The sequence below is a fragment of the Haliotis cracherodii genome, unplaced genomic scaffold (genome assembly GCF_022045235.1).
Source record: "Haliotis cracherodii isolate W230 unplaced genomic scaffold, xgHalCrac1.p SCAF_19, whole genome shotgun sequence".
Taxonomy (NCBI): Eukaryota; Metazoa; Mollusca; class Gastropoda; order Lepetellida; family Haliotidae; genus Haliotis; species Haliotis cracherodii.
This window is the reverse complement of record NW_027266274.1, coordinates 2,244,769-2,533,126: the sequence shown is the minus strand read 5'-3', so window position 1 is coordinate 2,533,126 and position 288,358 is coordinate 2,244,769. Positions and strand designations below refer to the sequence as shown.

Genomic DNA, 288,358 nt, shown 5'->3' with positions numbered 1-288,358 from the left:
GCTATGAGGAATGATGTGTAGCTACACTGATGGGCAGCCATGTGCCGCTATGTGTAGCTTTGGGGAATGATATGTAGCTATGTGTAGTGATATATGTACACTTACGTACAGTAAGATGCCGCTTACTTACGACTCGAATGTCAAAATGATAGCGATCATGGAAAGGTTTCACAAATGTTCTAAAACTTATCCACATTATTGTGAAAAAACAGCTAAATATACAACACAGCTAACATTACTTACTTCAGTTTTAAATATACTATTCGTTATCTCTAAAACGGGTTGCTGATGAATTTTCAGGAAGGCCAAGGCCAAGGCCCCTCGAGACAACATAGACAGACGCCAGTGTGCAGTGAATACATTGTGCTTGAAGTCCGTGTGGAGTGCGTGTAGCGTTTATTCGCTGATCGACTGTGCACATCTGTCCGTGGGATTTGCCATCTCCATTACATGAAGAGGAAGGAAGGGTTGTCTTCGCCATAAGTGAATCAACCAACACATTGCGTCATGAAATGTGTCCAATAATACCGGGCGCTCAGACAAAACTCGGCCCCTTTTAAAAGACGCCTCCTTTCTCCAAGCTAATTCTCACTGCCACTTCTAAATCCATGCTAACATGTTAGAAGAGGTAATTCTTTCAGTGCCTCACGAACACCAGTCATCTTGCCAGATGTCGCAATTACCAACATGTCATCAATTGAGATCAATTCACTGTCGTTTTTGCAATAAAGGTCAGCTCCTTGTTTTCATTGTAAACCCTTGTAGCTGTGTCACGGCAAAGCTGACTCCATTTTCCCCATTGGAAATGCACATTTAATCACCTTCCTTTAGAATTGCGCTGTAAGATTACATTTCGTGCCAAAAGAAAAACATTCTCCAGTCCTATTCAAGGGGGACCAATGTAGCATCCGCGTTCTTTGAAGGTGTTCAAACAATATTGGTTTTCTTACGCGGAAATCAGGCCAACACTTCAGTTGACCTTCAGTGTTAACTGTTTATCGTTGGAATGAAATGGAAGTTCTATGAACACACGTTTACATAACTGCAATGTGACCATGACCACAGTATTGCTTAAAGTAGGACCGGACACAACACGGCACGTCCGTATTGCACCTTTACATACAGAAACTGTCATCAGTTCCACCAGTCATCAGTTCAACCTCGCTAATTTAGGAATCATAGAGGCATTAATCCGCAGTCATGTTGCATTTAAACTATATAGACGACCCCAACACAAACGTCCGTTAGGCAAGGTGTCTAGATTCAGCTTTGACTGTATGTAAGGGTGTACATAAGGGAGCATGGGTGGCCACGTGGTCTTACCTGTCTGTTAGACCACAATGATCGTGTGTTCCAATACCTACCACCCTTGATTATGCCCCTTGGTCTGTTAAGCACCGTAGCAATACGAAATGTCAAGATCACAGATTATCTTGTATATATTAATTATATGTAAGTACTTTAGATAGATGTATTATGGCGTGGTTACATTAGTATATTAAGCTCTGGGGGTTGTTTTTAGATATTATCAGGTAATACTGTGGGGACAGGTTAGGGTCAGGGAAGCGTGACTGGGTACGGCTGATACCTGGGGAGTTAATTGGTGTAACAATATGGAGGTCAGGGGTAGCTTTGACTTTGGGGTCAGTTTAAATAGCGGGGCGGGGTCAGCCAGAATCAGTATGTTCATTTAAGGCTTGGACCATAACATTGTGGGAGATTTCTACTCTGGTTGGCTGTCCCGGAACTGGTCGGTTATCCTTAAAGTCCAGTACGTAGGAGGGAAGAAGTACCTCCGATAGTACGTAGGAGGAAAGACGAACCTCCAACATTACGTAACATAAGGAGAGAAGTTCTCCGACACTACGTAAGGAGAGAAGTATCTCCGTTGCAGTGCACATCATAGGATGAACACAGCCGTGGCATCCAAGTATCACAGGCACCCTCCGTGGGGAAAACATCGCCTGGGTGGAAAGATCACCATTCTATATTACGAGGAAGTATCCTCGTGTGAACTGATCAGTGACATCAGAGATTCTTGAGTTTTCTGTAAACAGCTGATATAACAGTGGAGTGGCTTTGGTTTTTGGGTGTGTGCGTAGTTTTGTTGTTGTATATATGTACATCCATGAAGTTATTAAATTATGTGTATTAGTTGTGTTATTTTTAGAACATTTGTATTAGTGTTGTGTTAGTATTGTAAGAAGTAGACTGTTAGTATAAGGATAGTAGTATCGTGATATCTGTATTGTTAGTAATAAGATATTAGTATTAGTAGTAGTAGTAGATGCTAGTATTGTTAGTAGTAGGACATTTGTAATAGAAGTAGGATAGGACAAGTTTAGTTCGTTGAGTTAGTTAATTTGGAATCAGTGTGCATTTAAATATTGTTATTGGGCTTTAAAGTTAACTTAAGGGAGGGAAAAAATCTTTATCAATACGTGACATTTTGGTGGCAGCGGTGGGCTATTTAATTCATTGTCACTATTGAATTAACTCAGACCGACATTCTGTGCCAGATTTGGAGTTACTTCCTTGGTGGTTTATCCTTGGAGTATCCTTGTGGCCAGAAGTGTGATAGGACATCCGGCACCACGTCTGCATCCTTGAGTGTACGAGTTAGAATCAAGGTTGGTAGGGTGTATTTCATTTATTGGAAAAAATATTCTATAGTTTGGAATTTGATATTTTGGGGTTCCATACCATGTAGAAATGTACCTTTGTATAGTCTAAGTTCTTATTGGTAGCATTCATTATTCATAGTTGTCCAAGACTAAGCCTGCTGGGTTTAACTGTACTTGTACCTCATACTATCACCATACAGCTAGATATGGATCTTGAAAAGATTATCAAATTGGGTCAGAGTTTAGGGTATGAGCAAAACGATTTGAGGACGTTTGTGAAAGAACAAACTGAGTTAGAGAGAGAGAAAGAGAAGGAAAAGTTGGAAAGAGAGGAAAGAGCAAGGGAGCGGGAAATCAAGAAATTAGAATTGGAGGAGAGAAATGAGAAAGAAAGGCTAGAATGGGAGGAGCGAAAACTGATACAGGTGAGATATTCACACAGATTGTAGTTAGAATTAAGAACTATTTCAACAGATGGATTGTATTTAGTGGTACCCAAAAGACTTTTGAAGGTGTGAAAGATTTATTGTTGGGTGAGCAGATTTAAAATGTAACTGGAAGGGATCGTAGTATATTCTTGCAAGAGAGAAAGCCAAAGGATGCTATGGAAATGGCCAGACTAGCAGAGCAATTTATAGAAGCCAGAGGTACAGGTCCTGTTAGATATGGTAAGCAAGTTATTTTAGGTCAACATGACAAGCAGGAGTCCAATGATCAACCGCCAGAGGACAAGGCGCCAGGTAAATATGGTACAAACCCCAAAGCATTTGTTCCTGTTAACGAAAGGACTTGTTACAACTGTAGGCAAGTTGGACATCTGGCAGCACAGTGCAAGAAACCTAAATTTAACGTGGCATGTATCCGCATGTCCCCTGTCCATCCAGATAATACAGAAGTAGAGGCAGGAATACATCATGCTAAAGAGGGTGTTGGGGCTTCTTCAGCAAAGGTGAGTGAACCAGATATAGCCTCAGGAAACGTGTTACTACGAACCACGACATTCCTATTTATAAGGGAAAGGTAAATGACAAGCCAGTTGATGTCCTAAGAGACAGTGGCTGTACTGCGGTAATAGTGAGGAGGACAAAGGTAGATGATCAGTGTTTGTCCTCGGAGACAGGCTTGTATGTTGGCTGACAGTAGGGTCCTGATACTTCCCATAGCGTGGATTACCGTGGACACTCTCTTTTAAACAGGTATGGTAAGAGCAGCGTGTATGGATACACCTTTCTGTGACTTAATATTAGGAAGTATTCCAGGAGTGAGAGAACCAGGAGATCCAGAAATGATAAGGCATAAGTATGGTATTGAGATGGTAGGTGCTGTGGAACCAAGAGGCCAGAGACAGGTCAGATACGAAGGCATGAAACCCTTGGAGACTGTGGGATTGACATTGAGTCGAGGTGAGTTCATTACCCAACAACGCCAGGACTCCAGTCTGAACAAAGTCAGGAAATTAGTGGAGGGAAGTAGGAAATAGTGCATCCTTTTAGTATTATGAAAATGGTACACTCTATAGTAAGCACACCTCCACGAAATTTTACAACGGCAAACCTGTTGTACAGACAGTAATACCAGTGAGATTACGGGCATGAAAGCATGTCATGAGACATTGATGGGAGGACACCATGGAATCAAAAAGACTTTAGATGGGGTTATTTGTCAGTTTTATTGGCCAGGAGTAATAGGTGATGTTAAAAGATATGTGTCGTCGTGTGGTATCTGTCAACGAACACTCCCAAGGCCAAGGTAAGGTTGTTTAAACAGTGGGAAGTGGCCTTATTTAACTAGAAGATTATAGATGAACTAGACACGTGAGTGGTTTCTGATAATGTTTGTGAGTGCAGTTCAGAAGTTAGAAAGATATCTGTATGGGGGGAAGTTCATTCTGGAACCGGACCATCAGCCCTAAGTATGGATGACCAAGGCAAAGTTGACCAATGGACGATTGATGAGGTGGGCCCTTACTTTGCAACCTTACAGGTTTCTGATCCGTGCAATCAAGGGGATTGAGAATGTGGGAGCTGATCTCTTGAGCCGGTGTTCGCCCAAGTCACACTGTGTGCATAGCAGTATGTAATTAGTGTATTTTTCTGCATTTTCCTGAAAATATGACAGTCCTAACTTTTTGTGTATTACTGATAGCTGGGGAGTTAATTGGTGTAACAATAGGGAGGTCAGGGGTAGCTTGGACTTTGGGGTCAGCTTAAATAGCGGGGCGGGGTAATAATTTGGACAGTCAGCCAGTATCAGTATGTTCATTTAAGGCATGGACTAACATTGTGGGAGATTTCTACTCTGGTTGGCTGTCCCGGAACTGGTCGGTTATCCTTATAATCAAGTACGTAGGGGGAAAGAAATACCTCCGATAGTACGTAGGAGGAAAGACGAACCGCCAACATTACGCAAGGAAAGAAGTTCTCCGACACTGCGTAAGGTTATAAGTATCTCCGTTGCAGTGCACATCATAGGATGAACACAGCCGTGGCATCCAAGTGACACAGGCACCCTTAACTCCTTAAGGAGAGAGAGAGAGAGAGAGAGAGAGAGAGAGAGAGAGAGGGGGGGGAGTGTTTTTGATGATGTATATATGTACATCCACGAAGTTATTAATGTGTATTAGTTGTATTGTGAGTAGTAGATATTAGTATTAGTAGTAGATGTTAGTAGTTGGGGGGGGGGGGGGGGGGGGGTGTCTTTATTGAAACTTAATTTGCGTTTGTGGTTTATTCAACACGAGAGGGTTTCAAGTCTGGATCTCATCCCACGCGAAACTGAAACGCCATAATTTTATTGAAATACTGTCCAAAGCATCGTTAAGCCTACTTCACTCATCGTGTATGTCTGCAGTGCATGAATATCAATTAAGCTAAGTGTACCACGAGGGCGTACAGAAGTGCGGCCTAGAGCCAACACCCAAGTAAGGGTCTGCCACAACTGATGAGCTATTGAGGGTTTAAAGACCTAAAATCACCCGTGGTAAAACTAAAACTGTATGGACATTTACAAAAAGATAAACCTCTGTCGAAAAGTAAATGGTGGAAGTTGACTGGAATATGGAAATATTTTCTTCCTGCACAAAACAAGCAATGTGCCCGTCCGCAGCCCCAGGGAGCATGTCCCTACACAACAGCATACAAAACTAGCATGGCATGATGCTGTGACTTGTGGAAACGGTTGTAAACATTAACCGATAAACCAAAAAATAGCTTATCGATCAGAATATATCTACAATACTGATGACCCTTTTTTACTTTCCCGCTGAGTAATATTCTCAGTTTGTACCATGATTGCTGGGTTTTCTTATGCAGATCGATGACAATGAAACAGCAACAAACGCATTTCCGACTGCAGTATGATTTCTCCAGGGTCATGTCGGCGTTAGATAAGATTATCACACAAAATTGCTTCTGTTTCTGTTGGACTGTCACGATACATTTGATTTACCACTTCAGTCAATATGAAATATTTCTTGGCAATGATCCAGTTTTGTAAATGTAATTATGCCCCAGTCTTTCTTAAATACTTAGTATGCTTACGGTATTCGACGAACTGCCCACGTAAACACTTCACATTGAGGATTTCACCTATCACTGTATACGTATGTCCATGTACTCAAACTGGGTGGCACGGATGGCTTCGTAGAATTGCAAAGCTTAGGCGTTCGAAGTCTGTGATCGTAGGTTCGAATTCCAGGTTCGCCCTGATTGTGTCAACACCATACCCGCGCTCGTCGGTGTCACTGAAATGCTAAACGTCTAAGACCTGTATCACTGCTGAATTTTCTCCCACACCTAGCCGACACGTGGTGATGTGAAGGAAGTACTGTTCACAGCGGCATGTACTCTCACAAATGAAAGTATTCACAAAAAGATATCTACTTCTTGTGTGCCAGGTTCTCCAAGTGTTCATCATACTGACCGTGCTCTACTAGTCAGTGTGCGTGCATGATATGTTATGTTAGAAGTGGTACTACAGAAAGTATTCAACTATTCACTGTGTACGTTATGTACATCTGATAGCAGTATTCAACTATTCACTGTGTACGTTATGTACAGCTGATAGAAGTATTCAACTATTCACTGTGTACGTTATGTACAGCGGATAGCAGTATTCAACTATTCACTGTGTACGTCATGTACAGTTGAAAGCAGTATTCAACTATTCACTGTGTTCGTTATGTACAGCTGATAGCAGTATTCAACTATTCACTGTGTGTACGTTACGTACAGCTGAAAGCAGTATTCAACTATTCACTGTGTGTGTACGTTGTGTACAGCTGATAGCGGTATTCATCTAGTCAATCTGTGTGTGTACGTTATGTACAGCTGATAGCGGTATTCATCTAGTCAATCTGTGTGTGTACGTTATGTACAGCTGAAACCAGTATTCATCTATTCACTCTATATGTACGTTGTCTATAGTTGATAACAGTATTTAACTGTCAGTCTGTGTACGTTATGTACACCTGATAGCAGTATTCAACTAGTCACTGAATGTGTACGTTATGTACAGCTGACAGCGGTATTCATCCAGTCAATCTGTGTGCACGTTATCTATAGCTGATAGCATTATCTAACTGGTCAGTGTGTGTACGTTAAGTACACCTTATAGCAGTATTCAGCTAGTCACTGTATGTGTACGTTATGTACAGCTGACAGCGGTATTCAACTATTACTCATATTACACATATAACATACCACTAGCATGATTGGATGGATGTCCAGCTGTATTGTTACATTTGTTATCCAGGTAACAGGCACGTGCACATTTGAGTTGCTATGTACCGGAACATCTCTACAGTGAATCATCGATATTATATTGCCATTGGTTGCATACCTAGGTTCTTAATGCCCCTCAATGCCACAATAAATACTACACTTGACAAACTATAGCTTATGTTACAATTTGCTAGAACTGTGATATTCTTATATTACTTTCCTATATAACATGTACTTTCACTGACAGTACTTCTATTGCATGCGGTGCGGTGGGCAAGCCTAGTGTTTAAAGCATTCGCTCGTCACGCCGAAGGCCCCACATGGGTACAATGTGTGAAACCCATTTTGGGCGGCGTAAAATCAAACTCACTCACTCACTCCCTCTATTGCATGCTGTTACCATAATGACATTAATATACATCTATTGTACGATGCTACTATTATTACTGAATATATTTCTATTACACGCCGTTACTACCATCACTGAATATGCTTCTATTGCATGCCTTTACTACCATCACTGAAAATACTTCTATTACATGCCGTTACTACCATCACTGAAAATACTTCTATTACATGCCGTTACTACAATCACTGAATATGCTTCTATTGCACGCCGTTACTGCTATCACTGAATATACTTCTATTGCACACCGTTACTTCCATCACTGAGTATATACTTCTATTGCATGCCGTTACTGCCATCACTGAGTATATACTTCTATTGCACGCAGATACTACCATCGCTGAATATGCTTCTATTGCACGCCGTTACTACCATCACTGAGTATTTTTTTCTATTGCATGCCGTTACTACCATCACTGAGTATATACTTCTATTGCACGCCGTTACTACCATCACTGAGTATACACTTCTATTGCATGCCGTTACTACCATCACTGAGTATATACTTCTATTGCACGCCGTTACTACCATCACTAAGTATATACTTCTATTGCATGCCGTTACTACCATCACTTAGTATATACTTCTATTGCATGCCGTTATTACCATCACTGAGTATATACTTCTATTGCATGCCGTTACTACAATCACTGAATATGCTTCTATTGCATGCCGTTACTACCATCACTGAGTATATACTTCTATTAAATGCCGTTACTGCTATCACTAAATATATCTATTACAGGCCGTTACTACCATCACTTAGTATATTTTTCTATTGCATGCCGTTACTACCATCACTTAGTATATACTTCTATTGCATGCCGTTACTACAATCACTGAATATGCTTCTATTGCATGCCGTCACTACCATCACTGAGTATATACTTCTATTGCATGCCGTTACTACAATCACTGAATATGCTTCTATTGCACGCTGTTACTACCATCACTGAGTATATACTTCTATTGCACGCCGTTACTACCATCACTGAGTATATACTTCTATTGCACGCAGTTACTACCATCGATGAACATGCTTCTATTGCACGCCGTTACTGCCATCAATGAGTATATACCTCTATTGCAAGCCGTTACTACCATCACTGGGTATATACTTCTATTGCACGCAGATACTACCATCGCTGAACATGCTTCTATTGCACGCCGTTACTGCCATCACTGAGTATATACTTCTATTGCATGCCGTTACTACCATCACTGAGTACATACTTCTATTGCACGCCGTTACTACCATCACTGGGTATATACTTCTATTGCACGCAGATACTACCATCGCTGAATATGCTTCTATTGCACGCCGTTACTACCATCACTGGGTATATACTTCTATTAAATGCCGTTACTGCCATCACTGAATATACATCTATTACAGGCCGTTACTACCACCACTGGGTATATACTTATATTGCACGCCGTTACTACCATCGCTGAATATGCTTCTATTATAGGCCGTTACTACCATCACTGAGTATATACTTCTATTGCATGCCGTTACTACCATCACTTAGTATATACTTCTATTGCATGCCGTTACCACCATCGCTGAATATGCTTCTATTGCACACCGTTACTACCATCACTGAATATACTTCTATTGCATGCCGTTACTACCATCACATAGTATATACTTCTATTATAGGCCGTTACTACCATCACTGAGTATATACTTCTATTGCACGCCGTTACTACCATCACTGAGTATATACTTCTATTGCACGCCGTTACTACCATCACTGAGTATATACTTATATTGCATGCCGTTACTACCATCACTTAGTATATACTTCTATTATAGGCCGTTACTACCATCACTTAGTATATACTTCTATTGCATGCCGTTACTACCATCACTGAGTATATACTTCTATTGCACGCCGTTACTACCATCACTGAGTATATACTTCTATTGCACGCCGTTACTACCATCAGAGTATATACTTCTATTGCACGCCGTTACTACCATCGCTGAATATGCTTCTATTGCACACCGTTACTACCATCACTGAGTATATACTAGTACTTCTATTGCATGCCGTTACTGCCATCACTGAATATACTTCTATTTCTCGCCGTTATTACCATCACTGAATATGCTTCTATTGCACGCCGTTACTACCACCACTTAGTATATACTTCTATTGCACGCAGTTACTACCATCACTGAATGTACTTCTATTGCACGCCGTTACTACCATCGCTGAATATGCTTCTATTGCACGCCGTTACTACCATCACTGAGTATATACTTCTATTGCATGCCGTTACCACCATCACTAAATATACTTCTATTACACGCCGTTTCTACCATCACTGAGTATATACTTCTATTACACGCCGTTTCTACTATCACTGAATATGCTTCTATTGCAAGCCGTTACTATTGTCACTGAATGTTATTTGCTTGTTTGTTTGTTGTTTAACGCCGCATTCAGCAATATCCAAGCAATGTGACGGCGGTCTGTAAATAATCGAGTCTCGACCGGACAAACAAGTGATTGACATCATGAGCATCGATCTACCCAGTTGGGATACGATGACATGCATCAACCAAATCAGCGGGCATGACCACCCGATCCCGGTAGTCGCTTCTTACAAGCAAAGTCGTCTTTCACAGCAAGCATGTGTTGCTGAAGACCTATTCCTACCCGGATCATCACGGGTTTCATTAAATGTACTTCTACTGCATCTGACTACTTTACTAGTACTATAATACATATGATATATATTACATTTCGGACTCGCTTTTACAATCTACATTTACTAAGTTTTTCTTCTATTGAACAACACTTCAAGAATAGCGTTACTTGCAAAGATAATGCATGTGAGCATTGTGCGAAGACCCAAGTGTCCCACATCACTAATTGCGTCTCTCTTGTTCATGAAACATTAAGGCTTCTCAAACAAAAGCCGCTCACTCATTGTCTCTACTACATTCCTTGCACGCATATTTTTATCGGACAAAATTACTTCTATGATGTCTAAATGGCATTTTTCAAGTGATGTTATTTTTGTGTCTGCCTAGTTCGACACCAGCAGCTGATGAAGGGACGGTGACAGTTTAACTTGTGTGCCTTGCACGGCAAACCACTTGAACCGGAGACATAATCCAATTGAACAAGATAACGACTGGATAACAAACTTGCCTCGGACGCGGAATTCAATTGCGTTATCTTGTCAACACAAAGTTATAAACCTATCTAATTATTTTGACAAAATCGATCGATTACCGGAACATCATCCTATCGGATGTGCACTGTGTGGTTGAAATGAGCCTGACGTAAAGTAACAATCAGCTAATTGTGTTGGTTGTGCTGGAACACAGTGGTGCTCCGGACCACGCCAGTGCGGAATTCCTAAACCCTTACATAACTGGAAAAGGTGTAATTTCATTCTTACAAATGATATTTCACAAGCGCCCAGTTGTGAGAAGTCTCTGGGGCATCAGTACTGACATTTGCCGTGTCGGGTTGACGGTCACTCGCGGTGGCCTCCTCAGTCGTCGGGCTTTGTCTCCCCTATTGGATTAGTGTATTCTACAGCAGACCAAGTATCACCGCCAACATCAATGCCAAAGGGCGGCTTTGTGATGGAAGAAGGCAGTTATACAATGTTCACACATACCGCTAATGGTGAATCACTCTGTGCGCGATAGACCCTTTAAGATAAGGAGTATAGCCATGTCGTCTAAGGCTACGACTGTGCACGTTTCTCTTCATAGTTGTCAGATTTCGCCCCGATTATGATTCTTGTTCTGTCAGCACCATACACCTGTTCGTGGGATTTATCACCTTCGTCTTGCATTTCAAAATACATATAGATTCAGCATCAGTAGTGTAGGGTGTTGTTAGCACACATGGTTTCTGTTAATTTCATATTGCTTCAAAATGTGTAGCTAATGCTATCTACAGACGATCGATACTCTAAATATAAGGACAGAGTTGCACATATAAAAACATTTAACTAGTTTATTGTGCCTTGATAGGCTTAAATTAAGAGAGAGCTTGTTCGGCGATATCAGGTTTTCTCAATCTGCTATGAAGTAGCCATGTTTGTTTTGTTTTTCATTTGGAATTTCGTTGGAAATACACCACGTGTTAAATATGTATTTATAAAGGATAGCTATCAGATCTCAAGAGATTTGATTCCGTGCAAACAAACGGCAAAGGACAGGTTCTGGCAAACGACCAAAGAATTGAAGTTTGCATTTATTAACACTGATCACAGTCCCAGATTTGAAATTTGTGGAAGAGATAGCTTCTCTAATACCTGTACACGACGATCTGGGCTTTCTGGAACTAATGTATTCCCTTGGTAACGTTTTTACACAATGTTCGCAGAGTGATCTGTTATTGGCTAACACAAAAGCAAGTTTGTTTTAATGGCACACCATAAGGATATTATGAGTGAGGGAAATCCAGCAATATAACAGCAAGGTGGTCTGTAAATAATGGTGGAACAACACACTGCTGAGTGGGGTGCGATGACACACAATGTCAGGTCACACGGGGTGACAACCAATCCCTGCTTCAGGCAGTTCACAAACCCGCATGTAATAAGTATTCTGTACGAAGAAATCCGTACGCATCCTTCTTTGGATTTTTTTAGAAACCAATTAAGAATAGTAAAAAACATCTCTGGGAACCCCAATTTACTAAATACTATTAGGATCGATAATGACACCATCAAAGAATATCGTCCCTCTTTGTTCAGGATTATATTAAATATAAACATATAAACTAGACAACTGAAACAGTAATATTGTTGTTTGTATATGGGACAGTCATTGATTAATTGTTTCAGTTAGAGCAAAATATCATGTTGAAAAGTATTTTTTCAGTTTCTGCAGGTAGTTGTTCATGCGTCAGTTTTGGTTTTGACAAATGTGTCAAGGTAAGCTGATTCTTTAAAACTTGTTGTTTGTTGTTTAACGCCGCACTCAGCAATATTCCAGCCATATGACGAGCCTGGACCAGACAATACAGTGATTGACATCATGAGCATCGATCCACTCAATTGGGATACGATGACATGCATCAACCATGTCAGCAAGCCTCGTCATACGACAAGCATTCTCGGCTTTTACGGCAAGCATGGTTTGCTGAAGACCTGTTCTACCCCGGATCTTCGCGAGCCTCTTTGATAGTCATTGTATTTGTTGGGTAATAAAACAAGCAATTAGTTTGTGCTCAGATACCAGCAACATATCATAGCGTGTCAAACTTTTAAATAATCTAAAACACATTTCATGCCTCAGAACTGACTATTGAAGGCACAAACTAACTGATTCATTTAAACCGTGCGTGGTGTCTATTCCGCACGAAACGGTCAATTCTGGATGTTAACTCCCATTGCAACTATACCTTATAAATTGCAGCAGTTGACAGCGCGCATTCTAATGTGTAAATCCACTGCACATCAACTAGTTCCATAGGATGGCCTTTACTTGTCATACATACAACAAAAGCAATATGATAACATGCAATATTTGGAAAGAAGTTGTCCTCGGGTATATCTTTAACAGTTTGTGAAGATTCAGTGAAGGAAAAACTGCAGAATAACATGTGACGAGTTGCTCGTCACCCTGAATGACACTTGGTCGATATGAGCAAGACTAATGTCCGAAAAACTATATATTTCAGCGTAAAAAAATGCCCTTTGAAAACAACTGTTAACGGACATCAGTCAACTTAACTGACAAACTCATTTCTTCCACGAAAACCTCGTATAATATGATTAAACCACTATGGATAGGGTCGCGCTCTTTTTTAATGCAGTAAATATAATGTTACACTGACATTAGAGAAGCTTGGGTATAAGAAACAAACCTAACGAGCAACTCCAAATAATCATACTAACATGGAAATAGCGGGCGTTTGAAATACCAGAATGTTATCACGGGGGTTAACACATGCTGTGTACAAGGTAATACAGACATATATAATAACAAACGAAATAATTCTATTAATAGATAATGAAAAAAGAAGAGATATATCAAAATATATTTTACAGTGAGAAGAATTGCAATTATCTCCTCGGATGTGAATATATAATATCACAACGACTCATCTCAAATATTCATGTATTCCATGTATTTTGTTTCATGTTGTTCTATGCAAAAATTAGATAGGGAAGTTAACTATTATTTAATTCATACATGTGCAAAATATGTATATAGAACACATGTTTTTTATCAGGGGCCTTTTCATTCCTGTTCTTTTGTAAAAGACGATGAGATACCGACTGCACATCATCCATACATACATAACATACAGAAAAAGTATCATTGATATTGGTGAGGTGAGGTGAAATGGGGTTTAACATCGCATCCAAGATTATTGCACTTTTATTGACCTTTTTCACACTTTCGCCGTCTTGGATCGAAAACGATGCTTGGAGAGCATAGCTCATTGCAGTGACATCAGCTGATAGGGAACAGAGAGCATGTTGTGCATTTCACTGATGAACATTTCAAACAAAAATGGTATCCTGTGTATCTAATACAGAAGCTATTGCACAATGTGCGCAATGGTTACAGTGAGTTAGTATATTCAATGACAGAAGTTTTGTATCGTATATGAACTGCACAACATGAATCACGTCCGTGTATTTTGCTAATTTGCTCAGTCAAGAGAGCGTCAATCATGTTTATTTCACGTTTCATAGTGGTGTGTGCAGCACCACGCACTATCGTTTTCCCATGAGTCCAGTTGATATGACACTTTTTCTGCTCTGATTTTCATCCAAACATGTTACGATGTTGATGAAATTAGTTCACAAAATAACTCGTGTGTCAAAAAGAATATTCAGAAGCGGCGATTACTTTATTCAGTGTGTACAATGACAGATAAAACTTTTTTTTTTTTTCAAACATCACTTATTTAACCGATTTTTGGCGATTAAGATTGCACTGTACACGACAAAAGTAATAAAGTGTGAAATGTTTAAAATAAGTTCAAAAGAAACGTAAAATTAATTGTTGATAAATATAAATATTGCATGAAATAGAAGAAATATAAGAACTGATACAAACATCAACTTCTTGACCACTCTGACTTATCCTATATGATTATAGGGAATTATATACCAAAACGAGGCTACTAATACAATTATCCTGAATAGTATGAAAATGTCTTGATCACAGATTGGTACAGGTAAAATAACAAAAGGAATCAACTTCAATTGGTAATCAAACCAAGATAAAATAATTTTACCGGTACGAATTATGTTGATGGAATGAGACAAAATAAAAAAGTAAGTTTATCAGCATATATCAATCACTATAAAGAGGTGAAAATATGTGATGTGTCATTTATGACATCAAATTGAAATCCAAATATAAGTGTGTTGTTCCTTTTAGTCATAGCAGGACAATAATTAATTATTTGTTTGATTTCAGAATGACAATAGAAACCATGTCAGTAGATTAATCAAATGATTAAGGTTGCAATCTGGGTCTGTAGATAGATTTTGTTACAGTTCAGTCTAGAATGACAAGAATATTTTTAACTTGTCTTCTTTCAAACTTTTGTACATATATTCTTTCTTTGACACTGATCATGAAACCACTGGCTACCAAACTATTCATACACCAAATCTACTAAACAAAATTACACAAGTATTGTGGAATATTAAATTAAATTTACAACGTCCGGGGTAAGAGTTAGTGAAACAGGTTTTCAAATGTACCGGTAAGTGTCTCGTCTAAATAATGAAGTTCATGCAGATACATGTATCATTTGATAATACTTATGACCAAACAAAATATTCTTTTCATAATGTTTCAAAAATAAATACATAAATATATATTTACAGTCTATTTACACTCTATCTTGAAAGCTGGATATATGTAAATAGTACATTTATGAATTATCTCAAACTGATTATATACCATATCATACATGTAGATTATCAAATTTCATGAAGAGAAAATCCGAGTTTCGAAGGAAGTGTTGAAATTTCTAATACTTAACAAAGACAAATAATTTATTTATAATTATATAAGCTTGTTTATCTTCAACTTCAGTTATTCAGACTTTTCAAAACTAAAGATGACCCGGGTGTCTTTGTCAAGCAAAAGCACCTAATTATATTCCAGGAGAAAATAATTTTCTTGCTTGAAAACAAATGGTACAATGTGTTTTCTTAGAATAGCTTTATTTAAACATCATGAATCTGATAAATATTGTTGAGTGAGTGAACAAGGCTTTTCACTTCCTTGTCCTCTTTAAGTGAAATGTGACAGGAAGCACATTGTAAACTAGTGTGTTACTGTCAGCAAAAAGCTCCTCCAGACATCCATCACTGGATACTTCATTGTGCTGACTCCCTGGACTCAAAGTCTGCAATAAATAATTCAATGATATTAATATTGCAATAATATTTCTATGTCATTGATTTTTTTTAGAAACAATGCATATTCACCTTCCCTAAAGATGTTACTCAGAAAACTTTTTTTTTCTGAAATAAGGAAATTTTAGGAAAATTTATCACAGTGAGTAACATTACATGCTACTTTAGAACAATTTTGAAGGTATCAATTCATCTGATATGTCTAAAACTCAAATAGTATATTATGTGTAAACAACAGATGCATCAATTAAATGACAGAGTGTACTACAGTTCTTTATATCAATGTCACACAGAAATTCACTCTTGTTTTAATGAAACAGGTTTTGATATTTGTATTATGTATTTAATCATGAAGTACCAGAATTATCAAAATTATCACACCACTTGACTTTATCAAAATAAACTTTAAGTTCTAAAGATTGTTAATAATAGCAAAATCATAACAACATAATTATTTCACACTGACACAGTAAGCAACTATCATCATATATATAAATTAATATGATTAATAATCAATAATACATTGCATGGCATTTGTTGAACAAAAGAATTTATTTTGTCTTAAAAGTTTCAAAAGATGTTTCTGTACATAAAACCAGATGGATTTCACAATTAAACAAGGGGAATAAATGAGTTATGACTGCAATACCTATGGGAATTACACAACATTCATAAAAATAATTCTGTTTATAGTTATCTAAATCTCAATTTATGAATTTGCAATATTTGAATACAGACAGTTAAAGAGTTATCTCTTTCTGTACATTACATAAAGATCACATGTAGATTGAACATTTAGTGGCCATTAATAAGTTGGGGTTTTGTTCATTTCATGACATGGTTAATTTGGTACAGAAAAACAAATATCATTTTGGTAGAAATTTTGTTTACAAAATTGCAGATGAAACTGTACTTCACTTTAAATATTTACACAACTTTTATGAAATATTACACCTCATGCTATATAATCTGTCAACATTGACTATTAAAATAACTACTGTTCACAATCACAGCAGCACTAGTATAACAAAAGGTCTTATACTTTATTGATATGTCTTTGAGTCCATTAAAATTTACATCAAATACACAACTGATGCAAAATTCCGATTTGTTTATGATTGTAAATTCTCAATTGATTGCAATAAGATAAATATAACCAACACACCAATTTAGTTTCTGACATCTATCTAGATATGGTCAAAAGGTCATATTTTCTACTCGACTTCAAATACAGCTCTCAAAGTTATTCAAACTAACACCTTGACTAAAACACATAAATAAATAGTTTGCGTTAATGGTGTAAACAATGACTTATTCTTTACACTATCCCAGTAGCAGGATTCACTCAAGGAATTCTTTTACATGGGCCCTTTGTGTGAAAATTTCAAGTATTCCAGAGGTACGCCCATACAGCACAATGTTAAAATGCCCCATTGTATTTGAAAATGTGGGCCTTTTTCAAATTTAGGGGCTAAAACCAGAAGGCCCAACCCTAGAATCATCCCTGCCAGTTGGTTTTGTATTGTCTCTTCAGCTACCATAAACTGCACCGGGAGTTATAGACCGGCAGCCCAGAGCACTTTGGTCAAACGAACAAGGTACCAATATCCGAACACAGGAACATTTACTGTGTAACCCAAACTATTCATATATGGATGTCTGCCGGGGACCCCCTGCTGCGTGTGGCCCCTGACCTCCCCAAAAGAAGGATCCATTCAAGGGCTGGATCAAACATTGGAGATACCACATGAAAATAAGTGTAAATGAACTGGTTCATCTCACAGAGTACAGAATGGGTCACACCAGACAAATAAGGCCTGCCAGACACCCCCAGAGAGGGTCCCAAAATTTGGGCTGGGTTAAACATTGGAGGTACCACATGAAATTAACATAAAATGAACTATTACACTCTACTAATTATAAAATACCCATTGCCAGACAAATCGTATGCTGCATAAGGCCCGCCAGACACCCCCAAATGTTGACCCTTAATGTACCCAGTGGACACTCTGGTAAAATTTGACTAGAGAATACATTCAAAGTACCAGATGAAAGTAAGTTTAGATGAACAGGTAAATGTTACTGAGTACAAAACGGCCCATACCTGACAAATTTTGGATAAGGTCCGCCATACCCCACAGAGAGGGTCCCAAAATTTGGGCTGGGTTAAAGATTGGATGTCCCACATAAAACCAACATAAAATGAACAATTGCACACTACTTATTGCACAATACCCATTGCCAGACAAATCATCTTCTGCATAAGGCCCGCCAGACACCCACAAAAAGTTGACCCCTCAGATATACACGGGTAAAATTGGGCTGGAATATATATCGATTGTACCACATTAATGTAAGTTTAAATGAACAGGCTCATATTACAGAGTACAGAATGGGCCACACCAGACAAATCTTCCTCTGCATAAGGTCCGCCATACCCCACAGAGTGGGTCCAAAAATTTGGGCTGTGTTAAACATTGGAGGTCCCACATAAAACCAACATAAAATGAACAATTGCACACTACTTATTGCACAATACCCATTGCCAGACAAATCATCTTCTGCATAAGGCCCGCCAGACACCCACAAATAGTTGGCCCTTCAGGTATACACAGGTAAAATTGAGATGGAATATATATCGATTGTACCACATCAATGTAAGTTTAAATGAACAGGTTCATATCACAGAGTACAGAATGGGCCACACCAGACAAATCTTCCTCTGCATAAGGCCCGCCAGACACCCCTCACCCCACCCCACACAGTTGACCTCTGTAATTCCAGTGTGCATAATGAAACATGGGAGGCAGAAGAGCATTGGACATCAGCTCTGAGAGTCAACAAATGGTCAAATATATGTTTTGTTCTTAAAGATGGAAGGATTTTATTGAGATTAAAATCACGTATTTATAAAATTAGGTCTCTGAATACTATACTAGCCACATTAAGAAACTGTGCACGGAGAAAATATAGATATAAGGGCACACCGTGCATATATGAAATATAGGTTTGAACACAGCAATTATTGGAGACGTTCAAACGCTTATGCACGTGCCATGCGATATGACGTCATTGATGGGGGCCTATGGACGCGCAATGTGTTACTGCACGTGCATCCTGTGCAGTTGTACACAGCATGTGCAACTCAAAATTCGCCGTCACTTTGGAAAGCATGAACTGTGGTCATTCAAAAATTCAAAACTTCTAAGGCGCAGACACAAGCATATCACAAGCAAATCATGCCAAGATTGACAGCTGCACAGCGTCATGAAGCCATCGGAATGATCCGAGCGGGAATGAGCAACAACAGGTGGCAACACATTTCCAATGCCATCGTAACACGATATCGGCATTGGCGAGGCGTTATCAGAACACAACTGACGTTGCCGACCACCCACGTTCAGGACGTCCCCGAGTAACGACGCCAAGACAGGACAGATGGATTCGAGTTACACATCTCCGACACAAGTTCCAAACGGCAGTACCGACGTCCCAGACAACTCCTGGACTGCGCCGTATCCATCCCAACACTGTCAGGAATCGTTTACGTCAGTGCGGGATTCGACCACGACGCCCTGCCATACGTCCCATCCTGACACACCGTCATCGAGTCAACCGTCTAAGATGGTGTCGAAATCATGTTCGCCAAATTCGGATATGGTGGAGAAATGTTGTCTTTACAGATGAATCCAGGTTCAACATTTCCCACAGTGACGGGCGCCAACGTGTCTACCGGCGTTTGGGAGAACGTTATGCACGCAACTGTATTGTGGAGAGGAATCGTTTTGGAGGTGGCTCTGTGGTGATTTGGGGTGGGATTACAGCACGGCACCGAACCCCTTTGGTGGTTGTTCAGGGCAATCTCACCGGTGTTGGCTACAGAGATCAGATTCTGAGGCCTGTGGTCATTCCTTTCTTGCAACGTCATGGCCCGGGATTGACATTTCAACAGGACAACGCTCGTCCTCACACGGCTAGGGTCGCAATGGATTTCCTTCACCACAACAATGTCATGTTACTGCCATGGCCTGCAATTTCTCCAGATCTCTCCCCAATAGAGCATGTGTGGGATGAAATGGAGCGCCGTCTGCGTCTTCTTCCACATCCTCCAGATAACGTCCGTGACTTGGCACAGGATTTGAGGAGGATATGGCAGGCCATTCCCCAGGCCTTCCATGCCCATTTGGTGGACTCCATGCGTCGCCGATGCACTGCTGTGATTCACGCACAGGGTGGTCATACCCGTTATTGACTTTATGACTTTGTCGTATGACCCCCTACTCCATTTTGATCTTCTGACGTCATCGTAACAGATGTTGTTCAGGTCCCGTTGACATTTTCTTATGGTCCGATCATTCAGCTGCTACAGCGTCTGCATCATTTTGTTCTTGCTGTGTTGTATTTCAATCCCGAATATATTTTCTCCGTGCACAGTTTCTTTATGTGGCTAGTATAGTATTGATATCGTAGATTAAGCCTATCGTTGCAGATGATTTGATTGGCAATGGGTATTTTGTAATAAGTAGAGTATAATAGTTCATTTAATGTTGGTTCCATGTGATACCTCTCATGTTTAAGCCTTATGAAGAGGAAGATTTGTCTGGTGTGGCCCATTCTGTACTCTGTGATATGAACCTGTTCATTTAAATTTACATTAATGTGGTACAATCGATATATATTCCAGCCCAATTTTACCTGTGTATACCTGAGGGGTCAACTTTTAGTGGGTGTCTGGCGAGCCTTATGCAGAAGATGATTTATCTGGCAATAAGCAGTGTGCAATTGTTCATTTTATGCTGGTTTTATGTGGGACCTCCAATGTTTACAATGGTACAATCGATATATATTCCAGCCCAATTTTACCTGTGTATACCTGAAGGGCCAACTATTTGTGGGTGTCTGGCGGGCCTTATGCAGAAGATGATTTATCTGGCAATGGGTATTGTGCAATAAGTAGTGTGCAATTGTTCATTTTATTTTAACACAGCCCAAATTTTTGGACCCACTCTGGGGGGTATGGCGGACATTATGCAGAGGAAGATTTGTCTGGTGTGGCCCATTCTGTACTCTGTAATATGAGCCTGTTCATTTAAACTTACATTAATGTGGTACTTTGAATGTATACTCTAGTCAAATTTTACCAGTGTCCACTGAGTGCATTAAGGGTCAACATTTGGGGGTGTCTGGCGGGTCTTATGCAGCAAACGATTTTTCTGGCAATGGGTATTTTATACTTAGTAGAGTGTAATAATTCATTTTATGTTGATTTCATGTGGTACCTCCAATGTTTAACCCAGCCCAAATTTTGGGACCCTCTCTGGGGGTGTCTGGCAGGCCTTATTTGTCTGGTGTGACCCATTCTGTACTCTGTGAGATGAACCAGTTCATTTACAGTTACTTTCAAGTGGTATCTCCAATGTTTGATCCAGCCCTTGAATGGTCCCTTCTTTTGGGGGGCCAGGGGCCACACGCAGCAGGGGGTCCCCGGCAGACATCCATAAATGAATAATTTGGGTTACACAGTAAATGTTCCTGTGTTCGGATATTGGTACCTTGTTCGTTTGACCAAAGTGCTCTGGGCTGCTGATCTGTAAAACCCAAAACCTTCCGCTCTCCGGGCGGACACTCTACCACTAGACCGTGGAAACGGTCCCGTTGATAAAGGGTTTAGGGGACTGGTATTAATTACGCATTTATGAAAACGAATTGAAGACACGATAAACCCTTCAGATCAGACGTTGTCGCTTGCTGTGCCTCTCAGATTATTCTATTGACATTCAAACATTGTGTTCTCAAGCACAGAGATTAGTATCGTTGCACAGTCGTTTGTCAAACAATATGTCCATGACTTCTCCCGTCAAAACAGGCGACGCTAGTTTTTAGAAAATACACCGTTTAAAACATGACTTCGTGTACACATTTCTGGTCGGGATAAGTGTGAACATCAAAGTTCTGTTTGCCTGTGACAGTAGGTTTTCACCGAGGTGATACCATGTTCCTGAAAAGAGGGTGGTCTATGTCACTTTCTATTCATGGGGAGATGAACTGTTCTCCATGAAGATCGCATTCTCACCTTTAGGGGCGCTATTGCTTCATCCATGTAAATAAACTGCTACGACCAAAGCTAACGATGCTACTCTAATAGGTCACATATAAACAGATCAATAATCATCAGTTGTACATTCGAATAAGCCAACATTGTTAGACTGTATAGTTCCAATAAAGGTTTTATGTGTACAACATGTAGTCAACAGTTTCACATGCACATACAAGGAAGGAAAACGTCCTCTCCAAGACATAATACAATTAGCGTTATAAGCTGGAGTTAATATCACGCGCTCACGGTATCGGGTGGTCAGACTCGCGAACTTGAATGGTGCATGTATTCTTTTCTCATTTCCGTAGATCGATGCTCAAGGTGTCAATCACTGGATTGTCTGGTCAACAGACGATTATTTACAGACCCCTGTTATATAGCTGAGTGAGGCGTTAAATTACTAACAAACAACGATTATCAAATTATAAAAGTCAGGCCGATTTATTTTAAGAACTCACTTTAATATTCTTTTGCAATTATGGGGGTATTCAAGTAAACACCGGTGTGACAAAAGTGTAAATATATGGTGTAGCCGCTGTACAGCTGGCACACCTGTCTTTACGTTTATTACTAAAAAAAACAACTAACACGCATTGGAGTCAGTTCTTAAAAATGAATATGTCGACAAGAATAACTTCCTAGATTGCTTATCTAGTTATTAACATACCAAAAAAACTAGTAGACAACAGGACGAAATCAGTAATAACGACAGCGCTGTAACACAAGGCATCCATTTTATTTTCATCAAATCAGTAACCGGTAGTTTGCTAGTCGGCGTGGCCTATTTTTTTCAAATGCCACGAAGTCGCTTGCAATTAATTTATTACATTGGGAAGCAAGAACACATGTAAAAAATGAAGAATAAACCTATTGGGCTTCAGTAAAGTCCATTCAGTTACCAGCTTTCAGACATTAGACATGTTGTATTGGTGAGCTGTAGAAAGTCACCTGGTGGTTGCTTCACCAAATAGGATAAAACACGTTAAACAAACTTGCTTGCTGTGAACACGAATGTTAAGTTAAAGTTTCATCGGTCCAGCAGTTAAGGCCAGTACTCATGTATAAATAATTGGAGTGCTATGACGGATTATATGTATCCAAGATGGTTTACTTTAGTGAAGCAATAACTCGTCTGTTCGATCGTTAGGCTTATTCCTGCTCACCACATGCCGTACATTATCTTTCAATAAAGGAATGCTTTGGTGCAGAATCACAAGTGCAAGATACAATAGAAAACATTTATCTCCACTGAAATAATTGTATAAGAAGTAATAAAACTGCTACATATCTAGTCTTCTTACGAGGCTGAGCTCTGCGTAAATCGAGTGTTCAATCGGCTATTAATCCAATTCTGAAGAGACAACAAGAGGGGTTGAGGTCAGCGGTATGACCAACCACAAATCCATGACTTATACTGACGTAGGATGAAATGAGCTTAAATGATGTCAAATTGATTAGAGTGAGCACATCAAGGTTACTAAGTCTCTTTGATACAAGGAATGGCCACTCACAAGTCTTTTTTCTGTAAATGAGATTACATCTGTAAGCTTTATATTAATCACACAAAGATGCTGCAATCCGCTTTTCTGGTCATTGTTGATGTTGGTGGAATTGTCGCTTGAACAGTTCCAATCAGTCGTGCTATTAATTTTGCCTTAGATGTTATAACTAACTGCATTCAGCTACAAGCTGTCAGGTGTGTAATTGCAACAACGTGACTTGTGACTTTTTACAGGCCATAGGCTCGTCGACTAGGATTTGTTCTATCAATATCAGTCCTTAACTCTGTCAGTCAGAACAAGAAAACAGATGAGGACCTGCAGGCCGTCAATCTCATAATCACATATGACAAGATATGCCAGTTAGGTAATAGAAACACTTGTCATATGCCCTGCACATGCCTATCAGTGAATCCAGAGTTGCAGTCATAATCTGTTATGATAGAGATCTCAAGTAGCAGCCATATAGCTTGTTGTTATACATAAGAGAATTTGGTGTCGTATATCTGCTGATACATGACCTATAAAAAAATATACTTCTTTTCAAATGGTTTCCTGAGACATATAACCTTTTCTTTGTTGTCAATGTGACCATTGCTTAAAAAGACACATGTATCATTTAGAAAGTTGTTTTTTCTCTTCCTTTATGTAAGTGAATTAATGAGTTGGGTTTTTTGCTAATTTTAGTAATAGTACATCCACATCATGACAATCAACACTAAGAATGTGCTCTACATATATTTTACCCACATGGGGAGTTAAACCCAGGTTTTCAGCATTACAAGCAAACACATTAACTACTTGGTTACACAAAGCTCCTGGATGCATGAATCAAAATAATAGGATTAAAATGTTGTCAGGGTTGATTTGGTCAATAAATTTATGGACAGGGAGTACATCCATATAGAGAGAATAGAAGAATGTAGGTTGCCATGGGGATAACTGCAGATGATTGAAGGGTTTTTTTTGTTTAAAAGAATTATAAAGAAAGGTTTGAAATATGCAAAATAAAATAAATTCATCTGTTTCTCTCTGTAAAATATGAACAATAGCACCAACATACTTTTGCTGCCAGGTACATTCGAACTGAAATATTGCTAAACTAATTCTTTAGACACAAAGTAATGACATTGTTGTTGTTAACTGGTTGTGAAATGTGGCATGGTCCATATGAGAGAACAGTATCATCTGATTATAATACTATTTAATCTTTATTTAGGAATACCATGTCAGTAACATACATTCCTGCATAGAGTCACCACTTCTGGTAAAGCAGCAACTCATAAGGTTTCATGTTCTATTTTAGCAACATCATCAACAATGATTAAAGATGAAAATAGATGATGATGCCTAAATACTTATAATCTGCATACAGTTTCATCTTGTTCAATGTGATACCTTATATAATTTAATTACAATAAAATTATCAATTTTAATAAGAAACTAAGTTTAATCATTCAAAAATATGCCATCCAACCTGAACCGTATTACACTGCTCCATGTCTAATTACAGTGTCTATTAGTTTCTGAGAAGAGATACACTTCACTTTATAAACAAACAACATTTCAAGATGAGATATTTATTACAGACTGATTTGAGTCGCTATGATCAGTCCACGCACCTAGGGTTATATAATATCAAGAGTTTCACAACATTTATCACTGGGTATTTACAATCAGAGAGCTATCACTCCAGCTCAGTTAGGAATGATGTGAGGGGTTTCTTTGCGCAATGTTGCCTGTGTTGTTTCTGTTGTTGTTGTTGCGTGCTGTGTGCTGTGTAGATGGCAGGTGGTACCTGAGGGAAGGGGGTTGCTGTGATCACTCCACGCACCTTGTTTACAGGTGGGCCTGAGCACCCTGATGTGAAGGTTTCCTGCACAGATATGTTGAAAGGCTTTTTAGACGGTGATATAACAGTAATAGTTCTGCTAGATATGTGGCAACAGTTTGCAATAGACATTTAGTGATTTATTTACCTTTGAAATCATGAGTTCTTACTAGAAAAGATACAGCAACAAAACTCTGTAGCTCACCTGATTTTTCTTGAAAACTTGCAAATATATATCATAAATATAGAGATTGGAAATTAACAATACTAAAAGATACAAGTTTACACACACCAAAAATCATAAACGCATGTAACTTCCCAACAATACATGTAGACATTCATAGCGACCCTCCATATAGCATCCATGTTTAGAATCAGATCAAACCTTTGCAATTTTTGAGACATCACAACTCATTTCTGAGATCTTCCAAGATATGTTATTCAGGGCTCCAAATAAGGGTGGTATCAGCGTATGTACAGATGAAAATATGCATGATACGCTGGGGGATAACTTCAAAAACGTATCATATACGCATCACAGCATACATGTACCGTATAACATTAAAGACGTATTTCCCAAAATAATATTCTGTTTTCAAGCAGCTTATTTTCTGAGAATAGTGCACACATTTTCAAAAAGAATGCAGCTGTGTAGAGGGAGTTGCGCATTATACACGCCATAGTGAGTTTTGAAGTTGTTTTCCCCAACACAAGAGATTACCGTGAGCACGTAACACCAGAAATACCACGTCAACAAATCCGTACTTAAGTACACAAATTAATCATGTAATTACACTGTCTGGTTACAAAATGTGTACATTGTATATCTGGAATTTTCTTCAATATTTCATTCAATATTGTGAAGTGATCGACTGATCGCACAATACACGGTTATTTACAGAAACCATGGTCAGGTAACCATTATTGACGCCTAGAAACGAACTCTAGTTGACAGAGAGTGGATACACATATCATAAATGATATACTTTGACTCGTTAAAAGTGTACTCTGTAGTTTGGCCAGTACTTCTATATTGAAATAATAAGGAGTATGTACTCCTGATGCTGAAACATTATCTGGAGCCTTGAGTAATAGCTTCTGGCGACTTTTAATTTCCAAGATGTCCAATATGCGTGCAACTGCATATACAGGGCTATGCAAAGGTCAAAGGTACAAAAATAGTACTTCAAATTCACTCACCAGGTACATTCAAAGTAAGCGGAATGCTATATGTAGTCATAACTTTAACCAACAACTAAGGAAAGTATGGCGTTGCAGTTTGTTGTGTTTGATATGACATAACAATATTATCTCCATTTAGTATTCACTATAAAGAATATCATTATGCTAACAAACATTCATGTAAATGTATGGCTGCATGTTGTATGGCAGTTATTGAAATTGAAGGCATTATTGCTACATTGTCAACAATGACCAAAGTTGATTGCAGAGGACAATGCTAAGAGAAATTAATAATCATCATCTACTCTCAGTCTAAATGCTATGATGAAATCTGATTGTAATCAAATTGAATCCATTGAAATGCAACAAATCCTAGAGGAATATCAGCTAACCGAACATTTGGTTTCTGAGATAATGAGGTCTAACATTTCCAAGAATATGTGAGGATATTTTACCATTTAAAATACATAACTGAACTGTTTGTTTGATTAACAAATCTAAGTCATATTTTTGTTCTACACTATCCCATAAAGTGTCAGCTCTCTGGGACTTGTAGTTTTGTCACAAATGAATTCTAAAACATTTTTAAAGTTTAAATTTTTAGCCATTCTTTCTATTTTTTAATATTTTTTTTATTTTACTGGCGTAACAAATCTGAATCCCACTCTGTTACACATAATATGAATGTTTCACATCCCTATAGTTCTTGTGTTTTTTTTCAAAATCTGATTGTTTTTCCTTCTTGTTTAAACAAACTGTTTTCTTATCCAAATGCCATGAGCAAATCTGAGTGCTATTATGTTGCAAGCCATTCTGCTTAAGTCTAAAAACATCCCTTTAGCTGGTCAGAAAAGAAATTGAATCTTAACAGATGGACGAAACGAAAATGAGCTTTTCATTTACCTTGACCTTTACCAGCATGTCAAGACATAAACCACATATCAAATTTCATGAGTATACAATTAATCATTGCTGTGCTGAAGCCACATTGACATTGCATATGTGACAGTAGTGGGGACGAGTTCAAATCAGAATCCTGTTTTTAAGGACACCATAAGGGGGCTCATGATTGCAAAGTTTTATCTACACAGCCCCGTGGTTTTTAGAAGAGATGTAAGGGTTTATATCAGACAGATAGCTGTACAGTTTCAAGAACTTTCAGAGTACATAAGGTAAATGACATTTCTCTCTTTTTGCGGAGATTTATGAACATGTTTTCAAATTGATGTTTTTTGCAATATTTGAAAATTGGCTGCATGAAACAAGGAAAACAAGGTAAACCATGCTCTAATTTACAAGCATATATAGCTTATCATAGCCTAGCTAGCAACTAGATGCATTGTTTTGTTTTTTGTTGTTCTCATATTGTCATTTTTTTTCCACATGAATACAAAGTCTTTCCCATCTTCAATATATACATATATATATATATTCATATGTATATATTATATGCATATGAAAAATACATCAGTATTCACAAGATGGTTTGATGTGCCGAGATACAATGCATCCACCGAGAATGCCAAGGTACAGCATATATTCAACAGTTACAAACAAGCTTTTGTCTAAATTCTGTCTCTTTACTTGTATCATATTCTCACTGGACATGCAGGTGATTCAACATTGTCCCCATTAACAAATAGGTTGTTCATGGATAACGAGCCTAACAAACAAATACCAACAATTTTGAAAGTGTTTTTAATTTTATTTTTCAACATAATCTCCCTGCTTTTCAATACACTTCTCATATCAACAGTGAAGCGTTTCAAACGTTTTCTGAAACTACCCTGAAAAACCCATTCATGGCAGCTTTGAGTTCAACGTTGTGGTCATGGCGCTACCACAAAGGTGTTCTTTCAGTTTAGGAAACAGGTGGAAATCACTTGGTGCCAGGTCTGGCTACTATGGAGGGTGAGGAAGCTCTTTGCAAGTAGAGATTTGTGAGAATAGGCATTGTCATGAAGTCATGAACTCAGCAACTCAACATAGTAGGCACAGGTAGTCTTTTGACTTTCTAAGTAATCAACAAGGATCACACCCTTTGCAACCCTGAATACAATAGCCATAACTTTCTTCACTGATCTTGAAGACTTGAATTTCTTTGGTGACGAAGAAGTGGAATTGTGCCATTCCATGGATTGACATTTTGACACGGGATCATAGTGGTAGACCCATGTTTCATCACCCTTAACTAATCTCTTTTGGAATTTGACGAAACCCCCACAATTAGCTCTAAATTTTCTCTGGCAATGTCAGTTCTTTTTTCCTTAAGATCAGCATTTAGAATCTTTGGCACACAACGAGCAGATATCTCTTCATCTGTAAATGTTCATGAATAATAGTTTCAATGGATCCATGGCTTAGACCTGTCTTCTGCAAGTGTAACAATGGTAATATGTCTATCTGCCAGTATACGTTTTTCTATCTCCTTGATTGAAACTTCATTGATGGAAGTTGAGGGATGTCCAGACATAGGGTCATCATCAAGGCTTGTTATCCCAGCCTTAAACATGGCTCCCCAATGTTTAACATAGCTGCCAAACGTTTAACAGTGGAATAGCTTGGGCACTTATCCCCACACACTTGTGACATGCGCTCATGAATTTCTTGGGGTGTACTTTTCTTTAAAGTCAAAAACTTGATGACTGCTCATACTCTTTCTTTTCCATTTCTGTGTCGTTTAGTCCCCTATCCTGTTCAACAGGCTGTCACAAATATAAAAATGGCCTCAACAGACCAAATACACTTGCAATGAACTACAATGACTAGTTCACTTTGTTATGGCCCTTAGTTGAAGGTTAGTCAGGCTTAGAACTTTTTGACCCCCCCCCCCCCCCCCCCCCCCCCCCCCCGTATCAAGGGTTCATCAAGAGTGACTATTACCATAGTACCTCCAGTCATTACTCATTCTCTTCTGTACTGAAGTACATGACCAATGGTGATCATATCTGTTATTTTTTTCGAGATTCCTTTGAAGTTGCCCTCAATGCTACACATATGGATGTGTCTCTTCCAAGCTGGTACTCCATGATTAAGTTTTACCTTACTGGTGTTGTATCCAAATGCTATTAAATATTCATAAATTTGTGAAATGTACATTATCAATGACAAGAGCATAAAAAATGTGTCCAATTCACAAATTGGTAACAAAGTTACATTCCCAAAATATGTGTGGTAGGTACTCTTGTTCCTCCTCACCGAATGCACATGTCATTATCAGCTAAATAAATCTTAAATAATTCCCATATTTCTGAACAATTTTAAACGAGAACCAGAAAGTCAAGTAGCTTTACATCTTTAGTACATGTTCTATATTGAGTGAGTGAGTTGGGTTTAGCGCCTCCCCGAACAGTATTCCTGTTATATTACGGCGTGTCAGCATGATGTGGGAGGAAAGCCCAAAGTGAAGTAGGTCTCAGACATTTACCACAATGGTTGAAACCCTCGAGCACGAGCATGGTGCTGACAAATTTCTGTCAAACATTGCCTGCCTATTTATAATCAACCGAAATAGACTTTGCATATGAAAAAAGTTGATGATAATAAAATCTTACTGTCTTTGTCGGTTCCAAGAATTCTTCAAGGGGTTCATACAAGAACAGATTGTAGACTCCAAGGCTGTCATTGTTTTTAATAGGATCCTTCCAAAATTTTGGAATGTAAAGAATTATCTGAGTATAGTGCAAAATTGTACCTTGTATGTTACATTTACCCTTGAGGTTCTCAAAGTGCATGAAACCTTCTTATTACATATATCTTTATAAGTAGAAATGTATAAAAGTTTTTAGCCCAATAGACATGATAAGTGTCAAGTTTTTAAATTGGGGATTAAGCCACATTGGTTGAGATAAGATTTCATTTCAGTTTCTCATATTTTCTGAAGAATTTTTCCAGTCAGAGTTGTGTTTCGTAAACTTTGTTCATATTAGCTCTTGTCTACCAGTATACAGACATTAGGCCAGTGCAGACAAATTAACATATAATTTGATGCGTTTGTGAACAATTTCAAGCTCTGCCAATCTGATCACAAAGTAATTTCATTGATAAACATAACATTTCACTGCATTCAAAGTTCAAAGCCTTATACTGACATGATTATTAGTTTGTATGCTACACCAACATTACAAAGCTGATACATGTTGCCTCAAGTGTGACAGTATTCAATATGTCCTCTGTCCTCAGGGTATTATTTTTATACAAACTGCATCAATTTCACATATGTTTTTATTATGTTTACTTATTGATAAGATTTTGCTGAAAACATTAATCTGGGAAGGTAGTAACATATTTGTTTGCCAGTGTCACCTTTTCTATTTCTCTTTTCTTGGCTTGAGACATGCTCCTGTTACCCTTGGTCTGGCATTTGAGAGAGTCAAATAGTCCCGAGGTAAGGCCAAGTGGGTTGAAGGTTTCCAGGACATCAATCTGAATGAAAGGAAGAAGTAGATGAAAGTGTGTCAACTTCATAATATTCCGTCATGTATATTCCACTACTCGCATATACTAAAATAGGAGAGTTAAAGTCTGTTCTCTGAAAATGGACTTAATCTGTTGCACTGACATATGAATAAAGGCAGTACACATTTTTTATATCCATTCAAGGAAATACATTAAGAAAAGTGTTTATGTGTCTTAAATCATGCTATCATTCCAAAGGGTAAATTTGAAATGTAACAAACACTTGGAGATTCATAACAAACTACGGACATTCTGGCAGGAATTTAGTTCTTCAAGTTTGTTTACTGCTGAAACTAGTATTCTAACAAATCTGGTTGAAATAAACACAACAAGATTACTTGTTTTACTTTGAATTCAGTGCTGTGTTGGCATGTATTTGTCTGAAAGCAGTGTACTGATGTGTAATGCTAAGGAACCAAAGTTACCTTAAAAGACTTTCAGATTCTTGAACCACAGTCCAAAATTGACAAAGACACTGAATTTAGGTCATCAGCAGGAAAATAGAAAACTATAATTATACATGAAGGTGATATGGCACATACACGTGTTGACCTCACACTTCATACATCAGTTTTCTTCACAGGAAACAAGTCTGCTAATTTCATATTTGCCTTGGTGTAACTCTTCTCTCAAACATCTTGCTAACTTCATATTCATGAATACATTTTTGATGGATTCTCACCAGCATACTTTCAAAAGTGTATTGTGCTGACATTCACTATTGTCCATTAAAACAAAGGAAATAGAGTGCAAGGTTGATGACCTATTAGACAATGATCACTGACAATGTACTTTTATTAATAAATAATTGATGCGTTCTCAACAACAAACTTTCAGAACTGGATTGTTGCTGACATTCATAATTGTCCATTAGAACAAGGCAAGACTGATGACCTATTAGATGATCATCACTGACTAATGTCCTTCTGTCAATAATACACATTCAAACAAGACACAAGTCTCTATTTGTTGTCAAATATGCAGGACACACATGACCAATGTTCCTGTTTTAGGAGCTGAGGGTAAACATCGCGTCTGCACACAATCATACACTGTACAGGAGCCTCTGAATCAATTTACAGGCAGCTCACAGTCCCCACTCATAGCCAGCCTCTTGCAGTCATAACTATCTCCTTAAAATTATTCGAGCTCAAAATCATTGCATTCTTGTAGAAAAAAGACAAAGGAAAAGACATTTCTTTGCAGAAATATGTTGCAAATAGTGTTACTTTGTTGATGCAACAGTGTTCTAAAACTATTCATAGAGTTTGGCTTATGATGTACATCAGTTTTATAATTATTACTAGTTCTAATTGCATTATCACTTCCCAGAGAAAAATTGATAATTACTTACTTTCTCAGAGAATAAACAAAATGAAGATCAAAATAGCCTTTTTCAGCTATTAAGTTGGGAAAACATGTGAACAGATGTCTGGAAGAAAATGATTAAATTGTTAAGGAGGCAATAACCATCCTTTTACAAATAAAAGGGGAGAGTAAAAGATTTATTGAGTTAGATTACGACAGTAAAACATGACGTAATATACATTTCTTGCAGATTTCATGTTACATGGTTAAGATATTGCCCATAAGATACTAAAATTTCACAAATTTTGAACTATTGTAACCACTTTGAAAATTCCCATTCAGAAAACCACAAAGTGTCTGGGCTTTACTGCATGTCTTTGTAAAGTTGGTTGACATCTAGATCAATCGTATGGAACATTTCAAGTTAGGATCATCGGTACTTTGATAAAAAACAAATAGATAAAAAATTAGAAATCTTTATTTACAGGGCAGAAATGTATCACAGGTTCACATGTATTGCACCCCTGTTTTCCATCTCTCAAAGCATGATTTAAGCAGACAACAAGAAAACAATTGAGCATACTTACTTAAATTATCCCATGCATCAAAATACATACATGTAGTAAGTTCTCCCCATTGAGCAATGTACCCATTGTCACGTCCTTGGGAGTAGTTGTGATGGCAATATCGAGCAATAATATGTATAGCAGGTACGCACATCCATTCACCTTTCACTTGAATGATTTTAATTAATCATAGATCATTAATCCAGTCAGCATTAATAAAGAGACAAACACTTATTGATTCTCCCTCTGTTAAAACATTACTGCTGATTAGTTGTCAGGAAAATAAAGACATGAGTTGTATATAGATTTTCACCAAATAGATCATATAGTTCCATTTGTATTATAGACACATGGCATCATCATGTGTGATTTACACTTCTTGGTCAGGCTCATATTTTGATGGTATGTGCATGTTGGTGCATAAGATTGTTTAATTCCTACTTAACACATAGTATCATCTCAAAAACAGGTACTCTGCTCTCTAGAAACCAATATATGCTCAAACAACCCAGTGAAGTTAACAAGGTTTCAGGGTATGAAAGAATACCCACTGCATGTTTCTAAACAGTATGTGTACAGCTACCATGTTGTTTTTTCAACTACACTATGATGCATGAAAAACAATTGTGTTACTGTAGCTTACAAGGTAATATATATTGGAAAGGTTTAAGTAACTACTAATGATCTCTGTATTTGTGCAACAATCTGACTTCAGGTTTCCAAAGTGTTGTTAGACCCCATAAGATAACCAACATAATCAAGTTCAGTAACCACAAGTGTTTTGGTGGTGGGTATCCTCGTGGTTGAGCACATGGGAAGAATGTTTGAATCCATTGTAGATCTCATTATACATGATGTAAATGTGTTACAGTTGTCACTGCAACTGATTTACGACAACCATTGTCTGAAGAACATTTGATGTAAAAGGCTTCATAACTTAATTGTTATTATGTATTAGGCACTAATCCCCATTGTTAATACTCGGCACCATTTCATTGTATATTGACTGTCAGCCAACCTGGGCTACTATATCACAACCCGTTAATTACTGTTATTTATAGTATGACATTTATTGCCATAACTGTTCATACCCTAGGCTGTGTCGTTTCATCACCCCCAGAAGTCCCATGTCCAGAGCAACGTCATGGTCTGTCCATTGTTGTTCATTACTATATATGTGTGTATATGTGTTACCATTACACGGTGTTAGTCAAGCTTGGTATTTCGAGTGCTGGTGTAGGGACGACCTCGAGCAGGATGTGCCACTCGTAGCAAACGTCCTGAGGTTGAGCTGGAGCTCCTTTCACCTCATGTATGCCTGAGCCGGAAGGTCAACTCATTGCTGTGTTTGTGTTGTCAGAGCAGGTATTCCGCTCATGGTGCAATTGTTTGTTTATTGTTTACATGTTGTGCATAAAGTGCTCCGGGACATGGATGTCGATTTTGTCCTTTATTCCCCCAAGAGCTAATTCCCCGTCAAAATGCGCATTGACATCTGGTGTTAGAATCCGGCTGGAGTAAATCTTGAGTTTACTCCCAATCCAGTAACCTCTCCACATGCCTACCAGAAGAAAAATCATCAACTCAAGCCATGAAGAGCAAAGAAACAAGATTGAAGAAACAACAAATCTCTCCATTGCCAACTTTCCTGATGAAATTTCCCCTTCAAGATTTCTTACACAGAACCAAAGAAGTATACACTGCTATCCCACAGGGATTCGACTACATCCATCAACATGCAGACCCTGCACAATACAGAAACCGCCTCACAGGCACCTACAAGATGGACACTTTGTACAAGATATCTCATTGGGACTTACTATTTTGTGTTTACTTACATGGACTCAATCCAGGATATATATTGTGTGACTGTTGATAAGTGCAACCAGGTATGTTTGATCAAAGCAAGTATATTAATGCCAAAATGTGTCTTTCCAAAATTCAGTTTCGTATATGTGCAATATACTCCAAATTAGATCTTTGAAGTTATTGTGTAGGGAATCTTTGAAATGTTTCTAGGCCACGCCAGACATAAAGTAACAGCTAGGGCCCAGACAAACCTAAGCTGTAGTGTTATCGAGTCACACCTTTTAGCTAGACTCGTAATTTCAAAAATTTAAACAACAAAATTTGTCATTTGTTACAAGTTATTAATATGCACAGTTTGGTACAAAATTGAATGTATTGTCTAAGACTTTGAATTCAGATTAGGGATATTCTAGGGTAAGCCACCCCCACACATATGTGTTTTGTATGTTAGTATTAAGTAATTAACAGCAAAGGAGTATTCAGCATTTCAGAGTTTTGATGTCGGAATTAAGGATTATTTTTTGTCTTGGGCATAGGACCCACAATATCTGGGCAAGCTCCGTCAAAGACAGAGATAGAGCACCCATTGTACATAAAAGGGCAAAAGTACCCACAAGTACCGTTTGAGTCTCGCAGTAAAGTTAGACTCCTGGTTTCAAATTTCTTTATGCGTAATATTTGCTGAGATGTTTAATTTGTACTTTTTGACATTACTCATTATTGTTATCATTATTTGTGCATGTCTCCATAACTTAAATGTCATTTTGTAGGAAACGTTCTGAGGTAGAGCTGGAGCACCGCTCACCTCATGCATGTTTTTTTTCTACGAGCTGCACATCCTGCTAGAGGTCGTCCCTACACCAGCACTCGGAATACCAAGCTTGACTACTATAGTAATGAACAACAATGGACAGACCATGACGTTGCTCTGGACATGGGACTTCTGGGGGTGATGAACCGACACAGCTCAGGGGATGAACAGTTAATAAACGTCATACTATAAATAGCAGTAGCCAAGGTTGGCTGTCAGTCAATATACAATGAAATGGTGGTGAGGATTAACAACGGGGTTTAGAGCCTAATACATAACGACAATTAAGTTATGGAGACCTGCACATGTCATGGCTACAGAGTAATTAGCCTTTTAAATCAAATGTTCTTCAGACAATGGTTGTCGTAAATCAGTCTCTATGACACCTCACTCAGGCATTATACATGACGTAGCTGTGATGTGATACCTCACTCAGTCATTATATATGATATAGCTGTGATGTCTCACCGAGTCATTATACATGATGTAGCTGTGATGTGATACCTCACTCAGGCATTATACATGATGTAGCTGTGATGTGATACCTCACTCAGTCATTATACATGATGTAGCTGTGATGCCTCACTCAGTCATTATACATGTTATAGCTGTGATGTCTCACTCAGTCATTATATATGATGTAGCTGTGATGCCTCACTCAGTCATTATACATGTTATAGCTGTGATGTCTCACCGAGTCATTATACATGATGTAGCTGTGATGCCTCACTCAGTCATTATATATGTTATAGCTGTGATGTCTCACTCAGTCATTATACATGATGTAGCTGTGATGCCTCACTCAGTCATTATACATGATGTAGCTGTGATGTGATACCTCACTCAGTCATTATACATGATGTAGCTGTAATGTCTCACTCGGTCATTATACATGATGTAGCTGTGATCCCTTACTCAGTCATTATACATGATGTAGCTGTGATGCCTCACTCAGTCATTATACATGATGTAGCTGTGATGTCTCACTCAGTCATTATACATGTTATAGCTGTGATGCCTCACTAAGTCATTATCCATGATGTAGCTGTGATCCCTTACTCAGTCATTATACATGATGTAGCTGTGATGTCTCAATCAGTCATTATACATGATGTAGCTGTTATGCCTGACTCAGTCATTATACATGATGTAGCTGTGATGCCTCACTAAGTCATTATCCATGATGTAGCTGTGATCCCTTACTCAGTCAATATACATGATGTAGCTGTGATGTCTCACTCAGTCATTATACATGATGTAGCTGTTATCCCTGACTCAGTCATTATACATGATGTAGCTGTGATGCCTCACTCAGTCACTTTACATGATGTAGCTGTGATACCTCACTCAGTCATTATACAAGTTGTAGCTGTGATGCCTCACTCAGTCATTATACAAGTTGTAGCTGTAATGCCTCACTCAGTCATTATACATGATGTAGCTGTGATCCCTTACTCAGTCAATATACATGATGTAGCTGTGATGTCTCACTCAGTCATTATACATGATGTAGCTGTTATCCCTGACTCAGTCATTATACATGATGTAGCTGTGATGCCTCACTCAGTCACTTTACATGATGTAGCTGTGATACCTCACTCAGTCATTATACAAGTTGTAGCTGTAATGCCTCACTCAGTCATTATACATGATGTAGCTGTGATGCCTCACTCAGTCATTATACATGATGTAGCTGTGATGCCTCACTCAGTCATTATACATGATGTAGCTGTGATGCCTCACTCAGTCATTATACATGATGTAGCTGTGATCCCTTACTCAGTCATTATACATGATGTAGCTGTGATGCCTCACTGAGTCATTAAACATGTTGTAGCTGTGATGCCTCACTCAGTCATTATACATGATGTAGCTGTGATGCCTAACTCAGTCATTATACATGATGTAGCTGTGATACCTCACTCAATCATTCGGACGCTCCTCAGAACTGTGGCTGAAGGAGGTAACATACAGGTACATGTATGCTTGTCTTCATTAGACAATAGTATGCATTTAGGAATAAGAGGAAAGAGAGGTGCATTCCCTGACATTTAACACAATGTCTGTGATAAATCTAAACCACTTGTTGGCTATTACGTCTCTGGAGAGCTAAATTAATGTAATATGTTTCATTTTTCAACATTTTTCAACCTAAAACATAGACATATTCATATGTAATGAATAACAAAACCTAAATTCCTTGAAGATTTGTCCTCAACATGTCTTGCCATATGTGCATCTTTTGCAATATGTTTTGCAAGAGATTATCAAGTTATAAGCTTGAAAATTGTCTGAATTCAATTTAATATTCTATTGTTACTTTGAACTTCATACCAAGATAAAGTTTTACCCCAGCTCTTCAAACAGATAGTCGATCATTTTAAGATGATGGAGTTTGACCAACTGTCACATGACCTTGACTTCTTTATGACTACCTTTTTACTTGTACTCACTAATACTTGAGTACATGAGCATGGTTTTACGCAGATGTTAGCAGTATTTCACCAATATCATGGGGGGAAATGAAACCTGTACACTACACTGTCAAGGTGACAGACATTATTCACAAGTAAGTGAGTAACCATTTCATTTTCAGGGGGTCAAGATCTTTTTTAAAAAAGTAATCACACCACTGTTTACTGATTTTTTCATAAATGCCTCGCATTGCCAGAAAAAATATTAATAAGCCCTTCTCTTAAGACTGTGTATTGAAACATCAATTTTTTAATTCACTGCTTTCAATGAACTGTGAACTGATGAAGGTTGTCAAAGTTAAGGTTGTATTGGGGACAAGCTTCCAATGTCTATTAATTGCTCATGCGCCTCTGACAGTCAAGTCCAGTTCCTTGCCTTTACGTTGCGGAATCACATCAGGAATGTTGACAGTCAGAATGTGTTTTGTAATCAGAAAACCTTGAAAAGGTAAACAAAGGGTATTCTGAACAACAATTAAGGGCTTTAGAACTGAATCAGTCAAAATCCTCATCTATCTCCCGCTTCATTTGGATAAACCATGGACCTATATTTAGGTCCATGGATAGATATTTGAAGGGAAGAGACTTTGCATTGCCCGTGGGAAGTAGTGCCATACTATCTAGCACATCTATTAGACATTCCAGAATGTTTTGTTCAGTTTTCCAGGGGTTGAAAATAACATATTTAGTCCACTATATAATAACATATAGCAAAACCCTTAAAAATGGCAAATTTCTACTAGTCCTTATGATACCTTAACTATTGGGCGGTTTGGCAAGGACTACAGGTTTTGTGAAAATTTCTAACACTGTTTTCAAATTTTGAATCGAGAACTTTGCCAAATAGTCTGGAATGTAAGTCGCCAGTTTGAAACTAGTGCCATATAGCTCAAGAAAGCTGCTTTCTGACTGGCTAATGGCAATTTCTTGTTAGTCATTTTATTGGTCAAAGTCAAAGTTCGTTCTGACTAGCTTGATTGGCATAAATCATGGGCCAGCAGTTGCGCCGACAGTGGGAGGGATCATCATGTCTCACTGGACAGCTAACACCTAAAGCTGGGAACCCCCTTACAAAAGACAAGACAATAAAGAAAGGAAGAAAGAAGCTCAAGAAGCCAGAAGGGTTGCTGGAATGTTGGCACCAAGATGACCAGACTGTCGGTGGACCTCCAGGAGGTCTGCAAGATGGCTATGATCAACAACAAACAACAGAAACTGCAAGTGGACATGCCCACGTTGCAGGAAACATGTTTGCCAGCCTCTGGCACTCTGCTAGAGAGGGACTACATGTTCTTCTGGCAGAAAAAGGCAGCTGATCAAACCAGACAGCATGGCATCGGTTTTGCTGTCAAGTATTCAGCGCCCAGGTTGATAGAACCTGGTGAGAATTGAATAAAGACTTTCATACTCCGACTCCTTACATCTGACAGGCCTGTATGCTCCTACCCTCTACTCCCACATAGGAGGCTTAGGATGAGTTGGTAACATAAACGAAAATGGACAACAGCTTTTTAAGCTGTGCACTACAACAGCTGTGCTCCATCAATTCCTTCCTCCAGACCAAGCCTCAGCACAAGCTGTCCTGGTGACACCCCTTTTCAAAGCATTGGCATCCCAAGATGGCGCCAACACAGGAACATTCTCATCATACGTTCATATGACACTGCCAACTGCTACACAGACCATACCTTGACTCCAGCCAAAGAGGATGCACAAAGAAAGACCCTTCACGCCACTGCACACTCAGCCTTTAGGAAGAAGCAGTGGGAAAACTCCTGGCTGGCTCAAAACCAACTTCTGAAAGGTCTCGCCATGCAGCTTTATCAGAATACAAATGCTGCCCCAACATGAAGTCCCTGCAAGCTCTACAAAATAGCTAGAAGCATAGTCCAGAAAATAGCTGTGTCAGTGCTGGCAAGTGGGAGGGAAATGAGAGACTGCAGCTTCACCTTTAACAAGAACAAGCAATTGCTGAGCATCGTCGGAAAGCTCTTTGATAAAGTGGTCCTGAGCAGGCACACACGTCTCCCTATCATCTCCATATCATGTTTCAGACATGTTCAAAGGAGGAAAAGTCTGGGCTCATTGCTGGCCACGGCATTCTATGGTGGTCAGCAGTGATGGTTTGTGTAGATGAGCAGGGACATTGTCTTCCCCAAAAAAGGAAACGTCAACCCACACGCCTTGCAAACGGGAAAACAAAGGGTGTCAGTATGTTGATAGTATAGTCCAGTAACCCTTCCTTACACAATATGGCGTGGGGTTTTGGTCAGTCATAGTGATGCTACCCTACACCATAACCGATCCATGACCAAATCTGTTATGAGGTCTCAGGTTGACATTGGCTTGATGTTCATTTCAACGTCACCAGACATGACCATGGCTATCTAGGAAGTGCAAAGAGAATCATGACTCATATGAAAACATGACACGTGACCAGTGAAGATTATCCCGGTTTCGAGGTTGTGTACACAATTAGCATCTGTTAGCAATATGACGATTTGTAAGGGGCTGTCGAGCATTTGTTGAGGGTTTGTTGGTACCTGTTCCACAGTCTGCTAATTACAGACTGTGAAACTTTGAACATATTGGCCACTGCATACTGACTTCTGCCAGTTTCCAGCATACCAACAGCCTGTAGAGGCTCCACTCCGCATCACCAGTTCATACACACACAATGAATGAAATCAAGTAAATCACAACTGTATGATTAGTAGAATCATTAAGATTGACAGAAATAATGGTCCACAGAGATTGATCAACATTCCAGGAAAATGTTAAAATCAGGAATAAAACCCTATGCACATGTGTGGGGCTACTGCATGTGGCACATGCAAACTATCAGATGAGTTTTGGTGTTAAGTTTCAAAGACAAATACGTTCTTGCATAGGATGTTTGTTGTCAACCCTTATCTTTATTCTGGTACTTGAACCGCCGTCATATAGCTGGAATATTGCTGAGTGCAACGTTAAACAAAAAACAAACATACAATCTAATACTTGATATTAACATTTATATTTCATGATCCCTTAGTTTTTTTGAAGAGTATATAGTTAGGAAATGACTCATGCTGACATGATCATCCCTGGATACAGTAAACTCTGGCCCAGGGAAAGGTTAATTGATACGTGACCTTTCAACCTACCTAATAGTTGAAATTTGTTTTTGGTATCAAAGGGAACTTGTGTATGCTTACATGTGAGCTATCTGAGTGATCTCAGAAAATGTCAGTCAGCAATCACAGGGTATAGGTGGCCTAGACATTTAAGTCACTGGAATCCACTGTTGCGTCCCTTGGGCAAGCAGAAACCTATGATCGTGGGTTCGAATCCTGGTTTACTGTTATTATATTTCTTGGTTTGTCAGCACCATACCCATGCTCATGAACTTCACCAAAGTGTCAAGCATCTATGACCTGCATCACTTCGGGCTTTCCTCCACATTAAGCTGACACGCCGTGATATAACTGGAATACTGTTCAAAGCAGCGCTAAATCAAACTCACTCACTCAATCATGAAACACTTGTTTTGAGATATGGTGACAGGCCTTGACTCTCTGTGAAAGCTTGTTACCTGATCCAGAACACCAGCCAGCAAGTCCACACTGTCCTCTGACAGTTCCTCACCCCTCTGCCCTGGCCCAGCCGGCAGCAGCAGCTCTCTGACTGCCACAGACTTCAACAGCAGTGAGAGGTTAGGGCCCGGCAGCAGAATGAACCACCCACAGGGGGGAGGTGGATGAGAGGAGGCCTTCACAGACTGCACTGGATGCTCCAATTGACCCAACATGACCATATCCTGTCACAAACACACTCAATGTTAAAAACTAGTATTTCCAAAGAGAATATAGGTAGAAAGAATACAAATATTTGGGGACAAGCTATTACAATACATGTAGTACATATGTGTATGGGTCTAAAAATGTCTTGTACATTTTGTAATGCCAAGTATTTCATATTTATTTGGTTTATATTTATTCAACTGGATATAATAGAATCACACTTTATCTACGTATTTCAACAATAGTACCCTAAACATGCAACAACAGGGAAAAAAACGTGCAACAGAGTAGCATCCCACCAAATGTAAAATTGCAGAAATTGAATGTTTATTTAGGCTAAAATAAATAATAGTCTTGATTCTCAGGCACCGCCTGCATCATCCTTAAGTTTGCCGCACATTTTGTTTTTATTTCCATCCAATGGTAGTCAAAAATTCTATTCCAGTATTTTACTCATCAAGGAATACATTTACTGAGGGAGGCCCTTTCCCAGGTTGTTTATTTGGGTCCATACTAGTTTGAACACCCCCACCCCCACACCCCTCCCCCCCAAAAGACCGCCTTTTCAAAAGCCATTGCCCGAGAACCAAATCTTTTATTTTTTTTAAGCCTTTAAAAAGTGATAATAAATGACATCTAAGATCACCAATTATAGTTGTTCTTGACTGATTTAGTAATGTAATATTTCAAAGAAAATTATATTTGTTCTGTTAATTTTTTTCGTCACTACCGTTATCAGACTGAGAGCTCCCTTTGTACCCCAAATTCCATTCACTCTTTTAGGTAACATGCCATTTTTACTTCCTGTCTTTCCACAATGGTGGGTTTATTTTGGAGATGAAATTCATATTTTATCTTGTCTAGGAGGGGAGCACTAAAATGTGTCACTTACATTGTGATAGGTTTTTCATATTTTGAATAGCTTTTATTCGTTCACAATAATTTTTCAGACGATGTGCTTCCAAGAAACAGGTAGAACAAAGTGTGTCAAAATATTATATCGAGCCAAACACTTCTCCCTATATCTGTTCTACTGCTGTTACAATGAAAAAGGTAACAGGAGGAACCTCCAAATGAATACATTTGAATACATAAAAGTAACATCATCTGGTGTTACACATTGGAAGTAATTGTTTCCATTATCAAGTAGTACATGAAGCAACAAAGCCACCATTTCAAATGAACTTATTTATTTGTGCTTTGCTTTGAAAAAGTAACACAAGTGACGTCCCTTATATCAGCAAGGACATCAAGGTTTCTTGAAAACAATGACATGTTGAAAACAACATTACATTTCATATTTGAAGATACATACTTTTAATTCCTAACTTATAATGGTTATTTGCATTTTGCTGTGAAACAGTTTTATGAGGCCAAGTCACTGCAGGGACATTAAGATTTTAAAACACTATAGTGCTTGAACTCAATCCAGTCTAGAATGATTGAAGTCAAATTTTTCTTTTGCTTTGCTGTTTACTAAGTATCTACTAAGGATTACACCTTTCAATGTAAATAGGTGATTATTGGATTGACTTTCCCCTGAAACAACCCCTCAAAACATGTCAGGTTATACCTGTGGTCCCAACTGAGACCAAAGACTATGTGCATGGGAAGAAAGAATGTTTAGTTATTGTGCACATGTTGACATGTTTTTAAGGATTTTCCTTTAAAAACAGTATAGTGATGTATATGGGAAAAAATATTGTGTTTTCTTTTCCTAAAATAGAATCTGAGTTTTTGTCCCTCCTGTTACTCAATGTCCTACCTGTCCCCTTCCCTCCAGGTAGTCACAACAAAAGTTTGTGATTAAAAAAAAAATACTTATTACTCCTTTATGGCTTTCCCTGAGTCATAATGTCCTTGTAAACATTAAAATAACTGTACCATTACATTGGTAAATGCTACATGACAAGTGATTTGACATATTTAATGCTACATCCACAATGCACATTCAAATTATGACTGTAGTATACATAGTAAACAAATTTACACAACATTTCATTGATATTAGCAATAACTTTATGGACAATAGTTCATGTGTATCTAACATATCTCATTATATTGGTATGCCATTATACATCAAAATTTTCTGTGCATTTTCTAATTATGGTTACTTTTCTAAAATGTGTACAAATAAAGTACCAATAAGGAGTGAATTTCAGGGTTTTTTAAATACTCAAATGGTTATATTTCAATGAAATTACAATAAATGTGCTTCATAAAATATAACTATTTTGTCATTTTTGTCACTTGCAAATCTGACATCTTCTGAGAATGATCCTTATTATAATACTGTAACATTCATTCACTAAATATAAAGACATTTTCCTATTTGATTTTGAAATTATGAAGGCTCTTCTTGAGCAATAATGAGAATAATGATGTGGTTTTCATGGGTATCTCTCTCCTTGAGTGCAAGGAGGCAGAAGTTCTGCAATATGTTCCAGCCTTGAAATGGTCTTCCCATCCTACAGTTGATCCTTCTATGTTAGAAGTGTTCTTTATATCACACCAGTGAACTATTCATGTGGTTCTAGTGCCATTCAAAAAGTACTTCTGTCCTAGAAGTGGTTTATCAGTCCTACAATGGTTCCCCATACCCCACCTGTGGTCTTTGTCTCTAAGTGGCCCATGTGATCATTCAACCTTACACAGTCCAGGCGGTGGTTAAAACATTCGCACATCACACCCAAGATCCGGACTCGATTTCCCACATGAGTACAGTGTGTGAAGCTAATTGCTGGTGTCCCGCCATGATCTTGCTGGAATACTACTAAAAGCAGCTTAAAACCATACTCACTCACCACACATGTGGTCCTCCTACCCTACATGTGGTCCTCCTACCCTACATGTGGTCCTCCTACCACACAGGTGGTCCTCCTACCCAACATGTGGTCCTCCTACCATAAAGGTGGTCCTCCTACCCTACATGTGGTCCTCCTACCACACGTGGTCCTCCTACCCTACATGAGGTCCTCCTACCACAAAGGTGGTCCTCCTACCCTACATGTGGTCCTCCTACCACACAAGTTGTCCTACCCTACATGTGGTCCTCCTACCACACAGGTGGTCCTCCTACCCTACATGTGGTCCTCCTACCACACAGGTTGTCCTCCTACCCTACATGTGGTCCTCCTACCCTCAGGTGGTCCTCCTACCACACAGGTGGTCCTCCTACCACACAGGTTGTCCACCTACCCTACATGTGGTCCTCCTACCACACAGGTTGTCCTCCTACCCTACATGTGGTCCTCCTACCCTACATGTGGTCCTCCTACCGCACAGGTTGTCCTCCTACCCTACATGTGGTCCTCCTACCACACAGGTTGTCCTCCTACCCTCAGGTGGTCCTCCTACCACACAGGTGGTCCTCCTACCCTACATGTGGTCCTCCTACCACACAGGTTGTCCTCCTACCCTACATGTGGTCCTCCTACCACACAGGTTGTCCTCCTACCCTACATGTGGTCCTCCTACCACACGGGTGGTCTTCCTACCCTACATGTGGTCCTCCTACCAAACACGTGGTCCTCCTACCCTACATGTGGTCCTCCTACCCTACATGTAGTCTTCCTACCACAAAGGTGGTCCTCCTACCCTACATGTGGTCCCCCTCCACAGATTGCCCTTACACCCTGGGTTGTAATGGTGGTCCTCATTAGTCATGTGATCACCTTACAGACAGGGTTTTCCTAGCTTCTAAAAAGTAAGGGTCACAATGACCCGCTGAAACATTCTTGAATGTGAGTCGATGTTTTTATTCTATTCCACAACATCATTTAATTCTTTGATGATATCTACCAAATTTGACACCATATGGTTTGATTTTATTTGTATAATTTTGATTTTCAGTTTCATTTACAGGACAGAATTCAAAGAACGCAAATGCCAGGAGAGGGAATTTAGTTGATGCAATTGTTATTTGATTGGCATCTTTAAAGGGGCACTGATCTAACGCCATTCCCCGGACTGGTTGTTGCCTTTGTTATTGTTTTTTCCCCCGTGAGTACCCAGATGATACGCAACGCAACTGAGTGTGACCAGAGACTGGGCTACCGTCTGCAAGGACAGCTAAATAAAGTTGGAGGCTGGAGGCAATATTTGTTTTACGCATTTTTGCATAAACACTGATTGGTTAAATGTGATCTATAAAGATTCGACAAAGGGCGCATGTTAATTAATTTCTTCAGCCTAAACAAACAGACAAAAAGAACGGCGGAGCTCATCGGAAGTCGTCATTTGAAAATACCCCAGATGGTTATAGTTTAATACTAACAAAAGTATCCATGCAGTGAAAGCATTTTCGGATTTCGGATTGCGTCGATAATACGATTACTACTCCCTTGTTGTCATCCACATTTTCTCGTATAACCCTACACTTGTTTATTTGTCGTCATTCACTTGATGCTCAGTTAATGAATTTATTACAGGTACAATTAGTGGTAGCACCACTTAGATTACCTGACAAAGGTTCTCATTTGGCATTTATTGTGTCTGGGGTACTTATTCAATCTAAATCCAGGTTTGAAGTGAGGTAAAATGTGCGTTATGTAATATGCACGTGGCAGCCCAGCAAGAGATGAATGATCAGTTGATTTACTTTTTTGGGTAAATCAACGGATCGTTCCTAGTCATCAAAGGATTAACAGAAAATACGTTGATTGAATAATCACTGTTATCTTGCACAGTGGATATGTCAAAAGTGAGTGTTTACATGTCTAGGTTTACTAAAACAAAGGGAATACACTCATATCATGGCGTGAAGTGCCGATGTAAAAACAACATACTTTGTTCAAAGGGTTAACTGATAATACGTTGATTGGTTGCTCATTGTTATCAAACTCAATGGATTTTTTAGGAACCGTGAACGTAATGAAAATAGTTAACATGTGGCCTTTCTCAGCCAACCCTTGAGACTTGACACCTATGTGAAACATCTGAAACAATCCAAGTGATCAGTTGAGAAACGAACACTGGTTATAATATCCCGAAACGATATATATCTTTTAGAATATTTGATAGTTACAGAGACACGTGACATCGAATAAGTTATTTTGTATAGCTGCAGATGAGTGGGATATTATTCCTTTGTGTGGATATTCACGGATACATTCCTCGAACAAGGAAGCTGCCTATTTATACACATAAATTTGGTAAGTAGTTATTATGGTATTTGCATTTTGTTTTCCTTCATTTGAACTGATTCGTTCTTGTTTCTCTACGTCTTGGTTGGGAAATTCTTCAATGCGTGATAGACGTTGTTTTCACAGGTCATTTCCTTTGTAAGCATGTATAGATTACCGTCAATTGTAAAATGTGATTCTCTCAGGCCATTTATAAAATGTGTAAATATTTCAGTCATTTTGACTAAAAAATCTGTCCAGATTGATTAAGACGATCAAAAGGGCCTACAAACATCACAACAGATTATTATGTAGGATTAGAAGCCAAACAACATAGAAATGTACTTTTCAACGTAACATTTTCAGTCTCTTGGTGATGACATTAAACATCAAAATGTTTGGAATTCGTTATCATAATAATACAGATGGAAATGTTTTTCAGTCACTTTGTAAAATAACTGAATATTTAGACGTTTAATAAATATGTTACACATTTTGACAGTAAAAAAATATACACACTATAAAAAAAAGCAATGCTCAGGTGAAATATTTACTTTGTGTTGCAAGTCAAAATAGTGTAAATGAAAATCGCAAAATTACCAAGCAAGTGACTTATCAAAACTTCGTCACCATTACCGATGCTACCCACAAAGATACCTACATTTCCTTATTATCTCGAAAACTGTATTTCATTTTGATGCTCAATGTGATCATACGCTCTTACCGGTATCCATAAAAGTGACTAATGCGCTTACGAATGGCGCAACAGAGGTCGCGAGCTAGTCTAGATTTCTGCTCTACATCCGGGTACTTACTGGGAAAAAACAATAACAAAGGCAACAACCAGTCCCGGGGAATTGCGTTAGATCAGTGCCCCTTTAATGCTAAAACTTGTCATATACAAAGGATCTTTCTGAGTGGTAGTGTTACTTTTCAAATGATCCTCCTAGAAGTAGTAAGTGTTTCCTCCAGGTGCCCAATCTTCCCTACTTGTACAAGCTCTCCTCTTTAACCTACATGTGGTACAGCACCAATTACAAGTTGCTGCCTCTGTTCTAGCCTACAGATGTCCTGCAATTATCAAGGCGGTCCACATATGACTGAATATATTCACTCGGTTATTATCCCTTCCAGAATTGTGCTGCATGTTTGTTACACATCAAATATATACATTGTACCTGCAACATACCTTCTTGTGGAGTAGATGACAGAGAGCCTTGAAGTTCTGTTGATTTTTCTCCAAATCATCCCAGTCCACCTTCCAGCATGAAGTTGGTTGAACCATCAGAGGCTGAAACACAACCAACGTGATCCATCTTGTACAATATAACACTCACATGGTCATATTGTCTTGAAAACCTAAACTGGTACTTAGGCAAGCATTATCTGGCCTTTTGGAATTAATTTTGTAACAATGATAGATTAGTGAATAGGTATCTTACATAAAACTACTTTTGTGATGATGGGCTAACAGTTGAGGGAATCACACACAATTACGAAAATGTGCCCAATTGTTGATAAGGGTTTGACTGTAAAGGGTGTCACACATACCAGGCCAAATATGACTGACTCACAAACTGCTGCCGTGTGAATGAGTGCTGTGATGTAGATGCTGTGTACTGGGACAGTGATACCAGCTGCCTTGCTGGTGCTGGCAAACACCAGTTTACAGGTGGCACTCTCAGGGTGCAGGGTCTGCCAGGAAATGAGCATCATATTAGAATGAAATGTTTCTAATTACATTACCCAAACATTGGTTTCTTAATACAAGTTATTTTAATGAGTCTTTATATGCATTTTGAAGTCAGATCTAATTGTAACCAGGAATATTATGGATTACAACTTATTGTACAAACACAACATTTTAGGGCTACTTCAAGTCACTCTATCAGGACTTATCAGGGGAATGACAGGGTGAAACAGTAGAAGAGACCTGAGGATTATTCATTCCTCATACTGCTTCTATGAATAACAACTATATGCACAGCTGCTGGTACCCCTACATATGCTGTTTTGTTTGAATGACAACTATATGCAGCATGGCTGCAGGTGCCCCTACATATGCTGTGTTGTATGAATGACAACTATACGCAGCATGGCTGCAGGTGCCCCTACATATGCTGTGTTGTGTGAATGACAACTATACGCAGCATGGCTGCAGGTGCGCCTACATATGCTGTGTTGTATCAATGACAACTATATGCAGCATGGCTGCAGGTGCCCCTACATATGCTGTGTTGTGTGAATGACAACTATACGCAGCATGGCTGCAGGTGCGCCTACATATGCTGTGTTGTATCAATGACAACTATATGCAGCATGGCTGCAGGTGCCCCTACATATGCTGTGTTGTATGGTAGCTGTGCAGGGTTGAGGATTCCTTCATGCAGGTCACACTTCAGCACAAGTCTTGAGCCATCTGTAACATAACTCACCATTAACATCTACAAGCAACAACTAAATGACACCAAATCCTTGTGGATTGTAACCACAGCTTGAAACATCTTCTAATGTTTGAAGATTTATGTTACAATTCCATAATCCTACCATAGAAAAAAACCCTCTCATTTATTTACTTAAAACATCTCTCTGATTGTCAAAATGTCATTTTGTAAGACATCTTTTTGTTCATATTAATATAAACCTTCGTTACCAAAATATGAGTAAGAAAACATCCAGTATTTTTTGCAGATGTTTATTCAATGCTTGTATCTAATTGTCCAGCACATGCCTATGATTTTCATACCTTGAGGAATTTTGAGGAATGTACAACTGTTTGCTCAGATTGACTGTTTATCGGTATAATTGACTTTCTCTCTCCTCACATCAGATTGCCATTTACCACTTGCAGTTGACAATAAAAAGTGGCTGTCATGATAGGAAATGACATCATTTGACATGATCAATGTGCAATCAGACAGTACAAGGGATGGGCAAATAGTCATTTATTAATACAGCTGATAAACATTTATATTAGAATGACAACAAACAATGCACTCTCAAACAGGCGAGAATTAATCTCTCCTTTGACGAAGTAAGCAATCATCAATAAATTAATAATGAAATTGGTGCAAATATTGAAGTCACACACTAAGTGCATTCACACAGAAATACCAAGGGGTCTTAGCTGCAAAGTGTGCCATGAATATGTTCATAGCCTTAAAACATCACATGACATTTACAGTTTATGAAGAGCACTTGTCACTGCTACTACATCAGAAAAATGTGGCATGCTTTTGATTGAATTCCCCTTCAATTTTTGAAGACTCTCTATTGAAAAGTTAAGATTGTTTTACAATGTATTAAAAAAAAAATAACTTTAACTTAGCAAAGTAATCTATTTTGACTAATCTTTAGTACTGAAGCTTCAACCCTAAAAGCCCTTGGATGCAGAAGACAAAGAAAAGACAACATTTCTATTTATGCCCACTCCTATAATATAATAACAGACAATTTATCACAATATGCCCGATATCGTGTAAATAACAGACAATTTATCACAATATGCCCGATATCGTATAAGTAACAGACAATTTATCACAATATGCACGACATCATGTAAATAATGCAACTTTAACCATAATATGAAATATTTACCATAATATGCACGATATCGTGGGAATAACAGCACACGATACGTACACGTTATGGTATCACGGGTTATATTATTGTATCTATCTTTGCGGTTTATAGGCCTAGTATCTACACAGATCAACACATCGATCTCGGCATTCGCGCAACTGTTAGAACCCACAACACTGTTTTTTTATGATACTCGTTGATAAAATCGAATATAATATTAATAAACATTAAAAGCAATCATCTACTACTAGTACTAGTATATCTATATGCATACAAATAAATATTTAATCATTTACACATCTTATTTACTGGGTATATTTTACATTATATTAAATGATCATTTATATGCCTCGTTAAAATGTAGACATTAATTGCGCAAAAAGATTTTGCTTTTTCCACGGCGTTAGATGTGTGACAACCCTGTCATATATTCCTCAGTACGCAATTTGTAGCGATCCCATAATGACAGCAACCTACAATACTGTGTACGTATGCTAAGAAATGAATACCTAAATAACATATCAGAGCTGCCCTATTCAATTCTAATAAGAACGGTTTATGTATTCATATATCTGATGACTGTTTATTGGTTTAAAGTTCCAATTACAAATTTTAATATTGTTCTTAACTGACATTTTTACATAATATTGTCCTATTAAATCAAAATGCGATATTTTCGCATGCAAATTATGATCAGTCGTTAAACATTTTGTCCATCTTTGGTGTTAAAATGATTAATGTTATGAGGCCCTATTTAGGAATAAGGATATTTACATGATATTAAACACAAATCTGGCCTAAAAAGTGTTTGCTATTTCTTTTCTTGCATTACTTCATGTTCAATGAATTCGATTTAAAGTTTTATTTAAATTATCCTGAGAAACATATGATTAAACATATGATTATAGTGGGCAGGCAGGTTTTGGTCAGGGCTGGCAAGTATTTCAGCTAGCCAGTCCTGTGGTCTGGCTGAAATTTTTGGGAGTTTCATACCCTGCTTCAATAAGTTACTGTCTGGTTTTTAAACATTGCATTATTGCAGATTTAGGCAAAACAAAATAAGTCTATAAAGCGGTGGTGTGTCAGTGTCCATGAAAGATGATCGTATTAGCAGCAGATATATTAGTTTGATATATGACTCATTTGGGGACTGTATTGTATGTCACTTATGAATACCTTTAATGCTGCGATGTGTACTTTTTTAGACTATAGCATCTGGTTATTTGCATTATAATTTATATACATAATAACAGTGATGATTATCCAACCAATCCTTTTAATATCCTCAGAAATACCATGGATAACACAAGATATAACAAATGTGGAGTTAAACTAGGATTACATGCTCTCAGTGGGGTTTGTTGATGTTGGGAAAGTTACTTGCACAGCTCATAATGGTAGTGGACTATAAACTGACAAGCACTGGCACATATCAGTTCCTGCTGTATTCCGCTGCCAAAAATTCAAAACTCAGGACACTATTTCTGTAAATCCTGCAACCAATTTTGTTTAATATTGCACATAATTACTAAAACTTTTAACCTTAGTTTTCGTGAATTTCGTAGTTTTGCACCTGTTTTACATGTGGTGGGCATTTTTGTGATAAAAAGGCGAGAATCGGGAGATCATTAGTGTTAACATTCAGACATGCACTTTCTGTAAGGAATATTACAAAAGTCAACTTTACTTCAAAACAAAATAAATATCTGTTAACACGTTTAAAACCAGCTTATGACTCACGTGTAATTAATCACAAGAAATTAAACAAAAGAAATATGCATCTCTGAGAGCTTACAGGACTTTTGGTAAGAATATTAGCACATATTGATACTATAAGAACTAGTAAAAAACCTATTAGTTAAAAAAATAGATGAATATTTTCAAACACAAAGGATAAAGCTTCATGAGTCAAGGAATGATCCAAAAGCGTTTTGGAAAGAATTTAAGTCATGCAGAGTAAATTCTACAATTACTCCAAGTAAATAGGTGGCAAAATGCTGTATGGACATTTTAAAAACCTTTTGATTTGTGATTCCAGATTACTCTTAGAACACATGATACAGATATTAGGTTTTATTGTCTTTTTATTGACTTCTCCAAAGCATTTAACTATATAAATCATGAAAACCTTGGTGTTAAAGGTCAATTTAGTTAGTTAGTTTGTTGTTTTACGCCGCACTCAGCAATATTCCAGCTATATGACGGTGGTCTGTAAATACCATTGATCCACATTATTGGGATACGATGACATGCATCAACCAAGTCAGCGAGCCTGACCACCCAATCTCGTTAATTGCCTCTCACGACAAACATAGTCGCCTTTAACAGCAAGCATGGGTTGCTGAAGACCTGTTCTACCCCAGATTTTCACGGGTCATTTACTGAGGTGTCTCATCTGTATTTCAACACTGTTTTACAGTTTCAAAACAAGCTTAATGTTCGGCAAAGTCTTTGTGCAGAAACTGGAATGAAAGTAAATCTCAACAAAACTGAAATGATGGTATTTCAAAATGGAGGTCCTGGGGAAGAAATAACACTTGCCAACATGTACAGATACCTTGATATTGTTTTTTCACCTAAATCCTGATGGACAAAGGCTCAAACATGTTTAGCACCTCAAACAAGTAGAGCAGTATTCTCAATTAACAACTATCAGAAACATTTTGGATACATTAGTCATAATGATCTTTTTTTAACCTTTTTGATGCTATCATCACATCTATTCTGTGCTATGGATCTGAGATATGGGGAACCAGTTATTGTAACATTGTTGACAGTGTGCACACCAGATTTTGCCAATCATTTGATAGTTAACAAGTATACTAATAACAATATGATTCTGGGAGAGTGTGACAGAGTCTCCATGCAATATCATTATAGATACAGTTAGAGAAGTTAAGTTTTGTTTGTTGTTAAACTCAATATTCCAGCTATATGGCAGCGGTCTGTAGATAATAGAATGTGGACCAAACAATCCAGTGATTGATGTCATGAGTATGACCCACGCAACTGGGATACGATGACATGCATCAACCAAGTCAGCAAGCTTGACCATCCGCTCCCATTAATCAACTCTTACAACAAGCATGTGTTGCTAAAGACCTATTTTAACCAAGATCTTCACGTGGCAGCAGTTAAGTACTGGCAGCAGTTAAGTACTGGTGCAGATTGACTCCGCTAGCACAGCATAGGCTTCTCCACCAAGCACATAAAATGATTAAAACTCTTGATGATAATGGTAAACATACATGGGCATCTAAGAAATATTTTATTTAGATTTGGTTTTGGATTTATATGGCTGTCTTAAGGCATTGGATTGCATCTCATCATTCATAGTAATCTTCAGAGATTTTATGATTGCTTCTTTCAATTTCATCTAAATGCAATTACTAGTATTATTCTCTCCAAAGATTAGAAGCAATTCATGTATCGCTGTTACATAAGTGTATTGTACTCCAGCTATTTATTCAGCATGTATATCAAAATAATTTTTCCATCTTGTTTGTATTATGGGTCTGGAGCCTAAAGTACTGAATATAGTCACTGGGGTAGAAACTAACAGTTTTAGTCCACTAGTCCTTATAATGATAACATATAGCAAAACTCTTAAAAATGGCAAATTTCTACTAGTCCTTAGGATACATTAACTATTTGGCAGTTTGGCAAGGACTACAGGACTAGTGCCAATTTCTAACGCTGTAGTCAGTCTGTGTCTATTTGCATATGAATAATGGATCTTAAAACACCTTGAAATATAATATAGAAACGGAAAGATGCCATATGAAACAAAAGAACTCTTCTGTACACAAAATGACACCATACACTAAAGGAGAACATTCACAATAAAGAACATCCGATGGCTGCAATTTTGTACACCATTCCGAGTTAGATTGGGTCATGCCGACATGTACATAAATTAATACATGTATGCTTAACAGGAAACTGATGACCTTTTTCAGTAACATTTAACACTTTATTTGTAACATTTGTCTAATATTGCAAAAAGCTATAAAAAATAAACTGATATACAAGCAATCTAACCATGGCATTTGTTTCCTATCGGGGAGGTTAATAGCTCACACTTTGCTTTTAGATTGAACATTTTGTTCTATAGGCCATTTCTCAGGCCAATCAGTGTCCAGACCGAGAATAATGCCTGCAAGATTAAGATTAATATCATTATTGTCCCTGGGAGAGGCATTTATTTTTTGGTTGTAACAGTAATAGCAACAACATATTTATAACTGAAATATTTTACACAAGCATGAAGCTATCATAAAATCTTGACAACAGACATGCCTATACATGTAACTTCTTGTAAAGCTATCATCACCTGTGTACTTGGAGGGCAACACAATGTGGAGGTGTTCGCTGTCACTGCCGCAATCCATCAACCAACCATGGAAGAAATTCTGCAGACTCACACAATCTCAGAAAAATGGAATGACAAAGATGACAAAAGATTTCTCTTTGAAATATAAATTCTCGATTCTATATTAACATAAGCTGAAAAGCAAGGAAAAAAAAAATACAATACTTTACCACTAGCACCATGCAGGATTGTCTGTAACAAAAGCACCAGGTAGGGATGTCTGGACCGCGAGCACCAAGCATGTGTGGTGTGGAACAAGATAACTAAGGGGCCAACCATTTGATATGGGATGGGGAAGGAAGAGATCTGGTAGGGAGTCTGGATATCATTTCAGATACAGCTGCAAAACCAGATAATTTTTTTAATTAAAACTATAAGCTTGCATACTTTTTTATAACAAAAAACACCTTGAATGAATGTAATTTTTGTGTCAGCCAATTTCCTTTTTTCCAACAATCAAAAGCAGAAATATATTTCTCTCTCTCCCATACGCAAAATATAACAATTGGTCAGACCTGTTTGGACCACAGTATTGTTTGGACCACAGGGCACTCAGCAGCACTGACCTGAAAACAATCACTAAACATGATTATCTGGACCTGGGCATGTCGGAAACACAGCACTCAGCAGGTTTGTTTGGTTGGTGGGGTTTCCACAATGGCACTAAGTAGGATCGCCTGGATTGCCCTGGAACACTAACAGTAAGCAGGATTATTTGGACCACAGGCATTAAGCAGGAACATCTAGAACACCAGCACTAAGTACGCTTGCCTAGAACACCAGCACTAAGAAGGGACATCTGGAACACCAGCACTAAGCAGGAACTCCTGGAACTCCACCACTAAGCAGGAACATCTGGAACACCAGCACTAAGTAGGCTTGTCTAAAACACCAGTACTAAGCAAGAACATCTGGAACAGCAGCACTAGGTACACTTGTCTAGAACACAAGTACTGAGCCGGGACATCTGAAACACCAGCACAAAGTACACTTGCATAGAACACCAGCACTAAGCAGCAACATCTGGAACAGCAGCACTAGGCACGCTTGTGTAGAACACCAGCAGTAAGTAGGCTTGTCTAAAACACCAGCACTAAGTGTGCTTGTCTAGAACACCAGCACTAAGTACGCTTGTCTAACACACCAGCACTGAGCAGAAACATCTGGAACACCAGCACTTACTGACTTAGTATGCTTGTCTAGAACACCAGCACTAAGCAGGAACATCTGGAACACCAGCACTGAGCAGGAACATCTGGAACACCAGCACTTAGTATGCTTGTCTAGAACACAAGCACTAAGCAGGAACATCTTGAACACCAGCACTAAGTAGGCTTGTCTAAAACACCAGCACTAAGCAGGAACATCTGGAACACCAGCACTTACTGACTTAGTATGCTTGTCTAGAACACCAGCACTAAGCAGGAACATCTGGAACACCAGCACTAAGTAGGCTTGTCTAAAACACCAGCACTGAGCAGGAACATCTGGAACACCAGCACTTAGTACGCTTGTCGAGAACACAAGCACTAAGCAGTAACATCTTGAACACCAGCACTAAGTATGCTTGCCTAGAACACCAGCACTAAGCAGGAACATCTGGAACACCAGCACTTACTGACTTAGTATGCTTGTCTAGAACACCAGCACTAAGCAGGAACATCTGGAACACCAGCACTAAGTAGGCTTGTCTAAAACACCGGCACTAAGCAGGAACATCTGGAACACCAGCACTAAGCAGGAACATCTGGAACACCAGAATTAAGTAGGCTTGTCTAGAACACCAGCCATAAGCAGGAACATCTGGAAGACCAGCACTAAGCAGGAACATCTGGAACACCAGCACTAAGAAGGAACATCTGGAACACCAGCACTTAGTATGTTTGTCTAGAACACCAGCACTAAGCAGGAACATCTGGAACACCAGCACTAAGTAGGCTTGTCTAGAACACCAGCACTAAGCAGGAACATCTGGAACACCAGCACTAAGTAGGCTTGTCTAGAACACCAGCACTTAGCAGGGACATCCAGAACCATATCTGAACACAAGTACTTAATAGGGTTATCTGGAATAAGTCACTAAGCAGGGACATCTGTGTCATGGGGCTGTGCTTTAATGATCGAGGTGTCATTAAACAAGACCAAAGTAATAATGAGGACATGGTCACAGGTTCACAGGTATATTACTAACAACTAACTGTATCAATAGATGACAACGGAAAGGATCAAATAAGCCCAATCTGTGCTGACAAAGATCACTGATTAATTATATCAGAACAAATACGCAAGCAACTTTGCTGAGCAGCTGTATTACAGTAATAAAATGAGAGTAGCTAAAACAACACTTTGACAAGATACAGACAAGATGCCTAGACAGTCAGTTAAGTCGACAGCAACCAGTTAACACCTCAGTTAATTAACTTGACACTCTAATGAGGGAATAACCTCGGCTGGGTTAGATAACAGGAAGGCTATCCCTAAAATAACTCACTATCAAACCAGTCTAATAGACTAAAGATTCAGTCACTTTGACTGAACAAGGAAATACTAAAATTTGCAAAATGCTAGACAATCACGGGAAGGCTGGTTATCCATGGATTACTAGAAAAACTGAGTATTGGAAACCCTAGTAAGTTAGTTTAACTCAATACAGTCTGAGTAAGTCAGTACTAGATCAAAAGTGCCCATTTATCACTTACTAACGAAACCACCAAATAGCATGCCGTTCCGTAAAACGGCCTAATGGCACAAGAATCTGATAAAGTTTATACATGTACCGCATGTTGGCCTCAGAGAGCACAATCTCTCCTGGACAGCCTGGGAAATACGATCGTCTGGGGCACTTAGCCCAATTGTGTTTTTAAACATGGGGAAAATATGAAAAGCAAACTAACTACTATATCCACACAGAAGATGTAAGTATCAAAATAAAGCGCTTAACATAAGCTGTCCAACTGTGTCATTAAAGATTTACAACAAGCTATGTACAGTTATTGAGGAGGCAAAAATAGAAATAAATACATGAGAAATATCCAAGTGTACATATAAATTTCCCTAATGTTTGAAAATCACAGAAACAAAACAATTTCAACACATGAATAAGGTAGAGAACATATAGGAGATAACAAACATCAAGTCAATACATAATAAGAGTGCGTCATTAAATCACAAGGGAACAAAATATGAGAGTCATTAATTCTTTAACTGTGCAAGGACACTACTACAGCGGCCACTGGGCTAATATTATAAGGGTCATCTGGAATACTGGCACTAAGCAGGGTCACGTGGAAGACGGGTTCTGGGCAGTGTCATGTTGAACACGAGCACTAAGCAGGGTCATCTAAAACAGTGTTTAAGAATTAAGGGGTTCCTACGTTCCTTGAGTTTAGCTGCTTTAGTATATAAATGTGAGGATGCCCTTCATCTTTGAATTTCACATTTTGAAGAGGATCCCTTGACTTTCATGCCTAATTTTGAACAATGCATAAAAATCATTGCAGACAGCAGAATTACCTGCATCAAGGGTAAGAGTATCCACCAACCCTGTGATCACGCTGGTGGAGGATACACCACTACCTTGACTGGATATGTCCAACAACCCATCCTCGCTGCCACACAGCTGGGGTGTCAACGTCACACATACAATACGCTAGGAAGCATGAAATAAGCTACATTTCAGTTAGGTGAACAGGCAACATTATATGTTCTGTTATAACACATATAATCTTAAGACACATTTAGAAGTTTTAGTATCATGAAGGTAGGAATGTATAAGTGGTGATTCAAAACAACATCTCCAGGGACTAAATAGGCTGTCAGGCTGAACAATAGGACAACACAATGTCATGTCGAGCAATATATTTTAAGTTTGTGTCAATCAGTACTGTCTCTCACTGTAATAAACCTCATTAGTGATTGATTCATTTCTGTTTTCATCAAAGGAACAGATCATGAATTCTGAGACCAATGATCTTTCAAAAATGAGTTTCTTTCAATGACTGAATAGTCTGATAACATCATGGTATCAACATGTTTCAAGGCATATAGCCTAGATGAATGCACACAGTCTACATTAAACTTACCTTGAGGTGTTGAATATGTACAGTGTCAGATACTGCTTCAATCTGCCTTGATACAAACTCTCCACTACGACAGCCAAGAATAATCACCTCCAGCTGATTCATTGACAGACCTGGCTGAAAATGAAAATAAAAGTAATAATGAGGGATTATGGAGGGTTATACGAGAAAATGTGCCATGGCATCAAACAAGATATGTTCAAGAGATTTTTCACTGTATGACTTTCTTAGTTAATAAGATTTATGATTTCTGTAACTGTAATTGGTATTTTTCTTCATACTCTGATGTCCAAAATAATTTTGAGTTGTCGGGGTATACTGAACTGAGGCAATTACTATGTATTATCAAATGGATAATATTTTAGATATTATTGTATTTTGCAGAAAACATACAGCCTGTATTTCAATACTGTAAATAACTGTTAATCCCGACAGTACAAATCCAAGGGAAAATGTAACATCAAATTTTAGAATACCAAATCATGGGTACACAGTAATGTACACAGAAATTTTAATTACCTGTATACCGGTACATAAATATTCCCAACTGTAGTTGTCTAGATTGCAGGATTTGTAGACTAAAGGGCGCAGGACTAATGAAGTACTAACACTACAAAGTCTTATATCAACAATAAATTTTACAACATCAAAAACATTTGTGTATCTAATAACATTTATCATCAATATAAAACTTCTCAATTATCTAGACAAAAACTGGCGCAATTTTAACAACATGTTTAAGTTGTCAACAAACCAGCAGTCACTTAATCAACAGAATTCCCTGTTTACAGAATTAATATTGTCTTATACCTCATATATAACACGGAAGCAGTAATGGGCATAATGCTCGGGCGAAGTGACAGTTGTAGCAAGTTTTATTCAAGTCATTCAAAACCAACTTTATATATTTGCAAACTCATATTTTAAAAATATCTCAACTTCATACTTCTGTTCATAATTTCATACAAGGCACTTATGTGTGCAGCGGTAGAAACTAACAGTTTCAGTCCACTAGTCCTTATAATGATAACATGTAGCAAAACCTTTAAAAATGGCCAATTTCTACTAGTCCTTAGGATACCTTTACTATCGGGCAGTTTGGCAAGGACTAGAGGACTAATGCCAATTCTAACCCTGGTGTGCCTGGATCTGCTGAATGGAGGTGGACTCTCCCTACAAGAACATTATATATGTATATAATATATATCATTCAGTGTCTCAATGTACCCCAGGAAGCACGAGTGGCTCCAGCATCTAAGGCGCCGCAATTCGCTGTGCAGAGTTGTGTCCTTTAGGCACGCCAGAAACCTATGATTGTGGATTCGAATCCTGGTTTGCCCTGATTATGTTTCTAGTTTGGTCAGCACTATACTCGTGCTTGTGGGTTTCACCAAAGTGGTAAACATCTGAGACTTGCATCACTTTAGGCTTTCCTCCCACATCAAGCTGACACACTGTGATATAACTAATACTGTTAAAAGCAGCATTAAACCCAAATCACTCACTCACTCAAGGTATCCCACCACTCTCTTTCACAACAAAACAGGCATACTGTAGTTGCATTGATTACCTGAGTGAATGTACACACTTGTCTCCTGAACTGTTCAGTAGCTTGGTGTACAGCCTGGGGTATACATGAAATGTGCCTGGGCAGACAATTCCCCACTTCTGACACAGATGTTTTGATTGTTCTCAGAGCATTCTGTATGCGCGAGAGGTTACCCTTCAAACTGGACAAAGGGAGCAACAGCTGCAAAGTTAAAACAATGTGCAAAGTGGTGACTACAATCCACAATTAATGAACAGTTATTATATTTTACTATCTGCACAAAATAAAAAAGATGACAAGCACTCAGTGTTTACAAACTGAAACTAAATTTTTTGCACAGTTATTTTCACACTTCTAACAAGGTCAATTTGAAAATATGCCTAATTAAAATGAACATCATTGAAACCACTTCAATAAAAGACATGTCTGACCTCAGGTTGAGCTGTCAGCAAAAAGATGCTGACCATTGGGATACGTGAAGGTCCTGCGAGACCACATGCCACAGCAAACAGGTTCTCTAGACTGTCACAGAGTGTGCCACAGACATGATGGTCAAAGGGGGAACTTATGTCAATCAATATAGATCGAGCTGCAATAAATTACCATGTGACATTAATGGCATATACATCAAAATATCAAAACAGTGTTAAATGGCTGAAAGACAAAGAGAAATTGACAGAAATATGATAATTGTTTGCACAGCTCTAAGTCTAAGCTTATCTGACATGCAGTGATTGACTAGGCTATACAATTTCTGGAACATATCTCCTTCCCTAAACAAGTGATGTTTATGTGACGAGTTTCAGCGAGAAACAGTTGTTTGTATGTTGTTTGTTTATTATTTAACGCCTCAACGGCATTATTCCAGCTATATGACAGCAACCTGTAAATAATCGAGTCTGGACCAGACAATCTAGGCTTGTGATTTAGACTACATCATGAGACCCGTGAAGATCCAGGCTAGAATAGGTCTTCAGCAACCCATGCTTGCCGTAAAAGGCGACTTTGCTAAAAAGAGACTAACGGGATTGGGTGGTCAGGCTCCCTGACTTGGTTGATGCATGTCATTGATCCCACATTGCGAGGATTGCTGCTCATCATATCAATCACTGGATTGTCTGGTCTAGTATCGATTATATACGCCGTCATATAGCTGGAATATTGATGAGTGTGGCGTTGAACAACAAACAAACCAACTACATCATGACCTTCGATTCATGGACATTGCGGTCAATCAAACCAAGTCATGGATCCTGACCATCTTACAAGTGTAGGTTGCTGGGGACCAATAATCGTACCCGGAAACCCCATGGGCTAATAAGGCGAACAAAGTGAGTTGTTGAAAAATATATTGCAATGGCATGAACCCTGCCTACCCGGTTGTCTTCCAAGAAGGTTTCTTTTGCTTGTCTCTTCATACGCCATCTTCGACATACTTGGCTAGTCGCAACAGTAAAACTGCCTGTCCTAAAGCTTATAAAGGCGCCCGAGCATGCTATTTTATTACCTTTATACACATGAAAAGAAATAATCAAAAGTCACAACCCTTTCTTTCCGGTAACAGTTTGAAAATGTTGCACCAAAAACTTCGGTGCTAACGAAGCAGACGAAAATTCAAAGAGAGGCTTGCCGGAAACAGATGCTTGTGTCAGGGATAAGCTGGTTTCCGGCTCTCAATGCGCGTCGTCAACTTGTGATGTGAAGAGACGGGGCCCATCTTCCATGGTCAATTTATTTGATCGAAACGACTCTCCAATACAGGAAAATAAATGCATTGATGTCAAAAACTGAAAACATAAAGGATTAGGAAATAGTTCCCGTGGCATTCATTATGAATAAAGAATAATGACGTTGTTAATTGTGACAAAAACTACTGACTGACCTGTACACATGAGAAGTTTAATTGATTTCACTGTACACACATCTGTTGAGAGATGTACATTCGGGTCTAGTAATAATGAAATGAAAATGCAATTATTGTTTCAGTATCCACCAGAGAAAGTGAGTTGTCCCGGACGGAATAGCTGTGTGGGCGTAGCTGGCCACGTGTCAACTAGATATACCGATATTTAGGGCGGTTATAATAAGTTAAGAGTTATAATGAGAAGGAAAAGTGGAATTATGAAGCGAAAGAGGGATCAGCTGGATTGTCACCCTTCCCCGATGTCGTGAATTGGTGCAGATATTCTCAACCCATACGCGATTACTATTGTCATTTTAAAGGGGCACTGATCTAACGCAATTCCACGGGACTGGTTGTTGCCTTTGTTATTAATTTTTTCCCAGTGAGTACCCGGATGTATAGCAGAAATCTAGACTAGTTCGCGACCTCTGCTGCGCCATTCGTAAGCGCATTAGTTACTTTTATGGGTAGACTGAAAATGTTACGTTGAAAAGTACATTTCTATGTTGTTTGGCTTCTAATCCTACATAATAATCTGTTGTGATGTTTGTAGGCCATTTTGATCGTCTTCCGGCGTGAAGCATACAATGAAGAAATAAAAATTACAAAAGGCGCAAGTTGAGCACTTGCCAAATGTGAATACAAAGTTTCACAATAAATATTTAACAGCCTGTGAGTTATTCTCCGAAAAAACAACAACTTCATTTCCCCATGAGTCCAACTTTCTGCTTTGGAAAGGCAGAAGATACAAGCTGTATCAAAAGTCACTTTCAGCACTAATGTTTGACGCTGAGCCTTGAAGCACCGGTATTTTTTACATCTTAAATCTTAGAATGAACGCCTGTTTAACAAACGCAACATAGAGACATCGAGAAGGGACATTTGAAATAATGATACAAAACAACGAATCAACGTCTTGTCAGATGACCTTCCAAAATAAATACACGTACGATGCTTATCCGAGGATGTATTGAATACTTATAAGCGATGCATTGATCAACACAGCACCATATATGCTCTCTGTGTGGCATCAGGACAACATTAGGTCAACTTTGAAAAAGGCAGAGAGAGTGAAACAAATATTAATGCGTCGCACATCACATCATTTACATGATCCACGCAATTGGGATACGATGTCATGCATCAACCAAGTCAGCGAGCCTGACCACTTTATCCCGTTATTTGCCTCCTACGACAAGCACAGTCGCCATTGACGGCAATTTTGGTTGTTTGGGAGACTGGTCCCAAGAACAGTTTTTGGTTAAAATGTGGCAAATGTCAAAGTCAGGTGTCAGGATAAGAAGAATGCATGACCCTAATGCAACAATGCACATGCTCTCCATGATGTCTATGAATGTGCTGCACACAAGGGTATAAAAGTTGACACTGCTGAATCCTGTCATTTTAATGGTTTTACCACCATGGCACCAAGATGACCAATCTCATTAAAATCAGATCTTAGTTCTCGCTTTCGCTAAATATAGATCTGAGGACATCCCATTACAGGTCACGTCAGACCGACCTTGCGCGAATTTTGACCGACCAAAGGAAAGACTGACAAGAAGTCGACATAAGCAGCTTTCTCGTGCTTTACGGCACTAATTTCAAATCGGCGACTACGCTTCGAAACATATTTTGACAAATTCTCGATCAAAAATTTGAAACCTGAACAAAAGAAGTCTGGAATGGCAATTATATTGTCTAGATTGTATGGATTCAGTCGTTCAACCCGTAACTATCGTTCGAAATACGATACGAGAAATCACATTCCGACTGTCACTTTCATGATCTGGTAAGCGACGCTCTGATTGGTTGAATGAAAGGTCGTTCTGATGTGACCCCTCAGATGTCCTCAGTTCTTTGTTTAGCGGTAGCGAGAACTAAGATGTGATTTTAATGAGATTTCAAGATTACCAGTATGCCAAGTGGACAGGAGAATGGCCACCGCATTGCTCCAGATGGAATAGCTATCACAGAAGTTGCCAGGCTTCTCCAAAAGGAATCATCTGCATGTTATCCAGTGTATGTGGCACAGGTTCCAGACTCAAGGAGAAGTCAAGGATCGACTTCGTTCGCGCAGATCAAGATTGAATCACAGAACCCCACTTTGTCAATAGAAATCTGGCAGGTATTTGGACGTGATTCCCGGCCATGTTGCCCCCACTTTCGCTGCTGTTGGTCCTGTCAAACATCAGGATGATAATGCTCGGCCTCACAGGCTACCGACTTCATCAACCGATATGAGATCCCCAGAATAAGGGTGAAACGATACACCGATATTCCGATGCATCGCGATACTTGACCCACGATACGATATACGATACACGTGGGCCCATTTATCGATACGCCACGATACGGAACGCAAATCTCAAGTAAAGCGTTTCCTCGCTATTGTGCCTTTCAATAAACCGCTAAATTGGTTATAGCTCGCGGTAACGCATGGCTCCCCAAAACGTACTTACATTTTTAATAAGCTCAGGTTTTACACCGACATGTTTTTCCCCATCTCAAAAAACATTATCAGCTGATCCCCGCAAGCACATAACACCGGAAATACCTGTCAGCAAATCTGAACTGAAGTACGCAATTAAATACCATTACTGTACTATCTTGTTATTAAAACGTGTTCATTATATATCTGGACTTGTGTTTGTAATATATTTTATTAATTTTATTCAAAATTTCATTTAATATTTTTTTCATTAAGTTATGTGAAATCGTGTGTGAAGAGATACTGCAACCACGGTCAGATTACCGCTTTTGACGTATTGAAACGAACTTTAGTTGCTAGAGAAGGGATACATATATTAAAAATGCCATACTTTGACTCCTTAAAAGTCATGTGTGTGGCAATTTGGCGAATATATGTCAACATAAGGTTTTCGCAATCGAAATACATGTAGCACGGGAAGTCCCTAGGGTAACTGATCAAATTGTTCCATACGTAAAAATATCCTGCAACAGCAATCACCAGTACCAAAATGCTACACTTGTGGTTCTTATAATTTGAAATATATATATATATATTTATAGTAAAAGCTGCAACTAAGGTAACACGATATTGGAATATATTATTCCTGATAAAATTCTTTGAAGTTGTATCACCGGTGGAGTACATTAATTATTTTCTGGTGTTTGAACTTTGAATTGTTTTTAAGGAAAGTTAGAGAAAGTTCCAACTTCAGTAGTCTTGTTATTATAAAATAATTTTGACTGTTCCAAAATCATGAAAGGTTCAATCTTGACATGCTTTAAGTCTTGTTTTATTTATCATTGCGTATCGAGATACGTATCGTATCGTGACCAGAATATCGAGATGCGTATCGTATCGTGACCTTCCTGTATCGTTGCAGCCCTACCCCAGAATACAGCGGCCTCCGCATTCCCCAGATTGGGAATAGATCGAACACCTGTTGGATGTACTGGGACGACGTTCGCGTGCAAATCACCCTCCTCTTGTCGGGCACCTCGATACAACTTAGAGGAACTCGTCCAGTGCCTGCAAGCTGAGTGGCAAGCAATATCTCAGACATCTCTTGTCAGGTCCATGAAACAGCGACGCAGAGAATGTGTCCATTCCAGGGGATGTCAAACACGTTATTGATACCGTTGTCATTTTTGTGACTTTATGAAACGACACTCGACTGATTTTGAAGGCGAAATCTTGGTTACCTTCCTTACAGATGTGACCACCCGACGTCCATACTTGATCGCTATTGGATGAATTCTTTTAAAATGATCATTTTCTGTCGATTGTATTTTGTCATTTTGTGTCCCAAAACCTTGGTTTCCCATACTTGTTTGAATGAGAAAAGATACATTCACCACCTCTAACTGTTGATAATTTTGGTTTACTTTGACACCCAGTAACTCTGATGCTACCTGTCTTTTGACTGGCCCTTTCAAATAATATTTCAATATTCTTATTTTTACTAAATATATGAATAAAGAACTCATAAAAGGGTATCACAGCTTTTGATTAAGTTAATTAAATACAGTATTATTTACCATACATAAATATTTGCCAGCTGTACACATATTTTGATACCTCATATATATTGGAAAGATATATTGTACATTTGGCTAAAAACTTGATTCTCATGAACGGAGCCGATGTCTAATGTTTGTGTAGACAGTTCCTCTGGGCATGTGGCAGCCGATGTCTAATGTTTGTGTAGACAGTTCCTCTGGGTATGTGGCAGCCGATGTCTAATGTTTGTGTAGACAGTTCCTCTGGGTATGTGGCAGCGGATGTCTAATGTTTGTGTTGACAGTTCCTCTGGGTATGTGGCAGCGGATGTCTAATGCTTGTGGACAATTCCTCTGGGTATGTGGCAGCTGATGTCTAATGTTTGTGTAGACAGTTCCTCTGGGTATGTGGCAGCCGATGTCTAATGTTTGTGTAGACAGTTCCTCTGGGTATGTGGCAGCGGATGTCTAATGTTTGTGTAGACAGTTCCTCTGGGTATGTGGCAGCCGATGTCTAATGTTTGTGTAGACAGTTCCTCTGGGTATGTGGCAGCGGATGTCTAATGTTTGTGTTGACAGTTCCTCTGGGTATGTGGCAGCGGATGTCTAATGCTTGTGGACAATTCCTCTGGGTATGTGGCAGCTGATGTCTAATGTCTGTGTAGACAGTTCCTCTGGGTATGTGGCAGCGGATGTCTAATGTTTGTGTAGACAGTTCCTCTAGGTATGTGGCAGCGGATGTCTAATGTTTGTGTAGACAGTTCCTCTGGGTATGTGGCAGCGGATGTCTAATGTTTGTGTTGACAGTTCCTCTGGGTATGTGGCAGCGGATGTCTAATGTTTGTGTAGACAGTTCCTCTGGGTATGTGGCAGCGGATGTCTAATGTTTGTGTAGACAGTTCCTCTGGGTATGTGGCAGCGGATGTCTAATGTTTGTGTAGACAGTTCCTCTGGGTATGTGGCAGCGGATGTCTAATGTTTGTGTTGACAGTTCCTCTGGGTATGTGGCAGCGGATGTCTAATGTTTGTGTAGACAGTTCCTCTGGGTATGTGGCAGCCGATGTCTAATGTTTGTGTAGACAGTTCCTCTGGGTATGTGGCAGCGGATGTCTAATGTTTGTGTAGACAGTTCCTCTGGGTATGTGGCAGCCGATGTCTAATGTTTGTGTTGACAGTTCCTCTGGGTATGTGGCAGCGGATGTCTAATGTTTGTGTTGACAGTTCCTCTGGGTATGTGGCAGCGGATGTCTAATGCTTGTGGACAATTCCTCTGGGTATGTGGCAGCTGATGTCTAATGTCTGTGTAGACTGTTCCTCTTGGTACGTGGCAGCCAATGTCTAACGTCCGTGTAAACAGTTCCAGGGAGCGGGGAGGTGGTCGGGTAGCCTAGTGGTTAAAGCGTTCGCCTGTCAAGCCCAAGACCTGGGTACAATGTGTGAAGCCCATTTTTGGTGTCTCCCGCCATGATATTGATTGATTATTGCTAAAAGTGGCCTAAAACCATACTCACTTACTCACTCATGCATGTATATGTATATACATGTGCGGGTATGCATATATACTTTATTTATATATACATACTTTTTTCATGTCGTGTAATTATTGTGTGAATCTCTTTACACAGATACACACATGAATATTACCTAAGCACTACCAACTTTTTCCAGTATGTGCTACATCTAAAACTGACTGGTGGGATTCATGGATGGAAACAACAAAAGAGCAGCAAACTAACAAACATAAAGCCTGGCACTATCATCTCTACCTGAAAACATCATTTCAACAATGTTGAAAACCCAGACCACACCACGAACTGTCAGACTGTCACAGCACACAGTGAAAACTGATTATTGTCTACCTAGAAATAACCAGTGACTCTGTAATCAGTCTGTATAGTATTTATGAGGTGTCTTCTCATGCTGCTGATCAGACGTGTGATTTTTCAACACTGTGATCCTCTGACATTCCATGGTGCAGTGCATGGGTCAGTTCATTCAGGTAAGTACATTGATACAACATGCTGACAAGTTAGGATTCCATTGTTTGTCATTATTTTTAGTAATTGGATTTGGAATCAGGTGGTGCTTAATTAATGCTCATTGGTATATAAAACATCCCGTAAATCAAACTGAAGGAAACATTCAACCAAAATAAGCATGATAAGTAATTATTTATTCATAAAAAGCACACATCTTAAAACAACACTACATGTATATAAAAGATGCAATGGAGAGAAATCAGATTGAAAGTCTTCATGTGCTAAAGTATAAACACCAATACGTATTAAAAACTTTAAAAATTCCTTGAGAATCAGCACACCTCACCTGCAAACTACTATTCATTTGAAACATGTCTTTATATACCTGTACTTGCACATTAAAGAAGAGTCATCATAAGTATTAGCAGTACAAAATTATGAATCCCTGAATTTGTTTAATAACAAAAATAATAACAAACTTTCTGTCTCCTGAAACTCATTATGAATAACATTTTAATATCACAGGAAACAATGAAAACAATAAACAATATCAATCAATAATCACTATTATTCATTTGTTATTTTCTAGAATTCACTTTGCCTTCTCAAGGCTTATGACAAACATTGATTACTCGCTCCAGTCACATAAAGTTAAACATAAGTATAGAATGATAAACAATATTTTCATATTTTCGCTTGTCCATTTATTTGTTTAAGAAATTAAGAAACCAGTAAAATACAAGGAATGATAAGGGCCCCTTTGGTCCAGAGGATCTGCAGCATTCAAGAAATGAGCAAATAATTTTAGAATTCCTTCGAAAACAGAAATATCAATGACTTTGTTCACTTCACTTATATCAAGTTTTGGACTTAACAACCCAAGATGTATAGGTATGGCTAAAAAGTTTTAAAACTTTCATTTTAGAGGTTTTCAGGAAGGTCTTTCTAGTTTTTGAACATGTGCAAGACTTGACTGAAGCTGTAGATACAGACAGTAACATATGGCAAAGTTATATTTTGGGTCACCGACTTGCTCATGTTAAGATTTTCTTTTGAAATCTTGAAAAATCAGTGTTTTCAAATCATTTTAGCAAAAGTTAATCATGTCAGGAGTTTTGACACGAGGAAGTGATGGGAAAAAAAGAGAGGTTAATCTGGTATTTCAAAGTTTTCCTTAACTTTAATATTGCCATTTCCAGTGGGCCAACAGGGACAATATCATATCTATTCTTTCACTTGTCGATCAGTGGAAAGATGATTTTAATATGAATACTAACACACAACAATTCTAGATTCTAACTACACATCAAAGTCGCAATAAACAAACGATTGTCAATACACACGGGCATTTGATCATTTATGTCTTCATAACATAACACTCACTCAATGTTTCTATCACAGTAAGACATGTTTTAAGTATTTCTTCATCAGTACTCAGTATTATGCAAGAGTCTGCCACACATACTGTATGTGTTTTCAGCAGAACTATAGAAGGATAAACCATTGTCTGCTTTATTCCATGGTAAGCAAAACTGAACATGAATGAGACTTTACTCCCCCTTCGGCAATATCACAGCAGAATGTGAAGACAAACCAATTACTGATCACACTAATCACACTAAATCAGGCATCAGATGACCATGTGGATCTATTGCCTGACTTACCTCAAAGAGAATGGGTTCAACTCTAACATAATGGAATCTGCGGCTGTCACACAGTGGTGAGTAGCATGAGCAACAATGCCAACTGTTTGGGTACAGTCAGCCAGGTCAGCCAATCCTCATCTCAATTTGGATCTTACGACAAGCAGGAACACTGGGGATCTGCTGGAATCACCAGCAGAGCACAGTCAAGAAGTGGTCAAATAGTTTTGCTAATAGAATAATATAAATAGAACTTCTTACATAATCTTTGAGTTTTAGAAAGTGCAACGTTCTATTTGTCATCGAAATATGAATGATTGGTCCCGATGATGTTCCACTGCACTTTCAGGGTTCTGATTGTAATTTGCATCTAAATGGTACAGGTAGTATTGAACTTCATAAGATGGGAACAATAGCCTACTCTACAGAACTATGTTTTAATTCTTGTGACGCAAGAGAGTCGTACCTGAGTTCAATATCTAACTTAATACCTGCACATCCTATTTACAGTACTCAATAGTCCTGACATCCATTATGGTTCCTGACAACACAAAGGCAGTGTTTACTCCAGTAGTATCTGGTATGTATCGGTCTCCAGCAGTCTCCCCATGTTGAGACAGTCCGCCATCCATTGACTCGTCACAATCACTACATCGGGGTTCGCACATACAGCTCCCTTTAAAATCTGAAAGTACCAACAACTAAAATAAAGACATGGAGAAAAACTGGTGTTTCAGAAAGGGATGGCACGGCACACATGGCACAGGGGCACACACCTAGTTTTAAGGCATACTAAACATTTATACATTCAGCAATTTCATAATGTTTATAGTTGACTTCGTATAATACAAGTTTTGTTTGTTTGTTGTTACTTAACGCCATACTGAGCAATATTCCAGCTATATGACTGCGGTCTGTAAATAATAGAATCTCTTATTGATATTGATGTACCATTTACATGTCCACATATTAGAGATGAACCATCTAATTGCAGAGCAAACCAACAGAAGAAAGAGCAGATGAAAGGATGGGCAAGGTCAGCTAATATGTATGCATAGTCATAGCGAAGCAGATTGATATAAATTTATGTATAACTTACATAAGAAAGTGGATGCTTAAATGTACAGAAAATGGAGAATGACTACACATTGGACAGACACAGGTTTCAGCTGTGATACTGATGATGCTGTTTTCACGAACCTCTCTGTCTGCTCCCTGTGAGATAACCACATGTGTTGTGGATGGGCTGACTGAGGCATGGACGTCACCATCATATGTATCATTGTTAAGGTCTACATACTGCTAGAACAGATGTCGAGAAAACAAACTAACACCATTTATAGGCATCAACCTCAGTATACCTCTTCTAGGTTAAATTTGAGACCCCTTGTAGCTCACCTGAACATTCTGGAATATTTGCAGCATCCCAGATTCCATGCTGTTGGGATATGATGCTATGCAATCAAGCCAGTCATTGAGTCTGACTACCCAATGCACCATCAGTTGCCTTTAATGACAAGTTTGTTTGTTGTTTAATACTGCACCAAGTAAGCAAGTCTGACCACCCAATCTCGATAATCGCCTATTATGGCAAGCATAGTTGCCTCTTACGACAAGCATGAGTTGCTGAAGAGCAATGCCAAGTAACAGTGTTCTGGGGTAAAATGTACACAATGACTTCACAATGGTACATGCAGAAATGCCAGATTAAAGGGCGAGTATGAAGGATATACAGGTTCAGGTGAGCTAACACCTGTAAAAATGGTCTGTAATAAACATGTTATAAGCAAAAGAAGGGGTATGTGACAGATGTGGTAAAAGGTAGACTGGCTTGGTCAAGGATATGCAACAATGTATCTTCTGTAGTATTTGCTGTCATCATCTGGGATGTGATGGAGATGGATTGAGCAGCCCATGAAGTAGGACGGCAGCGGTGATGAGCTGCGCGCTGATGTCCCTCCACTACTCAGTCGCTTCAGAACTGTCAGAGGTACACCACATTGTCAGGCTATACTAATATTGGTGCAACATACAGAACATTATCACTGAACCTAACAAGGAGACAGCTGAAGACAACATTCTGCAATGTCCTTTATATAATTTACATAGGTGGGTGACCTTTTCTCAATCTGTGTGAAGAAAATACACACATTGTATCACCTGCATTTAGTGTTTCATAGCTATGTAATAGAGGACAAGCCACATACATTTATTGTGAAATATAGGTTCAGTTGTTCCTGCAACCGTTCCATCTTCCCTCCTGAAATAGTACTGTCACAAGTGCACACCCAAATACTTGGGTTCCATCAACAGTACATCTATGTGGTATATTTAATGTGCAAACTTTCCACAGATGGCCCACAATCCCATAGCCCAGGCATTTGCATACATCTCAAAAAGTGTATTGATTGCAGTTAACTTTTGGACATAATTTATGTGACTCAACAGACAAACTTCCAATGCATCAGAGCCTTTAGCAACTCTCAAATTAATCAATATTTAGCTGAATTGATAACATAAAAATGGTATTTGTTCTACATTTGAGAGGTCTTTCTCCAGGCGCTGACATGGACGGGATGGCTGAGAGTGACGACGAAGGACTGACTGGGGGTGACGATGGTGGACTGGCTGGGGGTGGAACTTTCCGCTTCAGCTTCTGTCTCCGGGGAAAGTAATAACTTCACATAGTTGAGGAAATGATATCAACTCTAGCAGCTGTTATGTAATCAGTCAAACGGAAAAGACATAATCACATAAGGTCTGACTAAAAAAATCAGAATGAAATGAAGCTTCCTAAAGATATATAGAAGGTTTCTTTAGTTACCTCTTTCCAAATAGTTGTACTCAGTTGTGGGTAGGTCTGTGGTTGCTTCCTACAAATAGCGCAACGGCACTGCAGCTCACTTGGATATGTAGACAACAAACATATTAACAAAGACAACCATTTGAAGGACAAGTAAACTGAAAATGATAATGCAATTTTGTTGTGAATTATTTATTTTCCTAGATTAATTTAATTTCTGAGAGAGAAAAATTCATAATATTTTCGGAGAAAGTATTTAAATGTCCAAGTAAATGTGCTGATATCACCGGCACTATATCAGCTTCCTATACAGGCCTCGTTGGGGGCGTGGGCTAAAGATACCGCCGCAGCAGTGCATGACAAATGTTGTCATTGGCTGATATGTAGACTCGTTTGCAGAGTTATTCTATCTTGTGATTCTTAGCCGCTATACATACACTGATTCTGCTAATTCTGTTAATCCTACAAAAATAACATTGCAAACATTAATGAATGTGTTTAACATAACCTTTGATCTTCTCATTTTGCAGAGTTAGAATCCTGTTCAGTTATCATAAACCGCCTGCGCCCCTCGGTTCTATTCCACACAATGAGTGCCTGTCAGCGATTAATCCCCTGAAGACATCTCCAGTGTTGTTACTATTAGGGCATAAGTTGACTAAGTAATCAAACACACGAGCAGACAGAAAAAGACAGTAATGCAATTAAAAGCCGGAAACAATCAGACAACGGACTGGTTGTTGAATTGAGTGAGTGAGTTGGGAGTAACGCCACTCTTAACATTATTCCAGTTATAATGCGGCGTGTCAGCTTAATGTGGGAGGAAAGCCCGAAGTGATCAGGTCTCAGATGTTTATCACTTTGGTGAAACCCATGAGCACGGGTATGGTGCTGACAAACGTAGAAACATAATCTGTGCAAACCAGGGTTCGAACCCACAATCATAGGTTTTTGGTGTCCCTAAGGGACGCAACTCTGCACAGTGAATCATGGCGGCTTAGACGACTTTGCCACCCGTGCCCCCAACTGGTTGTTGAAATTGTGCAATGCATTGAACACTGGGATCCTTAACGTAAAGATTAGGGTTCAGAATCAGCCAATGAGATGCCTAGAATGACTGAAATGTGACATCTATGTGGATATATTTTTACCCCCGATAAATTGTTGAACGCTGACCACATGATATTTGACCGCCTTGCGATTGACCAGCTTGAACAGCTTTCCAACATGACAGTCATACAAACCACCATTTGGACCTCTTCAAAAATTTCCAATTTTGCTAGCTACCAGAGATTTCATTATCTCCATCAACTTGTTGACATTGGACCGATTTGGGTTATCATCAAGCTTGAACTGTTTAACAAATGACATATCTACTTATCAAATTTGGCTGGGATCATCAATATTTTGAAAACCAACACAGACTTAGCATAACTAACATGCTGATATAAGTTAAAAAATCTTGAACTTAAAATTAAACCCTGTTTGTTTAACTGGAAAGGGTATACATTGCATGCCACAACAGAAGCAGCTCCATCCCCACCTTCCTCCTGCTCCCTGGAAAGTCCAAATTCTGCATGGTTTCAAAAAGAGTATGTTGGCGACAGTGGTCAAACCCTAAAACCTTAAAACATCCCCATGTGGCTGCCTGATGAATTATTATCAATAGTTCATCACTTCTTATTAGTAACTGCAGGTCCAAACTGCCGAAAAGGGATGTCAGTTAACAGACCTCCTCATCAAGTCAGCTCTAAACTGACTTATATTGGCAGCCAGATCGACGACCTGTAACTGGGCTTATGTCTCTGCAGGTCAAGGATACATAAAGGTGGGTATTCCAGTAGAGGCCAGGTGTTTCTGAATCAGTCTCTCGGTGCCGTACCAGTTGAAGCCAGCAGTGTTGTGGCCAATACGGGGTAGGTGAACACTGGCTGTACAACATAAACACAACAGTTGACACTGGCTGTACAACATAAACACAACAGTTGACACTGGCTGTACAACAAACACCACAGTGGCTGTACAACATAAACACAACAGTTGACCCTTGCTGTACAACACAAACACAACAGTTGACACTGGCTGTACAACATAAACACAACAGTTGACACTGGCTGTACAATATAAACACAACAGTGGACATTGGCTGTACAACATAAACACAACAGTTGACACTGGCTGTACATCACAAACACAACAGTTGACACTGGCTGTACAACATAAACACAACAGTGGACATTGGCTGTAAAACATAAACACAACAGTTGACACTGGCTGTACAACATAAACACAACAGTTGACACTAGTTGTACAACATAAACACAACTGTTGACACTACTTGTACAACATAAACACAACAGTGGCTGTACAACATAAACACAACAGTGGCTGTACAACATAAACACAACAGTTGACACTGGCTGTACAACATAAACACAACAGTTGACCCTGGCTGTACAACATAAAAACAACAGTGGACACTTGGTGTACAACATAAACACAACAGTGGACACTGGCTGTACAACATAAACAAAACAATGGACACTGGCTGTACAACATAAACACAACAGTGGACACTGGCTGTACAACACAAACACAACAGTTGACCCTGGATGTACAACATAAACACAAAAGTGGCTGTACAACATAAACACAACAGTTGACACTGGCTGTACAACATAAACACAACAGTGTCCACTGGCTGTACAACATAAACACAACAATTGACACTGGCTGTACAACACAAACACAACAGTGGACACTGGCTGTACAACACAAACACAACAGTGGACACTGTCTGTACAACACAAACACAACAGTGGACACTGGCTGTACAACATAAACACAACAGTTGACACTGGCTGTACAACACAAACACAACAGTTGACACTAGTTGTACAACATAAACACAACAGTGGACACTGGCTGTACAACATAAACACAACAGTGGACACTGGCTGTACAACACAAACACAACAGTGGACACTGGCTGTACAACATAAACACAACAGTTGACACTGGCTGTACAACATAAACACAACAGTTGACCCTGGCTGTACAACATAAACACAACAGTGGACACTGGCTGTACAACATAAACACAACAGTTGACACTGGCTGTACAACACAAACACAACAGTGGACACTGGCTGTACAACACAAACACAACAGTTGACACTGGCTGTACAACATAAACACAACAGTGGACACTGGCTGTACAACATGAACACAACAGTTGACACTGGCTGTACAACATAAACACAACAGTGGCTGTACAACATAAACACAACAGTGGACACTGGCTGTACAACATAAACACAACAGTTGACACTGGCTGTACAACATAAACACAACAGTGGACACTGGCTGTACAACACAAACACAACAGTTGACACTGGCTGTACAACATAAACACAACAGTGGACACTGGCTGTACAACATAAACACAACAGTGGCTGTACAACATAAACACAACAGTGGACACTGGCTGTACAACATGAACACAACAGTTGACACTGGCTGTACAACATAAACACAACAGTGGCTGTACAACATAAACACAACAGTGGACACTGGCTGTACAACATAAACACAACAGTTGACACTGGCTGTACAACATAAACACAACAGTGGACACTGGCTGTACAACACAAACACAACAGTGGACACTGGCTGTACAACATAAACACAACAGTGGACACTGGCTGTACAACATAAACACAACAGTGGCTGTACAACATAAACACAACAGTGGACACTGGCTGTACAACATAAACACAACAGTTGACCCTGGCTGTACAACATAAACACAACAGTTGACCCTGGCTGTACAACATAAACACCACAGTGGACACTGGCTGTACCAAACAAACATAACAGTGGACACTGGCTGTACAACATAAACACAACAGTGTCCACTGGCTGTACAACATGAACACAACAGTTGACACTGGCTGCACAACATAAACACAACAGTGGCTGTACAACATAAACACAACAGTTGACACTGGCTGTACAACATAAACACAACAGTTGACCCTGGCTGTACAACATAAACACAACAGTTGACCCTGGCTGTACAACATAAACACAACAGTGGATAACACCTTGGAATCCTCACATGTATCTATTTAGTGTAATGCTCTATGACAAAACTTAATGGGTCATATGTAGGGGTGGAGGTGGTTAGCTGAATAATACACCAAGTTAGCCGGCATATACATATCTACATGCAGTCAACTACGGTTATAACAATCTCCAAGGGAAGTTTGTATTAAGCATATATACAACTTGTAAACAGCAAATGGCCAGAACCAACAAATAAGTTTGTTATATCTGTCAGTTGGCTGTAAGTGTGTTTGTTATTTACGCAGCGTACTGTACTCAGGTAATGGCCTGATGGCTCTGCCCCTGCCTGCCTTCATTCAGGCAGCTATCTGTAAAGATGCAGGGTGCTGTATGTATCTGCTTGACAAGTGATGCCACACTGACATTAGATGTCAAGTCCAGGATGAAGTACCTGTCATACCTTTATGTTTCTTGGCTACTGACTGGATCTTCTCCAATCCAACTCGAAGAGCCGACAATTTGATGCCGGAGAGATTGTTCCTCTTGTCTCTGTGCTGAGCTATCAGCAGAGCAAGCTGAAACAAACAGATTTCACAACTGTCAGTTTAATCCCCTGGATGTCAAGTTATTTTTCTGACGCACATTTTTAATTTTGGAAAATTAAAAGGTTGTTCGAGAATTGCACTTGCATGACTATAAAATGAAGCAGAGATTTAGAATATTAAATTTCCTATCTGAAGGTGTAAAATTAACTGCAAATATTACACTGGTTTGAAAAACAGACACTGCTAAGTATTGGCCGAGATCTTGACATGCATAAAGCAACAGAAAATTTGTAATATTTTATCATACATCGATAAAATTACTGTGTGACAATTTTTTTTATTTAACAGCTTTATGGAAACATAAGCAAACAAAACACTGCCGGATATGTGAACAACATAAACATATATCAAATGCATAGGTATGCTTATGAAATAAAGAAAATTGATTTTCCTCTATGAAAAAGATGACTGTGAGGTATACAATCTCACAAAGAAAAGTGGCATAACTTGGCTATGCTTCAAACTGTGCCATTACAACTCTGCTCACTTGGGGAGGATTTGCTGTGGACTACAACATATGATTTCACATATATATTGTTTTGTTCAAAACTATTCCAACAGAAATATCAATCTTGAAGCCATATACATTTTGATATCATCACAAATGTTAAGAAAAACAAGAGAATAACAAGAGTCATCAGAAGACAACAAATCCCCCAGGCCCCACCAATTCTAAAGAACAAATCATCTGACTGTTACAGTAAATACAACTTGATGAGAGAATTTCTATCTAATTTGTCTGTCCGTATACAAGAGTAGTTATTGAGGTATCAAAGCTTTAGCATGGAATTGAGATTCAGAACATTGTATTACTATGTCAGGTACCCCGGTACACTTATATACATATATATATAGAGTCAATGTCAAACTTGTTGCTGTGGAAACAGAAAAAATATAAAGCACCAGTTGACAACCTGGTCTTTGTGTGTGCAAAGTTTTTAATAAAAGAATAGTTTTACAGATATTGTCCAGACAAACACAATTCTATGAGTCAAAGACAAACCTGTTGCAGACATGAGAACAGCAAAACTGTTCTTTTTTTAGGAACATCGCCAATCTTGTTTTTTTTGGGGGGGTGTTTGGCTAATCCTGCATTACTCCTTAATGCATATTACTACTTGTTTCTTGACAGAGAAAAGAGCTGTGTGAGGGTCTTTGCTTGAAGAAGTTGCTCCAACTAGCTGAGAGGCCAGCCCATCACGCAGCTCCTACCTGACCAAGGGAAGTGACGTTACAGATCCTAACATTACTCTGTAGTCCGAAACATTGGAAGGCATCGTGGGGAGGTAGATTTGCGATGGGTGGGTCCTTTGGATGCAGTAATGCGGGATAAGTATACAAATATAAAAAATATCTAGGATTTTATTGGAATTTTTACTTATCCTGCATTACTCCATTTATCTTTATCGGATGGAACTGGAGGTGGGCATACCTTCAGATGTGGACTTTCATCTGTTATTTCAAGACTCTGTTCCCTAGCCAATCCTTGGCTGTGTGGTCGGCTTTGGGTGACACCTCCATGTGTGGGAACCTCCCATTCCCTCAGCCCGTCCTCGGCTGTGTGGTCAGCATCGGGTGACCACTCCATGTATAGGAAACTCGGTTTCCATCAGCCCGTCTTCGGCTGTGGTCGGCCTGGATGACCATTACATGGAAGGGAAAAGTCAGGTATGCATTGTGTCCTGGTACTGCGCAGCCTGACAATAACACTCGGTTAGGTCGAGGCTGGAGCACAGAGCCGTATGCAAATGAGGCATGAACCTTCTAGTCCAGGGCTTACGCCACGGGAGGTCGAAAGGCCGGTTCTGGAGTTGGAGGCTTGGTCAATGACGTGTACTAGTGGCGACCTGCTGGGCCACTACTGATGGACCAAAGCTGTGCGTGCCTTGCACATCCTCCAATGGGATGTCTTGCAGGTAGTGACTGGTGAAGACCGTGTGGGATCGCCAGAAACATCCCTCCATGATGGCGCGTAGAGAGCAGTTGCTGTGTAGCGCCATTTAGGAGGTGACCTCCCGGATCTCATGCGGGTTGTTGGAGCGTGGGGGGGTCCAATCCCGCTGCCTCGTTGGCCTGGAGGATGATGGCTCGTAGCCAGAGGGCGATCGCAAGGTCGCAGATACAAGTATGAAGAGGTGTCGTTGTTGTCTACGGCGTTCCTTGGATCGTCAGCTGTAACAACGAAGCGCTCTAACCGGACATAGACAGAGCTCTAGATCATCTTCCGCGCCCACAATCAATGAAAGAGGGGGGATGAGGAACGATCTGTCGGGCTGGCCTTGGAGCTGATTCTTTGCAATGAAGTCCAAGCACGGGCCCATATGTACGGCTCCGTGCTCCCTGCTCAAAGCGGACCCATGTGAAGTCTAGGGCGTGTAGCTCACTGACACGGGCTGCTGTGGCGAGCGCCAGTAGGAAGACCGTCTTTTTCGTTAGGTTGTAGAATGACAATGTTTCGAGTGGCTCAAAAGGCGCGTCTCTCAGCAAGGTGATAATGACGATCATGACCCAAGCTGGTGTACAAGATTTCGCCTTTCGGTCTTCCAGCCTGAATGAGCGGAGCAGGGCCTGTAGTTCCGGGATTTACGTCATGGGCCGATCTTCCGGAATTGCCAGGACGGAGTTGAGCGCCACAAGGTAGGTCATGATGGTACTGCCCTTGAGCTTACACTTGTGACAGATGGAGCATGAACTCGGCCAGGAATTGAGGCGATGCAGATGTGGGGTCTAGGTGCTTGCCCCTGCAAAAGCTCTCCAAGGATTGCCACTTTTCATCATAGAGGCTCCTGGTGGTTGGGCGATGTGCCATCGTGATGGCCCTAGCCGCTCTGGCCGAGCAGCCTTTGGCGTTCAGTGCTCTCTGTAAATGGACCAGACGTGAAGACATAACCTGTCTGCTGTGAGGGTGGATCAACAGATTTGGCCAATCTGGGTGTGGCAGTGGGTTGCTGGCCACCTGGGCGCGCCCAAAGTCAGATCAAGGTTCTGTGTCGATCTGATCTTCTGGACGACTTTGGGAAGGAGTACTGGTGGCGGAAAAGTGTACGCTTTTAGTCCTTCCTAGGGGACACTGAAAATGTCGACTGCCCAAGCCAGTGGATCCGGCACCAGAGATATGTAGGTCATGGATCTGGTAGTTCTGGCTGGTGGCGAACAGGTCTATGTTGGGGAGACCGTGGTCTTGACAAACAAGAGCGAGGCATCTGGGTGAAGTTGCCTGGCCGAGATAGGGCATCCACAAGGATGTTTCGACAGCTTGGATGTGGTGGACCTGGAACTGAATCCCCAGATGATCCACCAGGTGAAAAAATCGGAACGTCTGGTGAAGGAGCAAGGTTGAGTGAGTCATTCCTTGGATCGGAAGGCACCATACGACAGTGATGTTGTCCTTCGAGATGGAGAGCCTGGCGTGTCTGAGGGCCTGCTTCCAGTGAGTGATGGCCAAGATAAGCGCTTCCCGTCTGCGGTTGTTGATGTGCCATAGGCGCTGATCAGCGGACCACAGCCCCGAGGCAACCTGTCCCTCAAGGTGTGTGCCCCATCACTGCAGGAGCGCATCTACTAATAGGCGCAGAGAGGTTGTAAGTCCTGTCAAGGAGACACCACCTAAGACATTCGATTCCACCACCGGGGATGCTGCTTGAGATGATCTGAGAGACGATGGAACATCTGAACTGGGCGCAGTTGGAGCCTTCCTCTGTATGTCAAGTCCTGCGCTGAGGTTAGGAGGCCTAGAAGGACTTGCCATTGGCGCAGAGTGCGTGGTAGGTGGAGAGCTGGAGTCAGGTGCACCTGCTGTACTCCCACCGGTCTCTTGGAGGGTGTTGTGTCGCGGCTGGTATGAGCCAGACTTGGACGCCTCAGCGAAGGCTGGCTGTGACACCCTAGCCAGGGTCTTGAGAGCTGTCTCGTCTTGGGCGAAGGCTGAGACTCGGGATTGAGTCATTGATGTACAGCGACAGGCGTCTGGTCGAGTGGTTGCAGCGTTACTCATAACTGATCATGCAAGCCAGTCTGTATAAATACACTGCACGGATCCCATAAGGTCGGTTGACCTGATTACTGTTGATGATGTTTACAGTCGTAGTTCTTGACACGTGACATGTATGTCGTCCTGCGCAGTAAACTGAAACCCCGTATGCTGAGTGGACTGTTGTTGACAGACCAGTGGTGTGTCCGAGTTCTGAGTAGAAACTGTGACGTTGCCGGTGTAAGGGCAAGTTGATCCCCATGATAAGAGTGACGACTGATCCGGTGTTGGGAACGATGACCCAGTTGGGTACCCGGGAGCATATGACGATTCTGTTGAATACCGAATCGGTCATGGGGTTGTGATTGTCAACTGTGGTGCAGATAATATCTACCAGACGCCGTGGGTAAGGACATCTTTGAGAGTCCATTCGCTTTCTCCGAGGAAACGTTCAACCAACGTTTATAGACGATGAGAATTGGCGGGAGATTTCCACAGAACTGTCACCACGAGGTTAGGTGCTTCCAGGACCTTGGGAAGTGTTGGAGAGCTGTTGTATGGACGCCAAACAAGTGAATGTGTTGGAGCGGCATTGTATTGATGCCAATCAAGTGTCCAGCAACCGCTCTGGTCTCTGGAACTGACGATCTCATAGGCCTGTAGAATGAGAGCAGGTAGCCACAAGGACATCGTGGAATGGCTAATCGTCTGTCTGTGAGGTTGTCCCGTGTCTGTGTCTGTAGAGGCGCACTTGGGAGAGGCGCAAGGATAGGCACAACCCGAGACGCTAGGATAGACGCCTTTATGGACGCTGAAGACGGTGCTTTGTAAAGGCGTCTGTATAGGCGTCCGACGAGGCTCTGGCATCTGTATAGGCATCCGACGAGGTGCTGGCATCTGTTTCAGCGCTGTTTAAGGATAGGCACTGTCTGTATAGGTGCTAGTAGAAGCGTCTGCAGAGGCGCTATGGGTGGCGCTTGTAGAGGCGTCTGTAAAGGTGCTGGCGTCGTCGACGGCTGTCTGGCCTGTAAGTACTGAATGTACTGGAGGAGGGAGGCGTGTATCATGGGCGTCAGTGCAGTAGGCGGGGGCGCCTGTGGGAGCATCTGTCCGGAGGATAGTTTAGGCGCCGCTTGGTACGTGAGCGCCACGGTGGTCACCGCTGTAAAGATAGACGCTGTTGTGGTTGTCAAAGTGCTCTAGGTAGAGACTACAACCATGGGGTCTGACATCAAGGTAGCAGTTGATGTTGGGGGGTGGTCATAGAAGGCCGATCTAGAAGGTGAAACCTCGGAGTAGTCTGACATCGTGCGCCTGTATTTCCTGGCCTGCTGTGTTCTGCATTTTTTACACACACAGAGGTACTGTCTGAAAGCTGTGGGTAAAAGCAGTAAACAGTCTTTACATCGGTGACCCTGGAGGCATTGAGATGTACAATTAAGGCACAGGGGGTGGGGATCCCACGCCGACATATTACGCCGACACATTGAGCATGAGGGCATGATATCTGCAATGAAGCAGTGTAAAATCACAATGCGTCCCTGTCCGATTATGTATGCTATAATTTGTTTATCCCACAAAGACAACAGTAAGACAACATACAACAAAACAAACAATACTTGCGAGGATACGCCAATCGTGGGGTACCAAGCAAAAGAATATAGAACGCAAACCAGTTCACAAACTGCTGGCTACGCAAAATATTCAAGATGGCTACTTGGAGCAACAAGACACCTGGCCTTATGCTTTCTTTTGAGAAAACGCCAGTAAGTGTCTAATAACGTTATGCACATGTTATAAAACATAGAATGTACAAAATACAAACCGTAGGCACAACACAAAGACAACACAACATTAACTCAGATAGCAAACACGTGAGGGTTTGAACCAGATTTATGTTACAGAGAAAAACAGGTCTTCTCTCATCAAGTGACAAGAGTAATGTGAGGATCCGTGACATCACTTCCTTTGGTCAGGTGGGAGCTGCGTGATGGGCTGGCCTCTCAGCTAGTTGGAGCAACTTCTTCAAGCAAAGACCCTCACACAGCTCTTTTCTCTGTCAAGAAACAAGCAGTAATATGCATTAAGGAGTAAAGCAGGATAAGTATAAAATAGCAAAAGGCTCCACTAGAGCCCCTGATTAATACATGTATCATGTTTGAGTGAAAAATCTTGAATATTGTTTTAGTTCTGTTCCAGAAACAACACCTACCACGGGGGTACATTCGTTTCAGCTAAGTCTAACTTATTTCCATGGAAACAGGAAAAAATGGAATTTTGATAAGTTCCTAAATAGGAAAAGGCACCACTTCAGGCCCTGGTGAAGTTTGGATGAAATATCTTTTGTTTCTCAGCAAGTTAGGCTCCGGAAACAAAATACGGACTGATGGAAAGATGGATTGACGGACCAGATGATGACTAGTTCCTCCTGCATCATATGCTACGGGAATAAAACATGAAGTAATAGTGAGATGGATGGCCCCAACTAACATGTAAATTAGTCCATAGATTCCCACATTCACTTCACTGAGTGAGTGTAATTTGACGATTGTTGCACCATTATTAATGTAATACTAGATTTATCATCAAATCTATTGACTAAAATTTTGACACCATTTTGTTTGACGTCATGGCGCATTTTATGTCTTTGATGATATAAGAGAAAGATGACAATCGTATACTGATTGATATATGTTTGACATAATTGTTTTTCATAGTGGGAAACAACAGTTAAACAACACTAAATTTCTTACGTAAATATTGTTGTAACAACAGATTATCAGAGGTTCCTAATACCACAAGCCAGTGTGAATGAGGTTACTGTCACAGTAGGCTTCAACCAGGAGGAACATGTTTACCCCATTCCATAAAAGATGGATCGGAAACTTATTCCACCATCAATAACATCAATAATGCAGTACCTGTACTGTATGTCTTTTAGTTTGTTTGTTTGTTGTTTAAAGCTGCACTTAGCAACATTCCAGCTATATGACGGGGATCTGTTAATAATCGAGTCTGGACCAGACAATCCAGTAATTGATATCATGAGCATAGATCCACGCAATTGGGATCGATGACATGCATCAACCAAGTTAGCAAGCCCGACCACCCAATCCCGTTAGTCGCCTCTTACGACAAGCAAGGTCACCTTTTACGTCAAGCATGGGTTGCAGAAGACCTATTCTAACCTGGATCTTCACGGTAACATTTTGAAAAGATGTGTAAGATTCCCATAGGAGCTAACTGTGTGTATCAACACAACAGTCCAGAGAGTGAGTGGGATACAGTCCTTGGTTGTAGTATAGCATTCATGTATACAGAATGTGGCATAGATCACAGCAAGTGTACACGACATGTAACAATGTCAGCACGAGGTGTCGGAAATCTAAAACAGAGGTAGTCTTGATATTCGACAGTTCGGTGATGGTCATAGTTTATGCACTCAAATATTTTTGACAGTCGGGATCATTGCACCAGGTACTTTCGACAGTTCGGTGCTATGTAAATGTTGTTCAGTCTGTGATGCCAGCCCTCGAGGTTATTATTGGTTTGATGTTCCTCGTTGTTGTAGTGGTGCGACGCATTCCATAAACCTGGCAACTGAATCCCCAGGAGGACTATCTGAAATCCACCTCACCAAGACATCCTCCACCACTTGAGATGGAACCAAAGGAACCAAACTCTTCATTGTCCTTGTATTCATGCATGAAACCTAGCTTCTGGACAGGTCGCCACATACACTGGGTAAAATGAAAGATACATCTTTGCACTTGTGAGATTGGGAACACAGTTCCGATGATTTTGTATGCACCTTTCTGAAGTCTAACCAGACAATGTCTGGGGACAGGTTGAAACTCTGCTGATGTGCTGCGTCCTTACGGAACATAACAACATTACAATTTCGCCATTGTATAGTGTGGTACTACTAGATAAAACATGTTTGCTGCTTTGGCCATGACCCAATAATAAATACTTAGATGCAAGATAAGTTACTGGAGAATGCAATGTATTTACATATATGAGTTATGCCAGTTCCAATGTATGTGATACACACCCACTCATGGCAGTCCTCTGTATCGTTGTCCAGACATACCAGGTGACAGTCTCCCAGGGCCAGATCTACAACATACCAACACCACTGCTAGACAACCTTGTGACATGGGAAACAAGCACTGACTTCACAGTACTATCCTACACATCACACCACACAGTAATAGGGTGAGTGACATGTATCTACAGTACAATCTCTCTTACATCCCATAAAATTGCTCTCCATAAAGAGTACACGTTTCTTAAATTCATCTGAACAAATTGAAACAAGCTAACATGAGGACTGAGTGTTTTTTACATTACTGTGACACTGACCCTCCCCCAGGAGTGTCTCCCACCTTTCATCCTGCCAGCCAGCTGGTACTGGGCCTCTGGGTGGGGTGACCTGGCTGACAGGGCTGAGAACAGGCCTCCCCGTCCCCACTGACCAGCGTCATCTGCAACACACCAGGTGGGGTACAACACAGGTCACTACAGGGAAACCCACAGGCCTTACAGTCTTGGGAGAGTTAGACCTCTCATGGACAATTAACCTCACCTTTGATTACTAAAGGAAAGAAACATGTGTTTTTTTTAAGAAATTATAAATTTAAACAGTAGAAATTTTTATTTCAGTTACAATAAAACTATAATTAATTTTTGCTTTGTGCACACAATTCTAAATACTGTCTAACTAGAATAAGAATTTATCAATTTTAGTATCACTGATCAGATGAAAACACAGACATGAAAGTGCATTGTAGGACTGTAGACAGGTTTTTCTGAATTGTCAATTTTTAGGGTTGGTAGTTCTGCAAATCAAGATGAAAAACTACTTAGTTGAGCCTAATCCTATTTTATTCATGTTTACAAGTAGAATTTGAAAAACAAACTATGACTTTGATGTTGTCAGTAATGACTGTGTCTGCTTATTACCATGTTATCTCTGCCCGAACCGTAGGACTCACCTGCACAGTGGACAATGATGTTGTTGAGGGTGCCGGCATCACTAGGGTGGGTGACATCCCCACTCACATATTGTATAGCATGTTGTCTGCCGTTCTCCTCCTCCTCTTCCTCCCCATGTTCCTCCTGGGAGTCTTCTTCCTCACTGTCAGATGCTACATTACATGACGTATAGTTGTTGGCCTTCCACAGGTCTTCTCTGTTGTAGCAAACACAAGCATGTACACATGATAGGCTGGATTGTAACAGTCCAGTCCCAGATGAATTCTGTGATTCCACGATCACAGAGAGATTTGCAGAAAATCTAACTCACTGTAGAACTGCAGAAAATTGCAGTATACACAATTTTCACTATTTTTTAGCTTCTGTTTTCAATTTTGTACTTGAATGATGCCTAAACATTTAATATGTGATTCAAACAAGCAAAATATGAAATAAACAAGTCTCACTTTTAAAATTTCTTTGTAGTATTAGACAACATAAACCATGTTTACATCTAACCATAAATAAATATCAGTTACACAATGCATATGTATTTGTATAATTTTATCTTATCTTCTCTGACAATAGCTATTTATAATGACATAAGTGGGACATATTTCGTTTTGGATTTGGAATTGAGTTATTCGAAATTGTGTTTGTATTAATTTTTGTGGGGGAAATGGTGATGTCTTTACTGCAGAAAATGTATTTTAGACACCAATTTTGGTAATTTTACCAAAGAAATTAGATGATTTCTTTGCGGAATTTGTATCGGACTGAATGTCTAATGTACACATGACAAGCTGGATTGATCCTTTCTTATGTACACATGGTCAGTTGGACTGTCATTCTGTCTGTATACACATGGCCAGTTGGACTGTCATTTTGTCTGTGTACACATGGTCAGTTGTCTGTATACACATGGCCAGATGGATTGTCATTCTGTCTCTATACACATGGCCAGTTGGACTGTCAGTCTGTCTGTGTACACATGGTCAGTTGGACTGTCATTCTGTCTCTATACACATGGCCAGTTGGACTGTCATTCTGTCTCTATACTCTTGGTCAGTTGTCTGTATACACATGGCCAGATGGATTGTCATTCTGTCTCTATACACATGGCCAGTTGGACTGTCAGTCTGTCTGTGTACACATGGTCAGTTGGACTGTCATTCTGTCTCTATACACATGGCCAGTTGGACTGTCATTCTGTCTCTATACTCTTGGTCAGTTGTCTGTATACACATGGCCAGATGGATTGTCATTCTGTCTCTATACACATGGCCAGTTGGACTGTCAGTCTGTCTGTGTATACATAGAACGATGGACTGTCATTCTGTGTGGGTACACATGGTCAGTTGGACTGTCATTCTGTCTGTGTATACAAGGCCAGTTGGACTGTCATTCTGTCTCTATACACATGGCCAGTTGGACTGTCAGTCTGTCTGTGTACACATGGCCAGTTGGACTGTCATTCTGTCTGTATACACATGGCCAGTTGGACTGTCATTCTGTCTGTATACACATGGCCAGTTGGACTGTCATTCTGTCTGTATACACATGGCCAGTTGGACTGTCATTCTGTCTGTATACACATGGCCAGTTGGACTGTCATTCTGTCTGTATACACATGGCCAGTTGGACTGTCATTCTGTCTCTATACACATGGCCAGTTGGACTGTCATTCTGTCTGTATACACATGGCCAGTTGGACTGTCATTCTGTCTGTATACACATGACCAGTTGGACTGTCATTCTGTCTCTATACACATGGCCAGTTGGACTGTCATTCTGTCTCTATACACATGGCCAGTTGGACTGTCACTCTGTCTGTGTACACATGGCCAGTTGGATTGTCATTCTGTCTCTATACACATGGCCAGTTGGACTGTCATTCTGTCTGTATACACATGGCCAGTTGGACTGTCAGTCTGTCTGTGTATACATAGAACGATGGACTGTCATTCTGTCTGTGTACACATGGCCAGTTGGACTGTCAGTCTTTCTGTATGCACATGGTCAGTTGGACTGTCAGTCTTTCTGTATACACATGGTCAATTGAACTGTCAGTCTTTCTGTATACACATGGCCAGTTGGACTGTAAGTCTGTCTGTGTACACATGGCCAGTTGGACTGTCATTCTGTCTCTATACACATGGCCAGTTGGATTGTCATTCTGTCTGTGTACACATGGCCAGTTGGATTGTCATTCTGTCTGTGTACACATGGCCAGTTGGATTGTCATTCTGTCTCTATACACATGGCCAGTTGGACTGTCATTCTGTCTCTATACACATGGCCAGTTGGACTGTCATTCTGTCTCAATACACATGGCCAGTCGGACTGTCATTCTGTCTCTATACTCTTGGCCAGATGGACTGTCATTCTGTCTCTATACACATGGCCAGATGGACTGTCATTCTGTCTGTGAACACATGGCCAGTTGGACTGTCATTCTGTTTCTATACAAATGGCCAGTTGGACTGTCATTTTGTCTGTATACACATGGCCAGTTGGACTGTCATTTTGTCTGTATACACATGGCAAGTTGGACTGTCATTCTGTCTGTATACACATGGCCAGTTGGACTGTCATTCTGTCTGTGTACACATGGCTAGTTGGACTGTCATTCTGTCTCTATACACATGGCTAGTTGGACTGTCATTCTGTCTGTATACACATGGCCAGTTGGACTGTCATTCTGTCTCTATACACATGGCCAGTCGGACTGTCATTCTGTCTCTATACTCTTGGCCAGATGGACTGTCATTCTGTCTCTATACACATGGCCAGATGGACTGTCATTCTGTCTGTGAACACATGGCCAGTTGGACTGTCATTCTGTTTCTATACAAATGACCAGTTGGACTGTCATTTTGTCTGTATACACATGGCCAGTTGGACTGTCATTTTGTCTGTATACACATGGCAAGTTGGACTGTCATTCTGTCTGTATACACATGGCCAGTTGGACTGTCATTCTGTCTGTGTACACATGGCCAGTTGGACTGTCATTCTGTCTCTATACACATGGCTAGTTGGACTGTCATTCTGTCTGTATACACATGGCTAGTTGGACTGTCATTCTGTCTGTATACACATGGCCAGTTGGACTGTCATTCTGTCTGTGAACACATGGCCAGTTGGACTGTCAGTCTGTCTGTATACACATGGCCAGTTGGACTGTCATTCTGTCTGTGTACACATGGCCAGTTGGACTGTCATTCTGTCTCTATACACATGGCCAGTTGGACTGTCAGTCTGTCTGTGTATACATAGAACGATGGACTGTCATTCTGTGTGGGTATACAAGGCCAGTTGGACTGTCATTCTGTCTCTATACACATGGCCAGTTGGACTGTCAGTCTGTCTGTGTACACATGGCCAGTTGGACTGTCATTCTGTCTGTGTACACATGGCCAGTTGGACTGTCATTCTGTCTCTATACACATGGCTAGTTGGACTGTCATTCTGTCTGTGTATACAAGGCCAGTTGGACTGTCATTCTGTCTCTATACACATGGCCAGTTGGACTGTCAGTCTGTCTGTGTACACATGGCCAGTTGGACTGTCAGTCTGTCTGTGTACACATGGCCAGTTGGACTGTCATTCTGTCTCTATACACATGGTCAGTTGGACTGTCATTCTGTCTGTGTATACAAGGCCAGTTGGACTGTCATTCTGTCTCTATACACATGGCCAGTTGGACTGTCAGTCTGTCTGTGTACACATGGCCAGTTGGACTGTCAGTCTGTCTGTGTACACATGGCCAGTTGGACTGTCATTCTGTCTCTATACACATGGCTAGTTGGACTGTCATTCTGTCTCTATACACATGACCAGTTGGACTGTCATTCTGTCTGTATACACATGGCCAGTTGGATTGTCATTCTGTCTGTATACACATGGCCAGTTGGATTGTCATTCTGTCTGTATACACATGGCCAGTTGGATTGTCATTCTGTCTGTATACACATGGCCAGTTGGATTGTCATTCTGTCTCTATACACATGGCCAGTTGGACTGTCATTCTGTCTCTATACACATGGCCAGTTGGATTGTCATTCTGTCTCTATACACATGGCCAGTTGGACTGTCATTCTGTCTGTATACACATGGCCAGTTGGACTGTCATTCTGTCTGTGTGTACATGGCACGATGGACTGTCATTCTGTCTGTGTATACATGGCACGATGGACTGTCATTCTGTCTCTATACACATGACCAGTTGGACTGTCATTCTGTCTGTGTGTACATGGCACGATGGACTGTCATTCTGTCTGTGTATACATGGCAAGTTGGACTGTCATTCTGTCTGTGTGTACATGGCACGATGGACTGTCATTCTGTCTGTGTGTACATGGCACGATGGACTGTCATTCTGTCTGTATACACATGGCACGATGGACTGTCATTCTGTCTGTATACACATGGCACGATGGACTGTCATTCTGTCTGTGTGTACATGGCACGATGGACTGTCATTCTGTCTGTGTATACATGGCACGATGGACTGTCATTCTGTCTGTGTATACATGGCACGATGGACTGTCATTCTGTCTGTGTGTACATGGCACGATGGACTGTCATTCTGTCTGTGTGTACATGGCCAGTTGGACTGTCAGTCTGTCTGTGTGTACATGGCACGATGGACTGTCATTCTGTCTGTTTAGATGTCGCAGGTTAAGTTTTACCAACTTGTTTCCATATCTAATATTGGCAGGAACAGGCCACCTTAACTGTGGTCTGTCAGGTACATCCTGGGCGCTGGCACATGCAGTCCCTGCAAATGATGTAGAGGCAGGTCACATGACTGTCCTCTGTATACCGGACCACCAAGCCATATAGCATGTCATTTTGTTATAATTGCAGGTATGTTGAATGGGTTGTGTGAATGCTTTTTTAATCTTTTTTTTTATTGAAATAGGTTCATTCTTGTGTGAATTATATAAGTCCAGATGACTGTTTAATTATTGAAATGAATATCAATAATATAGTAGATAATTGTTTAATTATTGAAATGAATATCAATAATATAGTAGATAATTGTTTAATTATTGAAATGAATATCAATAATATAGTAGATAATTGTTTAATTATTGAAATGAATATCAATAATATAGTAGATAATTGTTTAATTATTGAAATGAATATCAATAATATAGGAGATGACTGTTTAATTATTGAAATGAATATCAATAATATAGTAGATGACTGTTTAATTATTGAAATGAATATCAATAATATAGCAGTTAAAAACAACTACATGGTCAGCATGTGTTAGGAACCCAAGACACACCATGCCGGACCACCAAGCCATATAGCATGTCATTTTGTTATAATTGCAGGTATGTTGAATGGGTTGTGTGAATGCTTTTTTAATCTTTTTTTTTATTGAAATAGGTTCATTCTTGTGTGAATTATATAAGTCCAGATGACTGTTTAATTATTGAAATGAATATCAATAATATAGTAGATAATTGTTTAATTATTGAAATGAATATCAATAATATAGTAGATAATTGTTTAATTATTGAAATGAATATCAATAATATAGTAGATAATTGTTTAATTATTGAAATGAATATCAATAATATAGTAGATAATTGTTTAATTATTGAAATGAATATCAATAATATAGTAGATAATTGTTTAATTATTGAAATGAATATCAATAATATAGTAGATAATTGTTTAATTATTGAAATGAATATCAATAATATAGTAGATAATTGTTTAATTATTGAAATGAATATCAATAATATAGGAGATGACTGTTTAATTATTGAAATGAATATCAATAATATAGTAGATGACTGTTTAATTATTGAAATGAATATCAATAATATAGTAGTTACAAACAACTACATGGTCAGCATGTGTTAGGAAGCCAGCACACACCATGCCGGACCACCAAGCCATGTAGCATGTCATTTTGTTATAATTGCAGGACTCATCATCAATAAAACATCAGCCCAGAACGAGAACTTTGTTGTTCCTGTGACATAGACACGGCCAGTTGGACTGTCATTCTGTCTGTAAACACATGGCCAATTGGACTGTCATTCTGTCTGTATACACATGGCCAGTTGGACTGTCATTTTGTCTGTGTACATATGGCCAATTGGTCTGTCATTTTGTCTGTGTACACATGGCAAGTTGAAAATTCTAGTTGATCAATAGTGCCCAAATAATACCCTGTACTATAATTACATAATTAATTTGAAGTTTGGTCGAATTGGGTGCTTTTTTTATTGGATTCAGGGCATCGAAACCATCTGACTGGAATTATGCCAGCTCACCTCTTCTTGCGCTGCTCCTGAGCTCGTCGTATCTCTTGTTCCTCGGCTAGCTTTGCACGCTTCTCTGCTGCTTCCTTCCTCTGTAATATAGGCATATAAACAATTGTAACAACATCACACATAAACATGCTGAATTGTAACAACATTGCATCCAAACATACACAATCATAACAACATCGCATCCAAACATCGAACAATAGATACCATTGTTAATAATTCTAAAAATACTACCTCTATTACATCTCTGCCATAAATCCTGTATCTGGCTTCAATCACACTAACTAAAATTTTCAGACTTTCAACAGACATTCTCTTCACTGTAATTACACAGACAACTAGTTGTTGTCAAGTAGCATCGTAACCACCCAAAATAATGACGTAAGTAATGGCGGCAACCTCACCTTTTTTCCCACATTAAACTACTAGAGGGAGATGGATCTGCTTCTAGTAACTCTCTGTGTAATTGACAGTAATCCTCCTCTGGAAACCATTTTTACTGATTCTAATCCTAACTCGAGATAATTTCCTCTGAAATTCCTCCCTGAAGACTTGAAAATCAGAAACATGTCAAGAATCGGTCAAATATGTGATACCTTCACTAGAATTATTTGCTGATCTTGAACGTAATAATGATGTCGTTTCTTGTTAAATTTGGATTTGTGACACTAATACCGGTGCTGACCCCACTTCCGGTTTGTCACTTCCCTTTTACTAGGTAATGATGTCTCTCCAGGTCTATTTCTAAGATGTCATTTCCTGTTTAGATGGACCTTGTTCTGTTATTTCTGGTGCTGATGTCACTTCAGGTTATGTTCTCACTTCCGGTGCTGACGTCTCTTCCGGCCTACTGGAGGCAGTTGATACTCAAGGTGCTTCTAATCCACGTAATAGACAGAAATAATCAAGGGTGTACTCACCCTCTGATGACCAAGGGAATAAATGCCCTAAAGGTCCGGTTGCACGTCACGGAAGTAAAAGCTAAAAGCTGGTGAAGGTGTTTTGTGAGGCCCATTGACAGCTAGAAATTACTTGTTCTTCTGAGACTGATGTCCATGAAGCGAGACTTGTGGCGAGGGCTCTGATTTCGTAAGCTGAGCAGGATCCGAGATGTGGCGTTGAATTCTGAGCCTGTGTATAACTTGATGCAACGGTAGCTATATTAGCCAGCCCGCTATTGTAGCCTTAGTGATGTCCTTGTTGGAATTAGTCTTGCAAGATAAGAAGAGTCTCCTTTGATGGCGTCTATGTGGGTCTGTAGCCGCGAGATAGAACTTGAGAGCTCTGATGAGACATAAAAGTCTGTCTGGGTGATCTACTGTTGGTCCCAAGGCAGGAATGGTATAGTGTCTATAACCCAACAGTCCCATTGTAGTTGATTGATTGATTCTTGGCTACGAAGTCTGGAATTGATCTCAGAGTTATTGAGGTCCAATGTTGGTCATGGGTGAGACTAGAATAGTCTAAGGCATGTAGTTCTGAAACTCTTGCTGCTGTCGCCATGACTAGGAGGAAGGAAACTTTCCTTGCTTTTTGGAGTAAGGTAGCTTTTGCCATGGGCTCGTAAGGTTCTGTTAACAGTGCCGATAGTACCATAGATAGATTCCACTTGGGGAAGATATGACGTGTTCAAACATCTTCTAGTAGAAAGGATCTCACAAGTCTGTTTAGAATCGGATGGTTTCTGATTGGTACTCCGTCATGTTGAAGTACAGAGATCTATAACCTTCTATCCTCCCATGTCGGAATTTATTATCCTGACTTAGATGTAGGAAAAAATCCCCTATCATAGGGATGGATATAGCATTAGTTCAAATCCCTTCTTATCTTCTCCACTGGACGAACTTATCCCATCTGTTGTCATATAAAGGGGAGGATGAAGGTCTCCATGATCTTGCCACCGCTTCTGAAGCAAGCTCAGAGTATCCAGATGTCTGCATTTTCTGTTTGATAACTTCCATGCTGTTAGATGGCAGAACAGATTGTTGTGGAAAAAGCTGGACTTGGGTTGTCCTAACAGATTTTGACAGAGAGGTCCAGTAGTCTTAGCAGTCTGGGGAACCAACCCCAGCTGGGTCTTACTGGGGCTTGTGGATGACTTTGTCTTGGAGAGACCATGGTGGGAATGAATAAGCAAACAGACCTGTCCAATCCATCGATAGTGCGTCGATCTGGTGAGCTCTTGGGTCGGGAACTGGACTGACATAAGCTGGAAGTTGGTAGTTCTGGCATGTGACAAATATATCCACGTGTGGTGTGTCCCATAACATGGTTATCCAAGCGAAGATCTGTGGATGTAGTGTCCATTCTGTTGCCACTATTCTCCCCTGGCGGGAAAGGCTGTTAACAAGGATGTTCAGTTTCCCGGGTATTGAAGGAGTCTGCCATGCAAACAATCATGTAGTCTCCGTCATCAGGGAGCTGGATCTGGTTCCTCCCTGTTTCTGAATGTAGACCACTACTGTGGTGTTGTCTGTGGCTATGAGGACGGTGGATTGGGAAAGATGTATCTGCCATTCCAGAATGGCGTAATAGATGGCATTCCTTTCCCTGCAGTTGTTCTTCTCCCCGGCGTTCCAAGATCACTGTACCGTGAGATCGTCCATATTGGCTCCCCATCCCCTTCCCGTCTGTAAATAGATGGTGTTCGGGTGTCGGAGAAGTCAGAGGGATACCGCTCATCACATGTTCTCTGTGATTCCACCAATGCAGGTCTCATACTAAGTTGGGAGTTAACTGAGTCTTGAACTCTAGGATCTGGGATTGTAGTGAATTTATCCATGTCTGTAGAGGACGTAGCATCAGCCTTCCTCTGAAGGTCATAACCTGTAGAGACGTTAAGTTGCCTAGAAGAGACATCCACCACCTCAGTGACTTGCTGGGTTGACTTGATAGGGATTTAATCATCATGATAGTCTTGATGAATCGATCCTCTGGTGGGCATAGATATCCCTTGTTAAGTTGGAATCTTGCTCCGATGTATACTCACACGCAAAAGAAACGCAAGTGGTTTTAAGCAAATAGGTAACAAACACGGAACCATAAATTGATAGGAGTTTTAGCATGTAGTGGTGTTATGGTGGAATGATGTGTCTGAGCGACAAACCAGTTAATGTGAGTGCCAAAATCCATTGAGTATCTGGAAACCGATGTAAGATCCTTAATCCATGAACGATGTAATGTGAAGCTAGTGTTGGGGTTGCATACTAACTTGTTGAAATCCTCGACTATACTTAGGAATTCCAGAAGTGGAGCCGTCCTATATAGCTTCCGCTTCAATGGAGGATAGGGTAGCCGTCATCTGGTCTACTACCTTACCTGCGTAGTAGGCCAAGGAGTACAGGTAATTCTTCTATTAATTCGATGAATGTATAACCCTCTGTGTAATCCCGCTGAGGTTAGTCGTCAGCCTGATCTTCAAAACACTCCGTTTCTGCTTCCATGTGACTGTGGGTAGCTTCCATGGGGGGTGGATAATCATAGTAATCCTCCGTGTCTACCCCGTGGTGTCCATCGTCCTCCGGTGTCCATGATTCCGGTATGATTAACCTCCATGCGGTTTGCGATGGTCCGTGAGTAACGTTAGCTATCTTCTCAGTCGGTGGACCAGTCAGTTGTCTGGACAATCACGTGTAGTCTGTTGACGGTTGATGGAGATCATACGGTAAGCTGATTTGCTGGACGGTCGGCATGGAGTCGTATGGTGTCTTAACGGTTGGCTGGCTGGGCCGCTTGTCGATCGGCTGGGTTGCCATAAACGGCTGGCCAATGGAGTCCGTGGGATTACTGACTGGCGTCTTAACAGTTGGCTGGCTGGTCGGCTGGCTGGATGGCTTGGTTGCCGTGGACGGCTGGTCCATGGATACTGTGCAGCTCCTGTATGGTATTGTCTCATGGTAGGGAAAGGTCTGCTGGGTTATACCCGGGTGGTTGGATGGCTGGCCGTACAGCTCAGCTACAGCCGTGTGTGATGATTGCACAGATGGCATCCCCCTAATGGTCTCATGTCCAGGGAATTCTTCTTTGCCAGAGCTATCTCCTTGATTTTCTCTATCTCTTCATCCAGGGTTGAGAGCCTCGCCTCAAACATATTCTTCATCATCTCCTGCTGAAGTGTTGTCGAATAAGACTCATAGAGAGTGCAGGAGATGGTTGATCAGCTGGAGAGGAAGTTGATTTCTCCGCTGTGATGTTTTCCACCTTCTTCTTGGTGGCCTTGCGGCTCTTAGCCTTGATCAATGCCTCGGCTATCTTAGTTAAGGTCTTTCAGATGTGTTGGGGCACTTCCAACATCTCTTATCTTCATTGCAGGAAGTGCCTCTGCACTTCCTCCAGTTATCATGATGATCACCCGTGATCATGAAACGGAAACACTTCTTGCCCCTGGGGGTAGATGGACACTCAATTCTGACCTCACAAACACCAAGCACCAGCTTTACTTACATGCGTGCGACCGTCACTCCAGCAGCCCTTAATATCTACTTATTGTCTATTATAGAAAACTTTTAGAATCTCAGATTAACTACCAACTCACTACCAAGCGCTAGATCATTACTACTATTACAATAGGTGTTGACTCTAGCTGCACTGGAAAAAAGTGAGGATGCTGCCATTGCTTACGTCATAGCTTGGGTGGTTATGATGCTACTTGGCAACAACTAGTTGAAACACCACTTCCAAACAAACACAAGTGTATCATCATCCATCCAAACATCAATCACATTAAAATCAGATCTTAGTTCTTGCTACCGCTAAACAAAGATCTGAAGACATCCCATTGCAGGTCATGTCAGACCGACCTTTGATCTGACCAATCAGAGCATCGCTTATCAGATCATGAAAGTGACAGTTGGAATGTGATTTTTGATTGTGCAACCTTTAAAAAAACACACACAGGGTATTCCGAACGACAGTTATGGGCTTTATTTCTGTATTCATTCAATCGAGACCATCTATTAGCCATTCCAGAATGTTCTTTTGCTTAATTTTTAATTTTTTAATTGAGTGTATGGCAAAAAATGTTTCCAAGCGAATTAGGCAGTTTGAAACTCGTGCCGTAAGGCTTGAATAAGCTGCCTTCTGATTGGCTATTGTCGACCTAGTTAGTTAGTTATTCCATTGATCGGTCAAAATTCACGAAAGGTCGGTCTGACGTGACCTGTAATGGGATGTCCTTAGATCTTTGTTTAGCGGTAGCAAGAACTAAGATCTGATTTTAATGAGATTGTCCAAACATACACAACTGTAACAATATCTGATCCAAATACATTGATATATGAAGCCTATTAAAAGACTTTATTTGCATCGTTATTGTATTGAGATATTCAGTTTGTCGGATTAGTTTCTCACATTGATAACACCATGAATCATTTGATAAAAGCCTTCCCATAACCCACCACGATATAGACATGTATACTGTCACTGCATGTATACCAGCTAAGAAGCCACCCTATAGCAATACTACTGTGCCACATGCCCGTACCCTCTTATTGCGCTCCTCCAGCTCCTGGGGGGTCAGCTGTTTGCGGGGTTTGCGCTGGAGATCTGGTAGTGGGCCCACAAGGCTCTTCTCCTTCTTGACACGTAGAGTTCTCTCCCCTGATGCAACGTCAGACTGCACAATGCGCTCCACTGACAACACAACATTAGGAGCTGTAATACATAATGTTACGAACATCAAGCTTTGTTACATATTTATGAATGCTAGTTTTGCCATGACTGTTTTCCCACCCATGTAAGTGAAAAGTATCAAGGTTACCATTCAAAGAAGGAAACCTACACTGACCAACCTTCAAGTAGTTCTTCCAAAGCCTTTCTGTCAGCAACAGTGGTGTCCTTAGAGTAGTCCGTGCCTTCAAACATGTACATGCTCTGCGGAGCATCTTCATCCATCTTGTCCTGTGCAACACAACACAACACTACACCGAACCTTAAACACTAACATGCTCTGGGGGTAACATTCACCCATCTTGTCCTGTACAACACAACACAACACAACACAACACAACACAACACAACACAACACAACACAACCAAAACCTTAAACACTAACATGCTCTGGGGGTTATATCAAGCCATCTTGTCCTGTACAACACAACACAACAGAACACTACACCGAACCTTAAACACTAACATGCTCTGGGGGTAACATTCACCCATCTTGTCCTGTACAACACAACACAACACAACACAACACAACACAACACAACAAACACAACACTAAACCTTAAACACTAACATGCTCTGGGGGTTATATCAAGCCATCTTGTCCTGTACAACACAACACAACACAACACTACACCGAACCTTGAACAGTAACATGCTCTGGGGGTATCTTCACCCATCTTGTCCTGTGCAACACAACACAACACTACACCAAACCTTAAACACTAATATGCTCTGGGGTTATCTTCACCCATCTTGTCCTGTACAACACAACACAACACTACACTACACCATACCTTAAACACTAACATGCTCTGGGAGTATCTTTACCCATCTTGTCCTGTACAACACAACACAACACAACACTACACCGAACCTTAAACACTAACATGCTCTGGGAGTATCTTCACCCATCTTGTCCTACACAACACAACACTACACAACACAACACAACACTACACCGTGCCTTAAAGACTAACATGCTCTGGGAGTATCTTCACCCATCTTGTCCTGTACAACACAACACAACACTACACTGTGCCTTAAACACTAACATGCTCTGGGGTTATCTTTACCCATCTTGTCCTGTACAACACAACACAACACAACACTACACAGTACCTTAAACACTAACATGCTCTGGGGTTATCATCCCCGATCTAGCCCTATGTCACACAACACTAAACCACACCTTAAACACATTTTCTACTGACATGACCAGTTACATCTAGGGCGCATAAGGAGTTTATTATATATTAGTCAAGTCCCAGGCATCCCAGTCATTACGGCTTGGAACCAGAGCATGAAAGTTTTGTGCAGACTGACCTCCTCTGTCTGGGGTGCCTCCTCCTCCTCCACCTCCTCTTCCAGCTGCCACTCCCCGTCGATGCTGATTCCCAAGTACTTCTCCAGGTCCATGTCCCTGCTGTCATCCTCATCAGCATTCAGCAGCTTGTCTACACCAAACCTCAGGACATCTTGAAGCTGATACAGATCACAGACCACAGATCAGAGCTGCCGTGTTATTGTGACGGCTGTTTCATCAAACTGTCAGATCTCGATCACCACTCTGGTCACAAACTTTGCACACTTGTTGTACAGTCTCAGTGATACATTATCTTTTAAAAGTAAGTACATGTTTTTTTTGAGAAAAAATAGAATAATTTACCACATAGTTCAAATTGGTAGGAAGCTGTTCTGAATATATACTGAGCCGCAAAAGTAACGTCACCATGGATAGATATATGAGAAATCTTATTTGTCCAAACACTGTAAACATACTTTGAGACATATTAAAAAAATGAAACTTGGCAAAATTGATCATCAAGGTTGAAATGTTCTTAAAGTGAAACACAACACTAGTCTCTGAGAAAATGGCATCACAAGTCAGTATCTCGTGTGGCCGCAATGTACTTTGATGACTGCCATGCAATGTCGATACATGGATTGGATGAGGCGGTTGATGAAGGCCATAGGCACTTGAGCCCACACTCTGAGGAACGCCTGACGCAGTTCAACTGCAGTTGTCGGCCTTGGTCGGACGTCATTCAGCCGTCTTTGAATCTCGTCCCACAGGAGCTCAATGGGATTTAAATCGGGACTGAGTGCAGGCCACTGCATGGTTCTGATGCCATTCTGCTGGAGGAAGTATCTTGTTGCTCTCGCAGTGTGGGCACGGGTGTTATCATGCTGAAACTCGCGGTGACGTGCCAAATGAGGTATGGCATGTGGTCTCAAGGCTTGATCGATGTACCGAGCTGCTGTGACACCATTGCCGCTCCCTGGACGGATGTTTTGGAAGACCACAGGGCTAAACCTCTGTGCAAGACCAATTCCAGCCCACACCATACTGCTCGGACCACCACACGAGTCTCTCTCAACAACACAAGCATCTGAATATTGTTCCCCACGGCGTCGCCAGACTGTCTCTCTCTGCCATCTGCTGTTTAGAAACAGTAACGGCTCTCATCTGAGAAGAGGACTCTTCTCCACTGCTGGTGTCGCCAATACTGGTGATGTGTTGCCCACTGAAGACGTTCCTGGCGAGGTGTCAGAATGGGTCCTCGATGTGGCCTGTGACAGTGGAGGTGTCTGCTTGTCAACCGTTGATGCACCGTGTCCGCACTAATGTGTCGCTGGTATGTCCCAATGGTCTGTCGAGCAGTTTTGTTTCCGCAGCAGTAACAAAGCGATCTTGAAGATGCACAATCTGATGATCCTGATGTTGGGTGGAGACCCTTTGTCTTCCACTAAGTGGTTGGTCATCTCTAGTGTTGGTGGTCTGGTACCGTTGCTGGAGCCTGTATATGGTCCTTACATGGACTTGAAATGCATTGGCTACCTGCCGGGCATCCAGCTTGCAATCGTCCAAGGGCTTTGTAGTCGCTGATTTCTTGTCAATCTTGGCATGTGGTAGCAATTCAATAACGAATGAATGGGTGAATTTTTATAGGGCAAGAAATGGGGGAAAGCATGTATGTACATTTCAATTTGCACGGAACTCATGTGCATCGGGTTACCATGGCCATTGCCGTGATGCATTTGGGGGATCAGTTTTATTGTCATCTGCTTTGTTTTTTATCATCAAATTTTCTTTTTCCTGACAAGGTAATGCTAAATTTTAGACACTTACCCAGATATTAAAATAACCACTTTTCGTGTAATGTTACTTGGGCTGACTTTTCTTTTGCGATTCAGTATAGTTCTGAAACAAACTGATATTTCACAAACTCATCAACACCACTTGCAGCACTTCAATAGTTCTTGTCACTGCTTTAAATGTGACACAAAGGAGAAGCAACTGTTTTTATCTTCACCACTTCAAGCAGGCTCAGGAAAATAGAAGACATCACAGATATTCGAAATATTTGCTACCTGTTGTCTGTTGTCTGCAAACAGTAAGTGCTTCCCGCCAGCAGTGAACTGCCCACTCTCTATCACCTTGTCGGTCAGTTTCAACTTCTGCTCAGCTCTGGCCAGAATAATCTCCTCCACTGAGTTGCGCCCGATCAGTCGGATCACCTTCACTGGCCTGATTGATCAGCATCATTGCACATTTCACAAAACCATAACATAAAGTAATATATCATGAATAATCAGAACCTTTAGTTTTACACAAATATACAATATCAGTAAAATATAAATATCTTTTACATTTGCATACTTATCCTGCATTACTCCTTAATGCATTCACTGCTTACCTTATGACAAGAAGACAGCGCAATGCTGTGAAGAAATAAAGATGTTGATTCCAAGTCCCACTTTTATATGGACCATCGCCACTGTCATGTGACCTTGATGACAAGTCACCTTCTTCATATCACTGCCTGTCACCTGAACTTAAAAAACTTACTTTTGAGCTTTCTGAAGCCAAAGTGGGGAGGCAAGTCTGTGACAGGGAATCCTTGAACGTAGTAATGCCATAGTAAACTATACAAACGTCAAAAATATTCAGATTTTATTAAATTTTTCACTTATCCTGCATTACTCCTAAATGCATCTGTATCGCACGGTGTGGAGGCGGGAAACCTTCAGAAGTACATAAACCTCCATAATTCACACCCTGAAAACATGACACAAGTTGGTCGATAAACCGTGACGTGGAAAGGGTCAGAAAAAACGCCATTACGGTAGGATTGTTCAAATATCAAACAGATTGAACATAGGAATTAAAGAGTAGTTCCCTATTTAGTAATAAAGAAAATAATAGCTAGCCAGATAATTCTTAACTTACTGTGTCATAGAGCTCATGTCTGACAAAAAAAGATTGTCTAATATTCTTCCACTTGCCGAATCTCAGCAACTTGCACAGGGAAGTAGACTGGCTCTGTATAAAGTGAGTTCATTATTTATGTCGGGGGTTGGTAACCTGCTGGACTACAACCAGAGGGGCAAAACCAGATGGCTAGCGCCCTGATCTCATAAGGGTTATTCGCTCTTGGGGGATCCAGTCTGGCGATCTTGTAAGCCTGAAGGATGACTGCACATAACATACATCATGAGATGGTGCTTTTGGCATGTAGCAAACAGGTTGATGTTTGGTTGCCCAATCTTCTGAAGCAGTAACTGAAATGCTTCTGTGTGAAGTTTCCACTCAGTGGGAGCCACCCTGTCTGGACGATCCACTAGTTGAACTATGAACTGTAGTTACAAACAATCCACTAGATAGAAAAACCTGAATGTCTGTTGAAGCAGGGAGTGGGAGTGCGTTGTGCCCTGATTGTGCCAGGCACCACACCACACTGCTGTTGTCTGTGGATATTGGAGTTGGACAGACTGTAGATTCTGCCAATGGGATATGGCCAGAATTATCACTTCCAACTGTCACTGTGCCACTTTTGATGAGCGTTTGACCATCGCCGCGAGGCTGTCTGGCCTTGCAAGGTGAGCACCCGTCCCCTGAAGGGAGGCGTCTATGAAAAGGTAAAGATTTGGGGATATCCCGGATAAAGAGACTCCTCCTAAGACATTCGACTCTACTGTCCACTAATTGAAGTAAGTCCTTAGTTGACCCGGTAGAGTGATGGCATTGAGTGGATCCTGACACCTGATGTCATCTTCCTCGCCACACGATGGGATTGCTGCAAAATACATTTGTGAGTAACCTGCCTATATATTGTAAAACTTGCTGGAGAAGGATTTACACAAAAATTACATTTAGAGTTTGGCCAGCATGCCAAACAACGTGGATGAGGGTCCTTGGAAGATTTTTTTCAACGACAATTATCGCAACACGCAAGCATAAGTTACGCAAATAAAGAATTGTTGATGAAACGGGATTGGAAACGGGATTGGAAAAGTGTTGTAGAATTGAACAATATTCTGTTGTTAAAATCTTTTTACAATTGAAAGTGCATACAATGTTGATATAAGCAACTCAATGTAACGCCAAAGCTACTATTTTTTAAAACACATGAATATGTTAAAAATACATAGCTGAGAATTGTAAACAATTTGACTACGTTGGCAGGCAAACAATTGTAACACAAATTCAAAATGGCGGTGAACAAACAGCATGTGGCAAGAAAAAAAGACAGAGTCTTCTTATGCCTAAATAATCCACATAAAACTACACAACATGGTGAAAGTAATATGAAAGGAATGCATCACCCATTGCAGACCAATTTTAGGCCGAAAACTGAAGGTCTAAATTAATCTAATTTGATGAGCTCCGCTGGGACACGTCCTTGCTGTAGCGCGACAAGCAGTGAGGTGAAGAAGGAGACTTGTCATCAAGGTCACATGACCATGGTGATGGTCCGTATAAAAGTGGGACTTGGAATCAACATCTATATTCTTCAGCCAAGACTATCGCCGTTGCGCTGTCTTCTTGTTGTCGTAAGGTTAGCAGTGAATGTGTTAAGGAGTAATACAGGATAAGTAAAAAATTAATTATATTGAGAACAACCTTTCTAAGGACAAACCATGATAGGTTGGCAGATCACTTGACCAAAAGCAGGTAACTTTAGCACACATGTTAATACAAAAATCACAATAAAAACACAGGATCTATGGCCTGTGCCAGTTTGGGCATCATCTTACAGAGAATTTTCATTGTAAAGACCTTGGAAATGCACATACTGTGAGGATTGCGACTTTCCAATCAGGAAGTCGGGATCAACACACCTTGTCTGTCCAATCCTGTGAGCTCTGGCAGCAGCTTGGAGGTCGTTCTGCGGGTTGAAGTCACTGTCCACGAAGATAACCGTATCAGCAGCAGTCAGGTTAATCCCTTGACCACCTGAACAACAGATAGTAATGAGATAGTCGAGGCTAACGCAACATGACATCACTGATGTGACATCACATGGCTTTATGAAATAGATAAAAAAAACACTGACCTGCTTTTGTGCTGAGAAGAAAGACAAAGGTTTCATCGTTCTCATTGAAATTACGGACAGAGAGAAACCTTTCTTCCCCTCGGACTGACCCATCCAGACGTTCATATGTAAAATCTACAACAAATAGGAATACCGAAAGTGAAAACAAATGTATATCATAAAAAAATATCTTAATAAGAGATGCCACATTAGGATTATCACCTTATGATCCATGTGTCCAATGTGAAGATTACAAAGTAGAATATGGGGAGTGGTTGAAAAGCTCTGAGCCTAAATATGATGGACTGCATTGATGGAGATGGCTGCGAATATATTTTCAACATATCCCCTCTGAGGTCCACACACTTCTGACAACTTCTGGAGTGCCTGCATCCTCTTGGTGTAGAAGTCTTCCTCCTGGTGGTGTAAAAAGTCCACTACAGCAGAAATGACATCACCATTTCGATCATGCTTCCCAGACAGTTTGGGAAGATGTGACATTCTTCAGTGCCAAATCTGGTGGATGTTGGTATCCTCAAACAGTTGCTCATGCAGATCAGCCTAACATTGGCCATTAATGGTCTGACCTCATAGGAAAAGTCCTTAATGCCAGCTGATGAAACAGACTTTGCCTTCTTTGGAGGAAGAGACATCAGAAGTTTCAAATGCTTCGAATATTTTATAATCTCTGGCTGATAGTGGTGAACCCAAGACGCACCTAAGGTTACCACTCGCTTAACAAAATCAGCTGGGTTTGCTTCGATGTCAATTCTCACAAGAGATGATGAACCTTGAGTGTTTCTGATCAGGAGTCAGAAGCCCTGGAACCCAGTGTGCTGAAACTTTTGTCATGACCATTTCATTCTTGAGAATGTTCTCAACTCCCTCATGAGATGCTTACTGTTTTGGTCATTTCGAAATCCTCAAGAAGGAGCATCATCCCCTAAAGGTTGACACCATGTTTGCATGGTTGGCTGTTGGAGTTAGCCCTTTCAGTTGGGAGATACTTGATGATACCTTTCTTAATTTTCATCAACAGTGAATACCTAGTCACTTTGATGCCTGAAGAAATATGGTGCCTGGTTGAGTGTGCAGCCTGTCAGCATGGAAAGTATTGTCCTGAATACATGCAAACTGTTGGGGCATACTATACATCCTTCGTAGTTTCAGCCACCCATTCATAGTTGCTTAGACCAACAACTCTGATTTGGGGATTAGAGTCCATAGGACTGGATCCTCATGAGCAACCAACAACTGGACCCTACTGACCTCTGTAACACAGCTAAACCCTGACACAAGCAACTGAACACTGGACCCTACTGACCTCTGTAACCCAGGTTGACAACAAGCAACTGCCAGTTTACTTTAGAAGGAAACACACCACCTGACCACTCTTGGCGGTACTGACCACTGTAACCACTTGACCCAACTGACCTCGGTAACCAGTTGACTGTACTGACCCCTGTGACCACATGACTGTACTGACCTCGGTAACCAGTTGACTGTACTGACCTCTGTAACCACCTGACTGTACTGACCTCGGTAACCACCTGACTGACCTTGGTAACCAACTGACTGTACTGACCTCTATACCCACTTGACTGTACTGACCTCTATACCCACTTGACTGTTCTGACCTCTGTAACCACCTGACTGTACTGACCTCTATACCCACTTGACTGTACTGACCTCTATACCCACTTGACTGTACTGACCTCTATACCCACCTGACTGTACTGACCTCTATACCCCCTTGACTGTACTGACCTCTATACCCCAGGTAGTCCTGAAGGATGTCCAGCATGTGTGTCATCTGGGAGAACAGGAGCACCTTATGTCCAGACTGCTTCAGGTGGCACAGCAGCTTGTCTATCAGCACCAGCTTCCCACTTGCCTCCACCAGGTGCTCACCCAGCTCAAACGGCTCCGGCTCCACACCTACATCATATAAAAAACCCAGTACATTACCAACATCGAACAATAGTTATCATTGTTAATAATTTTAAGAATACTACCTCTATTACATATCTGCTATAAATCCTGTATTTTGGCTTCAATCACACTAACTAAAATTTTCAGATTTTCAACAGACATCCTCTTCACTGTCAATTACACACAATTAGTTGCCGCCAGTCGTCTCGTAACTACCCTAGCGGTGACGTCACAATGGCTGCCATATCACTTTTTTCCCTCAACTCCTCCTAGAGGTAGATGAATTGGGGAGGTGGGAGGGAGTAATTTGTATGTAATAGAGGTTGTATTCTGAAAATTATTTACAATTATAACTATTGCTCTATAATTCTTGTCGAAACCTCTACCTCTGTTACATCTCTGCCAGAATATACCAGAGGGACCTTGGTGGGATCTGCCTCTAGTAACTCCCTGAGATTGTCCATAAGAGCTCCCCATCCCAAATTTGACGCGTTTGTGAATAGATGATGTTCTGGCATCGGATAAATCCGCGGGATGCCACTCATCACATGTTCTCTGTGATTACACCACTGGTGGTCTTGTAGCAAAGTGGGAGGTAACTGAGACTGGAACTCTAGGCCCTTCGATTGTATACACTTGACCCATTACTGTAGAGGACGTAGCCTCAGTCTTCCTCTGAAGGTCATAACCTCTAGAAATGTCAAGTTTCCTTGCAGAAACATCTACCACCTCAGCCACTTGCTGGGTTGACTTGAGATTGATTGGATCATCTTTATAGTCTTGTCGAATCGATCCTCTGGTGGACATAGATATCCCCTGTCTCTGGAATCTTGCTCCGATGTATATAATGTCTTGGGACCGGAGTGATCTCTGACTTGGCTGAAGTGACTAGTGTAGTGTTGTGTTGTTTACATGGTGCACGTGCACCATGTAAACAACACAACACTACACTCCTCCCTGTTTAGAATATACAACACAACCACGAAGAACTTTAAGCATCACAAGGAGGAGGAAATGCGAAAAAGTCACAATGCGAGAATGCGAGAATGCAAAAAAGTCACAAATCAAGTCTTATAGGAGGTTGGCGAAGTCGTTATGAACGTCGCATCATCATGGATGGCGCCGGTGTGGTTTTGGGGAAAGACATTTCACTTGATGGTGCATCGTCGTTTGGAGTCATTGTTGTCCCAGTGGTGGAATGTGGTGTTGCAGGCTGCTGAGGCATGGTCTGTGATGTCTCAGGAAAAGTAGACTTTGTAGTCTGCATTTCTCTTCTGTGAAGGATGTCTTCACTACCTGAATCATTGTTAGGAACCACAATGATGTGATCAATATGCACATGACTTGGGTGATTGTCAATGTCCACAATGTAAGCAAGGGGGCCGATTCTCTGCAATATGGAACCATAGACCCACTTGTTTGGACCTCTAAATCTTCTGATGGCTACTCTTTGTCCAGGTTCAAACTGTCTCAAGGTAGGGTTTCCACCATCATGTGTTATCTTCTGGCCTATTTGTTTCTTTGTAACATGTTGTCTTAGATTTGGCTGGAGCAAGTCAAGTCTTGTTCTGATTTTTCTCTTCATTAGCAGTTCTGACGGAGTTCTTCCAGTGACTGTGTGAGGAGTAGTTCTGTACACCATCAACATATTTGCTAACTGTCTCTGGGGATCAGATTCTTCTGAAGTTTTAAGGTGCATCTTCAATATCTGAACAAATCTCTCCGCTGCATCGTTGGTTGCTGGGTGACACAGAGCACTGCGCAGGTGATTAATTCCATTCATCTTCATAAAAGTGTTGAATTCTTCTGAGGTGAATCGTGGGCCGTTGTCAGATACTAACTGTTCTGGTGTGCCATGTGTAGCAAAGATATGTAGCAGAGTTTCAACTGTCTTGCTTGTGGTTGTTGAATTCATCAGGTACACTTCTGGCCATCTGGAATAGGCATCGATTAGAATGAAGTAATTTCGTCCTTTGTATTCGGCCAAATCAATGTGAACTCTTTCCCAGGGTTGTGATGGCCATGGCCATTCATGCAGTGGTGCGGATTTGGGCATGTTTCTCACAGATGTACAATTTTCACAGGATTTAACAGTCTTCTCAATGTCTGAATCTAGTGATGGCCACCAAACATAACTTCTTGATACTCCTTTCATCCTGACAATGCCAGTGTGCTCGGAATGAAGTTCTTCGAGTACTCTCAGCTGAAGTGAGGATGGTATGATCACGCGGAGTCCCCATAGTACAACACCTTGTTCTTGGTTCTAGGTATACCTTGCACTTACCAGGACTTGGTGATACGCTTTTGTCAGATCAATTTTCGAGAAGATTTCACTGCCTGCTAGAGTTGCAAACAAATCCGCCGCTTTTGGGAGGGGGTACTTTTCCACTTCAATCCACTGGTTTAAGGTAACTTTATAGTCCCCACAGATTCTCACATCGTTTGATTTCTTAGGAATGACAACAATGGGTGTTGCCCAATCACTTGAGTTGACTTGAAGTTCGCGGACTTGTTCTCGGTTGTGTTGTATATTCTAAACAGGGAGGAGTGTAGTGCTGTGTTGTTAACATGGTGCACGTGCACCTTCGCGCACTGCCAATTCGGATGTGACATCCCATGTCGAAGTGACGTCACTGGCGACGTCTGCTTGTCATTGTCATCGTGGGTTCCCAAAGTAAACAGGCATTAACCAAAAAGGCATCTCGTTATCTTTACGCACTAGTTACTGAAGAAATACTTAGGCCAATACACTACAACTAGGAAACCTAGGTAAGTCATAAGCTGGACCAAGAATATCATGTTCTGATGTAGCTGATCTTTCACTTGGTCTGCCAATCCAGATAACCATGGATTCAGACTAGCTGGAGTTTGACGAACTTGATGACTGGCGCTGTAATCCTGGTGAATAGCCAAGGTGCTATTGCTATCCCAAACGGTAGGACTTGGAATTTTTAGCGTAGGCCATTGATTGCGAAAGCATAGATATTTCCTAGGTGATGGGTGTATTGGGATGTGAAGATATGCATCTGTAACATCTAGGCTGATAAGTCAACTTCCCTTTTTCAACGTCAACCGCAACTTCCATATGGATTCCATCTTGAATTTTGGATGGGGCACCAGATATCTCTTGTTGAGGGTCTTTAGATCCATTATCATCCTCATCTCGGTTGTGTTCTTCTTCGGGACTAAAAAAACTGGGGAGTAAAAACCTTTAGTGTTGTTGGACTCCTTTAGTTCCCTAATGGCTCGCTTCTTTAGTAGTTTCCCGACAGCCAATTCTGCAGCTGTTAACTCTGCACCGGTCAGGTGAAATCTTGGACCCACGGAGTGTATGTTCAGACTCGGATGTTTCCTTAATCGTAGCTTATAACCTGACGTCTAGAATCCAGAGGTTGGGCGTAACCTGCTTCCAATTTTTAGCATATGACAGAAGGGGCTGGGTGGCGTAAATAGCAATCCATAGATGTAACCAGGTCGAAAGGGTCTATTACATCGGAGGGGGTTGTAAGGAAGTCAGAAGTTTCCTTCCTCTCTGCCGCATGATCTTCCACGACAATTATATCCCCGTTTCTTGTAGTCTGGCTGGCAAAAAGAGTTCTGCGAAGATTGTGGCTTGTCGTACCACCGTCTCAGTTGGAACAAATCCTTCCCGGAGGGTACAAACTTCTTCTTAGGAGGCTGTTTGGGCGCAGATGACTTATGGTCCCAGGGTCGCTTGTGAGAATGTGATGACTCATGAGCTCTTGCCGCAAGGTCTAGGTGGAAGTCTGGAAATGCTCGGCTGTATCTTGTTTCACTTCCTCTATCACATTTCTGAGTTTCCCGTTGAAAGTTGTGGTCACTGATATTGATTGTGAGGTCACAAACTTGCTGGTCTGGCTAGATGCAGCCCTTGACCTAATCTGGGATAGGAGCTGCTGTCGCTGTAATCGAGGTAACCATGAGGAAGTCCAGACTTGGGATGATAGTAAATCTGCCTGCATCTTAACGGAGTCAAGGAGGCTGTGGATTAGTCCGACTTGATCGGTCCTAATAGTCATCAGCGTTTCCGGCGCAATTCCTTCATAGAATGGTTGTAGTATGGTATGGTGGTATGGTGTGTCTGATTCCGGCTACGAACCAATTTATATATGCCCGATATCCATGGAGTATCTGGCAACTGATGCTAAATCCTTGAAATGTGATGCTGATAATGTAACGTTCATGTCGGTATTGTGCGCTAATTTGTAGAAATCCTCATCCAAGTGTTGGAACTCCGGAATTGTAGTATCGTGCATCAGCATCTTGCGGCTGGCTTGGGTCCTGTTGGATGGTCAAAAAGTAAGACATGGTCGGTAGCCTGGGTAGCCGTCGGTGGTTGGCCAATGGAGTCCGTGCGGCTGCTGGATGGTTTCTTCACATATAGCTGACTGGACGGCTTATCCGTCGGCTGGAATGCCGTGGGAGGCAGGCCCATGGGGCGTCTGGCTGGTATGGCTGGTAACCGTGGATGGCCTGTCCACCGTGCGGCTCACGTACGGCTCCTGTACAATATTGTTCTCTGGTCTAGAGCTGGCTGGCCAGTTAGCTGGCTTGGTGACTGGTCCATGGTTTGGTAACCAGGACCCGCACCGTGGCCCATGCCCTTGCTGTGGTCCGTGGGCTTGGCCGTGCGGATCAGCTTGTAGATCTTGTGTAGCCTGGCCCACGGCCATGGATGAAGATCTGGTAGCCTTTGCCAGAGCTACCGTCGCGATCTTAGCGTCCATATCTCACAGCTTGGAATCGAGCATGTCTTTCATCATCTCCTGCAGTTCTCTCAGAAGTTGTTGGATGAACCTCAGGGTGAGAGCAGGAGATGATGGGGTCACTGGAGAGGGAGGGAGAAACTGATTTTTCAGTGACAATCTTGTTAACCTTTTTCTTCGCCGCCTGTATCCTCTTGACCTTAGTCGTGGCCTCTGACATTTTGGAGAATATCTCTTCGGATGTTTGGGTGCATTTCTCACATCTCTTCTCCAATGTGCAGGTCTTCCCTCTGCAGTTTACATGAGGATCTCCCGTGATCATAAATCGACCGAACTTCTTACACCCGGGGGTGGTGGGAGACTGCATGGCGACCTCGCAAACCCAACACCAGCTATACTCACGTGCGTGTAGTCTCTTCCAGCAGCACTATTACTTAACTATATATTTATTTAAATGTCTGTTATTATAGCAATCGTATTAGAATAATCTCAGGTTAATGTGATCTACTACCAGGTGCTAGATTGTCACTAGTATTATAGTAGGTGTTGACTCTAGCACACAGAGGAAAATAGTGGTATGGCAGTGAAGAGGATGTCTGTTGAAAATCTGAAAAGTTTAGTTAGTGTGATTGAAGTCAAAATACAGAATTTATAGCAGATATGTAATAGAAGTAAAAGTTTCATAAGTTATCATACGTACAAACCAGTACAGAGCACATCATATATTCAACCTGGTATATGATCCACATTATTTACATCCCAGCACATTAGCCACATTATTTACATACATCCCTATACACTAGCCACAGTATTTACATACCATTTCATTAGCTACATTATTTACAGCCCTCTACATTAGCCACATTATTTACACTCCTTTACATTAGCCAGATTATTTACATCCCTCTACATTAGCCACATTATTTACATACCTCTACATTAGCCACATTATTTACATCCCTCTACATTAGCCACATTATTTACATCCCTCTACATTAGCCACATTATTTACATCCCTCTACATTAGCCACATTATTTACATCCCTCCACATTAGCCACATTATTTACATCCCTCTACAATAGCCACATTATTTACATCCCTCTACATTAGCCACATTATTTACATTCCTCTACATTAGCCACATTATTTACATCCCTCCACATTAGCCACATTATTTACATCCCTCTACATTAGCCATATTATTTACTCTCCTTTTCATTAGCCATAGCATTTACATTCCTCTACATTAGCCACATTATTTACATCCCTCTACATTAGCCATATTATTTACTCTCCTTTTCATTAGCCACATTATTTACATCCCTCTACATTAGCCACCTTATTTACATCCCTCTACATTAGCCACATTATTTACATCCCTCTACATTAGCCACATTATTTACACCCCTCCACATTAGCCACATTATTTACATCCCTCTACAATAGCCACATTATTTACATCCCTCTACATTAGCCACATTATTTACATCCCTCTACATTAGCCACATTATTTACATCCCTCCACATTAGCCACATTATTTACATCCCTCTACAGTAGCCACATTATTTACATCCCTCTACAATAGCCCAGTTATTTACAACCCTCTACATTAGCCACATTATTTACATCCCTCTACATTATCCATATTATTTACTCTCCTTTTCATTAGCCATAGTATTTACATTCCTCTACATTCGGCACATTATTTACATCCAAGTTTGATACTGAATTAACAATGTCTATAGCTGCAAGATATTGTTCCCCATTACCATCAAACAGGTACGGGTGGTTGACACACTTCCTTAACTGCATCAGGATGTTCATGAGGCGGGGCTGTACTGCAGTGCTGTTGAAGGCTTCTGCAACACACAACCAGATCCATCAGTCCTCCCTACCCACAGGACAAACTCTTGGAAGACAGTACAATGAACTACTGCTACTTCTACCAGCACCCAATGTCATCTACATAGGTACCTAGGTCCCTGGTGAGGATGCCCTTGTACAGCTTCTTCTGAAGACCGGACAGTCCATGGTACAGAACCACCTCTGTCTTGTTGGGCAGGTCTGCCAGAACATTGTTCTTGGTACGCCTCAGCAGATAGGGTTTCAGCAACTCATGCAGCTCCTCAAGGCCTGCAACAGATCATTTCACTGTTGAAACATACCTACAAACATAGATAATGTTGCTTTGAAATTATACACCAAAAGTATACTCTTGGTTTCCTTTTTTCTCGATAAAAACCCATTTTGGATTAAGAAATACCGAAAGTGAACTCCTCTAGGCCCCCTCTACCTTCTTCCTTCTCTGTGTTGCTGTATGTTTCTACAAACTTGTCGACCTTAGACATCCGAAACATCCTTGGGGCTATGAAGCTGAGCAGGGCATACAGCTCTCTGAGGTTGTTCTGTACAGGCGTTCCGGTGAGCAGCACACTGCAGGAGATATCCCACTGCAACAGCAACTGACAGTCATGTCACAGTTCATAGACTGCAAACATCCTCATCAAAGGAACCATAGATAAATAACTCTTAAACTTTGGGCTTTGTTATAAAACTGGCATAACAAACAGTCTTCCATGTCACAACTCAGTACAACCATCTTAACTGTTCAATCTTCTATATCACAACTCAGTAAACCATCTTAACTGTCCAGTCTTCTATATCACAACTCAGTACAACCATCTTAACTGTTCAGTCTTCTATATAACAACTCAGGGCAACAATCTTAACTGTTCAGTCTTCTTTATCACAACTCAGTACAACCATCTTAACTGTTCAGTCTTCTATATCACAACTCAGTAAACCATCTTAACTGTCCAGTCTTCTATATCACAACTCAGTGCAACCATCTTAACTGTTCAGTCTTCTATATAACAACTCAGTGCAACCATCTTAACTGTCCAGTCTTCTATATCACAACTCAGTGCAACCATCTTAACTGTTCAGTCTTCTATATCACAACTCAGTACAACCATCTTAACTGTCCTGTCTTCTATATCACAACTCAGTGCAACCATCTTAACTGTCATGTCTTCTATATCACAACTCAGTGCAACCATCTTAACTGTTCAGTCTTCTATATCACAACTCAGTGCAACCATCTTAACTGTTCAGTCTTCTATATAACAACTCAGTACAACCATCTTAACTGTTCAGTCTTCTATATCAAAACTCAGTGCAACAATCTTAACTGTCCAGTCTTCTATATCGCAATTCAGTGCAACCATCTTAACTGTTCAGTCTTCTATATCAAAACTCAGTGCAACAATCTTAACTGTTCACTCTTCTTTATCACAAGTCAGTACAACCATCTTAACTGTCCAGTCTTCTATATGGCAACTCAGTGCAACCTTATTAACTGTCCAGTCTTCTATATCAAAACTCAGTGAGGAGTTGTTGAGGAGTGATGAGCTAGTGAGGAATGAGGAGGTAGTGAGGAGTGATGAGGTGTTGAGGAGTGATGAGGCAGTGAGGAGGTAGTGAGGAGTGATGAGGTAGTGAGGGGTGATGAGGTAGTGAGGAGTGAGGAGGTGGTGAGGTGATGGTGAGGAGTGAGGAGGTGGTGAGGAGTGATGAGGTAGTGAGGAGCGAGGAGGTGGTGAGGAGTGATGAGGTAGTCAGGGGTGATGAGGTAGTGAGGAGTGAGGAGGTGGTGAGGTGATGGTGAGGAGTGAGGAGGTGGTGAGGAGTGATGAGGTAGTGAGGAGTGAGGAGGTGGTGAGGAGTGATGAGGTAGTCAGGGGTGATGAGGTAGTGAGGAGTGAGGAGGTGGTGAGGTGATGGTGAGGAGTGAGGAGATGGTGAGGAGTGAGGAGGTGGTGATGAGTGATGAGGTAGTCAGGGGTGAAGAGGTAGTGAGGAGTGAGGAGGTGGTGAGGAGTGAGGAGGTACTGAGGAGTGAGGAGGTAGTGAGAAGTCAGGAGGTGGTGAGAAGTGAGGAGGTAGTGAGAAGTGAGGAGGTGGTGAGGAGTGCGGAGGTGGTGAGGAGTGATGAGGTAGTGAGGAGTGAGGAGGTGGTGAGGAGATGGTGAGGAGTGAGAAGGTGGTGATGACTGATGAGGTAGTGAGGAGTGAGGAGGTGGTGAGGAGATGGTGAGGAGTGAGGAGGTGGTGAGGAGTGATGAGGTAGTGAGGAGGTGGTGATGAGTGATGAGGTAGTCAGGGGTGAAGAGATGGTGAGGAGTGAGGAGGTACTGAGGAGTGAGGAGGTAGTGAGAAGTGAGGAGGTGGTGAGGAGTGCGGAGGTGGTGAGGAGTGAGGTGGTGAGGAGTGAGGAGGTGGTGAGGAGGTGTTGAGGAGTGAGGAGGTGGCGAGGAGTTGGTGAGGAGTGATGAGGTAGTCAGGGGTGATGAGGTAGTGAGGAGTGATGAGGTAGTGAGGAGTGAGGAGGTGGTGAGAATTGAGGAGGTAATGAGGAGTGATGTGGTGTTGAGGAGTGATGAGTTGGTGAGAAGTGAGGAGGTGGTGAGGAGTGATGAGGTAGTGAGGAGTGAGGAGGTGGTGAGGAATGAGGAGGTGGTGAGTGAGGAGGTGGTGAGGAGTGATGAGGTAGTGAGGGGCGGGGAGGTGGTGAGGAGTGATGAGGTAGTCAGGGGTGATGAGGTAGTGAGGAGTGAGGAGGTGGTGAGGTGATGGTGAGGAGTGAGGAGGTGGTGAGGAGTGATGAGGTAGTGAGGAGCGAGGAGGTGGTGAGGAGTGATGAGGTAGTCAGGGGTGATGAGGTAGTGAGGAGTGAGGAGGTGGTGAGGTGATGGTGAGGAGTGAGGAGGTGGTGAGGAGTGATGAGGTAGTGAGGAGTGAGGAGGTGGTGAGGAGTGATGAGGTAGTCAGGGGTGATGAGGTAGTGAGGAGTGAGGAGGTGGTGAGGTGATGGTGAGGAGTGAGGAGATGGTGAGGAGTGAGGAGGTGGTGATGAGTGATGAGGTAGTCAGGGGTGAAGAGGTAGTGAGGAGTGAGGAGGTGGTGAGGAGTGAGGAGGTACTGAGGAGTGAGGAGGTAGTGAGAAGTCAGGAGGTGGTGAGAAGTGAGGAGGTAGTGAGAAGTGAGGAGGTGGTGAGGAGTGCGGAGGTGGTGAGGAGTGATGAGGTAGTGAGGAGTGAGGAGGTGGTGAGGAGATGGTGAGGAGTGAGAAGGTGGTGATGACTGATGAGGTAGTGAGGAGTGAGGAGGTGGTGAGGAGATGGTGAGGAGTGAGGAGGTGGTGAGGAGTGATGAGGTAGTGAGGAGGTGGTGATGAGTGATGAGGTAGTCAGGGGTGAAGAGATGGTGAGGAGTGAGGAGGTACTGAGGAGTGAGGAGGTAGTGAGAAGTGAGGAGGTGGTGAGGAGTGCGGAGGTGGTGAGGAGTGAGGTGGTGAGGAGTGAGGAGGTGGTGAGGAGGTGTTGAGGAGTGAGGAGGTGGCGAGGAGTTGGTGAGGAGTGATGAGGTAGTCAGGGGTGATGAGGTAGTGAGGAGTGATGAGGTAGTGAGGAGTGAGGAGGTGGTGAGAATTGAGGAGGTAATGAGGAGTGATGTGGTGTTGAGGAGTGATGAGTTGGTGAGAAGTGAGGAGGTGGTGAGGAGTGATGAGGTAGTGAGGAGTGAGGAGGTGGTGAGGAATGAGGAGGTGGTGAGTGAGGAGGTAGTGAGGAGTGAGGAGGAGGTAAGGAGTGAGGAGTGAGGAGGTTGTGAGGAGTGAGGAGGTGGTGAGGAATGAGGAGGTAGTGAGTGAGGAGGTAGTGAGGAGTGAGGAAGTGGTAAGGAGTGAGGAGGTGGTGAGAAGTGAGGAGGTGTTGAGAAGTGAGGAGGTAGTGAGGAGTGAGGAGGTGGTGAGGAGTGAGGAGGTAGTGAGGAGTGAGGAGGTGGTGAGAAGTGAGGAGGTAGTGAGGAGTGAGGAGGTGGTGAGGAGTGAGGAGGTGTTGAGGAGTGAGGAGGTAGTGAGAAGTGAGGAGGTAGTGAGGATTGAGGAGGTAGTGAGGAGTGATGAGGTAGTGAGAAGTGAGGAAGTGGTGAGAAGTGAGGAGGTGATGAGAAGTGAGGAGGTAGTGAGAAGTGAGGAGGTGGTGAGAAGTGAGGAGGTGATGAGAAGTGAGGAGGTGATGAGAAGTGAGGAGGTAGTGAGAAGTGAGGAGGTGGTGAGAAGTGAGGAGGTAGTGAGGAGTGAGGAGGTGGTGAGAAGTGAGGAGGTGGTGAGAAGTGAGGAGGTAGTGAGAAGTGAGGAGGTGGGGAGAAGTGAGGAGGTGGTGAGGAGTGAGGAGGTGATGAGAAGTGAGGAGGTAGTGAGAAGTGAGGAGGTGGTGAGAAGTGAGGAGGTAGTGAGGAGTGAGGAGGTGGTGAGAAGTGAGGAGGTGGTGAGAAGTGAGGAGGTAGTGAGAAGTGAGGAGTGATGAGAAGTGAGGAGGTAGTGAGAAGTGAGGAGGTGGTGAGAAGTGAGGAGGTGATGAGAAGTGAGGAGGTGGTGAGAAGTGAGGAGGTAGTGAGAAGTGAGGAGGTGGTGAGAAGTGAGGAGTGATGAGAAGTGAGGAGGTAGTGAGAAGTGAGGAGGTGGTGAGAAGTGAGGAGGTGATGAGAAGTGAGGAGGTGGTGAGAAGTGAGGAGGTGGTGAGGAGTGAGGAGGTAGTGAGAAGTGAGAAGTGAGGAGGTGGTGAGGAGTTGGTGAGGAGTGATGAGGTAGTCAGGGGTGAGGAGTTAGTGAGAAGTGAGGAGGTGGTGAGGAGTGAGGAGGTGGTGAGAAGTGAGGAGGTAGTGAGAAGTGAGGAGGTAGTGAGGAGTGATGAGGTGGTGAGGAGTGAGGAGTTAGTGAGAAGTGAGGAGGTAGTGAGGAGTGAGGAGGTGGTGAGAAGTGAGGAGTTAGTGAGAAGTGAGGAGGTGGTGAGGAGTGATGAGGTGGTGAGGAGTGAGGAGTTAGTGAGAAGTGAGGAGGTAGTGAGGAGTGAGGAGGTGGTGAGAAGTGAGGAGGTAGTGAGAAGTGAGGAGGTGGTGAGAAGTGAGGAGTGATGAGAAGTGAGGAGGTAGTGAGAAGTGAGGAGGTGGTGAGAAGTGAGGAGGTGATGAGAAGTGAGGAGGTGGTGAGAAGTGAGGAGGTGGTGAGGAATGAGGAGGTAGTGAGAAGTGAGAAGTGAGGAGGTGGTGAGGAGTTGGTGAGGAGTGATGAGGTAGTCAGGGGTGAGGAGTTAGTGAGAAGTGAGGAGGTGGTGAGGGGGTAGTGAGGAGTAAGGAGGTGGTGAGGAGGTAGTGAGGAGGTGGTGAGAAGTGAGGAGTGATGAGGTGATGAGAAGTGAGGAGGTATTGAGGAGTGAGGAGGTAGTGAGAAGTGAGGAGGTAGTGAGGAGTGAGGAGGTGGTGAGGAGTGAGGAGGTAGTGAGAAGTGAGGAGGTGGTGAGAAGTGAGGAGGTAGTGAGGAGTGAGTAGGTAGTGAGGAGTGAGGAGGTGGTGAGGAGTGAGGAGGTAGTAAGGAGTGAGGAGGTGTAGAGGAATGAGGAGGTAGTGAGGAGTGAGGAGGTGGTGAGGAGTGATGAGGTAGTGAGAAGTGAGGAGGTGGTGAGAAGTGAGGAGGTAGTGAGGAGTGAGGAGGTAGTGAGGAGTGAGGAGGTAGTAAGGAGTGAGGAGGTAGTGAGGAGTGAGGAGGTGGTGAGGAGTGAGGAGGTAGTAAGGAGTGAGGAGGTGTAGAGGAATGAGGAGGTAGTGAGGAGTGAGGAGGTGGTGAGGAGTGATGAGGTAGTGAGAAGTGAGGAGGTGGTGAGAAGTGAGGAGGTAGTGAGGAGTGAGGAGGTAGTGAGAAGTGAGGAGGTGGTGAGAAGTGAGGAGGTAGTAAGGAGTGAGGAGGTAGCGAGGAGTGAGGAGGTGGTGAGGAGTGATGAGGTGGTGAGGAGTGAGGAGTGAGGAGGTGGTGAGGAGTGAGAATGTGATAAGGAGTGAGTAGGTGGTGAGGAGTGATAAGGTAGTGTGGAGTGATGAGGTAGTGAGGAGTGAGGATGTGGTGAGAAGTAGGAGGTGGTGAGGAGTGAGGAGGTGGTGAGGAGTGATGAAGTGGTGGGCATGAGCATACCTCCTCCAGAGTCTTGTACAGCAGAGAATCCTGGTTCTTGAGTCGGTGAGCCTCATCCACCACCAGCACGTTCCAGGGGATGGTCTTGAGAAACAGGTGGTCCTTCAGGCACAGCTTCAAGAAGACAGACATGCACTGCATCAGGACGACACAAGAAGACATGCAGAGTTGCTACATGGTTACAACACAGCTGCTAAATGAATATACTACAACATTAGCTCTTTAACAGTGTTGCTACATGGCTACACTACTACAGTGTTACTACATGGATAGACTACAACAGTGGATGACAGTGTAGCTATATGGAGACACTATCATGACAGTGTTGCTACATGGAGACACTATGACAGTGTTGCTACATGGAGACACTATGACAGTGTTGCTATATGGAGACACTATGACAGTGTTGCTATATGGAGACACTATGACAGTGTTGCTATATGGAGACACTACGACAGTGTTGCACATGGAGACACTTTGACAGTGTTGCTACATGGAGACACTATGACAGTGTTGCTATATGGAGACACTACGACAGTGTTGCTATATGGAGACACTACAACAGTGTTGCTATATGGAGACACTACGACAGTGTTGCACATGGAGACACTATGACAGTGTTGCTATATGGAGACACTATGACAGTGTTGCTATATGGAGACATTACGACAGTGTTGCTATATGGAGACACTATGACAGTGTCGCTATATGGAGACACTATGACAGTGTTGCTATATGGAGACACTACGACAGTGTTGCACATGGAGACACTTTGACAGTGTTGCTACATGGAGACACTATGACAGTGTTGCTATATGGAGACACTACGACAGTGTTGCTATATGGAGACACTATGACAGTGTTGCTATATGGAGACACTACGACAGTGTTGCTACATGGAGACACTACGACAGTGTTGCTATATGGAGACACTACATCAGTGTTGCTACATGAAGACGCTACGACAGTGTTGCTACATGGAGACACTATGACAGTGTTGCTATATGGAGACACTACGACAGTGTTGCTACATGGAGACACTACGACAGTGTTGCTACATGGAGACACTACATCAGTGTTGCTACATGGAGACACTATGACAGTGTTGCTACATGGAGACACTATGACAGTGTTGCATGATGAATATACTACAAGTAGTTACCATTACTGTAACAGGAGCATGCTGTTAACCTGACACATGTTGGGGACATCCATACTCAACTGAATGAAGGTATGCACAGTATACACATGGCTGTGTAGAAATATTACCTCATATGTTGTTATTAGAGCATCAAATTCATATGTTCCTTTTTCTTTTTTGGATGCCTTTATTTTCTTTGACAGAGCATTTCTCACATCTTTGTCTCCAACAAAACACAGAGTTTTAGTTTTTGGGGAAAATCTGGAACAAAGTCATTTCCAATCAAATTTATCACTGAAGAACAATGACCTCTATTTTCCATAAAACATCAAAGTTTCATTGTAACAACAAATATATACATTTATAATAATGGGGAATAAATCTCTTATACCCTGCCATGAGTACTACAGGCTGCACATGCATTTCTGAGGAAAAGAATAAATCCTTTAAACCCCGCTTCAAAGCAAAAAGCCGCACGCCAATGGATGTCACGTGACATAGCGCAAACGAACCTCAGCTCAAACAAGCATCTGTTTTCTATCAATTTGGAATTTATTTGAATTATTTTACAATGTCTTATTAAAACATGTCGGTAGCATAAATCCGTTGTTGCAGGACACGAGGGGTACATGGGGTTTTCTGCGTCCCTCATCAGGTTTCATAACACTGGAGTCCGGCTCATGGTATAAAATCGAACGCAGGACACATAAAACCCCTCGTGATCCTGCTACGACTTATAATGTTCACCAAGTTTGAAAAGAATCTATGATGTTTTCAAGTAAAATAGTATGCAAAAAAACATGTCCTCGGAAGGACGGATGGACAGACTGAATTCCTTCGTATAACTACTGTAAAACAGGAATTTAATGCGACATGAAAATAATGCGAGCTCTTGATTTTAGACATAAATCAGCATTTTAAAAATGCGAGTGCCCATACCTATTCCTAAAAATTTATGCGCTGGATTTATGTTCTGTGTTAGTTTAATTAATGTAATCTACGTAAATAAAAGCCTTACCTGAAAACGCTTCGTTTGTTTCAAATGATGTTTTGAGCAGGAACTGTGAGTAGACAGAGATAAATAACATAACTGTGCACATTAAATCCCCTGTCCATGTTTTTTCAGTGTGAGATTCCTTCCTTATTTTAATATTATTTAAGCTAATTGCCCGTATGTTTGATGGCCAAGCATGAGAATGGCTTCCTTGCAGCTATCATTGTGTTAGTGTTGTTTTAGTTGACAGTCTGTTGGTACTAGTATATATGTTCGACCCTTTGATGGCCCTTTGATGGCTCGTGTCTGCTCTTGACAAGCTTGTAAAGGTCACTGATGGGATAATTCATGGCTGGCGCCAATCTGGGCTGCTTAACAGGATGTGAACTGACCACTACTCAACTTCACTTTGGGTAGGTGACTTTGTTATTTTGTCTAGTAATTTATTTATCTATTACCTTTGTGACTGATTGTTGTCAGTGGCTGCTATCAACTTGTAATCATCTGATATCATTGTTTTTGATGTAATACTAGTAAATAATACTGAAGTGATTTATTTCGTTTGTTGATGGTTTCCTTATTTTGATGGTACAAAATTAATGCGCATAAAATTAATACGACCTTCTGTCGGTCGCATTTTTCGCATTAATATTCTGCTCGCATTAATTTCCTGTTTTAGAGTATATACCCTTGACATTTTAGGTCGGGGCTAGAAAACTGTGGTAACAATGTGCACCATTTTGGACTTTGTAAAGTTCATTTAGGCCTTTTTCCAGAGAAAAGTTTTAAATTTTTTTTTACATGCTTAGTGCGGCGGTTAAGGCAGGGTTTTGTCAAAACCATGCACTTTGGGTTTAAAGCACCAAACATATACATTGAACAATTCCGACCATTTCTAGATATGGATCCAGGTCAGTACCATCAGTACCTTGTGGTAGAAAATTCAAGATGGCCTCCGACATGGTTGAAATTTCTCCTGATGTCAATTTATATTTAATATATCATAATTACCAAGCCAATCTTAGTAAATATTCAGGATTAATTGCAACAATGCTTTATACAATTCAAATCTAGTATGCAGCGGGCCCTGGTGGTGGCAAAATGCCAAGATGGTCGCGAAAATGACTTATAGTTCAGAAATAGTCAGATTGTTGTTCAACATATCCATATTATTTGTTCAATTCAAATAAATTTGGCTTTGAAACAATTCCATGTTATGTTTTCCTGAATATTTTAGTTTTAGTACTCAAATTCATTCACTTGAAAAGAGGCCTTTAGTCCATATGACAGATCTGTGGAATCTTTGACTCATGTGGACTACACAAACTTGGTTTCCAATCTGTAACTACACATAACAAGACAAGAATCAAATCTTGTTAGAGACCTTTATTAGCATTTGAACAAGATATTGGACCAGCACTGAAACATGACTTTCCCACACTGCCAAACCCTGCAGACAAGGGTTGATCCAGGACCGGTAGTAGTATGTGGATACCCAAGTGGACAACACTTTGTCAGGCACAAGAATGGAATATGCTTCGTTACTCGAAACTGACTCTTCCCTGGCATTGGCATTTTATATTTCCTTGAACTGGGTCGATGTTTCTGCTGGTGGACTGAAGTCACCCCAGTTTCAACCTAATATCAGTAGTATCTATTAATCATAATTTACCTGAAAGCAGCGGAATCTCTGCATTTGTACCCAGCATATGTAATTGAAAATTAACAAATCATTTTTAGCTTCAACAAAATAAGTAAATGGGTTGTCCTGTAACTAGATTATCGGGTCCAGCACTTGGCTGTCTGGTCAAGGCTCAGTTGTTTACAAGCAGCCGTCATATGACGGGAGTACTGACGTGCTGCGTCAGGCAACAAACAAACACTAAATTTCTTATGCATATTGTGTGAATGGTGGGTGCTACGAGTAGAGCAGGACACTTGGTGTCATCACTGATTTTCAGCGATCCATTCATATAATACTCACCACTATTTTGCCTTTACTCTCAATAGAATCTGTTTTAGCTGATAATCTAGACTGATATTTCTCAGGCGCTGAGGTTTTATAGTATAAATGTATATGCTGTACCTGTAAGAAGTCTTACATAGGCTTTTATAGGTGACAACGCCGGTCTTACATTCACTGTTCCGTGGCAGTGAGAAGGAAAGCTATACCAGGAACACATGCATTGAATGTATATTCCTGGTCATACTTGAAGGAAGAAAGTTAATATCATAGGTTCGGGGTCAAGGCAATAATGATGCTTTTACTTATTCATACATTCCAGATTTTAAGATACGAATTGCCACATGTGATTCTGGTAATTTCAAAGCAAAGTCCTGGACGCCTTCTCTTGTGATGTATATTTTGGGTGATCTACTATAATGGATACAGTTCACTTGCAACTTATTATTGAAAAGATGCTTTTATTAAACACTGCAATGGTAAATTCCAAGGTAGAATATATCTTAGTAAACCATTTAAAAATTTAACCAAGTCATGATATTAACAGATCATACACAATACATATTTACACTCCAAACAAAGTAGGGATCATAAATTTTGTGATTGGTCATCAACATCAAGCATCAACTTTAAAAAATAACTGCAAGAGATAGAACGGTTAGAACCTAATGCCCTAATGCGCCCGTAACATTGTCCGTGGGCCATGCAATTCCTCCATGCACGTGGGTAAGGGATCATTCTTAAGTTTGACACTTCAGAGAGAGGTCATCAAATCACTCTGAACCATTAGTTTGTTGATTTTCATTGTCCACAGTAACATGTAAGCTCTCTACTCTTGCTTTAACGCAGTACTTGTGATCAGATTGGAAATGTCTCTTCTACTATGTAATGAGTGCCCAAGGAATATTGTCATGCTTCAAAACGGTAGCACTTAGAGAGGCAGCCAGCATGTTCCATGTGTCTCCGTCAGTTATTTTCAGACTTTGAAACAGGTTTCTGCAGACAAAATGTTAATGATTGGCCCGTCACAGGGCACCCAAGGTCCAGGATCGATTAATTGAAACAAAGCCCTCTAACATTCAGTCATCTTGGTTCTTTGTGCCCTCAGAACACACCCTCAACATGTCCTCTGAATTGTCCTGTTACATAAAGGCCGTCCTTCTTCCATCCATTACCATCCCCTCTTTGTATTTCTGCAATTATCTGCTATATCATCTGCTATATCATCTGCTATATTATCTGCTGCATCATCTGCTATATCATCTGCAATATTATCTGCTATATCATCTGCTATATTATCTGCTATATTACCTGCTATATTATCTGCTATATCATCTGCTATATCATCTGCTATATTATCTGCTATATCATCTGCTATATTATCTGGTATATTATCTGCTATATCATCTGCTATATCATCTGCTTTATCATCTGCTATATTACCTGCTATATCATCTGCTATATCATCTGCTACATTATCTGCTATATCATCTGCTTCATCAACTGCTATATTATCTGCTATATTATCTGCTATAACATCTGCTGTATTACCTGCTATATCATCTGCTATATCATCTGCTATATTATCTGCTACATCATCTGCTATGTTATCTGCTATATTACCTGCTATATCATCTGCTATATTACCTGCTATATCATCTGCTATAATATCTGCTATATCATCTGCTATATTATCTGCTACATCATCTGCTATATTACCTGCTATATCATCTGCTACATCATCTGCTATATTATCTGCTATATTACCTGCTTTATCATCGGCTATATTACCTGCTATATCATCTGCTATATCATCTGCTATATCATCTGCTATATCACCTGCTATTTTATCTGCTACATCATCTGCTATATCATCTGCTATATTATCTGCTGCATCATCTGCTATATCATCTGCTATATTACCTGCTATATCATGCTATATTACCTGCTATTTTATCTGCTTCATCTGCTATATTACCTGCTATATCATCTGCTATATTATCTGCTACATCATCTGCTTTATCATCTGCTATATTACCTGCTATAGCATCTGCTATATTACCTGCTATATCATCTGCTATATCATCTGCTATTTTATCTGCTACATCATATGCTATATCATCTGCTATATAATCTGCAACATCATCTGCTATATCATCTGCTATATTACCTGCTATATCATCTGCTATATTACCTGCTATATCATCTGCTATATTACCTGCCATATCATCTGCTATATCATCTGCTATTTTATCTGCTACATCATCTGCTATATTACCTGCTATATCATCTGCTATATTACCTGCTATATCATCTGCTATATTACCTGCTATATCATCTGCTATATTACCTGCTATATTACCTGCAATATCATCTGCTGTATTACCTGCTATATCATCTGCTGTATTACCTGCTATATCATCTGCTATATTACCTGCCATATCATCTGCTATATCATCTGCTATTTTATCTGCTTCATCTGCTATATTACCTGCTATATCATCTGCTACATCATCTGCTATATTACCTGCTATATCATCTGCTATATCATCTGCTATATTACCTGCTATATCATCTGCTATATCATCTGCTATATTATCTGCTATATTACCTGCTATATCATCTGCTATATTACCTGCGATATCATCTGCTATATTATCTGCTATATCATCTGCTATATCATCTGCTATATCATCTGCTATTTTATCTGCTATATCATCTGCTTTATCATCTGCTATATTACCTGCTATAGCATCTGCTATATTACCTGCTATATCATCTGCTATATCATCTGCTATATCATCTGCTATATCATCTGCTATTTTATCTGCTACATCATATGCTATATCATCTGCTATATAATCTGCAACATCATCTGCTATATCATCTGCTATATTACCTGCTATATCATATGCTATATTACCTGCTATATCATCTGCTATATTACCTGCCATATCATCTGCTATATCATCAGCTATTTTATCTGCTTCATCTGCTATATTATCTGCTATATCATCTGCTATATCATCTGCTATATCATCTGCTACATCATCTGCTATATTACCTGCTATATCATCTGCTATATCATCTGCTATATTACCTGCTATATCATCTGCTATATTACCTGCTATATCATCTGCTATATCATCTGCTATATTATCTGTTATATTACCTGCTTTATCATCTGCTATATTACCTGCTATATTATCTGCTATATCATCTGCTATATCATCTGCTATTTTATCTGCTACATCATCTGCTATATCATCTGCTATATTATCTGCTGCATCATCTGCTATATCATCTGCTATATTACCTGCTATATCATGCTATATTACCTGCTATTTTATCTGCTTCATCTGCTATATTACCTGCTATATCATCTGCTATATTATCTGCTACATCATCTGCTTTATCATCTGCTATATTACCTGCTATAGCATCTGCTATATTATCTGCTATATCATCTGCTATATCATCTGCTATATCATCTGCTATTTTATCTGCTACATCATATGCTATATCATCTGCTATATAATCTGCAACATCATCTGCTATATCACCTGCTATATCATATGCTATATTACCTGCTATATCATCTGCTATATTACCTGCCATATCATCTGCTATATCATCTGCTATTTTATCTGCTTCATCTGCTATATTACCTGCTATATCATCTGCTATATCATCTGCTATATCATCTGCTACATCATCTGCTATATTACCTGCTATATCATCTGCTATATTACCTGCTATATCATCTGCTATATTACCTGCTATATCATCTGCTATATTACCTGCTATATTACCTGCAATATCATCTGCTGTATTACCTGCTATATCATCTGCTGTATTACCTGCTATATCATCTGCTATATTACCTGCCATATCATCTGCTATATCATCTGCTATTTTATCTGCTTCATCTGCTATATTACCTGCTATATCATCTGCTACATCATCTGCTATATTACCTGCTATATCATCTGCTATATCATCTGCTATATTACCTGCTATATCACCTGCTATATCATCTGCTATATTACCTGCTATATCATCTGCTGTATTACCTGCTATATCATCTGCTATATCATCTGCTATATCATCTGCTATATTATCTGCTACATCATCTGCTATATTACCTGCTGTATTACCTGCTATATCATCTGCTATATCATCTGCTATATCATCTGCTACCTTATCTGCTACATCATCTGGAAATTTCATGCTATATCATCTGCAATATTACCTGCTATATCATCTGCTACATCATCTGCTATATTACCTGCTATATCATCTGCAAAAATTACCTGCTATATCATCTGCTACATCATCTGCTATATTACCAGCTATATCATCTGCTATATTATCTGCTACATCATCTGCTATATTACCTGCTATATCATCTGCTATATCATCTGCTGTATTACCTGCTATATCATCTGCTACATCATCTGCAATATTACCTGCTATATCATCTGCTATATTATCTGCTATATCATCTGCTATATTACCTGCTATATCATCTGCTATATCATCTGCTATATTACCTGCTATATCATCTGCTATATCACCTGCTGTATTATCTGCTATATCATCTGCTATATTTTGAATATCCTCTTCTTTTTCTCTGGAAAGTACTACACATTTATACAATGTCATTTAATAATGTGTTTTGGTCATCATAATATATTCATATCTTACAACCTATCTGAAGCCAAACGGCATCAAATGATATCACTATCTGTAGTAGAAATGGACAATTTCTGAAAATTAAGTCATCTTTATGTCCATCTGGGATTTTAATCAACACTAAGGGGCACAAAATACCAGATTTGAATTATATACAGCATTGTTGCAATTAATTAATCCTGAAAACTGAATAAAATACTGTGATAATTTGTATAACTGACCAGATAATTATGGTATATTGAGTATAGATTACCATAAGAGATTTCAGCCTTGCTGCTGGTTGTCTATGAGTTTAGTCACTACCAGGGGAGGAACTGGATCCACATCCAGAAATGTTTGGAATGGTTCCATGTTGGATGATTTTAACCCAAAGTGGACAATTTTCACCTCCGCACTAGTTCCATGCACTATATAAACTATATCATGTGTTAGGAATCAGATAAGTATCAGCATGTGTTATAATAATAGATACCCAATGAAATCTGTTTGTTGATGTTGATTATATGAAGATGAAAATATCAATACAAGCAGCAATGGTGGGGTCCAAGTGACACACACGTCAAGTAAACACCCCAAAAAACATCTTTATTCAAATCTCAAATAGTTTGCTTGTACTATCACCATCAAAATTTAGTCACTACTTGCAGGACATTGACGCTTTAAAACTGGCATGTGCCGGGGTGTCCCAGGGTATTCTAAACATATTTTCAACATCATCCATGATGGAATCCTCAAATGTTTTGCTTGTACCAATGCTGTCAAAAGTAAGGTGACTACTGTGTGACTAGAAGAAGGTGACACTACCTGCTGAACTCTACCCCCCAGTTCTCCAGGACTGAGCGAGGACACACCACTAGGTGGGGACGGGAGGTGGTAGGCTGGTTGCCATTCAGGTATGTAAGCAGTGCAATAGTCTGAAACATATTTCAACATCACTCATCACCTCAACACCACTCATCATATGTCAACATCATTCAGCACATGTCAACATCACTCAGCACATGTCAACATCACTCAGCACATGTCAACATCACTCATGTCAGTATACTGTGCCTGAGTGGTGTATTCATGTTAAACTGTGACATTGGCAAGCACCACAGAATCAGCATTAGTCTGGACTAGTACAAGCAGCCACACACACATGCATGCCTTTGAAACTCCATTTCACCTAACCTTACATCACATGTCATGTGAGCATCACTCATCGCAAGTCACTCATTACATGGTGCCATCAGAATGCTAGGACAGTCTTCAGCTTATTCATATGGTACAGATCAAATAAACATAAAATACATCACTTCAACATTAGGGTCATTTGTTGTGGTGTTTTCCATTTGAGCAGTAGTTACATTGGAAAGAAAGTAAATTTATACATTAAATATCTGCTTGGGAGACATGCACATTACCTGGCAAGTCTTTCCAAGGCCCATTTCATCCCCAAGAATACAGCCATGACCTTGCTGGCAGCAGTTAATCAGCCAGTTCACCCCCTCCAGCTGGTATGGGCGCAGAGTGAGGTCTGTACAGAGATAATTACATTGACAAATTAATAAAAGTGCAGAGGCATTAAAACTTTCTCATTGAGATGAATAAAACATTGTGTTTAAGACGTATAGTTTCTGTAATTATGGAAAATGAAACATCAAATCAACAAGCAACTTGGTGAAGTACGCCTCCTGTCAGTACAGACAGTGTCACAGTGACAATATTAACCACCATCAGTGGAAGCTTCAACCACAACGCTGTGTCATAACACCTGACAGGTCACAGCTGCACTAGCTAAATAAACTCAGCATCAAACAGCATCTGTATACGAGTGAAGGGTTTACCCATTTAGGTAGAAACATTGTCAGTAACATTACAGCGACATGACCATGTTGATGACAGAATGTCAATGACAGATTGTACTGTCACTACAGCTTGACTGACCCTTCAACATGTCATGGCGAGAGGAGCAGCATTCACTTCAATCATGTCAATGGCCATGAAAACATCAGTGAAGTAATTCTAATAGTTCAGTGTTACTCGGCATTGCCTTTTCAAGAACCTCTTCTGCTCCGAGAACAATAGCCAAAACTCATGTCAGTTATCTATATGGCTGCAACTAGACTGACAACAGGGTGCCATGGCTACAACTAGACTGACTACAGGCCTAGTGCTGGGTGCCATGACTACAACTAGACTGACTACAGGGTGCCATGGCTACAACTAGACTGACTACAGGGTGCCATGGCTACAACTAGACTGACTTCAGGCCTAGTATTCGGTGCCATGACTACAACTAGACTGACTTCAGGCCTAGTACTGGGTGCCATGACTACAACTAGACTGACTACAGGCCTAGTACAGGGTGCCATGGTTTGAACTAGACTGACTACGACACTGGATGTCATGGCTCCAATTAGACTGACAACAGGGTGTCATGGCTCGAACAAGACTGACTTCAGGCCTAATACTGGGTGCCATGGCTACAACTAGACTGACTACAGGCCTAGTACAGGGTGCTATGGCTACAACTAGACTGACTACAGGCCTAGTACAGAGTGTCATGGCTACAACTAGACTGACTACAGGGTGCCATGGCTACAACTAGACTGACTACAGGGTGCCATGGCTACAACTAGACTGACTTCAGGCCTAGTATTCGGTGCCATGGATACAACTAGACTGACTACAGGGTGCCATGGATACAACTAGACTGACTACAGGGTGCCATGGCTACAACTAGACTGACTACAGGGTGCCATGGATACAACTAGACTGTCTACAGGGTGCCATGGATACAACTAGACTGACTACAGGGTGCCATGGCTACAACTAGACTGTCTACAGGGTGCCATGGATACAACTAGACTGACTACAGGGTGCCATGGCTACAACTAGACTGACTACAGGGTGCCATGGCTACAACTAGACTGTCTACAGGGTGCCATGGATACAACTAGACTGACTACAGGGTGCCATGGCTACAACTAGACTGTCTAAAGGCCTCGTACAAGGTGCCATGGCTACAACTAGACTGTCTACAGGTCTCGTACAGGGTGCCATGGCTACACATACACGTCTCATGTACATGTTACCTCTGTGACTGTTTATATTATCTAGTATTTGAAAACTCCAACTCCAACTCCAACTCCAACGTAAAACGATCTGTTCATTTCATGAACGTTACCATGAATCAAAAGTCTGAACATCAAATCACTTACTAGAATTTTGTACGAATGTTCAAAATGAAGCATTTAAATGTCAAATCATGTAAATTATATTTGTTAACCAGTGTACTGACTGTCAACCCGTGTATTGGCTGTGAACCAGTGTATCGGCTGTGAACCAGTGTATTGGTTGTGAACCTGTGTATTGGTTGTGAACCAGTGTATTGGTTGTGAACCTGTGTATTGGCTGTGAACCAGTGTATTGGCTGTGAACCAGTGTATTGGCTGTGAACCAGTGTATCGGCTGTGAACCAGTGTATCGGCTGTGAACCTGTGTATTGGTTGTGAACCAGTGTATTGGTTGTGAACCAGTGTATTGGTTGTGAACCAGTGTATGGGCTGTGAACCAGTGTATTTGCTGTGAACCAGTGTATTGGCTGTGAACCAGTGTATTGGCTGTGAACCAGTGTATCGGCTGTGAACTGGTGTATTGGCTGTGAACCAGTGTATTGGCTGTGAACCGGTGTATCGGCTGTGAACTGGTGTATTGGCTGTGAACCAGTGTATTGGCTGTGAACCAGTGTATTTGCTGTGAACCAGTGTACTGACTGTGAACCAGTGTATTGGCTGTGAACCAGTGTATTGGCTGTGAACCAGTGTATTGGCTGTGAACTGGTGTATCGGCTGTGAACCAGTGTATCGGCTGTGAACCAGTGTATTGGTTTTGAACCAGTGTATTGGCTGTGAACCAGTGTATTGGTTGTGAACTGGTGTATCGGCTGTGAACCAGTGTATTGGCTGTGAACCAGTGTATTGGTTGTGAACCAGTGTATTGGTTGTGAACCAGTGTATTGGCTGTGAACCAGTGTATTGGCTGTGAACCAGTGTACTGACTGTGAACCAGTGTATTGGCTGTGAACCAGTGTATTGGCTGTGAACCAGTGTACTGACTGTGAACCAGTGTATTGGCTGTGAACCAGTGTATTGGTTGTGAACCTGTGTATTGGTTGTGAACCTGTGTATCGGTTGTGAACCAGTGTATTGGCTGTAAACCAGTGTATTGGCTGTGAACCAGTGTATTGGCTGTGAACTGGTGTATCGGCTGTGAACCAGTGTATCGGCTGTGAACCAGTGTATTGGTTGTGAACCAGTGTATTGGTTGTGAACCAGTGTATTGGCTGTGAACCAGTGTATTGGCTGTGAACCACTGTACTGACTGTGAACCAGTGTATTGGCTGTGAACCAGTGTATTGGCTGTGAACCAGTGTACTGACTGTGAACCAGTGTATTGGCTGTGAACCAGTGTATCGGCTGTGAACCTGTGTACTGGCTGTGAACCAGTGTATTGGTTGTGAACCTGTGTATTGGTTGTGAACCAGTGTATTGGTTGTGAACCTGTGTATTGGCTGTGAACCAGTGTATCGGCTGTGAACCAGTGCATCGGCTGTGAACCAGTGTATCGGCTGTGAACCAGTGTATCGACTGTTAACCAGTGTATCGGCTGTGAACCAGTGTATCGGCTGTGAACCGGTGTATCGGCTGTGAACTGGTGTATCGGCTGTGAACCAGTGTATCGGCTGTGAACCAGTGTATCGGCTGTGAACCAGTGTATTAGCTGTGAACCAGTGTATTTGCTGTGAACCAGTGTACTGACTGTGAACCAGTGTATTGGCTGTGAACCAGTGTATTTGCTGTGAACCAGTGTACTGACTGTGAACCAGTGTATTGGCTGTGAACCAGTGTACTGGCTGTGAACCAGTGTATCGGCTGTGAACCAGTGTATTGGCTGTGAACCAGCGTATTGGCTGTGAACCAGTGTATTGGTTGTGAACCTGTGTATTGGTTGTGAACCTGTGTATCGGTTGTGAACCAGTGTATTGGCTGTGAACCAGTGTATTGGCTGTGAACCAGTGTATTGGCTGTGAACTGGTGTATCGGCTGTGAACCAGTGTATCGGCTGTGAACCAGTGTATTGGTTGTGAACCAGTGTATTGGTTGTGAACCAGTGTATTGGCTGTGAACCAGTGTATTGGCTGTGAACCAGTGTACTGACTGTGAACCAGTGTATTGGCTGTGAACCAGTGTATTGGCTGTGAACCAGTGTACTGACTGTGAACCAGTGTATTGGCTGTGAACCAGTGTATCGGCTGTGAACCTGTGTACTGGCTGTGAACCAGTGTATTGGTTGTGAACCTGTGTATTGGTTGCGAACCAGTGTATTGGTTGTGAACCTGTGTATTGGCTGTGAACCAGTGTATCGGCTGTGAACCAGTGTATCGACTGTTAACCAGTGTATCGGCTGTGAACCAGTGTATCGGCTGTGAACCGGTGTATCGGCTGTGAACTGGTGTATCGGCTGTGAACCAGTGTATCGGCTGTGAACCAGTGTATCGGCTGTGAACCAGTGTATTAGCTGTGAACCAGTGTATTTGCTGTGAACCAGTGTACTGACTGTGAACCAGTGTATTGGCTGTGAACCAGTGTATTGGCTGTGAACCAGTGTATTGGCTGTGAACCAGTGTACTGACTGTGAACCAGTGTATTGGCTGTGAACCAGTGTATCGGCTGTGAACCTGTGTACTGACTGTGAACCAGTGTATTGGCTGTGAACCAGTGTATTGGCTGTGAACCAGTGTACTGGCTGTGAACCGGTGTATCGGCTGTGAACCGGTGTATCGGCTGTGAACCAGTGTATCGGCTGTGAACCAGTGTATTGGTTGTGAACCAGTGTATTGGTTGTGAACCAGTGTATTTGCTGTGAACCAGTGTACTGACTGTGAACCAGTGTATTGGCTGTGAACCAGTGTATTGGCTGTGAACCAGTGTATTTGCTGTGAACCAGTGTACTGACTGTGAACCAGTGTATTGGCTGTGAACCAGTGTACTGGCTGTGAACCAGTGTATCGGCTGTGAACCAGTGTATTGGCTGTGAACCAGTGTATTGGCTGTGAAACAGTGTATCGGCTCAGCCGCTGTGAACCAGTAAGCCATTACCAGTTGGTAAGCTCCTGCTGCATTTATTTTCTAGGAATGCTTTGACCTAAAAACTGAAAATCTAATATCATGCCTTCAGCATGTTAAATGTGCATTGTCTTGATATAATTTCATATTCAATGAGAACTCAATATCATGGCTGCTACCAGAAATCTTCATAAACATGTCAGTTGTGCTTCTTTATCCACACCTCTATAATGTCTAAAACAATAATTACTCGCAAAATATTAAACATTCCAGGCAAATATTTCCAAAATGCTAAGCCTAAACAAATCACTGTAGCGGTATGACTGGGAATAGTGACTTCACGTGAGAGTCCCAAGATGTTCTGCAACACCATGTTTAAGACAAGTATTTCCTGTTCCAGCAAGTGTCCAGTGCACATGTCCCTTGGGCACGCCAGAAACCTATGATTGTGGGTTCGAATCCTGGTTCGCCTCGATTATGTTTCTAGGTTTGTCAGCACCATACTCGTGCTCGTGGGTTTCACCGAAGTGGTAAACCTCTAAGACCTGCATCAATTCGGGCTTTCCTCCCAGATTAAGCTGACACGCTGTGATATAACTGGAATAACTGTTAAAAGCAGCATTAAACCCATCTCACTCACACTCCAGTGCACATGGTGTGTTCTGATGGTGACAGCGATCATTTCCAGAATCAAGTGCTGCAGATAGCCAGTGTTTACAACTGTTTATACAACATCTTCTTTTTTTTTCATAGGCAATGTATTGCTTGACCCCTAAAATATTAAAAGAATCTGAAAATCTGTTACAGTTTACTTTTGCCCTTGAGGTGCCGTTAAGCTTGACGTCAATGGTAATTCTGGTGATATATACATCTACTCATTAAACAACAAACACAACCCATGGAGGAGATCAGGAGATCTTTCTCCCCTCAAACTTGTAAAAGTGCAAAAGTTAATTAACACTCATGAGAACACATACGATATACTTTGAAAATACCAACAGATATTTACAATGCTTTCATCAAGATATAATTAATACAATTAAGTTTGATTTAGTAAGTTCTTATTTATTGTAAAAAAAGAAAGAAGGAATTTGTTGACCTGCTATCTGTCACACAATGTTATGCAGTGAGTGAAATAAAACAAATTGCCAGGCTGCCATCAGGACCACAGACTATAGAAGCGGTAGGCCTGCCTAAATTCTTTAGGTTCTCATTTACAGGGAAACAACACTCCAACTTTCAGTCGTCTTGCCGGCGCCATTTTAATTAGCCCAGGGACCCAACAAACTGGGCTTCTGACAGGGAGGGGTAATCCCCTTAAATTCATCTGCATGTGTAAATGTGTATGTACAACTGTGTAGTTTGCTATACAGAAAAAAAGTGTACATACAGTAAACTATGGTTATAACGAACACACTTATAACGAACTGACTGATATAACAAACTTATTTTTTAGGCCTGGCCATTTTTTGTATATATGCTGCATATATGCTTTAAACGAACTACGGTTATAATGAACTAAAATTAGCGGTCCCTTTGAGTTGGTTATAACCGTAGTTTACTGTATTTTTCTTGGAACAATGAAATTCAGTTCATCTACTCAACAGCAACAACCCTTACTTTTCAGGCAAATTGCATACATAATGCAACAATTACTACTCCCTTGTTGTCATCCATGTCTATGGTATAACCCTCCACCTGTGTAGTTGTCGTCATTCACTTGATGCTCAGTTAATGACTTTATTACCAGGCCTCAAAGTTTAAATTTTTACCAAGTAGACAAATTCCTACAAGTAGTTTTTTCCAGGTAGCCAGTGGTATAAACAAGAAGTCAAGCCAATATTGTAGGTAGACAAAAGCATTTGAAATTATCTTTTATCAAATAACTATAATGTGTACAAGTCATAGCACTAGTCTTGGAATTGTATATTAGTGGAAACTGTACTTGACTTTTGTGACTCGACCAATGATGCAATTTATATTACTAGATTACATAGGTATATCCTTGGTTATCCAATAAACTATCAACTAAAATAAAATACTAATTACATTAATATTTATGTATTTTGGTTCATTGTTGACTTTGGGAGGAATTATTTGCGAGTACAATTAGTAGCAGACATAACTATTTTTGTGTCTACATATGTGTAACAATAGACGTTAGTCACCACAATATATTTTTTTCAAAGTAGTCATTTGGCTACCTCTGAATTTTAGACAGTAGACAAATTGAAATTTAGGTTGGCATTGGCGACCATTTTAGTTGTATCTTTGAGGCCTGATTATAGGTATAATTAGTGGTAGCACTACTCAGATTACCAGACAAAGTCTGTAAAATATCCCACTAATGTTCACTGCTGCCTATGAGGGTGTCAGGGAAATAAAGCATTCAGTGCTTCGCATTGTGTCTGGGGTAATTATTGGATCTACGGTTGGGTTATATATATGGGCTGATGTGGTGAATGTAATACATATTAGGTAATATGCACGTGGCAGCACAGTAAGAGAGGAAGCATCAACATGATCAAAGGGTTAACTGATAATATGTTGATTTATTAATCACTGTTATCTTGCACAGTCAATTTGTCAAAAACGAGTTTATATGTGTAGATTTTCTAAAGCTGACAGAAAACACCCATATCTGAGCGTGATGTGCCAACGTAAAAACAACATACTCTGTTCAAAGGATTAGCCGATAATATGTTAATTGATTGCTCATTGTTATCTGACTATGGATTTTTTAAAGAACCGTGGACATCATGAATATAGTTGTCACGTGTGCTATCTCAGCTGAACAATGCGCCTTGACACCTATGTGAAACACCTGTAACATGATCAGTTGAAAAATGAACACGGGTCATAATATCCCGAAACACTATATATATTTATATTTTATAATACTAGATTGTTACGAAGACATGTGACATTGAACAAGCCTCTTTGCAGAGCTGCAGATGAATGGGATATTGTTCCTATATATGGATATCTGCGGATACATTCCTCGAACAAGGTAACAGCTGATTGCTATTTCTGGCTTAGTTTATGAGCAAATATACACAGCAATCTTTATCTCTGCATATAAAGCAATGCCTAGCAGAAAAGAAAATACAATTTAAATGGTAAATCATCATGTTAATTGATAATTTATCTGAATTTCACATTCTTATTGATCAAGTTTGTCATCACCTGTTATTTTCCTGAATTCCCTGAAGGGATACTATGTACAGTTTTTTTTTATTGTAAATAATATGATAGCTTCACCCTTTCAAGTCGTAATGCATTAATCAACAACCTAACACAAGTCACATTGTCTGAAGTTCTTTATTGTAAATATATACATTTGTTATGATACAAGGATCCCTCGTTCTTTAATTGATACTTGCATTGGTGTTGCTTCGCACAGCCCAGCGAGATTACAACAAGTCAAACCAGTCAAAACAATAGTCCATAACAAGCAAATTTTGAACATGCGAAGAAAAAGGCCCATCCATATTTCAAAACTTTCAAACTTGGAATGGAGAGAGAGAGTTTTATTTCAGTAAAGGGGCCACCGGCCAATTTAATTTAAAAATACATGATATCAGAGTTAGACAATTTCAACGCCAATGAGAAAGTTTTTACGCTTTTTAAAAGCAAGAATTATATATTTAGCTAAAGCATTAATTATGCATGGGGTTACAAATTTATTACAAGTTACATTTGTGTAAAAATAATAAGGTAGAACATTACGTCTCAAACTATCATTATATGGACATTATAAACAAAAATAATACTCAGATTCCACTTCAGGTCTTACACAAAATGGACATAGTCTCTTATCTCTAGGAATATTGTACTTCCTTCCATTTTCAATTTGCAAAGTATGACCAGAACATCTAAATTTACTCAAAGCAATACGATAGGCACTTACTGAAATACAATCTAGATAATTTCAAATCATATTGCTGAATACAAGAATAAAAAGAAAGTTTTGAGTAAGTAAACTGCTTGACCACTGTTGGTTATCTATATCAATACATCTTACATCTTATTTTAGTTTTTTGAGAAACAAGTCGGAGCCAATATTTGACAATACGAATGTGTTGACTTTAAGTGAATAACGTTCAAGCTCACCAGGCGCAACTATATTGAGTGAAAGCCCCCTATCTCTGAGCAGTAGAGAAGAACAGGTAGTATTTTAACATCAAATATCTGTAAAAGTACATTATAAGGAAGTTTCATAAAATCTCTTGAGCCTGATTTTAAGGCGAGAAGATATCTTGTCGCCTGTAGATCTTCTGTGTAAAGTACCAACTACCACATGATGAAAGATGAACTCCTAAATATTTATAAGTAGGAGCAATTTCTACAATGTCAGTGCCAAACCAAAACTTTACATATCTTCTAAGACGACCGCTACATCTAAATACAATAACTTTACTTTTGCTTATATTAATAGACAATTTCCATTTATGACAATAAATCTTCATTTTGTTGTAGGCGTCTTTGCAACCCTACTACTGTACTATCGAATAAGACCATATCATCTGCAAACATTAGAATAAAAAGTTCAATCATTCCTCTTTGGATATTACGCTGCCCATCTAAATTCAGAAAATCAACAATATCATTTACAAGAATGAAAACATAAAGGGAGATCACTCACATCCCTGTCATACACCTGACTGGCAATGGAAAAAGTCTGTGTAGCCACCATTAACAAATATACAAGAATATATCCTCTGCTGCTGACATTCTCCCAGGTTATAAATCTGACCATTCGGCTATTTCTTTATGCCTAAATGATTCTCTGATAAATAATAGGGGCCGTGGATATTTTAAATTTAACACTTCCCTTTTAAGAAATAAACAATATGTGGATATGGTTACGACTGTTTTAAATGAAACAAAACAACAATATGTGCATCCATCTTATAGATCAGACCATTCTGCTCCTTTTGATGATTTGGATTTAAAACTGAATATATCTGATTCCCTATTCTTGGAAACCTTTTTAATGAATTTGCGAGGTAAAACAATTTCTTTTTCCTCATATTTAAAAAAGAAAAGAGGAAAGAAATTGGGCGATTTAGAAAAAAAGAAATAAACCAATATGAAAAGAAAATTAGAGAGGATTTTCAAAATATTTCTGAAGAAGCTTTAAGTAAATTATCTGAATCAAAAAAGGATTATGAAAAAATTAAAGAAGAAGAAAGTAAGATAAATGCTTTTAATAAGAGATTACAATGGTATGAGGAGGGAGAGAAACCAACTAAATACTTTTGTGGTCTTGAAAATAGAATTTTTACAAATAATATCATCTCCTCTTTGATTAATAGTGAAGGTGAGGAACTGAATGATACAACTCTCATCATTAAAGAACAAGAATCATTTTATAGAAACTTGTACCAAAAAAATAGTTCAGTAGATACTGACCCAAGCCTGATGTTAAACAATATTCCAATTCCAAAACTAGAGAATGATATGCAACAGGCCCTTGAACAGCCGTTATTGGTATAAGCTACACTTGCAATGAAAAATAATAAGAGCCCAGGTCTTGATGGCTTCCCAATTGACTTCTTTAATTTTTTCTGGAAAGATTTAAGAGTCTGGACATGGAGATACTTTAATCACGCTTACAATTCTAATTCTTTGACTTCTACTATGAACTGGGGTGTGATTACTTGCATTCCAAAAGCAAATAAAGATAGAAAAAGATTAAAAAATTGGTGTCCCATTACTTTATTAAATGCTGTATATAAGATTTTAAGCTCTTGTATTACTAATAGAATCAAGCAATCTTTAAACAAATTAATTCATTGTAATCAATCAGGATTTATCCCTGGGAGATGTTTAAGTGAAAATACTAGATTACTTACGATATCACATTTGAAACTAAGAGACTTGACAAAAAAGGTATGTTGATACTCATTGATTTTGAGAAAGCGTTTGACACCGTGAATAAAGATTTTATTTTCCTCGTTCTGGAAAAATTTGGCTTTGGGCCAAATATGATTAAATGGATACATATACTCATATCTAATGCCTCTTCTTGTATTGTCCAAAATGGCTACCTCTCTAAATTTTTCATGAATGAAAGAGGTTGTAGACAGGGTGACCCAATTTCCCCCTATTTGTTTCTTTTCGTAGCTGAAATTCTCGGTATCATGATTCGTAATAATGAAGATATAAAAGGTATACTTCTACACGATATTGAACACACATTGGGCCAATATGCTGACGACACCCAACTTTTTTTAGATGGCTCGGAAAAATCATTAAAATCAGCCATGGATACACTTGAAACGTTTTACAAAATCTCAGGATTAAAAATGAATTTTGAAAAAACCAAAGCAATATGGATAGGCAGTATGGCTGGTAGTAAAGTCCGATTTTGTCCTAACTTAAAGCTAGATTTGCATGATGGCAACTTTGAAGTTTTGGGCATATGTTTTAATGTTGACTTAAAAGACCTTTGGGTAATCAACACTAAAAAACGCCTTGATAATATCTATGGTATTATAAGCAAATGGAAAAAATGTAATTTGACTTTGATGGGTAAAATAACAGTTGTTAAGACTTTAATTCTCTCTACCCTTGTACATATTTTTTCCGCTCTCCCAAATCCATCAAAAGCTTTTATTGATCAATTGAATAGAATTCTTTTTAACTTTATTTGGGGTGGCAAAAGAGATAAGATTAAGAGGGATTATTTGAAAAGGAATTACAATCAAGGTGGATTGAAAATGACTGATCTACCCAAATTTATATCATCTTTAAAAATTCATGCATTCATATGACTTTGAAGACTTAGAAAAAGCAGAAATTGTTTCCCAACCCATATGGTTAAACCATTATTTTAGAGAACCAGTATTAATTTTTAATGACTGGTTTAAAAAAGGTATAGTTACGATAAAAGACTTGTATGATGAAAACGGATGGATCCCTTTCCCACGTTTACAACAACTTTATGATCTTAAAGGAACTTTTCACGACTAAAACCGTATGTTTTTTAATATTCCAAGAAGTTGGAGACAAAATATTGATAAAAATCTACATTCCTCTTCTAATCTCACAGTATCTCCTTGGATTTATGATCTTACACATTCTATTAAAGGAACAAAAGTGTTTTATAATAAACTGATAGGGAATTCCCTCCTCCCTAAATCTTGTTTGAAATGGGAAAATCAGTTGGGATGTTCTTTTCCATGGAATCAAATATTCAGTGTATATTGCCATGGGTTAAGGGACACAAAACTCAGGGATTTCCAGTTTAGATTTATTCATAAAGTAATATTTACTAAATGTGAGTTATTAAGAATGAAACTTATTGATAACGATGAGTGTTCTATGTGTCATACTCACAAAGAAAATGTTTTTCATGTTTATATTGAATGTCATGTTGTTAAGAATTTCTGGTCAGATTTCTGTATTTACTTGACTCATATCTTGCATAGAAAATTCCTTATAACTGACAATGAGCTCCTCTTTGGTACCTCTGATGTACTAATTAACCATTTGATTGTAGCTGCTAAAAGATTAATCTTTGTCCAGTGTATTAAGAATGAAAAGGTTGACTTTGTTGCTTTTAAGAACACAATAAGAAGTATCTATGACGTTGAATATCATATTGCACGTAGGAATAACGACTTCTCTGCCTTTAATAGAAAATGGGCTTTGTTTACTCAAACTGTAAAATAACTTATTCACTTGATGTTTGCAACATAATTTGTTGTACCACAAATACAGCATCTTCTTAATTGTATACATAAATATGCCTTCATCTGTAACATGATGTGGATTATGCCTTCATCTGTACCATGATGTGGATTATGCCTTCATCTGTACCATGATGTGGATTATGCCTTAGGCCTCCTCTGTACCATATCCTTTTGAGAAGAACCTGTATTCATATAGCTGTATTGCTTTCCGAGTGGATATGTATCCTGTGTATATGACTGAATAAAAAAATTATAAAAAAAAAAATATATATATACAAGATTTAACGTTTTCATACATATTTCTTAGAATTCTAAATATTTTACCATTAACATTACTTTTCCTGAACTGAACTGAACTTTATTTACGCTCAGGCCGCTATCAGCAGCATCAGAGGTACAAATTATTTCAACAACATAATACATAATACATATACATATTTAATTATAGAATATATACAAAAACATCTTGGCCAAGCATATATGCATATTTATACAGATTTACTATGGTAGCAATATATGTGCAATTCAAAATGAGGGAGAGTTACTAGATAGGTTTAAACAATGACATGATGATTTTACAGAACTTGGACAGTTTTCTCAATGTTCCTAGTCGTGAATTATTGAAAAGTAAATTCATATTATGCATATTGGGTTTAATGTAGTAGGATCTGTGTAAAAAATGTTTTCTTTCGTTTTCTAAAGATGGACAAATAAACAAATAATGAAATTCATCACCTATGTCAGATGATTTGCAAAGTTGGCATTTCCTTTCGGTTAAAGGTATTTTTCTCCATCTCCCAGTTTCAATAGGTAGATTATGATTAGAAGTTCTAAACTTAAGTAAGACTCCCCACGCGTTTTCCTGCAGTATGTTTAAATAATTTTAAAAATTTAGGGAATCATTTTTGATGATACTATTTGTGCCTTTTGAAGACTTATCCCTTGTACTGGTCCAACACTGTAGGTTAATGTCATTTATTTTTTCATGGACTAGATGTTTTACGTATGAGGGATTTTTGAAACTTAGTGAAAACCAAATGTAGCTAAGTCCAAGTTCATCAAAAGTTTGTTTGATATATGTAATCTTTTTATGTTTACATTTTCTAAATAGGTCATCATTAAATAACAACTTGTATACAAGAAAGGATAATTTAGATGATTTCCAGGGAAGTAATTTTGCCCAAAAACTTATCATTCTCATTTTGGCGATGTTTGATAGATGGAGTCTTCCAAGTTCCCCATGTACCATGAAATTTGGAGTACATTTTCTTAATGATAAAAGATATTTTAGGAAATGCAAATGTAAACTTTCTAGAGCTGAGATGTTTTCAAATCCCCATACTTTGCATCCGTAGAGAAGAACTGGTACAACCATACTGTCAAAAAGCCGCAGTTGACATTTAAGTGACATATTTAACTTCCGTCCTTGGCATAAAACATAGAACATAGCTTTCTTTGCTTGTTCTATTAGTTTTTTCTTTGTTAAAGTGAAATTCAAATTTTTTTGAAAGATAACACCAAGGTAGCTATAGGAATCAACTTTATCCAAAATATCATGACCAATTTTGAAATTATATTTATAATCAGTTTTTGATCCGCCAAAACATTTTAGTTTTGGTAGTATTAACCTTAAGGTCTCCAGTGTATACAATTATTATGAAATGAGTCTAACATATTTTTTAGATCATAAGCTTTTGTGGCCAATAGCACTGCATCATCTGCGTACAGTAATACAAATAGTGTGACAATATTTTCTATTCGATCATAGAATTCATCTGGTTTCAATTGGACACCTTTACAAGAGATGCCTTGAGGTCATTTAAAAATATTGCAAACAAGACAGGCGACAGGTTTTCTCCTTGTCTTACTCCAGATTTACATGAAAAGAAACCTGTTAAATTACCATTACAGTTATAAATAACATTAAAACAGTTTCCAGATATGTTATTTTGTAATAGTTTTTGCCAAAGTCCTGGTCGCCAAACTGTGTCAAATGCTTTCTGAAAATCTACAAATGCACAAAATAATTTCTTTTTCCTAGGTTTTAATAATTCCATGAGGTTATATAGAGCAAAGAGGTGATCACTGGTAGAATAACTTTCTGAAACCTGCCTGAGCTTCTGACAATATGGAGTTTGTTTCGATGAATGTTTGTATACGGTTATTTAAAACTCCTGTGAAAAGCTTACCAAAACAGCTTAGCAGGGTGATAGGTCTGTAATTTTCGGGGTTTGTGGGTCACCTTTACCCTTATAAATGGGTAGATAACACCTACTAACCATTTTTTCTGGAAATGTACCCGTATCAAGAACCATGTTAAAAAGTTTGATATAAATATCTATGAAGACATCAATTGTGTTTGAAATATATTCATTAAATTATATTATCAAGACCAGCAGTTGTGTTATTTTTTAAATTTTGCACACAGTTTATAATTTCACTTCTTGTTATAGCTGCATTAAGTATTGGGCTTTCTTCCATGTTTGTTTTACGTAGATTATCAATATCAAAGTCGTCATCTGCCGAAACTTCATATAAAGATTTTAAAAAGCTGAATAATGCTTCACTATCTGGAGTTTGTAAAATAAACTTGTCCTACACACTGAATCAAATGCTGACTTAAGATCTATGAACGCACAATAGAATCTACTTTTATGTAACAATAGATATTTTTCAATCAAAGTATTGATAACATACACATTATCAGATTTTCTAAATCCTTTTCTAAACCCAGCCTGCTCAGGTATTAAAGCACTATCTTGATCTGTCCAATCGTTTAAACCTTTACACATTATCTTAGCAAATATTTTCCCTGAACACTCAAGTAATGAGATGGGTCTATAATCAGAAGGGTTGTTTCTACTGCCTTTTTTTAATAGAGGCATAATTACACCCAGTGAACAGGCTTTAGGATTAACAACATTATTTAAAATGAGTGAGTGAGTGAGTGAGTGAGTTTGGTTTAACGCCGCTTTTAACAGTATTACAGTTATATCACGGCGTGTCAGCTTAATGTGGGAGGAAAGCCCGAAGTGATGCAGGTCTCAGACGTTTACCACTTGGGTGAAACCCACGAGCACGGGTATGGTGCTGACAAACCTAGAAACATAATCGGGGCGAACCGGGATTCTAACCCACAATCATAGGTTGCTGGCGTGCCCAGGGACGCAACTCTGCACAGCGAATCGCGGCGCCTTAGACGACTGGGCCACCCGTGACCCCTTATTTAAAAGGAGATCAAATAGTGAAAGTAACATTTCAATACATATTGTAGGGGCATTTTGAAAAAATTCTATCGGTATTCGATCACTATAACCAGGGGACTAACCATTTTCATGTCATTTATAGTCTAGCATCAACTATTTCACTGTGAGTTATATCTATATCAAGTTCACTGTTTATATAAATAGTATCTTCAATAGTAGAATCAGACAAGGATAACACAAAATTGTTTATGTAATTATAAAAGTATTGCTGTTATTCGTATAGGAAGTTATTACCGTATTCGACGTAATAAGCGCCCACAGAGTTATTTGCTAATATAATGGTTAGTGAACAATCCCAGTTAGCACACTTTCCGATTGATCAATGTACACAAGACTTATTTATTCTTGTATACTACGCACTCATTTGTTATATGCACCCTTATTATGGGCAATTTAATTCTCGAAAATATATCTATCGTGTATAATACACACAGATTCTTCTTTCATATCATTTCAGGCTGTAAGAATAAACCTCAAAATTTACAATCGTTTTTAATCTCACCAAAATTATATTCTAATAAGAGCCCCCTATTTCTAATTTTGAGAGCGCCTTGGGCGCTTATTACGTCGAATACGGTATTAAACACTCTCTTAAAATGATTCACAAAATGGTTGGAGTCAAACTTGGAGTGTTGTTTCCCTTTAAAGAAACTCCAGCTCATTGTGACAACAAAAATTAACATTAACATGCGCATAAAGGTAAACAATCGCTTGCTGATCACACCTATACTACTCAAGCCAAGCGCCGCGATCGGGATGTCCTACAATCAAGACATGACAAGTCTTGATTGTGTGACACATCGCGGCTCTCGGGTATTGATAAACGAGTGGTAGTGCCCGTGGTAAAGTGAAGGCTTAACATTAGGATTAACTCATTAGCCTTGCATAACTTCAAGCTGGCAACGTGGGTTCGATTATCCACGCGATGCTAATATTGGAATCCTCAAAAATGCGCCCAGCTAAGTGCACAAGCCTCTACTGCACCAGTGGTGTAAATTATAGACACTCATACTGACCACCCCATCCTAGTTCTTGAAGTGATTCAACTGAATCTATTGCGTCAGGTATATCCCTTAATGACATTTCTTTTCGCCTGTCAGCTTCTTTTAACGTGTCACCTATTCAAAAATATTCACTCAATTGTCAATTACAACAATCTCGGCAAAAATTGTGACATTAGAGACAGGACCCAGCTCAGCTATTCAAGCTCCTTCCCAGCGCGTGACACATTCGTTACACTCTCGGTAGTATATAGAGCTCGGCGAACGGGATGTCGCTGTGGAGAACTGAGGGTGTTGGGGTGGCTATGCTAAGCAAGTTGACGACGCGCATAGGGAGCCGGGAACCAGCTTAATGGCTATGCTTGCAATCGAGCTCCTCGCAGCAATAGCAGGCAATATACAAGCTCCTCACAGCGATAACCCGTTCGTGGAGCGCTGCCTTCAGTCATAACTCCTCACTGTGATAGGTGGCCACAACCATGCTTGGAGTTATGTTTACAAACAAGTGACGATTGTCATGACGCCGAATACACTTATAGCTGCTGAATTACTTTCTTTCTTTGTCAATTTGAATTTCTGTTTCATTAAAACTATCGTGTTGTTGATATAGTAAGAATGTATGGGAGAAGTTGGTTCATTTTCCGTTAGTCTGCAATCTCGAACCAATCTGATATATTCATCTTGAAAACATGGTCAGTCGTAAACCTTTTCAAAATGAAATATGAAGGCATACCCAAAGACATAAACAAAACTATAAACGTTACTACATTTGGGGTTAGAGGGCAAATTTCAAGATTCTTGAAATGGCCGCGCTCACACGGGTGACAGCGATGTTACCGAGAGCGTAACGGACTATCGCTGTGAGGAGCTTGCTTGTACAAATTGCAAGAGAAGATAACTCTGATCATTGTTCAATACCAACAGATGGCAGTAGCTCGTCCAAGATGTCTGCCAAAGGAAAATATCAATATTTTGATTGAATTAAACCGGTAAAATTGTCGAAATGGACCTAAAGCAAAGACTGAAGTCTCTGATAGGGCGACAGGTAGTTATCACACGTTCTGCGGCATACTATAGTGTAGTATCATGTATTCTTCTAACGTGCAAACGCATCACAATGATATTGTCACTTTTGCACCGACTGTCTAATAGACCTGGACCTCTATACAGACGTAATGCGTTAGGATTAATCACCAGCTAACTTACAAGAGAACTTTGCATCAACACGGCGCAAAGCATTTTTGCAGCATGCCTGCCTATTGAGGTCCTAAAGCGCACGTGTGTAAACCAGAAGATCAATCTCATTAAAATAAGATCTTAGTTCTCGCTATCGCTAAACAAAGATCAGAGGACATCTCATAACGGGGCACGTCAGAACGACCTTGCATCCGACCAATCAAAGCGTTGCTTACCAGATCATGATAGTGACAGTCGGAAGGTGTTTTCTAATCATGCGGGGTAGAACAGATCTCCAGCAACTAATGTTTTCTGTAAAAGGTAACTATGCTTGCATGTCGTATGAGGCGACTAACGGGATCAGGGGGTCAGGCACACTGACTTGGTTGATTCATGTAATCGACCACAATTGTGTGGATCGATGCTCATGACATTAATCTCTAGATTGCCGGTCCAGACTCGACTTCTTGTTAGTCATTTCATTGGTCTGTCAAAGTTCGCAAAAGGTCATTCTGACATGACCCGTAATGGGATGTCCTAAGATATTTGTTTAGCGACAGCGAGAAGTTAGGTCAGATTTTAATGAGAATGACCAGAAGAAAAAACAAATTGTAATTTGCATGTGGTTCAGAATCAGGAATAAGAATATGACACAATTCAGTATAAGTATTTATGTAATATGAAAGTAGAAAACAAGCATATTGATGTAAGGGAGGTAACTCTAAAACCCAGAGTAATTCTATAAATAGAACGCAATGTTAACGTAGTTTGGAATGGTTGTGTGAGTGTTGTGATGATGTCATCATAGTAATACCGTTGTGTAGTCAGTTATGGTTTGGATCTGAAGAAGTAAACATCGTTTGAGTTTACCGGCGACTTGAGTCTTCATTCATTGGTGGCAGCGGTGAACTAACAGATATTTTCACTTGGAAATGGCTAAGCCCGGAGTATCACAGTGGGACGATTGTGATTCTGGAGATATTGATAGTCATTTTAGCCAGCTGGAAAGTTTAATCATCGTGAAAGACATCACGGAAAATGAGAAGAAGGTTGCTTGCTTTCATTTGTCATTGAAAGGTGAGGCGAAGCGGTTTTTCACCACATTATCGGCGGATCAACAGGCAACGTATACATCAGTGAAATTAGCATTCATGGAGCGCTTCAGACAGGCGAGATCATCAGTGACTTTTCAGCAATAATTGTCAGATAGGAAGCAGAAGAAGGGAGAAACGGCTGGGAAACTCAAATATTCAATCATGGATCTAGTTACCAATGCATTTCCGGATGTTACCGATGATGCATCATGGTCAGCGCTACAGATTGCTCGTTACAGGAGAGCACTGACACCTGAGGTGAGACAGAAATTTTCATGGCTAGTGCCAGATGATGTAACCTTTGAAGAACTGGTTAGGAAAGCAGAACAAATAGAGAGGGAAACTGCTTGCATCAACATGATTTAATCAGATGGGAATAATGTTAGTGAGGGACAAAATGCTATTTTGATGGAATTAGCTAAGAAGATCTCAGAACTAACTGTTAATCAAGAACAGTTATCAGCTTCAGTGGCAGCAGTTTCAAGAACTATTCCCAGGAATGATAGATGCTACAAGTGTAATCAGCCGGGACATTTTGCACGTTATTGCAATCAGCAGGAAGGGAGTAGAGGATTTAACAGCAAGTGTGACAGGTGTGGAAGAATGGGTCATATGGCAGGGGATTGTAGAGCTAGATTTCCAATCTGAGGCAGAAGAGGTCAGGAAAACTAGATGTTGCTAGGGAGGATAGCCGAGACTCTCTGGCAACCATGGTGGTATCGGTGACATGTGTTAATTCACTAAATGCGAAAAGAATCCAAGTTGAAGGTGAATTAGGGGGATAAAAATTGAAATGGCTCATTGACTGTGGTGCCGAAATTAGCATCGTAACAGAAGATGTAACAGGACGAGCTACAGGTAAGAGACTTCCTCCATTAGTAGTACCTCATACTGTGTCAGGGGCTGATATGGGAACTGCAAGGGATAAAGTTACATCATGCAAGGTGGGAAAACAGAAAATTCAAGAACACCGTTTCACTGTGGTAAAGAATTCATTGTATCCAGCTATAATTGGAATGGACTTATTCTCACAACTGGATATGAAATTTAGTATGGGAATTGACATTCTGTATGATTCATCGCATGTTTCTCAGAAGAACAGTAATACTCATGCTTCAGTGTCTCATATTTCACCAACAGTCAGTGTGTGTCGTGTACGTGGAACATTCAGTTAAAGTGCCACCCTGAAGTATGAATATTGTACATGGAACTGTTTCATCCTCTTTCTCACCAGGTATAACAGGTGTGCTAGAGTCAGCAGGCATTTTTGGATGTGAACGTTTTGAAATAGGGTGTGGTCGAGTACTCGATACAGTGCGAAACAACAACAAAGTGCTACTTCACCTTACCAAACCCTACAATACCACAGCAGAGATCACTGCTGGATCGGTGGTTGCAACTTTTTCACCCACTTATGATGATTCACCTGTTACTGCAAGTCTTCAAATCAACAGCTACGAGGCAAACAGGAGTATGAAGGTTGACGAGATGGCTCGAACATTGTCAAATAATTCTCATGTAGATGAAAATGACAAAAAGCGCATCTACAAGGTAATACACGAAAATGGCGACATGTTTTCAATGGAAGGTGAAATAGGCCACACAACCGTGATTGAACATTCGATACCAACTGGAAATGAAGCACCTGTGTTTCATAAACCTCGTCGAGTGTCACATGATGCGTTGAAAAAGATTTCTGAGTTTGTGGATGACGGCTTACAACGGGGGATCATCAGGCCAAGTAAGAGTCCATGGTCTAGTCCTCTTGTTCTAGTAAGGAAATCTGATTTAATGACAAGGTATTGTGTGGACTTCAGATCTACCAATGATCGGACTATCGGTGACAGTTTTCCTCTTCCTAGGATTGATCATGTTGATGACAGTCTGGCAGCTCTCGACCTTGGACATGAACAAAGCTTACTACCAGGTGTCTATAAAAGAAGAATACAAAGAGAAGACTGCATTTACCTGTCACAAAGGACTATTTGACTTCAATGTTATGCCTTTTGGTCTAAAAGGTGCACCCGCGACTTTTCAACGTCTCATGATGACCATGATGACTGTTTTTGTTGACCTCAATTGGGAGATTTTGCTGATCTACCTGGATGATGTGATTGTGTATTCACGAAGCTTGGGTGAACATGTGGAACATTTGAACCTTGTTTTCACAAGAATTAGAGATGCTGTACTGAAATTGAAACCCCAAAAGTGCATTTGCAAGAACAGAAGTTACATACCTGGGACACATTATTAACACAGAAGGTGTTAACCCTAACCCTGGCAAAGTTAATGCTATCAGACAGTTTCCAAGACCTGGAAGTGCAGCTGAAGTGAGGAGGTTTGTCGGTATGGCTTCATACTATAAAAGATTCATTCATGGATTTGCTGATATTGTGAAGCCTCTGACAGATTTGACACAAAAAAACATTGTGTTTAAGTAGACAAATGAATGTGAGTCATCTTTTGTGAACCTAAAAGAGAAACTGTTGTCAGCTCCTAAGATTGTGGTCGAGACTGATGCGAGTGATGTCGGCTTAGGGGCCATCCTTACGCAAGATGGGAGGGTGATAGAGTATGCGTCAAGAGCACTGACAGGAGCTGAAATAAAATTATTCCGCTACGCAGGAAGAGTGTCTTGCCATTGTATGGGCGCTGGACAAGTTTGCTGTTTACCTTGAGGGAAACCAGTTTACAGTTATAACAGACCACAAGCCACTGACATATCTTCTCAGTCTGAAGGAGCCAAGAGGTAAACTTGCAAGGTGAAGGGTTGCTCTGGAGAATTTTGATTTTAAGATCCAACATAGACCAGGCAAGGATACACAAGTTCTGGACGCACTGTCAAGGGTGCCTCAAGTGGACGCAATCGCCATACCAAGTTTATTCTCAGTGGAGGAACTGATTCACATGCAACAGACAGATGCCGATATCACAGTACTGCGACAGTTGGTAACTGATTACAAGAAACCAAGCGATGTTAAGTGAGATGTGAAGAGCTTTATTAAGAGTGATGGCGATAAGCTTGAACTGTGCAACGATGTGCTTGTGCTGAAAACCACTGACAGTGTGAAAAGAGGATTTGCCTTCAATCAGCAGCAGAGAGGATTTTAAGGGCTCTTCATGATGGAAATGGCCATTTTGGAATTGATAAGACTATTGCTGCTGTGCAGAAGAAATTCTTCTGGTTTGGATGGCGACGCGATGTAAGAGAGTGGTGCATGTCCTGTGTTACTTGCCTAAAGAGGAAAAATCCTTCACTGCCAGACCGAACACCTGAGGGGAAGACGATTATCCCAGATCAACCATTCTTGTGGTGGAACATGGACTTTGCGGGCCCACTTCCAACAACACAACGGGGTAATCGATACTTGTGGTGTGCTGTGTGATCCTTTCAGCAAATGGGAAGAGGCATTTGCAGTACCTGATCAGTCAGCGGAAACAATGGCTAAAATTATATAATGAAATTGTGTGCCGCTATGGACTGCCAGAGGGACTACACTCTGACCAAGGTCGGAACTTTGAAGCTAAACTTCTCCAAGAGTTGTGCAGCAAGCTGGGCATTAAAAGAACAAGAACCTCTCCATACAACCCACAGTGCAGTGGACAGGTTGAAAGAATGAATAGTACTCTAGCTCAAAGACTAGCTCTTCTAATAGAAGCTCATGACCAAAAGGATTGGGATGAGAAGTTACCGTCAGCATTGTCAGCTATTCACACATCAACAAATAAGGTTACAGAAGAGACCCCATTCAAGATTGTGTTTGGCAAATCCCCTAGAGACAAAACAGACAGTGATGTAAGTGGAAATTAGAAACCGGTGACTGATTCATCAGCTAAACTGAGTGAATTAGTAGATTTGCAGAAGACTGTGAGAGAGAAGATTTTGAAAGAGCAAGAGCAGAGGTGTGAAAAGAAACAACATTCATAGTTTACTCCATTCAAAGAAGGCGAAAAAGTGTGTCTATATCATCCTCAGCAAGTGCTCGGAACATCTCGGAAACTCATCTCAGAAAGATGGGAAGGGCCTTTCCACGTTGATAGCCAAATCGCTGAAAATACTTACCGTATTCACCCCTGTGAAGGAAATGGATGCTCACGTGTTATCAATCATCGGAAGCTGAAAAGACATTTTGAGAGACCAGACCACTTGATTACAAGTAGTAGTGGTAGTAATAGTGCTAGAGACTGTGTTGTGAATGTGGACACTGAATGTCAATCTTCAGATTCACCGGACACTGACAACTCTACAGGCAGCATCAACATTCCAGGAGGTGCAAGTGACATTGTGTTGGGACTTGATGATGTGTTCCAAGCAAGTGTTGTGAAACGAAATTCAACAGACAATTGCCAGAGACATTCCAGTCGTATTCGCCAGCCCCCAAAGTGGCAGAGTGACTATCACATTTACATTGACTGTATTTCAAGTGAAAATGCCTTTATTGGCATGTCTGACAATATGTAAATGCAATTAATTATGAATAGTGTTGTATTTGTAATTAACACATTCACCTGTTTTATGCTTACCTGTAAATAATACTTTATTATCATCGGTTTAATCAATCGTCTAATTTCTTGTATGATTGTATCTGAGAGGGAGGAATGATGTAAGGGAGATAACTCTAAAACCCGGAAGTATTTCTATAAATAGAACGCAATGTTAACATAGTTTGGAATGGTTGTGTGAGTGTTGTGATGATGTCATCATAGTAATACCGTTGTGTAGTCAGTTATGGTTTGGATCTGAAGAAGTGAACATCGTTTGAGAATACCGGCTACTTGAGTCTTCTTTCAATATTATGAAAACAAATCTTGATTTTTTTCACAACATTGTTTTCAAGGAACATGTGGTATTAACATGATTAAGTTGACACAGTCATAGTGGTATACATGATACTGTTGACATTGATATATCTACAGTGGTAAAGATATTTTTTAAAATTTCATAATTTTTCTTTCAAATTGATAGCTACATTGTTGTAACATTGTTTTGTAAAGAAGTACAGTGCCGTGCCAGTTATATTCGTACGATCCAAAATGGCTGCCGTTTGTTTACATATCGACTAGCTTTTACAGAGCGTCATTTATTAATGAACAAATTATCTACATACCTTAATATTTGGTAAGATGCCCTTTCATAGAACTTTAGATATCGGATGTGGAATAGATTCATAAAGGCCACGAATAAAGTCTAGCTCAATGTCCTGCCAAGTGATATGGCTCGCTTCAAACAGCTGATCTTGGTTAGTGATGTCGTTTACGGTGTCCTGTAGTTTTTTCTTTAGTTTTGAATCCGGTGATTGTGCTGGCCAATCCATCGTGTTTATGACATTGTCGGCGATTAATTTTTTCACAATATTTGACCTATGAACGGGCGCATTGTCGTCTTGAAATATATAGTTATTGTCTGGAAAATGTCTACAAATTACTGGCCACAAATTATTGTCCACAATTTCTATGTATTTCTGGGCATTGATGTTAGCATTTACACGCACCAAAGTCTCGACACCATGATAACTGATACTCCCCCACACCATTAAACTCAACTTCCTGGTTCGAGGGGGACACACTCAGGTCGATCGGCTTCATTTTCCTTTCTCCAAATGTATACACGATTATTATTTCCAATAACCACCTGACTCTCATCAGTAAAGATTACATTTTTCCAAAAATCATTGACAGTTTTTTTCCTCATACTCAGACACCACAAGACACGTTTTCTTCTGTTCACCCCCCTAACAACCATCTTTTTTTTCGTGATGCGCCTGTAGAATCCTTCTCGGTGTAATTCCCTTTGAATTCTTCTTTTTTCGAGACAGGTTGGTCTCTCACCGAATTGAAATTACCAGTGATGTCCTTCAAAGGTCTCTGTCTATTATTTTTAACGAGTCTGAACAGCGAGGTGCGATCTCTGTCTGACAACTTTTTTTGTCTAGCTTGTCAGGATGTTTTTCTACCGAACCCGTTCACTGAACTTTAGCAAAAATACTACCCAAAGTAGATATGGGAACCCCCAACAGGTCAGTAATCACTTGATAACTTTTCCCCTCTTCTTTTAACTTAACGCTATTCTTTTCACATCACCACTCAATTCCTTAGATTTTCTCCCCATGTTTGCACTGATTATCGTATGTTTTGATCAAAACAGCAGACGACACTTTGAAGGACATCACGTGACGATCACGTGATCAAAGTGATGTCATGTCAAATTTAACATGGTTCCGAGCATTATTGACGCTAAATGTGCTCATAAAATATTTGACGGTTATAAACCGTTATGGATCATACGAATATAACAGGCAAGGCACTGTAGATCAGTGGAGACATGCAGTTATTGTTAAAATTGAAACCCACAATGTTGTGTGTGCATTTGTTAATTTTAACCATGAACTATACTTCTCTGTGAGAGTTACCTCTCTAATGGCAATATGTTTTCTCCTGCAGCCTGACACATCAATTATTCACTGTCAGAAAGTACTAATTTCTCCTCGCTACACGGAAACTGGGTCAACATTTCCTGCATAACGAAATGCTGTGCCCATGTCCCCATCCCTCTCGACAGACAGACCCACTTTACGGAAATGGGTCAATGTTTCACCGCAGCAAAATGCTGTATGGGGAAATAGGATTGATAGAGCTTGACTGGTGCCCTGCCCTTTGCCTCCTTGCAGCTGCAGGCGCTCTAGGGCAGGTAAACCAGTCTAAGACAGGGCATGTCTCCCTCTTATGATTGTTGCCAAGTAACATAAACATGATTAATATACTAATTTACGGATAGGAATGTTTTTAAAAATATTTTCACAATTATCTATATATATATAGTATGTACGCATATCATAATACATGTGAGACAAAGATAAAGTTTCTTTTAAAATTTTGTTTGCATCTTTCCAACGATTACTCATACCCATGCCCCCATGTAATTTTCTCACACCTATAGCAAATCAGGCAGCAGGCGTTGCGCAATGATGCCTCTCACATGTATTTGCTATCATTCATTTGGTAATCAAAATACACCCAGTCGTTGCAAGTACCGCTGGTTCTGTTGTTATAAGAGGGTAGGGAATACCTTTGCACAATAACTGTTCACAGGTATTCAGACCACCTTTTCACAGATCACAGACAATTTTTTCCACCTATATCACAATAACGGATAATTGTTGTGTAAATTAGTTCATATTTTCATTGTGGAAATAAGCAATAATTCATTTTTACTAATCTATCTCGCAGTGATTTAAACCACATCATTGTCAAGTTTATTTTTTGCATAGCTAAACAAGGAGTGCATATCACATTATTAATGAACTCGAAGTAGTTATTTCCCTTTCCTCATATCAGAACCTGTAACTGCATTGAACAACATGCATTATCTTACCTCCATGTCAGAATGATGAGATCTGACTGATCCACTTACTTGATAAAATTTTATCCCTATTTATCCCTCCTTGGAGGGCACAAAGTTTCTCAGCTGGGGAACAGCGTTGGAAATTGGCACTAGTCCTGTAGTCCTTGCCAAACTGTCAAATAGTAAAGGTATCATGAGGACTAGTAGGAAATTGCCATTTTTAAGGGTTTTGCTGAATATTATCATTAGGTGGACTACAGTGTGGGTTCAAATCCCAGTCAGGGCTCATCCCAAAATGTATGAGAATCTGTACTTTACTAAGAAAGTGTTATCCCAGATATAACAGTTGTTTCATCTGACCACTTTCTATGTGGCATTTTGTGTTCATTGCTTCATAGGTTGTTTAGAAAGATGACTGAAATTTGAGCAAAATTAGCCGGTCTTTGACTGCAAATTTCTGTGTGTGTGTATTTTTCGAAACATAATTTTAGTATGTTCTAAAAGCTTATTCATAGATTTGCTACATATATGTCATTTGTCAGTTTCATGTAAGCTCTTGTTTGCTATCGTGTTTAAACATGTTTACATGTTTACTTTCTTCAAAACTGCTTGTACGTCTCACATACAAGTGACTAGCAGACAAGCCGCTTTGGGGAGGTAATCCATGCCTGACGAAAGTGTTCAATCAGAACATCCGTCTTGTTACATTAATAGTCTGTTTGAAAGGTTCGATATAGAGGTTATCACGCTTGTGTGTTCGGGGATGGTAAGTATCCTGTATTAGGAATAAACATTGTATTTAGCGAGCCTTGGCGAGATAAATACATAGTGTTTATTCCTAATATAGTTCCAAATGATATAGTTCCAACTGAAACCGGTTTCTTATACAGTAGTGCAGTAACTACATATAAAACAACAATTGCCTGCACAATTTGTTTTTACTTGCCTTTCGCGGTAATCCATCGGTCTGTCCGATAGAGTAACTGCCCTTTATTAAGGGGAAGCTACTCTAACCCTAGTCTACGAGACGTCATGGCCACAGTCAAACCTTGTTGACAGTCGCCCTGTCCTATCATCATGTTTCAAAGTGCAGTGAGATGTACATACAGCGAGAAAACGAAACAAGGTAACAATTTGGACATATTTTGGCCAAATCCACCTGTTTTAATTTGGGGGAAAGGTTCCAAGCCTCAGAGGTCTACAAGCACTGATATGGAAACTGTTCCCGCTAAGCTAGTGTCCTCACTAAATTGTTTTGCAATTTATATCTCCAAAGTTGCCAAAGCTTTACAATGCCTTTTCAACATCACAGTTGACACTGATTTTCAGTATATTAGACTAATTTTGTACTTATCCTGCATTACTCCTTAATGCATTCACTGCTTACCTTACGACAAAAGACGGGACAGCGTAACGGCGATAGTCCTGGGTAAAGAAATAAAAAACTGTTGCTCGTAGTCCCACTTTTGGTGACCACCGCCGCTGTCCTGTGACCTTGATTACCTGAGTTCACCTCTTCACATCACTACCTGTCGCGTTACAGCATGGACGTGTACCAGCAGAGCTCTCATTTTGGATTGAAATAGACCTTCAGCTTTCGTCTACAATTCTAAAATCGATCTGCAATGGGTGATGTAATCTTTTCATATTGCTCTCACCATGTTGTGCAGTTTTATTATCCCCTGCCGGGCCAGAATGGCCAAAGGGAGATTATGTCGTGGCGCAGTCCGTTCGTCTGTCTGTCTGTCTGTCTGTCTGTCCGTCTGTCAGTCCCACAGAGGGTACTAAGTTTGTGAAATCAACTCCTCCTACAGTTTCCAGAGCATATCGCAGTCCCGTTTCATTTTGACTAATTTTTACAGAGTTACTGCCCCTGTTTAACGGAGCTTCATTTGCCTAATTGTGAGAGAGGTACTAAGCTTGTGAACTCAACTCCTACTCCAGTTTCCAGAGAATATCCCTGACACTCTACACACAAGATGTCGACATGTTGATGATAAGCATATCGCAGTCCCGTTTCATTATGACTAATTTTGACAGAGTTACTGCCCCTGTTTTACAGAGCTTCATTTGCCTAATTGAGAGAGGGTACTAAGCTTGTGAAATCAACTCCTCCTACAGTTTCCAGAGAATATCCCTGACACTCTACACACAAGATGTCGACATGTTGATGATAAGCATATCGCAGTCCCGTTTCATTATGACTAATTCTGACAGAGTTACTGCCCCTGTTTTACGGAGCTTCATTTGCCTAATTGAGAGAGGGTACTAAGCTTGTGAAATCAACTCCTCCTACAGTTTCCAGAGAATATCCCTGACACTCTACACACAAGATGTTGTCATGTTGATGATAAGCATATTGCAGTCCCGTTTCATTTCGACAAATTCTGACAGAGTTACTGCCCCTGTTTTACGGAGCTTCATGAAATCTGCTCATCCAGTTTCCAGAGAATATCACAATATCTAACTATAACTATAACTATAGTTAGTTTTCTTGTATAAGGCTTTTGTGGGTGAGCTACATCCTTATGGCATTAGCATTCAGACTGGATTACTTCCAACAAAATGTTCTGCACAATTTGTTTCAAATGCAGTGCCATCTCCTGTTGTTATTTCATAAAATACAACGAAAATATAAACTTGTTAAAAAAATTCATACAGGGTATGTTGTGCTCTGAGAGCACTCCTGTATGGTTTATTTAGGCGTATCCCGCCACATGCTGTTTGTTCACCGCCATTTTGAATTGTGTTACAATTGTTTGCCTGCCAAGGTAGTCAAATTGTTTACAATTCTCAGCTACGTATGTATTTATGTGTTTTTAAATACTACTAGCTTTGGCGTTACATTGAGTTGTGTAAATACAAATTATTGAATACACTTCCAAATCGTTACAATATTTTTGCCGATAGATTAATTAAATTCTACGACAGTTTTCCAGTCCCACTTCATCAAACAGTCTTTATTTGCATACCTTCTTTTGCTTGAGCGTTGTACTAACTGTCATGGAAAAAAGTCTGCCAAAGATCCTCATCCGTGTTGTCTGGCATGCACACAAATTTGTGCACCATATTCTAAATGTGTTTTTTGCGTACGTCTCTCTCCAACGAGTTTTACAACTTGTAGGCAGGTCACTCACAAAAGTATTTTGCATCCATCCCATCGTGAGACTATGAAGATATCTCAATCGTTGAATAGCGCAGGACAGGGTTTAGTCATTACTACACAACCATTATCTTCGGCGGGTAATATGTCAACCATTACTGTCACTGTGGAAGTGCAAATGCAGAGGATTTTGTGAGTATCATAACTGACCCTAATTTTCAGGTGCCTGAGACATCTAGATCTGCGACGCCTGCACAAGCATCTCAAGACGCTTCGATGGGGGTAGCACAAACCCATACCACGTTTCAGCCAACACCATTGAGCATTGCATCGCAGATACCTGCGCCGAGTGCAGCCCCTGCCTAATACCCAGGCGCATCCACAATGACATCAGCCCCAGGGCTGTCGGCGTACAATGATTAGCGCTGTACCAACAAAACCAGCGCAGCAGATGCACGCTCAGGCATCAACACTGTTACAAATGTTTTTGCAGTCCATGTGGCAGCAGTCTATAAAGCAGTTGTATCCTGCTCCCACGCCTACGCCTATGTATCAGATGCCTGCAACAATTACATCTACAGCACAGGTTTTTAGTACCTACTCTGGTGCCTAATGTATACAATACTCCTATTGTTCGTCATAATACAGCGCATTCATCGTTGAGTAGTGCCAGTATGCCGGCACGCACTTGGACATCGACGCATGATTCCTGTTTGCCAGGCGGATCATCTAAGCCCACAGTCAGAGGTAGCACTACACATCGGAATAGAAGTCGTTCACTTCTATACATTCACGTCAACATTGTTCTGATTCGTCAGACTATTCTAATGGTGAAGAGGGAGATTCTTCGACAGAAAGAATACTCATTTCGGTCTGTCACAAGTACCTGATTGTGTAGCTGATCGCCTAATTTTACTGCTTTCCTTGGGTAACAGGGTGGATAAAAAGGACACAATATGGACACATCCTACATCAATTCGGGTCGACCCTATGATGACAGATATGATTAGACCTCTGGATGAGGACTTCTCCAGGCTGACGCTTATGCCATCATTTAAGCCACCAAAGTTAAGGAAGGATGAATTTCCTATCCATGCCTTTGATGCAGCAGACCAGGCACATAGTTTGGATGAGGATATACAGAGAATGACGAGCTCGTCAAGGTCTACTGCTCTTAAGGTTCAGGATACCAGAGTTGTGTTGATTAAAACAGAAATTTGACGGGTATTAAAACTTTCATCAGCACTGGCATTGCAAAGTGTGGGGTACAGCAGGATCTGTCAAAGGATAACCCTAACCAACTAGATCATCTCCAAATTATAGTTGATTTTCAACAGCGTCAGATTGACCACATAAGAAATCACCTTAAAGCTGCGTTGGCAGAAATAACTGTCATGCGGAGGTTTGGGTATTTAGCCCTATCAACATGGGACTCAGAGTTTAAGTGCAGGCTGCTACGTCAGCCTTGGTCCTCCACATCTCTGTTTAATGAACAAATTACGGACACGCAAGCCAAACTTTCAGGTTATGCTAAGGATGAGATGGCACTCAAGGCTTTGGAGCACGTATCTCACAGTTTATCCCAGCGATCCAGCAAGTCAGGCAATTATAGGCATAGATGCTAGTCTCTCAAGGAAGGCCAGGCACAGGATCCTTTTCACTTGAAAGGGCGTGGCAGAAGGAAACCTCAAGGTACCTATCAGTCCGGCGTGGTAAATACCACATGATGGGAGGTGATAAGATAAAATACTCCCGCCTCCAGTCGTCCCAATTGTCGATACCCACGTAGGCGGGAGACTGAATTGATTTTGGAAGAACTGGTGCATCCTCAAGGACGATAACGTTCTCAACGTATTACGTCATGGCTACCAACTAGATGTTGAGGTACTTCCACCGTTGACCACGGCTCCACTTGGTATTATCCAAAAAGGCAACATCTGCTCTTAAAAGCCAACATAGACATTCTGTTGGAAAAGACAGCCATAGAGCTATAACACCGGGTTTTTATTCCCACATCTTCCATATAGCCAAGGAGGACTTGGACAAGATGAGAATGATACACAATCTCTCTGTATTCAACAAACGTTACCTGAAGCGTCCACCATACTTCTGCCTCACCTCGTTGAGACTACTCAGAACCAGCATAAATGTATTCGATTCCTTGATTAGTCTCCATCTGCGGGATGTCTACCTGCATATTCCAATCCGCCCTCCGACCGCAGATTCCTAAGATTTCTGTTCAATGGGGTTCACTACCAGTGGGCATTGCTCCTTTTTGGCATTTCAGTGACCCCATGGCTATTTACACGAGTAATGAAGCCCTTAACTGCGTTTCTACACCTGAGGAACATTTGGTTTGAGTCGTACATAGACGACAGTCTCCTGTGTCATCAACACAAGCAAATTTTAGTCCGCCACTGGGATTTCACAAGAAGGCTACTGTATCAACTGGGATGGCTAATCAACAAGGCGAAGAAGGCGGAGTTAACTCCATCCTATCTACTCTAGTTAATAGGAGGCCTGTTCCAGGCAGACCAGGATCTCCTATCTGTTCCGAGGGACAGAGGCTCAAGATTTTACGCCTCATGTCACCTGCTCTTCATCAACAATGCACACTTCGCCAATGGCAAGTGTTGTAAGGGTTACTCACCTCGGCACAGGATCTAACCAGGAGAGGCTCAGGTGCTCACCTGCAGGACCAGACAGCCCAGGGCTATGGTCTGGCGCTCATAAACAACTTGGAATTGGAAGCGTTAATTCTGGCCATATCACATTGGCAGAATGAACTACCATCAGCCCAACTTGAAATATCCACAGACAACAGCATTGTGGTGTGGTACCTGCGCCATCAGGGAACAACACACTCCCACTCCCTGCTTCAACAGGCATTCAGGTTTTTCTATCTAGTGGATTGTCCGTAACTACAGTTCATAGTTCATCACATCCCAAGATGTCAAAACATTCTGGCCGATGCCTTATTGCATCCAGACAGGGTGGCCCCACCGAGTAGAAACTACACACAGAAGCATTCCAGTTACTGCTTTAGACGTTCGGGCAACCAAACATGGACCTGTTTGCAACTTGCCAAAATTACTAACTCAGGATGTATGTCTCTCCGTTACCGGATCCGCAGGCTTTGGCAGTGGATGCGTTCAGCATTCCTTGGGAAGGGCTAAAGGTGTACGCTTTTCCGCCACCAGTTTTAATTCCCAGGGTAATACAAAAGATCAAGGACTCTTGCTCTGACTTTGGGCACGTCCCGGTGGCTGGTGAGAGGGTGTTTGGTCGAGCTCAGAAATCTAGCAGAGAACGATCTACTACCCCTCCCACAGTGGTCAAACCTACTTATCCACACTCAAAGCAAATTGCCTCATCCAACACCAGACAGGTTTTGTCTGCATGCTTGGATCATCTTGAAAAGGTGTTAAGTGTAAAGGGCTATTCAGCACGGGCAGCAAAAGCTATAACATTAGGTCATCGTACCTCTACAAGAGGTCCATATGATGACAAGCAGGGATCGTTTGACACTTTTGCAAGGCAACCCTACAACTGTGGCACCACAATTCCTAGCTGAACACCTCCTACATCTACGTACCCAAAGACACTTGAAGGGTAGCACCATTACTACGTACTTGAAACCTCAAAAGTATGTTTTCTAAAAGCTCGGGCGACAGGCATTGATGTGAAGAGGTGACCTCAGGTCATACAGGTCACAGGAGAGCGGCGCTGGTCACCAAAAGTGGGACTTCAAACAATAGTTTATTATTTCTTCACCCAGGACCATCGCTGTAACGCTGTCCCGTCTTTTGTCGTAAGGTAAGCAGTGAATGCATTAAGGAGTAATGCAGGATAAGTATACAAATGTAAAAAATATTTAGATTTGACTAATTCTTTTGATAATAATAGCACCGACACCATGTTTGTTAAGGGCGACAGCATGTTTGTCTATAAACACTGAAAGCAGTCCCTACTTGACCTTTTATATTTACATCTCTATACGCATATGACCACAATGGATATCATTTTTATCCGATGGCTTTATCCTGCCGATAAACCTACCCATTATATGATAAATAATATATATATTATACATGATAGAAAATATAGCGTGTAGTTTCGATATGTTTCGTTGTGATTAGAATAAAGAGCATATATTATTGTGATCCCGTATTTGGATGACAATTTACAAAAGGGACTATATCATATGGTGGAATCAAAATTGTTTGAAAACATGGCAAATATTTTACTTCCACTGACTGGTATATGTTAACTTGATAATGTAGATAAATAATATGGCAGATTAACAAGGTGCCCAGTACACAGGATGGTCCAGGTTAGAAGTTCATCTCACAAGAAAACCTTCAATTTCATGTGATGTTATTTTGATCTCCAGGAGATTGTTACTTCTCCAATAGAAGACAACATCAGCTCAGAATCATTCAAGCAAGAGCCTGCTGTTGCAAAGTTTAAGGTAATAAAAACACTTAAGTTTTCACAGTTTGCAATAATATTTTTGGAGTGTTGATATGAACATGATAAATTATTGTTTGACTGAGAATCAAAGAGCATATACCAGTATACCTTGCATTGTGAAATGTCATTGAAATTGTTCCCCTTTTATGTCATTTAATGGTTTTTACTTGAAGATTTTCTTGTATCATTAGCCAGAATACCGTAGCAACCCTCATGAAGATCAGGAGCTTGTGGCAGCCATAGAACAGGCCTACTACAAGGATGAGACCTTTGACACGAGTGACTTTGAACTGCAGGTAATAGTAACAATTGGAGTTAAAACTATCTTCAACGAATTAAAAGAAAATGCTATTTGTTCAGCTGTGAAGAAAATAATGTTTTGTTGATTTCTGATCCAAAGTGAAATCGTGTTAAGGATGAGTTTCTTATCATGTTTGTCTTACTGATTGTGTTTTTAGCAGGCTGTTTAACTTCTTATCTTTGCATATGTATCAACAAAACATGATCTATCAGTCAACAGGATCATGTAATTTGTTTGTTGAGTTGTAACTTGTACAGCAATCAGTCATGGTTAAAGTGATGTTTGAATAATGAAAACATGGTTAGTTTAAGCAGTTTACTTATGCAACTTCTAAGCAAAATGAAAAAAAAAGATCTTATGGATCTTTAATTTTTCCAATTTCAGAAACTTCCAGAAGTTATTGATCTGTCTAAGGTTGACGAAGACAGAATTCGTCTGAGAAAACAACTACAAGCTGTAAGTTGACAAGGTTTTCAGCTTGCGAGACTCAGCCTATCACACTGATTATGTTGATGGACAAGTATAGTTTTCTGTCAGTGGACAATCTTGTTAACATAACATTTCCAAACAGAGGTATTTGAACAGAACTGCGTCTCCTTGCAAGAGGTTATTCAATTGTTTCACTCACTTCATTAGAATTCATTCTAAGCTGTGCCATTGGTGAATTCATTTTTCAAATTACATTATGATGGATAATGATGGCACACTCTGTTTGAATTATTTCCTATCTAAAAAATCAAATGAAGTAAAGGAATGCTGTCCTAAAACTGCACAAAAAACATTTTATATTGAGCTTAGCGATTGGTCTATATCGTGAATATTACTATATAGCCAATCATATTTCAAGATGCATATTTAATTGACCTTGGCAATGTTGGTTGTCAAACGCCAGGTCTGGGTATTTTCATTCTGTTTAAAGTAACGTAGACATTTAACAGATAATTCTAAGGAAATGGCCGCCACTAGCCTGTCAAATGAGGACATCGAAAGTTGAAACTTAAGTATGTACCCGGTACTTCATTTGTTTCAAAGTAATTGGCTTAACTCTACCCATAGCTCTGACTGTCAGACATATATCATCAGCATCAGACATATATAATCAGCATCAGACTTAAAGCATCAGCATCAGACTTAAAGCATCAGCATCAGACATGTATCATCAGCATCATACATATAGCAACAGCATCAGACATATAGCATCAGACATATAGCATCAGCATCAGACATATAGCAGCAGACATATAGCAGCAGCATCAGACATGTATCATCAGCATCAGGCATATAGCAGCAGCATCAGACATGTATCATCAGCATCAGACATATAGCAGCAGCATCAGACATATAGCAGCAGCATCAGACATATAGCAACAGCAGCAGACATATAGCAGCAGACATATAGCATCAGACATGTAGCAGCAGCATCAGACATATAGCAGCAGCATCAGACATATAGCAGCAGCAATGGCCCACCCTTTTTTACGTCCAGAATGATTAAATCCAATGATTTGTTGAAAAGCTAGATTTTAGACATTCAATGATCACATCTTTGTCTTCATATTCAAAGGTCTACTTTTAGACCCAGATTTAAAGGCTAATCACCTCCAAACGTTCTGACGAACATTGTGACAGGAAACCAGTTGAAACATGTTTGATGTCTTTGTGACTCAAGTAAACAAGTAGGAATTCTCAACTGAATATTGTCTTATGGTGTGTTATATTCACGGCCTTTAGTGCCTATTATTCAAACATTATATCATTTGTGAAAATATGAATCTAAATTCATTGTTCATTAATGTGGTCATTATTTGTGTAAAACAGATATTACCAGACAGTATATTGAGGATAAATGTTGTGTTCACCAGGAATACTTTCAGTGTAAGAACATGCAGAAGGCTATTTCACTCAGAGACTGATAGTACTGATGTTTAATGTGTGTAATGTGTAACAATGTACAGTCAAGTTCTGTTAATCCAACATTGTTGTTTGCATACGAGTATGTTGGATAAACGAAGTTACGTAGTAGTATCAATGTTCGTGATCCAATATCGGACAACGACACGATAGATAACGATTCAAACACTTTGTTATAAAAAAAAAAGGCAACATTCATATTGTTATGTTACATTGTTAGTAGAATGTTTTCTAATCATGCAACCTCTAAAGTTTAACTCAATGTTTGACTGATTCAAAATACTTTTTGAAACAGTCTGGAATGGAAGTTTGAAACTAGTGCCGCAATGCTGAAGAAAGCTGCTTTCTTAGTGGCTAATATTGACTTCCTGTTAGTAATTTCATTGGTTGGTCAAAGTTTGTGAAAGGTAGTTCTGACGTAACTTGTAATGGGATGTCCTCAGCAGCAGCGAGGGTTACATCCCATTAGTAAGACATCCCATTAGTGAGACACCCATTGTAAGACAGTGGAGAATTAAGGTGGGATTAATTCAAACACAGCCAGTCTACCCACTTAACAATGGTCACAGCCCATGATTAGCGGATTAATTGATAAGAGTAGGCCAGTAATTCTGTTTGAAAATTCTCAGGAAATAAATGAGTTAGGAGCTAGTAGGAGCTTACTCAAAAAGTTTCACTGTACACAACCACCCACCAGAAGACACCAGCAGAATCCAGTTCCTTGGCAGCTTAAGGAAGAGAGCAAGAGAAGAACCAACCACTCCTATGCCAGCCCTCTACAACGACGAGGTCTTGAGACATGATCCGGAGGCTGCAGCTATATTTCCCTCCTTCAGCTAGGTCGGCAGCGCCATGTACAAACACCGCAGTCACACGATCCCGAAACTCCCTAAAACCAGAGCTGAAGTCGACATTGCAGCACCCTGGAGAGAGACCCATGATGGTGAGCGGTTCCTGCTTTTTTCCGACGGTTAAGGTCTTGCTGTTGGATACAGAAATAACCCCCTTGAGGAACAGTGGATCCGACGAGCTGCTGCCTTGCCTCTGCTGCCTCTTCAACAGGTTCAGGATGCATGGATTGACTCCATGAACCAGTCTCCCGATGTACCGAATGCTGACGAATCCAACGACTTCATAGTCACAAACTGGGTGGATTATGGAGCCAGATTCCCTCTTTCGCTTTGGAACCATCACCAGACATTCGTCCCAAGGACCAACAACAACCTGGAAGGTTTCCACAGTCGCCCCAATGCATCACTGAATCATCGTCATCCTAATCTCTACAGGGTCATCGAGATCATCAAGAAGATTGAGAAATCTGAGAAGACCAAGCTATCTCAGTTAGACCTAGTGTTTATCTCTGCAGCCGTTGAAATATGCAACTACTCACCGACTCGTCTCACATCAAAACACAGGGCTGTGTACTCGTGGATAGATGACCACGGAGTACGCTGACCATGGAGTACTTTGATCACTGTGTCGGATTAACAAGACTGATTAATGAGTGATTTCGATAATTCATTGCTAATTAGGTGTGTTTTGTTTCAGAGTGAGAGACTGTCAGATTAAAGGGTCTGTCTAAATAGCACTAATTTAATTGGTTCCCATCATTAGTGTCGGATAAAGCCAATTGTCGGATTAATGAGTTTCGGATTAACGAGACTTGACAGTAATTACCACTGACCCAGGCCACTACAATGGATTGGGTGGTGAGACTCGTTGACTTGGTAAGGTGCAGGTTGGTGTGGAATGTTGCTCCACTGGTTTGTCTGGCACAGATGTGAGACTGTTGGCCACTGTGCAACTGGACTGTGTAACACCTATATTTCAAGTCAGAGGCCACAGGCCCATAGATCATAACATTACAGAAATACAATTACAGATAAAGTGACTTATACAATTTCATTGCATTCAATATGAATTTCGATAGCTGTACAATAGTAGGTTTATGATTAGATGACATCATACGAACAAAGGATTCCAGTGACGAATTTACAAAGTATTTAGGATCAATGGATCGACATCTTAAATCATTATAAGCAGGGCATACAAGTGCAAAATGATATTCATTTTCCACTAGACTAATATTTAATCGAAGACAATATCTACACAAGCGACATTCTGGTTCGATGGCTTTGCATCTGCCCATTTCGATCATCAACTAATGACAGCCACATCTAAATCTTTACAACGCTTATTTCAATAGTGTAGAGTCGACTTGTGTAAGATATACTTCGGTCTGTAAAATAGATTTGTAGGTTGAATTTACCATTAGCTTTGGATTTGATGATATTGATGAATGCCATCATTGGATGTTGTAATCAGATACACGTTGCTTAAACTGAGACATAAAAAGATAAACATTTCCAACATCTTGCATAATCCAGGCATAGCCAAAGCGAAACTGGAATAAGATGTGTTTTTTTTTAGTGGCCCAGGAAGTCCAGTCCATACAGCATTAGATACGTTTGCTTCTGAAGTCAGCCATTATTCATAGTTACTAGTTTAGCCCAATATTTTACACATTATGTTACAAAGGTGAGAAATAATAGAGGTCCACCACTTTTTCCAAGAACAGCATCATTACAAGCACTCAGAGGCAGATACAGAATTCTTTTTTCATATTTAGTCTGAACTCTCTCAATTTGATCCATGACTTGGTATCCACAAAGTTTGGAGCCGTATGTAAGGATGGGCAGAAGCATGCTATAGAAAAAAAATCTTTAGTGCAGTCATAATTGGTAAGCCACCATACATAGAGTGCAATCTGTATATGTGTAGGCATACTTTCTCCGCCTGCTTTGCCAATACCTGTTTAGTTAAGGTTAAAGTAGAGACCAAGATATTTATATAAGGAGACGGTTTTGATCTGAGAGCCCCTGTTATACCATTTTTCATACTGCCATCGATAACCACCATTTCAGAATACAACTATTTTCGATTTTTGTATATCTAGGTTCATACCCCATATTTCACAAAAGTTGCTAACACAATTTCTTTGTTTTTGGAGTTTGCCTGCGGAATCTGCAGAGTTAGCGACATCATCAGCATAGAGAAGTGAACATATATTAGGACAATCTTCAGATATCAGGGTTAGAAACTTACAGATTTTGTCCACTAGTCCTTATAATGACAACATATAGCAAAACCCTTAAAATTGGCCAATTTCTACTAGTCCTTAGGATACCTTTACCATTGGGCAGTTTGTTGAGGACTTACAGGACTAGTGCCAATTTCTAACGCTGGATATGAAAATGCTTCTACAGTTTGAAGAAGTCATCTCAGTAACCAATTCGTTGATGTAAAATGAACATAACAGTGGGCTGACCATACATCCTTGGCGAGTACCAACCCAGCACTGAAACAAGTCTGTGAGACCTTGATCTGTCCGTATACAAGTCCATAGGTTTGAATACATATTTCTTAAAACAGTTAAAATATTGCCATGTATTCCATAGCTAACAAGTCTATGCCAAAGTACAGTGTGATTTACCCAATCAAAGGCTTTTGAGAAGTCTATGAAGAAAACATATAATCTGCCTACTGTTGATTTAGAGAGGTATTTTCTTATCATCCCATAAAGAGAAAACATGTTGTCCACCATCGAATAACCTTTCCTGAGTCCATCTTGATTTTCAGGAATAACATTAATTTCATGAGACCAATTTTGGAGTCTCTGGTTTAATATTTTGGTGAAAACCTTTCCAATCACTGGTAATAGAGAGATTCCTCTGTAGTTGTTAGGATCAGATAAAGTGCCTTTTTTATGAAGAGGGCATATGATTGCCTTGCACCAATCAATCGGGAAATTCCCAGTTTTCATTATTTCATTAAACAAATTCATAAGTATCGGAGATATTGGAAATGAAGAATGGATAAGTAATTCCATTGGAATTCCATCACAACCTGCAGCTTTATGACATTAAAGATAACGGATTGTCTCTGTAACTTCCTGCAGGGTTATGTGTCTATTAGGTTGATCAGGTAGTCCTTCATTGCAATTGTTACAATGTGAACCATGCACAAATAAATGTTGATTAACTTTATCTATAATGATCGAGGTGGTTTGACCTGTATACAGTAACTGTTTAAAGTAATTATGCCATTCAGTGCCACTGACTTTGCTACCTGTAGAAGATGAGTTGGTCTTTTTAAATGATTTAATAGAGTTCCACAGTTCAGAGTTGTCACGAATACTATAAAGTTTATCTCTGATTCCTTGCTGAAAAGACAATTTACAATCATGATACACTGATTTAAATATTTGCTTCTTTTGTTTATAAATTTGCAAATCAAGTAAAGTGTCAGTCAATCTAAATTTGTCTAGGGCCCGATACTTTTCACGCTTGGCTGTCTCACACTGCATGTTCCGCCACGCGAACTGTCGGGCGGATATAGAGTCACGTGACCAATCTCGTCTACTCATTGAAGCTGCTATCCGCTCGAAAAGATGCGATATCTAATTGAAGGCGTTATCTAATTGACGGCGTTATCAATATCCTTTTAAATTTCAGCATTAATATCCTTAATCAGTGATTTTGAAACATCATCAGTGATTATTTTATCAAAGACTTTTTGGCAGCTATCTCTCCAAATGTACTTTGTATAGGGTGTCAGTAACATGTCCCTGGCTATGTCCATAAGCTTAGTGTTAATGTTCAATTCACAAATAATAGGATAGTGATCAGATTCGTCCACACTCAGCACCCTGAAGTCTTTGACTTGCTCGAACAGAGCTGAGGTAGCAAGCATATAATCCACTGTGCTACGTCCATTGTTTGCAGTACATGTGTAATTATTCAACCTCATCTCCAGAAAACCTTCAAAATGAACACAATATATACAGCAAATTTCAAGCAGCCTCCTACCAAAATTGTTTACCTCTTTATCTCTGTTTTTACGGGGTAGTGAAAATCCATCGCTGTCATTCCAATCACTAGAAGGTAGATATTCTGCATTGTCATCAATAATGTAGTCTTCTTCAACACCTGTTCTACAGTTAAAGTCTCCTATTAACAGTAATTCTGTATCATATGTTTTATTCATTTCATAAAGTGTTTCTTCAAGAATATGGAGACTGTCTTTATCTGTTCCCTCATAGTAGGTTGAGTTTTCTGGAGGGTTGTAGAGAAATCCAACAATTACAATTACCATGTTAAACATGGTAAGAGTGCTCCCTGTGTGGCGTTGTATGGAGCAGTATTGCTGTTTTGTACTCTGCACACTGTTTTCACAATAATTACATAGAATGTGATGCCCTAGGAATGCTGTCAGAAAACTGCACAAAAAACATTTTATATTGAGCTTAGCGATTGGTCTCAGTTTGCCTGGCACAGGTGTGAGACTGTTGGCCACTGTACAGCTGGACAGTATTGCTTACTGTGGCACTGAATAACAAACAAACAAAATGTCATTAACTGATGCAGGTTTCAAAGAAAGTGTCGGAGTTGATCCTCCAGAAGCAGCCAGCATATGCAGCGGAGTTGCAGAGGGTGATGGAGCTGCAGAAGACACTGCAGCTGGCGGGGGTCATCTGCAGCACCGGACGCAAGTAGGTGCACCATGTTCAGGCAGGCCATGAGTACCCTCGGGCTTGAAATACCTGGAGAGAACTTGTTCATCAGTGCCATTGATAACAGTGTATAACTGATAAACTTTTATGTGAACTTATAATACTCATAAAATCCAGCGCTGTATGGAGAAGGGCAATATTGACTTTATTACTGACATATGGTTTATTTATTACAGTTTATCCATTAAACATGTAGAAGATTGCTTCAATACATGATAACTTTATTTGGAGATTCCTGTTAATTCTTGTGCATATTGTACCTGAATGTGTATGAAGAATACACAGTTTTGAAACTGTTTGTGTTTTCACTGTAATATGGGCCGGTTGTTTATTAATGAATAAAGGATTCATTGATTCAGTACATGAATTATATGACTAAGCTTTGTAACAGCAGAACCAGAAAAACTCTCATACACATGGATGTGGGTGTTGGTGGAATTTCCAGAGACTGTGCATGCTTTGGTAATGATGGGTTGTTTCCCTTGCAGGCAACTGTTCCATGCTCGGGAGAGTTTCACCACTGCCAGTCTGGGGCTGCTCGCTAACTACAGGAAGAGACAGCAACTCTGGGGATTGCTCAAATCACTGCACACAATAAAAACACTGGTATGGTTACACTTTCACTTTGTGCTCTGTGCTTTCAGGTAAGATTTCCCTGTGCAAGCATTTGTACACATGCGCAATATGTTCTCAAACCAGTTGGTCAATCCAAGTGTAATGTAGCCCCAAAGACAAAACATATTGAGAAATCTGTGTTTATGTTTTTATTTTACCTAATTATACATATAAATTATATGATATAACCTATAAGAATATTTTGATAATGCTAAGCTAGGTTTTTATGATACTTATTTCAACTAATTCAATTACGGAAAGCATCTGGAATACCTGGTCAAAATCATATTTAATGGTCAAGAACTGGTAATTACCACCAAATGGAATCACTGAAAATGACCTCATTGTCTTTTCTTGAGCATGATTGTGGCTTTTTATTGACCTTTCAGCAAAGAACAGATTTGAGATTGAGAGAAATGATGGAGGTAAGTGGACTAAAGTAGACACTGTAGCAACTGATGACAAATTCAGTGCAACTGTTCTCAGGAATCTGATGGAGAAAACCCAATTTTTTTAACTCATCCTGCATTATTCCTTACATCTTCCCGAGGCAAGAGAGTTAACTGACTATGAAAGTCCAGTTTACACCCTTGCCGAACTAGGCTGGTATTATGGAGTTACATTTTGGCTAGACTAACGAGTCTATCCATAGTCCAATCAAAATCGCACAACGAAATCAAAATCCAGTTCGTAAACTGTCATGCAGATTTCGGTCGATTGAAGGATTTGCAAAACATGTGCACCGCCAACTCGTTGTCAACAAATATTTTCTAAATCTTTTCATGTTTTTAATCTAGGTGCTCACGTGATTTGATGAACTTCGTGATGTAAGACTCCTTTTATCACAATATAGATAGCAAATGCAAGTGATACTAGTGGTGGAATCTGATTGGTCCATAGGAGAGGCATGGAAGGGACATAGCTCGTAATAGCCACAGGTGGCGCTACGATCAAACCCAAGAATTCCAGCCTTGTTCGGCCAGGGTGGAAGCTGGACTTTTAAAGTCAGTTAACTCTCTTGCCTCGGGAAGATGTACTCCTTAATGCATTTACTGCTGTATGACAGAAAGATGAAGCTGTGAGAGGTCTAGCTGCAGAAGAAGTTGTCCCATCCAGCGGTGTAGCAATACCCTCACACAGCTGCAACGTGACCCAGAAGTGGTGACGTCACATAAGAGCTTATTACTTCTTTGTCAGTCAACACAGTTTTCTGCATCCTTTGCGTCTTATTTACACTTTGTTTCCAGTTGATATTATATTTGTGCCTTTTTAGTCTTATCCATAAATATTTTGTGTTAATTTCCCGCTTGTTTGTGGCCTTTTGTCACGGTTATGCAAGTATTATTGTTCCATTCCACCATTTTCCATTTGCCACATGGACATGCTCTCGTGTCTTGCGTTGAGAATTTATTTCTTTTGCATTGGCAATCATTCTACTTTCTTACACATCTCATGTGTAGATTTTAAGTGTTCTTTTACTCTTGTTTTTCTCCTATAATATCTTCCGTGTCTTCCGTTTGGGAATATGAAATTGCTTAAATTATTTGCACAGACACCTGTTAGATTGCACAGACACCTCTTAGACGCAGTGTTGATTCTGCAGCCCCTTGTCTCCAAAGGACTTCTCCCTATACTTGAAGGCTGCACAGAAACGATGTATGCAGCGTGGTCACCATCACCCTATGATGTCTGACCTCGCTGCATCCCTGTCTACCACAACTAGCACTGCTCGGCCGGTTGCTACAGTCGAGTCAAAGTATAGTTCAACTTCATCTTCTATCCTCATCTGCCTCCTTGGCGCCTCTTGTAGACAGATATAGCTCTTCTGTCTGTATAATTGAACGTGATTAGCAGTCAGAACTCTGAGGGAGCCTTTGTCCCAAACTTTGAACCTCCCTCTCCGGACTTGGAAACACATCTTGGAATGAACCAAGTCGCCGATTGGATGGCAGACAGGATGACTTCCATAGTGCCTCCCCTGGGACCTGTGCCCACACGTTTTTACAAGTAATGTGCTCGGCGAAACTGCATTATCAGTGGTTTATATTGGGAAAGGGAGGTCACTCTAAATTCAAACGGGAGCTATCTCCGTTGTTTTCGTATTTGCGAGAAATGGCGTCAGTCACACTGTAAGTTGTTGGTCTAGCTATTAAATGCTCAGCTTATCCCTAAGGTAAAACGTATTCTTAATTAAATGTTTGAATGCTTTATATATTTATGTTTCCATCCGTACATCTTCTTAGATTGGTTTAGTGCTGATAAACATTTTCTAAAATGTGGGCCCACATTGTTCCCGTCATATATGGTGATCGAAACAAGTTGGCCCAAATTTTAATATAACCTAGCTTCGTTAGGTTGTTTAATTAGTTCTGATTATCAATTCCTAAATGTGGGCAGACGTTCTTCCCTCATATTGATTGCAACAGGAGGGACCACATTTACTAATCGCGAAATTCTACTTAAATATTGATAATCATTTTCTCAAATGTGGGCCTACATTGTTCCCGTCATATATGGTGATCGAAACAAGTTGGCCCACATTTGTATATCTCCTAGTAGGAAGACGTTCTTCCGTCATAGTGATTGCAACAGGAGGGACCACATTTATAAATCGCTAAGCTTCATTAGCCTGGCTTACTTATAACCATTTTCTAAAATGTGGGCCCACATTGTTCCTGTCTTACAGTGATCGAAACAGGTGGGCCCACATTTGTAAATCGCTGGGCTTCATTGGGTTGACTGAGTCATTTAGACTAGTGGGATCACATTTGCATGGGTGTGTGACATTATATATTATTCTCATTTTGTAAAATTGATGGGAAATATCTTTATAAATGCACACAAAGTCTTTGAAGTTTGAATAACGTCATCATAGCTGACCACACTAGTTTTGCAAAAATAGGCTACAAAGCAAGAAACTTTGATCTACTTCAAATTAAATTTACAGAGGCAAAACTACTCATTCTTCTTTTTCCAGTATGACACATCAATCTGATCATAAGTTTGCCGCTGGAAATATGTCTACACTTAAATTGATCTCGGACATGACAGTCATGATACAAGCCTCAAACTTTTCTGAGAACTTGTTCCATAAAAGGAATAACTCATGAATATTAATGACCCCACGACCTAGTTTGGCGATGTTCATAGAAGTGAGTTCTGCTGTATTATCATCGCATTTGTACATTCTAATCCAATTATTAAGTCATAATACTTATTTTTAATAGACATAATAACAGTTCGTAATGCGGGTTAGTTTACATTGTACATATTCTCAACAACAAGTGCGTTTAGTTTCGAATGTGGGCCCACCTCGAACTTTCGATTAGGCAAACTGAGTTAGCTCCCTTCTCAAACCACCGATAATGCGGTTTCGCCATGTCCTCTCATGTAACGTCACCACTTCCGGGTCACGTGGTAGCTGTTTGAGGGTATTGCTACACCACTGGTTAGAACAACTTCTTCTGCAGCTAGACCTCTCATAGCTCCGTCTTTCTATCTAAACACAGCAATAAATACATTAAGGAGTAATGCAGGATAAGTATACAAATGTAAAAAATATTTAGATTTTACTAAATTTTTCAGGTGCAGTTAAGAAGTGTGTACCATCACAGTCATAGACAAATTTTGTTCCCACTGAATAAAATCATAAAGGTTCCATGTCATATTGATATGTGCCTGGCAACCATCATCTGTGATGTTTGTGTTTCAGGAGGAGGATTACAGTGGGGCTATACAACTATGTCTGGAGTGTCAGAAGGCAGCCAGTACATTCAGGCACTACCGTTGTATCAGGTACACTGAAGAACACTGTTATAGAAAATCAGTCCATACATTCAGGCACTACCGATTACCATCAGTCATGAGTCATTGAAAGTCACAGCATCAGAGCTCCCTTTGTGTCAAAACTATTGACAGTAACATTCATGTTGTTCTTAGTCATCAAGGCTGTTTGCATATGTAGACTATCGTGACTGTAAAAACTGTGAGTTACACACACTCGCAATAGTTTTAAGACACAGTGATATTTGTAGATCATCAAAAAACGTAAGGAGGCATATTTCTTCCATTTGCTTCCACATATTGTCAACCAGCCAGCTGCATCATTAAATCAATAATCTTGTGTCCGTAATTGCACTTTGTCACTCAGTGTCAATAGTTCACTGACCTGCCACATCACGTCAATGAGCAGTCCAGACATACGCCAGCCAGTCTCTTCTGTTAGATGAACATGCTACTCCAACCTAACCTGTAAACTACAACAACACATGCATGTATGGTTAAAAACCACTGACTGACACTGAGTAACCCTTTCGTCATAACGCTTCCTATTTATGAAAAATTACTTGGGCAGAAGCCGCTTTGATCTTTGGTAATCTCATCAACATGCTGTATGCCAAAATTCCAGCTGTAGTTGAGTCTAGTGTTAGACACTTGCAATAATTTCTTGGCACAAATCTGTCCAGATTTACAGAACTGACTATAACAATTGCATGTTTAAACTGTTTGCAGTGAGTTGAGTTCCAAACTCCAGGACACACTGGAGATGATTGAGGAACAACTGGATGTGGCGCTGTCTAAGACTTGCTCCAGCTTTGATGTCACACACTATGAGAAGGTGCAGATGGCATATAGACTGCTGGGCAAGACACAGGTACACACACCACTTTCCATTGTGGGATTTGTGCTTATGAATGTTTTGTAATAGAAACTGCTAAATATTTAGAATCCAGAACATCCAGAAATCTTTTTCCCCAAATGATTTTCATTAGCCTTGTATAATAACAGTTGTGACTTGATGCAGGTTAACCCTCTCACATTACATTGATGTTTAAATGGCTTAGTTGTGTTGTGCTTTGTAGTATACAGCAGAATACTAGAACTGAGTGTCATGTATTGTCACTACCATTAGATTTGGATTAAGTGAACTTTGTAATGAACATTTAAGCAAACTTGTACTAATAAGTAGTTAACAAAGATCGAACCATTCTTTAGAGGTCTGTCTTAAAATAATTTCAACATTTTACATGAAGTTACCTGTGCTGAACTGTAGTAGTGATTTGAGCAGTCCCAAGTAGAGGTGATGTACAGTTAAGTGTGTGAGCTACATTTGACAAGTGGCAACAATTTGATGATTGACATTCCCAAAATAAACTGGCATTGCTAATAAAATACTGCATTGTCTCTTCTGTACTTTGCTGGACAAGAGCCATTTGAATCTCCCCAGCTTGAAATATGGATATGAAAGATAATTATAACCGACAAACCTCTGAATGAAGATTTTTATGTATATCTGAGCAAGGGTATCTTATTCCAGACTGCCATGGACCAGCTACACATGCACTTCGCCAGTGCTATCCACAACACAGCATTCACTGTGGTGCTTGGATATGTGGAGCTGTGCTCAGGCACTGGCACCACCAACTTCCAGAAGAGGCAGTACTCAGACCTGTGCAAGGTGAGACTCTTACACCTGAGGCATGTAGACTGGTAGGAGGCATGTAGACCATAACATACAGGCTATGACTGGTAGGAGGCATGTACGCAATAACGTACGGGCTGTGACTGGTAGGAGGCATGTGGACAATAACATACAGGCTGTGACTGGCAGGAGGCATGTACCCAATAACATACAGGCTGTGACTGGTAGGAGGCATGTAGACCATAACATACAGGCTGTGACTGGTAGGAGGCATGCATGTGGACCATAACATACAGGCTGTGACTGGTAGGAGGCATGCATGTGGACCATAACATACAGGCTGTGACTGGTAGGAGGCATGTGGACCATAACATACAGGCTGTGACTGGTAGGAGGCATGTACGCAATAACATACAGGCTGTGACTGGTAGGAGGCATGCATGTGGACCATAACATACAGGCTGTGACTGGTAGGAGGCATGTGGACCATAACATACAGGCTGTGACTGGTAGGAGGCATGTACGCAATAACATACAGGCTGTGACTGGTAGGAGGCATGTGGACAATAACATACAGGCTATGACTGGTAGGAGGCATGCATGTGGACCATAACATACAGGCTGTGACTGGTAGGAGGCATGCATGTGGACCATAACATACAGGCTGTGACTGGTAGGAGGCATGTGGACCATAACATACAGGCTGTGACTGGTAGGAGGCATGTACGCAATAACATACAGGCTGTGACTGGTAGGAGGCATGTGGACAATAACATACAGGCTGTGACTGGTAGGAGGCATGCATGTAGACAATAACATACAGGCTGTGACTGGTAGGAGGCATGTGGACCATAACATACAGGCTGTGACTGGTAGGAGGCATGTACGCAATAACATACAGGCTGTGACTGGTAGGAGGCATGTGGACAATAACATACAGGCTATGACTGGTAGGAGGCATGTAGACCATAACATACAGGCTATGACTGGTAGGAGGCATGTACGCAATAACATACAGGCTGTGACTGGTAGGAGGCATGTGGACCATAACATACAGGCTATGACTGGTAGGAGGCATGTACGCAATAACATACAGGCTGTGACTGGTAGGAGGCATGTAGACCATAACATACAGGCTATGACTGGTAGGAGGCATGTACGCAATAACATACAGGCTGTGACTGGTAGGAGGCATGTAGACCATAACATACAGGCTATGACTGGTAGGAGGCATGCATGTGGACCATAACATACAGGCTGTGACTGGTAGGAGGCATTTAGACAATAACATACAGGCTGTGACTGGTAGGAGGCATTTAGACAATAACATACAGGCTGTGACTGGTAAGAGGCATGCATGTGGACCATAACATACAGGCTGTGACTGGTAGGAGGCATTTAGACAATAACATACAGGCTTTGACTGGTAGGAGGCATGTAGACCATAACATACAGGCTTTGACTGGTAGGAGGCATGTAGACCATAACATACAGGCTGTGACTGGTAGGAGGCATGTAGACCATAACATACAGGCTTTGACTGGTAGGAGGCATGTACACAATAACATACAGGCTATGACTGGTAGGAGGCATATGGACAATAACATACTGGCTATGGATGGTAGAACGGAGATGATGAAATTGTCATTTTGAGCTTTGATGAAAACTGAATAAAGGTTGTATATAAATCATGAGCCTCATAATACATTTGAAGCATTCAAAATTAATCAGATGGACACCAACATCAGAAATCGTGGATTGTTATGATCTAATAATAGCTATTAAAAGCATCTTTGGGGCTTCTGCAATCAGAAGCCACCATGAAGACAGCATATTATCCAACACAAGCATCAGCAGTACCCACTGAGGATGTACCAAGCAATAACAGTCAGTCATTCTCATTCCCACTTGCTTGATGCTGGTCAGTGCTTCAGCATCAGATCTGAAATCATTATGTATTGTGTTGCAGCACATAACAACAGAGACTTTCACACCATGTCTTGTGGATCTTTGCAAGGCATTGTGGGGAGTGATGAAGAGCTACTACAAAACCATGCAGTGGCATGAGAGCCATGACCAAGACATGGCTACTGAACACACCGGTAACTTGCCTGTAATAACTGTACGTATGCATGCAGCATAAGACAGGTATTATAGGTGCTAATGACTCCATCATCAACATATATCTACCACCATCACCCACATGACACCATCACCCACATGTACCTGACGCCATCACCCACATGTACCTGACAACATCCCCCACATGTCCCTGACATCATCCCCCACATGTCCCTGACACCATCACCCACATGTCCCTGACACCATCACCCACGTGACACCATCACCCACATGTACCTGACACCATCACCCACATGTACCTGACACCATCACCTACATGTCCCTGACACCACCACCCACATGTCCCTGACACCATCACCCACATGTACCTAACACCATCACCCACATGACACCATCACCCACATGTACCTGACACCACCACCCGCATGACACCATCACCCACATGTACCTGACACCATCACCCACATGTACCTAACACCATCACCCACATGACACCATCACCCACATATACCTGACGCCATCCCCCACATGTAATTGACACCATCACCCATATGTACCTGACACCATCACCCACATGTACCTGACACCATCACCCACATGTAACTGACACCATCACCCATATGTACCTGACACCATCACCTACATGTACCTGACACCATCACCCACATGTACCTAACACCATCACCCATATGTACCTGACACCATCACCTACATGTACCTGACACCATCACCCACATGTACATAACACCATCACCCACATGACACCATCACCCACATGACACCATCACCCAAATGTACCTGACACCATCACCCACATGTACATAACACCATCACCCACATGTACATAACACCATCACCCACATAACACCATCACCCACATGACACCATCACCCACATGACACTATCACCCACATGACACCATCACCCACATGACACCATCACCTACATGTACCTGACACCATCACCCACATGTACATAACACCATCACCCACATAACACCATCACCCACATGACACCATCACCCACATGACACTATCACCCACATGACACCATCACCCACATGACACCATCACCCACATGTCCCTGACACTGTCAACATCATGTCCCTGACACTATCACCCACATGTACCTGACACCATCAACCACATGTCCCTGACACCATCACCCACATGTCCCTGACACTGTCACCAACATGTCCCTGAAACCATCACCTACATGTCCTGACACTGTCACCAACATGTCCCTGACACCATCACCCACATGTACCTGACACTATCACCAACATGTCCCTGACACCATCACCCACATGTCCCTGACACTGTCACCAACATGTCCCTGACACCATCACCAACATGTACCTGACACTATCACCCACATGACACATCACCCACATGACACATCACCAACATGACACTATCACCCACATGTCCCTGACACTGTCACCAACCTTCTTTGACACCATCACCTACATGTCCCTGACACTGTCACCCACATGTACCTGACACCATCACCCACATGTACCTGACATTGTCACCCACCTGACACCATCACCCACCTGTACCTGACACCATCACCCAAATATACCCCACACTGTCACCCACATTGGTAGCAATGTCAGACACATATATTCGTGAGAGCGTCTTTACTGGTGTCGTATGTTGTTCAGGTGAGACTGGTGGCAGCAGTGTGGAAGCTACATTCAACCGGCGCTATGTGATGCAGAAGTTGGAGTATGGCCGAGGCCGTGTCTGGCAAGATGTCCAACAGAAGGTGAAGACTTTCATCCTTGGTACTGACCTCTCTGTCTTCAAGCTCGAGGAGTTCATCAAAGTCCTTGACATCATCAATAGGTATGTACTTGGCAGAACCGGTGTGTGATACAAATGTGAACATTCTTGGAATGAGACTCATCCCCACAATGGTAGTTGTAGGGGGGCATTGCAGTGAATCAGTGAAGACCACATGGAACCTCAGCTGTTCAACTGTTTCAGCCATAGTCATCACAATGTAGAATTAAGTGGTGATGGAAATATTGCTCAAAATATAAACATTACTTCTTCACTTGCATGACTTATAATTAACCTTCTGTTATGACAAGGCTGGTGTCTATATTAATGTTTATCCCGTGTTATAATCTGACACCTAACTTAAAAACTCAGGACAACAATAACATTTGCTTAAGAACTATAATCTCCTCAGTGAGTAGTATGTAAGTAGTGTCAAGAAGCTAACAGTGTCAAAATGAAGAACTTGGATGTTATTGCGATGTCACTAAAACGTTTTTAACCACATGTTGCACACTCATTTCCAACTTCAGTTTTTGGCCGTTAATTCTACAGTTAGCATAGCTATCCATTAGACACAGTGTGTTTCTCTCCTAATATGCATCCTTTGTGTAAATTCTTATGAAGTCACTCACCTTGAACCACATGGATAATACTGTTAGATGACTAAAGTAGCTGATGTAATCAACAAGGACTCTGTCTTGTCTCAGGATGATAGAGATTGGGGAGGAGTTTTGTGACAGCAAGTCAGAGGGTCTGCAAGATTCCCTCAAACAGCAGAGTCTCAACTACTTCAGAAATCATCATAGGTAAGTATTGTGATAATTCTTGTGAATATCCTACCTCTATTACATCATAGCCATAAATTCCTGTTTATGCTGAGAACCACACTACAAATTTCAATACATTTTCAACAGACTTCCTCTTCACTGCCAACATATCTAATAGTTGTGAGGGAAACCCTATCCCTCGAGAGAGACGCCACTGCGCATGCGCAAGGCGGGAATCACCACTTTTCTTTTCTGTGTGTCCAGATGACAACAAGGAAAATTTGTTGTTGCATACATCTGTACACATGATTGCTGTTCCACACTTACAATCCATACTAGATCATCTCAAGCTTCACTAAAGACAAGCAGTGAGCGGTCATACAAACAGAGAACAGGGGTATCAGAAGGCAGAAGGCTTTCGTAAGTAATTAGTTAGAGAACATGTTGTGGGATAAGGACTTCATCCCCAAAACAGACGCCTGTCTGTTCAGGTTGTGGGCAACATAAAATCTCTGGTGACCCTCACCCTAGTTGGCTATCATGCAAGAAAAGCAATTGCACAGAAAAATCAAGGTGCAGTTATTGTGAACCTTTGTCCAAGGAGACGTTTGAGAAACTTTTTAAGGCATGGCTGAATGACCCTGATTATAAAAAGAACACGCGAGCGTCAGCAAAATATTCATCTGCTTCCTGTAAAAAAGTTATTAAGTCTGTTGTGACACCTAAAGATAATCACGTGTGTGACAAGCGAGTGTCGAGTGGGGTCGCCTTCTGAAGAGATGAGATCTCGTCACTCATCCCACTCTCCCAATATAGTTAAGGAACTGATGTACCAGTCACATACATCCGGAAGCGGCTGGTAAGGTGGATAATCTAGACTTGGAAGAAGCCACTCTATGCCACGTTTCCCCTTCTAGCCACTATGATAGACAAACTGACAACAAAACTCGTGCAAATCAGGATAGAATTCCCAAGCGTGCGCCATCTCATACCATCACACAGTCCAGTTATAAGGGCGGGGAAAGCGAAGTGGATGTTACGTCACAATCATACAGTTATAGAACATGTGATTCCTGCTCCGCCAGCCATAGATCAGATGACCAGGATTATTCTACCCCCAGCCATATGTCCTACCCCAGGTGCAGCCTGAGCAGGGTATGCGGTTCTATCGCTAACACTGGTTCTTCATGCAATGGGGACTCTACTACGGGGGATAATTACAAACCAAATAATTATTCCATTAAAGATATCATTGCAGAACTTAAACAAATGCCAGCCTTAAAACCAGATAACAAAGACAAAACGACTGCCAAACCCTTGTTAGAACGTGCTGGGTATGAAGAACCTGTCAGCAAAACTGAAGAATTTCATACCCTTAGGGCTGTTATATATTGATCACATCATCAAGAAAATCAAAGCATCATTGAATGCTTCATCAGCGCATAATATCAGACTTGGTATGCCTGCATTTAATAAAAGTGCTTACAAGACACACAATGCTCCTTTGACACAACAGCCTAGTATACGTATTGATTAAGATTTCTATGATCTTGTTAAGAAACCTAACACCAGGATGCTCGTTGACATCGCCAAAAACAGGGACTTTGACAACATCAATAAAACAGATGATTAATATCAGTTCATATATTAACTGGACTGCAGCTGGAATTCGCCACGTCATTCCTCCGAACAATGAGAGTGAAGGTCTTCCCTAAGACACCCCCATGGAGATGACACTTCAGCAGACCGGGTTTATTCACACCTCACTGGACCATATGCTGAAGATGCAGAAAGATCTTCAATCAGCACAAGTTTGGATGTCAGCACAGTTCCTGCTCATGCAAAGAAATCATCTGCTACAGCAAGTTCATCATATGATTCAAGAGCAGCAAAGAAGATCCATGCTATCACAGCCTTTCAACAGCTCCACAGATATTCAACGGCAGGCTGAAGTCATTGCAGGAAGCCAGTGCAACATTAACTAGTCAGAAGTTTCAAGAATCCACAATCTCATTGACATCCAACAGAATCCTAAATCTCATCATGTGAACTCTGGTCTGGAATCTTTTCAAGCCTCTACATGGAAGGGCCCATTTCTGGTGTTCCCCGCCCTGATATTGCTGGAATATTGCTAAAAGTGGCGTAAAACCTCACTCACTCACTCTACATGGAAGGACATCATTTCACTCCAAGAATAGGAACTCCAAAGATGATCATCCCACTTTACAAAGAGGAAGAGGTAGAGGCAGAGGAGGCTTCCAAGGGCGATACCACCAGAAATGACTCAACCTACCGACATTGCCTGCCCAGTGGACAACGATTTAGAACTTCAGAAGATCAACACTACAACCACATTGAATGCCGTTGAACTAGCCTGTCTCACAGACATCGACCAAAGACTACCCAAGTTCAGCACTCCCCCTATTCAGGGACCAGTCAGTGGTCGTCTTATGCAGTTCTGGGAAGCCATCACAGACGACTCATGGCTGCTTGAAGTAGTAAGAAAAGGTTACAAACTTCATTTCTTAAAACGCCCAAGACTAGTCATCCATCCTACTGGACCCCAATTCCATCCATCAGGACGAAAGTTAATTGCAGCAGATGTGGCCATACGCAAATTACTTGCAAAGAGAGCTATCCGCACCTTAAAAGAGTCAGACACCACTCACGGATTCTACTACCCAGTATTCCTGGTACCAAAGAAGAATTCTTCAGAGATGCGATTAATCATAGTTCTAAAAGTCCTAAACAAAGAATGTCTGGAAAAGCCTCCCAATTTTCAGATGGAATCTATCAAGAAGTTGAAAAATGCCTTAAGACAAGCAGATTGGATGATAAGCATGGACCTTCAAGACGTCTTTCTTTACGTCCCCTTCCATCCAATTCATTGTCGTTATCTGCACTTCGCAGTCAACGATCAGAGATACCAGCTCAGGGCACTTGCATTCTGCATATCCATCGCCCCTTGGTTATTTACCTGGATCACCAATCCCATCATCGGATTCGCCCTTCTAAAGGTCATAAGGCTACATGGATATATAGACGACTTCCTATTGGCCGATCGGACAAGTTGTAAATCAGATTAAATACAGTGTGCCTTATTCAACTACTTAGGTTTCCTGGTTCACCCTTAAAAATCAGAATTAGTACCCACACAGGACATCAACTACATAGGCGCAAGATTTCTACTCAACAAGGGCAAAGTTGCCCCTCCAGAGGATAGATATTCAAGAGTAGAAGACATGATATCAAGCGCACTCGATCAGCCCATCAATTCAAGACCCTGGTGGATGTCTTGTCCGGCACGCTCACCTCCATCCAAGATCTAACCTACAGAGGCAGACTACAGTTACGTCACCTGCAAATTTGATGAATACCACCAAAGACCTAGACCTAGAAGCATTAATTCAACCCCCACCAGTTCAAATCTCAGAACTACATTGGTGGCTGACTCGTCAAAATGTCATGCCCGGTATTCCACTCTCATATCCTCCTCCCCCACCCCCTCCCCCACACCCTCCCCCACACCCTCCCCCACACCCTCCCCCTCCCTACATCAACTCTACACAGACAGGTCAGGAGAGGGTTGGGGGGGTGCCAATATGGGCGATATTACAATACAGAGAAAATGGTCCACCCAAGTAAAGGAGTTACACATCAACTGCCTAGAAATGAGAGCGATATATCCAGCTCTAGAAGCATGGCAAGATCATCTGCACCACTCGTCAGTAAAGATTGCTACAGACAACTCGACCGTGGTTGCTTACATACAGCACCAGGGGGGCACAAAGTCTCAGCCTTTATTAAAGGAGGCTACACATTTATTTGCCTTGGTAGACTCAGTGATTTGCAGGATCGAAGCAAGACATATACCAGGCAAGTTAAATATCCTAGCAGATTACCTATCCCGGAAAAACAAGATTGTACCCACGGAATGGTCACTACATCCTGAAATATTCAAGTGGATAACCTACCTATGGGATACTCCAAACCTAGATATTTTTGACATATGTCTCAACAACAAACTACCAGTCAGTTCGGTACAAAATCCACTAGCTCTCCAGGTCGACGCTCTTTCTATGGACTGGGAGGGAATGTTTGCTTACGCATTTCCTCCCTGGGCTCTTCTAGTCAGAGTTCTGAAGAAAATAGAAGAGACAGACTGCGTCATAATTGTCATAGCCCAGGCATGGCCAAACAGGGCTTGGTTTCCAAGGTTACTACCCCTCGTAGTGGAAGAATCTCTGAAACTCCCGGTACGTCACGATTTACTGAGACAATCGAAAACGGACATATTTTACGTCCGCCTCGACAATCTCCACCTTCTCTTTGGAAGTTATCTCGAATAAGATGCAAGCTGCCGGTTAATCTAAATCAGCTACACAAAGAGTGGCAAGTTCATGGAGACCAGCATCGTCTGCCCTATACAATAACAGATGGGACAAGTTCATCGAGTGGAGAATAAGAAATTATTTAGACGTGGAGATAACAATACCTAAAGTTGCTGAAGTCTTGCTCTATCTCAGAAACGACAAGAAATTTCAACACGGCACTATCGAAGGCTATAGATCTGCCCTGGCATCAGTATTACAATACCTATCTGTAGGTACACAGCCAGTACTGAATCAACTCATGAAGTCTCTTGCACTGGAAAACATTAAAACACCAAATATTTCCAAAATGGGATCTATCTATAGTATTGTCAGCATTGATGAAACCTCCTTATGAACCCATGAGAAGTGTGACATTACTATTAGTTTCCAGGAAGACCGCTTGTCTCCTAGCCATGGCCACTGCAGCTCGTGTATCAGAATTACACACTATTGACATTTCCACCGTAACTCATAGCCAAGAATTGAAATCAGTGTCGTTCAGGTCACTTCTGGCTTTTATTGCCAAAAACCAGTTGTCAACCTTTGGCCCACTCGGACACAGGCAATATACAATACCAGCCTTAAGTAAAAGTGTGGACTATCCAGACAGATTACTTTGTCCCATAAGAGCCTTGAGATACTTCATTACAGTTACTCAACCCCACAGAAAGCAGAGAAAACGCCTTTTTATCTCTTGCAAACCCTCGTAAGAAAAGGACATAATCAAGGGTTCTGTAGCAGGATGGCTCAGATCGGTGATTACAGATAGCTACAGACTGGCACATGTCTCCAAACCAAATTGGGGAAGTTGCAGACCTCACGAGATCAGAGCTCTTGCAACAAGTCTAGCCACACGGAATACAAACTCCATTGAACAAGTCGTAGCTAGCCTCCAGTAGAAGTCCTATAACACGTTGTCAAACTTTTACTCACAAGACATACAGACCGATCAGGATGGACTATACAGACCAGGACCCTTGGTGGCAGCCCAGTCTCCAAGTAACCTTGCCACCCCTTCTTCTCTCGGGAAGGCGGTTGGGTAGCCTAGTGGTTAAAGCGCTCGCTCATCACGCCGAAGACCCGGGTTCGATTACCAACATGGGTACTATATGTGAAGCCCATTTCTGGTGTCCCCCACCGTGATATTGCTGGAATATTGCTAAAAGCTGCGTAAAACCACATTCACTCACTCTATCTTCTCTCGGGAACTTGTTTGGGGGAATGAAGATTTCAGAATACCTCATGAACTCAGGGTAAGTTGACCTTTTTACTAGTTTGCTATTGGATAGTAAACAAGTCAAGTGGCAACACTGAAATCATAGATTGAAAGGATACAAGTGATATACAGTTTCTACATGATAATCTAGGATGTATGATGTACTACCAACGGAAGTGACGTCATACGAGACATCACGTCTGGACAAACATCAAAATACGTTAAATATCACTATCCAAGAGGGCATAACGGAAACGACATCATAAGGTGATATGAAATCATAGAAGACATATGCTGCAAATGAGGTCATTGAATGACAACCGGAAGTGACGTCACAGGTGATGTCATCACCGGAAGTGACATCACAATATGTCTAAGTATCACATTTGTGGCTAAATATATGTATATTATATTCATGATATGACGTTTTCTCTATGTCTAGCCTAGAACTTAGGTCATTAGACATATCCCGTTTGGTCCCTTTTGTATACAATCCTTGTATTCCCACTTCACAAATGCCAAATATCTAAGGGATGCTAGATACCAGATCCCACCGGTCCCTCTGGTGTATACTGGCTATGATGTAATAGAGGTAGGATATTCACAAGAATTAACTTACAATAGTTATCATTGTTTATAATTCTAAGAATCTTACCTCTATTGCATCAGGAATTAATCCCTCCCACATCCCCAAATATCTGCATCTAGCTGATGAGGGTCATGGGTTGAAAGAAGTGAGGTGATTGCGGCCTCTGACGAGGGATAGGGTTTCCCTCACAACCATTTGATATGTTGGCAGTGAAGAGGACTTCTGTTGAAAATTTATTTAAATTTATAGTGTGGTTCTCAACATAAACAGGAATTTATGGCTATGATGTAATAGAGGTAGTATTCTTAGAATTATACACAATGATAACTATTGCTAGATATTTTGTTCAGTGTTTTCTATTCCACTTCATTGTCAGTGTATAGGTTATTATTGTTTCTCTCATCAGACAAATAATTTCTCTTCAGTGCATTCATGATTAATATTCTCATTCCTGATTTTATATTCATTCAGTGATATGATCTGTTTATCAGGGCCCGTCTTGACGAACTGAGGATGTTTCTGGAAAATGAAGGCTGGGAATTGTGTCCTGTGAAGTCCAATTTTAACATTCTTCAGCTTCTGGTATGTTGGTACTTATGTAGCTGTGATATTCTTGTAGTAGATCAGTATAGGTGTCAATCATTCGCAATACTCCTTGCATTTCTTTTCGCTTTTCAGGAATTTCGGTTCTTACGTAACTGGAAGTTGAAGATGAAATCTGTAACACCTTCAGTGGATGTGGACAAGGTGTCTGGGTTAGACAGGATCAACGACACATCACTACAGAGCAATGGCTACTTCTCACGCTTCCTGGAGGAAGGAAGTCCATTTGACATACAACAGGATGAGGATGAGCAGGAAGATGTCTTCTCAAGTGTTGGGGTAGGTGGTACAGTAGACACGTGTTATCTAGGGTGGTGGTACAATAGACACGTGTTATCTAGGGTGGTGGTACAATAGACATGTGTTATCTACGGTGGTGGTACAGTGGACACATGTTATCTAGGCAGGTGGTACAGTAGACATGTATTATCTAGGCAGGTAGTACAATAGACAGGTGTATTATCTAGGGTGGTGGTACAGTAGACAGGTGTATTATCTAGGGTGGTGGTACAGTGGACATGTATTATCTAGGCAGGTGGTACAATAGACAGGTGTATTATCTAGGGTGGTGGGACAGTAGACAGGTGTATTATCTAGGGTGGTGGTACAGTGGACACATGTTATCTAGGGTGGTGGTACAGTAGACAGATTTAATACCTAGAGTACTACAGTAGACAGATGTGTTATCTAGGATGGTGGTACAGTAGACAGATGTGTTATCTAGGGCGTAGATACAGTAGGCAGATGTGTTATCTAGGGCATAGATACAGTAAACAGGTGTGTTATCTTGGGTGGTGGTACAGTAGACATGTGTTATCTAGGGTGGTGGTACAGTACACATGTTATCTGGGGTGAGGGTACAGTAGACAGATGTGTTTTCTAGACAATGGTACAGTAGACAGATGTGTTACAATAGACAGATGTGTTATCTAGGGTGGTTGTACAGTAGACAGATTTGTTATCTAGGGCGGTGGTACAGTAGACACGTGTTATCTTGGGTGGTGGTACAGTAGACATGTTATCTGGGGTGAGGGTACAGTAGAGAGATGTGTTTTCTAGGCAATGGTACACTAGTCAGATGTATTATCTAGGGTGGAGGTACAGTACACAGATGTGATATCTAGGGTGGTGGAACAGTAGACAGGTGTGTTATCTAGGGTGGTGGTACAGTAGACAGATGTGTTATCTAGGGTGGTGGTACAGTAGACAGGTGTGTTACCATGCAGCTGGTACAATAGACAGATGTGTTAACTTTGGTGGTGGTACAGTAGACAGGTGTGTTATCATGCAGGTGGTACAATAGACAGGTTTGCTATCATGCAGGTGGTACAATAGACAGATGTGTTAACTTGGGTGGTGGTACAGTAGACAGGTGTGTAACCCTGCAGGTGGTACAATAGACAGATGTGTTAACTTGGGTGGTGATACAGTAGATGGGTGTGTTATCATGCAGGTGGTACAATAGACAGATGTGTTAACTAGGGTGGTGGCACAGTAGACAGGTATGTTACCATGCAGGTGGTACAATTGACAGATGTGTTAACTAGGGTGGTGGTACAGTAGACAGGTGTGTTACCATGCAGGTGGTACAATTGACAGATGTGTTAACTAGGGTGGTGGTACAGTAGATGGGTGTGTTATCATGCAGGTGGTACAATAGACATGTGTTAACTAGGGTGGTGGCACAGTAGACAGGTATGTTACCATGCAGGTGGTACAATTGACAGATGTGTTAACTAGGGTGGTGGTACAGTAGACAGGTGTGTTATCAAAGGTTGTGGTACACTTGACAGATGTGTTATCATGCATGTGGTACAATAGACAGATATGTTAACTAGGGTGAGGGTAGAGTAGACAGATGTGTTATCTTGGGTGGTGGTACAATAGACAGATGTTTTATTTAGGAAGGTGGTACAGTAGACAGGTGTGTTATCTAGGGTGGTGGTACAATAGACATGTGTGTTATCTTGTGTGGTGGTACAATAGACAGATGTGTCATCTAGCCAGGTGGTACAGTAGACAGATGTGTTATTTTGGCAGGTGGTACAATACACAGATGTGTTCTCTAGGCAGGTGGTACAATAGACAGATGTCTTATCTAGGGTGGTGGTACAATAGACAGATGTGTTATCTGGGGTGGTAGTATAATAGACATATGTGTTATCTAGGGTGGTGGTACAGGAGACGTGTTATCTTGGGTAGGTGGTACAGTTGAGTGATATGTTATTTAGGATGGGTGGTACGGAAATGAGATACATTGTTTGGAAACAGTACAGTCTACAAGCCAGGATCTTTGTAGGACAGAAGTTATTTTGTGTTATGTAATATACAAAAAAAAAAAAGAAAGGCAGAGATTTTCAACACTAACTTTCATCTCTGTCTGGTAGGAGAAGGATGACGATGGCTACAGAGATTCCGATAGCGACTCTGATGTAGCAGATGAACTGAAGCAGGATTACATCGATGAGCTGACGGGAGAGACCAGGTCCCACAGGTAAGGGCACTGATTCTTGCAGGGGGGCACTGATACTTGCATGAAGAGCAGAAGTGACAACATACAGGTACATTTGTAGCAGGCGCCTGAGTCATCTCACCCATGACATCCGTACCTTGGTGGTCATGTGGGCGAGGCATCCGACCTCGCATCAGAAGGTCTATGGTCGGACCCATCACAAGACCTGGACATTTTATGGGCGCTGTATGCAGTACAGAATGATACACTTGTCTGTGCTGTACGTGTAAATCCTGGCTTTGTCACATTGTCTTCCCATAGTCCCGTCTGGAGGTCATTAGGCAGTTAGTTCTACTGAAGATGCAGCACCATGAAGAATGCTTATACTGGGCCTCTGACTCCTGTCCTCCTATTTCAATGGATTATATAGCAGAATTTACCATTTATTCCATTATGTCCATGAATATGTGTGATTCACTTTCTGTTAAATTTCCAACTTGGCATTGTAATTATCACATATAGACACTGTAGAGATACATTCAATCCCCAAAGAAAGTTGTTGATGTTTTATGTGTGGAAAAGCATGCTTGCATTTGATTGAATTCCTTGTGTTTTGTCAGATATGCACGTCAACGGTCAAATCATGGGAGGAAGCAGAAACATTCACCGATCATCAGCAACACAACGCTCAACGTCCTGCGGGTTATAGGTATGAGAACCTATCACTTGAGGTGTTTAGCAGATAATATGTCAGGCCCTAGAAGTGTTGTTTGTCTTACTAATCTTATGTTTGTTCTGTCTGGTGTCTTGAACAGTGAATGTTGTTTGTTGTAGGTAAATATCTACAGATGATGGCAGTGTTGAAACCCATTGCTTATGATGTGATCAGTTGCACAGCTCAACTTTTTGATTACATACTCTATACTGTAAGTATTGCATAGTGACTGTGGTTTAAATTTCAGAAATCTAAATCACCCATGATATCACAGTTTTAAATGCCTTTGTAGCGACTCTGTATGTGACAAGTTGCCCTGATTTGGTATTATGAGGCATTCAACATGACAGTGAATTCACAAAACATTAATGTAGTATTAGGTTCTTGACATTGTGTTTTGTATATGCTTGTTTAACTTGTGTTCTCCACCAACAGTATATTTACTCAATGCAGTACCCCTGTGTTCTCTTCTTTCAGGTATATACATTCTTTGGATCTGACACGGTGAGTATACGTGACGTGTATTGATGTATGTACACAATGTCGATGTATGGTTTGGGCTGAATCACTCCCTTCATGTCCTCCAACACTTGTTTTGCAGAATGTGTCCTATGACAGGACGGTCAACAACCGTTTGAGAACAACCCTACATCGAATACATGAGAGGATGATAGCTGGGTCAAACGTACCAGGGAACATGGCCGGCGAGGCTGAGGATAGCATGGTGAGTCAGTTGATTGGGTGTCCAGTTAAAGGATAGCATGGTGAGTCAGTTGATTGGGTGTCCAGTTAAAGGATAGCATGGCAAGTCAGTTGATTGGGTGTCCAGTTAAAGGATAGCATGGCAAGTCAGTTGATTGGGTGTCCAGTTACAGGATAGCATTGTGAGTCAGTTGATTGGATGTCCAGTTAAAGGATAGCATGGTGAGTCTGTTGATTGGGTGTCCAGTTAAAGGATAGCATGGCGAGTCAGTTGATTGGGTGTTCAGTTAAAGGATAGCATGGCGAGTCAATTGATTGGGTTTTTCACTTAAAGGATAGCATGGCGAGTCAGTTGAATGGGTTTTTCAGTTAAAGGATAGCATGGTGAGTCAGTTGATTATGTTGTGAGTCAGGTCAATGACTTGTTCCGTTACTTTGTTTTGTGTATTTCAGGACAAAATCCTGCCAGCCTCCATGTCTACAATAGTTGACCTGCGGTCCAGGGACCGATTATATGGACTGGCGGAGAGAGTCATAGCAGCAGAGTCACTGTGAGTACATCCTGACAGCTCACACTACAGTATGTAGCTAACACAACTCTTAAGCATAGCAAGACATTTATAAAACATAAGTTTTAAAACTTATCCTATCCAACACTATCCATATCTTCTTATTCTTCAATCCTGTTGTGGAAACGTACTAAAACAAAGTTTCCAGTTTCAAAAACACCACTCACCCCAACACATCCCGTACATCACAAAGTCACCACTGTGATCATGGGTCACGCACCACTGAAATCCCGTGACAGACGACCCCTGCGATCTGATCACCTGACATATCCAGCACCCTGATTCTCAATTCTATCACCTGGTGTTTTTCTTTTTACATTATTTCACTTCTGTTTCCCATTACACGAAGATATGATGCATATGTATTCCTTTTCACAGCCTGGTATCACCTGTTTTCTCCACTTGACCCCCTTCCCATTTGTTGTGATGTCGTGGAGTGTGTGGTAATGATACACACAATGTCAGCAATGTGCATGGTCATGGTCATTCCCCAGCATGCATAGCCAAACAATTTGTGTTATCCCATGTCTTCTTGCTAACAAGAAACTAACTCCATTTGGCGACGGTTACATCTCTCTCCGTTGAGGAGGATTGCTCTCTGACTTGTTTTGGCTGCCGCCCTTCCGGCCCATGTGTAAACCAAGCCCCTTGCTCGTAACTACTCCCTCTCCTACAGTTGATCGCTTTCAACTGACCACTGGCCTGATATGTCGTCTGCTGCTTCCCCCCTTGTTAGACTCAAGGAAGACCTCCTTCGCAGAGGTCCAACATCTCCGCTCTACTAGGAAGTTGAAAGGATCAACTGTTTTAGGCTGTTTTTAGTCGTACAAAATGGGTATCTCATACCTCTAGTCGCACGTTAAAAGGAAGCCAGAAGCTGGAATGTAAACAATAAACTTCCCTATGACATGTCACAAATCTTTCAGCGCGCCTCTGAGCTGGTCGCGATAGACTGCTAGTTTGTATTCTGCTAGTACTTATCGTGTGTCTACAGTTGTTCTAATACAGTAATGATAGTATGTCTTACCTGTAGACTCCTGGAATGTAATCCTTGGTAATCCATTGTTTGTGTTCAACACGTGTTTCACTGTTTGACTTGATTATACATGTGGCAACATGTCGGGCTTTTCTGCCTCGTGTCAAAGTATACTGTCTTAAGTAGATCCTCACAAGTATTGTCCTTCCTGCATAATTAGATGATGACAAACCGACATGTGCTGGCTTTAAGGTTGGAGATACGCCGCAGTCTCTTCAGTCTTCTCCTCCCGATGTCTTCAGAGCCATGGCTCACGATATGGACCAGAACTTGCCTCTGCTCTGCCGGGGCAGAGTTTCAGCAAACCACCTGTTCTATCGCGCTACCCGATCTATGGCATGTCGTTTTCCTCACCCATGCGTAGGGACTTGGATTGGGGGCTACTCTTCAAGAAACCAGCGCCCTCCCAGATTCTTGTAGTGGACAGGCATTGGGGATCCATGGACACTGCTGTTCGTCACCAGCTACAACAGCTTGCTATGCTGTTGACAGCGAGCCAGCGGGGGAGGTAGTGAGGTCCCTTCCCCTGCCGTCACGGTCGTTGGAGTCTACTACCTTTAGACGAGCTACCGGTAGGGTGAAGACTTCATCACACGGATCATGAAGACGGTCGTAGAATGGCTCCATCGGCAGGCGATCAGGGTCGCCTTCTACCTGGACGAGCCGTCTCCTACGGGCGACAGGCTTACTAAAATACCGGAATTGCAGAAAATTCTACGTGCCTTCATGGTTGAAGATGAATCACATTAATTCAACCCCCACCAGTTCGAATCTCAGAACTACATTGGTGGCTGACTCGTCAAAATGTCATGCCCGGTTCTCCACTCTCATATCCTCCCCCCCCCCCCCCCCCCCCCCCTACATCAACTGCCTAGAAATGAAAGCGATATATCTAGCTCTAGAAGCATGGCAAGATCATCTGCACCACTCATCAGTAAAGATTGCTACAGACAACTCGACCGTGGTTGCTTACATACAGCATCAGGGGGGCACAAAGTCTCAGCTCTTTATTAAAGGAGGCTACACGATTATTTGCCTTGGTAGACTCAGTGATTTGCAGGATCGAAGCAAGACATATACCGGGCAAGTTAAATATCCTAGCAGATTACCTATCCCGGAAAAACAGGATTGTACCCACGGAATGGTCACTACATCCTGAAATATTCAAGTGGATAACCTACCTATGGGATACTCCAAACTTAGATATTTTTGCCACATATCTCAACAACAAACTACCAGTCTACGTCAGTCCTGTACCAGACCCGCAAGCTCTCCAGGTCAACGCTCTTTCTATGGACTGGGAGGGAATGGTCGCTTACGCATTTTCCCCTGTGGGCTCTTCTAGACAGAGTTCTGAAGAAAATAGAAGAGGCAGACTGCATCATAATTGTCATAGCCCAGGCATGGCCAAACAGGGCATGGTTTCCAAGGTTACTACCCCTCGTAGTGGAAGAATCTCTGAAACTCCCGGTACATCACGATTTACTGAGACAATCGAAAACGGACATATTTTATGTCTGCCTCAACAATCTCCACCTTCACACTTGGAAGTTATCTCGATTAAGATGCAAGCCTTTAAGTCAGCTACACAAAGAGTGGCAAGCTCATGGAGACCAGAGGGGCGGTCGGGTAGCCTAGTGGTTAAAGCTTTCGCTCGTCACGCCGAAGACCCGGGTTTGAATCCCGACATGGGTACAATGTGTGAAGCCCATTTCTGGTGTCCCCCGCCGTCCCCTGCATGGTCTGCCCTATTCAATAACACTGGAAGTGACATCATGCGAGACCTCACGTCCGGACTTATGTCAAAATACGTTTAATATCATTATCTAAAAAGGGCACAACGGAAACTACGTCATAAAGTGATATGAAATCATAGAAGACATATATCGCCAACGAGGTCATTGAATGACAACCGGAAGTGATGCCACAGGTGATGTCATCACCGGAAGTGACATCACAATATGTCTAAGTATCACATTTGTGGCTAAATATATGTATATTATATTCATAATATGACGTTTTCTCTATGTCTAGCCTAGAAGTTAGGTCATTAGACATATCCCGTTTGGTCCCTTTTGTATACAATCCTTGTATTCCCACTTCACAAGAGCCAAATATCTAAGGGATGCTAGATACTAGATCCCACCACTCCCTCTGGTGTATACTGGCTATGATGTAATAGAGGTAGGGTATTCACAAGAATTATCAAACAATAGTTATCATTGTGTATAATTCTAAGAATACAACCTCTATTACATCAGGAATAGTTTTCTTAGGATTATAGACAATGATAACTATTGTTAGATTTCTTGTGTCCCCAGCTGTGATATTGCTGGAATATTGCTTAAAGCGGTGTAAAGCCATACTCACTCACTCACCCACTCCTCCATCACTTATCTTTGGCTGAGTGTGAACCACTTGTGGATAAGACCTTGAACTCATTACATTCAAAACTCATTACATCCTACTTGCGCTGGCTACTGCAGCCCATGTTAGTTTGATCTGTGCTCAGACATCGGTAGAGTCCGGTTCCAACATCTTCAACAAGGTAAGTATTCCTGGACTTGCGCTGGGACTTTATTGCTAAGATTCAGCTCCCAGGACAACATGGTTGTCTATTCACCATCCACCACTCTCAGTGATATTGGGAGCTGATGACGTGGACAATCTCTCGCTTTGCCCAGTCCGAGCCTTGAAAGTCTACTTGAAGGCATCTCAAGAGCTCACCTCGCTCTTGCGAGCGTCTTTCATCTCCTTATCGATGGCTGAAACTTCAGAGGTATGTCAAACCACCATCTCCTTTGGCAGCCTTCTATCATCCTCAGGGCCTACACCTTTGTGGGACTACCTCCCCAGCTGCTTCTAAACCTCATGAGATGAGGGCAGTGGATTCCACCTGCGCATTGCATAGTAATTTCACACTCTCAGCCATCATGGGGGGATTTTTCTGGCGTTCTGATACAGTCTTTACCTCCCAATACTTTCGATATATCTCAGTCGCCGACTTCCAAGGTCTTCATTTTTTTTGCCCTCTTGTCTTGGCCAAACACCTCACAGCAGCCACACAGCGCAGATGAGGATGCCCCGGGGGCTACAAGTACTGCGTCTGGTATCCAGCATATATATATTGCAATAATTCTCTTTATTGCTTATGTTCAATCAGGGTTCCCAGACAAGCTTCCAAAGGGAGGGTTTATATGTTTGTCTGTTGGGACTTCAGATCAATAGAGGCTACCATCCTGTGCGGCCATTTGTTTAAATGGTGTCCCGATCCTTTACCTGCTCACCTCTGTCTTGCGCATGTGATGTCTCAGTAGTTGATTGATGACCTGTGTGAAAAACATGTATTGTCAATCGTTTCCTCTTCTCATTCCTTACCTTATTCAATCTCTATGTGAGCTAGATTGGTTTGACGAAGCGAAAAAAGAGATGCCAAGCTGGTCTGCCTCACGTCCTTGGGATCGTATGTGTGAGGTCTGTCTTGTAGAACCTACTTTCCGTGGACGGTGTGTTTGTAACCAGCATTCGCGTTTACCAGTAATTACCAGTTTTTTACTGTAAAATCCTTGTGTATATCTCACGGTTAACCCTCTGGATGCCGAGTTTTTTTTCTGACGCACATTTTCATAAGATCGGAAAAGTGAAGGTTGTGCGAGAATTGCGCTCACGCGGCACCCGATCTACCTCTGGCTATAAAATTATGCAGAGGTGGAGAATATTAAATTTCCTATTTGATGGTGTAAAGTTAACTGCAAATATTGAACCGGTTTTAAAAAAAAAACACTTCTAAGTGTTGCCCGAGAATTTTTTCTACCTTGAAAAACAGTAAATTTCTCCGCTCTTTATCGTACACCGATAAAAGTACTGTGTGACGATTTTTTTTATTTACAAGCTTTACGGAATCTGTGAGCGAACAAAATACTGCCTAATATCTGAACGACATAACTATATACCAAATGCAGTTATATGCGTATGTATAATGACAAACATGCAATGCCAAAAATAGCTTGCCGTAAATGACGAAAACTGATTTTTCACTATGATGTCTAAAGGCGACAGAGAGGTTACACACGCACAAAGAAAAGGGGCATAACTCCGCTAAGCTTAGCACTAGTTTATTGTAACTCAGGTCACTTGGTGAGAATTAGCTGTGGGTAAGGAAAATATATTTTCGTGGTGTTTTGTTCACGAGGAACCAAACTATTCCAACACAAATATCGATAAAGAAACTGTATACGTTTAGTTGTAAAAAAAACAACATAAGAAATGATGAAATCGTGCTTCATAAAAAAGTGGTAAAAGAGAAATGGATGGCCCTATCTAACCTATAACTTAGTCCTTAGATTCCAACATTCTCCTGAATGTGTAAGTGTAATTTGACTAATGTTGCACCATTATTAATGGAGCACTAGCCTTATCATCAAATGTAATGAAATAACAAAAAAAAAAACACCGTTCTATTTGACGTCATGGCTGTTTTTATGTCTTTGATAACGTCGGAGAAAGATGACTCTGGTATTTTGATTAATATATATCTCCCCTAATTTTCGTTCATGATATGGAAAATCTTGATGTGTAAAACAGAATTTGGCGCTTTTTCGACACAACATAAAATGACTGCTTTTACAATTAAATAATGTTTTGAATATGTAAACAATTAGCTAGTTTATCGTGTGTCTTAATTTGACAAGACACGCACCTGTTTGGCATCAATTTACGTAATGAAATACACAAAATAATATTTCAAAACAACCAAATTATATTCAATATTGGACATATATTGTTATTATTTCTCTTCATCTTGTCTCAGAATTACACACTAAAAGATGCGAAGAAAGCTCTATTGGTATAGAATTATCAGGATAATCGTATCCGGTTGAACCAACAGCTAGGGTACTTGGCATGGGTTTAATTTTATACATTTTACAATTCCTGGAGAAATAAAGTGAACAGTTTAATATCCTGTGATCACAATATTGAAAAAAGAATGAACCCATTGATTATATAATGCAAAACAAGAGGAATAATTGGTAAATTGTTTGTGGCTAACACGCACCTGGCGAATCATTAGCTATCACGGCTCTGTGTATCAAACGACAAAATTTTTTTTTAAAAATTCCAAGACCAAGACAATTTCAGAAATGTGTGCATATCTTTTTACGAAAAATATTATCCATTTTGTTAAAGTAACATAGAACTATTCATTTTTAGTTATAAAATAAAATGAAACAGCTATTCAAAGACATTGGTTATATGAACTTATGATATTGACTATTACACATCCCAAGAAATACGTACATGCTGCAGTTACCTTTACGCTTCATCTTGTAACACTTGTTCAAAGGAAAGAAATATCGTATTCGACACTAAAAACCTATCAATTGTTATGTAAACAATGTTCAAACAAACAGGTGATTATCAAAGATTCGTTCATACATGTTGTGTCTTATATTTGCGTATGATATCATTTTGAACATTGACAAATATCCAAAGGGAAATTAATTGTGTGAAAAAATGTATAAAACATATGCAAAATCTACATCATAACTGAAACTGTAAACAGCATGATACAATGATCGTGTGCACTCTCATTCAAGGACCTTCACCTCAAAGAAATTACCAAATATGTACAACAATGTTGACGTATGACATCACTAACTGTGACCGACTTTTACAAAATGGCGTGTTCACTGTCAACAGTACGCGGGATTTTACGAGGGGACTTTCGTTGATTCAGGGATCGCATATACATAAATGTGACATGTAAGTAATCAGAAACATTTTGACAATCTATGTACTGTTATTTGTTCTTATAATCTTCATCGAAAAGAGCCGAAATAGGCAGAAATTCCGATAAATACCGTTGTTGTTGTGCGTGATTTTGCGTCAGTCATGGCGTCACACAGGACGGTAACTTTGACAATTTCTGTTGAAAATATCAAATCATTGCAATGTATCTATTTTGAATACCCTAATTTTTCCTACTATTCTCTTTCCGTGCATATTCTGAAAATGTTGAGCCAATGTCTTGAAAGATTAGACGAATGGATAGCTCTAAATTGGAGAAAATGCTACACTGTGTAAAATCTGTATTTTGCTTTGTTTACATTTCAAACAAGTGCAGTTTTTCGAGCACAGCGTTCCTTTTCACACCTGACATGTTTTGCTTGATTTCATCCAGCCACTTTGTATGGTGACAAAGACCATTGGTCATTTGATTCTAAAATGTATGAGGAATTCAAGGATGTGTGTATGGCAGCTAAGTTTGAAATATACGCGATGTTACAGGCGCCTCATAACCGGTGTACCTCAAACGTGATTTTGTAAACACTAGCCAATATGGCGGAAAGTTCACTTCGGCGTTCGTGTTTGCTTATTTTCCAAAACATTCGAAACGATTCTCGGGTTATCGGAGATGTTTTGGATTGATCATTGGTGATTTCATAAAATACAGATACCCGTGATCACTAATATACTATTTTTGAAATTCATTTCTCCGAGTAAATATCCTAAATTTAGATTTCAAAACATGCTGTAAATAACGCCATGGGTGGTGATTTCGTAATGTGTAAAAAAATGGCGACATTTACGATGTACCTAATTTTCAGAGGTCATTTTCAATAATTTTGCTTGGACTAAAATGGCAGTGGATGATATCACAGAACAGGGAATTTCCCACCTTATTCAAAACTGTGAAGTGTATTTGTGTGGGTGAAGTATTTTGAATTTTATTCGACTTCAAAGCGAGGGTTGTAGAGGAAGGACATATATGTCCCTCTGGCATCCAGGGGGTTAAGGTCCTTACAGGCAAGGGTATCTGCGCCCCACCATCCAACCATGGGATAAATGCATAGTGTTAGATAGGATAAGTCTAAAAGTTTGTATATTTTCTAATAAATTGTACTTTTATATACATATCCTATCTCACACGTTAAACGCCCACCCAACCATCCCCGCATCACAGTTACACCAGCCTGTACGCTCTAGATTGAAAATGAGGTTGCTGGATATGTCAGGTGATCAGGTCGCTTGGATCGTGTCACACAGGATTTCAGTGGTGCATGACCCATGATCACAGTGGTGACTTTGTGATGTACGGGATGTGTTGGGGTGAGTGGTGTTTTTGAAGCTGGAAACTTTGTTCTAGGATGTTTCCACACCAGGATCAAAGAATAAGAAGAAATGCATAGTGTGTGATATAAATATACAATTTTTTTAAAATTTACAATTTTTTTTATCTTATCCTGCAATGCAATGTTAAGGCTTAAAAATAATAAAAGAAATGGTTTTCAGGCAATGGCTTTTGAAAATTTTGTGCTGGCTGGCAGCCTTTTTTTTTTTGTTGTTCAAACTAGTATATAACCAAATAAACAGTTGGGCCTCCCTACATAAATGTATTCCTTGATGCCTAAAATACTGGAATACAATATTTGACTACAGTTTGATTTCCAGTGTGTGCATAATATATTCGATTTTATTCACAACGGGAAGATGTTATTGCGAGCATGCAACATCGGAAGAAGCATATAACAAATCCATACTGAAGTATGCAAGTTAGTCCTGTTATTACATTATCTGGCTAGAAGAGTGTTCATTGTGTATCTGGAATTATGCTTGTACTCCATTATATTACTTTTATTCAAGATTTTATTCAGTTTTGTTATACATTAATTTCGGCGAAACTTTGTATGAACTGATTGGCAAATCACATCAACTCACCATGAACTCGCCTTGAAACGAACATTAGTCGTTCGAGATACAAAGTCTTCAGTCTTCCTATCACTATTGAATTTTTTTTTCAGTTATGATATTGGCCATGACATTAAGTATTTTTAAAAAAAATCACCCATCGATCGGGTAGAAAATGTGTGAACAGCAGATTGCTATTTCGAGCTTATTTCACGAGACATAAACATATGTAATCTTAATCTCTGCCTCTGAAACAATGTCCGGCATATAGTACACAAATACCATTGAATTTGTAGATCATTATGTCTTGTGATGTTTTATCGTAAATTTCATTATTTCGTTGACCCATTTTGCAAATGGCAAAACAAGCACACAAACTCCTACTGCCGCCATGACCATGAAACGAGAAAAGCAATAAAGCAGTGCACATGTAAAGGGAAGTAACTGTACGCTGTATTGGATCACACTGTTTTTAACTATTGAAGCATTTCACTGCCAGGGTCATAATTTTTTTTATATGGAAATAAAAACAAAACGTGTGGCGGACTTTGTGATGTTGCGGCGGTGCCTGAGAACCAAGAATATTATTTTTTTAGCCTAATGTTTTTACTGGTGTTTTTATGACTAGGAAGGCTGTTGAGTGTATTGCCTCTTGTTGCAGTGTGTTCCTTGGAGAGCAGCTGGAGTTTCTGCAACCATTCCTGGAGGACATGATCCCACCAAACAAGAAAGCATTCTTACAACAGTTTTATTCTCAGGTAACCATGTCAGTGAGGTGCAGCGAGGTTTATTCAGGGCTGGGGTCAATTGTCTTCAATAGATTCAAGCTTATTATCCAGCCGCTCAACTTGTCCTGGGCCTGTAAAGGTTATACAATGTTGCAGTTCCATTGTCTCCCTACAGCTATTATTTCACCCTTTGGCAAATATTGAATGTATTTGACTAACATGGAAACCAGCTGCAATTATTAGTTGCATCAAAAGGAAATATATATGGAATTTGATAGCCAACTAACCTGTAAAGTATTAGGTCAGAGGTGATGTGAGGCTTCAGTTGATATGAGGTTTCCAGATGATAAAAAAAAAATTCCAATGAAGACAGGTCACATGAGAATAAACATGACACATGACACACCAAACATGATAACTGTGACACCAAACATGATGATAACTGTGATACCAAACATGATAACTGTGACACCAAACATGATAACTGTGACACCAAACATGATGATAACTGTGATACCAAACATGATAACTGTGACACCAAACATGATAACTGTGACACCAAACATGATGATAGCTGTGACACCAAACATGATGATAACTGTGATACCAAACATGATAACTGTGACACCAAACATGATAACTGTGACACCAAACATGATGATAACTGTGATACCAAACATGATAACTGTGACACCAAACATGATAACTGTGACACCAAACATGATGATAGCTGTGACACCAAACATGAGGATAACTGTGACACCAAACACAATGATAACTGTGACACCAAACATGATGATAGCTGTGACACCAAACATGATGATAACTGTGACACCAAACATGCTGATAACTGTGATACCAAACATGATAACTGTGATACCAAACATGATAACTGTGACACCAAACATGATGATAACTGTGACACCAAACATGATGATAACTGTGACACCAAACATGATAACTGTGACACCAAACACGATGATAACTGTGACACCAAACATGCTGATAGCTGTGACACTAAACATAATGATGACTGTGACACCAAACACAATGATAACTGTGACACCAAACATGCTGATAACTGTGACACCAAACATGATGATAACTGTGACACCAAACATGATGATAACTGTGACACCAAACACGATGATAACTGTGACACCAAACATGCTGATAGCTATGACACCAAACATGATGATAACTGTGACACCAAACATGCTGATAACTGTGACACCAAACATGCTGATAGCTGTGACACCAAACATGCTGATAACTGTGACACCAAACGTGCTGATAACTGTGACACCAAACATGATAACTGTGACACCAAACACGATGATAACTGTGACACCAAACATGATGATAGCTGTGACACCAAACATAATGATGACTGTGACACCAAACACAATGATAACTGTGACACCAAACATGCTGATAACTGTGACACCAAACATGATGATAACTGTGACACCAAACATGATGATAGCTGTGACACCAAACATGATGATAACTGTGACACCAAACATGATGATAGCTGTGACACCAAACATGATGATAACTGTGACACCAAACATGCTGATAGCTATGACACCAAACATGATGATAACTGTGACACCAAACATGATGATAACTGTGACACCAAACATGATGATAACTGTGGAACCAAACATGATAACTGTGACACCAAACATGATACTGTGACACCAAACATGCTGATAACTGTGACACCAATCATGATAACTGTGACACCAAACACGATGATAACTGTGACACCAAACATGATAACTGTGACACCAAACATGATGATAGCTGTGACACCAAACATGCTGATAACTGTGACACCAAACATGATGATAGCTGTGACACCAAACATGCTGATAGCTATGACACCAAACATGATGATAGCTGTGACACCAAACATGCTGATAGCTATGACACCAAACATGATGATAACTGTGACACCAAACTCTGATAATTTTATTAACAATAATATACTCTTCAAAAATAAAAACTTGACATTGATGTAAAACCACTTTTTGCCAAATATCTAAAAAAAAATACATTAAATGAGAACCAAATAAGTCAAACAGAAAGACGATGTGTGCGAAAACACATGCAAAGCACATAAACGTAGCGTTTGGGGATCCAATTTTACAGCTTCATCCAAACGCAACCGCCTGTAAAAAACGTGCAGCACAGGATCCTGCATTTAGGCATGCAGGCCCCCCTGCTGAATGGGTATTTAAATCCACATCAGCGGCTGTTCATACGGTCCTTATAACGGCAGTAGAGGCTTTGACAGAATGCCAAGACTGAATGCAGCTCAACGGAACAACGCCACTGGGAGATTACAAGATGGAGCAACTCAGCAAGAAGTTGTCAGGCACTTTGGCGTATCCAGACAGACAATCTCCGCACTGTGGACTCGATACAACAACGCCAACAGAGTTGGCGACAGACCAAGGTCAGGAAGACCAAGGGTGACAACCCAAGCACAACATTGATACATCCAGATGGGCCACCTCCGAGACCGCACTACCACAGCCACTTCTACAACCACGCAGATCCCTGGGGTACGCAGAATATCAGATCAAGCAGTACCCAACAGACTGAGGGATGCTGAACTTTTTGCACGAAGACCTGTTCGACATCATGTATTGACCCCACGTCATCTGGCGGATCTTCTGCTTTGGTGCCAACAGAGGGTTAGATGGACACGTGCAAGGTGGAGAAATGTACTGTTTACTGACGAGTCCCGTTTCCTACTCACACGTGCTGATGGGTGCGCACGTGTCTACAGGCGTCGGGGTGAAAGTTACGCCCCCCAACCGTGTGCAGCAGGTTATCTCATTTGGCGGCGGGAGTGTCATGGTATGGGCCGGAATTAATCCCGGTGGTAGGACGCCTCTCGTGCATATGGTAGGTGCATTGACAGGTGTGCGTTACAGAGACTTGATCCTACAGCCTTACGTTCTTCCTCACGTCAACATTCATGGCGGACAGTTCCAGCTGGACAACACTCGACCGCACATGGCACGTGTTTGTCAGGACTTCTTACAGCACAACAACATCCAGACATTACCTTGGCCAGCCCGGTCACCAGATTTGTCCCCATTTGAGCATCTGTGGGACGAGTTGGATCGACACGTTCTCAGAAGGAATCCACCGCCCCAAACACTTCCAGCGCTTCTTGATGCACTTCAGCATGAATGGCAGCATATCCAACAGCGTGTTAATGATAACTTGATTGCATCTATGGGTCGTCGGTGTCAAGCGGTGATTAATGCACGTGGTGTGCACAACCGATACTGACATTTTATTTACCCCTGTGACATTAACTGTATCGTGTACGTGTGTCTGTCTAGGTGACACGATTAATGTTTTGAACATTGTGTACATTGATCTTCAAACAGTGTTTCAATTATGGTTTCTGTGTCCTATTTTTAAACAATCGCATTATATTACATTTTGAAAGTCAGTGTCAAGTTTCTCTTTTGAAGAGTATTTGTTTTCCTTTTAGTTTGACATAGCCAGTGGGCTAATAAGGGTTTCTTTTGTTTGACTCAAATCCAGCTGACCAATCTTCTTGTCTAGTTGAGGTTTTTACTGTCTGTGTTAGATAAGGCATTATTATGCACGTTATGTTCTCCCAGACTGTGAAGATGGCAGCAGAGTTACGGAAGCCTATCTACAAGGCTGTGGCAGTGCATGCCATAGACTACGAGTTTGTCCTGCAACAGATGAGCAATGTGCGGTGGGATGTGAAGGAGATCATGTCACAGCACAACAACTATGTTGATCATCTACTCGCGGTAAGATACACACATATTGCAGGAGGTACTTGGTCAAATTTCTGTATAATTCTTTCTCCGGGGGACTTATTGCACTTAAATTCTTAAATGTATTCCTTGTGACAGACCTGTATTAATAATGATATTATTAAGAGTATAAAGAAAAGCATCACCATGTCATGATCCTCAAATAGCGCCGCACACATCTGAGAAGACTATGGGAGTTTAGGGGATTATGCAATGAGTCACCCCAGAAAATATTTATTTTAAAATTGCTTTGAAAGTAATAGAGGATAAAATCTTCTCTGGGTGCTGCCCGCCCAGCCTCCCATTGTACCATGTTCTTAGGACCAACTAATGTAACTTTTGGATATGAACAAGAAGCCGAGTGAATATTGCCCGGGCTGCAGTAAGACATGTGGTACCGACAGTGATACTTGAAGTAGGTCAGTGCACACAAAGGAGTTGTCGAAGATAATGCCTCAATGTTGTTGTTTTTCCTTATCTTTTTATTAACATCACTATCAATACAGGTCTGTCTCAAGGAACAAGGAAGAATTTTATGACAAAGAGTCATCCTCAATTACTTATGAATCACAGCTGGTTGTATTTTATGTTTTTGCATACTATGCAAATAGTGACAGTGTTCCTGGAATTTATTTGTGCTGAAGTTATGTAGAACAAACGTTGTATGCAATATTAACCTTTTCAGAGTCTGGTAGAATTTCACAAGAAGCTGATTGAGGCTGACCGCCGTGTTCCCATACCTAAAGTGGTGATGGATCTGCTATGGGAACACTGTGTCCGACTCTGCAACAGGACATTTGTGGATGGGTGAGGAACAGCATAAAACTGTCGCAGAGTTGCGTTCCTTGGGCAGGCCAGAAACCCGAATCCCGGTTTACCCCGGTTATGATCTGTGCTCTTGGGTTTCACTAAAGTAGTGTACGTGTAAGACCTGCATCAATTCAGGCTTTCCTCCCACATGAAGCTGACATGCCATTATATGACTCGAAAGCTGTGTTAAACCCAAGTCGCTCACTCACTCTTTTGGGAATGTCTTGAACGCTCTTTATGTTATGACTGTTGCAAATACAGTTATGACTGATATAATGTTACAAATTTTCCAGAACAATTCAGGTGAGCTTCAGAGCCTTGTGGCAGTATAATATCTTCTATACATACATAGGTTTGTTTTGATACAAGTGTATTTCATATGTGTAATTGTTGTGCATACTGCACATGTCATCTTCCTCCAACACCAGTATTCTGTGTGATGGCTATGACTAGTCCACCTTGTTCATGGTGATGTAATTGTGGTGGTAGATCCTAAACCTGTGGGGGCGGACGGTTAGCGTAGTGGTTAAAGCGTTCGCTTGTCACGCCGAAGACCCGGGTTCGATTCCCGTCATGGGTACAATGTGTGAAGCCCATTTCTGGTGTCCCCCACTGTGATATTGCTGGAATATTGCTAAAAGCGGCGTAAAACCATACTCACTCACTCACTCTTAAACCTGTATGTGACATCTGTTGATGTAGGTACGCTAATGCCAGGAAGTGCAGCAATGAGGGCCGGGCTCTGATGCAACTCGACTTCCAGCAGTTTGTCACCAGGCTCGACAGAATCACAGACATCAAGTATGTACAGACACCTATGTAGTATCATGTCATCATAGTTGTAATGTGATGTGGTAGTTTGTCAGGAGGGACACAGATACCTAGTTTCTTTGTTATGACACAGTATTGACTGCTGATTGCTGCTTTCAGGCCAATACCGGAGAGGGAGTTTGTGGAGACATACATCAAGGCATACTACCTCCCTGAGAGCCAGCTGGAGACATGGCTTCAGGATCACAAGGTATCAACAGACTCTTGTTTGTTTCACAGCTGCTTCTTTGTTTACTTGCTCATGTTTACTAGCCACCCTGATACAAAGGAAATAATGCTGCGTGTGATGATAAACAACACTCACTCATTTCTAACTCTTGATGTTTACCGCTGAATCTGTGATATGTTCCACTTTTTGGGAGTCTGTTTGTACAAGACTGCCTCCATGGTCTAGTGGTAGGACAGAAGGTCCGAGGTTTGATCCCAGGTACTTGTTGTTACCCTGCTTGGTGCTGGGTATTAAGAGGCAAAAACAATTACTGGTTGGCTCAGAGTCTGAGGTATTCTTGTTAAACTGAAGCATGGTATATCAGTGGGCTAGCACTATAAATTTGGCATTAGCCCAGATTGGCACACGCAGATGCACACACACATGCATTCACGCCATTGTATAAGTGCAATATTCTTGAACATGACATTAAACCCCATTTCACCTCACCTCACCTCACCTTTGTGTACACACTCTGCTTTGAATGTGACACTTGGACACGTGGTACTGTATGACTTACAACATCGAGTGTTGTTTGAGGGGAGCCGCATGCAGGAGGTTATTGTTATCAGTCATGAGCGAGCAAAATGCTATATTGTTGATGTCTGTCCAGGAATACTCCAACAAGCAGCTCCTGGCTCTCATCAGCTCTGTGGACCACATCAGTAAGAAGGCCAGACAAAGATTGACTACTGTGGTGGAGGACATGGACCGTGTCCGCAGGTAGCACTGACCACCACCTCCAGCAGGACAGATGTGACCAACTGACCACCATTCCACTGCCTGTCTCTTGACCAGCTCGCAGCAGCATGTAGTGCAACTTTCCATAGTCAGACAGTGTCACAAACACATAGTTCATATATGCTATTTATCTGGTGATTGATGTGTACCAAAGACACAAGACATTTTAAGTCTATATAATTTGCTTCTGTATGGATTGAATGTTGAGTTTAATCATCAAGTGAAGTTGTGTTGTGTAAAACTGGCTGAAACAGGCAGTTTTTGACTACAGTTCCTGTGTGTACACAGTGCATGAGGTGTCTTGTCACAGATATTGAAGCAGTTTCATCTATATATGAACAAATATCCCGATACACTGGCATTCACAGCTTTACCCTTGTTAATGAACTATCCAAGATACATTTTGTTTATGGTATTTTAGCATTACTCTGAAACCTGAGGAACAATTTGGGTTTTCTTGTTTTCAAATAATGCCTGATTCATTAAGAAAAATCTCTCAAGATGTTTCCACAAGACATGCTCAAGGTGTGTGTTCATCAGTTCATGTTGAGCTCCTAGTATCATTCTGCTTAGAGTCAATAAAAGGGCTTTGAGATTTGGGTGAGGGTAGTGCTTGCAAGTAACAGTTATCACTCGTTTGTGGACTTACATTCCATGCTGCATCGTTCAGGAGGTCATCTGTACTTATGTCCCTCCATAAACCTGCAATGTTTTACGTCATTTGCCATCTAAGGATTTGAGGTCACTAGACAATCCATTTGGGTGTGGCAGTAGAGAATAACATTTTGGCAATCAGTTGCACCCCTCAGATGCAGCGATTGAGAAGCCTTTCAAACGTGATAGTCAGAAAAACAACAAAGTTTCTCCTTAATTTCTGGCTATTAAGTATGTGAATAAAGTTAACTCAGCAAATGGCTACAAAACATTCCAGGAACATGGATACTGCATGCACTGAATTCAACTTGCTGGACAGTGGCTGAATACAGCTGATGACAGCAGCAGCAGAAACAAGCTCCTATTCAGTTAGTGGTGTTGTGTGCAGTCATGTTCCTGTCTGCAGAATGGAAACTGCATATCAAAGAGACGCTGACAGGAAACTCTACCTGTGTAATGACGTGCTGTGAAAAATATGAAATGTTATGATTGAAACATGTTCATTGCAAGAGATTTATTTTGCAGTTTCTTCTCAGGTTGCAGAAGATGTTTTTAATCAGGGAATCATTCACTTTCCACCTTCTCATCATTTTGATCCACCCAGTGGATGAACTGTCCCCGACCTGGGGAATTATGCAATCTTGTGAACTATTTTCATGATAGAACAAAGACATGTGTATTCATGATGTATCTGAAAATTAGAACTTTTATGAAACGAGAAGACATGCTCATTCCAATGAAACAGACTGAGCTGTGGTCACATCTGCAGTGGAGAGAAAGGGTGCTTATGTTGTTGGAACAGTCATGACAAGAGAGGCTCCCCTGCTCAGGTCAGAGTGGTACCAGGAATATGTCACTGGTTATTAAGAACAAGAGGAGGATGTCACAGGAAAGATATGTTCATGTGATGAATTTTTTCAATGGTTGATGCTGAATAAGTAAATTGAAACTCAGCTGAATATATTGTAATTTCTTTTGGCCCATACTGAAAATACTTTGCCACTATCTTCTCCTCTGATGTTAAGTTGCAAGTCCAAATGCTTGGGAATAATTCATGAGGAGAAATTCTGGTATTCTGAATGTCAAAAGAGTTAATCAACAGAGATGAAATTATTCAGTTTATGTATAAAATAACATGAAAGATAGGTCAACAGCTGTGGTGTGTTTGATGACAGTTGGCACCCATGGTGTGACATCAGAATACTAATGAAATGCTTTCTAAATGCTTCCCAATAACTGAACTCATCAAATTATGCAAATCCTGCAATAGCAACTCTAATAGGAGCTACAGGGGTAGCCCACTGAATACTTAGTCATTGCCGCCACCTTTATTCCCACTTGGGTCACAATGAGTTGTCCAGCATGATTCACATAAATAGTAGGTTTATGAACATTTCTGACAGTTGGTTTTAGATTAAAGAGGAAAATATGTTCCTTGGTACCAATCCAACAAGCTAGTTCAACCACTTGCTTCATTGTAATGAAGGTGGTTGTTGTCATGATGATGTAAGGGGGTGGCAGTACTCCATGATGGTGCAGCACCAACACAGGTGTTTCCACACATCAGTTCGGATCAGGGCATGGAGATGGCATGGCACATTGACGTCAATGTAATTCTAATACCGCTGAAGGCTGTATGTGTAATCATGTTTCAATCATTGTCTGAATGTGTAATCAGAGTGTTGGCGACCATTCCATTGGGGAGTCCTCATGATAAAGTATTTAATGTTAGTGTGAAGTGTCCTATGACTTTGTGCTGTATATATAGTGAGTATGTTCATGTCCAGATGCACAGTGTAGGTCTGAGGGAGCTAATGCTGTTCTACTCATTCTACGTCTAAGACTAAGGGAAAGTGGGAATACAACTGTGATGGTGTATGGAAGATCCTGTGTATTTCATTAACACCTGTATTGTTTGTCAGTTTCAACTGGCAGTTATCATACCTAATAGCTTAAGCCAAGATTCCTAAGAAATATGACTGGATAGGAAGAAACTTTCCCATGTTACTGTGACATTTTGGAAGTGAAATAGAATTGTTTTCCCATTCCCAGTGCAGTATAGAAGCTCATTTATTTAATGGATGGGTAGGCTGCTTGCAAGACATCACACATGCATTAGTAATCTACGGTAACATATTCACAACAGGTATGTGTGAGGCTTGTAGTAAGATGCAATGTTTCCTTATTTCCCTTGGTACATTGAGAATAATGCATACAAGATATCGAAATAGCAATAAGAAGCTCTGTATCAACAGCACACAAACTGTTACAAGTATTAAGCACTGGAAACAGGATATGCAGTTACGCAGGGGACAAACATCTCATCTCCTTTCACATTCATGCTGCCAACAGTTGAATGGAAGCAGCATGTTTTCAATGTTTACTGAAGGACATTTCATGGTGTTGAGGAAGGAATATGTAACACATTATTCTGTTAGAAGATCTGCCAATACTTAGCTTGTCTTGTTCCTTGGACTAGAAGAAGATTTTCAGCTTGTTGGTGACAGTAGATGAGGAGTCTGAACACAATTTGTTGTATTTACTTTAGTGAAGTAATTTGGTTGTAATAAACATATTGACTCAAAAAAACAGTGTACAGGTAGCCATGGTAGCTACATTGTTATAGTATAACACTGAATACTTGTCCAAACATATCTTACCAAATGTAAATTAACATGTTATTATACTATATTGAGTTTTTATATATGCAAAATGTATATACAAATAAATACAGGAAATATTGATGATGTTTGTTTTCTTAAACTTTACAGAGAGTTAGAATCATCATCAGTGAAGCCTCATTGATTCCTGATGCCACTTCAGTCTGCAACAAACATACATCTACTGGAATGAGTCATGGTTCTGGTTCATGGAAGAGGACATCTGTTGAAAATTTATTTAAATTTGTCGTGGTGCTCAGCATAAACAGGAATTTATGGCTATGATGTAATAGAGGTAGGATATTCAGAAGAATTATATGACTTCCTTCCAGTGTATGTGTGTTTAGACTGAGATATTCTGTAGAAATATGACTTCCTTCCAATATATGTGAAGGAAGTCATTTTTCTACAGAACATCTCAGTCTGCAACACACATATACTGGAAGGAAGTCATATTTCTACAGAACATCTCAGTCTGAAACACTCAAAAACTAGAAGGAAGTCATGGTTCTACGGAACATCTCAGTCAGCAACACACAAAAACTAGAAGGAAATCATGGTTTTACAGAACATCTCAGTCTGAAACACACATTAACTAGAAGGAAGTCATATTTCTTCAGAACATCTCAGTCTGAAACACACATATACTGGAAGGAAATCATATTTCTACAGAACATCTTAGTCTGCAACACACATATACTGGAAGAAAGTCATGGTTCCACAGAACATCTCTGTCATCAACCCTCAAAAACTAGAAGGAAGTAATATTTCTACAGAGCATATCAGTCTGCAACACACATATAGTGAAAGGAAGTCATGGTTCTACAGAACATCTCAGTGTGCAACACACAAACACTTGAAGGAAGTAATATTTCTACAGAGCATATCAGTCTGCAACACACATATAGTGGAAGGAAATCATATTTCTACAGAACATCTCAGTCTGCAACACACAAACACTTGAAGGAAGTAATATTTCTACAGAGCATATCAGTCTGCAACACACATGAAGAAAGTCATGGTTCTTCTACAGAACATTACTTTTTAGTTTCACACTGTAAACTTAACTCACATCATGTGATAAGACGGAACAGAGAAGCTGAGACCAATCTACAGCAGATCCGGGTTATTATACAAGGACGATCTATACAACTGAATGTTTGCTAAGGATCTCCACTTTAAAAGGGAACAGTTCACATTGTGTACATCTGTTGAAACAGCCAAAGACAATATTGAAGACATGTTTAATGAACAAAATTATTGCCACACGTCATGTGCCACACAATGCCAACAAACACAATGTTACCAATAATCAGTCTAATCACTCCTCAAACTAAGAGTATCTAACCAAAACCTAAACATAAATAAATAAAAAAAAAACATTATAAAATAACTCGCAGCGGCGTGAATGTGATCAACGTGATCCAGGCTGGCTCCGTCGTCTCATGCTCCCAATAAGTCGCTTGATTGTTGCCAAGGGAAGATTGTTCCACGCTTAGTTGTTGTGCAGATAAATAGGCATCACAACCCTGGTCTCATGATGTAAATAGGCATCCACGACCCTGACCATGAGTATGAATTCCGTCCCGATTATACCAGCAGACGGTCTCACATACACATTCCAGAATGGCATCACGGTAACGAACCCATGTCATCATGCCCTGTTGTAGGACATGGAAATCGGTTCTTCCAGCTCTACTGATTCCACCCCAAATCATGATTGAGCCCACTCCAAAAGGGTCATGTTTAGTTGTGTTGGAATCCTGAAATCGTTCTCGTTGTATACACCACACTCGGGCATGACGATGTGTGAGGTCCAGACAGTATCTCAATTCACCAGTGAATAGTACTGGAGCCAAGTCTGTGTCTATCCAAATCCAAACTTCCCTGTCTGTGATGGTGGGTCAGTGGGATGCGAATGCATGCCCCCCGTCACCAGAGACCAGCCTCAAGAAGTAGAAACATTAACGCCACTGGTGTTCTGCAGGTCATTTCTGATCGTAGTGGCATTCACAAAGGAGAAACCAGTATTGCCGCTGTGTGGTGGCACGCTGTCGAACATGTCGCTGGGTAGCTGATCTAAAGGTCAGGTATCGATTCCATGCTGCACTAATCCCAATTTGGCTGACACCAACATCGTTTCAACGTGACGTTTTGTTGACCCGTTTCAAGCATGCCTATACACCTGCCGTCGTCGTTGAGGGAGCATAGGAGAATTCCGTTGTTGCAATCGTCATTAGCAAATGTTGTTGGGCTCTCTGATAATGATGTGCAACGATTCTGTCACGATACACCCAAACACAGGTTTACAAGCACCTTGTGCACATTTTGCTCATGACTGCATGCCTCTGTCCATTCATCATGAAACTGAGGTCCTATAGGGGTCATCCAACCGGGATATTTCAATCTTTATTATTTGTATTTAGATTTGTTTATGATCCAAACTTGATCCTCAGCAAACCTTGAGTTGTATACTAAGTAATTGGTTTAGAAAAAAATATTGTTGGAGCTGAAGTCATCATCCACATCACCGACTGGTGTTTGCTCCGGATGCGGTCAAATCAAGATCAAATCCACATCCTAGATGCCAGTCGTGCAGGAACAGCACATGCAGGATACAACCATTGCAATAATTTGTCTAAAGAAAGGTTTGACAAGCTTTTCAAGGCGTGGCATTGCAGCTCTTCTAGAAATAATAGGTCGTCAGCAAAATAACCTAAAGCATCTACATCTACTTCCACTGACAAGAAGGGAATGATCACTGGGAAAATCCTTTTTAGGGGAGATTTTGCATATCATCACACACTTACATATTGATAAAGGAGCAAATATACCTCTCTGGTTTGAAAAAAGGCACTGGCGGGCGTCTGGGCCCGTCACCTACGGTGGATCCTCTGGGCATGAAAAAAGCAACTGATTTCCACCCGATGCCACGCTCTCCTTTCAACCTCGGTGAGTTCACAAATAAATCATTTCATCCATGATAGAAATGAAAGACAAACGTTTTGAATCCGTATCTCACGACTTATTGCATCTAAACAATTCAGTATCGCAACAGGAGGATGTGAATAGATCTACTTCATCATCGGTGGAGTATGATAGGGTATGCTCTAAGAGCTACGATCCATACAGCCAAGTGCGGAGGACAATAGAAGGGTCATAAGCAAGCGTCATGAATCTCAGAGATCCCCGTCTTATCACACTCATCGTCAGGAAGATCCTTTGTAATGGACATCCCATCGCAGCCGTCATGGAGAAGGACACAAATCTCCACCTAGTCATCATCATGATACCAGGCATGTTGAAAGAGATTATCGTGGAAGTTACCCGAGACCTCATAAATGTGCTCCCGCTCATATCGTTACGTGGTCCAGTCAGGCTTATGGCGATAGCAAAGGGAAGACAGTTATACATCAAGCCACAGATCTGACGACTGAGACAATACTACTCCACGTCATCACAGCACAGCGCCACTTGCTTAGGGAGAGCAGTTCCGTATCCAACACTGCTACTTCTTTTGAATTGGATCTATCTCTGAGGACGCACTAGTACTTTAGCCGAATGATTACACAATCAAATAAATTAATGAAGCACTATACCACCTGATTCTGGCCTCACGTCCTACCAACAAGGAGGAGCAACCTACCAAGCTCTTGTTAAAGTGTGAGGGCTATGAGGACGCAGTCTCTAAAACTAAAGAAGTTCACTCTTCCCTTCCCGCCATACATGGACAACGTTATTTACAAGATAGAAGCTTCACTGAATGGATCACATTAGACATTAGACTTGGGATGCCATCTATCAAAAAGAGTGCGTACAAAACGCACGACGATCCTTTCCCGATACATCCTACGATCGATTAAGATTTCTATGATCTGGTTAAGAAGCTCAACACTTGGATGTAAGTAGAGCTTACTAGAATTAGAGGTCTGGACAATGTCATCATGGAGATGTTGAACACCATCTCTTACGTCAACTGGGTGACTACATGAGTTTGTCACATCATCCATCCAAATAACCAGAGTGCAGGTCTTCCTTTAGAGGCACAGTCAACATGACCTTGCATCAGTCATATTTACCCACAGCTCTTTGGGCCATATGTTCAAAATGCATCAGAACCTCCAATCAACGCATATGTTGATGTCGGTAAAGCTATTACTCATGCAAAGGAATCATCTGCTTCAACAATATGTTGTCACAATATGATGCTTCGCGACATGCAGACACACACTAAATACATATAAGAGACATTCATTCAAACAAACATCTTACAGTCAGAGAAACTAGAATGGAAAATAACACAAGCTGGCGATACAACTTTTAAGTAATATATTACACGCATTAGCTTACTGTGTCTAACCCGAACACTGAGCAATCAAAAAGTACATGGCTTTCAGGAACTGAACAGAATATAACTTCAAAATCATTTACAGCACATCGACCCGAAATGTCTGCATTCGGGAGAAAATAAAGCAACTTTTGGACTTAATCATGCCCATCTATAAAATAGACTGTTAACATGTAGTTAGTATGACTCACATTCCAACACAGACTTGAGCAAGCAAAGAATTCTAAAGATGTCAATCTTAAACAATATTTTAACCTTTATAAATACCTTCAGAAATAACGTTACATCCCCCACCTCTTTTTTCAAATGCAAATCCAAAAATAACTTTAACCAGTGTCGTCCAGTGGGATGGCGTCTTCCACGTGATTTCTTTAAATTGATACAGCACTGATGAGGATATCTTAATGATGGCAATGGTGTAATACGTAACAAATATATATTGAATACATCTTGTATGGTTAATATGCGAAACAGGATGTCTCCCCTATTAACCACACATGGCACACGCCTATTTAGAGAAAGTTGTGATTGGACGCGTTCTACATATGTCCATTTAATGAAGTCTGGCAGTTCAATTCAAAACATTTCACTTACTAAATAGCAATAGGTGTTGAGCAAGAGTGATACACATACGTGACTCTCCCTGTTTACATTTTTACACATTGTTTCAGCGTAATGAATATATACAACATATAATATACATGCATCTCTTCGGGCTTTCCTCCAACTTGTGACACGCATTTTACTGTATAAAACGGCATATTTACTGCGCATTCGGCAATACAAAAGCGTTGGCTTGTAATTAATCGAGTCTGGGAGGGTTTGACAGGCCGCTTCAGAGACAATTAACAACTGAAAGACAGTTCAAACGGGGATGTGATGACAAATTGGTGTGTCCTTGATCGTATGGAAATCTTCTCCGTACAATTATGGATGGTTCTTTTTCCCGCAAGGACGTGGTTCGAATTAGTAAAGAGTTGCAGACAGTGTCTGAGATGTCGTACTGGTGCTGGTATATTTCATATCGCCATATTCTGTGCTGGGTTCTGAATTCAAGATTTGGAACAAACAAACATTTACAAATGTGTGAAATGACCCGCGTTTCTACACTTCTGCAGTACAACATGCATAATGTGAAGTGAGTGAGATTTTATTCAGGATCTGGTTTTACACCGTATTTGGACTGTGCATGCGGTTTTATCACGAAAGGCATGCAGTGATTTTTACGTTCTGTACACCGTATGATGCCTTGGGCCTGGTCTTGTCTTCATATACTGTCTTCGTGTAACAACGGTAGTAATTTCAACGAAAACGATAAGGACACAATTTCTGTTCTAAACTCCGTTTAAAACCAGAAAACATGTTTGTCGTTATCACTTTGAAATCTTAAATTTCAAAGCAAGTAAGGATGAACGCTGCTTAAAACCTTAGAACCATCTAGATGATTTTAGTACCGTGTGGGTGAGTTGCGTGTTTAGCATTGACAACTCTGATAGTTACGTTCTCAGGTTGTCCTACTTTGTTGTCCTACTTTTGTCATTTCCAGAAAAAGAGACACGTATATATGACGTTTTATATGTAATCCAAGGATAAACAATAGTGTTTTATCTCTAATTAAAGTACACATAGCAGTTTAAAAGAAATGCAAGGAATTTATAACATCCGCAAAAAGATAAAATATTGTAAAACAAATGTATCCGCCAAGAGCGAAATGCATACGTGGTTGTCAAGACGTCTGCAGTTGTAAGCCAAGCACTGTGTGTGTTCACCATTGCCCTAATGACTGGGCGACACCTCCTACCCAAAGAATTCAAAAGCCAGTAGGTGACACCTTGTGGAATGGCAGCCCATTCTTCTTGAAGAGATTGGCGTAATTGCTGCATGTTTTGTGGCCCTGATTGACACTGGCGTAAACAACCAGCTCATCTCATAGATGCTCTGTTGGGCAGAGATCCGGTGACCTTCATGACTAGTTGATCTAGGAAATCAGTACTGACTCTTGGTGTGTGGGGACAAGCATTGCTGAAAAATGGCGTCCGGTGCTTGCAGAGTCGGGTCAACATGAGGACGCAGGGTCACGAAGGGCAAAGTAAAGGTAGATATTAGGATATTAATGGTTATGTTTTGTTGTCCATACGATATATAAGGGCGACGAGAGCGAAGCGAGGGCCAGTGGGAGTGAGGATCGGGGACGGAGAAGGAGAGACGCAAGAGAGAGAACAAGAGGAGGTCCGGAACGAAAGACAGTTTCGCAGCCAAACCGGAGCTATCCTCTAGTCTTTTGCATCGTGTATCGGCTCTCTGAACGTATTTTATGTAAGAAACTGATGTAATCTGAAAAAAACATTCTCTCCCTCCGTCGCATGTGTTACATACGTGATGCCTTTTCGTGACGAGGATCCCTAAAATGAATTAGGACCGTGTAGCATGAGCTGAACGCCCTACATTGATAAGTTTATTATGGTTTAACCATTTTTAAAAGGAGAAATGGCTGGTCTGAAAATATGTGAGCGGGTCCTTTGATGGAGAACAGGATAAATTGAAAGAATTTAGAGACATATGTTGTTGACAAATTTGGCAGTAGATAAGATTTCCATGGCTGCATATTTATCAAAAAAGGATCGAGCGAGCGATTGTATACGTTACCTTGGTGATCACCCTCAGGCAACGTGGACCATCGTGAGGCAGAATTAACAAATCGGTTTGTTGAGGCTATGGATTCTCTCAGCATGCCTTGATGCTTTTGAGAAAATTCAGACAAATGCCAAGATAGAAACTTTAGCTATTTGCTGAGCACATGTTCAATTTAGCAGAGAAAGCATGTGGGAAGCGATAGTGGAAGCGTCAGTTAGAAGATTTAATGTAGATTGGCATATGCAGATGATTATTATAAAAGAGGGTCATGAGGGGTAACTCTCAAACTGTTGCCATGAGGGAAGTACTTTAATTTAGTCCCAATAGTAGGCTAGTGGCAGGTGTTTGGAGACCAGGATCATGAATCCATGGAAATTGATCACTTTGGTGCTGGAAGGGTTGACAAGAGGACACAAGGCTTTGCTGGAGATGCAAGAAAGTGGATCCTCACAACAGGATTTAAGCTAGGACAACTTTCACAGAGGAAGCCCACGAGAAAGTTCATATGAAATGAACAAATCGTGAATGACATTAGATGGAGTGAGTTTGGTAAAATGCCACTTTGAACAATATTCCAGTTATAACACGGCGTGTTAGCTTCATGTAAGAGTAGATGTAAGTAGAGAATTTTCAGAACAGAATTTAGTGACACACGACAGAAAGTAAATATGATACACCGACATCCGATCTCCTCAGCGACGTAGAGGCGCCATCAGAATATAGGGACAAAATTAATGGCTTGTTCGCAAGCAGTGACATGGGAGTAGGTCATACAAACACAGATAAGATGGCTTAGACTGAATTCGTCGTAACAAAATAAAGGCAGTCGATAGGCAATAGATGAAATGCTAGATGCAAAGACAATTAAGATTTGAAAGTCACCTTGGAGTTATTGTAGTGATAGACAGCGTGATGGATCTAAATGGTTCTGTATTTCCCAACCATCAGCAGTAATCGATGACATTTAGCTCTATTGGATAGTAAAATCACAGTACCTTAACTCTCCAGACTTAAAGTCGGGCAACTGTTTGGATGGACGAGAAAGACATAATTGTACTATATGATTTAGGTGCTTTAGCAATTGCATACCCAGATGATATATTTATTTTTCGGCAATAGAAGAACATATCAAACATACAGATAGCATTTGATATTAGAGGAGTCTCGCTTCATTTCATTTCATTAGTTTCATTCTAAAAATCAAACATTGCAGAACCAGTAATAGAACTAACTAAAAGGTCATGATAGACAGCTGAGTGTCAAAAAGCACTTGACTTTTTGAAAGATAGTTTGACAATTGTTCCCCTTTTAGCATAGCCTGACAAGTATTCTGTATTGTGTACTGACGCAAGTAATAGTTGCATAGGGGCATGTCTAACATAGGTTTGTGATGGTGACGGAGAATTCATACAAACACCCAAATATATTATCTGTACTCAAGCCCGCTGGTCCATATTGGAAAAGGAAGCCTGTGCCATTTATTTTGCACTACAGATATTTGACCAACATCATTAAAACAGACTACTGTAAATAAATAAAATTAGGAGATAAATCTACTGTGTCTTAAAAGTTGACGTCGTCCCCCCGTGGAGTAGTCTTATTTTAATTTGGGACTAAGAGCTTTAGCGCGAGGTTTCAAATGTGAAAATAAGAGGTTTCTAATCTACAGTGTGACAACATCAAATTTAAAAAAAACAGTAAGTTTATCTCAATTCAACCATGACGACAATAGCGCTTTGAAAACTTGTTCTCTTGAAATTCGTAATTACACATGACAAAGGTCATCTATCTCAGAACATTCTGAAAAAGGGTCACAGGTAGTCATAAATGTAACAAATATTTTTTTCTAAATGAGGTTGACAAAACCCCTCGAAACTGAGTCCAAAGATATATGTTTCATATTTGCACTGTTTGTACTCAACAAGTCATTTCTTAGAAGTTAAGGGTACACAATGGTAGAATATTTGTTAGAAACACCTTTGTAGACTACAAACATACAACCTTGGTAAGTGAACACAACTATAGCTATCTTCCCAAGAAAAGGCAAAACAAGTAGCATTACCCCTTTTCATTAAATGCCTAAATGTTGCCTATGAGCCTTCAAAATAACCATTTTAATCTCGTCATAATCTAACTTCATGTTAGTGCTGTATAGCCTTCTTGAGCATTGGTTTCAATGACCTTTGCAATAACACTACCCACTAGTCTTTTGGTCATTTCAAACTCTTTGCCACCTTTTCAAACTGCAAAAGAAAGACATTGTCAACTTCATTCTCTTGAAAAGGAGGGACTGATCTGATACTTGGGGAGGGATAATTTATGTTTCGCAATACTCTCAATCTGAATTCTCTCTCACTTCTGTCTGTTAGAAATTCAGTTTTCTCTCTTTTTTCTTGAAATTCAGATTCTTTCAGCCTTATCACTGTCATTTTCCTCCTCATTTCCAGCTTTTTTAATTCAAAAGTTTCTGTTCTGAATTATTCAGCTTTGGCTTTGCTAATTTTTTTCATTCCATAAAAAACTTAAACTGAATAATTCCAAATTTACTTTTTCTCATTGAAGGCCTAGCAACAAGGCTGAGTGAAGCCACCATTTCTGATTTATCTAAAACCCTGATTGTCTCCTCATTTGGAACTAAGCAAATTTCACCACCATAGACGCCATATAACAGATACGAATTTCACAATAATCCTGTGTAAAGCAACGAGGGTAGGATGGACAATGGCAAATTTAGAGCGGATCTGTTTTATTTAAAATGTAGCATTTTTGTCAAAAGAACTCAGCTCCCGCAAGAGCCCCTGATGTCTGGTACATGGTGATTCCAAACTAAACCTATGTCGAGAAGTAAGTTGTGAAATCAGTAACTGACTACACAAGATCAATGAATAATCAATAAACTATATTCAAACACAAAATTAGGTTTGCAATAAAAAAGTACACCACTAAAACTAAAAAGGTGATAGGAGCTGCGTTGGAAGCTGACAAGAATTCTATGATTACACATAGGCATCCAAACAGCACTTGGGAAATGGAGTAGAAACAAGTCATGTTTAATCGGCATCGAATCGCCCTCTTGCCGCTCGTATATAGGTACAGCCAGTCCTCCCATCAGGATGACATAACTCTGTCACTACGAACTGATTCCAAGTTGTTCTGCAATTTTCAATTGTCGATTTCAATGTATGCTTTTTTACAAGTTGTGATAAGACGCTATGCTTAATTCACATGTACGATTAGTTGTGTACTCATCTATCACATCAGAAAATTCAACAAAAGTAATTTGATACAATCTAATGAAAAATTAATTATCTAATTTATCTAATTAAATGCCATTTTAAATTACCAATTGTTAATGCGTGTGTGCGTGCGTGCGTGTTTGTGGAAGCGAACAGTGGCAGTAAACAGTTTAACGACGAAATCGTTTGAATGATTGCATCCTTGAACAGTAACCAGATCATGTTATATGACGATCTGAATGTAGCACAAAACATTATCAGCTACATATCTATAATTACATTGTAAAAGGAATCGGAGGGTGTGCTGCAATCTGATTTGATAACAAAGTTTATAAAGCCATTCCGTAAATATTCTTGACTTTTATATGGTAAAACAATGGTAAAACAATGTATATAAACAAGTGAAATTGATGTCTTCTTGCTCGTCTACATATAAATCACCATTTGATAGGAGTAAAAGTATTAAAATACCCTTTTCTTAATTTAATTCCTAATACATGTGTATAAATAACTGCAAATTCATAGGAGAATTTTGGGACTATTTTCAAAAGAGTTATTGCCTATTTACTAGTATATGGCGGGACAGGTGGATAAGATAAAAAGAAATCAGATCTTTGAAGATTTATAGATAGAAAACCTTCAAAGTTGTGAAAATCATTTGCAATAAATCTACCGAAACTGTGCATTTATTTCTTTATTCGAATTGTCAATGCAAAAACAAAAAACTAAAATTCAATTTGTGCAAACATCAATTCTTCGAACTATGTGAAAAGAATTTTCTCACCGAGCAAAATAGGTTTTAAACACAGAATTTGTTTACATTAAATTCTATGTGAGTACATGTATATACAGGCCGACAATCTCAATTTACTGAAATTCGGGAACTTACTGTATCAATTTCTAAAAGATTCAAAAGTAAGCCAGTGCGATTATAAACAGGTTAGTAAATATTGTACACAGAAACAGTAAATGGCAGAAAATGAATAGTATAAGAAATACAGGACAATAATGGTTCCAGCACAAATCATTACACCCCACTCTTCCAAGAGTTTACTGCTAACAAAGGGGTAGGTACATAACAACAAGGTCACATATACTCTATTATACTAAGCTACCCGTTCAACAGGATGAATCTCGTAACCTTAACATTATTCCTTGGCAGCATTTATTTTCCAAAGAGAGAATGTGTTAATGATTTACAGAGTGACTACACCGCTATGTCACTGGCCATCTGTCCATTGGACATGTAACCAGTTTTATAGGAAATCCCTCGGACTCGAACCCACCACGCTGGGATTGTTATATCAAAAGAGAGGGCATGAAAATTTCATAAAATGACGTCACCGGGTATTGTGACGTGTTTGCATCCTTTTGGTACTAAATTCTAAAGAATTCCAACTTTCAAGACAATCAAGAATGACAGAGAACTCTAAACAATATATTTCCAAAATGTTCTTCAATTTTAAATAGTCAACTTCAATGTGTGTCTTTTACAAGTTGTGATAAGTTTGCGATGTTATGTTCACACATACGATTATCATATATCACAGAAGAGAATTCAACAAACATAATATGAAAAATAACAACATATTGATGAATAAATCTGGTCAATAATATAGACTATACATTGGTCGTTTTAAGTCAGGAATACAAATCAGATACATAAAAATACTAAAGTCAAACAAAAGCAGCATCTTAACCTTCTGCCCCACGTGAACACCTGGCCGGCCTCCTGGATAGTTGTGACACTAGTGTTACATGTTATACTTTCCTGGAGGAGTCAATATCAACATCTGGGTGACGTTGACATTGAATCCCCCCAACTATCCAAACGTGCCACATTTGAATTTGTGGCTCTGGATGTCAAATGTTGAAAGATTCCGTTGCGTGGACCAGTGTGACCGCCCTGTATATTGTAGAAATCAGGTATGTGCATACTGAGATTTACCATGCTGAAGGGGCGGTCGGGTAGCCTATTGGTTAAAGCTTTCGCTCGTCACGCCGAAGACCCGGGTTCGATTCCCGACATGGGTTCAATGTGTGAAGCCCGTTTCTGGTGTCACCCGCCGTGATATTGCTGGAATATTGCTAAAAGCGGCGTAAAACCATTCCACTCACTCACCATTCTGAAGCCATCCATGCCCTCATAGTGGCAATTAGAAAACAAAAATCTGCTGTACGTCTTGACCAATCAGCAAATCAGAAGTCCACCTACTCGTCGCAAAAGAGTTCACATTTATCACTATTTTGAAACATTTTTCTGCTAACTTGCATTGGTTTCGATGAAGGCTCTCTCAGAATGATAAGTACATCACACTGGTAATCAACGCCTTGCATAGCTCTATATTATGAAGGGGTGCAAAACAACCAGTGATCCAGGAATACCCAGACAACATGCATACACCGGTCTGTGAAACATATTCATAATGGATTTTTTTCTCTATGAAATATTTTCAACATTTGTTATGGATGAATGTTTTTTCACTGGTCTACGGACACGTGTTCATTTGATGTATGTGATGCATAGGTAAAATGCAGCGGCTGTCATCTCCATGACAACAGGTGTTCAACTCTCGGACCTAATTTGACCAAAGAAAATATCTGGATATTGACGCTTGAGTGCCCCGCAACAAAACGCGACCAACATGCATTCCGACTGCACAGCGGTACAGCACGTTTCCCGTTCCACTGCTTAACACTGACATAGCTGACTGCATTGGAAAACATTAAATAGACATTCGAAACACATTTGTTATGAAGTCGAACATCATTATAAGCATGTCATTTCATTAATATACTTGGTACTGAGTCTGGTATAATTGGGTTAATTACCAAATGTTCTAAGATTGATTTCTGAGTGACACTGTATTTGGTTTGATGTTACAGAGAACACACAAGGATAAGTTCTAAATGATGTGATTAGTTCCTCAAACTTGCCTATAGTTGGACTTTTCCTGGGGGGTGACCACTAATATAGTTTATATGTAGTGCAAATATGATCAAATATATTTACTAATGAGACGCATGTCATTTGTGATGTAGATTAGGTCAATGATTAACCAAATTTAAAGTGATCAATATTTCGTAGCCATCTCTCAGGCAAGCAACATACACACAACAGTCTCGCCAAATGTGGCAGGCTATTTCAGAGAAAGAATCCGAAGACCTACATTGTAGATGGTGAACAATACAGTTTTCAGCCTAGTGAGCCACAGAACGTTACTGTGGAAACATGGGTAACGATAAGATTGTGTATTCCATGGAACCATCTTTGAATTGACCTTAAATCATTCTGTTCCATCTCAATCAATGGCAAATCCGCAGAACCGTTGATGCGACGTAAAAGGTTGTATGCACTCAAGTCATCACGTCACACACAAACGACATTCTTAGTCATGCGTTTTTCTGAATAGATCATGTTGTGGTTCTCTCGAACTTTTGCAGTGAACGGAACTAGTCTTTCTGTTACTTCCCCTAAATGAGCAGCCGACATATATGTCTCTCTCATACAACTTGATCTCACCCAGGAGCTAATCGATTCCTCTTGCTCCTTTTACATCAACTGTTCTCGCTTTTTCACTTTACATCAACTGTTCCCGCTTTGTCACTTTAACATCAACTGTCCTCGCTTTGTCAGTTCACATCAACTGTTCCCGCTTTGTCACTTTACATCAACTGTTCCCGCTTTGTCACTTTACATCAACTGTTCTCGCTTTGTCAGTTTACATGAACTAGCCCGAAAATGTCAGTTAATATGATCAGTACCATCTTGCCCTTCCTTTTTGACTTTTTAATCACTACGTGCTTTCTCCTGCTTTTTCACATGACAAGATCAGTACCCGCTATCGGCGCCTTTTGCACTGATAGTGATCAGCTTTCCCCTGTTTGTTTTTAGGTTTACGTGATCAACACGCGTACCCCTGCCTTTCCTCTTTACGTGATGCCGCATTCGGATCCCTTTTCAGTACCGTACTAGAAAACATGATAATGTCATCAGCAAATAACAGAAGGAAAAGCTTGACAATGTCTGGATGAAGTTGTATACCATCTGTACAGTTCTGATGGACAGCTGTAGCTAGTTCATTAATAAAGAAGACAAACAAAAAAGGGCTAAGTATACATCCCTGGCGTACACCAATGCTGCAGTCAAAAGCGTTGGACATTACACCGTTATTTCTTATACATGCTTTTACATTTTTATATATGCTACACAATAGTTTTACCATTTTACTGCTCAGGCCATGCTTGGTAAATAACATCCATAATTTACTTCTATCCACAGAATCAAAAGCTTTAGAGAAATCAACAAATAAAACGTGAAATTTACCCCCTTTGCTTGATATATAGCGGTGAATGAGACTATACAAAATAAAAATATTGTCCGTGGTTGAGTATCCTTCCCTAAATCCTGCTTGTGCCTCAGTGATTTTATCTGTAGCGTTGGACCAAAAAACTAGTCTTTTATTGATGATATACAAGAATACTTTACTAAATATACTAAGAAGTGTAATACCTCGATAATTGTCAGTCATATTTGGGTCATCATTCTTAAATAGGGGTATGATAATACCAACATCCCAACATTTTTTAAAGTAAGATTTTTCAAGCATTAAATTAAAAATTACCAGTAGGTATGGCGTTAATAAATCTTCAGCGAGTTTGAAAAACTCCGAGATAAGGTTATCTATTCCTGCAGATTTATTATTTTTAAGATGACGAATGCTTACTCTTATCTCATCTTCTGAAATTGGTAAATCTAAGATATCCCTTGTAATATCATTCTCAACAGTATTTTCCAAAACTGACTCGAAATAATTATGAAAATCATTAACATCTGAGCCATTCTCTTCTGATCTATCGTCAAATAATCCCTTAAAATGATTAAACCAGTCTTCCAATGTTATCGTATTAAACGTATAGTTAGTACATTTTAAACTTTTTAACACTTCCCAAAACGTTTTGGGGTTATCGATGGAATTTTCTAAGTTTTAATTTCTCTCCGTTATATGCTTTTTTTCGTTTACGACAAACTGCCTTACATTTATTCTGTGCGAAGTTATACTCTTGCAAAGACTGGGTGTCCTTAAGTGTCCTGAATTTATTTTATGCCCTACATCTTTCCTTTTTGTAGAGTTCACATTCAAAATCATACCAAGGTTTGCTAGTTTTTGGAGTACCACAAACAAGTTTCCGCATTCCTTCTGCTGCCGTACACAAAGCCCGGGATAAACAATTAATACTTTCATCTATGTTTGTAAAGGCTACATCTTTGGATTCCTCCAACAAATTTTGAACCCTATCTGATTGTAAATTATCGCAAAAGGAGTTTTCCTTAGTGCTGTCCCACTTAAACTTATAGCTCAAATCTTTGGAATTACTATGAACGTGGTGTTCACTGTGATAAAGCGCTCGTAAAGATAAATTAAGTGGAAGGTGTGATGATTCTGCTAGCGAAAGAACAGCAAACTTTTTGCAATTTGGAAAAAGCTCTTGGGAGCATAAAACGTAATCTATTAAGCTGGCCCCATCATGTCCAATGAGAGTATAGTCACCAACTCCCTGAACATCATCACATCTTCCTTCATTATATGAACATTTAATACAGCACATGGATTTAACAAACATCTGCCAAAATTATTGACACACTTATCCACTGAATATCTTTTCAGTGCGAATTTATCTAACAAAAAATCCCCCAAACAACCGTCATTACCTTCAACATACTCAATAATATCATCCTCTATAAAATCAGCCTCTGTTCCCGTCCTGGCGTTAAAATCGCCACCAATAAACATATATACATCATTATATTTCATTAGAACCTCAAAAAGCTTCTCTTGTAGGTATATTACACCATTCTTATACTGTCTTAACAGATTAGAATACCAGTTTGATCCCTCTGGATGTATATAAACACAAGAGTATTAAATATCTTTTTTAAGTCCAAAGAGCTGTGTGTCCAATAAGAGTAAAATCCCACTGCCAAACACCTCTATATCCTTGACATAAACAGATAGCTTCTTTTTAACAAGTACTATAACACCTCCAGAACATCTGCCCGTTGCCGATATCTTTTCAGCTTCTTTTACATATATCATAAATTCCGAAAAAAATGAATACAAATCAAAATCTTTCATCCATGTTTCAGTTAAACCAATGATATCACATGATTTAATAAAATCAATAAAGTCAGAGTCATCAATTTTGGAATAGAGTCCTGACACAGTTGACATCATCAGTTCCCTCTATCCCCTGCTTTTTCGGTTGACATCATCAGTTCCCTCTATCCTCTGCTTTTTCAGTTGACATCATCAGTACCCGCTATACCCTGCTTTTTCAGTTGACATCATCAATTCCCGCTATCCCCTGCTTTTTCAGTTGACATCATCAGTTCCCTCTATCCCCTGCTTTTTCAGTTGACATCATCAGTACCCGCTATACCCTACTTTTTCAGTTGACATCATCAGTTCCCTCTATCCCCTGCTTTTTCAGTTGACATCATCAGTTCCCTCTATCCCCTGCTTTTTCAGTTGACATCATCAGTTCCCGCTTTCCCTTCCCTTTTCAGTTAATGTGATCAGAACTAGCTTTCATATCCTTGTTCAGTTTACGTGATCAGTTTCGGCTTTTCACTGCTTTTTCGGTTCATGTGAACCATAATAGCTTTTCCCTGCTTGATCAGTTTACATGATCAATATCGTGATCATGATCGTCTGTTTGTTTTAGTTTACATGATTAGTCACCGTGGTATGAGGGACTTTCTTAGAGCAGGGTTTCTGTTTACAAGGTCAGTCTCTGGTTTGTCAGTTTCATGACAAGTTGCTTTTTTGCTACGTAGATTATCCGTTAACACATGTCAGAAAAGATAACATTGAGAATATGATCAGATTATTTTCACAATCAATATCAAAGATGGGTGATCTATAAGTAGATCTAGTTGTGAAATTTAGCTCCATTAAATGTCAATATGTACAAAGTCAAATATCACTTTGTGTCATTCTCTGAGGAGGAGCATTCCTTAAGCCACGGGCAGAGTCACAATGCACTCGTCCTTTATGAGACAGGGGAACAAACACGATGGTCCCGGGGCAGCGTGTCTCGGGGTGATTGTGCCACTGTCACTAAACCGAGTTAGACAATACAACATGTCTGACTTTTGGGCTTTTCTGACTCCTCTTTCTTTCCTCGGCTGTTGACACTCGGAGGTCGGTTGGACTGGTGAAGGGTATTTTTTATCATACCAACATCTTTCGGTTTAGAGTATGTGTCTCGAGAATCTTGATTCTTTTTGGGACTTTCATCCCGCGATTCCACATATACAACAGTTTTATTCGCTTCATTGTTATTGAGAGTATTAATGATCTTGGCTGAACCATATGTCTCTGCATGTACTGGTGAATTAAAGGTACTCTTGGGAATATCTTCAAAGGAAACTGGTGAGTAGACGGACCTCGTACCGTCTGTACTGTGTGTTTCTTTGTTGATCTTCTTCATTTCATCCTCGAGGTAGGTTGTAAAGGGACACCTGGGACCAGAACCTTCACGCGACGTGTCCCTGCTCAATAGCCAGAAAGACAGGATGGAACCTTTACCCTGGAAACAAACACATTTCGAAATAAACGAACGTGATCTCTAATCACATCTGCATGTTCCAAGTTTCAATGACAATAATGTTGATATGATGCGAAAGTGAATGACACGATTTTAGAATGTGAAAGATGCAGTGACTTACCTTCACCTGGATGCTGCCCCTCTCTTCTACCTGGTACGGATACGGCTCCAGCTCCTTCTTCGTTGTCTCGCTGATGTGAATCTTCATTGCCTTGAACAGTCAAGAAAATACCTTTTCACACTTGATATCTTACTAAAATAATTGTTATGCCTGAAAACATTGGAAACTGAAGTAAACAATGTTCTACGTATTTTATTGTTACAAACATATAACATGTGCGCGAACAGTTCTCGCAAACGTGTTCAGGAGTTGATTATTGGACCATGTGGCCATGCTAGTCAACGTGTATGCCTGATTCACAAACAGACACAATCTCACCTCTCCACTTGTCTCCATCCTTGATGCTGTGTTGACAGTGTCACCAAACAGACAGTACCTCGGCATCTTGATGCCCACTACCCCGGCTACAGTCGTGCCGGTGTGGATACCTAGAACATACAACTTGATTTACAGACGCCCTTGGGAACCACATGAACCTAAGATATATATCAAATAAAGATTCACTGAAGCACTCGTGCTATCCTCCGCAAAGACAGTTTCGAGACATTCAGGTTCACTTGAACACTGGGTAAAGCAATACCAGCGTATCAATATACCGCGGGTGGCGAACTTCTTTATACAACGTGCCCCATGTGTAAACACTTATCCACAGAAACATGTTTTCCCGCTAATGGACATTGAAACCTTTCCTCGGTTGTAAATGCAGTTTTTGCACAGATAACTGTTCTACTAGATTTCTACATTGTCTCAGAAACAATTACCCAATACAATGACAGTTAAGGCATGGTGATAGTGTCTTGCATGGTGATATTGTCTTTAATCCTGATTTATTTACTAATGAATATAAACGTAGATCAAGACTTCCGATGTGGCAACTCATGCGGAAACTCATGGTATTTGAGAGAATGTCTATACGTTAAATTGTCCAGGACTGATTTGATGATTCTCTATTGTTAATCATGAAGGATACATGATATGCGACTGGTGACTTACTGCTGGTTTGTAATGTAAAGCTTCCTAACCATGTCAACGAAAACATCTTACTGGGCGTAGGTCAAGAGTGAGTGAGTATGGTTTTACGCCGCTTTTAGTAACATTCCAGCAATTTCATGTCGGAAGACACCAGAAATGGGCTTCACACATTGTACCCATGAGGGGAATCGAACCCGTGATGAGCGAACGCTTTAACCAGTAGGCTACACCACCGCCTCACATATTTCAAGAAAACAAAACTGTCAGAGTGAGAATTGTTAATAGAGATTATTATACGAGCATGTGTGTCATACTGAATTTACGAAATGATTGTCAGAATCTTTTATTTCTTTTATTTCCCGAGCGAGAGAAAGCAAAGCGATTTGGATTCGTGTGACTATATTTTGTTTGGTTTACTAAAGTCTTTGTAAATGTCTCTTGCTTTCATGCGATTCATACCGTTCTGCCGTGTAGTTGTAAAAGTGAATGACGTCTCGAGATTTGATTTTATTCTCCAGTCAAAAGGAATAAAACGAGGCCAACCTTGTACGAGACAAGTTTAACGTACGGATTTAATATCTTACACCTGTATCTTCACAACGTGGGTAATACAATATTTTAAAGTCTGTTGGTATGACGCGGACAGGGATCGACCAACCGACCTTCCGATCTCCGGTCACACACTCTACCCCAATATCGACCTGCAGTGACAGCGGTTGTAGTTATGTATTCTGCACTTGTATAAGTCCTACCCAGTCAATGCACTCACCGACCCTGATCTTCATGTTCCCTCCAGTGGATGGGTCCTTCAGGTCCCACATGGAGTCCAGCATCCCTAGGGCCATGTCACAGATCTGCAGTCCGTGGTACTTGGTCACAGTAGGCGCTCCCGACACCACCATGTAGGCGTCGCCGATCGTCTCAACCTGTGGTCATATCAGAGAGGAGAACACATTCATCTACCATGCTGCCACCTTAAGCTTCTTTTGTTCATAGACAATCAAGTTACGTAATACGCAGAAGTATATGATGCCACATAGGACGGACGTTTACCTGCATTATAACAAGTCCAAATAGCAGACCGAGGTGATGATTGAATACATAATGTTAGTATCCATTATTAATTGCAAATAAATGTAAGTGCATGATGTTTAACGTCGAGAAAAGAAACAGATCATGGCGGCATTTCGATATTCGAGTCAAGACAAATAACTGTTATTTAACGCCACATTATTCCAGTTACAATCTCATTAAAATCAGATCTTAGTTCTCTCTACCACTAAACAAAGATCTGAGGACATCCCATTACATCAGACCGACCTTGCGCAAACTTTGACCGACTAATGGAATGACTGACAAGAAGTCGACATTAGCCAATCACAAGGCAGCTTTCTCGTGCTTTACGGCACTAATTTCAAATTGGAGACTTCGCTTCGAAACATATTTTGACAAATTCTCGATTAAAAATTTGAAACCTGAACAAAAGAACATTCTGGATGGTCTAGATTGTATGGATTCAGTCGTTAAGCCCTTAGCTATCGTTCGGAATACCCCGTGTTAAAATTTTCGAGGTTGCATGATCAGAAATCACATTCCGACTGTCACTTTCATGATCGGGTAAGCGGCAGTCTGATTGGTCGGATGAAAGGTCGTTCTGCCGTGACCCCTAATGGGATGTCCTCGGTAGCGAGAACTAAGATCCTATTTCAATGAGATAGCCCAAGTTATATTAGAAAGCTTTTCGAGTCTGCGACTGTAAGCACGATCAACATTATTCGGCCTCAATCGAGCGTCATGGCGCCGAGTCCTACATAACAAGCGTAGGATACTGGAGGTCACACTCCTCCCGCAAAAACCATTGGGCGTAAAATGTTGGCTCAAAAATAGAAAATAATCATGTTGTAGTGAAAGGTAAAGAAATGCAGATCACTATGAAATATCTTTGTTCGTTTTTTGCTTTTTGCTTTGTGACCGAACACAATGTCCAGGGTTTGAACCTGTACACGAATCACAAAAACTAACATACCGTTTAAACCATCTTGGGAATATTAGTCTGTGTTTGTCCCTGTGATGCTTTCAGAAATTACCTTGTAAACTCTGTGTTCTTCACTCAATTTATCAAATTTTGTGTACATGGCGTTGAGCATGGAGACAACCTCCATGGGTGTAATCTGGCTGCAGATGGTGGTGAACCCAACCACGTCGCTGAACAGGATTGTTACATTGTCGAAAACCTGAAAAATGAGCACTTTACTTATTCATGGTCATTTCTTCCGGTCGTTGAGAACAGTAAGTACGTGATAGTTTGGCTCGTCACATATACACTAGGGTATCAGAACACACCCCGTAGTACTGGTTGATAGGGATATCTATCTCTAATACATATCAGGCCATCCTCTGTTGTCACATAGATTACCCCATACCATATCATAAGAGCTAACTGAGAACTCACACAAGCCCTGACTTAGATGTGGTTTCATACACACTGAGATCTCAAGGGTACTAAGAGCTCAGATTACACGTGTTGGCTGAGAACACAATTCGCACGTGTTGAACAATATTTTAGTGTACAATTTATCACCGAAACACACTTCACACGATCCGCAAGCTGTCACCTTGCATGTGCTGTCTGACAGCTTACCTCACATGAACTGAGTGAAATCCATTTCACAAGTACTGACCGAGAACTCACCTCACACGTTCAGAAACCTAACCCCGTACGCCCTTACAAATGACTTCAAACATAATAAGATCTCAACTTCCATGAACTGAGAACTCACCTCACACGTACTGAGAACTCATCTTACATGTACTGAGAACTCACCTTACGTGTGCTGAGAACTCACCTAACATGTGCTGAGAACTCACCTAACATGTGCTGAGAACTCACATTACTTGTACTGAGAACTCATCTCACCTGTACTGTTGAACTCATCTCACACGTGTTGACTGATGCCCATGTTGTGTGTCCTGCCAGATGGCGGTAATATATAGTGTTCTTTTCCTTGTCTAATAAAGCAGTTTCAGTGCAGCAGATTGTGCGGGTGAAGGTGATCTAGAGCCAGCTTGAGCTCAGGGACTGTTTTGTCCCGCCTTGTCACGCCAGTTGATTCATACATGTACTGAGAACTCATCTCACATGTACTGTTGAACTCATCTCACATGTACTGAGATCTCACCTTACATGTACTGACTGAGAACTCACCTCACACGTGTTGACTGATGGCTCACCCTTCCTCAGTCTGTCAGCAACAGGTTTTGGTATCATTTGGTACAGCAATGCATCTGTTCTCTTCATCTCAGCATCTAACTTCAGCATGCTCTCCTCCAAGAGCCGGCTCTTCTCTTGTTCCTGAATTAAAAACATCGACGATACTTTCACAGTCAAACTCTAAACGGTAAACAGAAACAATCTCAATCGAAACCCACAACTTTATTTTGATGCCCATGTTGTGTGTCCTACCAGATGGCGGTAAGATATAGTGTTCTTTTCCTTGTCTAATAAAGCAGTTTTAGTGTTGCAGATTGTGCGGGTGAAGGTGTTACCTGATCTAGAGCCAGCTTGAGCTCTGCGGACTGTTGTGTCCCCGCCAGTACTAGGTCCCTGCTGGAGTCGTGCATGCTGAGATCATTGATGTACAGACCAACGTTAAACATATCGTCCAGACTGTCCATGCTGTAACATAACGATCAGGGCGTCATAGCGGTAACATTGTGCGAAAGCGTACCTGCAGAAATGTGAAGTCATGACAATAATAGTCACATAGAGTTTAACAACACAGTTTCTTTATGTCATAGTGTGTGAGGAAACATTCTTAGACGTAAGACGTATCTGTGACTATAAAGCACAACTGCTTAATGCACAATGTACACAACTGCTTTGTACTAAGGTACTGTTGTCACTGTCCGTTCCACATGTCTTCTCTCTGCAAAGTATGTACAATGTATGTGGTGTGGCGTGGTGTGGTGTGGTGTGGTGTGGTGGGCCTAAATATTGAAGTTTTCATCCAGTCCGGATCGGAATTCTGTAAACACTGTTTATAGACCATATTTGGGATCATTCCTGCACAAACACCTTACAGTGCTTTTAGAGGAGTAGAACATGTAATAGCACTGGTTAAACTTGGGTACGTGAAGGTCAACGGTCGCACAAAACGTATCATATGTTATTGCATATACTGGCTACATATCAACTTGGGTAATGACACAAGCGGAAATGGTTGCAAACGGTGAAAAACTGACATTGTCGATATGGCCGGCCATGCTCAATGACTGGTAATTAGACATTGTGTGTTACAGACAGACAGACAGACAGCCAGCCGACATGACTGACAATATGTGCACTGGGACTGTACAAGACGCGGGACTAAGTTGCTTGTCGCCAGCCCTGCCACACAATTGAAGTACATGTAACTGCGGAATGAAGGCTTACATAGGTGTGCCCAGGAACATGATGCAATCCCATTCACACATGTACATCATCTGGCCCTTCAGATGGAGACAGTGAGAACCCTCGTCCAAAGACTTCTGGTCTGCAAGAGAGGCAGTGTATTGATGATATATTAACAGATAATCATGAGTAATTAAGTAATTAGGGACCGACCATTTGATGTTTGGGGGGAAGATATTTCCAGATATTTTTAATTAAAGTATTTTTTTCTAAAAAAACACATTTCAACAATTTCATTTTTGTGGCCTACAATTTCTCCTTTTTTTTCAAGTATGTATGCACATTCCTCCTCTGTATCGAAACGCATCATGAGTAGATGAGGACATTGTTTACTCCAAGGTGTATTTGTACATTGTAGGTTCCACCTCTTTACCTAAATCTTTCTTCTCATCTTCGGTGATAATGGAGCTATCGTCTGCGCTGTCGCAGTTGCTGCCTTGTGTTCGTCTTCTCACAGATTTGAGGGAAATCAGCTCAAATACGTTGTTCGTGTGCGCCATGATCTATAACAAAATCTGACTTTGGTATTCACGTTTCAGTGAGCGAGTACTTCATGACGTTCTGTATACTAGTATGTCATGTTGGTGGTTGAAAAAGTCAAGGAAAAACATAAGAAGTAAAACCTAAAGATCCACATGAGAAAGCGGTACGATTTGTAATGTTTTCTTCCGTTTTTTTGCGCATATAGTCCCACTCAAGCGACGTCGCGCAGGGGCGGACTTAGAAGGAGGTGCGGTGCGCACCCACCCCCTCCTCTAAACATGAATGAGTAAATGGAGCACTTTATTAAGTTGTAATCAAACAGATGTTTTAATCTTACTTTGTTTGAAAACTACGTAAAAGAGGATAAGAACAGTGTCCGTCGGAATACTGATCTACGTACAACCCTTACCAGACCTAACTTTAACAGTGGAACCTGCACTTGTTGCCCTGAGTACTGTGTTAGCAGCAATATCATGATGGCAGTAGATGAACTTTCAAGACATGGTAAGAACTTGCACAAGGCACACGTGAGTGCAGCCACGTGTGACTGGCAACAACTTAACAACGCGTGTGGGTCCGACGTTCATTAATGTACAATTTGCATACTCGTATATGCAAGGGGCCTATGTATGGTTCCTGTAGGAAGTGACAACGTGGTGACGATGGTTGCGGTATACTCAGTTTTACTTCATACATGTAGATATATACATACAGAAGACACTATGTGCCAGGTCAGCACATGGTGGTAGTGGTTGTTGTCTAGGTGCCCCGGAGCACCCAGCCTAACCCTAGCTAGGCTAAGGGTAAGACCTTTCTTTTTTTCCTTTCTCCTCTCTGGACCAAGGCTTATATAGCCAAGGTCACCTGACATTTAGTCAGTAATAAATATAAATGTAAACAATAAATCATCAGTGACATACTTGCACATCCTGTTCAGGATGGCAGACGGTCGATGTACACAAAAATGGGGATTTACAAATAGGATTAGCATCTAATAAATAACAGCAATTAAGTGTTTCAAGGCATATAGATGTCATGGCTCCAGGGTAATGAGCCTTTGCAATCAAATGTTCTTCAGACAATGGATGTCGTAAATCAGTCGCTATGACAACTTCCCTCCGTTACGTGAAGCTTGGACCCCAAGCTTACATGAGTCCAAATTGATGTGTGAACTTTTTCACCAAGGAAAACAACCATGCAAATGTGATCAAAATCAGTTATATGAAATCCTTATGCAACAAATATATCTATGCAATGACGGTATGAAAGTGATCATCTAGCCAATTTGAATAAGTGCCAGTTTGAAAACTAACTATGTGATCTTTGTAATGTGCAATTTCACTACACGGTAATTTGCGCTTTGCGCAGATTCAATAAATACATCACTGAAGGTTCTTTGAATTCAGGAGTCTGGCTTGGCGGTGCGACTCAGTACCGAATAATGATAATGATTAATGTCATAAAAAGTACAAATTAAACATATCAGCAAATATTTCGCATAAAGAAATTTGAAACCAGGAGTCTAGCTTTACCGCGAGACTCAAACGGTACTTGTGGGTACTATTGCCCTTTTAAGTACAATGGGTGCTCTTCCCGTGTCTTTGACGGAGCTTGCCCAGATATTGTGGGTGCGATGCCCAAGAAGAAAAAAGAATCCTTAATTCCGACATCAAAACTCTGAAATGCTGAATACTCCTTTGCTGTTAACTACTTAATACTGACATACAATAAACATACGTGGGGCTGGCTCCCCAAAGAATATCCCTAATCTGAATTCAAAGTCCTAGACAATACATTCAATTTTGTACCAAACTGTACACATTAATACCTTGTAACAAACAACAAATTTTGTCATATAGATTTTTGAAATTACGAGTCGAGCTTTAAGGTGTGACTCGATAACCCTACAGCTCAGGTTTGTCTGGGCCCTAGCTGTATCTATATGTCTGGCGTGGCCTGGAGACATTTCAAAGATTCCCTACACAATAACTTTAAAGATCTAGCATGACTAAAGATGTAAAATTGGAGTATATTGCACATACACAAAACTGAATTTTGGAAAGACACATTTTGGCATTAATATACTGGCTTTGATTAAACATACCTGGTTGCACTATTCAACAGTCACACAATATATATCCTTGATTTGAGTCCATGTAAGTAAACACACATTAGTAAGTCCCGATGAGATATCTTGTACACAGTGTCCATCTTGTAGGTGCCCGTGAGGCGGTTTCTGTATTTATGCAGGGTCTGCATGAAGATGGCTGAGGTCGGGTCTCTGTGGGATAGGCGTGTATACTTCTTTTCTTAGGTCATGTGCAGGAACGACTTCTTGAAGGGGAAGTCTTAGCAGTGTTGCTAAGATATTCCAGCAGGGAAGGTTTGGGATCGGATAACTTGTTCTTGATCGGAGAGGTTCTTGTTCTTTCTTCAATCTTGTTACAGGCCGTTTCTTCGTTCTTGGTGATTGGCCTCCAGGAAGGTAGTATATCCTTTTAATAAGAGACTGTCACTTCCTACAGTTTTGGGAACCATATGCCATGCTGCAAAGAGGTACAGGAAAGGACAGACTAAGAAGTCTGTCATACCCGATAGCTCCACCAAATTAACAACGCGTGTGGGTCCGACGTTGATTAATGTACAATTTGCATACTCGTATATGCAAGGGGCCCACGTATGGTTCCTGTAGGAAGTGACAACTTGGTGACGATGGTTGCGGTATACTCAGTTTTACTTCATACATGTAGATATATACATACAGAAGACACTATGTGCCAGGTCAGCACATGGTGGTAGTGGTTGTTGTCTAGGTGCCCCGGAGCACCCAGCCTAACCCTAGCTAGGCTAAGGGTAAGACCTTTCTTTTTTTCCTTTCTCCTCTCTGGACCAAGGCTTATAGAGCCAAGGTCACCTGACATTTAGTAAGTAATAAATATAAATGTAAACAGTAAATCATCAGTGACATACTTGCACATCCTGTTCAGGATGGCAGACGGTCGATGTACACAAAAATGGGGATTAACAAATAGGATTAGCATCTAATAAATAACAGCAATTAAGTGTTTCAAGGCATATAGATGTCATGGCTCCAGGGTAATGAGCCTTTGCAATCAAATGTTCTTCAGACAATGGATGTCGTAAATCAGTCGCTATGACAAACTCACTACAACCCACAGCCTTAAGGTATCAACGTAGCAATGTCAAAGAGAACCATCCAGTGGTGTCATAAAGTATATATGCCAGCCAAATGTTACTACGTTTGGTTCATTATGGCATTCAAAACAAAATGGAATTCATAATAAATCAAGTCATGTTTAATTGTGGTTTCAATAAAATCTGTGTTTGTTTATAACGATGTAACTTAGGGATAGTTCCCTTTGGTATTTTGGTTCAAATCATTATTACATAACAAGCCACTATGAACCAAACATGTATAATATAGACTACCAGTGTAAATAATCCCCTTTCTCAAACATTCACAAAGAGTTATGTACAAAACATCTAAGGTTTTCAGATGTGACAAGATACTTTTGAAAGTTACTTCTTTCGGGCCTCAAAGTTTGAAATGGCCGATATCTCAAAATGATGTGACTGTGGTTTGGATCTAGATGGTGTCATGGTATCTATTTATGACCTACATTCTGCACAGGAGCTTGTTATTGGTCAGTTTGTGTAACATACGATGCTGGGGCAGTGTCAGTAAAGAAACGTCTCTAATACTGTACCGGGCCGTATATTACAACTGTCTAACGAGTTCCTGTGCACGCCTTGCATCAAGAGTTGACGTACAACGGTAAATGGGAACACTCTGAAACCACCATCCCTGCACTCTTCTGGTAAAGCTGTGGATTTTGCTGGATTTTTTTAATGAAAATGTGCACCCCTCTCTCCCAGCCAAAAAAACTGTATCCGCACCTCGGGCTTCACTGATTGTAACCATGTGGGGATCAGTCGAATATGACATACACTGTACACTGTACACTACCAATACTCTGTACACTGTACACTAGTCACTGTACACTATACATTATACACAACCAATACACACTATACACTATACACAGTACACTACACACTACAGACTCATCACTACACACTATACACTATACACAGTACACTACACACTACAGACTCATCACTATACACTATACACAGTACACTACACACTACAGACTCATCACTATACACTATACACAGTACACTACACACTACAGACTCATCACTATACACTATACACAGTACACTACACACTACAGACTCATCACTACACACTATACACTATACACTATACACAGTACATTACACACTACAGACTCATCACTATACACTATACACAGTACACAACACACTACAGACTCATCACTATACACTATACACAGTACACTACACACTACAGACTCATCACTATACACTATACACAGTACACTACACACTACAGACTCATCACTACACACTATACACAGTACACTACACACTACAGACTCATCACTATACACTATACACTATACACAGTACACTACACACTACAGACTCATCACTACACACTACATACTATACACTATACACAGTACATTACACACTACAGACTCATCACTACACACTATACACTATACACAGTACACTACACACTACAGACTCATCACTACACACTACATACTATACACTATACACAGTACACTACACACTACAGACTCATCACTACACACTATACACTATACACTATACACTGCAATGCATTTATTTAGCGTCAAACATACATGTTTACCACTTCATTGCTGGCACTCTATATACAAGGATCAACATTGCACCAGACATTGTACAGTAAACACCTGCCAAAGACACATACACTATCGACTCAACCGTACTTGATACAAGGATCAACATTGCACCAGACATTGTACAGTCAACACCTGCCAAAGGCACACACACTATCGACTCAACCGTACTTGATACAAGGGTCAACAAATGCCACGTTTCCCTGCCTGACGCATTTCTCATGTTAATGGTTGAATGTCAAGCAAAGGTATTTAAAGTAATCTTATAATCTCTAACTGGCCGATAATTGAGCTACAATGCAAGTCGAGGCGTCGGTTACATCAGTACTAGCGAATGTAATTGTCCCATCAAATAGAATGTGTGACATCTTATTGCAAATCGATTCATGTAATCCCCTACTAGATACGTTACTTTAGGGTTCCACTGGTTGTTATGTTTCAGAGTTAGGTGTATTAAAGGCACCTAACTGATTTTATATGCCATTTATCTCTAGAACCTACAGATGTACAATGCTGAGTTTCGCTCCACAACTACAAGACGAGGCTGAACGGTGAAGGCACATATTGCTTGTATATTGTCTGTCACCATGGAGAACAACTGTTTATTGCCTCATTTGTTGTCGGAAACTCTCAATTTGATAACCATTTGTTCCGTAATGTCTAAATGTAGATTCAGTCGAACTCATCAACCATATATGAGTGCCGAAGGTTTAGCTTCGTCTGTGAGGGCTAGCCCAGCACATCAGCCGACATGTGAAATTTTGTGGACCCAATAATTATTACAACGTTAGTTATTCATATCAGGGTGAGGTATACATATCAGGTTGAGGTATACCCTTGGGTAAGGTATACATATCTAGGTAAAGTATACATATCTAGGTGAGGTATACATATCTAGGTGAAACATACATATCTAGGTGAGGTATACATATCTATGCGAGGTATACATATGTAGGTGAGGTATACATATCTAGGTGAGGTTTACCCCTGGGTAAGGTATACATATCAGGGTGAGGTATACCCCTGGGTAAGGTATACATATCTAGGTGAGGTATACATATCTAAGTGAAGTATACATGTCTAGGTGAGGTATACACATCAGGGTGAGGTATACATATCTAGGTGAGGTATACATATCTAGGTGAGGTATACATATCTGGGTGAGGTATACATATCAGGGTGAGGTTTACATATCTAGGTGAGGTTTACATATCTAAGTGAAGTATACATATCTGGGTGAGGTATGCATATCAGGGTGAGGTATACATATCTAGGTGAGGTTTACATATCTAAGTGAAGTATACATATCTAGGTGAGGTATACATATCTAGGTAAGGTATACACATCTAGGTGAGGTATACATATCTAAGTGAAGTATACATGTCTAGGTGAGGTATACACATCAGGGTGAGGTATACATATCTAGGTGAGGTTTACATATCTAGGTGAGGTATACATATCTAGGTGAGGTATACATATCTGGGTGAGGTATACATATCTAGGTGAGGTTTACATATCTAAGTGAAGTATACATATCTGGGTGAGGTATACATATCAGGGTGAGGTATACATACCTAGACGAGGTATGAATAGAACAAGGGGAGGGTTATACTTATCTGGGTGAGGTACAAATATCTAGGTGAGATATACATATCTAGGTGAGGTACACATATCAAGGTCAGGTATCAAGATCTTGGTGAGGTATATATATCAGGGTGAGTTATAGATATTTAGGGGAGGTATGCACAGCAGAGTGAGCTATACATATTTAGGTGAGGAATACATATCAAGGTAAGGTATACATATCAGGCTGAGGTTTACACAGTATGGTGAGATATACATATCACAGTGAGGTATACACACCTAAGTGTGGTTTACATTGTTTTGAAGAACTGAAAGTGTTTTTGATTCGGTAAGATTGATAACGATCTGATAACATAAACAACCGATAGTGAAATGACAATAATTTAGAGATTGAGAAACATTATTTCTCATGCATTTGTATGGTCATTAAGTATAACGGTACTTACGCTTTGCCACGTGAAGTCCACTAGTGGCCGCCGAAGACCAAAGACTGCAGTCAGGCACTTCCCGACCACTACTCTCATGACCGCTCCTAGGCCAGATCCAGTACTACGAATACCCATGTTACGCCCGAACACAATGTGGAAGGGGAACAGTTCAAACAGAACTTCAGATCGTAGCGGGATGTTGTCCACGATGTTGTCATCTGTAGATTTTAGCAACTCACGATATGCAGTGTTGTCAAAGATGAGTCTAAAAATAACATGTACTCTGTTTTGTACAATTTCTTCCGATATAACATATATTTCCACCTTTGTGTTGTAGAATACCTTCCCCACCTGCCTGATCTGCCCCTTCACGTAGTGCAAGAAGCCCTTCCTCCTGCTGCGGTAGTGAAGGGTCAGGCCAGACTTGTTCTCGTTCTCACAGAAGAAGGACGGGGGCTTCAGTTTAGAGTAACTGAATCTCAAATACTCGTGTAGATTATCTAAGCCGTTTAGAAAATCTCTCATATGTCGTCCTAGAACTTTGAGAATCCTGTCATAGCCATACTGGCCCACGAAGGACACAAAAGTAACACCAAACGAATCCATGAGAGAATCTACCGATTCACCAGTGATTTCTGAAGCGATACGGGCTATAGTTGGGATGAGGTTTTCACTATAGATGTCGTGTGTGGCGAAACTAGACTGGGTGAAGTCCCCCCTGTGCCTGATCTCCGTCCACACAGCCTCGCCGTACTCCTGACGCAGGAACTCCACTATAGACTCCAGCAACAACCCGTACATGATGGGGTAGGAGCGTCACACCACCAGAGGGGCCTTGGTCGACGAGTTCTTTAGGCGTGAACAAGATCAGCCATTGGTTCAGCAGTTGGTCCTTGTCGGTGTTATTGTGTTGAAGTCTTCAACTGGGGCACATAACTTTGCTTGATTGATACAAGCTTGGCTCGACGTGATTATGTCGCTAACATTGATTTGCGCTTTTGATTTCCGTGAAGTAAGGAGGGCCCTAAGATATCGATTGCAGCAGCTGTCCTCTAGAGACTCCTGAAAAAGAGAATTGGTCATCTGAGTGTGCAGTACTGTGACCCTACATGGACTTACATCAGCCAGATATCGCACATGTTGTGGTAACCCAATGATAGGATTTAATCTGTGCTACGTTTAACCACACAACTGAAATGTCGGTTACTTCCTGTTACCATAAACCTTCGCTATAAAAAAGATAAATCAAACACGAATCAATATCAAATAATGTAATATTTTACATGACCCATATCCTGGCGTGCATGGATAGTGTGCCCAGAAATGTCAGGACAGACTGCACGGTCACATTGACTGCCTCACAACATTCAACTGATGTCGTCTGGAAGTAAATCACATTTTAGAAAGTATATTTCTATACCTGTACTTGTTCTTATTTTATAAGCAATTTTAAAAGGACATTGATATCGTAAAAATCAGGGTTAGAAGTGGTCTTCAGCAACCAATACTTATCTTATGAGGCAACGAACGGGATCGGGTGGTCAGACTCGCTGACTGGGTTGATGCATGTCATCGTATCCCAGTTGCGTAGATCGATGCTCATGATGTCAAGCACTGGATTAAGTCTAGTGCAGACTCGATCAATTACGGACCGACGTCGTGTAGCTGGAATATTGCTGCGTACGCCGGTAAACAACAAACAAACAAATCAAAGGGACCTTGGCCGCGTGTCACGCTGAGGGATGAAGCAGATGTAAAATCTCGGCGCCTAGCCGATAACCGAAGACGAAACTTCGTCAAAACATTAAAAATTGATACCCTTCATCCCTGTTCAAATGTGAACCAACGGATTGGGTATAGTGTACTGCATGCACAGTAAGCAGATGTTAGACATCTCAGTGGAGAATGGCAGATACAACACCTTATTTGCTCAAGTTCTTCTTGGTGTTCGGTATATATGGAACACGTGTTGTGAAATATATGGCACAGTGTTAATGGCAGTGGGATATCATAGTGTTGGTGAATCAACAGCACGCTGTGTGGAGTACATACACTGACCTGTGAGTGTGTGGGTGTATCAACAGCTCGCTATGTGGATTACATACACTGACCTGTGACTGTGCTGATGTATCAACAGCTCGCTATGTGGAGTACATACACTTACCTGTGACTGTGTGGGTGTATCAACAGCTCGCTGTGTGGAGTACATACACTTACATTTCACTAGTGTTCGGTATATATGGAACACGAGTTCTGAAATATATGGCACAGTGTTAATGGCAGTGGGATATCATAGTGTTGGTGAATCAACAGCACGCTGTAGAGAGTACATACACTGACCTCTGACTGTGTGGGTGTATCAACAGCACGCTGTGTGGAGTACATACACTGACCTGTGACTGTGACGGTGTATCAACAGCACGTTGTATATAGTACATACACTGACCTGTGACTGTTCGGATGTATCAACAGCACGCTGTGTGGAGTACATACACTGACCTGTGACTGTGTGGGTGTATCAACAGCTCGCTGTGTGGAGTACATACACTGACCTCTGACTGTTCGGATGTATCAACAGCTCGCTGTGTGGAGTACATACACTGACCTCTGACTGTGTGGGTGTATCAACAGCACGCTGTGTGGAGTACATACACTGACCTGTGACTGTGTGGGTGTATCAACAGCACGCTGTGTGGAGTACATACACTGACCTGTGACTGTGTGGGTGTATCAACAGCAAGGTGTATAGAGTACATACACTGACCTCTGACTGTGTGGGTGTATCAACAGCACGCTGTGTGGAGTACATACACTGACCTGTGACTGTGTGGGTGTATCAACAGCTCGCTGTGTGGAGTACATACACTGACCTCTGACTGTGTGGGTGTATCAACAGCAAGGTGTATAGAGTACATACACTGACCTCTGACTGTGTGGGTGTATCAACAGCACGCTGTGTGGAGTACATACACTGACCTGTGACTGTGTGGGTGTATCAACAGCAAGGTGTATAGAGTACACACACTGACCTGTGACTGTGTGGGTGTATCAACAGCACGCTGTGTGGAGTACATACACTGACCTGTGACTGTGTGGGTGTATCAACAGCAAGGTGTATAGAGTACATACACTGACCTCTGACTGTGTGGGTGTATCAACAGCACGCTGTGTGGAGTACATACACTGACCTGTGACTGTGTGGGTGTATCAACAGCACGCTGTAGAGAGTACATACACTGACCTGTGACTGTGTGGGTGTATCAACAGCAAGGTGTATAGAGTACATACACTGACCTGTGACTGTGTGGGTGTATCAACAGCAAGGTGTATAGAGTACACACACTGACCTGTGACTGTGTGGGTGTATCAACAGCACGCTGTGTGGAGTACATACACTGACCTGTGACTGTGTGGGTGTATCAACAGCAAGGTGTATAGAGTACATACACTGACCTGTGACTGTGTGGGTGTATCAACAGCAAGGTGTATAGAGTACATACACTGACCTCTGACTGTGTGGGTGTATCAACAGCACGCTGTGTGGAGTACATACACTGACCTGTGACTGTGTGGGTGTATCAACAGCACGCTGTAGAGAGTACATACACTGACCTGTGACTGTGTGGGTGTATCAACAGCAAGGTGTATAGAGTACACACACTGACCTGTGACTGTTGGTGTATCAACAGCATGCTGTACAGGGAGCAGCTTCATCTGTCACAACAAATCTCCATATCTGAAACATTGTTGAATGTGAATGACAAGTAATCTAAGTGTGTTCCTTTGTCATTCATGCATGAGTGAAGCATACTAAACCAGCTGTTGTAATACACTTTGTATAACGGTGCATTCCTTCAGTGTCAAGTGCACACACGTCACGCAGTTGAGTGCTGGTGTTGGCAGAATGAATGTAGTATTGAAACGTGAAAAGTGACGTTATTCTTTTTTTTTGTAGGAGCGTAAACTCTTCACTGACCATATACAAGGCAACAGCAAACCTGTCTGACACAACAAATACAACATGAGTGAACTCTTCACTGACCAGATACAAGGCAACAGCAAACCTGTCTGACACAACAAAATACAACAGGAGTGAACTCTTCACTGACCAGATACAAGGCAACAGCAAACCTGTCTGACACAACAAAATACAACAGGAGTGAACTCTTCACTGACCAGATACAAGGCAACAGCAAACCTGTCTGACACAACAAAATACAACAGGAGTGAACTCTTCACTGACCAGATACAAGGCAACAGCAAACCTGTCTGACACAACAATGGTTGTGAGGGCATGGTCGCAAGGACACTGTCATCATAGAGCTTACCTCATCCTCCAACACAGGGGAACGGGTCTCTATGTGATTTAATTAACTCATATTAGAGCAATACAGGTAGAACAAGTTCACCTGGGGATCTACTAAAAAATGTATGAGTGAACATTTAAGAAAGCACATGTTTTGTCGATATACACAACAAACCGAGAGTGCGGTATTGATCGCCATCTAGCGTGAGACCAGGGCACTCCTGGTCGCGGCTCTGATCCTCACATCCGGGCCTCACCAGCTCTCTCTCCCAGCCCTCTGTGACAGCCGGCCATATCCGGGGCAGAAGGACGGAAATATCCGAAAGTAATTTACTTTGACGATGATTGCTGCATTAGAACCAGGCTAAACTTTCACTGGCAACGTTATCAACATGGGCGTTGTTCAATAGACAACGTTATGTGTAGGTAATGACACGTGACGTCTTCCTATAATAATCGTCAACGTCGGGTCTGCCCACGGCGTTTATGCCACTTTAACGTCAATCGCTAACATAACCAGCCACTCCAGCGTCTTTATTACCATCAAGAATTATTCACATCACTTTAGCCATCGCGGAACAAGAAACAGAATGAACAAGTGATTCGTCTCACGCGATATCAAGTTACTTCACTAATAATGTCCAAGACTGTTGGAAAAAGTCGATTATTGAGATTATTATTCCTAAATTATCTCCGATGTCTGATCTGTCGTGGAGATTGTAATGACCAGTATCAATAGCAACTATGAGGAATATCTTGGCTATTAGAGCTCTGCGTCAGGCAGATGATTACAGGATCTTAAAGGACAGTGCAAATCTATATCAGATTAAAGCATTGTAGCACATAGTGGGGAAGCATTGTAGCACATAGCATCCCATCTCCCATCGATCAGGTTGATGTTCTTCAGGTGGAGGAGACATTGGTTACCTCAATGCATATACTTAAACTACTGTTGGACAAGGGCGACATACTCTTGTCCGGTATCGTTATTCATTGAGGGAAAACCGACTTGATTTCATTCATGCTTGATACAAACATCATGTCCTAAATCAGTTAGTTCCCCGACTGTGAGACTGTACATAAAGAGTTAGAGACTGACCGTCTGTATATATATGACGTTAGAGGGATCCGTGACTGACGGACTGAATATATATATGTCGTTAGATGGATCCGTCACTGGCAGAATGTGTAGAGGGTGTTACGTCTTTTACTCTATGTAATGCAAGCGTTTCAATTTTATCACTACATTTACTCCCCGTGATTTACCCTTCATCCAAGTAACACAAAACCTATGTCTACGAATGAATATCAGCAGGTATTTGCGGCGAAAACACAAATTAACTGTTGGACATTATTTTCCGAGCCCATTCCCTGATCAGCCCACACAGCCCATTAGACCTGTGTCCTACCGTACCCAATATCCGGACTCTACTCGATGTTGCATGATGAGACGAACAACAGATGGCAGGACGCACTCGGCCGTGAACCATCTGCAGCACAATGAATACAGACCAATCACAATCGTCTTGCAGGGAGCGACTCACGAACATAGACGTGACAGCCTGCTTGGCAGGATGTTATGTAATCACGTTAAGATGCTCCCTTGCATGGATCATTTACTCTGGGATTTCCCTCCACTGTCAGTCAGGTTTATTTCGGGACTAGCTTCCGGTAGTTCCTAGGGATATTAGGGCTTAATGTTTCACAAAATAGAGCGGCCATGTTTTAGTTTTTGTTGTAGCTATGTACAACACATTATGTGAAAATAATGTACAGTAGATTAGGAGCAAAGAGGTTATAAGTTTCATTGCCAACGGACGGGCGGTCAAAGGCTCATAACATACGTTCAAACTGACGATGAAAGCTAGGCTAAAAAGGCTGAAGTCGTAGTTGGCATGAGATCGAGGTATCACTCATGTAGTCTGTCAGTTTCTGTCTCCTGCGATCGGTTAAGACTTGCTGGCAATGTTTTGTGTGGAGCCTCCAAACAATCGCCTTCATTCATTGCACATGTGGTATTTGGGAATAACGCCAGAGCCCATGCCTAATCGAAGCAAACCACGTATAGCATATTTAATGATTTCAGGCAGAGACCATATAATAGTATGGTCTCTGTTTCTGGTTACAGATAATATATTGATATCTTCATGACATGGTTGAGTGTGTACGAGTTATACAACAGTGTTTTACGTTTGTGTCGGTCGTTGACGTTAATTACATGCTCCCCGACCATGGAGATGGTGCCGACAAAGCAATGATCACAATCGTTCTCATAACTTAAATATATACAACACTGAGGTTGGCAGACACTCATTACTCCAGTTATGTTGTAGTGGAAGACGTTATTAATCACACGTACAAGCTTTAGTAGTTACAGCGCGGTAGAGCGCGTGTACGTTTCACATTGTTTCATGATCGTTCATACATACGACTGCCCTAGCTACGTACACAATATCGCGGAGATCATTGACACTCGTGACCTTCATATTACACTTGATTACATTGAAGATAACCTGTAAACAATCCTTAGCTGCCGTTCTTTGAAAGGCGATCCCATCCAAGCAATCCCGTTGATCAACCGACAAAGGCGATGTCACGGTGCCCAGGCAGGCTGCTCACCCCCGGGCTGTCCGCCTCCAGACACACGTCTGTGTACTCATACGACTATAAATATAAAATCAGCTGTTTCTGGAATCATCCGATAAATGGATGCATTCATACCAAGAAATTTTATCTTGATAAGTTGACAGAGAGGCGTGTTGGATGGTATCGAGGCGGCTACAGTGGGGGAGGGACTCACGTAGGCCCGGTTACACAATGCACAACATTCACAGGGAGTTCTTCCTCCAATAAAAGAAAAAGCTGATAATTGCAAAACCGTGTTCCACTGAATCTGGGGCGCGCGTCTATGTTTAGAAATCTTGGTAGAATTCAAGTGCAAAGACAATGAGGGTGTATTTGCAGGAGATATGGGAAGGTTTTAGAGGTAATCACTCGAGGCAAGCACTTTATGGCGTGTGAAGTGTACATGATTATGAAGCAAGTTATGCCGTAGTGATGCTACCATGATATGTACGGTGCAACTGGGGGTCCGCCCTACTTCACGACTGCAACATCTGCAAACACATCCCGTCACTTCGCGTTCTCTTGAACATACAGAAATCTTCTCAAACTGTTCATGACCAACTGACACAAGACAGCATTGGGAAACTGAAACCATCATGCTTCATTAATACAGATTGGGGACGCACCTATATATCAATGGATATATTATTATCCACTGTATTTCATGCACGTCATATTTGTTTGTCATAATGTATGCGTGGATGTGTTGTACCACAAGACAAGTATCGGCGTTATTGTGACATCCCCCGGAAGTCAAGTTTCGACGTTATAAATGACACCTCGTGGAAGACACATATCAACCCTATAAATGACACCTCGTGGAAGACAAGTATCGACGTCATACATGACATCTCGTGGAAGACATGTATCGACGTTATAAATGACACCTCGTGTAAGACAAGTATCGACATTATAAATGACACCTCATGGAAGACATGTATCAACGTTATAGATGACACCTCATGGAAGACAAGTATCGACGTTATAGAAGACACCTCATGGAAGACAAGTATCGACATTATAAATGACACCTCATGGAAGACAAGTATCAACGTTATAGATGACACCTCATGGAAGACAAGTATCGACGTTATAGATTACACCTCATGGAAGGGAGTATTGACGTTATAAATGACACCACGTGGAAGGGAGTATTGACGTTATAAATGACACCACGTGGAAGAGAGTATTGACGTTATAAATGACACCACGTGGAAGAGAGTATTGACGTTATAAATGACACCACGTGGAAGAGAGTATTGACGTTATAAATGACACCACGTGGGAGGGAGTATTTACGTTATAAATGACACCACGTGGAAGAGAGTATTGACGTTACAAATGACACCCCCTGGAAGACAGTATTATTGACATTATAGATGAAAATTTGTGGATGACAAGTGATGACGTCTACGATTTGGGTTAAACTTCGCTGTGAACTGTATTTCTTTCACGTCATGGCGTATCAGTTACATGTGGGGGAAAAACCCGAAGTGATGCAGGCCTCGGACGTTACCCACATGTAGGGCAGGGCAGTGTCGGCAATATTCAAACCCACCCACACAGATACGGTGCTAAAATTCCAGGTACCATAATGAGGACGAATATGTACATGTTATTTTATCCCATGATCAATGGACCCTGGTACGACAGAGGGACGCAAATGTGGAGAGCAAAGTGCGGCGGTTTAAACCACTGATTCACACCACATGTTCTAATCTAGCATATACAAGTTAGGCTGTAATCATTACTTGGATAAGGTTGTCGGGGAAACTATATTCATTGGGGGAAGGCCCGTATGTTTTGTCTTGGGAATCCATCTTGACTGCTGTGCCAGATGATAACATCTTATTTAAAACACAAATACCTCCCAATATATACTCAGTCAGGCTGACCCTCATCAGATCACATCCCTCTTACAAATGAGTGACGCATCGAAGTCACATGATAAATCAAATCACATTTCTGCATGCAAAATGACAGTATAGGACATGGCAATATATACATATTTGTGTTTAAAATATGATGTCAGTATCTGGCATAGCAGTCAAAATATATATATTTGATTTTTCATGTGACTTCGATACGTCCCACATTTGTAAGAGGGATGTGATCTGACGAGGGTCAGACTGATTGAGTCAAGTGATTGCATAAACAAAACATCTTATGATCTCAGGATTATTAACATACATTAGCATGTTGAACTTGTGTTGAGTAGGATTGATATAACATTTTGTCAGGAATATAGATTTTACGCGAATGTTCATAGTCGGTACTTATTAAAAGAAAATTATAATTAATTCATTTTCACAGTATCCACAGGAGCACATTTCACAAAATCTAAATTAGCTTGGTGCATTTATATATCTAACGGTTTCTGTGTTCAAGTGGCGTGAGCTACACCTGAACTACTACAAAGCAATATGAAACGTATTTACGGTGATATAACCAACATATGGTTCTACGTCAAATATGGGCCTCAGTAATGAATAAGTCACAGCGTTTGAACCCAGCGATTGGGAAGTATGCCAACCCTATTGATAGTTATATTTGGCTCTAGCCAGGAACACAGAGGCAAATGAATATATACTGGTAACAAACTGATTTTCCCACTGAAAAACGCATCCTTTTTATATCAATAACAACTTCAATTTCAGAAATTTTAGCCCAATTCACTTTACCACGCCTAGCATCTAATATTTATAAATTATTTTAACATTTTATAACTTGGAAAACGTGTAACATACAGAACACTTGATACTGGTACTTACTGCATCGTTTATAAACAATCAGAGCTTAAAGTTTAAATTCTGAGATGAATATTGAGAAGAAGATGTTTGTCCGTATTAACTAACGAAGGAACAGCATTCCCATGTGGAAGCGCTGCAGCAATATTCTGCTGCTTAGGCGAGTCATTCTTCCGAGGACAAAGTGACGTTCAGAGTCGCTAAAATGTGCCTGACGGGGCAATCAATATAAAGTCTATGCTGTGTTATGAATGCATTTTTAAAATCTGCACCTTCACTTATTTTAAAAGTGAATAGAAAAGTCTTAAAGTAATTCTGGAAAACTTTTTCAAACAGCTTGTTGCGAACCTCTTAAAACTATGTAATATTTACCTGCACTTCAATAGGTGATGTTGAACTGAATGTTCAGGTACACTGCACTTAGTGTTGCTATTGATTCATCTGTGTTCCTTTCAGCAGACGGATGACAGTTGATGTCTCTTTGAGAATATCTCCTAGTCAGCAGATTTCAGGATATATCGTCAGCAAGTCGGCATTATGCTATCCTGTTGCCTAGCGCGATGAACACAACACACCATAACGTCCCCCTGCACAACCTCCCGTTTACATAATCTGTCTTCTCACATTAATGCTATTCTCAGAACACGGGAATATTTGAATTAAAAAAATGTAAAAGCTTGGTCTCATAAGTGTGTTTGTTATGCCCATATTAATTGATTACAGAAGCGTGAATGTATGAGAACTGTGTGTCAAACGACCTTGTGCGGAGATGCGAACAACAAAGCAATAGTCTTTCATTACTGGTGACGGTGATCGATTGTTTCAGCCGACAAAATTAGTCCATAAAAAGTGCAATATCTTGTAATTTGATTCAACCAAAACATCGATAATTTATTTTCGAATGAAAGTCGATTAATGATAAAGAGAAGGAGGGAGAACGAAGTGTATTAGATGCCTGTAACTTGAGAATGCCACTGAACAGGGATTGAATTATCTGTTTTATAGATCCGCTAATCATTGGTTGTGATTGAATTATCTTTTCTCACTTCTAGGATCCGACTAATCATCGACTTTGATCGAATGATCTGTTCTGTAGATCCGCTAATCATTGACATGAATTGAATTATTTGTTTACAGGTCCGCTCAACATTGACTAGGATTGAATGATCTATTTCAAAGACCTGCTTATCACTGACTGGGATTGAGTGATCTATTTAGTAGATCTGCTAAACATTGACTGCCATTGAGTAAACTATCTTAAAGATTCGCGATACATCGATAGAGATTTGGTGATCTATTTATTAGATCTGCTAAACATTGAAGGCGATTGAAGGATCTATTTAGTACATTGACTGCGATGAGTGTTTAATAAATCCGCTCAACAGTGACTGTGATTGAGCGATATGTTTAATAAATCCGCTCAACAGTGACTGTGATTGAGTGATATGTTTAATTAATCCGCTCAACAGTGACTTGGATTGAGCGATATGTTTAATAAATCCGCTTAACAGTGACTGGGATTGAGTGATATGTTTGATAAACCCGTTCAACAGTGACTGGGATTGAGTGATATGTTTAATAAATCCGCTTAACAGTGACTGGGATTGAGCGATATGTTTAATAAATCCGCTTAACAGTGACTGGGATTGAGTGATATGTTTAATTAATCCGCTCAACAGTGACTTGGATTGAGCGATATGTTTAAACTATCCGCTTAACAGTGACTGGGATTGAGTGATATGTTTGATAAACCCGTTCAACAGTGACTGGGATTGAGTGATATGTTTAATAAATCCGCTTAACAGTGACTGGGATTGAGTGATATGTTTAATAAATCCGCTCAACAGTGACTGGGATTGAGCGATATGTTTAATAAATCCGCTCAATAGTGACTGGGATTGAATGATTTGTTTAATACATTCGCTGAGCATTGACTGGGATATGGCAAATTATTATCTAAATCCGAAAAACATTGTTTAGGATTGCGTTATCTGTTCTTTTTACATCAACCAGGGCCCACCTCAGGCCCACGCCGGCTTGACAGTGATTATAACCAGAGCTGGACGTGGGCACCTCAAAGACAAGTATCACGATTTGCTACAGTTGAAGTACAGATAACCAACACCAGTGTCTGTTGGTAGGAAGTACGTCAATTTCAACATATTCTATACTGCATATCATCTACAATTTTAAGCCATGTCTCAACATTTCACTTGATAAATATAGGTCAGTCAACAATTAATGTTTATGGCATTCCGTACAACATGCTCCTTTGTCTGAGACAAGGAACTCCCAGCACATGACGTACACATAGAAATGATTGAAATTTGAGAACATATTCAAAGTTTGTCTTAACAATATTGACGGGAAAAGATTGTCCGTCATACAGAATGCCCACACCTGTGACATGTACCGTATCTTGTGTGAATGCCTACACCTGTGACATGTACCGTATCTTGTGTGAATGTCTACACTTGCTACATGTTCTGTATCTTGTGTGAATGTCTACACCTGTGGCATCTACCGTATCTTGTGTGAATGTCTACACCTGTGACATGTTCTGTATCTTGTGTGAATGTCTACACCTGTGACATGTTCTGTATCTTGTGTGAATGCCTAAGTTGTGACATGTTCTGTATCTTGTGTGAATGCCTAAGTTGTGACATGTACCGTATCTTGTTTGAATGTCTACACCTGTGACATGTTCTGTATCATGTGTGAATGCCTAAGTTGTGACATGTTCTGTAACTTCAAAGTATGTCCCCAATATCAATGTGTAGAATCATCAAATCAGAATGTTATGAAAGTCATGCTGAATAAACTGAATCGCAAAAACACGTCACCATGGATAGATATATGAGAAACCTTATTTGTACCAAACACTGTAAACATACTTTGAGACATTAAAAAGATGAAACTTTGCAAAAGTGATCATCAAGGTTCAAATTAAAGTGTCAAATGTTCTCAAAGTGAAACACAACACTAGTCTCTGAGAAAATGGCATCACAAGTCAGTCTCTCGTGTGTCCGACATGTGCATTGATGACACTCTGAAGAACGCCTGACGCAGTTCAGCTGCAGTTGTCGGCCTTGGTCGGACGTCATTCAGCCGTCTTTGAATCTCGTTCAACAGGTGCTCAATGGGATTTAAATCGGGACTGAGGGCAGGCCACTGCATTGTTCTGATGCCATTCTGCTGCATGAAGTCTCGTGTTGCTCTCGCAGTGTGGGCACGGGCGTTATCATGCTGAAACTCGTGTTTGCGGCGACGTGCCAAATGAGGTATGGAGTGTGGTCTCAAGACTTGATCAATGTACCGAGCTGCTGTCACACAATTGCCTCTCCCTGGACCGATGTTCTGGAAGACCACAGGGCCGACCCTCTGTGCAAGACCAATTCCACCCAACACTATGATGCTCGGACCACTCCATGAGTCTCTCTCAACAACACAAGCATCCGAATAACGTCCCCCTGGGCGTTGTCAAACTCTCTCTCTGTCGTCTGCTGTTGAGATACAGTAACGCCTCTCGTCTGAGAAGAGGACTCTTCTCCACAGCCGGTGGCGCCAATGCTGGTGCTGTGTTGCCCACTGAAGACGGTCCCAGCGATGACCTAGTGTTAGAATGGGTCCTCCGTGTGGCCTGTGATAGTGGAGGTGTCTGCTTGTCAATCGTCGACGCACGGTGTCCGCACTAATGCGTCGCTGGAATGTCCCCATGATCTGTCGAGCAGTTTCCACAGCAGTAATAAAGCGATCTTGAAAATGCTGTCGCACAATCTGACGATTCTGACGTCGGGTAGTCATCTACGTGGTCAGTCATCTGTAGTGTTGGTGGTCTTGTACCGTTGCTGGAGGCTGTATATGGTCCCTACATGGACTTGGACTTGAAATGCATTGGCTACTTGCCGGGCGGTTTGTCCAGCTTGCAATCGTCCAAGGGCTTGGTGTCGCTGATTTCTTGTCAATCTTGGCATGTGGTAGCAATTCAATAACGAATGAATGTTATCCGATCTGGGTGGATGTTTATAGGGCAAGAAAAGGGGGAACGCATGTGTATTTCAGTTTGCACGGAACTCACGTGCATCGGGTTACCATGGCCGTTGCCGTGATGCGTTTGGGCGATCGGTTTCATTGTCATCTGCTTTGTTTTTTATCATCGAATTTCATTTTTCCGGACAAGGTAATGTTAAATTTTATAATCTTTGACAAAAATTACCCAGATATTTAAATGACAACTTTTCATGCAATGTTACTTGGGGTGACGTTTATATTGCGGTTCAGTATATATTATAAAGCCAATATAACGTTGTTACAGTATTCTTTTTAGGCTCTTTATAGTGTTACTGGATAAAGTTTCCAAGGAAAAGACTATCATGGCTGACTGCATAAAAACAAAGCGTAAATTACCGGATTGTTTTCAGCTGCTGTAATCATTATGATAGCTCAGTCGGCTTTCTGTTTGAAACTATGCTACTCAGCACGGTCTGTTGATTAAATCCTAAAGATAAAAGATCAGCGGTAAGAATTGATTGTGGTGAGAAATTTCACAAAGAGCACATTTATATACTACCAACTAATCGAACATGTTCCTATGATATAAAATGCCAAGGGTCAAATTGATAATGCGAAACGAACATAGTTAAGGGACGGTATTGTCATTCTGGTCCAAAAGGGTAATGCAAACAAATTGAAGACGTTAACACCTTTGTGTTTATTAACTGCTATGTCCATATCGTCTAAACTCATGAAATCACACATATCACATACAACCGTGTGCTTGGCAAGTGCTTCATCATCTAGTCGAATGAAAATCGAGTGCTCACAGATCCTTTGACCGGGGTAATAATAGTGTAGCGCTATGAGCATCCACTTGGTGAATGGAATCTGGCGCATTATAAATGCACTTATTATTATTAGTCTTCACTCGAAAACACCTTTAATCCCCCAAGTCTCGGTCAATTTGAAATACAGTTCTGTCGAGATAAGTGTAAATAAAGTTCGCAATAAAAACATTATCGCCACTTTACTGAGATCATTATATCATCTGCAATAACGATTAACCCGGACCCTCCGTGGCTGACTAATAAACTCCCGTTTATTTACTCAGGACAGCAACATTTAGTACTGTCATAGTGGACACCACTTCAAACGGTTTCTTCATTTAACCAAAATAACTAATTGCTTCAATATGTTTCCAAAGTGCACTGAAATTCTATGTCAACAATTATTGGTGTATGCTCTCTAATCATTAATAGTGAAAGAGCGCGTCTCCGCACCGGGAACATTCGCCTCTTGTTCGAGCTGTGTGTCGTTTCACATGTTTACCATTTCTCGTGCCAGATCGACCTTTTTCAACTTGCAAAAATAAACCTGGCTGCTGTCGTCCTGAAACTTCACCCCTGACATTTTGACACAGAGGTCCATCCATGGTACGACCCGGAATATGTAGAGGGCGTCATGGAAATGACAAATACAAAATTCTTTGGAATAGGCCCGTATACAGCCTCAGACGTATCCAGGACAACAAACCCAATCTTGTCCTTATAAATCCAATGAAATCATTTATATCATTGAATGTCCTGTCCCTTTTGACACTAATGTGATTGACGAGATTGAGGAACAACATGGCAAATATGCGGACCTCGCTTTCGAAAAGTCATGCTTGCATCCCAAGTATCAAGTTGTCCGACGCCCCATTGTTCTCGGTGCCTTAGGTTTGGTACCTCCCAATCTGCTGATTGACAATGGGAGAGTACCCGGGTTTGCTACCAGGAATACAGCCCTTCTGACAAAATGGGTAATGCAGAAGGCCGCAGTGTTGGGGAGTCTTCACATTCTCCGAAGAGTTTTAGGTGGGTTTGAGTAGGCAGCGCTTTCTGGGAGAACTCCCATTCGCCGTCTGGGCTGCGTGTCTGGCAAGGGCCCTGACCTGATGATGGGCCTAACCAGCCTGACTGTGCCAGGATCACCCAAACCCTCTTTTCTGAATTTTTTATTTTAATCTGTGAATCATATAACTACAAACAATAAACCATATATCTAGTGCCTATTTTGGGTCTATTTTAGATTTCTCTTTCTTATATTGTTGTGAACGGATTGTTGTATGTTATGACTAACATATACTGTCTTGTGTGAATGGCTACACTTGTGACATGTGCAGTATCTAGTGTGAATGCCTACACCTGTAACATGTACTGTATCTTGTGTGAATGTCTACACTTGTGGCATCTACCGTATCTTGTGTGAATGTCTACACTTGTGACATGCACTGTATCTTGTGTGAATGTCTACACCTGTGGCATCTACCGTATCTTGTGTGAATGTCTACACTTTTGACATGTACTGTATCGTGTGTGGTCGCATACACCTGTGACTTCTACCGTATCTTGTGTGAATGTCTACACTTGTGACATGAACCGTATCTTGTGTGAATGTCTACACTTGTGACATGCACTGTATCGTGTGTGAATGTCTACACCTGTGACATATACTGTCTTGTGTGATTGCCTACACCTTCACATATACTGTTTTGTATGATTGCCTACACCTTGATATGTACTGTATCTTGTGTGATTGCCTACACCTGTAACATGTACTGTATCTTGTGTGAATGCCTACACTTGTGACATGTACTGTATCTTGTGTGAATGTCTACACCCGTAACATGTACTGTATCTTGTGTGAATGCCTACACTTTTGACATGACCTATGTCTTGTGTGAATCCCTATACCTGTGATATATACTGTCTTGTGTGAATCCCTACACCTGTGGTATATACTGTCTTGTGTGAATGCCTACACTTGTGACATGTACTGTATCTTGTGTGAATGCCTACACTTGTGACATGTACTGTATCTTGTGTGAATGCCTACACTTGTGACATGTACTGTATCTTGTGTGAATGCCTACACTTGTGACATGTACTGTATCTTGTGTGAATGTCTACACCTGTGGTATATACTGTCTTGTGTGAATGCCTACACTTGTGACATGTACTGTATCTTGTGTGAATGCCTACACTTGTGACATGTACTGTATCTTGTGTGAATGTCTACACCTGTGGTATATACTGTCTTGTGTGAATGCCTACACTTGTGACATGTACTGTATCTTGTGTGAATGTCTACACTTGTGACATGTACTGTATCTTGTGTGAATGCCTACACTTGTGACATGTACTGTATCTTGTGTGATTGCCTAAGACATATACTGTCTTGTATGTATACCCTCTCTGGTAACATATAGTGGATCTTGTGTGAATGCCCTCTCTGGTTACATATAGTGGATCTTGTGTGAATACCCTCTCTGGTAACATATAGTGGATCTTGTGTGAATGCCCTCTCTGGTTACATATAGTGGATCTTGTGTGAATACCCTCCCTGGTAACATATAGTGGATCTTGTGTGAATGCCCTCTCTGGTTACATATAGTGGATCTTGTGTGAATGCCCTCCCTGGTAACATATAGTGGATCTTGTGTGAATACCCTCTCTGGTAACATATAGTGGATCTTGTGTGAATACCCTCTCTGGTAACATATAGTGGATCTTGTGTGAATACCCTCTCTGGTAACATATAGTGGATCTTGTGTGAATGCCCTCTCTGGTAACATATAGTGGATCTTGTGTGAATACCCTCTCTGGTAACATATAGTGGATCTTGTGTGAATACCCTCTCTGGTAACATATAGTGGATCTTGTGTGAATACCCTCTCTGGTAACATATAGTGTATCTTGTGTGAATGCCCTCTCTGGTTACATATAGTGGATCTTGTGTGAATACCCTCTCTGGTAACATATAGTGGATCTTGTGTGAATGCCCTCTCTGGTAACATATAGTGGATCTTGTGTGCATGCCCTCTCTGGTAACATGTAGTGCATCTTGTGTGAATGCCCTCTCTGGTAACATATAGTGTATCTTGTGTGAATTCCGTCTCTGGTATTATATATTGTCTCCTGTGCTAATGCCCTCTCTGACAACATATAGCGTATCTTGTGTGAATGCCCTCTCTGGTAACATATAATGTCTCCTGTGGTAATGCCCTCTCTGACAACATAAAGTGTATCTTGTGCCCTCTCTGGTAACATATATTGTCTCCTGCCCTCTCTGGTAACATACAGTGTATCTTGTGTGAATGACATCATTTTATGTCATGTCCGATATCATTTTCCCGAGACAAGAGAGTTAACTGACTGTAAAAGTCCAGTGGACACTGCACTTTTACAGTCAGTTAACTCACTTGCCTCGGGAAGATGGCCCGATATAAATGCTCCTTCTACATGTACATCTGCATATCTGTAATTGATCAGAAACATTAAAACTTTGACTGCAAACATTAATGAACTCTTGTTTATTCACTGAGGTATTATGTACCGTGCGTGTTAGTCGTGTACATTAGAACCTCTGCTGAGCGAGTTGATCTCCCAACCTCGCGGGTTATTGATGCGGCGTTATCTTCTAGTTCTCAGTCCTCTGTTCAATGTTTCCAAATACAATACTGTTTTAAACCGCTGCCATTACTCATCAATAGGGTTTTACTAATTGTTGACCGCTGGGCAGTCTGCATGCAAAGTGATAAACGTGTTTCCTTTTGCAAGTTGAAGAAATTACCTACTGCACACCCATGACACGTAATTCTCCAGCAGGAATGTCTCAAATCTTACCAAAATAAGAAGGTTCGTGTAATATAAAATCATATACATATATACTGTTATCTACAGAGAAGGTAACTGAGATCGCAACATGTAGGCCGACTCCATGTCTAATACTGAATCTGAAGATGTTTGTAATAACACTCACATGAATCCATTTACCCTACCTCGCAACTGCAGTAGGCGCCATTCCAGACCTTACATCATATCAAGTTATACACACTGCTTAACGTGGGCGACGACGCTCGTACTTCTCTGCTAATTGATGCTACTCCTGAGATCAACATGTGTTGTTCTTCATACTTATAGCGAACCAGACATTTAATGAAGTGTAGTGTCATGAAGTAACTAGAACAAAGAACAGTCACCAGTAATATGTTATTGTGGTATTTACATTCCAGTCATTAAACAGATGAAGCAAAACGCGAAGATAACAACGAATGAATCTAAATAATATCCAACAGTAGAGGTGGCACCACAGACGCAAGATACAAACATTATTTAATGTCGGTGACGTGGCAACAAGGAGGTGTAAGATGACTATACTAGTGGCGGCGTCTCAGAGAGGAGATATAACACTACACTAGAGGCGGTGTCACAGAGAGGAGATATAACACTACACTAGTGGCGGCGTCTCAGAGAGGAGATATAACACTACACTAGAGGCGGTGTCACAGAGAGGAGATATAACACTACACTAGTGGCGGTGTCACAGAGAGCAGATATAACACTACACTAATGGCGGTGTCAAAGAGAGGAGATATAACACTACACTAGTGGCGGCGTCTCAGAGAGGAGATATAACACTACACTAGTGGCGGTGTCACAGAGAGGATATATAACACTACACTAGAGGCGGTGTCACAGAGAGGAGATATAACACTACACTAGACAAAGTGGCGGCATCACAGAGAGGAGATACAACACTACACTAGTGGCTGCGTCACAGAGAGGAGATATTATCTCAATACTAATGTAGTGGTGGCGGCGTCACAGAGAGGAGATATAACACTACACTAATGGCGGCGTCACAGAGAGGATATGTAACACTACACTAGTGGCGGTGTCCCAGAGAGGATATATAACACCTCCCAAGTGGCGGCGTCTCAGAGAGGAGATATAACACTACACTAGTGGCGGTGTCACAGAGAGGAGATATAACACTACACTAGTGGCGGCGTCTCAGAGAGGAGATATAACACTACACTAGAGGCGGTGTCACAAAGAGGAGATATAACACTACACTAGTGGCGGCGTCTCAGAGAGGAGATATAACACTACACTAGAGGCGGTGTCACAGAGAGGAGATATAACACTACACTAGTGGCGGTGTCACAGAGAGGAGATATAACACTACACTAATGGCGGCGTCCCAGAGAGGATGTGTAACACTACACTAGTGGCGGTGTCCCAGAGAGGATATATAACACTTCCCAAGTGGCGGCGTCTCAGAGAGGAGATATAACACTACACTAGAGGCGGTGTCACAGAGAGGAGATATAACACTACACTAGTGGCGGCGTCTCAGAGAGGAGATATAACACTTCACTAGTGGCGGCGTCACAGAGAGGATATGTAACACTATACTAGTGGCGGTGTCACACAGAGGAGATATAACACTACACTAGTGGCGGCGTCACAGAGAGGAGATATAACACTACACTAGTGGCGGCGTCTCAGAGAGGAGATATAACACTACAATAGTGGCGGCGTCACAGAGAGGATATATAACACTACACTAGAGGCGGTGTCACAGAGAGGAGATATAACACTACACTAGTGGCGGCGTCACAGAGAGGAGATATAACACTTCACTAGTGGCGGTGTCACAGAGAGGAGATATAACACTACACTAGTGGAGGCGTCATAGAGAGGAGATACAACACTACACTAGACAAAGTGGCGGCATCACAGAGAGGAGATACAACACTACACTAGTGGCTGCGTCACAGAGAGGAGATATTATCTCAATACTAATGTAGTGGTGGCGGCGTCACAGAAAGGAGATATAAACTGAAAACAGGTGTAGTCGAGGCTGCGGGCAGGAGAGGCGATATTATACCACAGGGATGGGATACTAATTGCGGTGACGTGACAATGAGGAGATAAAATGATTCTGTACCAGAGGAGGCATTACAGATAGGGGATAAAATACCAATACTGTTATGGTGGTGGCGGCGTCACAGAGAGGAGACATAAACACTATACCAGTGAAAGCTATGTCACAGAGGTGATATAATCTCCATTCTAGTGGAACCTATGTCACAGAGGTGATATAATCTCCATTCTAGTGGAAGCTATGTCACAGAGGTGATATAATCTCCATTCTAGTGGAAGCTATGTCACAGAGGTGACATAATCTCCGTACTAGTGGAGGCTATGTCACAGAGGTGATATAATCTCCATTCTAGTGGAGGCTATGTCACAAAGAGGAGTGATAATATCCATACTAGTGGAAGGTATGTCACAGAGAGGATCTATAATCTCAATACTAGTGGAGGCTATGTCACAGAGACAGCGACGTGACGCAGAGTTCATATAAGTACGACCAAAGACTGACACGTGACGCAGAGTGCATATTGGTACCATAGACAGTCACGTGACGCAGAGTACATATTGGTACGACGAGAGACAGTGACGTGACGCAGAGCACATATTGGTACGACCAGAGACAGTGACGTGACGTAGTGGTGTACATATTGGTACGACGAGAGACAGTGACGTGACGCAGTGTACATATTGGTATGAGGAGAGACAGTGACGTGACGTAGAGTACATGTTGGTACGACTAGAGACAGTGACGTGACGTAGAGTACATATTGGTACCATAGACAGTGACGTGACGCAGAGTACATATTGGTACGACGAGAGACAGTGACGTGACGCAGAGTACATATTTGTACCATAGACAGTGACGTGACGCAGAGTACATATTGGTACGACGAGAGACAGTGACGTGACGCAGGGTTCATATTGGTACGAGAGACAGTGACATGACGCAGAGTACATATGGGTTCGACGAGAGACAGTGACGTGACGTAGAGTACATGTTGGTACGACGAGAGACAGACACGTGACGCAGTGTACATATTGGTACGACGAGAGACAGTGACGTGACGCAGTGGTGTACATATTGGTACGACCAGTGACGTGACGCAGTGTACATATTGGTACGACGAGAGACAGTGACGTGACGTAGAGTACATGTTGGTACGACGAGAGACAGTGACGTGACGTAGAGTACATGTTGGTACGACTACAGACAGTGACGTGACGTAGAGTACATGTTGGTACGACGAGAGACAGTGACGTGACGTAGAGTACATGTTGGTACGACGAGAGACAGTGACGTGACGTAGAGTACATGTTGGTACGACGAGAGACAGTGACGTGACGTAGAGTACATACTGGTACGACGAGAGACAGTGACGTGACGTAGAGTACATATTGGTACGACCAAAGACTGAGACGTGACGCAGAGTACATATTTGTACCATAGACAGTGACGTGACGCCGAGTACATGTTGGTACCATAGACAGTGACGTGACGCAGAGTACCTATTGGTACGACCAGAGACAGTGACGTGACGCAGGGTTCATATTGGTACGAGAGACAGTGACATGACGCAGAGTACATATGGGTTCGACGAGAGACAGACACGTGACGCAGTGTACATATTGGTACGACGAGAGACAGTGACATGACACAGAGTACATATTGGTACCATAGACAGACACGTGACGCAGTGTACATATTGGTACGACGAGAGACAGTGACGTGACGCAGTGATGTACATATTGGTACGACCAGTGACGTGACGCAGTGTACATATTGGTACGACGAGAGACAGTGACGTGACGTAGAGTACATATTGGTACGACGAGAGACAGTGACGTGACGTAGAGTACATATTGGTACGACCAAAGACTGAGACGTGACGCAGAGTACATATTGGTACCATAGACAGTGACGTGACGCAGAGTACATGTTGGTACCATAGACAGTGACGTGACGCAGAGTACATATTGGTACGACCAGAGACAGTGACGTGACGCAGGGTTCATATTGGTACGAGAGACAGTGACATGACGCAGAGTACATATGGGTTCGACGAGAGACAGACACGTGACGCAGTGTACATATTGGTACGACGAGAGACAGTGACATGACGCAGAGTACATATTGGTACCATAGACAGTGACGTGACGCAGTGTACATATTGGTACGATGAGAGACAGTGACGTGACGCAGAGTACATATTTGTACCATAGACAGTGACGTGACGCAGAGTACATGTTGGTACCATAGACAGTGACGTGACGCAGAGTACATGTTGGTACGACGAGAGACAGTGACGTGACGCAGTGTACATATTGGTACGACGAGAGACAGTGACGTGACGCAGTGTACATATTGGTACGACGAGAGACAGTAACCCGACGTAGAGTACATGTTGGTACGACGAGAGACAGTGACATGACATAGAGTACATATTAGTACGACGAGAGACAGTGACGTGACGCAGAGTACATATTGGTACGACGAGAGACAGATACGTGACGTAGAGTACATATTGGTACGACGAGAGACAGTAACCCGACGTAGAGTGCATATTGGTACGACGAGAGACAGATACGTGACGTAGAGTACATATTGGTACGACGAGAGACAGTGACGTGACGTAGAGTACATGTTGGTACGACGAGAGACAGTGACGTGACGTAGAGTACATGTTGGTACGACAAGAGACAGTAACCCGACGTAGAGTACATATTGGTACGACGAGAGACAGTGACGTGACGCAGAGTACATATTGGTACGACGAGAGACAATGACGTGAGGCAGAGTACATATTGGTACGACTTTACTGAGATCATTATATCATCTGCAATAACGATTAACCCGGACCCTCCGTGGCTGACTAATAAACTCCCGTTTATTTACTCAGGACAACAACATTTAGTACTGTCATAGTGGACACCACTTCAAACGGTTTCTTCATTTAACCAAAATAACTAATTGCTTCAATATGTTTCCAAAGTGCACTGAAATTCTATGTCAACAATTATTGGTGTATGCTCTCTAATCATTAATAGTGAAAGAGCGCGTCTCCGCACCGGGAACATTCGCCTCTTGTTCGAGCTGTGTGTCGTTTCACATGTTTACCATTTCTCGTGCCAGATCGACCTTTTTCAACTTGCAAAAATAAACCTGGCTGCTGTCGTCCTGAAACTTCACCCCTGACATTTTGACACAGAGGTCCATCCATGGTACGACCCGGAATATGTAGAGGGCGTCATGGAAATGACAAATACAAAATTCTTTGGAATAGGCCCGTATACAGCCTCAGACGTATCCAGGACAACAAACCCAATCTTGTCCTTATAAATCCAATGAAATCATTTATATCATTGAATGTCCTGTCCCTTTTGACACTAATGTGATTGACGAGATTGAGGAACAACATGGCAAATATGCGGACCTCGCTTTCGAAAAGTCATGCTTGCATCCCAAGTATCAAGTTGTCCGACGCCCCATTGTTCTCGGTGCCTTAGGTTTGGTACCTCCCAATCTGCTGATTGACAATGGGAGAGTACCCGGGTTTGCTACCAGGAATACAGCCCTTCTGACAAAATGGGTAATGCAGAAGGCCGCAGTGTTGGGGAGTCTTCACATTCTCCGAAGAGTTTTAGGTGGGTTTGAGTAGGCAGCGCTTTCTGGGAGAACTCCCATTCGCCGTCTGGGCTGCGTGTCTGGCAAGGGCCCTGACCTGATGATGGGCCTAACCAGCCTGACTGTGCCAGGATCACCCAAACCCTCTTTTCTGAATTTTTTATTTTAATCTGTGAATCATATAACTACAAACAATAAACCATATATCTAGTGCCTATTTTGGGTCTATTTTAGATTTCTCTTTCTTATATTGTTGTGAACGGATTGTTGTATGTTATGACTAACATATACTGTCTTGTGTGAATGGCTACACTTGTGACATGTGCAGTATCTAGTGTGAATGCCTACACCTGTAACATGTACTGTATCTTGTGTGAATGTCTACACTTGTGGCATCTACCGTATCTTGTGTGAATGTCTACACTTGTGACATGCACTGTATCTTGTGTGAATGTCTACACCTGTGGCATCTACCGTATCTTGTGTGAATGTCTACACTTTTGACATGTACTGTATCGTGTGTGGTCGCATACACCTGTGACTTCTACCGTATCTTGTGTGAATGTCTACACTTGTGACATGAACCGTATCTTGTGTGAATGTCTACACTTGTGACATGCACTGTATCGTGTGTGAATGTCTACACCTGTGACATATACTGTCTTGTGTGATTGCCTACACCTTCACATATACTGTTTTGTATGATTGCCTACACCTTGATATGTACTGTATCTTGTGTGATTGCCTACACCTGTAACATGTACTGTATCTTGTGTGAATGCCTACACTTGTGACATGTACTGTATCTTGTGTGAATGTCTACACCCGTAACATGTACTGTATCTTGTGTGAATGCCTACACTTGTGACATGACCTATGTCTTGTGTGAATCCCTATACCTGTGATATATACTGTCTTGTGTGAATCCCTACACCTGTGGTATATACTGTCTTGTGTGAATGCCTACACTTGTGACATGTACTGTATCTTGTGTGAATGCCTACACTTGTGACATGTACTGTATCTTGTGTGAATGCCTACACTTGTGACATGTACTGTATCTTGTGTGAATGCCTACACTTGTGACATGTACTGTATCTTGTGTGAATGTCTACACCTGTGGTATATACTGTCTTGTGTGAATGCCTACACTTGTGACATGTACTGTATCTTGTGTGAATGCCTACACTTGTGACATGTACTGTATCTTGTGTGAATGTCTACACCTGTGGTATATACTGTCTTGTGTGAATGCCTACACTTGTGACATGTACTGTATCTTGTGTGAATGTCTACACTTGTGACATGTACTGTATCTTGTGTGAATGCCTACACTTGTGACATGTACTGTATCTTGTGTGATTGCCTAAGACATATACTGTCTTGTATGTATACCCTCTCTGGTAACATATAGTGGATCTTGTGTGAATGCCCTCTCTGGTTACATATAGTGGATCTTGTGTGAATACCCTCTCTGGTAACATATAGTGGATCTTGTGTGAATGCCCTCTCTGGTTACATATAGTGGATCTTGTGTGAATACCCTCCCTGGTAACATATAGTGGATCTTGTGTGAATGCCCTCTCTGGTTACATATAGTGGATCTTGTGTGAATGCCCTCCCTGGTAACATATAGTGGATCTTGTGTGAATACCCTCTCTGGTAACATATAGTGGATCTTGTGTGAATACCCTCTCTGGTAACATATAGTGGATCTTGTGTGAATACCCTCTCTGGTAACATATAGTGGATCTTGTGTGAATGCCCTCTCTGGTAACATATAGTGGATCTTGTGTGAATACCCTCTCTGGTAACATATAGTGGATCTTGTGTGAATACCCTCTCTGGTAACATATAGTGGATCTTGTGTGAATACCCTCTCTGGTAACATATAGTGTGCCTTGTGTGAATGCCCTCTCTGGTTACATATAGTGGATCTTGTGTGAATACCCTCTCTGGTAACATATAGTGGATCTTGTGTGAATGCCCTCTCTGGTAACATATAGTGGATCTTGTGTGCATGCCCTCTCTGGTAACATGTAGTGCATCTTGTGTGAATGCCCTCTCTGGTAACATATAGTGTATCTTGTGTGAATTCCGTCTCTGGTATTATATATTGTCTCCTGTGCTAATGCCCTCTCTGACAACATATAGCGTATCTTGTGTGAATGCCCTCTCTGGTAACATATAATGTCTCCTGTGGTAATGCCCTCTCTGACAACATAAAGTGTATCTTGTGCCCTCTCTGGTAACATATATTGTCTCCTGCCCTCTCTGGTAACATACAGTGTATCTTGTGTGAATGACATCATTTTATGTCATGTCCGATATCATTTTCCCGAGACAAGAGAGTTAACTGACTGTAAAAGTCCAGTGGACACTGCACTTTTACAGTCAGTTAACTCACTTGCCTCGGGAAGATGGCCCGATATAAATGCTCCTTCTACATGTACATCTGCATATCTGTAATTGATCAGAAACATTAAAACTTTGACTGCAAACATTAATGAACTCTTGTTTATTCACTGAGGTATTATGTACCGTGCGTGTTAGTCGTGTACATTAGAACCTCTGCTGAGCGAGTTGATCTCCCAACCTCGCGGGTTATTGATGCGGCGTTATCTTCTAGTTCTCAGTCCTCTGTTCAATGTTTCCAAATACAATACTGTTTTAAACCGCTGCCATTACTCATCAATAGGGTTTTACTAATTGTTGACCGCTGGGCAGTCTGCATGCAAAGTGATAAACGTGTTTCCTTTTGCAAGTTGAAGAAATTACCTACTGCACACCCATGACACGTAATTCTCCAGCAGGAATGTCTCAAATCTTACCAAAATAAGAAGGTTCGTGTAATATAAAATCATATACATATATACTGTTATCTACAGAGAAGGTAACTGAGATCGCAACATGTAGGCCGACTCCATGTCTAATACTGAATCTGAAGATGTTTGTAATAACACTCACATGAATCCATTTACCCTACCTCGCAACTGCAGTAGGCGCCATTCCAGACCTTACATCATATCAAGTTATACACACTGCTTAACGTGGGCGACGACGCTCGTACTTCTCTGCTAATTGATGCTACTCCTGAGATCAACATGTGTTGTTCTTCATACTTATAGCGAACCAGACATTTAATGAAGTGTAGTGTCATGAAGTAACTAGAACAAAGAACAGTCACCAGTAATATGTTATTGTGGTATTTACATTCCAGTCATTAAACAGATGAAGCAAAACGCGAAGATAACAACGAATGAATCTAAATAATATCCAACAGTAGAGGTGGCACCACAGACGCAAGATACAAACATTATTTAATGTCGGTGACGTGGCAACAAGGAGGTGTAAGATGACTATACTAGTGGCGGCGTCTCAGAGAGGAGATATAACACTACACTAGAGGCGGTGTCACAGAGAGGAGATATAACACTACACTAGTGGCGGCGTCTCAGAGAGGAGATATAACACTACACTAGAGGCGGTGTCACAGAGAGGAGATATAACACTACACTAGTGGCGGTGTCACAGAGAGCAGATATAACACTACACTAATGGCGGTGTCAAAGAGAGGAGATATAACACTACACTAGTGGCGGCGTCTCAGAGAGGAGATATAACACTACACTAGTGGCGGTGTCACAGAGAGGATATATAACACTACACTAGAGGCGGTGTCACAGAGAGGAGATATAACACTACACTAGACAAAGTGGCGGCATCACAGAGAGGAGATACAACACTACACTAGTGGCTGCGTCACAGAGAGGAGATATTATCTCAATACTAATGTAGTGGTGGCGGCGTCACAGAGAGGAGATATAACACTACACTAATGGCGGCGTCACAGAGAGGATATGTAACACTACACTAGTGGCGGTGTCCCAGAGAGGATATATAACACCTCCCAAGTGGCGGCGTCTCAGAGAGGAGATATAACACTACACTAGTGGCGGTGTCACAGAGAGGAGATATAACACTACACTAGTGGCGGCGTCTCAGAGAGGAGATATAACACTACACTAGAGGCGGTGTCACAAAGAGGAGATATAACACTACACTAGTGGCGGCGTCTCAGAGAGGAGATATAACACTACACTAGAGGCGGTGTCACAGAGAGGAGATATAACACTACACTAGTGGCGGTGTCACAGAGAGGAGATATAACACTACACTAATGGCGGCGTCCCAGAGAGGATGTGTAACACTACACTAGTGGCGGTGTCCCAGAGAGGATATATAACACTTCCCAAGTGGCGGCGTCTCAGAGAGGAGATATAACACTACACTAGAGGCGGTGTCACAGAGAGGAGATATAACACTACACTAGTGGCGGCGTCTCAGAGAGGAGATATAACACTTCACTAGTGGCGGCGTCACAGAGAGGATATGTAACACTATACTAGTGGCGGTGTCACACAGAGGAGATATAACACTACACTAGTGGCGGCGTCACAGAGAGGAGATATAACACTACACTAGTGGCGGCGTCTCAGAGAGGAGATATAACACTACAATAGTGGCGGCGTCACAGAGAGGATATATAACACTACACTAGAGGCGGTGTCACAGAGAGGAGATATAACACTACACTAGTGGCGGCGTCACAGAGAGGAGATATAACACTTCACTAGTGGCGGTGTCACAGAGAGGAGATATAACACTACACTAGTGGAGGCGTCATAGAGAGGAGATACAACACTACACTAGACAAAGTGGCGGCATCACAGAGAGGAGATACAACACTACACTAGTGGCTGCGTCACAGAGAGGAGATATTATCTCAATACTAATGTAGTGGTGGCGGCGTCACAGAAAGGAGATATAAACTGAAAACAGGTGTAGTCGAGGCTGCGGGCAGGAGAGGCGATATTATACCACAGGGATGGGATACTAATTGCGGTGACGTGACAATGAGGAGATAAAATGATTCTGTACCAGAGGAGGCATTACAGATAGGGGATAAAATACCAATACTGTTATGGTGGTGGCGGCGTCACAGAGAGGAGACATAAACACTATACCAGTGAAAGCTATGTCACAGAGGTGATATAATCTCCATTCTAGTGGAACCTATGTCACAGAGGTGATATAATCTCCATTCTAGTGGAAGCTATGTCACAGAGGTGATATAATCTCCATTCTAGTGGAAGCTATGTCACAGAGGTGACATAATCTCCGTACTAGTGGAGGCTATGTCACAGAGGTGATATAATCTCCATTCTAGTGGAGGCTATGTCACAAAGAGGAGTGATAATATCCATACTAGTGGAAGGTATGTCACAGAGAGGATCTATAATCTCAATACTAGTGGAGGCTATGTCACAGAGACAGCGACGTGACGCAGAGTTCATATAAGTACGACCAAAGACTGACACGTGACGCAGAGTGCATATTGGTACCATAGACAGTCACGTGACGCAGAGTACATATTGGTACGACGAGAGACAGTGACGTGACGCAGAGCACATATTGGTACGACCAGAGACAGTGACGTGACGTAGTGGTGTACATATTGGTACGACGAGAGACAGTGACGTGACGCAGTGTACATATTGGTATGAGGAGAGACAGTGACGTGACGTAGAGTACATGTTGGTACGACTAGAGACAGTGACGTGACGTAGAGTACATATTGGTACCATAGACAGTGACGTGACGCAGAGTACATATTGGTACGACGAGAGACAGTGACGTGACGCAGAGTACATATTTGTACCATAGACAGTGACGTGACGCAGAGTACATATTGGTACGACGAGAGACAGTGACGTGACGCAGGGTTCATATTGGTACGAGAGACAGTGACATGACGCAGAGTACATATGGGTTCGACGAGAGACAGTGACGTGACGTAGAGTACATGTTGGTACGACGAGAGACAGACACGTGACGCAGTGTACATATTGGTACGACGAGAGACAGTGACGTGACGCAGTGGTGTACATATTGGTACGACCAGTGACGTGACGCAGTGTACATATTGGTACGACGAGAGACAGTGACGTGACGTAGAGTACATGTTGGTACGACGAGAGACAGTGACGTGACGTAGAGTACATGTTGGTACGACTACAGACAGTGACGTGACGTAGAGTACATGTTGGTACGACGAGAGACAGTGACGTGACGTAGAGTACATGTTGGTACGACGAGAGACAGTGACGTGACGTAGAGTACATGTTGGTACGACGAGAGACAGTGACGTGACGTAGAGTACATACTGGTACGACGAGAGACAGTGACGTGACGTAGAGTACATATTGGTACGACCAAAGACTGAGACGTGACGCAGAGTACATATTTGTACCATAGACAGTGACGTGACGCCGAGTACATGTTGGTACCATAGACAGTGACGTGACGCAGAGTACCTATTGGTACGACCAGAGACAGTGACGTGACGCAGGGTTCATATTGGTACGAGAGACAGTGACATGACGCAGAGTACATATGGGTTCGACGAGAGACAGACACGTGACGCAGTGTACATATTGGTACGACGAGAGACAGTGACATGACACAGAGTACATATTGGTACCATAGACAGACACGTGACGCAGTGTACATATTGGTACGACGAGAGACAGTGACGTGACGCAGTGATGTACATATTGGTACGACCAGTGACGTGACGCAGTGTACATATTGGTACGACGAGAGACAGTGACGTGACGTAGAGTACATATTGGTACGACGAGAGACAGTGACGTGACGTAGAGTACATATTGGTACGACCAAAGACTGAGACGTGACGCAGAGTACATATTGGTACCATAGACAGTGACGTGACGCAGAGTACATGTTGGTACCATAGACAGTGACGTGACGCAGAGTACATATTGGTACGACCAGAGACAGTGACGTGACGCAGGGTTCATATTGGTACGAGAGACAGTGACATGACGCAGAGTACATATGGGTTCGACGAGAGACAGACACGTGACGCAGTGTACATATTGGTACGACGAGAGACAGTGACATGACGCAGAGTACATATTGGTACCATAGACAGTGACGTGACGCAGTGTACATATTGGTACGATGAGAGACAGTGACGTGACGCAGAGTACATATTTGTACCATAGACAGTGACGTGACGCAGAGTACATGTTGGTACCATAGACAGTGACGTGACGCAGAGTACATGTTGGTACGACGAGAGACAGTGACGTGACGCAGTGTACATATTGGTACGACGAGAGACAGTGACGTGACGCAGTGTACATATTGGTACGACGAGAGACAGTAACCCGACGTAGAGTACATGTTGGTACGACGAGAGACAGTGACATGACATAGAGTACATATTAGTACGACGAGAGACAGTGACGTGACGTAGAGTACATATTGGTACGACGAGAGACAGATACGTGACGTAGAGTACATATTGGTACGACGAGAGACAGTAACCCGACGTAGAGTACATATTGGTACGACGAGAGACAGATACGTGACGTAGAGTACATATTGGTACGACGAGAGACAGTGACGTGACGTAGAGTACATGTTGGTACGACGAGAGACAGTGACGTGACGTAGAGTACATGTTGGTACGACAAGAGACAGTAACCCGACGTAGAGTACATATTGGTACGACGAGAGACAGTGACGTGACGCAGAGTACATATTGGTACGACGAGAGACAATGACGTGAGGCAGAGTACATATTGGTACGACGAGAGACAGTGACATGACGCAGAGTACATATTGGTACGACGAGAGACAATGATGTGACGTACAGTACATATTGGTTCGACGAGAGACAGACACGTGACGCAGTGTACATATTGGTACGACGAGAGACAGTGACGTGACGCAGAGTACATATTGGTACCATAGACAGTGACGTGACGCAGAGTACATATTGGTACCATAGACAGTGACGTGACGCAGAGTACATATTTGTACCATAGACAGTGACGTGACGCAGAGTACATATTTGTCTTACAGAAACGCGGATTACGTTTATCATTACGTGCATTGCTATTCTATTTTATTTGATCGTTCGCTGTAAAGCTCCTCTCCTCAATCAGGGAAGATATACACGTCTAGTTATCGCCGTACATCGCCGTTGTATTTTGTTGTTACATGTCATCTAGCTTACTTAAAGTTTATGAATATGATTGTGCGGTATATCTGTTGTACATGGCTCAGGGTGTGTGGTTCTGCACTCAGTTATGTGGTACAACTGGGACATTTCTACATGAAACAGTCGGGGGAACTGTTCAATAGTATGAATAACGGTAATGTTTAAAGAAAGACTTAAACTACTGTAAGGTGAATGCCTTAATAATAATTTTCAAACTGCGTCAAACAGTGAGAAATATTAACAGATCGTCCTTTTCTTTCGGTTTCAGTGACTGACGTGGGAGGAATGAGCTAGGGAGATATTACGAGCGTTTGTTCGTCGTGATCTTTGCTATAGCTGAGAAAAGCTGAGAAAACACCTACACTCTGAAATCTGACATGCGTGTTGACTTGTTGAAGCATAACGTTTAGTCAAATGTCATTACAAAAATATCCGAAGAGTTCCAAGGAGCTGGACAAACGTCTGTAGAAAGCTATGTTTGACAACCCATACAAGCAGACTGTGATGAACTAACACCCTCTGTTTACGGAAGTGTGGTGATGTAAGTGAGTATTGAAGCTTTCTGGAATTGCCTACCTGACATTGCAGAGTGCGGCGCAGCCTGATCAGATCAGCTGTTCAAGTTTTTCCAACAGGCCTCTAGCAGTCTCTAGAAAGAGGATTTACATCCTTCAGACGCTGTCACAATCCTGCTAAATTAACCACCACTACTCGTCGGTCACGACTTCTACTGCGTGAGGGAATCAAGTCCGTCTTTACCACAAGCCGCACAGTGGGAAGACTCAAGTAAATTGACCGCTGTCCAGGACAGCTGTGCAGACCCCAGACACTGACCCGAATCACTCAGACTGACCACAACACGCCACAGCTGTCCTGATATTTAGGAAACTGTTAACCGTAATACTGTTACGTGGTTGAACTTACCTATGGCTGAAGTAGTCGTGTTATCTCGTGTTGATAGCTTCAGTAGGTGATAGATACAGACTGCCAGTCTACTGCCACAGAGAGCTGGCGTCGACTCACAGGATCGTCTGCTACTCTAGCGCGCAGGAACCACTCGCTACGACCAACCACATAGCGGTATATCAACACACATACTACTGATTTAAATGCCGCTTGTTCAGGCTTTGCCCTCCTTCTGACGTCACGTGGCTGTACCAATCCATAGGAGATAACGCATGGGTTTGCAGCAATGACAATACCCTTCCTCATTGATCGTTGTTAGATCCCGTTCCCTCTCCCTAGCGTCCACATCAGTCACGCAACGACCAGGGCACAGCTGCCTGACCCAACCGCACGTCGCTACTCCGCCAACAAGCCACATGTGCTAAATACTATATCCATACGCCGCACTGACGACTGTCCTACTTTCACGACGTTTAACAGTACTTCTACATATCATACATAATGACTGATCATACATTTTAACTGTAACATATACTCATATCAGTATGAACATCGAACACAGTAGGTAAAATTCAAGCAATCTAATAGGCATGCCCCAGCTCTACCACGGTGGAGCTCTGTCCTGTTCAAAGCCTGTGTCTGTCACAGTCCATTAGACAGGAGGTCAATTTTGACCAGATTTTAGATTTTTCAAGGGATGACAGTATGTTTCAATTGCAATTCAGACGTAGTTCCACTTATACTTATTTGTTTGTTGTGATATGGTACTGCCGTGTACACAGTTAAATATATAATTAATCAACTGGAATTGTATACACTGAAATATTGTTCAGTCGATCTATGAGTAAAGAAAAACGTTCAAGAACGTTGACAAAACAACGTTGACATAACCTATTCACAACATTATTACAAAGATAAATTTAAAATAGGCCCAACATATAACATGTTCTAATGGACCTATATATTTCTAGGGTGTCGGTCCTGCCCCAAACTGAAGCACGTGTGGTGTCTCCTTAGCGATTGACTTTGTCTGAAATGTGCCTCTCTTCAGATGGTAATTTGACGTCAACGTTCCAGCGTCTCCCATGCCATTTGGGTTGTATACTCCCAAGGGAGCTGAGAAAGAGGATAGAGTTCTCACTCATCCATCGACCGATATAAAAATGGTATTTGAGCATACATCATGGATCGACTAAAGCGCATTTATTTATTTAATTATAGCGCTTCTTATTCATTCATTCATATATTCATTTATAATTATTGTTATTATTATTATTTACATATAATAAAGATGATTTAACACACAGGGTACGAGAAATGGTAAACATGTGACACAGCGCCCAGCTCGAACGAGTGGCCAATGTTCCCGGTGCGGAGACCCGCTCTGCCACTGCCACTAATGCAGCAAGTCAACTGCGATTCTTCATCATCGACGTAATCGTAAGTGACGGCAAGACCGTAACCGCCGCACACAAAGCACAGCTGACTGCAGGATCCTGCTCGTACACACAAAGCACAGCTGACTGCAGGATCCTGCTCGTACACACAAAGCACAGCTGACTGCAGGATCCTGCTCGTACACACAAAGCACAGCTGACTGCAGGATCCTGCTCGTACACACAAAGCACAGCTGACTGCAGGATCCTGCTCGTACACACAAAGCACAGCTGACTGCAGGATCCAGCTCTTACACACAAAACACAGCTGACTGCAGGATCCTGCTCGTACACACAAAACACAGCTGAGTGGATTATCTTGCTCGTACATACAACACACAGGTGAGTTGCGCATCCTGCTCGCACACACAAAACGCAGTGGAGTGAAGTTCTGCTTATACACACAATACACATATGAGTGGAGGATCTTGCTGGTACACACAATACAGAGGTGAGTGGATGATCCTGCTCGCACACACAAAACGTAGTTGAGTGAAGTTCTGCTTATACACACAATACAGATATGAGTGGAGGATCTTGCTGGTACACAAAACACAAGTGAGTGGAGGATCTTGTTCGTACACACAATACACAGGTGTGTTGATTATCTTGCTCGTACACACAAAACACGGGCGAGTGGAGGATCTTGCTCGTACACACAAAACACAGATGAGAGGAGAATCCTGCTCGTACACACAAAACACAGGTGAGTGGAGGATCTTTCTCGTACACAAAACAAAGGTGAGTGGAGGATTCTACTGATACACACAATACACAGATGAATGGATTATCTCGCTCGTTTACAACAAAACACAGGTGAGTTGAGTATCCTGCCTATACACACATTACACAGGTGAGTGAGTGAGTTTGGATTTAACGTCACATCGGCAATATTTCAGCCATATACTGACGAGATCAATTTATACATCAATAATAAATACATTTTGACAATTTAAAAACCTGTCGACAAAGGACAGTAAAATAAACTAGATTATCACAGATATTAACATAAAACTACCATGGAACTGTAAAAAGATGTAACAATATACAAGATATGATAAAACTGGACTATTGATCGTCAACCAGTGAAGACAGATCACCATACTTGGGGCCATGGGGACTTACAGTACCTTCGCTACCTGCATGGACCCCAGCAGGATTTATACCATATCCTCATTCCCTGGCGATTATGCACATTTTTAGCCAAAATTAAAAAGACAGATATTCTACGATTAATATCAACATATCAACAGGATTTTATATATAATTCTTTTTCTTTTAAAAACCCAAGAATTAAATGAGTACTAATGCTATTAAAAAGATCCTTTGTCGAAGAAACTTTGAAATACTTATCCCTTGTGATGGAATCAACACAGTCAAGCAGGATATGCTTGATGGTTATTCTTTCATCACAAGGGATACAAAATGGAGGATCCTCACCTTTGAATAAATATTCTTGTGTATATATCTGGAATAGCCAATACGACATCGTCGCATGATGACCTCCTCAACCTAAGTAGGTGTAGCCGATATTTGGTTTGATTTCATGTAACTTATTGATACCCACTTGGGTGTCCCACTTCTTTTGCATAAGATGGCGGATGTAGCATTTAATAACTGGCTTATATTCACTGTATGGGACCAGAAGTGGTGTCACAAATTTGTTGAGTGCTGCTTTTGCAGCAGCATCAACCAATGAGTTGCCTGTGATTCCAACATGGCTGGGCAACCAACAGAGGACGATGTCATATTGACCAGTGGCAAGTTCAGTTTGTAGTTCAGTGATGTCGAGTAAAATTGGATGATGACACGAATTATTATGAATAGCCTGAAGACAGGACAGAGAGTCTGAAAAAATAATGAACTTCTGATGTTCAGACTGTTTTATATAGTCCAGAGCAGTTAAAATTGCCTTTGATTCGGCTGTGAATATGGAAGAGTGATCAGGTAATCTGGTTAAGAAACAGCGTCACCATCCTTGGATCCATCTGTAAATATTGATTTGTAAGTATTGTATGTATTTCGTAACTGATTATATTTCTGTTGATACTGTAATTGATTTGTTTCTGATTTTCTTTAGTTTGGTAAATGAGAGGTCTACTTGTGGCTTTACCAATCGCCAAGGAGGAGAGGAAAGGAGATATTGATTCAAGTTCAATATTGGCAGCACAAATGAAAGGTTTAAGTCTAATTCCAAGAGGCGGAATAAGAGATGATTTCTTTTTATACAGATCTTCATAACGGGGATAAAATACACAGTTGTATGCAGGGTTTGACTCATTAGAATATAGTTTGGTGATATATTGTAGAGATAGTTTAATACGGCGTTGTTCAAGAGATGGCTCATCGGCCTCAACGTACAGACTGTCAATGGGTGAAGTTCGCAAAGATCCTAAGCAAAGTCTGAGACCTTGATGGTGGATGGAATCTAAAAGTTTAAGATTGCTTTTGCAGGCTCCACCATAGATGATGGAGCCATAATCGAGTTTAGAACGTATGAGTGATCTGTACAGGTGAAGAAGGGTTGACTGGTCCCCTCCCCACTTAGAATTTGAAACACCTTTTAATAGATCCAGGGCCTTCATGCACTTTGTTTTAAGATATTTGATATGTGGTAAAAAGGTGAGATGTTGGTCGAAAATTATTCCTAAAAAGTTAGCTTCCTTTACAACTTTAATTGATGTGCCTGCTAGATGTAAGTCAGGATCACTGTGTGGTTTATATTTTCGACAGAAGTGAATGCAATTGGTTTTTGATTTGGAAATGCCTATTTGTTAAAAACTGGGATATAAAATTAGGTATATGTCCTCTCAATCCTAAGATCTTTCAAAATTCCATGTTTCCGTGTGGTATCATATGCTTTTTCTAAGTCGAAAAATATCGACACAGCTTGTTGTTTATTAATTATAGCATTTTTCACAAATGTCCCCAATCTAACCAAATGGTCAACAGTACTTCTATTTTTCCTAAAACCACATTGAATATTTGTTATAGGATTATTGGTTTCTAAGTACCATATTAATCTGTTATTGACCATTCATTCCATGGTCTTGCAAACGCAGCTAGTAAGTGATATTGGCCTATAATTTGACGGATCAGTATGAGCTCGATCAGGTTTAGGTATAGGAATGACAACAGCATTCCGCCAAGATGAAGAGAAATTTCCACATGTCCATATATTGTCAAAAAGACTTAACATTACTTCAAGACATGTGTCAGGTAAATGCTTTAGTAGTTGATAATGGATATTATCAGCCCATGTAGCTGTATCGTGAGCTTGCCCTAACGCAGTGTGTAGTTCATGGAGGGAGAAAAGTTCATTGTAGTCCTTACCATTATCAGAATTAAAATTGATTTTCTTTTTTTCTTCATGTTCTTTAAGTTTCTGAAATTTCAATGTATAATTTGATGAGGAAGAATGGTTAGCTAAAGATTCTCCAAGTTTATCTGCAATATCAGCAATGTGTCACCTTCCTTTAGAAGGTGAACACTAGATCTTGAACTTTTTCCTTTATTTTTTTCTACCATTCCAAACTTTGGACATAGGAGTTCTTGAATTAATTTTCAATACATACTTTGCTTGAAGATGCGACGGGCTTTAGCATTTGATATCTTAAATTTGTTAAAATTATGGACTGTTGGGTGTTTGCGGAAATATTTTTCGGCCTTCTTCCTTGGCTTTCTAGCTTGTTTACAATTATCAGTGTACCATGGTTTCCGCATATGTGAATTTGTAGAGGATTTTGGAATACATTCATCAGCAATTTTCGTTAATTCATCAGAAATAAATTGAATAGGGTCAGTAGCATTAACAAATAAATCGGCTTTTAGTGTGCTTTTGCAAAACGTTTCAAACAAAGACCAGTTGGCCTTCGTAAAATTAAATCGTGACGAAGGCGGAACATCGACAGGATGAACAGGTGAAAGTATTGTTTGAAAGTGATCACTTCCACACAGGTCATCATAAACTGACCATTCAAATTCATTATACAAGCTGAAATCTGTGAGTGCCAAATCGAGCGAAGAGTATGTACCAGTTGCAGGGTGTAAATAGTTGTGTGAATCATCGTTCGAGATACATAAATCATTTTTTTAAATAAACTCTTCAAGGATTTTCCCCTTAGAGTTTGGATGTCTACCACCCCAGTCGCCCCTGATGATACATGGTTCAGGTAGTTGGTCATATCATGCCTGCAGATCAGACTGTTGCAGACTTAAAGAAGGGGGGGGGGCATACACAGAGCACAATGTGAAAGCCACGTGTAATGTAAGTCGTACAGCAACAGCTTGAAGGTTAATGTTTAGTGAGACAGGGCTGTGGATCACTCCCTGCCCCACCAAGATAGAAGTGCCTCCAGTGGCCCTATCACCTGGAGGAGAAAAGCAATGGTAAGAGCTGTACGGACGTAAGTTAATTTTATCTGTTTGCCTTAAATACGTTTCTTACAGACAGAATGCAGATGGTTTGAATTCCTGAACCAATAATTGTAATTCATTAAAATTCGTTTTAAACCCTCTACAATTCCACTGAATCAGTGTTTGGGAATTATTCATCTCTTGGGGGGATTGATGGGAGACCTACCTCGCCCATTTCTTGTAGGCGACAAACTTGTAGTTCTTCGATGGATGTTTTCCGAAACAGCCCGATTGCACCTTCATATACGGTCCCATGTTCACATCTAGAATGTCATACCTGTGACGCACATCGTGCCCCGCTGTTGGACATGGAAATCGGTTCTTCCAACGCAACTGATGCCACCTCAAATCATGACTGAGCCCCCTCCATAGGGATCATGTCACTTGCATCACTTCGGGCTTTCCTACCAAATTAGCTGGCACGCCGCGATATAACTGGAATACTGTTAAAAGCCGCGTTAAACCCGACTCAAACACTTACTATTAAGTCTAACTTGTTACCCTGGAAACTAGGAATAATTTTGAAAAATCCATAAATAGCAAGAGGCACCACTTCAGCCCAGGTGAATACATTTTCAAGTTTTGGAATTCTTTCACGGTTTTCATGTTGTGCTCCGGAAACGACACCTACCCCAACCTTTTGAGACAAAATTGTTTCCATGGAAATCGAGAAAAATAAAAATGCCCAAATCCGCAATTATCAAAAGGCACCACTTCAGGATCTGTTTGATATATCTGTCAAGTATTGTTGAAAGATACTGAATTGTTTTTGAGTTGTGCTCCTGAAACGAAGCCCATCCCATTTTTAGAAATTAAGTCCAAATTATTTCCATAGGAAAGAAGAAAAAGAAAAATGCCATAAATCCGCAAATAGCAAAAGGCACCAATTCAGGATCTGTTTGATATATCTGCCAACTTGAAAGATAATGAACGGTTTATGAGTTGTGCTCCGGAAACCCAATGATTACGGACGGACGGACGGACGGACGGACGGACGGACGAGGCCTATATCCCCCCCCCCCCCCCCCCCCCCCCCCCACCCCCCGCATTATATGCCGGGGGATAAAAAGTTATAACTGTTATTTCTTGCCATCTGCTGTTTTTTTTATAGAATACGTAACTGTATCTGTGATGAGTTGTGTTATAACTTAAACAATAATCAGAGAAGGGAGTTCTTACTTTACTTCACTGAGAGCAAGGGGTTATAATGAGGTGTACCGAGAAATCCATCACTAATCATCTGATGATCTGAGTAGTAGACTGTGTAGTCCAGTGTAGCTCCAAGACAGTGAGTTGGAGAGTGAATGAGCTGATTTATTTTACGTACATTAAAGAAATCTTCACGTTTCAGTTTTTCACTCTGATCACAGTTGAAATCCCCAGTAACTAGGACTTGTTCACATTCACGCTGCTTGGAGAGATCTTGTAGTTTCTGCATGAAATCAGTGTATGTAATAACCGTGTCCGAGACACTTTTGGAGGAACATACACACAAGCAATGCAGAACTTGCCAACAAGAAAGGAAATGTATTCAATACTGCGAGATGACGTTACATCACATAGCTGGACAATGTTCTTGAAACGTGTTGAAACATACACAACAATACCATGTGTAGTTTATCCTGTATAGCCTTGATATCCCTTGAGGTCTCTTTCACTGTAATCATTGATGTGAGTTTCCGTGAAACATAAAACATGAACCACACCAACAAACTAATCATTCTTCACATCATCAAAAAGGGCATTCAGTGATCGAACATTCAAGTGAGCCACTTTGAGTCCACCACCATGACTGTTCTCTACAGGGTGTGTCCTGGTAAACAGTCTTTCATTCAGCATTCTAGTCAACTCATCCAATACTTTTTTGTTCACTACAATTTTGTGTTCATCAAAACCTACAAGTTTTAGGCCTTTCCTTGATTTGACCCTACTGAGGCTGGGCTGGGCTTTTTTAATTTCAAGTCAAGTGGTATACATCTCAATTAGGTAATTATGGTAAAGGTTCTCAGGCAACCCTGTGTTGATCTTTTTTTGTAGAATGTGTGAAAGGTTTCGGAGTTATGCTCCGGACATGACTGCTACACGTATTTGAACCTAAGTCTAGTTTCTTGCCAAGGTAACATTTTCATAAAATCCCAACCTATCAAAAGGCACCAGTTCACCACTAGACCTATCTATGTGCCAAGGTTGGTGTCGAAATATTGTACGGTTTTCAAGATCTACTCCGGAAACGAGCACTGCCAACATTTACAGTCTAAGTGAAAGTCGTTACCATGGAAACTCGAAATATATATATATTTTTAAATCTTAAACTATCAAAAGGCACCAGTTCACCACTAGACATATCTATGTGTCTAATTTGGTAAATATATCTCTCTTTCGTCGGAAACGAAACGTGACGAACGGACAGCACCCATTCCTATATCCCCCTTCCACTTCGTGGCGGGGGATAATAATAATGATGACGATGATATTATTCCCCTGAACCAAACGTACATCACACGGTTAGGGCTATCCCCCGGAAGCTGGTTCACAACTGGGTTACAGAACGCAATGAGGAAAATCATCTTTTCTCCGCAGCCCATTCAGCCTCTCCAGTATACAAACCAGCCTCTCTCCAGTATACAAACCAGCCTCTCTCCAGTATAAAAACCAGCCTCTCTCCAGTATACAAACCAACCTCTCTCCAGTATACAAACAAACCTCTCTCCAGTATACAAACCAGCCTCTCTCCAGTATACAAACCAGCCTCTCCCCAGTATACAAACCAGCCTCTCCCAAGTATACAAACCAACCTCTCTCCAGTATACAAACAAACCTCTCTCCAGTATACAAACCAGACTCTCTCCAGTATACAAACCAACCTCTCTCCAGTATACAAACAAACCTCTCTCCAATATACAAACCAGACTCTCTCCAGTATACAAACCAACCTCTCTCCAGTATACAAACCAGCCTCTCTCCAGTATACAAACCAACCTCTCTCCAGTATACAAACCAACCTCTCTCCAGTATACAAACCAGACTCTCTCCAGTATACAAACCAACCTCTCTCCAGTATACAAACCAGCCTCTCTCCAGTATACACACAAACCTCTCTCCAGTATACAAACCAGCATCTCTCCAGTATACAAACAAACATCTCTCCAGTATTCAAACCAACCTCTCTCCAGTATACAAACCAACCTCAAGCCAGTATACAAACCAACCTCAAGCCAGTATACAAATAAACCTCTCTCCACCATACAAACCAACCTGTCTCCAGTATACAAACCAACCAAACTGAAGTTGCCACTTGCACCAGGTCAAGCCACAGAACCCGTTCAAGAATATCTTGGACGCAGCAAACAAATTATTGAAGTGCTGTACTGCGACAAAACCATGCCAATGTATGCATACCTGACAGAGCGAATATTCGCGAAACGCTCCGGCGGCTAAAGTTGTAAATGCGCCATGAACGAAGTGCATGAGCTAAATGCTGCATCTCGTGAGCAAACAGCCAACACTCCTCAGTCACCTATGCATGGATCCTCAGTTCCAACATATGTTGACCCGAAGTTGCAAATGAACGCTCGTATTATGTTTCCGAAATTACCTAGATATATGTATGGGCTCACAAGCCCTGAAATCCCTGATGTTGGCCTCGATTGTTTTCAGTTTTCTTCCGATACCGACCCCTGTTCTATCAGTTATCTTTCTAATGATCCATTATATATTTTGTTCATGTCATTGTATTATCAATCAATCTGTTTATTTTGTACTTGAGGCCTCAGGCCCATATACAAAGTATACAAAAATACAAATTTTCCATCAAGGTGATGGCGGTTCATCATACTTATATATTCAATGATAACATAGTGTAGAGTAATTAATGATAACATGCTCTCCTCACAAGTGAAGCTTTACAGAATTTTAGCAAGTTTTCTACTATAGCTGGATCATAATCATTCATTTAATTAACAAAAACATTTGGATGTGCATTTCCTTAAATATTTCTTTGGTACAAAATCATTTCTCAAATTATTAAAACATTGGCATTTCATTATTATGTGGAATTCATCCTCTAGCTCATTTAAATTACAATTCTGACAGATTCGTTTACTTTTTTCAACATTTTTCCATCTTCCAACATTTATGTAAATTTTTGCACCTCCAGTTCTTAAAAGAGCTAAGTATCTTCTATGCATTAAATATGTTTTGCAATACACATATGGTTCAGCATTTAATGAAAATTTGTATTTACTGTAACTATTGAATCTTGAACTTTCTCTTAATTTTGTTTGCCACTCTTGAAGAGAAATATCTCTTAATCTAAGTTTAATCATGCTTATCAAATAATCAATATTACCAACACCTTTTGAGAACCAGACTTCTCCAAGACCTATCAAACATTACGACTCTCTAACATTTGTTACCCTATTTCTCCTATCACATTCATCTAAGTGTTTTAACATATTATACGACTTTTTTGGTATTCTATCATCTGACATATGTACTAGTATTAATCTTAGCCAATACTGTACACATTGCACAAATGAATCAACATATAACGGGTATCTACTACATTCTCCCACAGCCATAGCATTTGGAGTTTGTGACGGTAAACCAAGAAATCTTTTACATGCATAAATCTGAATTTTCTCAAGTGGATCAAATGTATTGGTACCCCAAATATCTGCACCCTATAATAAAATAGGCTCAATCTTTACGTCAAATATTTTGAAGAATATGTCATAAGACAAGCACCCAAGTTCATTTGATGATCTTAAAGTTTCATAAAGTGCTAATTTACCCTTTTGGCATGTGTATTTCACTGTTTTTATCATAATCATATTTGAGTAAAACATAACACCCACATATTTATAGTGTTTTACTATTTCGATATTTTGGTTATTAAAAGTCGATCGTTCGTGTTTTTTCAAAATTCTATATTTTCTAAATATCACTATTTTTGTTTTGTCTAAATTAACTGTCAGTTTCCATTTGTTACAATACTTATTGAGAGTATTTAATTGGTTTTGTAAACCTGAAATCGTATCTGAAAACAATACAATATCATCTACAAATAAAAGTATCAACAATTGTATATATTCAGGAAAAAGTTGTACCCCTCTAATGTTTTCGTTGTCTAAAGTATGAACGAGTTCGTGTATATACAAAGAAAATAATAAGGGGCTTAAAACACACCCTTGTTTTAAACCTATGTGAGATTCAAATATATCTGAAAATTGTCCATTAGACTTTACGATATTTCTAACCTTTTCATACACAGATTTAATAGCATTAAACATATTTCCTTTTAGACCTATATGTTCCAAGAGATATAATAAATATTTTGTATCTACGGAATCAAAAGCTTTTTTAAAAATCTACGAAAGTGACGTAGAATCTACCTTTACGCTTAGACAAATGCTTGTCGATTAGAGCATTCAAAACAAAAATATTATCAGAAGTAGAGTAACCTTCGCGGAAGCCAGCTTGTTCCTCGGATATTTTCTTAGAACTATTTGCCCAACTTGTTAATCTATTATTAATGATTGATGTATAGAGTTTGCTTAATATATTCATTAAAGTGATGCCCCTATAGTTATCTGGCTTTGTTTTGTCACCACTCTTATGCAGAGGAAGAATTATACCTATGTTCCACGAATCCGGAAAAAGACCATTTTTAAAGAGATAATTAAATAAATCAAGGAGATAAGGAATAAAGTAACATTGTCCTGCTTTTATATATTCCCCTAAAATTTGATCTAAACCTGGAGCTTTCATATTTTTAAGATTGCTGATAGCTTTTATAAGTTCATCGTTGCTTATTTCCCTGTTATAATCATCATCAAAATTCATTTAATATTTGTTTGACATACAGATATTAAAATCACAATCAATCTCGATATGGTCACTATGCAGTGTTGAAAAATGATCAAACCAATCCGTTATCTTTATATTACATGGAGTATGTTGATACCGACGACTTCTAATTTTTCGCCAAAAAGTTTTTCCGTCTTGTTTTACTAAATTATCTAGATAACTTACAGTCTGTTTTCTAAATGTGATCTGTTTTTCTCTGCGTATAGCCTTATTCTTATTTCTTACCGATCTATAGTTTCTAAAGTTAACAGTTGTTCTTTGGCAACGTAGTTTTCTAAGCGCACGTCTCTCTTCTTTTCTTCCCTTTCGGCACTCGTTATCAAACCACGATTTTCGGCTTATATCGTTTCGACATTTAACAGTTTTACGGAAACAACTACTTGCTTTACGAATTACGGTTGTAAAAAAATCAATTAATTCGTTAACATTATGTTGTATGATAGATTGAGCATATTCTATTTGGTTAAGAGATTCGTTAGATGATATATTCAAAGCAAACTCCCCTGCTTTATCATCACTCCATATATTTTGTTCCATATAACTG

At 40.7% G+C, this 288,358-nt stretch overlaps 4 protein-coding genes and 1 pseudogene across 6 annotated transcripts; 2 read left to right on the top strand and 3 right to left on the bottom strand.

The window, feature by feature from the left end:
* Positions 1-25,407: 25,407 nt before the first annotated feature.
* Positions 25,408-62,080, bottom strand: LOC139467063 (meiosis 1 arrest protein-like). The gene is made up of 12 exons (XM_071248781.1): positions 62,023-62,080; positions 61,078-61,235; positions 60,668-60,847; positions 59,101-59,214; positions 58,532-58,667; positions 54,980-55,075; positions 49,404-49,483; positions 48,616-48,759; positions 48,254-48,355; positions 41,734-41,958; positions 31,039-31,158; positions 25,408-25,596 (listed from the first exon to the last, which is right to left on the bottom strand). Exons 1-12 carry the CDS (start codon positions 62,078-62,080, stop codon positions 25,408-25,410), a joined length of 1,602 nt encoding a protein of 533 aa, XP_071104882.1.
* A 6,630-nt stretch (positions 62,081-68,710) lies between these two features.
* Positions 68,711-146,586, bottom strand: LOC139466664 (chromodomain-helicase-DNA-binding protein 1-like). The gene is made up of 25 exons (XM_071248259.1): positions 146,422-146,586; positions 129,733-129,845; positions 129,131-129,240; positions 120,803-120,935; positions 119,534-119,647; positions 113,801-113,957; positions 113,482-113,640; positions 113,277-113,366; positions 106,614-106,784; positions 104,868-104,981; positions 104,653-104,767; positions 101,902-102,058; positions 99,853-100,011; positions 98,652-98,760; positions 98,345-98,493; positions 92,866-92,945; positions 86,584-86,780; positions 85,975-86,073; positions 85,641-85,705; positions 77,472-77,586; positions 74,766-74,874; positions 72,679-72,818; positions 71,987-72,121; positions 71,341-71,417; positions 68,711-70,825 (listed from the first exon to the last, which is right to left on the bottom strand). Exons 1-25 carry the CDS (start codon positions 146,486-146,488, stop codon positions 70,703-70,705), a joined length of 3,057 nt encoding a protein of 1,018 aa, XP_071104360.1. The 5' UTR covers positions 146,489-146,586; the 3' UTR covers positions 68,711-70,702.
* Positions 146,587-147,336: 750 nt separating this feature from the next.
* Positions 147,337-212,514, top strand: LOC139466662 (syndetin-like). Its single transcript, XM_071248258.1, has 27 exons — positions 147,337-147,451; positions 163,515-163,592; positions 163,786-163,890; positions 164,280-164,351; positions 171,233-171,357; positions 171,867-171,984; positions 172,383-172,418; positions 175,706-175,788; positions 176,506-176,647; positions 177,311-177,451; positions 179,385-179,517; positions 181,164-181,347; positions 181,992-182,090; positions 188,721-188,811; positions 188,908-189,111; positions 191,220-191,326; positions 191,905-191,993; positions 192,119-192,210; positions 192,477-192,503; positions 192,601-192,723; positions 193,155-193,252; positions 202,657-202,753; positions 206,377-206,535; positions 207,227-207,348; positions 208,054-208,152; positions 208,282-208,372; positions 209,004-212,514. Exons 1-27 carry the CDS (start codon positions 147,410-147,412, stop codon positions 209,115-209,117), a joined length of 2,871 nt encoding a protein of 956 aa, XP_071104359.1. The 5' UTR covers positions 147,337-147,409; the 3' UTR covers positions 209,118-212,514.
* On the top strand, positions 177,486-179,068 carry LOC139466864 (uncharacterized; annotated as a pseudogene).
* A 10,905-nt stretch (positions 212,515-223,419) lies between the features above and the next one.
* Positions 223,420-276,400, bottom strand: LOC139466661 (soluble guanylate cyclase 88E-like). Of its 3 annotated transcripts, XM_071248256.1 has the most exons (12): positions 276,113-276,400; positions 246,756-246,826; positions 243,109-244,152; positions 236,191-236,320; positions 235,800-235,899; positions 234,914-235,043; positions 234,573-234,719; positions 233,455-233,601; positions 232,137-232,293; positions 230,714-230,823; positions 230,396-230,485; positions 223,420-230,256 (listed from the first exon to the last, which is right to left on the bottom strand). In XM_071248256.1, exons 3-12 carry the CDS (start codon positions 243,889-243,891, stop codon positions 229,795-229,797), a joined length of 2,256 nt encoding a protein of 751 aa, XP_071104357.1. In that variant the 5' UTR covers positions 243,892-244,152; positions 246,756-246,826; positions 276,113-276,400; the 3' UTR covers positions 223,420-229,794. The 3 variants fall into 3 exon arrangements, with proteins under 3 accessions (XP_071104357.1, XP_071104356.1, XP_071104358.1); XM_071248255.1 differs by lacking the exon at positions 246,756-246,826; XM_071248257.1 differs by lacking the exons at positions 246,756-246,826; positions 276,113-276,400 and adding an exon at positions 275,765-275,826.
* Positions 276,401-288,358: the final 11,958 nt, after the last annotated feature.

Excerpts from the sequence above, each read along its gene's own strand:
- LOC139467063 (XM_071248781.1), bottom strand. The coding sequence starts at position 62,080 with ATGTCGAAGATGGCGTATGAAGAGACAAGCAAAAGAAACCTTCTTGGA. Across the intron at positions 61,236-62,022 it reads CCTTCTTGGAAGACAACCGG|CTCGATCTATATTGATTGAC; the intron begins GTAGGCAGGGTT and ends AATTTATTGCAG. Across the intron at positions 55,076-58,531 it reads TACTCTTACCCTTGATGCAG|ATTGTGTGAGTCTGCAGAAT; the intron begins GTAATTCTGCTG and ends CATTTTTCTGAG.
- LOC139466664 (XM_071248259.1), bottom strand. The coding sequence starts at position 146,488 with ATGTCATTAAGGGATATACCTGACGCAATAGATTCAGTTGAATCACTT. Across the intron at positions 72,122-72,678 it reads TGGAGAAAGACCTCTCAAAT|TTCTGAAGCGACTGAGTAGT; the intron begins GTAGAACAAATA and ends TACCTCTGACAG. Across the intron at positions 70,826-71,340 it reads CACAGGGAGCAGACAGAGAG|ATTTTAAAGGGAGCTGTATG; the intron begins GTTCGTGAAAAC and ends TGGTACTTTCAG.
- LOC139466662 (XM_071248258.1), top strand. The coding sequence starts at position 147,410 with ATGGACCTAAAGCAAAGACTGAAGTCTCTGATAGGGCGACAG. Across the intron at positions 191,994-192,118 it reads CAACGTCCTGCGGGTTATAG|GTAAATATCTACAGATGATG; the intron begins GTATGAGAACCT and ends TGTTTGTTGTAG. Across the intron at positions 193,253-202,656 it reads GTCATAGCAGCAGAGTCACT|TGTGTTCCTTGGAGAGCAGC; the intron begins GTGAGTACATCC and ends CTCTTGTTGCAG.
- LOC139466661 (XM_071248256.1), bottom strand. The coding sequence starts at position 243,891 with ATGTACGGGTTGTTGCTGGAGTCTATAGTGGAGTTCCTGCGTCAGGAG. Across the intron at positions 235,044-235,799 it reads ATGTTCCTGGGCACACCTAT|CATGGACAGTCTGGACGATA; the intron begins GTAAGCCTTCAT and ends GTTATGTTACAG. Across the intron at positions 233,602-234,572 it reads CATCAGTCAACACGTGTGAG|GTTTTCGACAATGTAACAAT; the intron begins GTGAGTTCTCAG and ends CTCATTTTTCAG.